The 204414-nt window shown below is 62.6% G+C and overlaps 12 protein-coding genes across 29 annotated transcripts; 7 read left to right on the forward strand and 5 right to left on the reverse strand.

Moving 5' to 3' along the window:
• Positions 1-12606: 12606 nt before the first annotated feature.
• On the forward strand, positions 12607-18993 carry SLCO4A1 (solute carrier organic anion transporter family member 4A1). The gene is made up of 11 exons (XM_055140110.1): positions 12607-13452; positions 13663-13753; positions 13961-14082; positions 14313-14421; positions 15686-15840; positions 16112-16307; positions 16676-16841; positions 17414-17565; positions 17744-17808; positions 17880-18028; positions 18427-18993. The coding sequence occupies exons 1-11, from the start codon at positions 12813-12815 to the stop codon at positions 18601-18603; spliced, it is 2022 nt and encodes a 673-aa protein (XP_054996085.1). The 5' UTR covers positions 12607-12812; the 3' UTR covers positions 18604-18993.
• A 4133-nt stretch (positions 18994-23126) lies between these two features.
• Positions 23127-34574, forward strand: NTSR1 (neurotensin receptor 1). The gene is made up of 4 exons (XM_004620236.2): positions 23127-24350; positions 29567-29768; positions 31825-31915; positions 32463-34574. The coding sequence occupies exons 1-4, from the start codon at positions 23646-23648 to the stop codon at positions 32704-32706; spliced, it is 1242 nt and encodes a 413-aa protein (XP_004620293.1). The 5' UTR covers positions 23127-23645; the 3' UTR covers positions 32707-34574.
• A 4854-nt stretch (positions 34575-39428) lies between these two features.
• MRGBP (MRG domain binding protein) lies at positions 39429-42487 on the forward strand. 3 transcript variants are annotated; one of them, XM_055139212.1, is made up of 5 exons: positions 39429-39646; positions 39834-39955; positions 40680-40875; positions 41061-41135; positions 41993-42487. In XM_055139212.1, exons 1-5 carry the CDS (start codon positions 39499-39501, stop codon positions 42178-42180), a joined length of 729 nt encoding a protein of 242 aa, XP_054995187.1. In that variant the 5' UTR covers positions 39429-39498; the 3' UTR covers positions 42181-42487. The 3 variants fall into 3 exon arrangements, with proteins under 3 accessions (XP_054995187.1, XP_054995188.1, XP_054995189.1); XM_055139213.1 differs by having other exon boundaries at positions 39430-39646; positions 40707-40875; XM_055139214.1 differs by having other exon boundaries at positions 39432-39646; positions 40794-40875.
• A 1336-nt stretch (positions 42488-43823) lies between these two features.
• OGFR (opioid growth factor receptor) lies at positions 43824-47362 on the forward strand. Of its 4 annotated transcripts, none has more exons than XM_055138629.1 (7): positions 43824-44029; positions 44162-44224; positions 44301-44379; positions 44495-44573; positions 45192-45261; positions 45343-45491; positions 45572-47362. In XM_055138629.1, exons 1-7 carry the CDS (start codon positions 43871-43873, stop codon positions 46677-46679), a joined length of 1707 nt encoding a protein of 568 aa, XP_054994604.1. In that variant the 5' UTR covers positions 43824-43870; the 3' UTR covers positions 46680-47362. The 4 variants fall into 4 exon arrangements, with proteins under 4 accessions (XP_054994604.1, XP_004620295.1, XP_054994605.1 ...); XM_004620238.2 differs by having other exon boundaries at positions 45195-45261; XM_055138630.1 differs by having other exon boundaries at positions 44345-44379.
• A 1710-nt stretch (positions 47363-49072) lies between these two features.
• On the forward strand, positions 49073-57197 carry COL9A3 (collagen type IX alpha 3 chain). Its single transcript, XM_055139203.1, has 32 exons — positions 49073-49316; positions 49621-49689; positions 50089-50124; positions 50280-50351; positions 50572-50625; positions 51053-51088; positions 51194-51217; positions 51337-51390; positions 51566-51619; positions 51708-51749; positions 51922-51978; positions 52086-52139; positions 52245-52298; positions 52381-52434; positions 52572-52625; positions 52765-52818; positions 52922-52975; positions 53250-53303; positions 53436-53489; positions 53625-53669; positions 53741-53794; positions 53859-53912; positions 54023-54076; positions 54160-54231; positions 54816-54851; positions 55119-55163; positions 55652-55684; positions 55764-55910; positions 56001-56055; positions 56165-56347; positions 56606-56683; positions 57007-57197. The coding sequence occupies exons 1-32, from the start codon at positions 49245-49247 to the stop codon at positions 57195-57197; spliced, it is 2049 nt and encodes a 682-aa protein (XP_054995178.1). The 5' UTR covers positions 49073-49244.
• A 410-nt stretch (positions 57198-57607) lies between these two features.
• Positions 57608-65722, reverse strand: TCFL5 (transcription factor like 5). Its single transcript, XM_055139205.1, has 6 exons — positions 65043-65722; positions 64780-64966; positions 64535-64697; positions 63072-63315; positions 61675-61816; positions 57608-58365 (listed from the first exon to the last, which is right to left on the reverse strand). Exons 1-6 carry the CDS (start codon positions 65720-65722, stop codon positions 58243-58245), a joined length of 1539 nt encoding a protein of 512 aa, XP_054995180.1. The 3' UTR covers positions 57608-58242.
• A 6947-nt stretch (positions 65723-72669) lies between these two features.
• Positions 72670-116595, reverse strand: DIDO1 (death inducer-obliterator 1). Of its 5 annotated transcripts, none has more exons than XM_055140645.1 (17): positions 116441-116595; positions 100784-100880; positions 99181-99288; positions 97732-98572; positions 96809-97130; positions 93801-94007; positions 92822-93035; positions 85236-85704; positions 84941-85100; positions 84171-84287; positions 83982-84089; positions 83711-83843; positions 83137-83614; positions 82639-82792; positions 81856-81945; positions 81354-81549; positions 72670-77028 (listed from the first exon to the last, which is right to left on the reverse strand). In XM_055140645.1, exons 4-17 carry the CDS (start codon positions 98568-98570, stop codon positions 73880-73882), a joined length of 6636 nt encoding a protein of 2211 aa, XP_054996620.1. In that variant the 5' UTR covers positions 98571-98572; positions 99181-99288; positions 100784-100880; positions 116441-116595; the 3' UTR covers positions 72670-73879. The 5 variants fall into 5 exon arrangements, with proteins under 5 accessions (XP_054996620.1, XP_054996618.1, XP_054996619.1 ...); XM_055140643.1 differs by having other exon boundaries at positions 100732-100880; XM_055140644.1 differs by lacking the exon at positions 116441-116595 and adding an exon at positions 109942-110117.
• A 161-nt stretch (positions 116596-116756) lies between these two features.
• On the forward strand, positions 116757-121106 carry GID8 (GID complex subunit 8 homolog). 2 transcript variants are annotated; one of them, XM_055138972.1, is made up of 5 exons: positions 116757-116890; positions 117727-117856; positions 119058-119254; positions 119812-120009; positions 120412-121106. In XM_055138972.1, the coding sequence occupies exons 2-5, from the start codon at positions 117739-117741 to the stop codon at positions 120583-120585; spliced, it is 687 nt and encodes a 228-aa protein (XP_054994947.1). In that variant the 5' UTR covers positions 116757-116890; positions 117727-117738; the 3' UTR covers positions 120586-121106. The 2 variants fall into 2 exon arrangements, with proteins under 2 accessions (XP_054994947.1, XP_054994948.1); XM_055138973.1 differs by having other exon boundaries at positions 119061-119254.
• A 33552-nt stretch (positions 121107-154658) lies between these two features.
• On the reverse strand, positions 154659-157918 carry LOC129405005 (histone H1.11R-like). The gene is made up of 4 exons (XM_055139964.1): positions 157845-157918; positions 155723-155733; positions 155348-155576; positions 154659-155169 (listed from the first exon to the last, which is right to left on the reverse strand). Exons 1-4 carry the CDS (start codon positions 157916-157918, stop codon positions 154659-154661), a joined length of 825 nt encoding a protein of 274 aa, XP_054995939.1.
• A 2631-nt stretch (positions 157919-160549) lies between these two features.
• Positions 160550-169010, reverse strand: YTHDF1 (YTH N6-methyladenosine RNA binding protein F1). Of its 3 annotated transcripts, none has more exons than XM_055137888.1 (4): positions 168862-169010; positions 168395-168474; positions 162263-163741; positions 160550-161147 (listed from the first exon to the last, which is right to left on the reverse strand). In XM_055137888.1, the coding sequence occupies exons 1-4, from the start codon at positions 168893-168895 to the stop codon at positions 161121-161123; spliced, it is 1620 nt and encodes a 539-aa protein (XP_054993863.1). In that variant the 5' UTR covers positions 168896-169010; the 3' UTR covers positions 160550-161120. The 3 variants fall into 3 exon arrangements, with proteins under 3 accessions (XP_054993863.1, XP_054993864.1, XP_054993865.1); XM_055137889.1 differs by having other exon boundaries at positions 168395-168469; positions 168862-168994; XM_055137890.1 differs by lacking the exon at positions 168862-169010 and having other exon boundaries at positions 162263-164119; positions 168395-168470.
• Positions 169011-173231: 4221 nt separating this feature from the next.
• ARFGAP1 (ADP ribosylation factor GTPase activating protein 1) lies at positions 173232-181037 on the forward strand. 4 transcript variants are annotated; one of them, XM_055137891.1, is made up of 13 exons: positions 173240-173902; positions 175746-175809; positions 175884-175993; positions 176069-176240; positions 176445-176545; positions 176808-176894; positions 176986-177082; positions 178334-178390; positions 178605-178637; positions 179003-179032; positions 179495-179551; positions 180055-180131; positions 180473-181037. In XM_055137891.1, exons 2-13 carry the CDS (start codon positions 175750-175752, stop codon positions 180777-180779), a joined length of 1188 nt encoding a protein of 395 aa, XP_054993866.1. In that variant the 5' UTR covers positions 173240-173902; positions 175746-175749; the 3' UTR covers positions 180780-181037. The 4 variants fall into 4 exon arrangements, with proteins under 4 accessions (XP_054993868.1, XP_054993866.1, XP_054993869.1 ...); XM_055137892.1 differs by having other exon boundaries at positions 173262-173902; positions 180061-180131; XM_055137893.1 differs by lacking the exon at positions 179003-179032 and having other exon boundaries at positions 173232-173902.
• A 2155-nt stretch (positions 181038-183192) lies between these two features.
• On the reverse strand, positions 183193-189835 carry CHRNA4 (cholinergic receptor nicotinic alpha 4 subunit). Of its 3 annotated transcripts, XM_055140565.1 has the most exons (7): positions 189259-189834; positions 188773-188924; positions 188174-188348; positions 187693-187737; positions 187490-187599; positions 184918-186208; positions 183193-183485 (listed from the first exon to the last, which is right to left on the reverse strand). In XM_055140565.1, the coding sequence occupies exons 4-7, from the start codon at positions 187720-187722 to the stop codon at positions 183360-183362; spliced, it is 1557 nt and encodes a 518-aa protein (XP_054996540.1). In that variant the 5' UTR covers positions 187723-187737; positions 188174-188348; positions 188773-188924; positions 189259-189834; the 3' UTR covers positions 183193-183359. The 3 variants fall into 3 exon arrangements, with proteins under 3 accessions (XP_054996540.1, XP_054996539.1, XP_054996541.1); XM_055140564.1 differs by lacking the exon at positions 188174-188348 and having other exon boundaries at positions 189259-189835; XM_055140566.1 differs by lacking the exons at positions 187693-187737; positions 188174-188348; positions 188773-188924; positions 189259-189834 and having other exon boundaries at positions 184918-186072; positions 187490-187598.
• Positions 189836-204414: the final 14579 nt, after the last annotated feature.

A 204414-nucleotide genomic window follows, 5' to 3' on the forward strand; every position in this document is an offset into this window, starting at 1 on the left:
CATACACTCGCCACTCCCCCATCACACACTCACCACTCACACACACTCACACACGTTCCCCACTCACACACACTCACCCATCAGGCTCAGTGTGACACTCTCACACCTCCACGGATGCCCACACCCAACTCACGAGTGTTACCCACGTGTAGTCACACACTCACATCCCCTCTTACACGCCCGTGTATATACAGACACTGCCACTCGCACACTCGCTCACACTCACACCGTTCTCAGTCATCTGCGCCACACCTCGCCCCCATGTCAGTGTGCTTGTCAGCACCTGCCCCGCGGGACGCCCACGTTTGTGAGGCCGGCGGGGCCCTCCCACTCCCCCCGGGCGGTGTCTGTGGGGCAGCCCACCTGGTAGACAAGGGGACGCGGAGGCACAGGACGCGCCCACGGCATCTCCCATGCACAGCCACCCGCTCATGGGTTTGACTCAGCACTCAGCTGGGTCCGGGCTCTGTACCCCAGACACCTGAGCCAGGCGGGATGAGCATTTGTCGCCGTCCCGGGCCCTGCTGACCGGTGGCCCCACAAGTGACTGAGCCCAAGGGCTGGGCGTGTGCGCTGTGCGGGGCTATAGCCCCTCTGAAGGGACTCGGGCTCCCCCGGGGCCACGGGGCCTGACTCAAAGGGAGCCGCCCCTGAAGGCTGGACTCTCTAACCACTGGGCTGGAAGGTCGTCTGAGGTGGGTCAGGCCACGTGCCGGACAGCGTTGGGGCCCCTGAGGCACAGGTGGGTGCGGGGAGACACAGGCCGGGCCTCGGGACCACCAGGGGCCGAACACAAGGGAAGCCAGCGTGTCCCGGCACTAAGGGACTACCTGGCCGCCAGTGTGGGGCAGACAGGGGCACGGGAGGGTGGGCAGGCCCGACCCCACGCAGGCGAACACGTCACGGGGTGTCCCACGTGCTCCTGGACTTTCATGAGTCAAAGCTCCCGTTGATGGAAAAGCGCCTCTTTCAAACGGGGGAAGGAAGGGGCAAAAGGAGGACAGAGGTCAGAGGTCAAGGGTCCTGGCAGCACGTAACAGGGTCCCGGCAGAGGGGAGGCCAAGAGCACGGGGGGTGCCCGTGTCCGGCTGTACTGGAGGCCAGGGCTGCCCTGGCTCCTGGCAGGAGGCAGGAGGGGCCAGCAGCGTCTCTGAGGAGGGTCCCTGGGTACCCCAGGGAGCTGCGGGTTGGGGGAGCTGTCCCAGAGTCCCCGGCGCGACTGGGGGCTTGGCCCAAGACCGAGCTGCAGGACACCCCTTCCTGGGACCCCAGCCTGCGGGGCCCCAGCCCCACTCCTGTGGCACAGACTCTGGGAAGATGGCGGGCTCAGCAGAAATGCCCCCCCGACAGTCGGGCCCAGTGACCCCACCACCTTGGGGGAGGCCTGAGCTGCCTGACCCCTCAGCCCAGGGGTCACAGGACCTGTCCTCAGAGGGCTGAGCACCTCGGTGTCTCCCTGACCCACAGTACCACCCCCTCCCCATCTGCTCACCGAATCACCGTGGGGACTCATGGACCAAGGGGCCACCCTCCAGCCTACGGGAGAGACTGACATCACTCCCAGGGTCCCCTGCATGTGGCTTAGGAAGAGCCTCTGGGAAGAGGTCGGGGTTATCTGGAGGGCTTCCTGGGGGAGGCGCCATTTTACTGCAGATGGAAGGTATTAGAGGCTTTCGTGGTGTTGGTCGGGGCGGAGAGCAGGCCAGGCCCTGAGACAATTGTTTTTCTGAGTCTAGGCTTGAGTTGGAAGGGTGGGGTCGCTGGCACAGGCCTGCAGAGACCAGATGGGGCCACTCTGGGGGACGGAGGTGTCAGCTCCAGTGAGGGGACTATGGGGACAGTCCCCAGGACCAGACACTCAGCCCAGCCACTGCCTACTAATGGCCACAGCCTGAGAGGCTCAGGGGCCCCGCTGGGGCTTCCAGGGCCCAGACGCCATTTCTGGCCTACAGTGGGCCCTGCCCATGTGGGCACAGGAACCCGGAACAGGCGCCAGCTGGACACACAGCCACACATGCAAGCTACATGCATGCAGACACACAGGCTGACATGCAGACACACATGCAGACACACACACAGACATGCATTCAGCTGACATGACAAGCCCTTCTGACAGGCAGACCCCTGCAGTTGACACAAACAGACCTGCTCACCCCCAGACAGTGCTTCTCAGGTGACTAGAACCCCAGGAGGGGCTGGGCTGCAAGGCCGCGCCTCCCCCCCTGCCTGCCAGACCACACGGATCCACCCACCATCCCTGTGGGGACCGGAAATGCAGCCGCCAGCGCCCGGGGACTGGGGGCTGTGCCGGGAGGCACCTGCCGGACTCAGGGCTGGCCCCACTGCGGCCTTACCGTCAGCGCGTCGCGGTTATTGCTTTCCCGGAAAAGTGCTGACTCGCGGGGACGCAGGCCGGGAGCGTGGCGGAGACGCCGGATGGCTCACACTTTAATCAATTTGCAAGCCTGCAAACGAAAATCGTCTTGATTTATGGAATTCTGCATGTCAGTTCTCTCTGCGCCCCGCGGCTGGCTGGGCGTCGCCTGTCCTCCCACTCCAGCCTTTGTCCTGGCCTCATATTTCACAGGGGTCAGCAGCAGCTCAGACCCGACCTTTGACCTTCGCCCAATAGATGAAAGGAGATGGATTGCGAGGGGAATCCGCAGGCTCGCTGGGGAGAGACACCCGTGCTCAGCGGATCTCCAGAAAGCAACCGGAAGCGGCCTGTGAGCCTGTGACCAGGCCAGGAGCGTCAGAGTCGCTGCTCTGGATACCAGGGGCTCTGCGGAGGAAAGGCGGGCACGCTCGGCTGAGGCCAGCCAGGCTGCGTGGGGCCTTCCCAGGACACATGTCCTTTCAGGCCACCCACTGCCCACGAGTGCGCACGAGTGGGCACTGCCCAGACCACACTCCAACTGGCTCTGAGCTCCAGCTGTTTCCCAAGAAAGAACTTTCCGGGTTTCACCCACAGCTGGCAATTCCAGGTCCATGGGGGCTGGCCCCAGAGCAGGCAGAGAATCTTCTAGACACTAGGCTGTCAGGCAAGGACCTGCCAGTGGAGCGTAAGTGGCCATCTTCCTGCAGGAGGGGCAACAGGGTGGTGGGGTGCACCCGCGAGCCCCGTCACCCAGGCAGACGAGAGGGCCCTGGGGACGCAGCCGAGAGTGCTGTGCACCCTGTGCACCAAGGCAGCTGCAGCTGCTCTCTGCACCTGCTCCTGCAAAGAGATGACAGAGGATCAGCTGCAGCAGAGTGATCTAGAAGATCTTACCAAGAAACACGTGAACTGGGTGCACCCAGTAGCATCTGCCATCTGTCACCGGGCACAGGAAGGGAAGTGTCAGCACCACTGGGTGACAGCAGAAATGCTGCACCGCATAGCTGTGCCACCTGGAGGGCCCACTCTCACACCTGGGCATCTTGCTGTGGCTGTCCCACCTGGACCCTCACATGGACCCTCACCTGGACCCTCACCTGGACACTCACCTAGACACTTACCTGAACGCTCACCTGGACCCTCTCACCTGGACCCTCACCTGGACCCTCACCTGGACACTCACCTGGACACTCACCTGGACCCTCACCTGGACCCTCTCACCTGGATCCTCTCACCTGGACCCTCACCTGGACACTCTCACCTGAACCCTCTCACCTGGACACTCACCTGGACCTTCACCTGGACTCTCTCACCTGGACCCTCACCTGGACACTCACCTGGACCCTCACCTGGACTCTCTCACCTGGACACTCTCACCTGGACCCTCATCTGGACACTCACCTGAACCCTCTCACCTGGACCCTCTCACCTGGACCCTCACCTGGACACTCACCTGGACACTCACCTGGACCCTCTCACCTGGACCCTCTCACCTGGACCCTCTCACCTGGCCCTTCATCTGGCCCCTCACCTGGATCCTCACCTGGACCCTCACCTGGACACTCACCTGGACTCTTACCTGGACACTCACCTGCACACTCATCTGGACCCTCTCACCTGGATCTTCACCTGGACACTCACCTGGACTCTTACCTGGACACTCACCTGGACCCTCACCTGGACACTCACTTAGATCGTCCTGGACCCTCTCACCTGTAGTCACTCGACTTTCTCACCTGGTCTGTCCCACCTGGATGCCTCCTCTGTGTCTGCCGATGAGCAGGTAGTGCCACATGCCCGAGGCCACAGGCAGCAGAGGGAGGTCCCTATGGGGACAGCGGGGGCGTTAGGTGCCGGCAGAACCGGCTCAGGCGGCTCTAGGAGCAGATGGGGGTTCAGGGTTCAGGCCCAGCGCATAGGACAAAGGGGCACACACCCGTGTCGGGGCCGGTGGTCTCTGGGCCCCTCTTCCCACTGGGCTGGTGATTCAGACCGAGCCGGGCACCCAGCCCTGGGTCTCCCCAGGCGTGGAATAGGCTACCAGTATGCCCGCCATGTGCAGGGTGAGCCGTGGACGCCAGGACCTCCCTCCTGCACTGAGGCCAGCGGCCCGTGAGGGACCCCGCAGCAGAGGGCCAGACACCCCGAGGCCAGGCGCCCTCCTCACCGTGCAGCCAGCGAGGGCCCCGCATGCAAAGCAGGGGCTCTGGGGATGGGGGTCTGGGGGTCCTGGACACTCTGACCCTCCCCAGCCCTGCACCCAGCTGCCCACAGCCCGATCCGAACCCACCTTAGAGGGCACCCCTGCCTGGGCAGGGGGGCTGCAGTGGGGTAAAGGACCCCAGGGCATGGGCAACAAAGCTTGGATCTGCCCCAGGGACCCTGGGGGATGGACACCAAGGTCCCAGCAGACAATGATCAGGGCCTGGTGTCTGCCCCGCTGGACCAGTTTTTTCTCTGGGGGCCTGGTCAGTACTGTCCCCTCCCTCTGGAGACCCAACCACGTGGCCCCCTCTGCTGGCCAAGCGCAGCACTGCAGGACTTGATCAGGGGCCACCCTGCTATTTTCTTTTTTTTTTTTTAATAAAGTCTTTATTGGTTTCTTTGTTTTTTTTTATTATTTTTTTTTTGCTTTTTGGGTCACACCCAGCGATGCTCAGGGGTTACTCCTGGCTTTGCACTCAGGAATTACTCCTGGCAGTGCTTGGGGGACCATATGGGATGCCGGGGATCGAACCCGGGTCGGCCGCGTGCAAGGCAAACGCCCTACCCACTGTGCTATTGCTCTGGCCCCCACCCTGCTATTTTCAAGGGAAACAGACCGTGGGCTGCGGGGCTGAGTCTGGACAGGGCCTGCAAAAGCCTCTGGGCCACCAGACACCCCTGGACTCACCTGAAGTGGAGCCCCGGCCCACCAAGTGTGGATGGGCAGAAGGCCGGTTCCAGGCGACCTGTGTGCCGACCCTCTGCCTCGGCAGGGTCCCTGGCCCCTCTGAAGAGCTGACCTGGATCCAGCTGCTGGCTGAGCCACACAGGGAGCCCCTCCCGAGAGGTTACAGTTGCCCCCATGTGTCCGGCGCCTCAGCCCAACCCCCCACGCTGGCTCTCAGCACGAGGCTGTGCTGACTGGACAGTGCCCGGCCTGGGAAGGGAGTGTCCAGCGGGCCACGCCACAAGTGAGCCGGCCAGGAGCTGTGTGACAGCTGTGGGTGCTCTCCACGGGAATGCCCTGAGCAGCCCGTACACGGGCAGGGGCGGGGGGACTGCCAGCGTCACTACTGTCAGACTGGGCCTGATGCTGGCCCGGGTGGGCTCAGCTCAGGGGGCCCGGGCTGTGCCTCCTACTCCAACGGAGTCCACCTTGGGCATAGCACCTCTGCCATGGGTCTGGGTCAGCTCCAGGCAGGGGACGAGCGGTCACCTCTTGCCCGGTCTCGATACCAGGGCCACTCAGCTGCCCAGTGGGCACCGCAGGGCACATGCGGGGGGCCGAGGCCCAGGAAGGCGCCATGTGCAGACACGTGTCCACACCAGAACTCTCTGCTCGCTGCCTCTGCCGTGACTCACCGGCCACTGGGCTGGGCAGAGGGTCTGTGCCCTGGGCCCTCCACTGGCCCCGCTACTCCTGCCCAGCTTTTCCACTTGACAGGTCTGGCGGGGGGCAGAGGCGAGGCACTGCCCAGGGGCACTTCCTGCGGCTCAGGTAGCAGCTGGCCCGGTCCGGCCAGAGGGGCTGCTGCCCGCTTCCCAGAAGCGCACAGCCTCACAGGAGGGTCTCCCAGTGAGGACCTTACCTGCTCCCACCAGCCACGACCGGCCATGAGCACCATGCCCCCAGTCTGGGGCTTCCTGAGTGACTCTGACGGGCGCCGAGAGGAAGCGGCCGGGGTGGTCACAGCCATCAGGGGTCCCCTCCTCGGCCCTCGGCCTTCCCGAGCAGGGTCCGGCTGGAGGTGGGGTGGGAGGAAGCTGTCCTCTCGGGCCCTCGGGGCAGTGGCCCCCACCCAGGGGCCCTGGGCCCTGTAGCATCTGCCGAGCTCCTGTCCTGGAATTCTCTCCCAGGCCCCCAGAACAGCCACCAAGCCAGGAACTGACCGAGACTGGTCTTCAGGTCAGCACCCACACACTCACTCACACATTCACACACGCGCATCCACATACACATACACTCGTGCAGTCACACACGCACCTCAGCATACACATGCACACACACTCAGGCACACTCAGGCACACTTTCACACACGCATACTCACAGACATGCAGCCACACACATACACACACTCTCACACGCAGCACACAGATTCACACATTCATGCATACACAGAACCACCCGGCCCTACACGGGCACACACAGACCTGCACGCAGCGACACACCCTCACACACTGGCTCCCTGGCAGAGGCCCCAGGCAGAGCTGTTCTGGGGCCAGCTCTGGGGAGGGGGCGAAACTTCCCCGCTGCTCTCCTGCTGAGGGGCGAGAGGGACTGGGAGAACGGGAAGCGATGGGAAAAGGATGTGCAGGCAGGCTGAGGTGTGACCCATGACCCCTGCACCTCCATTCCTGAAGTATACGCTCATGCCCTCAGCCAGTCCAGGGCATGCGCCTGGCACGGGGCTGATCCGGACGGTCCCCTGGAGCTGCAGGATGAGACACAAGGAGGCTGGGTATGGACTGGCAGGGAAGTGGACCGCAGGGGTGCGGGGTGAGGGCAGGGTGTCGTAAGGGCCGTGACCTGCCTGAGCTCCCCAGCTCAACCCCAGTCACTCAGAACAACTGGCCACCACCCAGAGTGACCCCCAGGCCACGGGAGCCCCGAGAAGCCAGGCAGTGGGTATGGGGACAGGAGGGGCCCGGGCCCAGGTGAGTGGGTGGGACAGGAGGGCCGGGCCCAGGTGAGCGGGTAGGACAGGAGGGCCGGGCCCAGGTGAGCGGGTAGGACAGGAGGGCCGGGCCCAGGTGAGCGTGTGGGACAGGAGGGCCGGGCTCAGGTGAGAGGGTGGGACAGGAGGGCCCCCCCACAGGTGAGCAGGGTGGGACAGGAGGGCCAGGCCCAGGTGAGCGGGTGGGACAGGAGGCTCCCCCCCCCCGCCGCACAGGTGAGCGGGGTGGGACAGGAGGGCCGGGCCCAGGTGAGCAGGTGGGACAGGAGAGTCAGAGGAGGGCCTGGGCCCAGGTGAGCGGGTGGGACAGGAGGGCCCGGGCCCAGGTGAGCGGGTGGGACAGGAGGGCCCGGCCCAGGTGAGCAGGGTGGGACAGGAGGGGCCCGGCCCAGGTGAGCGGGTCCGGCAGCAGGATATGCACGAAGGCCCCAATGCTTCTGCCTCCCGAGCCCAGTGCCCCTGGCCTGTGCCTTGGACTGAAACCGGCCCCTGGCGGGCCAGCCCCAGCTCCTCCAGGCACTGCCATGGGCTGGGTCACACCAGCCGCCTCCCACCTGCACTGCCCCGGCAGCTCTCCTGGGGGGCAGCCCACGGAGCACGTCACCTGTGCGGGACGGATTTGGGGTGGGGACAACACACAGGGGCTGGCTCTGGGGGCTCGCCGTGACTCTGGACACAGCTGGAGTCTGAAGAATGGGAGAGTGGAGGGACCCAGGAAAGCGCAGGAATTTGGGCGGCAGGAGCCAGGCTGCCCCTGGCCAGACCCACCCAGGACATTCTTTCTCCAGCCCGGGGGCATAAACTTCCTCACTTCCTGCCCAGTGATTTTCCAAGCCTGAAACTTGGTCTGGGGCAGGGGAAGTTGCTGAGGGCCTGACCACTGCCCCCCCCAGGCCCTGGGTGAGTCACCCCCGGAGCAGCGGGACGGCGGGAGTCCTGCACTCTCCACACTCGCCCCGCGCTGCCAGGAGTGACCCCGGCAAAGGGCCAGGAGGGAGGGGGTGGGGAGGCTCGGGGTGTAGCTGGCCCCCAGACTCAGACACTGCTGCGAGAGGACCCTGGTGATATCCAGCACAGGGCGTGCAGGACTCCATTTCCTTTGGACCTGCCCACCCCAAGCCCCCCCCCCCGTGATGAGCTCAGGCCCAAGCGAGAAGGGGAGCTGGGACTGAGGTCTGGGGATCCCGGGGGCTGCCAAGCCACCGGGCGCCCAGTGGGCTGCTCAGAGGCTGGGTCCAGCGTGAGGAGCCAGTGGGCATGGGGAGGGCTGTCCACTGACCTGCAGGGCCCCTGACCCAGAGCTGCGATGTCAAGGCCTGAGCCCAGGACTTTCTGGCACTCACCAGGCTGCCCTGTCCCCCCACACTGCTCCCCGCGGGCAACCCCTCCCGGCTGCAGCCCCTGAGCCCTGCCTGGCACCTGCTGCAGGGCTGTGCTCGGGGCAGGGGCCCGAAGGGTTACCCCAACTTCCTCTCAGATGCAGACGATGGGAGGAGGAGTCAGGAAGTAATGGAGCCAAGACCAGACCACTCGGTGTTGACCTGGGCCCAGGCGGTCAGACAGCGGGAGGGCACTCGCCTGCCTGTGACTGCCCGGTTCCACCCCCAGCCCAGAGGGCCCCAGTCCCCGCCAGGGTGGTCCCTGAGTCCAGCACCAGGTGTGGCCCCCGATAAACAACGGAAGCAGAGAGCTCTGTCACGAGCCCTGAAGTGACCCCAGAGCAGGAGGACGCGGCTGAGAAGGTTCCCGCTGACCCCGAGGCTGGCCAGAGCCCAGAGTACAGGAGCCATCCCCGCAGAAGGGCACGCTGAGGAAGACCACCCGGGCCAGCAGGGCCCGGATTGACGTGTCCACAGAGAAGCCCCGGCAAAGCACTCGAAGACGGTTCCTGGAGGCCTCCGTCCACGCTGGCTCTGTCCTTCCTCTTCGCAGAATAAACCGGTCCCTCCGCCCTCGTCTCCTGAAATTCCTTTTGAGGGAAGGTGGGAGGCAGGACGGCTGGTGGAATCATCCCCACTCTGGCACAATGAGCGGGCCCAGGTCCTACATGCAGACTCAGGCCCTGGGGCCGGTGTGGGTGGGGGGAGGCCTCGGTGTCCGTCGCCAAGCTGCTCTCTGCTGCCCACTTCACCTCAGAGAATCCACCTAGGAGTGTGGGGCTGGGGGCAGGGACTGAGTCCTCGGTTTGCGGGACCTGGGGGACAGTGTTCCCCGGGCCAAGGAGAGGTGGGCACCAGCCCCTGCAGTGCTGGGAACTCCAGGAGGACGTGTGCCCCTGGCCAGTGCCCAGGGCCCGGCGGTACCCACCAGCATCCCTGAGCCAAGTGGCAGAGGGGTCAGGCTGGGCAGTCAGGACAGGCAGTGGTGCGGGTGGGGGCACAAGGGCGTGCCTTTGAGGTCCTCGGCGTGTTTTCTTGTGACTGTCGGTGATGCCCAGTAGCTCCAGTTCTCCAAGGGGCACCTGGGGACAGGCAGACAATGGAGGACAAGGGTCCAGGCAGCCAGGTTCGGCAGCTGAGGACAGGACCCCAAGGGACCCCCGGCAGGAAGAAGCTGAAACCCATCCACACTGGTGGGTGCCTCTTGGTGGTGCCAAGCGCTGCCCCTTCCCCTGGCGGCCTGGGGACACAAACCCTGCCACGTTTCTGCCTGCAAACTCACCCCACAGCCACTCACAGGAAAGGCTGCCCGCCGCTGGGCTGTGCTGCCCACCTGGACAGCCGCACGGCCCAAACCGCGCTTCACTCCGGTGGTTCCACCCCCCTGAGGGGCAGATCAGCGCCCCTCTACAGACTCGGGCCCCTAAGGGGTCCTGAGAGAGATTCTTGGGGCAGGTGCTAAGGCATCAGAGAAGGATCGTTCAGCCGGGGGAAGAGCAGCAGGTGGACCTCCGGGCTCTCAGGAACCACTGAGTGAAGCCCGAGACCCCTCCTGGGACCACAAGGGACTAGGGATTAGGGAGGAGAAAGGGGCGAGTCTGGCTAGGAGCTAAGGAGTAGGGGCGTGGCCTTACAGGGGCTGGGGTAGGGCCGGGATCATAGCAGGGAGTTAGAAGGGGTCCAGGGATGGAGCGTGGGCGCGTGGGCGGGGCTTGGGGCCGGGGTGGGGCGGGGCGCCGGGGTGTGGGCGGGGTCCAGGGCGGGGCGCGGGCTGAGGGCGGGGCTCAGGCTGGGGGCGGGGCCTGGTGGGCAGGCGGCGCTGGCCGAGCTGGAACTCTGCGGGACATTACTTGGGTCGCCATGGACGGACGGACTGTCGGACGGTAAGTGAGCGGCCGCTCGGCCCGGACCTGCTGACGTCAGGAGCCCAGCAGGTGCCCGCTGACCTTGGCAGGACCGGGGCTGCGCGGACGCGGGCGGGAGGCGCCCCCAGCCCCTCCGCGCGGGCCCCCCCGCGTTTGCCCCGCGACGCCGCGGCGGGCAGGACCCTGGCCCCGGAGGGACGAGCGCGGCTGCACTGGACGCGGGGGAGCCCCGGCGGGCGGCAGCGGGTCCAGGGGCCTCCGGTGCGCGCGCCCTTCGCACTTCGGGGCGTCCCGCCGCGGGCGGGAGCGCGATGGGCAGCGCTGTTCGGGCCGCCGCGCCCCTGCCGCGGGCGGGGAGCGCGGTGGGCAGCGCTGTCCGGGCCGCCGCGCCCCTGCCGCGGGCGGGGAGTGCGGTGGGCATCGCTGTCCGGGCCGCCGTGGGCGGGGAGCGCGGGGGGCCGCCCTGGCGGGGGGCCGCTGGGGCTGCCGGCGAGCACGCAGTACTTTTCCAGGAGCCGCCCACCAGCTTTCCGGTCCGCCGACGGGACAGGCTCCGGGCCGGCCACCGTCTGTCCGTCCTCGCGGCCTGCTGAGGTCCCCAGTAGCCGTCGCCGTGCCCCTCCCAGAGTGGCCGGTGACTCCCAGCCCCACAGCGCTTGGGGCGGCGCTGTGCCCACCCCCAGCTCCCCGGGAGGTACCAGGGCGCCCACTGCATCCCCTGGCGGGCCCTGGTGCGGGGTGGGCCCGTGCACGGTGCCGCTGGGTGCCGGCCCCTCTCAGCGCAGCCCGCCAGCCGGCAGCACAAAGCTCTGGCTGCACCCCATGAGCCCCAGCGCCTGTCTTTCCTTGGCAACCCAGCAGGCAGACCCCTCCCCAGGCTCACTGGGCCCTGGTCATGGGGTCCTCCCAGCAGTCACGTGGACACGACAGTCGCATGGACATGGCCCTCAGGCTCAGCCCACCCCATCCCTGAGGACCCGCTGGCCTCTTACTGGGCCTGCATCTCCTGTGTTGGGATCTGGCGGGAGGGTCTGCTCTGGGGGGGTCTCCCTTTGAGGTGTAGTGGCCCCTCCCACCATGCCCTGGGGCAGGAAAATTGAGGCCCAGGCACACCACACTTCCTGTCCTCCATGCAAAGCAGCGGCCACCTGCCTCCCCTCCCAGCCCCCCTGTGGTCACCAACATGCAAATCAGGCGTGCCGGGCCCCACTGTGCCCAGTCGGCACCTGGAGTGTGGGAGAACCCGGGAGAGAAGGTCCTGCGAGGGAAGGGTGTGTCCCTGCCTCCAGGGTGGCTGCGGCTGGCACCGGGACGGAGGGGCGAGTCAGAGTGCCCCGCTGCACAGCCAGCCTGGAGCCAGACAGACGGGCACGGGCCCGGGGCTCTCAGTCTCTGGGGGTGTCGCTGCCCAGGGGCTGCAGGTGAGAGGCGGTTCCAGTGCTCACACAGGTGCAGCAGGGCCGGAGAGGGACCCAGATTCCTTTCTGCCATGGCACAGCTGACGGGGTTAGCCCAGCCCAGGGGAGCCAGAATTCTCATCTTGTCTTAACATATCATGAGTGCACCCATATGGGCGTGACACAGATGCACATACATTCACACGGATATACATGCACACACAGGTGTGACGGGCAGTGTGCACAGACACAGTCACAGAATAAATCTGTGCGCACAAATGTACATGTGTGGGGGCCGGAGCAATAGCACAGCGGGTAGGGCATTTGCCTTGCATGCGGCCGACCCGGGTTCGATCCCCGGCATCCCATATGGTCCCCCAAGCACTGCCAGGAGTAATTCCTGAGTGCAAAGCCAGGAGTAACCCCTGAGCATCGCTGGGTGTGACCCAAAAAGCAAAAAAAAAAAAACAACAAATGTACATGTGTGCACATGCACACAAACATGTTGCAGCCTCAGGCTGTGGCTCCTGGGCTGGCCCCAGGGCCCATGTCACTCTCCTGCCAGTCACCCTTGCCTAAGCACAGGCTCCCGGGGGGGCTCCTGGGCTGAGCTGAGCCGACCCCCCGGGCAGCGTGAGGAAGACTCGGCCTCACATCTGGGCCAGTGACCACCACAGGGAGGAAGCAGGAGCGTGACCGGTGCTCCCGGCACCCCTGCCTCAGCGGGTCCACCCGCGCCTGGCCAGCAGGCCCTGCCCACCCAGCCAGATCAGGGTGGAGACGGAGGGGGTCCAGGGAGCCACAGGACGGGTGAGCAAGGTCTGCGGGGTGGGGTGTCGGGGTGGCCGCGGCACTGGCCCCGACCGGAACTTCCTCTGCAGGCCTGTGCTCTGCAGCACCGTCTGGGCATAGAGATGCCCCCGCACTCGGCGAGGGGCCCCCCATTGGTGTCGGTGGCCCAACCCGCCCCCGCCAGCCCCCAGCCGGACATGGACATCGCGGCAGGACGAGGCAGGAAGACGTCCCCTGGCTGGCCCCCGGGACGGGTGGGCCTGGGGTGCGTGTCCCCGGGGGGCTTCCTGTGTCTCCTGTGTGCCGCCTCCTTCCTGCAGGGCCTGACGGTCAATGGCTTGGTCAACAGTGCAGTCACTTCGCTGGAGCGGCGCTTCCAGCTGCCCGGTGCCCTCAGTGGCCTGATCGCCAGTGCGTACGACGCGGCCGCCTGCCTCTGCCTCGCCTTTGTCGGCTACTTCGGGGGCCGCGGGCACCGGCCCCGCTGGCTGGGCTGCGGGCTGCTAGTCCTGGGCGCCGGCTCGCTGCTCTTCGCGCTGCCCCACTTCACATCCGGCCCCTACGAGGCGGCCGGGGACGGCGTGGCCACGTGCCCGGCCAACCAGACGCAGTGCCCAGGTGGCACCCCCCGCCCGCTGGGCCCCCAGATACTCTTCGTGCTGGGCCAGCTGCTGCACGGGGCGGGGGCCGCGCCCCTCTACACGCTGGGCGTCACCTACTTGGACGAGAACGTCAAGCCCAGCCACGCGCCAGTGTACATGGGTGAGTCGCTGGGAAGCTGCCTCTTGGCGGTCAGGAGCCAGGCCGGGCCAGCCCCGAGCTGCCCGCGCTCAGCTCGCTGCCAGGCAGGGATGGCGCAGGGCCCGGCGCGGCTCTGCAGCGCGTGGGGAGTCCAGAGGCCGAGGGGTCACTAGGCAGCGGGGAGACGGGGGCTGCCCTCAGGGCCGTGCTCACCCTCTACCCACCCCCCAGCCGCCGTCTACAGCGCAGCCATCCTTGGCCCCGCCGCAGGCTACCTGGTCGGGGGCGCCCTGCTGAACGTGTACACGGAGCTGGGCCGCAGGTGAGTGACCAGTGCCGACCGAGAGCAGGCAAAGGACGTGGGCAGGAGACCTGGCCCAGCTCTGCCCCGGGTGACGCTGACTCTGTCCCATGTGTGACCCCGGCTCTGCCCATGTGACGCCTGCTGTGCTTCTGTCCCGAGTGCAGTCCGCCAGCCTGGAGGGGGCGTCCCCAGGCGTGTGTGGCTGTGCTGACCGTCTCTCCGCAGGACGGCGCTGACCCCCGAGAGCCCGCTCTGGGTGGGTGCCTGGTGGGTCGGCTTCCTGGGCGTGGGCGCTGCCGCCTTCCTCGTGGCCATCCCCATCCTCGGATTCCCACGGCATCTGCCAGGTAGGGGCACCCACAGCCTGTCCTCCGTGGCCCTGGGTCCAGCGCAGCCTCTCCGGGTGCCCTCCAGCCTGTGCTGCGCCAAGCCCCAGGGGCGGGGCTGGTCGGTTTCCTCCCAGTGCCCCGCGGCACGGGCTGGACGCTCCACCCGCTCCTGCCCACACAGGGCCTGCGGGGGGGGGGGGGGGAACCGCGCTGGGGCAGCGTCTCTGATGCTCTCGCCACCTGCTCAGGTTCCAGGAGCCACGTGGACACGAGCACGTCAGAGACCCGAGGACTGAGAGACACTCCCGAGACCACCAGCAGCTCTGACATCGGCAAGACCCTCAGAGACCTGCCCCTGTGAGCCCCCCACTACCCCTGTAAAACCCCACCCCCGGGTGCCTTGGAGGTCATGCCCAGGCTGGAGCCTTGGTCCCCCGTCTTGGCCAGTGGCAGTGGACTGTCCTCACGTCCTCTCTTCTCTCGGCCTATCAGCCCTGACCGGTTTCCATAGGTGCAACTGTCCAGAGGGGCACAGGCAGACGCCCCAGCGTCGCCCCTCACCCAGGCCAGAGTGTGCAGGCAAACATGTATACTCACATGCATGGGTGCACATAGACACACATGTACACATACACACAGACATGTACATGCAGAGACACACATACATGCATGGCCATGAGGTTGCCAGATAAGACCCTCAGACCATGGATATGGACTGTTGATGGGGGTGTGGGTGTGACTAGGAGTGCGTGTGGCTGCAAGTGTGGGTGTGACTGGGTGAGTGTGGGAGTGTGGGTGTGATTGGGTGTGAGCGTGGCTGTGACTGTGTGTGAGTGTAAGGGGGTGTAACTGGGTGTGTGGGTGTGACAGGGTATGAGTGTGGGTGTGGGTGTGACCGGTGTGAATGTGAGTGTGGGTGTGAATGTGTGTGTGTGGCTGTGACCGGGTGTGAGTGTGGGTGTGACTGGGTGTGTGTGGGTGGGGGTGTGACCGGATGTGAATGTGTGTGAGTGTGGGTGTGACTGGGTGTGAATGTGGGTGTGAGTGGGGGTGTGACTGGGTTGTGGGGGTTGGGGTGTGACTGGGTGTGGGTATGAGTGTGGGTGTGACCGGGTGTGAGTGTGGGTGTGACCGGGTGTAAGTGTGAGTGGGGGTGTGAGTGGGGGTGTGACCGGGTGTGTGGGGGTGGGGTTTTGACTGGGTGTGAGTGTGGGTGTGAGTGTGGGTGTGACCGGGTGTGAGTGTGGGTGTGACCAGGTGTAAGTGTGAGTGGGGGTGTGAGTGGGGGTGTGACCGGGTGTAAGTGTGAGTGTGACTGGGTGTAAGTGTGAGTGGGGGTGTGAGTGGGGGTGTGACCGGGTGTGTGGGGGTGGAAGTGTGACCGGGTGTGAGTGTGGGTGTGAGTGTGGGTGTGAGTGTGGGTGTGACCAGGTGAGTGTGGGTGTGACCGGGTGTGGGTGTGAGTGGGTGTGTGGGTGTAGGATGGCCACGGGTGGGACTGGATGTCGGGGAGGGTGAGAGTGCCAGGGTATGAGGGTGGTGTGGGTGTTGGCTGAGTGTGGGTGGAGGGTGAGGTCAGAGCTGTGCCTGCTGGCTGCCCGCTGGCCCTCTGTCCCCACAGTTCCGTGTGGCTCCTCCTGAGGAACCGCCCGTTCCTGCTGCTGTGTGTGGCCAGTGCCGCCGAGGCCACGCTCATCGCGGGCGTGTCCACCTTCGGGCCCAAGTTCCTGGAGTCCCAGTTCAGCCTAAGTGCCTCGGAGGCGGCCACCCTGTTTGGTGAGAACCCGGCCGCCTGAGGGTCTGGCCATGGGGTCGGGGCTGGCGTGGGCGGTCAGTCTGAGGGCCAGGGCTGGCCGTGGACACCCCCCATGTGCACCCTCTGCCCCGAGACTGCCCGCAGAGCTGACAAGAACAGCCCCATGGGGAGGGGGGGCTTCCTGGCCACACCAGCCTCCTGGGTCCGTGGCCCTGCACCGCGGTCCCCTCAGGCCCCGACCGTGGCTGAGTCTCAATTTCCCCTCACCGACATCCCTGTCCCCCCCCGCAGGGTACCTGGTGGTGCCGGCTGGTGGCGGTGGCACCTTCCTGGGTGGCTTCCTGGCCAGCAGGTCCAAGCTACGGGGCGCCGGCCTGGCCAGACTCTGCCTGCTCTGCACGCTGACCAGTCTGCTGGCCGTGCTCGCCTTCCTGCTGCACTGCCCCGACCCGCCCATCGCGGGTGTGACGGTCACCTACAGCGGCAGGTGAGAGGGTGCCAGCGCAGGGGCGGGCCAGGGGGGCGGGGACACCCAGGGTGGGGACACCCAGGGGGCGGGGCGGGACACCCAGGCGTTCTGGAACAGCACCTGCGGCTTCTGCAGGGCTGTCCAGCAGGTGTGGGGTGGGGTGGGGATGGGCGGAGGGAAGGCCGGAAGCAGCCGGACCTGACCCTGAGCGGTCCCGGCTGGGGGCTGGCCCCGGGGCGGGCCGAGTGACCGCGAGCAGGTTCCGCCCGGTCGCTCGGAGGCTGGCCGGAGCTGGCCGGAGCCGTGTGCGTGACGCGCGTGGCCGTGGCCCCGCGTCCCCGGGGCAGGAGGCCGCAGGGCAGCCCCTCACTGCGCGCCCGCCCCAGCCCCCTGCCCGACGGCCGCCTGGAGCTCAACGCGTCCTGCAACGCGGCGTGCGACTGCCGGGCCGCGCGCTACAGCCCCGTGTGCGCGCCCCGCGGCCTCACCTTCGTCTCGCCCTGCCACGCGGGCTGCGTGGGGCCCGCCGCGCCCGGCGCCGGGGGCCGGCAGGTGAGCGCAGCCCCCCGCGCCCGCCCCCTCCCGCCCCCATGCCCAGACCCCGCGCCCCCCATACACAGCCCCCCGCCCGGGACCCCCGCGCCCCGACGCCCCGCCCCCTCCCGCCCCCGCGCCCAGACCCCGCGCCCAGGTCCCGCGCCCCCCATACCCAGCCCCCAGCCCGGGACCTCCGCGCCCCGACGCCCCGCCCCCTCCCGCTCCCGCGCCCAGACCCCGCGCCCCAGGCTCCGCGCCCCCCATGCCCAGCCCCCAGCCCGGGAGCCCCCGCACCCCGACGCCCCGCCCCCAGCGCCCGACGCCCCGCCCCCTCCCGCCCCCGCGCCCAGACCCCGCGCCCAGGTCCCGCACCCCCCCATACCCAGCCCCCAGCCCGGGACCCCCGCGCCCCGACGCCCCGCCCCCTCCCACCCCCGCGCCCCAGTCCCCGCGCCCCCCATGCCCAGCCCCTCTCCCGCCCCCCGCGCCCAGGCCCCCGCGCCCCAAGCCCCGCGCCCCCCATGCTCAGCCCCCCCGCCCGGGACCCCGCGCCCCAGGCCCCGCCCCCTGACGCTGGCTCCCCCCAGGAGTACCGAGGCTGCGGCTGTGCTGCCGGCCCGACCACCATGGGGCGATGCGCCGCCCCCTGCCACGCCAAGGCGCCCCTCCTGCTCGCCCTGTTCGCCGTGATCTTCTTCACGTTCGTGGGCAGCGTCCCCGCGCTCACGGCCACCCTGCGGTAAGTGTGCGGCCGGGGTCCGCGCTCACCACGGCCTTGCCTTGCAGCGCTGCCGGCGGACCCTGCAGACCCCAGAGCAGAGGCTGGAGCGCGCACGTCCTCGCGAGGTGCCGCCGCCCGGGGCGGGGGGTGGGGGCGCGGCCAGGGGTGCGCCCGGCCCACCGCGGTCCCCCCGCAGGTGCGTCCCCGAGCAGCAGAGATCCTTCGCGCTGGGCATCCAGTGGGTCGTGGTCAGGACCCTAGGTACGTGCGGGGGCGGGCGCCCCGTGTGCCGGCCTCGCCCGCCCGCGCGCCCTGAGCCTCCCTCTCCGCAGGGGCCGTCCCGGGGCCCATCGCCTTCGGCTGGGCCATGGATAGGGCCTGCCTGCTCTGGCGGCCCGGCTGCGGCGGGCGCAGCTCCTGCCTGCTCTACCGGAACGCCGCTCTGAGCCGCTACCTGCTGGCCGCCGGGCTGGCCTACAAGGTGAGCCCCTCCCTGCCTGGCCGCCTGAACACCCGCAGCGGGGAGGCGCTGTGTGGAGCTGGACGGCAGCCGTGTCCACCGGCCCATGAATCAGAACGTTGCAGGGCAGAGCCCCACCTCACCAGGGGCTAGACCCACCACCCTCAGCTGCCCGTGTCCACTGCGGAGGCTGTTCTGGGCCCCGGTTCCTGTGGCCCTGGGGTCTGATGTTCGTACGCTGTGGACGTCCCTGAGGCCTCGCTGACGGCAGTGGACACGGCCATACTCAGGAGTGTCTGAGGGTCACAGTCGCATGTTGGCACGTGTGTGTTCGGCCACCCGGCAGGGGTCAGCCACCAGGCCCAGGCCAGGCAGGCGGCGTCCTTCCACCTGGGGCCAGCAGGTTCCTGTCCCCCCAGGTCCTTGGCTTCACCCTCTTCGCCACCACCTGTTTCCTGTACAAAGCCCCGCCGGGCCCCTCCTGCAGCCTGGAGCCTGCCCAGCCCAGCCCGTCACCAGCCTCTGACAGCCCCACGGACACCCAGCCCAGAGCCCTGGCTGATGCCACCCGCAGTGCCCGGGACCTCCACTGCTGACCCACACTGACCTGCGGCAGAGGGAGAGAGCAGGCTGCCCCCCCCCCGTGTCCTCCTCTGGGGCCAACTGGTCCCCACTGTCCACTCGGTGACTCCAGGGGTCAGCCTGAACAGGCTCGGGGAGTCAGGCCTCAGACAAGAGACTCTGGGACACAGACACGTGCCCTGAGGGGGACACAGCTCGCCACCAGCTGGCCTCTGAGGGCTGGCGCTGACCGGCAAGGGGTCATCTGTCCCCTGGCTGTCCCCTGGCTGACTGGTAGACAGCAGTGAAAGTGCCCTGTCCTCCCTGTGCCCGCCCCCGTCTGCCCTTCCCCGGCAGGGGGCTCACACAGACCCCCGGGGCGGGGGGCGCTTGGATCCTGCAGGCCCTGTGGGGTCTGACTCAATAAAGTCAAGTCTATCCCCCAAAGCTCCTCTCTGGGTCGCCGTGGTTTGGGACACGTGTGTGCCAGGGTGTCTTCCGGTGGCCTTGTCCATGACCCTCATGTCCATCGCTGCCCGACCGTCCCGCACTCCTGCCCTCGCCCTGTCACCCCGCGTGGCCCTTGTGGCCACGGCAGAGGGAGGCCCAGGATAGCCCCTCCCCAGGCCTGCGTCCAGCCTCCTGCCGTCCCTCAGGTGTGGCCTCCTGGAAGCCAAGACGTGCCAGCAGCGCCCACTGCAGCACTGCCCGGTATGCCCCCCCACCCCCCCTGTCATGCTCTGCACAGGGACATGGACCCCTTGTCCCTGGGGCTCCGTCTGCTACTGCCTGGACAGTTGCCCACGGCCACCCCAGGACTTTCAGTTGTGGAGAAGTCGCAGTGGTGGACAGTGAGCACCAGGGGGCAGTAGAGACCCACCCTGATGCTGGACTCTGGCCCACAAGGCCCTGGGTCTGGTCCGGCCACTGCACAGTGTCCCCACGTACGGTCAGGCATGGCAGTGGCTGCTCTGAATGGCCTGGAGGACCCGGCCCCACCCACTGCCGCAGAAATGCCAGGACCCTGGGGCCTGGGGGTCACTTGGAGGGAACCTAGGAAGGGCCAGGGGGTCTTACCCTGAATCCAGGGACTGGGGGTGGCCTCGAGGAGGGGGAGTGTAGGGCAGCGCCAGCTGGGAGGCCCCGCAGGGCGGGCCCCAGCCCTGAATGCAGCCCCCCGCAGCCCCCCGCAGCCCCTCCCAGGCCTCTCGGCACTGCCCAGTGGGCGGGAACCCCTCTGCCCCGCCCGCCGGCTGATGGACGGCTGAGACAGCAGTGCTAGGGTCCTGGGGAGCTGCCCGCTGACCGCAGCTCTGCGTGTGCAGCTGAGGGTGTGGCTGCTAGCCAGGACCCCGGTGCCGGCTGCTGCTGAGGGACCCTCGGGCAGGGCCTCCTCTGGGGACAGATCTGTGGCTGGGGTGCCCCCGTGCAGCTGGCCCCTTCCCCACGTGTCCAGCCCTGGGGTCTCCGTCTGCAGCCCCGCCCCCAGCAGCGCTCACCCTTCCACACGCCCACCTCTGGGACCCACCTCGCTCGTCTTGGCGGACCTGGGAGCATCAGGGACCCGGACACAGCCCGTCCCCAAGGTCCCTGGGAGCCAGCCGCGGCCCCAGCCCTCTCACCCCTCGGCCCCTCCGCTGCTTGCCCTCCCCCCCAGATTGCTGAGCCCCTCCTCTGCACCCCAGGGGAGCTGGCAGCCTGCTCGCACCAGGCCTGAGGGTCCCACCCAGCGCTGCCTCGAGGCCGCGGCCCACTGGCTCCTCCAAGCGTCCCCACCCACAGGTCAGGCCTGAGCAGGACTCACGTCTCCTCTACCTGCCAGCCTCGACATTTCCGGAGCTGAGAGTCTGTCACGCGCCACCCGGACGTTCATTTCAGGGGTATGGGGAGCTGCTAAGGTACAGGACGCGGGCGTGGGCCCGAGCTGCTGGGGTCCTGCCCAGTCTGTCCCCTGGACGCCACTGGGGGTCGCGCCTGCCCAGCCAGCAGCACAGACCCAGACTCGGCCAGCAGAGGGCAGCACCCCCAGCCATCCAGCCGGCTTGGACACTGCTGGGCTGGGCCGAGGAGGGCAGCGGCGGGTCCACTGTCTGGTCTGTTGTGGCGACCCCCACCCCACAGCAGCAGCCACCACAGACCCCGCTGGTTCTGCATCTGAAATGATCAGGGGCCAGAGCAGACATCCAGCTCAGGTGCAGATGGGCAGCGGGAGGGTCCAGCACCGCCCCGTGCAGGCTTGGGAGGACAGAGGGACAGGCCGGGCCAGCGGCCTGGGGGAGGGTGGGCCTCAGCAGATTGCAGCCCTGGGCAGGCGGGAGGAGGGAGGAGCGCCAGCTGCCGCTGACCCCATTCTCCTACACAGAACCAGCCCAGGGGCAGCCCCCCGACTCCCCAGGAAGCCGGAAGGGGCAAATGTCGGCCCCTCCCCCCCAGACCTCTCGTGGAGCCCCGAGTCTGGGTGCCTCCACTGGGTGCCCAAACCCCCACACGGCACTGAGGGCACCAGGCGGGCACGTCCACCCTGGGGCCAGCCACAGGGGTGGGTATGACAAGTGACCCGGAAGAGCTCGATCCTCTGAGCTCCACTCCCACCTCCTCCTCCTCCTCCTCCTCCTCCTCCCGCTTCTGGAAAGCAATGCTAGGGGCAGAGGGCAGAGGGCAGAGGGCAGGAGAAGGGGTGGGAGGTGGGTGTTGGAGCCGGAGAGACAGGACAGTGGGAGGGTATTTGTCTTGCATGCAGCTGACCCAGGTTCGATCCCTGGCACTCCTTAGGTCCCGAGTGCCACCGGCAGTGAGCCCTGAGCATTGCTGGGTGTTCCCGCCCCAGGGATTGGTGGGTCCTGACCCCTTGCTCTGGCCCCACCAGGCTCCGTATCCTTCACCTCCAGGGCCCCCTCTTCCATTCCCCCACACCCACAGAACTGTTCACCCGCACAATCTCATGACGTCCCTGGCATCTGTGCCAGGGGCCTGGCAGGACAGGGGTGCCATGACGGGATTCTGGGCTCTCGCTCACACACACCCGCTGAGGGCTCTGGCACCAGAAGGTCCAGGCAGTACGCCAGGGGCGGAGGGAGCCCATGGCTCTCGCGAAGGACAGAGGGTCGTGCCCATGCCCACGCAGGCGGACTGGACCAGTGGGCCCTGTGCCGTCCCTGGAGCCCCGGCATTGTTCCCATGTCGGCCTGTCCAGCCCCGGAGCCCAGGGGAAGGGCAGGGCCGGCCGAGAACCAGGGCAACCTGTGCCCAGGCTGATGCGCCAGGTGGCCGCCCCAAGGCTCCTGAGTAGTGGGGACACTTGGCCTCTCCCTCTCCTGGGCCTCCCTGTGAACCAGTCACACTGCAGAGGGCTGAGGGCTCAGGCGGGTGGTCTCAGAACAGCCCTGAGAGGACCCAGGCCTCTCCGGGGGCTTCGGGCTGGCCCAGAGGCAGGACAGGACAGGACCCCAAGACTGCAGGACTCAGCAGCGGCCGCCCCCCCCTCCCCGCCTGGGCCCGTGAATCAGGACACTGCAGGAGACAGAGACCACCTCACTGGGGGTCCAGACCCGAGGCCCTGAGCCGTGGCAGCTCATCCTGGGCCCCATGGGCAAGTGAGGACCAGGACGCCCCCCCCAGCCCCCACATGCCATCGAGCCTTGGAACGCCTAGAGAGCAGGGCAGGAGAGGAAGGACTGTTGGGGGGGGGGTTCTCTGGGGTCGGCAGGGTGCGGGGAGCTGGGCCCGTGTCTGCTGCTCTTTGGACAGGCTGGGTGGCGCTTCCTCCAGGCGCTAAGCAAACGCTTGTCATAATATTTGCCCCGAGATACTTGGAGGTGGTTCCGCTCTGAGATTTCACTCGCTCAGGCGGCACCTTCAAGGAGCCAGTGAGCCGAAAGGTCAGAGTCTCGCTGATCAAACACCAGCTCCGAGGAGCAGGCAGGAGTGTTTGCCGGAACAGGGGCCATGCGGGACTAGCACAGGCCGCCCCAGGTGCCCCCAGACGCGTGAGGTCACTGGGGTCTCTCTGAGACCCTCTCCCAGCCCCGGGGACTTGCTGGGCACCAGGCAGGGCACTCAGCTCTCCACCAGCCCCCAGGAGTCAGCAGTGGGTCTGCTGCCCTTCCAGGGGACAATGAGGTCAGGGACCAGGCGCCAAAGCCACTGGGAACCAGAGAGAAGGGTGGGGTCCAGGGCCATCTGCTCCCCCAAACGTCTCTTGAAGTGGTGGGCTGGGCCCGTCACTTCCGCTGTGCCCAAGATGGATGCCGGGACTACAGCCAGCCAGGGCAGACAGGTGTGGCCCTAGGTCAGAAGGTGGCCAGCGGTCGAGGTGCCCACACAGACCCCCAAACTCAGGAAGCGCGGGCTGGTTCTGCTTTGCTCTCCACCTCGTGCATGCCTTCACGCCACTGAGCTCTGCTGGAGCCCCCCAGAGCCGCAGCTCAGCCCCCCGCGGGCACCCCAGGAGGGAGGGAGGCCCAGCCAGCTGCGCTGCCTCCTCCTGCCCACCCCTCTGCTAGGCGGCCGGGGAGGTGACAGGGACCCGCCGCCCACCCCAGCGGGGCCGGCCTTGGGCACTGGGGGCCGCCTCCTCCCCAGCGACCCGCCCCCAGCACTGGGCGCGGCCGCGGGGAGACGGGTAGACCGAGGGCGTGAGCGCGCGGAGGGGCGCGGGGCGCGCGGGTGTGCGCGGGGCGGAGCGCGGAGCTTCGGTCGCGGAGCGGCGGGAGTGCGCGGAGCAGGGCGCAGGGCGCGCGGGTGCGCACGAAGCGGGTCGCGGGTGTGCGCGGAGCGGGGCGCGGGTGTGCGCGGAGCGGGGAGCGCGTGTGTGCGCGGAGCGGGGGGCGCGGAGCGGGGCGCGCGGGAGTGCCCGGAGCCGGGGTCGCGGAGCGGGGAGCGGGTGTGCCCGAAGCGGTGTGCCCGGAGCGGGTGTGCCCGGAGCGGATCTGCGCGGAGCGGGGCGCGGGGCGGGGCGCTGAGCTTTGGGCGCGGGGCGTGCGCTGCGCACGGCTCGGCTCGGCTCGGCTCGTCCGGCTCCGCGGCCGGAGATCGCGGGTGCCCGCGGCCGTCCGGCCCCCCGCGCCCCGCAGCCACCATGCGCCTCAACCACTCGGCGAACACGCGGGGGCCCGAGCTCGCGCCGCCGCCGTCGGGGCTGGAAGCCGCGCTCCTGGCCGCTGGCGTGGGCAACAGCTCGGGCGCCGCCAATGCCTCGGAGTGGCCGCGCGCGGCGCCCAGCAGCAACCTGGACGTGAACACGGACATCTACTCCAAGGCGCTGGTGACAGCCGTGTACCTGCTGCTCTTCGCGGTAGGTGCAGTGGGCAACTCCGTGACGGCGTTCACGCTGGCACGCCGGCGGCCGCTGCACGGCTTCCAGAGCACCGTGCACTACCACCTGGGCAGCCTGGCCCTGTCCGACCTGCTCATCCTGCTGCTGGCCATGCCCGTGGAGCTGTACAACTTCATCTGGGTGCACCACCCCTGGGCCTTTGGGGACACCGTCTGCCGCGGCTACTACTTCCTGCGTGAAGCCTGCACCTACGCCACCGCCCTCAACGTGGCCAGCCTGAGCGTGGAGCGCTACCTGGCCATCTGCCACCCCTTCAAGGCCAAGACCCTCATGTCCCGCAGCCGCACCAAGAAGTTCATCAGCGCCGTGTGGCTGGCCTCGGGGCTGCTGGCCGTGCCCATGCTCTTTGCCATGGGCCAGCAGAACCTCAGCTCGGACAGCCAGCACCCTGGGGGGCTCGTGTGCACGTCTGTCACCAGCCCCCACACCCTCAAGGTCATCATCCAGGTAAGCCCTGGGGGCAGCCGGGAGGGAGCTGGGCAGAGCGGCTCCCTGTGTGTGCCCTGGACACTCACTGTCCCTCTGGGCCCAGAGCTGGCTGAGTCCAGGCCAGACCCCCTGCTGGCCACCCGGCCTGCTCCACAGGGGCCCCTGGCTGGCTGCCTCCCCACCTTCGCCCCTGCCTGAGCTGGCTGGGAGCAGTGCCCTCTCGGCATGCGGACCTGCAGGAGGGTGGACACAGCACGCTTGGGCCTGCCTGGCTGTGGGCAACGCCACTCCTCGGCCCGTGTCTGGGAAGTGCCAGTCCACCTCGGGGTAGACTTTCGCTCGGGAGTGTGGGGCCCAGGGCCAGACAGGCGCCTGTGAGGTGAGCCAGGCAGAGGCTGGTGTGTCTCAGGCGGGAAGGGGACACTGAGGGAAGCTCCCGGCTCCCACCGCCCCGAGCACGGGTGTCCAGAGGCAGCCCCCTTGGCAAGGCCCCCAGCTGTGACTGGACTCTGGGCGGCAGCTGCCCGTGAGGTCCTTCTCGCGGGTAGTACGAAGGAAGCAGGACCCTTCCCCCTCCCCCGTAGTCTCTGCTGCTGTGGAGACTGACTGGCCCCTCCCTCCCCCAGCTGGCAGTCGGGGTGCAGGGAGGGCCTGGAGTGGAGCCCCCATGACCAGGCCCCTGCCCCCGGGGCTCGCGTCACCTCGCTGACGTCTGTGTCACTCCACTGTGACGCTCTGGCCCGAGGCTGGGCTTTCCAGTCACGGGCTCTGATTACTGCACTGCCCCCTGCGCTCTCCAGAGCCCACTGGGGTCCTGCGTGCCGCCTCCTCACCTCCCAGAGGCCGCCTGGCCGCCCCCACCCACTGGGCCGCGCCAGCCCCCAGGGCCTCCTGGTTCCCCTGCCCTGCACTGCCCAGCACTGTCCGGGCACATCCCAGGTGTACGGCACAAGGACACCAGCACAGACCCACACAGACACGCACGCACATGAGCACACATGACATGGGTATAGACACACACATGAGCACAGCTAGGCACCGTCAGTGTGCGCGCACACACACACACACACACATACTGTGAGCACAGCCACATGTACCCTCAGTACACACACACATACACACACACACACTGTGAGCATAGCCACATGTACCCTCAGCACACACACACACACACACACACACACACACATACACACACACTGTGAGCGCAGCCACACACATCCTTAGCGCGCACACACACTGTGAGCACAGACACGGGCACCCTCAGCACATGCACGCGTGGGCATGAACTCGGCCACCTTCTCCGGAACAGACAGGCCCTACTGGGGCCCCTGGGGCAGGTGTTTGTGGGGTGGGACAAGCCACACGGAAGGGGCAGCGGCACCGGCTAGGAAGCTGCTGCTCCCACCCCGAACCTGGCAGGCGGCAGGCGTGAGGCCACACACAGGCAGGCCAGAGGGCATGGGCTGTGGCCCCACACACACCTCTGCCCCGACTGTGTCTCCAGTAATTCCGTGGACACCATCTGCCCACAATCCCGTCTGGCGTGGTCATCTGCCTCTTGCCCGGCAGGGGCAGGGCCCACATTCTCGTCTGCGGTGGACAGTCCCATGATGCTCTTCGTGGAGCAGGATTGGCTCTTGGGGGAGGCGGCCAGGGGCTCTCCTGCCAGAGAATCGCCGAGAGGCTGGACGCTGTCGACCCTTGCTGACCCTTTGGAAGCGCAGCTCGGCCTCTGGGGACGGTGCTGGCTTCGGACCAAACCCTCCCTGGGGCCCTGGGTGGGGCCCAAGACTCCTGGGGGCAGAGCCTGTCCCCACCAAAGCTGAAAGCCCGTCAGTGCCACACAGGGCAGTGTCCATGGCCCTCAGGTCCCCTGGGCACCAGCTGTGGCAGGGCTGGGTCCCCCGAAACTGTGCAATCCCCGAGTCTGCGTGAGAGCCGCCCGCCCCGCGTCTGCCCTGTCCGGCCAGCACGCGTCTCCTGGAGCGGGCGGAAGAAACCCCCGCACAGGCGCCCGTGTCAGCGGCGCCGAGGCCTGGCTTCCCAGGACGGCGGGTGCTCTGTGGTCATTGCTCCTCGCCCAGGGCGGCCCCAGCAGGCCCTGTGGGAGCGGGCGCTGGCTGTGAGGCGTCGCCAGGACGGGGCAGGAAGCGGCTGTCCAGGCTCCTCTGGCACCAGGCCCAGCCGTGCCGACCCCGGGCAGAAGCGCCCTGAGTCCGGGGAGCCGGCAAGCGGCTGAGGGGAGGCTCCGCACTGCTCCCCCCGTCCCCACAGCCTCTGAGCAGCTCCTCTGGGGCGGCAGCACCCAGGCAGGTCTGGTGTCCGATGACCCTGTGGCGGCAACCCCCCCCAGCAGGACCAGGAAGGAGCGGGCTGATAAGGTGAGCTGCCCCAGCCCTCTACTGCAGCTCACGAGGCTCGCGGAGGCCCCGACGGCTCGCACAGCCTGGAGGCCCCTGCCGGGGAGGAGCGCACGATCACCCCGCCCACTGGCCTGCATCTCCTCAGCCTCGGCTTGCCTCGGGGCCACTGTGAGGACGGAGTTCCTCAGCCTCTCGAGAGACGCGGGAGGTGGACACGGCAGGCCAGGCCGTGGCCCAGCCTCCTGGGGTCTCTGGCGAGAGGAACAGCAGTCGACCTGGAACACGTTGCAGCAGGAAGACGGGGCCTCCAGGGGCGCCAGGCCGGCGCTGGACAGTGCCTCGGCCAGAGGGACAGGGAGAGTGGGACAGCGCGGCTGCCCTTCCCACACCTATCCTGGGGTAAAGGAGCCTCCGGGCTGGACATTCCCGACTTCTGGAAGGTTCCCAGTGGAAGTGTGTGTGGGCGTCAGTCTGAGGCCTGTGCTGAGGCGGTGGCCACGGGTCTCAGCATGAAGCATCAATATTCATGGGCGCTTGGGGCTCCACATTCCCCGTAATTTAAATGTCATCAGAGGCGCTGCTGCCTCCCAGCCCCTTCTGGGAAACGGATCTTCACGAGCCCCCACGGTCGTCTCATGGGAGGGAGATGTCCCCTGGAGGCGAAGCTCGCCCACGGCCCCCTCCTCCTTCAGGACTGCTGAATGTGGACAGTGCACACACGTGTGGAGCTGCTGGGGCGGCTGCCACCCTCTTCCTCCTTCCCCGTTTTCTTGGGTGGGGGTAGAGGGGGGAGCCGTGACTCTCAGCCACCCAGGTGCTGGGGGGCCCGGTCAGCCCCGCCGAGCTGCGGCCAGCGACGGTGATGCTGGGGACCGTTTCAGGGGCTGGAGCCCAGCTGGGCACACACGCGGGACCTGTGCCAGCTGCTGCTTCATGACCCGGCCCGCTGCCCCTCTGGCTGTGAGCAGGAACGGGCCTGTCCAGCGAGTCCCGGGGCCCCTGATGGCTTGGAAGCTCGAACCCCGCGCCCCACAGCCTGTCCGCGCCTGTCTCCACCTCCTGCCCCCCCTCCCCGAGTTGCGGGCCCGGGTGGGAGGCAGCTTCCCTAATTCGATTGCTCATGGCCCAGCAGCCAGACTGGTGCCAGGATGTGCGGGGGTGGGGGTCCTGCTGCCCAGGGCTGCTGGCTGAGGGCACCCGGCACTTCCCAAGGTTGCCCGGCGCTGTCCGTGGTGCTGCCTCCCAGGTAACCCCAGACTCCAGGGGGAAGAAGCCGGGGACAGGTGGGACAGGAGGAGCTGGGGAAGGGGTGTCTCAGGGCTGGTGGGCTGCACGGCTCATCCCCCCACATGGCCCCAGACAGCTCCCGTGCTGCCCCCTCGTGCCCTGGCATTACAGCTCCAGCCCGTAGGCCGAGACTCACTGGTGGAGCCCAGGCCAATGAGCACTGCGTGGGGGCTCCCTGATGTGCCCCCTCTGTCCGGTGTGGGGAGGGGGCCGGCACTACGTGAGAGCCCCTCTCGTGAGACTCCAGCGTCACGCCGTGTCCCCACGTGGGCCGTGGCACCCCGAGCCCGTGGGCATGGGGGAGACTCTCGGGGCCTTGAGTCCAGTGCCTGGAGGGTCTGGGAATGGGGCAGTCAGCCGTGCCCACGTGTCCGCCCACAGGGGTCTGCACTGATGCCAGCCCTTAAGGTCCTCCTGGGCCTTAGGAAATGAGGGCAGTCCTGGGGCCACCAGGGCACAGCTCTGAGGCACAGTGGTGACCAGCCCGTCCCGGGCTCCCCCTGATTTCCAGTGCTGGCCGCAGGGAAGGTGGGCGCTGAGGAAGAGGGAGTAGGTCCCACTGCGGCCGACCAGAACAGTCTCCCCCCACCCCCCACCCCGGGCCAAGCCCTCCCACATGCTCCTTCAGGCCCTCCTACACTCCAGGCTGCCCAGGTGCCCCCCTACGGCCTGTGTGGTCCAGGCTGATGCCGCCCAGTCCAGTGTAACTTGCCGTGCTCGCTTTCCAGAACTTTCCTAGCTATTCTTAGACATTCTTTTCATGTGACTCCAGCCAGGCTGTCTGCTCCCTGCAGTGTTTGCTGGATGGGGACGGGCCAGAGGCGGCCTCCTGGTGCCTCGGGTCTGGCCAGGAGGACGGTGTCCTCTCCGCCCCCTGCCTGCGTCACCTTTGAGGCATTGCTCCGGGGAGGGATGCCCTCCTGCCCGAGACTGGGGCAGGACCCTCCGTGCCCAAGCTGGCCGTCAGGCGGGCCGGTCTGCTGGGAGGCCCCTTGTCTCCCGTCCAAGGGGCTGGGGCTCCGTTCCATCAGGGGCTTGCTTCTCCTGGCACCACGGCCTGGACCTCCTCCAGCAGGGGGCTGGCGTCCAGGACCACGCTGGGCACCCGAAGCATGGCCGGCTCAGCAAGGCATGGAATTCAGATGTTTTGACATTTGGCGTCTGCGCTGGATACACTCGTTCTGTTTAAGTCACCCGAGACAGTGACGCATGGGGTGCTGTCTGCTGGGCAGGAGCCCCGGAAACAGCCGTGCTGGCACCTCGGGGTCCCGCAGAGGGGCTGCCAGGAGGCCAAGCAGGCACCTCGGGGACAGGTGACTCGTTCAAGATGCAGGGACGGAGACACGGGCCAGTGTCAGAAGAAAAACTCAGACGCAGTTTGGGGTTCCCCACTGGTCTGGGGGTGCTGCAGCTCTCGGGGGGCCTGTGCCACTCTCCACCGCAGGGCAGAGGCACGTCCAGTGCTGGCCACTCTGAGCCGGTGACTGGCCAGGACGCAGCTGCTGCGCGGAGGGGGGAGTGTCTGCTGTGTGTACGGGGCGGCCACGCGAGTCTGACACCAGCCCACCCGTGTCCTTGCAGATCAACACCTTCATGTCCTTCGTCGTGCCCATGGTGATCATCTCCATCCTGAACACCATCATAGCCAACAAGCTGGCAGCCACAGTTCGCCACGCGGCCGAGCTGGGCCAGGTGTCCACAGTCGGGGGGCAGCACAGATCCTTCACCATGTCCATCGAGCCAGGCCGGGTGCAGGCGCTGCGGCATGGAGTCCGGGTCCTTCGTATGTACCCTCTGGGCCCCGGGGAGGGCCTGGCGGGGGGACAGCCCTGAGGCTGCAAGTCCCAGAGAATGAAGCATGCCAGGCCAGCACCACAGCCACCCTCAGGACAGTCCTCTGTGCTCCAGGCAAAAGCTCACCCTCCTCCCACCGACTCACCCCTGCATACTCGCCCTCCTCCCACCATCCCCACCCCTGCACGCTCACTCTCCTTTATCCCCACCCCTGCACGCTCACCCTCCTCCATCTCCACCCCTGCACTGCCAGGCCAGCACCACAGCCACCCTCAGGGGCAGTCCTCTGTGCTCCAGGCAAACGCTCACTCTCCTCCCACCGACTTACCACTGCATACTCGCCCTCCTCCCACCATCCCCACCCCTGCATGCTCACTCTCCTTCATCTCCACCCCTGCACACTCACCCTCCTCCCACTTTCTCCCCCTGCACTCTCACCCTCCTCCCACTGACCCACCCCTGCACGCTCACCCTCCTCCCATCTTCTCCCCCTGCACTCTCACCCTCCTCCCACTGACCCACCCCTGCACACTCACCCTACTCCATCTCGACCTCTGCACACTCACCCTCCTTCCACCGACCCATGCACGCTCACCCTCCTCCCACCATCCCCACCCCTGCATGCTCACTCTCCTTCATCTCCACCCCTGCACACTCACTCTCCTCCCACCAACCCACCCCTGCACACTTGCCCTCCTCCCGACCCACCCCTACATGCTCATCCTCCTCCGTATACCCTGCACGCTCACCCTCCTCCCACCATCCCCACCCCTGCACACTCACCCTCCTCCATCTCCACCACTGCACACTCACTCTCCTCCCACCATCCCCACCCCTGCATGCTCACCTTCCTCCATCTCCACCCCTGCATGTTCACCCTCCTCCGTCTCCACCCCTGCACACTCACCCTCCTCACACCATCCCTACCCCTGCACGCTCATCCTCCTCCCACCGTCCCCACTCCTGCATGCTCACCCTCCTCCATCTCTACCCCTGCACACTCACCCTCCTCCCACCATCCCCACCCCTGCACACTCACCCTCCTCCATCTCCACCACTGCACACTCACTCTCCTCCCACCATCCCCACCCCTGCATGCTCACCTTCCTCCATCTCCACCCCTGCATGTTCACCCTCCTCCGTCTCCACCCCTGCACACTCACCCTCCTCACACCATCCCTACCCCTGCACGCTCATCCTCCTCCCACCATCCCCACTCCTGCATGCTCACCCTCCTCCATCTCTACCCCTGCACACTCACCCTCCTCCCACCATCCCCACCCCTGCACACTCACCCTCCTCCATCTCCACCACTGCACACTCACTCTCCTCCCACCATCCCCACCCCTGCATGCTCACCTTCCTCCATCTCCACCCCTGCATGCTCACCCTCCTCCATCTCTACCCCTGCACACTCACCCTCCTCCCACCATCCCTACCCCTGCACGCTCACCCTCCTCCCACCGTCCCCACCCCTGCATGCCCACCCTCCTCCGTCTCCATGCCCCCTTCTCACTCTCCCACTCATACACACTCTGTTGCCACCCCTCACTCGTCACTCATTCTTCCCTGCCCACTCCCTCTGGCTCCAGAAATTCTCCATCTGAGAAGAGAGCTGTCCTTGGAACACAATCCCTCCTACTGGGGGTGTGCATGCCTGGGTCCCGACGTCAGTGACTCACACATCAGGTCCAGTGTGACACCCGCTGGCTTGGCCATCTTCTGCCACGGGCCCCAACATCCCTGTTTGCCCTTCCCGTACTGCTTTGTGGCCACAGTGTGGGCATGCCGGCCTCCTGGTCGCGAGGAATCAGAGCAATAATGCAGCAAGGAGGGTGCTGGCCTCACGTGTGGCCAACCTGGGTTTGATCTCCAGCATCCCAAATGGTTCCGAGTCCTTCCAGGAGTGATCCCTGAGCACAGAGCCAGGAGTCACCCCTGAGCACTGCTGGGTGTGGTCAAAAAAATATTTCCTTGTGTGACAATTGGACCGGCCATTCCTCTCCCTGCCCGCCTGCCCTCTGAGCTCCGCCTCTCATGGCCAGGTGCCGTGGTCGTGGCCTTTGTGGCCTGCCTCCTGCCCTACCACGTGCGACGCCTCATGTTCTGCTACATCCCCGAACATCAGTGGACTCCGTGAGTCTGAGGGAGCTCGGGCGGGGGGAGGGACACGGGACAGGCACCCACAGCAGGCCCCAGCTGGCAGGAGGGGGACTAGGGCCAGGCTCTCGGCCTTGTGCTGAGCTGATGGGGTGGAACAGGGCCCCCAGATGGCTGTGACCCGAGGAGTGAGCCAAGCCCGTCAGGAGAGCCACGGGGCCCCGAGAAGGGGTGGGGCCGGGGCGGCGCTCTCTCTGCGTGGGTCCCACGGCCAGGTTCCAGAGTGACATGCGCGAGGTACCAGAGCAGGTCCGGCGTGGGGGGACTAGCTCAGGGGCCCTGCTCACCCAGCCCTGCGCCTGGCCCGGTCTCTGCCTGCAGAAGGGCAGAGCTGATGGGTGTCAGGGCCTCGGCCTGCGTCTCTGAGGGGAGAGTGCCAGCGGGGTCTGCAGGGGGTGGGGGCAGTGGGCTTTGTGTGTGCCTGACGGGGGTGGCTCTGTGTGGTGTCTGACGGGGGTGGCTCTGTGTGCGTGTCTGACGGGGGTGGCTCTGTGTGCGGGCCTGACTGTCCTGCTGCCCGCAGGTTCCTGTACGACTTCTACCACTACTTCTACATGCTGACCAATGCCCTGTTCTACGTCAGCTCAGCTGTCAACCCTGTCCTCTACAACCTGGTGTCGGCCAACTTCCGCCAGGCCTTTGTGGCCACACTGGGCTGCCTGTGCCCACCCTGGCACCGCCGTGCTGCCGGCCTGGCGCGGACAGCCAACAGCGTGTCCAGCAGCCACACATGCTCCAGCAACGTCACTCGAGAGACGCTGTACTAGCCCCCAGGGCCCCTTCCCAGCCCCCCTCACCCGTCCCCCCCTCGGGGAGAGATTTGGAGAGTGTGGGGGCCGGGGCTGGCCCCTGGCTCCAGGGACAAGTCGGGGCCTCCCCATGGCCGGTGGGCACCTGGCCCGGACCACAGCCTCCCTGGCGCCCCGTCACAGGCACGGGGCCTGCAGAGCCCCGGCCTGTAGGCAGCTGCAGGGCAGAGGGCACCAGCCTCCCCACTGTCCATGGCCGTCCCCCTGCTGTCACTGGGCCCCTTAGCGGGTCCGGCCCCTCGGCCCAGTCCAGAGCCTGCAGTGGGCAGGAACCAGGTCACGGAGCCACAAAGCCCAGCGCCCACAGCTGTCCAGGGCGGTGCAGGCCCCAGGCCCTCCCCACCAAGCCCCCCAGCCAGACCTCAGCAGTGGGGCTCTGGACCTGCTGTGCTCAGGGCGGGGGCTGGCAGGACTCACTTCGCTGCCCATCAGCCCTGGAACAAGACCCCCGCCCCCCTGACCACCCTTCCCCTCCCACGATGCCCCCCCAAGCCCCAAGGTCCCCCACCATCCCCACACCCTCTCCGGGGCCAGCCCGACCTCCTGTGGGCCCCTCCCCTGTGAATGCTGCTCTCCCCCAGACACTGCCCCCGGAGCCACACCCCTCCCTCACCCCAGGCTCCTGACCTCGCACACTCGCCAAGAACTCAGAGGGAAGCACTGCTGGTGAGCAGGGGCCCCTCCCTCCCGACCCCCTCCCTTCTGCCCGGCAGGAGACAGGACTTCCACTCCCCATTGGTTGCTGGGCAACGGGAGGCGGCCCTGGGAGGGGCTGTATAGGAGGAGAGGCTGGGAGGGGGAGTCCAGGACACCCTCACCCCTGCCCGCCCGCCCCACCCCCCAGCCACCATTAGCTTAGTCTCACTGGATGCTTCGCAAACCTGGTCCCTGCCAGCCCTTAAGGCACAGCACTGCAGAGGGATAAGGAGCAAGAGCCCTGGAGGGCCTGCCTATGCACACACATGTACATCCATTCACACACAGGCACACACGACGCACATGAACATGGCATGCATCACATGTAACATCCATCCACATACCACACACATCAGCATTCATGTACACACATGTTGACACCACACACATAACCATACATACACATCATATGTGAATACCTCATGTGCACATATGAGCACATGTGAATATCCCATGGGCACACTGCACATGTGAATACCCATCCATGCATGTGGGCATACATATGGACATACCCTGCACACACATGGGCACAGAGCACACATACATGAACATCTCATACTCACATGCATACATACACATACATGAATGTCCTGTGCATGTGCCAGGCATGTGCAGAGACCACATGCCCTCTACATGCATTCACATGGGCCAACACACATTCAGTCAAAACATGTGAGTGTGCCAGGCACATGCCAGTTCACACGCCACACCCACACACACCTGCCCATGTGCAAATGCGAGCACACCACATGTGTGCCACCCACACACCACATGCACACGTGATGCACCATGCGGCACCTGTGTGCATCTGCATGGGTGCCCCGCTGTGAGCACCACACACATGAACACACGTGCATGGTGAGCCCCGGCTCTGCTCCTCCACACCCAGAGCCCCTGGACCTACTGCGGGGGTCTGCGGGACCCACCCCGGGCCGGCCCTGGCTGCACCCTAGAGGGCGGAGCCGCAGGAGCCAGGGGCCACTGGGCTTTGCCGCCACTCTCCGCCTCGCACCCAGAGCAGGCCCATCCCCCCACCGAGGAGCCATGGGGGTGTCAGACCACCCCAAGCCCAGGAGGCCACTGGTCTGCCCCCCTGCACCCTGCCCTCAGCCCCACCAATAAAGCGCACCCTCGCCTGGCCTCTCGCCCTGCTTCTGGGAGGGACCCTGGGCTGGGGGGCGGGGGCGGGGAGAACGGGCCTGTTCCCGGGACGGGGGCACGTGTGAGGTCTCAGAACGGGGTGGCTCCTGCTGCCCGGAGATGCAGAACACCCTGGTTCGGTTCGGCCTGCTTAGGCTCCACTGCACCAGAATGAGCGCCCCAGGACTGGCCTGGGCTGGGCTGCGTCGTTCTCAGGTAAAGGGTCTTGGAGCCTGAAGAAGGAAAGTGAGCACTGTGAATGATGAGTCCAGGCAACAGCCAGCAGGGGCCAGGGAGATAGAGAGGGGGAGGGAGGGAAGGACAGACAGAGGGAGGAAGGGAGAGACGGGGGAGGGAGGGAAGGACAGACAGAGGGAGGAAGGGAGAGACGGGGGAGGGAGGCGTAGAGGGAGGGAGGGAAGGAGGGAGGGGTGGAGGGAGGGAGGAGGGGAGGGAAGGGAGGGATGGAGGGAAGAAGGAGGCAATGGGGACGGGGCGGGGGAGGCAGGGGAGGGAAGCTGGCCCCAGGGAGAGGAGTTGCGGGGGGCTTGGGTGCTGGTCCCCCACAGGGTCCTCCTGACTCTCCTCCCCCGCGGGCCGCCCACCGCCAGCCCCACAGGGTGACTGGCGAGCTGAGCCCCCACTGCAGCCCCCGGCCACCAGCCACCGGCCATCTCGAGCCTGAGGGGAACCCTGGGGCCGGGCTGGCCTCAGGGGGCAAAGTGCGGGGGGAGGGACGTGTCCAGGGCAAGGGCAGACACGTGGCCGAGGGCAGTGGCAGGGCCGGACATCTGCGCTGGTGGGACCTGCCCAGCCCCGGGCACACGGTCCCGGGCACTCTGCACCCCGCACCTGTCACTCTTCCGTCACAACTACATGGGACATCAGTGACCGGCAGTGGCACGTCCATCCGTGTCTACTAGGAGACCAAAATGGGAGGAGGTGAGCCAAGGCAGTGCTCTGCCCTGACAGACAGTCCTGCACCGGAGCCTCCTGACCACAGGCGGCTGGAGTCACAGCAGGCGGCTGGCGCCTCAGGTCCGGGCCCCCGGGCCCCCATTCTGCTCCCACCCTGGGTCCCCATAACCAGTTCCGCAGCCCCTGGCGTCCGAGTTTCTGTCCTGCTCTCTGCCCCAGCCCGTCTGCAGGAAGGGGGCTGCCTAAGAAAGGGGGCGCTGACCAACAGGAGGGGCCACAGGGCCGAGCCTGTGCTCTCAGCACTCCCCTGCTGTTGCCTGCCCTGGGCCACCTCTGAGTGCTGCTCCGGACAACCCCGCACTCAGCCAGCCCAAGGGTCCAGGCTCAGGACTGACCCTGACCCTGACTGACTCTCTGTCCGACCCTGACCTGACCCTGAATGACCATCATCTAATCCTGATGACCCTGACCCTGACTGCCCTGACTGCCCCTGACTGATCATGATCTGACCCTGACCCTGACTGACCTGACCCTGACCCTGACTCCACCTGAGCTGACCCTGACTGACCATGATCTGGTCCTGACTGATGTTGACTGACCAGACCTAACTTATGCTGACTAAACCAGACCCTAACTGACCCTGACCTGACCCTGACCCTGACTGACCCTGACCTGACCCTGACTGATCATGATCTGTCCTGACTGACTCTTACCCTCTTACCCTGACCCTGACCCTTGACTGATGCTGACTGACCCAGATCCTGACCAGCTCTAGCCTGACCTGTTCCTGACCCTGACTGACCCTGATCTGACCCTGACCCCAACTGACCCTGACCTGACCCTGACCCTGACTGACCCTAACCTGACCCTGACTGATCATGATCTGTCCTGACTGACTCTTACCCTCTTACCCTGACCCTGCCCTGACCCTGACCCCTGACTGATGCTGACTGACGCAGATCCTGACCAGCTCTAACCTGACCTGTTCCTGATCCTGACTGACCCTGACTGACCCTGATCTGACCCTGACTGACCCTGACCTGACCCTGACTCACCCTGACCTGAGCCTGACTGACCATGATCTGATCCCAACTGACCCTAAATGATGCTGACTGACCTTGACCTGACCCCGACCTGACCCTGATGCTGACCACCCTTTTCCCTCTGAGCCCACCTGGTGAGCACTCCCAGTCCCACAAGCAGGGAGGAGGGGAGCAGTATTCTGGGGGCAGGCAGGCGGGTAAGGGAAGCATGAGCAGAGGGGGTGGGGCCCACGAGTTGTCCTGGCACTCAGGGTCAGCTACCAAGGGGGGAGACAGAACCTGATCCAACAGCACACCGCAGGCCGGCGTGCCCACAGGAGAGAGCCCCGGCTCCAGGGAGCGGTGCTTGCCTTGCCCACGCCCAGTCTGGGCTTGATCCCTGGCACCCTCTATGGCCCCTGAGCACTACCATGAGTGATCCCTGAGCACTGAGCCAGGAGTAACCCAAATATCGCCAGATGTCACCCAAAAACTAAGAAAAAATAGAGAGCCCCCACCCACCCAGGGACAGACCCCACCCGCTCCTCCTGCCCGCTCTCCTCCCCCAGGGCACGACGTGCCTTCTCGCCAGCACCACTCACGTGCCCTGGCTACTAGCAGGAGCCAGCGGAGTGTGGAGGGAGGGATGGGAGAGTTGGTGATGGGAGAGCGGGTCTGATGGCGGAGGACTGGGCCAGATGAATGGCCAGTGAGAGGTGAGTGGCGGGTGGGTGCACGGACGGAGGGAGGGGCGAGCGTGGATGGCTGACTGCGTGGGTGCACAGCTGGCCGGATGAACAGACGGGTGCAGGACGGATGGACAAACGGAGGACGGGCGGGGCGGGTATCAGCAGGTGGAGGATGGACGGGCAGGGGATGGAGGGGTGGGTCATGGGAAGGGGAAGATCAGGGTGGAGGTGTGGGGAACGGGTGGACAGGAGGTCGGGCAGGTACGGGGGTGAGTCATGGTGGGGGGGAGTGGAGGCCCTGCGGGAGGCAGGTGGTGAAGAAAGGAGACGAGACCCCAGGAGGAAGCCTGTGTTCCGACCGACCGACCGACCGTTTGATCCCCGGCCACAGGACAGGGACACGAGGAAAGATCTCGCCTGCAGAGTCGCAGAGGCAGCTAATAACCAGGTCGGAGCCTGGCGAACTTTGCCAAGGAAATTTCCATGTAGAATGAGGCTTCCGAGGGGTTTGGCCTTTGCACCCGGCAGTGGGCCGCACAGCTGTGCCGGGGGGGGGGGGCCGGAAGGAGCTGGTGCTGAGTCCCTGTCAATTAGCACATTCCACCAGCTGCTCTGGCCACGGCGACAGCAGGACGGAAGCCAGCCCCCCCCCATGGCAGAGCGCTGATGCTCCGGAACCCAAGCCCCACCGAGGGTTCCTTCACAGCCGAGGGGAAGCAGCCCCCGGCCAGACCCAGGCAAGGACGCAAAGGGGCGACTTCCTGCCCGTGCCTGCCAAGCATGCCCGTGGGCACTGTGATGCGGAGGGAAGCCGCGGGGCTCCTCCCACTTGGCCGCAGAGCAGACAAAGGCCACGGGAACCGGGACCAAGCCCCCTCCCCGTGCAGGCACGAGACTGAGGAGACTGGGGCGGGGAGGGACACAGGACTGGAGCAGAAAGGGGCTTCACCTTAGTGGATTTCTGGGGGAGCCACATTGCAGTGCTCAGGGCTTTGGCTCTGTGTGCAGGGATCACTGCTGGCGGTGCCAGGAACAGGACCCAGGCGGGTGCTGGGGGGCCAGCACCTCCCTTGTGCTAGCTCTCCACCCAAATGCCGAGGGCTGGCCGGGAAACCAGCCAGATCCAATCCCCAGCATCCCACAGGGCCCCCTGAGCAGAGACGGGGTATGCCCCGGGCACCACTTGTGTGGCAGAGAGACAGACAGACAGAGACAGAGACAGAGAGAGAACCAGCCCCAAACAGCACCTGGGTTGTTCCAGAACATTCTCAGCTTCCCCGTGCCGTCCAGCAGGTGCCCTGGCAAGCACCCAGCTGCTCAGACAGGTCTTTCTTGGCTCCAGTTTGCCCCGCTGTTCCCCGGGCAGATTGTGGCCTTCGACAGTTCGGGGTGGTGCAGGCCAGGCCGGGGCCCTGTGACAGCAGAGTCCAGGCCTGACAGGTGAGGGCTGCTCAGGGCCCACGCTGACCAGAGGACAGCGGACTCTCTCGGGCAGTCTCTGCGCTTGGCCCCGCCCAGAGACTCCGCCCCGGCCCCGCCCCTGCGCTTGGCCCTGCTCAAGACTCCGCCCCCGGGACTGGAGCGATAGCACAGCGGGTAGGACGTTTGCCTTGCACACGGCAGACACGGGTTCGATTCCCAGCATCCCATATGGCCCACTGAGCACCGCCAGGAGTAACCCTTGTGCATTGCCAGGAGTGGACCCCCCCCACCAAAAAAAAGACTCCGCCCCGTCCCCACCACAGATTCTGCCTGGCACGTGCCCCGCCCCTTGTTCTTGACCCCCGCCCTCGTCCCGCCCATGGCCCGCCCTTTGTGTTTGGCCCCGCCCATTATAGGCCCACCTTCACGGGCCCAGCCCATCACGACTCCGCCCTTCCGGTCAGGCCCGCCCAGGAATCGCCTCACGCCCACGACACGCCCCCCTCTCCGCCCCGAGAGCTCGCCGAGGCACAGCAGGGCCTGAGGCACTGAGGTCAGAGGTCAGGCAGGGCGCCCGGAGCCTTTCAGCACGCGCGACCGCAGGAGTTATCCCCGGCTGCCAGTGTTCCTTCCGAAACAGCTCTGCTGGGGGCGGCCCCACTGTTCCCGCCACCTTCCCGGCTCCGCGCCCCGCAGGGCCCGGCCGCCAGGGGGCGCCGCGCGCGCGCCGGCGGCGAGCCTCCACTGCGCCTGCGCCGGCGCCGGCGCGCGCCCCGGGCCGTGCGCGCCCCGCGCGAGTGCGCCTGCGCGGAGCCGTGGCCGCGCCCGCTCCCGCCGGGGGCTCGTCGCCGGGCGGCCGGGCCATGGGGGAGGCCGAGGTGGGCGGCGGCGGCGCGGCGGGCGACAAGGGCCCCGGGGAGGCGGCCACCAGCCCGGCCGAGGAGACGGTGGTGTGGAGCCCCGAGGTGGAGGTGTGCCTCTTCCACGCCATGCTGGGCCACAAGCCCGTCGGTGAGCGGGAGCCGCGGCCCGCGTGGGGGCGGGCGGCGCAACCGTCGGGCCGGGGCCCGCGCCCTCCCCCCGACCCTGCCCCGCGGCCCCCGCGCCCCCCGCGCCCCTCGCGCCCCTCGCGCGCCCCAGCGACCCCGGGCACGGCGCGCCCCCGCGCCCCCGCCCACCGCGCTCTGCCCCTCCGCAGGTGTGAACAGACACTTCCACATGATCTGTATCAGGGACAAATTCAGCCAGAATATCGGCCGGCAGGTGCCCTCCAAGGTCATCTGGGACCACCTGAGCACCATGTATGACATGCAGGCCCTGGTAAGCGCACCCGCCCTCCCTGCTCCCCACCACGTGCAGCCCAGTGGTCCTGGGCTCCGTCCCAGCGCCGCAGACAAGTGAAAACTTACCCCAGCAGCCTGATCCGTATCGGTGAGGCTTCGTGTCACCTCTGGGTGACGCAGCCCCAATCCCTGAGAAGGCATGTGGTCGCTGTCCATCTGTGGCTGTTCCCAGCCCTGCTCTGGGCAAGAAAGCAGGTGTCCGGCACGTTGGCACCAGGTGGGAAGGCCCAGCAGCGCTCAGTCAGTGGTCTTGGGGGTGCACCAGCGAGGGGGCAGGCTGGCACAGGGGGCGGCCAGGGCAGGGCACCATGTGACCAGAAGGAGGGCCAGCCTCTGCTTCCTGTCTTGGTCACCTGCCTCAGCATGGCCGGCCAGGGCTGCCCGTGCACCCTCGGGAGCCATGAGCAGCTTGGTCAGGCAGAACCCCCTGCAGCTGGGGACTCCAAGCCCGCTGCTCACCGCCTGTCCAGTGGGGCTGGGCAGCAGGACCAGAGTGATAAGGCAGGCTGGGTCCCCGCTGGGAGGCAGTAGACCACTGGCCCCGAGGGTGCTGCTGGGTTTCAGTTTAGGACTGGACATGCCCAGAGGTGAGGCCATTGGAGCCAGAGAGTGTCCGGCCAAGTGTCCAGTGTGTGTGGGTGGCAGCAGCCTGCCCTTGGGCGCTGCCCAGACTGACAGTCTGCCTCACATGGCACCTCGAGGCCCTGCGTCTGCACCCCCTCCTGCAGCTCCCGGTTCCACTCCTGATGCACCCCTGCCAGCTTCGGGGTGCCTTTCCCTGTCTGTTAAACCCACGTGACTTCTCTGGCCGTCAGCACGAGTCTGAGATTCTCCCGTTCCCGAACCCCGAGAGGAACTTCGTCCTCCCGGAAGAGATCATCCAAGAGGTCCGAGAAGGTGAGGCGCTGTGAAAGCAGCGCGCCAGGGTTGCAGGGGGCCTGAGCCCTGGTCGCTCGCCTGCCTGGGGCGGGGCGGCTCCTGGTGGCGGGGTGGCACTGAGGGACGGCGGCTTGACGTGGTGGCGTCACCCCCTCTCACCCGTGTGGCTGAGGCCGGCTGTAAGGCAGCTGTGTTCCCGGCAGGGAAAGTGGTCATCGAAGACGAGATGAAGGAGGAGATGAAGGAAGACGTGGACCCGCACAGTGGGGCTGATGACGGTAGGTGCGAGGCCAGCCGCCACAGAGGCAGCTGTCTGTTCTGTGTAACCGTGGCCATGTGTGGGTGGGCGTGAGCGCGGGTATGTGCATGTGGTGGACATGAACACAGGTGCGTGTGTATAGTGGGCATGAACATGGGTGTGTGAATGCCTGTAGTAGACATGAACACAGGTGTGAGTGCATTGGCGGGCATGAACACAGCTGAGCGTGTATGGTGGGTGTGAATGTGAGCGGGCACACGAGTGCATGTGGCGAGCATGTGAGTGTGAACATAGGCATGTGTGCATACGGCAGACATGAACACAGGCGTGAGTGCATGGCAGGCATGGACACAGGTGTATGAGTGCCTGTGGTGGGGTGAATATAGCTGTGTGGCAGGTGTAAACAGACGTGTGTGCGTATGGCGGGCATAAACTTAGGTGTGTGAGCACATGTGTGTGTGAACATAGGTGTGTGAGTGCCTGTGGCGGGCATGAACATGGGGGGGTGTGAACATGGGCAGGCATGTGAGTACATGTGATGCATGAGCGCGTGTGGCAGTGTAAACGTGTGTGCATATGGTAGGTGTAAACATAGGTGTGTGGGGGGTGTATGAAAACACAGGTGTGATTGCGTGTGGCGGACATGGATAGAAGCCTGTGTGCATATGGCAGGCGTGGACATGGACATAGATGTGTGAGTGTGTGTGGCAGACACACACACTCACACGTGGGCACGGAGGTGTGGGTGCGTGTGGCAAGCAGGGCCAGAAGGCCACGGAGAGTGGGCAGGGCCCCAGGGCCCCCCCCCAGACACAGCAAATGGAAATATGAGCAAAACCGGGATGTTGTTTCCAGCCCACATTTTTTGTCTCCCAGTGTTTTCATCTTCAGGAAGCTTGGGGAAAGTAACAGAAAAATCCAGCAAAGACAAAGACAAGAACTCTTCAGACTTGGGGTCCAAAGAAGGGGCCGATAAGCGGAAGCGCAGCCGCGTCACCGACAAAGTCCTGACCGCCAACAGCAACCCCTCCAGTCCCAGCGCTGCCAAGCGGCGCCGAACGTAGGAGCCAGAACCTTGACGTTGGCCGGCACGAGCCGGGGCCCAGACCGGAGCGAGTGTGCCCGAGCGGCTCCCAGGACATGGGGCGCAGGCAGGAGCCCAGACAGCAAGCAATAAGAGCGCCCAGCGTGCATTCCTGGAGCCCAGGCCCCTTCTGTCCGTCTGTCTGCACACTGAAGGGACTGCAGCCTCAGGACCTCCACTCCCTCTCCGGGACTGTAACAATGTACATGACCCGTTGCTATTTCACCATTTCCTTTGTAAGAAGCCTATTTTACTAGTTTTCTATGAAACCAGTATTTCTGAAGTGACATCGTGTTGCATTTTCTCTGAGATGTTTTGTTTGAAGGTCCCGACTACTGACGCGCTTTCTGCCCAGTTTTTATACACCAGATGCCATGAATTTTTGGCTGGTTATTTTTGTATCACCTGGTAACCTGCAGGCAGAGTGCCTGGGTGCAGCCAGCTCCCCCTGGCACGCCCCCAGAACTGGGAATCCACATTAGAGCTCAGGGTTGTGTGATTAGATGTCCAAGTGGACTCCTTTCCCGCAGGGGGGACGTTTTTATTGTCCCAGGCTTTGTTCAAGTATCCGCTAAAATGCCTGATAGGTGCTGATGCAAAACAAGAGCAGGAGAGCAGCAGCAGTGCCTTGTGGGGGGGGCTGCGAGGTGCCGACCTTGGGCTTGCCCACCCTGGCCCAGGGCGAGCATGAGTCTTCATCACCCCAGACTTCCAGGAGCTGCATCTGGGCTGCCTGGCCCCAGCCCAGATCCCAGCACCACCTCAGTCTCTGGTCAGGAACCAGGCAAAAACATGGACAGGTCTCGAGGAGGCTGGTGGCAGTCACACCCTCAGATCTGCTGCTCTAGCCACCGTCGTTCTGAGATGAAGTCCTGTGAGCTCTGCACAGCCCCGGGAGAGCAGGAGGGACCAGGAGAGACAGCACGGGGGGGAGGTGGGGGTGAGGGTGTCAGCTCCAAGAGGACTCTGTCCAGAGGGTGGCCTTCAGGCGGTGGGCACCTTCCAGAAGGATCCCTGGGACATGCCCCCAAGGAGGGTGTTGGCAGGGGGTCACATCCTAGTAGGAATTCCCTGGGGCAGCACAACAATTCCTCTAAGCACCAGTGGTCAAGGGACAGTGATCTGGGTGAGGGAGGGGTCTTGGGCAGAGGGTCTCTGGGACTCTGGCACACTGTCCCCAGCACTGAGACACTCTCTGAGCCCACACCTGCAGAGCACACATCGCCCCCACCACCCCTCCATCCTACACCCCACCTCCCTGCAACTGGGACCGCCCCTCGCCGCCCCTCTCCCACTTGGGACCACCGCCCAGCACCTGGGGCCGACCCCGCACAGCGCAGCTGGGAACGCGACCCCTTCCCGCGCACGCCCGGACCGGACCGGCTCCTCGCGCCAGCGCCCAGGCCGGGAACGGCCCTCGCCCAACTGGGACCGCCCCTTGCGGGGCCGGGACCACCCCCGCGCCCGCCCGGCGCCGCCCCCCGCGCCCGGCACCGCCCCCTGCTGGACCGGGACCGCCCCCGCGCCCGCCCGGCGCCGCCCCCCGCGCCCGGAGCCGCCCCCTGCTGGACCGGGACCGCCCCAGCGCCCGCTCGGTACCGCCCCCCGCGCCGCCCCCCGCGCTTCCTGCGCCCGCGGGTTCCGCTTCCGCCCAGTGCTGACCGCCCAGCATGGACGACCCGGCCTGCGACTCGACCTGGGACGACTCCGGGGAGGAGGACGGCGAGGCCACGAGCGCCGGCGATGACGCGGACGACGACGGGGCCGCCCCGGGGGACGCGGACCCGGACGGCGAGGCGGAGCAGGAGGCGCGGCCCGCGGGGCTCCAGGTACGCAGCCCTCCGCGGTCAGCGGGGACGGGTCCGAGGCCCCGCCGGCCCCGCCCTCGCGCTGCCCCGGGTCCGGGCGGGCTCCCGGGGGGGCAGGGCCAGGGGAGGCGCTGACCCCCGCCCCCTCCGCAGCCCCGGACGCCCCGGAACTGGCGCGCGATGCGGGACACGGCCCGGTACCGGCGCCACTACCCGGTAGGTAGGCGCGGCCCGCGGGGGGCGGGCGGGGGGCTGCCCCGCGCGCGTCCCGCCACGCCCCTCTGGCTCGCAGGGCCTGCGGGAGCGGGACGGCAACGGCGACATGCCCAATCTGAGCTTCTACCGGAACGAGATCCGCTTCCAGCCCCACGGTGCGTGCCCGCCCCCCGCCGCGCCCCCCGCCCCGCCCCGTCGGTTCCGGGCCCGCGCGGGTGGGGAAGGGCCGGCACGGGGCGCCCTGCAGCACTGCCCCGCCCGCCCCTGCAGGCCACTTCATCGAGGACATTCTGCAGAGCTGGAAGGACGACTACGAGCGCCTTGAGGACGACCACTCCTACATCCAGTGGTGAGGCTGGGGGCCGGCCGGGAGGGGCCTGCGAGCCTTTGCAGGTGCAGGCCGGAGCTGAGCTCTGCCCTGCCCCGCCCCTCCCTGGGCACCGCCCCACCCCTCCCTGAGCACCGCCCCTGCCCTGACCACGCCCCACTCCTCCCTGAGCACCGCCCCCATCCCGGCCCACCCCTCCCTAAGCACCGCCCCTGCTGTAACCACGCCCTGAGCACCGCCCCTGCCCTGGCCATGCCCCACTCCTCCCTGAGCACTGCCCCGCCCTGAGCACCGCCCTTGCCCTGACCCCGCCCTGAGCACCGCCCCTGCCCTGACCCCACCCTGAGCACCGCCCCTGCCCTGACCCCTCGCCACTCTTCCCCTCAGTACCGCCCCACTCCGCCTCCCGCCTGGGCGCCGCCTCTGGTGCCAGGGCCCCCCTTACCTGGACTGCTTCTTCCTTTAATTCTGCTTTTGCATTACCGTTCCTTTGCCTGGGCCCCACCCAGCAGTGCTCAGCAGTTAGCGCTACTGGCTCTGCGCTCAAGGCTTGTTCCTGCGGACTCCGGGGCCGCCTGGGGCGCGGGGATGGGCCCCCTCCTGCCTTCCGGCCGCGCCTCTCAGGTTGCCCCCCCCCAGCAGGCTGTTTCCCCTGCGGGAACCCGGGGTGAACTGGCACGCCAAGCCCCTCACGCTGCAGGAGATCCAGGTCAGCCGGCGGGGTGCGGGGTGCGGGCGCGCGGTGGGGCCGCGGGGTCGGGCTTGGGCCCATGAGCGCCGCGTCCCGCAGGCCTTCCGGAGCTGCCCCGAGGTCCAGGGGCGGCTGGTGCGGGCCTACGAGCTCATGCTGGGCTTCTACGGGATCCGGCTGGAGGACTCCCGCACCGGCCGGCTGCGCCGCGCGCACAACTACCTGTCCCGCTTCCAGAACCTCAACAGGTGAGCGCGGGCGGCGCCGGGCGGGCGGGCGGGCGGGTGGCGCGGGCTCAGCAGCCGCCCCCATCCCCCCATCCCCGCAGCCACAGCCACAACAACCTGCGGCTCACGCGCATCCTCAAGTCGCTGGGCGAGCTGGGCCTGGAGCACCTGCAGGCGCCGCTGGCGCGCTTCTTCCTGGAGGAGACGCTGGTGCGGGGCCAGCTGCCCTCCGTGCGCCAGAGCGCGCTCGACTACTTCGTGTTCTCCGTGCGCTGCCGCCAGCAGCGCCGCCGCCTGCTGCGCTTCGCCTGGGAGCACTTCCGGCCGCGCGCGCTCTTCGTGTGGGCGCCCCACGCGCGCCTGCAGAGGCTCCCGCCGCCGGAGGAACCCACCGATCCCGAGGAGGAGCCCGCGCGGGAGGACGGGCAGGCGGTGCCGGGGAGCCCCCCGCCCGCCCATGCACCCGCCGAAGCGCCGCCTGATGTGCCCCCGGATGCGCCCGCCGATCCATCCGCCGATGCGCAGGCCGATGAACCCTCCAACTTGACCACCGATGCACCCTCCGACGTGCCCGCCGATGCAACGGCTGTTGCGCCCTCCGACGTGCCCGCCAATGCACCGGCCGATGTGCCCTCCGACGTGCCCGCCGATGTGCCCCCCAACGTGCCCGGCAATGCACCCCCTGATGCACCCGCCGATGCAACCCCCAATGCACCCCCCGACGACGCACCCTCCAGTGTGCCCCCCAACATGCTCTCTGACATGCCCCCCTGCGTGGCCCCCCACACGGGCCCTGACTTGCTCACCCCAGAGCTGGACCCGGACCCGGACCCAGCCCTGGTCCGGGAGGCGGGCGACATAAGCCCCAAGGAGAGCAAGAAGAGGAAGCTGGAGGGGAGCCGCGCGCATGCCCCCGCCAAGCCAGAGGCAGAGGTGGGGGTGGAGAGTGTCACACTGCACCTGGAGGGCTTCGTGCTCAGCCAGGCCAGCCCCGGCGACCAGGACGCCGGGGAGGTGGTGCCGCCCGGCCCAGAGCCCTCCACGGCCCCAGGCTCAGACGAGGTGAGGAAGAGAAGGAAGGTGGGCCCCGCCACGGAGCCCCCCGTGGGGAGCCCCGAGAGTAGAGAGAACGCAGACAAGGTGCAGGAGAAGGCTGAGGGCCAGGCAGGGCCCAGGCCGGGCGGCCCCGCCAGCCCCCCGGAGCCTTAGTGGAGTGGCGGGAGGCTGGCACCGCCGGTTCTGTACCCGGTCTCCGGGCGCGAGGGCCCATCGGTGCTGCAGCCGTTCCCAGTAAACAGGCCCGCTCTGCTGCCTCGGTGTGTGGGCGCATTGGTGCGGGGCATCCTGCGGCCCTGACTCCAGAGAGCGTGACCCCGCCACGGCCACGGCCGCCTTGGAGCTGTCTGGGGCTCGGCTGGCAGCACCACCTTCCTGGTCTGTTGTTTCTGCACGCCCGGCTGTGTCCAGGGACGCCGATCACCCGCTGTTCTGTCTCAGCCCTGTTGGTGCCATTTTCCAAAGCAGGTGCTAATGTCATGTTTGCATCACAACTGGGGGGTTCTCCCGATACTCCAAGTTTTCAGTACTACTAAGTCTGTCGTGGCGATCTTCTGGCCTGTGATCTTTAACGTGACGGCTCGCTGTCTGGGGTCCACACACCGTGCCCACCAGCACTGCACCAGCCCCGCCCCCCACACTTCCTCCCCCCTCCCTCTTGATTCTGAGACAAGCAATACTGAAATGTGCCCGTGAAGAGTCTTCCCACGGCCGCTCAAGTGCTCAGGCCTAAAGAAGAGAATATCAACTTTTAGGTGGAATTCATGTTGGAAATTTCAAGCTGGGAAATTTTCTTAAAAGAGCCAGTGAGCAATAAATTGCAAATTTTGATTGAAGGTGTGTTAATGAAATATGCTAATTAAAATGTATAATTGTAAAGCAGTTTTGGAGTATCTAAATAAAAAGTTACAGAAGACGAGGCTGAATGAGGGAGGCCCAAAGCGGGGCCTCTCACAGAAGAGCCAGGTGGTAGGGCCGATAGGAGTTCCTGAAGGAAATGAAGGCTGCTGCAGAGAGCACCTGTGTCACTGGGGCTGTAGTAGCGGCCTGATGGCGGGGAGGTAGGTGGGGTCTCCACACAGTGCTTTCCTGAGCCCTGCAACTGCAGGTCTCGCTGAGTTCGGGCTCACGTCACCTCACGAAGGGGATGGAGGCAAAGAGGCTGCAGCAGGAAAGTCGGGGGCTGGTTCCTGGGGTTGACGGCAACTGAGCCGCTGGGCTGACTGACTGCAGCCAGTTCTCCGGGAGGTGTAGCCAGAAGCCCGAGGAAAGCAGCCCCCGCCAACGACAGGTCCCCCAGGCCTGCTCTAGGGAGGACGGGCTGAGACGGGCAGCCACCTCGCTTGCAGGAGGCTGAAGCCGGGGCTTGCTTCCCCTCAGGACCCCGAAGGACCCGCCCCAGCCTGCCCTGCACGGGCGTCCGGAGGACACGGCGAAGCCTGGGGGGTTGTGACGAGACTGCCCGGGGCCTGAGCCTGCTGAGGCCACTCAGAACAAGGGCCCCTTTGGAGGCGCCGGCCCCGGGGTAGCCCCTCGTCACCCCAGAGCTCTGAGCGGGGACAGAGACCGCCTCCCTCGGCCTGGGGCCCCCCCGGGCCTGGCGCCGAGAAGCATTGTCACTCGGGGGCGCTGCAGGCGCCCGGAGGAAGCCTGCCCGGATGCGTCTGTGATGGGGGAGACCCTGTCAGTGCCCCCACCCTCGGCTAATGGCTCCCTCGTGGATACTCGGGGACACTTTTTAGCAACAAAGTTGGTTGTTTTTTTTCCTTTTTGCGTCACACCCGACGATGCACAGGGGTCACTCCTGGCTCTGCACTCAGGAATTACCCCTGGCTGAGCTCAGGGGACCATATGGGATGCTGGGAATTGAACCCGGGTCGGCCGTGTGTAAGGCAAACGCCCTGCCCGCTGAGCTATCACTCCAGCCCCTAGCAACAAAGTTTTTTGCTGGGTTTGGGTATTTTGGTTTTGGGGGTTTGGGGGGGGAGTGTCACACCCGGCAGTACTCGGGGCTTACTCCTGGCTCTGTGCTCGGGCATCGCTCCTGGCAGGGCTGGGGAGGGTCTTACAGCCTGGCCATGTGCCTGCCGTGCCGTGGCTCCAGCCCCGTGGTTTGGGTTGTGGGACGTGGCGGGTGCCCGCGGTGGAGCAGGGCCCGCCCTGACCTGTGTGCCATCCCTGCGGCCCCAACACAGCTTTCTGAAGGTTTGGTCACCGTTTTCTGAGTCCCAGCCTTCCCGCTCCTGTTCTGGCTGAGCCCCCCGGCCCTACTGCTCCCTGGACACAGCCGCTGGCCTGAACCAGCTTTCCCAGGGAACCTGCTGGGGCTGGCGCTCGAGTCTCCCGCGGCCCCTCCCAGGCCTGGCTCCACACAGGCTGGTTTCTGGGGATCCAGGAGGCAGTGTCCTGGCCACAGGGCTGAGCTGGGGCCTCGATGGTGACGCCCAGGCAGTGAGGAGGGGCTCCTCTCCGCTGGCCACGGCGTGGGGGTCGGGGAGCGAGACAGACTCTGCATTCAGGCCTCCTTCGGGGTGGGGACAGGGCGCCCGGTAGGAGGGAGAAAAGGGCTCTGTCTTCCTTCTGAAAGGTGTGTGTGTGCGCGCACCGCCGGCCCGGAGGCCAGCCCCCAAGTGCCGGGGGGCGGCCCCAGGTGGGCCGGCTGAGTCAGGGGCTTGTGCCGTGGGCGGAGAGCGTCAGACCGCTCAGAGCACTGCAGCCATGGCCGGGCCCCCCACGCTGGCCCTGCTGCTGCCCACGCTGCTCCTGACCCTGTCCGGCTCCGACGCACAGGTGAAGCCCCATGGCCCCCCACCCCGCCCGAGACCCCTGCCGGCATGGCTGCAGCCCCAGAACTGGGCGCGCAGCCTTGAGTCGCTGGGAGGGCCGGCGGGCAGCCCTGAAGCACCGGTCCCGGCGGGCAGAGCCTGGGCACACAGCCGCCTTTGTTCTGGGCTGACGCTGGGGCCCGGCCCCTCCCGCCTGGGAGCTGAATCCTGCCGGGTCTGGGGGTCCCGGGGCTTTGGTGGAGTCTCAGGCCTCGGTCTGGGCCGAAAGAGGGATGCTCCTCAGTGGCTCGTGGCGTTTCTCCCTGCAGAAAGTGGGGCCCCGAGGGCCCGTGGGCCCCCCAGGACCACCTGGGAAGCCAGGCAAGGACGGCATTGACGTGAGTTTGGGGCCAGCGGGGGGTCCGCTGCCTCTCCAGGCCTGATGGAGAGAAGGTGAAGTCGCCCCTCTCAGGCTGGGGTGGGAGGTGGGCCGCACAAAGGCGGCCTTGTTTCTGCCGCATACCACAGGAACTGGGGCCCACGGGGGCGCAGGGTGGCCTTGGGGCTGCAAGTGAGGAGCTGAGGCCTGCTGTGGGGGTCCCGGGCTGGAGGAAGGGTGGGGAGGGTGGAGGAGGGTATCCCCTGCCTCCCCTCGGGGCCTGGAGGGGGCTGAGGGTCCAAGCAGGGGCGCCCTCCTGCTGCACACAGCCCTCCTGCTGCTGTGAGGGGTGGGCGTCTCTGGGGGTGCTGCGGGCTCTGTCCTGCTCGGGACACATGGTCACACTGTCCCTTTGCAGGGAGAAGCTGGTCCCCCTGGCCTGCCTGGGGCCCCGGTGAGTGTCTGGGATGGGGGGGGAGGGGTCCACCCAGTGCCATCACCTGGCCCAGGAATGGGGGCTGGGGCCCCTGGGGACCGGCCCCCAGGGGCTGGAGAAGCAGGGTGTCCGCTCCTCTCCCCACAGACCTCTCACGCCCATCTCCCCCACAGGGACCCAAAGGTGCCCCTGGGAAACCAGGGCCGCCAGGAGAGGCGGGGCTGCCTGGACTACCCGGAGTGGACGTGAGTGGGCCTGGCTGGCCCCGCCCTCCCCTCCCCTCCCCTCCCCCCTCTGCCCGCGAGGGTGTCCGGGCCTGGGACTCTGCACCCTCCCCTGCTGCCCGGGTGGGGGCCGACAGCTGTGGGCTGGCAGGAGAGGGGCGCAGAGCCAAGGCAGCCTCTGGTCCCCCGAGGGCTATCCTCCCCGGAGACCGCCCTCCAACCCCTCTGTGTCCTTCCCCAGGGTCTGACTGGGAGGGATGGACCCTCCGGGCCCAAGGGCGCCCCTGGAGAACGGGTAAGCTGGTTCAGGCACGCGGCAGGTCCCTGGAGGGGTCTGGGGGCCACGCCCTGGTGGGTGGTGTGGGCAGGGGCACCCGCATCCCGCCCCTTCCCGCCCCTCGGGCCTGAGGCTTTCTCCTTCAGACACAGCAGAGGCAGCTGCAGCCAGCGTCCCGCGCGCCTTCTCCGCCAGGGTCCGCACCCCCGACTGTGCCCTGGCCCTTCAGCGGGGCCAGAAACAAGCCCCCCGGGCTCAGCTGTGGGCTGGGGGGGCGGGCAGGGGGGAGTGGGGCGGGCGGCCCCAGAAGCAGGAAGCTAGCCGGGACACTGACCCCCCTTCCTGCAGTGCTGGGGGGACCGTCCAGGCCTGGTCAGAGGCTCCTGCCTGGGCCCTGGACTGAGGCACAGACCAGCAACTCCCCTGCCCTGTCTTCCTTCCGCAGGGGAACCTGGGACCTCCGGGACCCCCCGGGCTGGGGGTGAGTAGCCCCTTCCTCAGGGGCTGGGCCGGGGCTGGAGGTGGGGATGCCGGGACACCCTCCGGAGGGTGAGTCTGACCTCCATCCCCGTGCTCGGCTCCGCAGGGCAAAGGCCTCCCTGGACCCCCCGTAAGTATCAGAGCCTTCACCCACCCCGGGCTGCCCTGGGCCGCGTGTCCCAAGCCGGGCTGCGGGGGGACATGCACAGGTGAGGACGGGGGACCCACTCCCCCATGTCTCCTTCCCAGGGAGAGGCAGGAGTAAGTGGCCTCCCGGGTGGCATCGGCCTTCGGGGACCCCCGGTGAGTGGCCACACCCCTCCCCAGAACACCCCGATTCCTCTGCACCCCTTGTCCTTGCCCTGCCCCACCCAGACTGACCGCCATGCGTGGAGGACGGGCAGAGCTGGGCCCCCGGAGATGCACCCTGAGTGGGGGCCACCGGGTGCCTGCCCCATCTAAGCCACACCCCCCGCAGGGACCCTCGGGACTCCCAGGCCTGCCTGGCCCCCCAGGACCTCCTGGTGCCCCGGTAAGTACTGAGGGGCCGCGGCCGGCGTGAGGGCCGCCAGCCGCCCTCCTGCAGGCCACAGGGCAGGAACCAGCTCTGTCTCCTCCAGGGCCACCCTGCTGTGCTCCCGGAAGGTGTCCCTGACCTGCAGGTGGGCGTCCCCACGGGGAGGGCGGGGTCCACGAGGGTGACCAGAGGGGAGTGTTCCTGCCGCGTTTACATGCAGCCCGGCCAGGCGCTGATCCCAGGGCGTGGACGGAGCTGCGTGGGCCGCGGAGGGCAGGGAGACCCGTGGCCGGGGTCTGAGCATTCTGCCCCCACAGTGCCCAGCCATCTGCCCGCCAGGACCCCCTGGGCCCCCAGGAATGCCCGGTTTCAAGGTGAGGGACAGCTGCGAGGCCAGGGCCCCTGGGGGTGCCCAGGGGATGGAGAGGGGACCCCTCCCGCCAGCAGGGTCACATGGCGACGCTTCGCCTGCTGCTTTCAGGGGCCCACGGGCTACAAAGGGGAGCGAGGAGAAGTCGGCAAGGACGGCGAGAAGGTGACCGCGGGCCTGGAGGGCCTCCTGCAAGGGGCGGCCGGCTGGGCTCTGCAGTGAAGCGGGAGCCCCGCCGGCTGCTCACCACTTCCTCCCCCTTCTCGGCAGGGCGCGCCTGGCCCCCCCGGCGCTGCTGGCATTCCAGGCACTGTGGGCCTGCAGGTGAGGGGCCGGGTGGGGGCCGTGGGGGCACCCAAGGACAGTTCCAGCCACAGGCCGCTGTCACCACCGGCTTTCCCCACAGGGCCCCCGGGGGCAGCCAGGGTTCCCGGGGCCTTTTGGGCCCCCCGGAGACCGGGTAAGTGCTGGCCCACCTGGCAGTGAGGCTGGGCCTACTGAGGGCACCCAGGCTGGGCAGCTGACGGGGCGTGCGGGGGGCGTCCCGGGAACCCTGAGCACCTTGACATGAGCCCCCATACCCTCTCTCCCGCGAAGGGTCCCATCGGGTTCCGGGGGCCTCCCGGCGTTCCAGGAGCACCCGGGAAAGTGGTACGTGTGGGTCTGGGAGAGGCTGGCCCCACCCCTCGCCCTGACATGGGCCAAGGACAGGTCACAGCTGGGCGCGGTGGGGCAGGTAGTGGTGGGCACAGGAGAGCCACCCGCCACCCCGGCTCCTCTGGCATTGCAGGGACACAGAGGCGAGCGGGGCCCGGAAGGCTTCCGAGGCCCCAAGGGCGACCTGGTGAGTGGGACGCCAGGTCCCTGGGCGGTCGGGGCGGTCGTGGGCGGTCAGGGCGGGCCCCCCGCGGGGCAGTTGGTGCTCTGCCCACTGTGCTGTCTTCCAGGGCAGACCTGGGCCCAAAGGCGTCCCTGGAGTGGCCGGGCGAGGTGGAGAGCCGGTGAGTGGCCTTCCCCTTTGCCCTCCGCGCACCCCCCCCCCACTCCCCAGCACTCCTGCAGCCAAGGCTTGGGGCCTCCCCGAAGGGGCTCTGTCCCCGGCTGTGTCCTCCGCATCCAAGTTCATCCAAGTGTGGGGTCAGAGAGTCGGGACACAGCTGCTGGAAGGGACAGATCTGTCCTGGCCACTGTGGGCAGCTGAGCCCTGAGCCCGTGGCAGGCAGTGATGCCCTTCAGGGTGCCGGGAGCCGGCCTCAACCTGTCCCTTGCTCCCAGGGCGTGCCAGGGAAGGACGGCCGAGACGGAGTGCCAGGAATGGACGGCGAGAAGGTTGGTGGGCGGGGGGGTGCGCCCAGGGGATGGGGGAGGGCGTGCGGGTGCCCAGAGAGGGAGGGGGCTGTGGGTGCCAGGGGAGGGTGTGCAGGCCTGCTCGGGCCTCAGCACAGCTTCTCCCCCCTGCAGGGAGAGACTGGTCGCAGCGGTGCCCCGGGAGAGAAGGGCCCCAACGGGCTGCCCGTGAGTGTGGGGCTTCAGGGGGCTCGAGGAGGTCCGAGTGGCGGGTCTAGGTGCTGTTCAAGCCCCTCGCCTCTTCCTTGGGGGTCTTTGTGCACCCCAGGTTGACGTCCTTTGACCCCTGCTGTTTGCCTGCAGGGCCTCCCGGGAAGAGCAGGGGCCAAGGGTGAGAAGGGAGAACTGGTACGTGACCCCTCCAGGGGACGCGGGGTGGGCGGGCGGGGGTCAGGTGGCTGACACCCCGTCGCATGCAGGGCTGCGCTGGAGAGCTGGGTGAGGCGGGACCCTCTGGAGAGCCCGGCATCCCTGTGAGTACCAGCCCCCTCCCCCCACCCCGGGCTCTGAGCCCCACTGACCCCTCCTCTCCGCTAGGGAGACACCGGTGTTCCTGGGGAGCGAGGCGAGGCCGGCCACCGCGGCTCTGCGGTGAGTGGGCGCGAGCGCAGGGGTGCCCGGAAGTCAGGGCCCAGCCTGGACGGTGCCCTGGCCTGAGCAGCCGCCCAGCAGGGTCCCACTCACCCACCTTTGTCTTCCAGGGGGCTCTGGGCCCACAAGGCCCTCCTGGGGCCCCTGGCGTCCGAGGGTTTCAGGTGGGTCAGGTTTGGGTCCTGGAGCCAGAGGGTCGGGGGTTGGGGCTGGGGTCTTGGTGTGACCACCTGGGTCTCATTTGCAGGGCCGAAAGGGCAATGCTGGCGACCCTGGGATGCCAGGTCCTCAGGGCCTCCGAGGTGGCATGGGCGACCAGGTAAGCACTGCCCCAGATGGCCCCGGCCATGGACACACATACACACACACGCAGACTCAACACACTCAGAGACAGACACAGACACACACACACTCAGATTCACACACACACACTGAGACACAGCTCAGAGACAGGCACGGAGCAGTCACACACACAGCTGACAGGCTGTGGGCACTCACGAATTAGCCTGGGGCTCAGCCTACAGCTCCGTGGGGGTGGGGGCCGGCTGCGGCCCTGTGGCCTCCTCATCTGGGGTCCTTACTTCACTGCCAGCCGCAGACGTCACCAGGCCTCCTGGTAGTCACTGGGCTCTCGGGCTCTGAGGAGTGGGAGCCGGCCAGGCCCTAGTGCCCAGGTCCTGGGGTCCCACCTGCCCGGGAGCTCGAGACCCTCTCCTGGACCTTCCGGAAGGTGGACCAAGGGCAGGGGCCACCTCCCATACCTGCCCCCTGCTCGGGCCCTGGTGTGTTCAGGGCTCACGTGTGACTAGGCTTGCTCCGGGACCTGGGTCCACGGGACGGTTGGGTCAGGTGTGGGGAACAGCGTGGGGATTAGGGACTAACTGCAGCCTCTCTCACACGCAGGGTCCTGGAGGAGCCACCGGGCCCAAGGGGGAGCAGGTGAGGGCAAGGCTGGCAGACCTGTGCTCTCGCACCCCGGGCCTGCCACGTGGCTCCCACGTGCCTGATGCTGCCCTGTGTGGCCACGGCCTTGCCAGGCACTGCACCCATCCCGGACCCCACCGCCCCTGCCCCACGTTGCACCCACCTCCACTTCCCTAGCCCCTGGTCAGGCCCCCCTGACCCCCCTGGCCCTGGCCGGCTCCCTCGGTCTCGGGTCCGCCTGCGTGGCCAGGCCAAGCGGTGCACTCACAGCCTCTCTTTCAGGGCATCGCGGGCTCCGATGGCCTCCCTGGGGACAGAGGGGACCTGGTGAGTGCCCCAAGGGTCTCCCCGGGACCTCGCAGTGGGAATGAGTCACACCAGACAGTTCCGCTCTGGTTTTATTTTGGTTTCTGAGCCCCAGTTAGCAGTGCTGGCACAGCCAGGCTGGGAAGCAGAGAGAGTTGCCGCGTGGGGGACCGGGAGACCCACTTCCCACACAGCCTTGCAAAGGGACTCCGGGACCACCCGTGCTCTTCATCTGCAGCAGACACACGCGGGGTGGTCTGCCCTGTCCCTCTGCCCTGCTGGTGTCCATGGCCTGGGCAGCGCGTGGTGCTGGGGCTGATGGCGCCTCCAGGGGCGGCAGGCGCCGGGGCTGGGGGCTGGGCCGGTCCCCGTCCCTCCAGCCCGGAGCTGCCTGAGGACACAGCCCGGCACAGGGTCCATGGCGGCAGGTCTGTAGGGGGGGGACAGTGGCCATGTCAGCAGGACAAGGGACCCCGGCAGCCTGGCCCTAACGCCGCTCCTCCTTACAGGGTCCCAGTGGCCCCGCTGGAGCCAAAGGAGAGGTAGGTGCTGGAGGCACTCCCCACAGACCCGGGGCTGGGTGGGGGCGCGGGGCCCACCCTCAGGTCCTGCTTTCTCCAGGCCGGCAGCCGAGGGGAGCCTGGCCCCAAAGGCCCCCAGGGCCCCAACGGCACCAGCGGTGTGGACGGCGTCCCCGGGCTGCCCGGGCCCCTGGGCTTGCCCGGTGCCCCTGGCATGCCTGGCATCACCGGGAGAGCAGGCGTTCCGGTACACCTCCCCGCACAGTACTCCTGGGCCGGGCTCTCCTGGGGGGGCGGCAGCGGGCCCCGCGACTGACGGGTCTGTGGGTGATGCCAGGGCAAAGAGGCCAGTGAGCAGCACATCAGGGAGCTGTGTGGAGGCCTGGTCAGCGGTGAGTCCTCCCCCCACGCCGTGGTCTCGGTCCCCACCTTCCCACACCCCCAGGGGGCAGCTCAGCTGCTGAGACCCTGGGGCGAGGCTCCCGTATCCGTCTCCCCCAGAACAAATTGCGCAGCTGGCTGCTCACCTGAGGAAGCCTTTGGAGCCGGGCTCCATCGGCCGGCCCGGGCCAGCAGGGCCCCCCGGCCCCCCAGGACCCCCCGGTTCCATTGGCCACCCTGGAGCTCGAGGCCCCCCCGGGTACCGTGGTCCCACTGGAGAGCTGGGAGACCCCGGCCCCAGAGGTGAGCTGCCGTTGGCGGGGCAGGGGCAGGGCCAGCTCAGGGCTGTGCTGGGGCCTCCTGCGCTGCTCCCGGGAACAGAGGGGGGTCCACAGGGCTCAGGAGGGGGCAGGGTCACCTGGAACCCGGGTTGGAACCGGGACCTCATAGTCTCAACCACAGACGGAACGTCCCTGAACCCCTGGGGAGAGCCGAAGGGCATGGCAGAAAGGACCACGCATCCTCACTCCAGTCCCTAACGCTACCCGGCTACCCCCGCAGGGGCCCCAGGAGACAGAGGAGACAAAGGCGCGGCTGGCGTGGGTCTGGACGGGCCCGATGGAGACCAGGGGCCCCAAGGTACGCAGCACGGAGTCCCCGGGACTTGCGGGGTGTTGCTCCTTCGAGGCAAATCGAGGGTCTGTTTTGTCATCACGTGAGCATGCCATGCCACCACAGCGGGCACAGGAGCTCGCCCGCCCCAACAGAGGCCTGGCGCTGGCCACCATCATGCTCCAAGGAGCCACCGTCCCACCCAGCACAGCTCGCTGGGCCCCCAAGTCCCAGGCCACAGGCACCCCCACACTCAGGGTGCCCCAGGCTTCCTCCCGCGCAGGTACCCCAAGAGCTGGGTCCCCAGTTCCTTCCTGCTGCATTGGACTCACCTTCCTGCTCTCCCCCAGGGCCGCCAGGCGTGCCCGGTGCCAGCAGAGATGGCCACAGCGGAGCCCATGGCGAGCCCGGCCTTCCCGGAGATCCCGGCCTTCCTGGTGCTGTGGGCGCTCAGGGGACCCCCGGCATCTGTGACACCTCGGCCTGCCAAGGAGCCGTGGCAGGGGGGGGCGGGGAGAAGTCAGGTCCGAGAAGCTCCTAAAACATAACTGGAATAAGCCGAGAGGCCAGAGGCAGAGGACAGGGGCCGAGCGCCTCTCCTGGGCGCGGGACTCTTGACGCAGTGCTCCATCCAGTCCTCGGGGGGCGGGGGAGGGAACTCAGAGAAAGGTTATACGATTCCAGGAGATCACTCAGCCACTTGTTTACATGGCGTTTACGTAAAGACCAAGAGGGAGTCCTGGTGGCAGGTCTGGCCTAGCTTCAGATCCGTGATGGCCACAGAAGGGCAAGGCCATGGGGCTGGGCCTCCGCCTCCCCTCTGGGAGGGGACAGGCGAGCCTGGGCAGTGACTTGCACCAGCGGCCAGAGTCCGTGGAAGGTGACTTTTGTATTGCACTAAAGCCTACGGTATTATGTGTTGTAACAAATAAAGCCACTCATTTGAAAACCTCAGTTCCAAACTCTACAGTTTATTGCACAGGAAGTAATGACCCTGGATGTGAAGCGATCAGTCCACGAGACAGTGTTTCCGTTAGGGACAAAAGCGGGAAAGGAAGTCTCTGGAAAATTTCTAGCAAAAAGGTTTAATGTAGGACTGCATTTTGCAACACAGTCCTTCGTGACTAGGAATCATTACAAGGGGGAATGACAAACAAATGAAATAAAATTTCCAAACTACTTCTAGTTAAGTACAATTTAACTTGTCCAGTTGCTAAGAGGGCGTATTTTAAATGTAAATAAAATAAAAAGCAATGTACCTTTTTAAGACTAAAGAAATTACAAAGGTGTTTTTTTTAAAGTTATCATGTTAAGAAAACATGATAGAATCAGACAGATAATCAAAAAATTACTTACTAATTGTCAAGATGTCTTCATCCTCAAATGGTTTAAGAGGACACTTAGTGGCTGAGTATTTGGCTCTAGAGAAATATTTCTACAAAATGTGCTTTCAAAGTCCTCACTGGAGTCCCGTGGGCCTGAGCCATCCTTCGGAGTCAAACTCCTGAGCGGCCGTGGGCCGTGGCGTGCTCGCGGGTCCCAGGAACGGCCGTTCACCTCTCTCAGGAATCGGGGTGCAGGCCCAGTCACTTGATCTCCATCGCAGGGCTACTCTGCAGGTTTTCCTGTGAGGGGCACGTCACCAGCGAATCTGGTCGGGTCAGCTTCAGCCTCCTGCCGGTCTTACCACAAAACACGCTCTCGAATTCCTAAAGCGAAGAAATGACCGTCAGGTCTGGAAAGCGGGAGCAGGAGTCCGACCTTCGCCAAGGGCTGACCTGGAGAGCTGACCCCTTCGGAGCAGCCTCCCGCGAGCCCTGCCTCTCTCTGGCCGCAGTCACAGGAACCCACCTCTGCTGTCCGGCCGTCAGTCCTGGGTTTCCAATGCATGGCCACAGGCCCAGCCATGCTGGGAGTCTCAGTGACCAAAACCCTACTTGTAATCTCGCTTACCGCGGTCAAATACGCAGAGGAGCCTGTGTCCTCCATCTCCAGCACCTTCCATCTGCCTCCACACACGTGTTCTCTGCGCACGATCCCTGCACGGGAACAGTGGCCAGGACTCCCTGGGCCGTAGTGCCTTGACTGTTAAGGCCGCTTGGGCAGCAGACGTTGTGAGCGCAGAGCCAGCTGGGTGGCTGCCTCCAGGAAGTCACACAGGACTCAACACTCCAATGAGTCGAGGGCAAGAGGGGGAAGACGTTGGCGAGGAAGAGAACGAAGCTGCCCACCGAAGGCGGCCTGGGCAGCCCAGCGCTATGATGCCCCTGCTTGGGCACCTCCCGCCTGAGGATGGGAGGGGCAGGTGAGGTCGCGCCCTGGCTCAGTTACAGGGAACTGCGCTCCGCTATTCTACCCCTGTAAGTTTCACAAATCAACGGACATTTCCCAGAAGCTTTTCTAATAGTCAGAGCTTTATTTTTTGGCCACACGCAGAAGTGCTCAGGGCACCGTAGGGGTTCCGGGGCCTGAACCCGGTGGAGTGCAGGGCAAACTGTCCTGCCTTCTGACAGGATCAAATCCTGGCTTTCGGGTGCACGTGCTGGTGTGTACACACAGGGCCAGAGTGTGAGCACCTCCGAACACTCCTCATGACAATTCGGGGACGCCACCCACAGTTCTTCACCAGTCCCTCGTCCGTGGCCAGACTGGCGGCTTCCCTGGACTAAACCCTGAGCTGGTCCCATACCGATCCCGGCCCTCCTATCTTCTACCTTCTGTGTGTCTGTCCCTGGGGCAGCCGGAGTGTATGCACCACGGAGCCGCGGTGTTTGCAGCTGCCCCGCTCGTGTGAAGGCAGACAGGGGTGGGGGGCTCCTCTGTTCATCTGTGCGTGGACTGGGGGCTCGCCACCGTGAGTTTATCTGGTTGTGAGGACAGGGGTTCTGCCATCCTGTTTCCGAGGGCTGTCCCATCCGTACCCCTCAACAGCACACAAGCTTCGCCGTGGCTACAGGCGCCAGTCCCGCTGTCTGTGGTTCTGGGGTGCGGCCGTGGCGGTCACCAGGGGCCGCTTGTCTTCCCTGGCATGCCCAGGCCTTCCGCTTGTCTTCTCCGGAGAACGCACGTGCATCCTCGGCCCACTTGCAAGCACTGCAGTTGTCCTCTCACTGAGATGGGGTGGCTCCAACCATTGGTCTCACGCTGGGTCACTGGGAAGGAGGAGGCCAGGCACTCCGAGACCAGCTGGCCCCGCCCAGGCCCAGCAGCTGCCCCTGTCTGCAGCGGAGCTGACCGAACGCCTGCTGGGGGCAGGGAAGGGGGCTGAGCCTCGACGCCACTGCAGACGGGTCCCACGGATGGCAGCCTCTTTCCTGACACCCCGAGCCCAGCTAGGCAGGACCCACATGGATCTGGCAAGGCAGCATTTACCTTGGAAAATAACTAAATGGAAGTCAGAGGAAGCAACCGGTTTTCAGACTTAACATTCTCCGAGGCTGTCTAAAGACTCTTCACAGGAAGACAGGCACGGTTTGGGTCGGTTCGGTCAGAAGTGGGGGAGGGCGGAGATCCTTCTGCTCTCACTGGGTCCTGCGGCGTCCGGGGAAGAGGGAGACGGGGGGGTGCTAGTCTTCGAGCTGAGTCAAGGCTGAGCTAGCCGTTGTCATCTACTCCCCCAATTAGCCTCTATTTTCAATTAGCTGAATTTGTATGGCCTTGTCACAACTCATCAAACACCTTGAGATGCTGTGTGGCCAGAGCACAGCGGCAGTGGGGCCAGGAGGCGCGGTGGCGAGCGGGGAAGCGCCCCAACGCAGGAGGAGGAGAGGGGGTGCTGTAAGAGACCAGAGACGCCAGGAACAGGTCAGGAGCCAGCATGGGTGGCGCCAAGGGCCTTGCTGGCAGGGCCAGAGCCGGGAGCGGCTGCAAGAAGCCGGGAGACATGTGCGGTGCCAGTGACAAGCCAGTCAGCAGCTGCCCTGCCCAGCTCTTCCCAAGGGGGCCCACGCCAGCAGGGACAGGGTTCAAGCTGCATGCCCACTCCCACTCCTGGGGTCAAAGCCTCCAGCTTCACTGTCCCCCAACAGGAGCCCCACCTGCCCGCAGACTCCCACGGGGCCTGACGGACAGAAGCAGGGGGCGGAGCTGGCGGGGTAGGGGGCGGCATATCTACGGAGGCGTAACAAGGAGCCGATGGGGGCCGTGTCCCAGCGGAGCCCTTCCACGCCTCCAGACTGCTCCTGCCACTTTCTGCTTCTCACGAGTCTAACGCTGATTCGGAAATCGTCGAATTCAGTATGATTGAATTTTAGAAATATCCAGAAAGCAGAGCATGAACAAAATATGATACTCATTAAGCGCTCAGTTTACTTAATCTTTGAGTATTTTAATTTACTCGTCATTTGAATTTTATCAAGAAGAATTACTAATAGGTACATGGGCAAACAGTCATTTTTCTTTTAATTAAAAAGTTTTATTTCATTAAACACAAACCAATAGTCGACCCTTACCAAGCGATGCTCAAGCACAGCAGTGTCATAAACGACCACGATCTGATCGGGACACACTGACCAGGCTGGCTTTCAGGTGCAGCTGAGGGCACAGTGAAACCTGAGCCTCGTGAAGGAAGGCCCCAGGCGGGAAGGTCACGTGGCCACAGGAGGGTCAGCAGCTGCCGCCCCCAGACATGCAGGAAGCCCTGATGCCAAGTGTCGCCCCCCACTCTCAGCCAGGCACACCCCTGTCTTGCCCCCTCGGTCGCCAGAGTCCCTCCTGGGCAGACAGTCGGGGGCACCAAGGTGGGCAGGCTCAGCCCCAGACGCCACGCCCACCCCACGGCCAGTCTGGGCACGCCGAAAGCCCAGGCCGCTGGAGCCGTTTCCAGCCACTTTTCCAAGCAGACATCATGTCCCCATTCCGGGTCCAACCCTTCATTCACCCTGTGGGTCTCTCAGCCTTCGGGCCCTGCTGGCACCGGCCCGCAGCCTGCCAGGACACCTGAGCATGGCGCAAGCGCAGAGCAGACGGCAAAGTCCAGGGCTCGGAACAGCAAAGGCCAGTGGCGCCAGGCTACTCACCTTTTTCAAGGCATCTCCGTGCCGCTCCTGGATGTACTTCAGAAATGCCGTGGTCCACTGCAGAGTGGTGGCCTTGTCGGTCTCAGCATTGCAGAATGGGACCAAGAGGTTCAGCTCATCACAGCAAATGCGGATCCGGCGCCTGTGGCCCAAACAGGAAACCACATGGAGAAGTGGAAGCCACGGCCGCCGTGGGAGAGCCCATCACTTCCCGAAGTGCCTTCTCCGGCAGGCGAACCTTCCAAGCCAGCCACACCTGCCCTCAGGACCTCCCTGCCAGAGGGGTTCTCCGGGGCACCCGAGAAGAAGGGTCCAGGAACGGCTACCAACTACGACCCCCGACAAGCCTGCTCGGAGGCTATTTCCACCACAGCCGGGCCGGAGACAGGCTTCTGGGGACGGACAGCACACAGTGGCACTCACGAGTCGCCGAGTGCTGAGAGCTCAGGGAAGGGGCAGGCCCTAGGGAGCAGGAACTCACGAGGGTCCCCACTCCGCAGCACGGGCTCCTGCAGGTCAAGTGCCAGCCCCACCCTCCCCCAGGACTGAACAAGGGGCCCAAAACTGGGCAGGGGTGAAGCCTGGGACATACTTTTCATGACACTGGGGGACCGGCAGAGGTGGCCAGGAACCTGTGGACTGTGTCAGGTCCCTGACCTGCCCACTGCATGGCCTGACCCCCCAGCCTGCCAGCTGTGTAGCCCGGACTCGGATGCAGCAGCGACAAAGGCATTGAGCTGCCTTCTCGTTCCACAGAAGAGCCCCATGGGAAAACCATTTCCAGGCCAGTGAGCCCCGACATGCACGAGAACCCGACAGTCCGAGTCGGGGGTCATCTGGGCGCTGAGGCCCTGACGGGGGATCCCTGAGCACCTCCTACTGGAAGCTGAGGTCTGGCCACCCACAGAGGGGACCCTGCATCCAGTACTGGAGCAGAGTGCACCTGTGGAGGCGACCCGGCATCTGCATGCGCCTGCCCGGGGCACTTTGCTGGGCTGCTGTGTCCCTCTCCAGAGTCCTCTCGGAGCCTGAGAGGTGGCCAGCCCGCAAGACTGAGCAAGGCTTCGCACTGCCCCCGCCTCCTTCCTGCATGCACACACCGCATGTACCTACGCACTTGGCACGTATACACCCACATGCACCCCCCCCAGGCCCTCACAGGCCTGCACACCTGCCTGCCTACCCATGCACACCCCTACACACTCATGCACACCTGCCCGCCTACCCACACGCTTGCACACCCAGACACACGCATGCATATCCGCCTACGCTCACATGTACACACACCCGCCTATCCACACACGCAGCAGCTGCAGTCCCAGCTACCACTCACCCCTCCCCCCCAACAAGCCGGCGTGCTGAGGTCGGGCCCCACCAAGCCTTTCCCCCGGGGTTACCTTCGGTCTCTCTCCATGCGGTTGTGCCTCTCCCTGCGCTGGGACCTTCCTCCCTGGGGCCCGCTGTGGCTCGCCTCCCCCAGGGTGCCCTGTGCGGACTCCGCTGACTGCCAGGCACCCTGGGTGGCCGAGGGGCCCTCGCCCACGTTCTGAATCTCCCCCAGGGCTCTCCGCTCCACGTTGGCGTCCAGCTGGCGGATGCGGCTGCGATTCCGCTTATTTATCGCCTGTTTACATAGCGCTTCTTCTTTGCAAAAGAAGGAAAAGTGCATTTAATTTGTGTCCTCCTGGCCGGGGCCCCATTCCTGTCCTCAGCGGCCCTGAGACACCAGTGTTAAAGGATGAGGAGCCCTAAGGACACAGCATGGGGACTACAGGCACTGAGTTCATGCCTGTGGTCAGCACGGCACTGGGGCCGCGACCTGCTCAGCCCAGGTCCTGATGGGCCAGAAACTGCCCTGGGGACCGCACTGGCGGCCTTGTCAGCAGTAACACTGTGTGTGTGTGGGGGGCAGCCTCGCGCGCAGCTGACCCTGATCCTATCCCCAGTACCTGAGGCTCACCAGGCGTGATCCCTGAGCACAGAGCCTGGAGTAAGCCCCGAGCACTGCCAGGCGTGGCCCAAAATTGAAAAGCAAACACACCAAAAGCCAAAAAGCCTGGACCCAGGTGGAAATGCTTCCTCTGAGGGATTCCAAGCACGCTGCTCTATCTCCGAGCCCAGAGGCAGGTGCGAAGGGGCTTTCTGTGGCCCAGCTTTGTGCATGGGGGGTATATGTGACTCCAGAGACAGAACCCCGGGCCCTGGCAGGCGGCCAAATGCTCCAGTCCTTTGCACCTCGCCCCAACCCCCTCCCATGGCGCGTCTTCTGGCAAGATTACGAGGGACAACGGACAGCATCTCCTCAGCCCCTACCCGGGGCACCGCAGTCTGCCTTCCTGTGCGGAAGGGCCCCCGCTGCAAGGAAGCGCAGACAGGGCCCCCCAAGACCACGCAGGAAAGGCCCCAGGCCGAGGAGTCCCACGCGGGACACTGGGAAAGGTCCCGCCCTTCCCACTCTCCTCCTGAGCCTGTGGCAAGCTGGGCTTCTCGCACCAGTGGGGGGCACTGTTCTCAGAGTCTTGACGGTATGATGGGGCCAGGTCAGGCTGGCCAGCAGTTTCTGACTTCCAGGAGTTCCCAATGCCACCCTCTCCTGACGCTCTTGGCTCTTGGCCGCCTCCCGCCCACCGCCCCAGCTGGGACAGAGTGGGGAGAGGAAAGGCGACATGCGCCCAGGAGCTGGCCGGCCACGGAAACATGGTTTCCTCTTGGCCTGCAGACAGACTTCCCCACGGGGAAACGGGCCGCAGATCTGGGCCTCCGCCCGCTGCGAGGGCCGAGGACCCCCGCCGTGGCGGGTCCAGGAGGCCCCACGGCGCAGGGCACAGGGCGCAGGCCGGCACACCTGGCTGCCACCTACCTCCCACCTTGATCCAGACCTGCTCCGGCAGGGCCTTGCTCCTGCCGCCCAGCGTCTGCTTCGTGGACTCGATCTCTTGCTGGTAACAGAAGGAAAACGCCCTCGGCAGGCTGAGGTCCTGGTGCTTGGCGGCTTCCAGGACCGCGCAGGAGTTTCCGGAGCTCTGCGGAGAGCGCAGCGCCGGCGGCCCGTCAGCGCGCGGCCCGGGGCGGCCCCCAGCCCCGCGCCCCGGCGCGGCCGCCCACCTGCGCGGGCGCCAGGCCCGAGGAGCCGCCGGCGGCGCAGGCGTTGGCGGTGAACAGGGGGTAGGTGAACTGCAGCGCCGTGGCCGCCGCGGCCGTCTTGTTCTTCACGAGCGTCGTGCATTTGCTCGGCGGCGGGTGCAGGGGCACGTTCATCAGCTCCGAGGGGTGCCGGATGAGGGTCACCAGGCTGCCGGGACAGGGGGCGGCCGTGAGGCCCGCGCTCCCGCCGGCCCGCCCCAACTGCCGCCCCCCGGCCCACGCACTTGTTGAGCGCCACGCCGGGCTCGGGCGGCTCGGGCGCGCGCGGCGCGGGCGCGGGCGCGGGCTCGGCGGGCGCGGGGACCGCGGCGGGCGCGGGCGCGGCGGGGATGCTGTTGAAGCGGTCCTCCAGGCGGACGCGCACGGCCGGCTTGGCCCGCGCCTCGGCCGCCTCGGCCGCGCCCTCCTTGGCGGCGCCGTCGGGCTTGGGCCGCGGCGCGCCGGGCTCGGCGGGCGTCTTCTCGGCGGGCGGCGCGGCCGCCTCGCTCAGCAGCATCATGCGCAGCTCCTGGAAGTCGATGTGGCCCAGGCACGGGTTGGCGCCCGCGAAGCCGCCGTCGGCCAGCGCGGGCGGGCACAGCACCGGGTACACGGGCGCCGCGCCCCCCGCCGCCGCCGCCGCCGCCGCCGCGCCCCCCGCGCCCGCGAAGCCGCCCGCCGCCGCGCCGGGCGCCGCGGCCGCCAGGAAGGCCGAGTTGAGGCGCGCCTCGAGCTCGCCGTCGGCCGCCTCCATGTGCGAGTAGAGGATGTGCTGCAGCTGCGTGTACTCCACCTCCGTCATCTCCACCAGGCTCAGGTCGGTGGTCGTGAAGCTCAGCCCCGCCTCGCCCAGCGCCGCGTCCGCGCCCTCGGGGCCCGCCGGCCCGCCCGCCTGGGGCGCCTCCCGCGGCCCGGGGCCCGACATGCCGGCCCAACGGCGGGGCGCGCGGCGGCGGGCCCGAGGGCGGCGGACGCGCAGCGACGGCGGCGGCGGCGGCCGAGCGGCCCGAGCACGACGGGCGCGGCCGCCACGGGCGACGTTGGGGGGCGGGAAACCGCTGGGCCGCTCAGCGCGCCTGCGCCGCCCCGCCCCTCAACGGTAACCCCACCCCCTGCGGGGCCCTGCCCCCGCCAACCGCCCGCCGGGCCGCGCCGTCGGGGTGCGCGCGCGGGGGACGGGACTCATGTGGGCGGGGCCTCGAGTGGGTGGGGCTGGGTGGGGCGGGGCCTCTTGGAGCGGGGTCCCGGGTGGGTTCCCGGGCGGGGTCCCGGGCGGGGTGGGCCCGGCGGGGTTCTTGGGGAGGGGGTGGAGGCCTGGAGGTCGTGTCCGATCCCTGAGCACGAGACTGTAGACGACCAGGTTCCCCCCCTTCCCCGGGCCCACCACGCCCAGATCAGTGCCCTGGGGAGCACCCACCCAGGCTGCGGGGTCCTCAGTTCCCAGACCCAGGCTGCCCAGCCCCCAGGGCGCAGACTCAGACCCGGGGTTAGGTGTCCCGCCGAGCAGGCCCACAGGGGTGGGGGGCGGGGGGCTGGCGTGAGCTGACTGCTCATGAACCCGGGTGTGTGGCAGGACGGTCGCTGGATGCAGACCACCGGGCTGAGTGTCTGCCCGGCTTTCCAGACTGCCGGGCTGCTATGGGTCAGGAGACGTCCATCGCAGGTCAGCCAAGTGTTTGGCTTGCCGGCGGCAGTTCAATCACCGGCACCCCTTATGGTCCCCTGAGCACCGCCAGGAGTGATTCCCGAGCACAGAGCCAGGAGGAACCCCTGAGCACCTCCAGACATGGCTCCAAAACAAAATAAACCAAACGTCCAGGTTGCACCTACAGACCCAGTGCCCAGGGTGACGCTGGGCCCAGTCACCTGCCAACTGAAGGCCAGAAGTTGTCCTTCAGCGATGCTGTGTGAGTTCCTGAACCGGAGGGTGCTGGGTTCCCTTCCAATTCCTCAAGTCCACCTGTGCTTCGAACAGTCGCCCCACACCTGAGGCATGAACCAGACTGCTGGCAAGGCAGAAGCTGGCCCCCGTCACTGCCCACCAAACACTGGCCAAGGAATTAAGCTAGTTTTCTCTCGGGGGCGGGGAGAAGGCAATAGGGACAGAGAAGGGACCATTCTTGCGAGTTGGAAATGATCACTCTGGACAGGAACTGCGTGCTGAAAGGTTAAAGGATATGCAAGATGACCTTTCAGTGCCTTTACTGCAAACTATAATGCCCAGCAGGAAAGACTGAGAGATGGAAGAAAAGTGCTGCCATAGAGGCAGGCTGGGAGGTGGGGTGGCGGGAGGGAAATGGGGGATATTGGTGATAGGAAATGTATACCGGCTAGTGTTTGAACATTTAGTATATACTGGATGGGTGTTGGAACATGGTATGACTGAAACCCAATCATGAACAACTTTGTAACTGTGTATCTCACGATGATTCGATTAAAAAAAAGTTTTATTACTATGATTTTTGGGGGTCTTGACATTGTAGGGCTTAGGGCTCACGCCTGGCTCTGCGTTCAGAGCTCACTTCTGGCAGTGCTTGAGGAACCTTATGGGGTGCTGGAAATTGAACCTTGATCAGCTGCGTGCAAGGCACCCACTGAATTGAGAGTTTGGGGGACTGGAGAGATAGTACACGGGTAGGGTGTTTGCCTTGTGTGTGGTCAACCCAGGTTGGTCCCCAGTATGCCATATGGTCCCTGAGTACTGCCTGGAGTAAAGCCCTGAGCAGACCCCTGATGCCTTTCTGAGAAGCCCGGTCTGCTGTGGGTACTCCTCTCTGCCGGCCTCGCAACAGAAATGACGATGTGTGAAGGAAAACAGATTCTATCAGCGGCGCAGACCACTGTCCCCACCATATGCGGCTGCTACTAGCATGATGCCCCTTTAAGAGCCCTTGGGCACGGGGTTCACAAGAATGACCTGGCCTGGGGCTGGAGTGATAGCACAGTGGGTAGGGTGTTTGCCTTGCACGCAGCCGACCCGGGTTCAAATCCCAGCGTCCCATATGGTCCCCTGAGCACCGCCAGGGGTGATTCTCAAGTGCATGAGCCAGGAGCGACCCCTGTGCATTGCTAGGTGTGACCCAAAAAGCAAAAAAAAAAAAAAAAAAAAAAAAAAAAGAATGACCTGGCTTCCAGGGCTTCCTTGAGCATGACGAGGGATGGCCACGGAAGCACCGCAGAGACAGACTCGACATAGGGGTGCGTCTCCAGTGCCATGGGCGGGGTTAAGGAGATGCAGGGAGGGGCAGACCGCAGAGGGGCCAGGACAGCTGCTGCCTTAGGAAGACACTCCAGCTTGTGGAGACAGGCCAGGGCTGAGGCCCTGTACCGGGTTGTGGTGGCTGGCCTGTCTGCCAACACATTCTGTCTCCCTGGGCTGCACCTTCCTCGCATCGCCAGCAATATTCCTGCTGGCAGAGGGCTGCTCGGGGCAGACTGGCCTGGACACTGTTGTGGGAAGTGAGGCCCTTCCCCAAGTGGGCTGTTCCCCCAGCAGGAAGCAGAGGTGAGTGCTGAGAACCTGGCCACGCTGTGGGGGGAGACGCGAGCAGAAATGCCAGACTGGGGCTAGTGGGACTCCGTGTCCACCTGCACACCCACACTGTGACGAAGAGCGGGGACACACGTCCTTCCAAGAGACTGAGATGGAGGACATATCACAGCACAGGGAAGCCCTAATCTGAAAAAAAAAGAAAAACAAACAGGACACTAGGAAGGCGGCTTAGCTGGGGGCAGGGAGAAGCAGTTCTCCCTGGACATCAGGCGGGTGTAGACGCGAGCGAGTTCCTACATGTCCAGTACCTGTGATCCGGAAAGCAGCGGAATGACCAGCAGACACAGCCACACTCACATATATCCACACTCACCCTCATGCTCAGGCACAGCCACGCTCGTGCCCGGACACAGCCACACTCACATATATACACAGCCACACTTATGCACGGACAGAGCCACACTCACGTATATACACAGTCACACTTGTGCACAGCCACAGTCACATTCAATTCATGCTCGGGCATTCATACTCGTGCATGGACACAGCCACACTCGTGCATGGACACAGTCACACTCATGCATGGACACAGCCACACTTGTGCATGAATACAGCCACACTCACGCTCAGGCACAGCCACACTTATGCATGGACACAGCCACACTCATATACACAGTCACACTCATATACACAGTCACACTCACATATATACATAGTCATACTCATATACACAGTCACACTCATGCACTGACACAGCCACACTCGTGCATGGACACAGCCACACTCATATACACAGTCACACTCATGCACGGACACAGCCACACTTGTGCACGGACACAGCCACAGTCATATACACAGTCACACTCACATATATACACAGTCACACTCATGCACAGACACAGCCACACTCACGCTCAGGCACAGCCACACTCATGCACGGACACAGCCACAGTGATAGAGACACAGTTGCATACACATGCATACAGCCAGATTTGCTTGTGTACACAGCCACACATATACACAACTACATGCATGCACGGCACAGCTACCCTCATGTATGCTCATAACTACACATGGCTGCACACAGCTGCACTCAGGCATATATACAACTACACTCATGCATGGACACAGCATGCTCCTTGAAGCACACAGCTCTCCGCAGAAACACCCAGATATACCCACAGGCTGCATTCGTCCCCATGCATACATCCAGGGACACTCACATGCACAAGCTACACTCAGACTCAAGGGCAGGAAGATCACATTTGGGTATAGCCACAATTCTACTGGACAGAGCAACACTCACACCATACACTCCTCTCAGGAATGTGGGCAGTACACCATGCATGCGTGCATGCATACAACTATCCCCATGTATTGTACAAGGAGAGCTGTTCATAGCCATGTCACACTCATGCACGTGCACAGCTGTGGTCATACATGTACCCTGGAGCAATGCCCACACTTTGCACTGCTACATCCATCCATGTGCACAATTGCACTTTACAAGTATCAGTTGCACTCATATGCAGTTACAGTCATGCATGCCCATAGCTACAGTCCGCTGGGTGCAAGATGCACTCCTATAGGCATGCAATGCATTCACACATGCATATCACAGCCATGCAGGCATGTGAACCCTACGCCTGCATGTATGTGTGAAGGTCACTTGTCCGCACACAGCTCCGATGCTGCACGCACGGGCACGCTCATGCCTGAGCCTCAACAGCAAGTCTTTGGAAGCAAAGCCTGGCTGGACTGCGTGAGCTGAGAAGCCTCGAGGACGCTAACGTGGAGTTAATGTGAAGCACAGGAGTGGATCTGAGAGGGATCCTGGGATAGGAGAATCCAACCGCAGCTCAAAGCCCTGGGGTGGGGGACCTGGGAAGAAAAAAGTCGAAGAGCCAATGAGTAAAATCATTTCCAAGTGTAGGGGTTGGAGACATAGGACCATGGGGTGGGCGCTTGCCTTGCACATGGCCAGCCCAGGTTTGATTCCTGGCATTCCATATGGCCCCCTGAACAATGCTGGGAGTAATTCCTGAGCACAGAGCCAGGAGTTATCTGAGCATCACTGGGTGTGGCCCCAAACAAAATACTACAATAGTAGGGACTGGATTAGTCGTAGAGGGAGTGGGGTGCTTGCCTGGCATGCAGCCGACCTGAGCCCAGTCCCTGCACCTCATACAGTCCCAAGTCACCCAGAGTAATCCCAGGAGGAAGGCCTGGCCCCCAATTTCTAATTATTGTAAGAATTACAAAACCACAAAGCCTGGAAACTTAATCCACCTCAATCAGAAGCACAAGTGCAAGAGAGTCGGCGGAGGACAGAGGATGACAGCAGGCATCGAGGTGAGGGTCAGGCCGGGCAGGCCCTGCCTCACTCCCAGGTCTCCATGGTGGAGATGCTGGCAGGCCATAGGCCATAGGAGAAGTCGCTGACTGGGCAGTCTGAATGTGGGCTAAGCCGTAGCAGGGGAGGCAGGAGCTTCACGGGGTGGGCTAGGGTGGTCCCAGCAGAGCTGCAGGCAGGAGCCTCGTGGCCTCAGTGGACTCGAGCAAGCATTGCTCAGACGTGACACTGGGGCCCGTCCTCCTTGGAGCACGTGTAGCGAGCAGCTGCCAGGGAGTTTCCGGGCCACGGTGCGCAGCCGGCAGGCTCTCCGTCCTTCAGCCAAAGGGCGTGTCCCATTACAAAGCAGGTGTAGCTGGAAAGGCCCCAGAAAGGCAGCCCCTGCACATCGGGACTCAGAGAGGCCCCGGGAAATGAGACACCATGTTCTGAAGACAGCCGTCCCGGCAGGAGGAGCTAAAGCACTTGGGGGCTCCACAGCCCCCACTGTGAGCCAGATGGATATAGCTGAAGTCAGGGAAGCAGAACAGTGTAGGGACCACCCAAAGGCTCCATGACATGGGCCAGCACAGAGTTACTAGGACAAAGTCACAGCTGGAAAGAGGACAGCAGGGAAGGCGCTCGCCTTGCCCGGGGCCGAGCCCCAGTTGGATCCCTGGGACCACCAGTACGATCGCTGAGCACAGAGCCAGGAGTAGCCCCTGAGCGCTGCAGGATGTGGCCCAAGCCCAGAACCAGTGAAAGTATAAGCTGGTTCTCTGAGATCAAGAGAACGGGCAAAGCAAGCCAGAGGAGCAGAGGCTGAGAGCTGAGGCAATGCACAGCAGTGACGGGTGAGCTCAGGCCGGAGACAAGGGCGCCCGAGGACGCTCTGTGGTGGCATGGACCCAGCAGCAGGCGGGTCTGGATGCACATGCCCGCGGGTTCACTGGGCTGGGAAGGGCCTCTGCCAGCTCCCAGCGCTGGTCCTCAGGGCAGGGCATCAGTGGCCCAGAAGGGGCTGCACCAGCTGTCTGTCAGGGGCCAGGTTCAGGAGTGTCGGGGGCCTCCTGGAGCACCTGTCAGAGTCCCCCGGTTCCTGCAGGGAGGACATGCTTGGTATGGAGGTACGACTGCTGGAGCTCAGACCTGCCGGGAGACAGTTTGGGTCCCTCCACCAAGCCAGAAACATGAAGCAAGGGAGCACAAGGAACACAAGGAGCACGGAGAGCGAGGGAACACAGGGAGCACAGGAAGCATGGGAGAACAAGGGGCACAGGGGACACGGGGGCATAGGGGACACAGGGGACACGGAACACAGGGGACACGGGGGCACGTGGACACGAGGGCCACGGGGCCACGTGGGCAAGGGGGACACGGGGAGGGCACGGGGGACACGGGGGCATGGGGAGCACAAGGCGCATGGGAGCAAGGGGAGCACAGTGCGTCCCAGAACTGTGGCGGGAGTGGGCCCTCGGCCTGTGGCAGGAGGCCGTGCACTCTCCCCCTGGATGTGGGCATTTTGAAATCTGTACTTGACCCCTGGCCCTGACGGGCGTCTTCCATAAGGCGAGGTGCTGACAGGGGTAAGGCTGTGGCTGGGAGATGGGGGCAGGGGGGCGGCCATTCTAGCTCGGGGCCCGCTGGCATGAGCTGGACGCAGTCTGCAGGCCGGCCGGCGCTGGAGGGGATACGAGACTCCAGGGACTCGTGGGCCGTTGGACCTTGGTGACAGGCTCGCTCTGTCCTGGCAGAGGGCCATCCGCCCACCCCCCTCATCCCCATTTCTGGAGCCTGCGAAAGATCCCGCCCAGCTGGGAATGGGACAAGATGACCCTAATCTTTGGGGGGCTTACGCTTGCTGGGTAAGAGGGACCTGGCACTAGAAGCGAGCTGTGTGACACCTGGGGTGGGTTCAAGTGTGGGCGCCCTGCACGGCTGCCTGCCACATGCTGCTCCTCTAAGTCTAGCGCAGGGATGGGGAGGGGCAAGTCCCCCCAGGCTCCTCAGGCACAGCTGGAAGGAAGGAGGAAGGAGGAGGCAGAGGCAAAGCCTTCTCGGTGTTTATTCTACTTCAAGTAACAAAACCTATGAAGTTCCATCTCTTAATGTACAGTGATATAATACTTTGCAATATAAAATACAATTTACAGAAATGTCTATCAAGTCAACCTAAAGAAACACTCTTGATTTTTACATTTGTGTATTTAAATTAGAAACACACGTTTGACAAGTCGGAAGCCTTCGCCTCATGTCAGATGCTGAGCTGGACACCACTGCAGTGCCCCTGGACCACTGCCTGGTGGCTTCTGCCTCCGACTGCCCAAACGCAGTGTTCTCGATGACGCCACAACAGAACGTGTGTGCTCGGAAGGGGAACCTGTAGTGACATACGTGGAGGAGACTCCAAAGAACAAATAAAATTCTCTAATTTTATATTTGCAAAAGTTTATGAAAATATAAAAAAATTATCAAAGTGGATTTGTACAGTCAAATAAATTAGGTTTTCTCTATTTCACACTTCAGAAGTACTTGAAAAACTCATGGCCAGAAGCGCTTCACAGTGAAAAGCTTTTGCCTCCGTGGTGGGTGAGCCACCCTCACCGCTCACCGGTCAGTCTCCACAGCAGAGGCCCCCAGTCACCCGCAGTCCGGGACCCAGACACGTGATTGCTGTCTTCTTCGACTGTCTCTGTGGCTGGTAAGTTTTAACATTTTTTAAAATACATTTTTATTTAAAATGCAGTAGTTTCTACTGGGGCAGATGTTGCTTTAACCATGTTTCAGGGAAGAAAAAAAAAAGATTTAAGGCGCGAGCTATATAAAACTGAGCAAAACTGAGAAACTGCCTTTGTTTGTTTGTTTCTAGGCTGAAATTTGCAATTCAAATTTCTGACAAAGGCAAGTGGCTTTTCAGGCCCCTCATTTCCTGCAGAGAAGAGGAACTTCCTACCTGAAAAGCAGCTTTGGGGACAAAGAAACCTGGAGGGAGGGGCCAGGTGGGGAAGAGCGAGGGTCCCTAGCGGGTGGAGCCAGGTCACTGCAGACGCTGTACAGTGAGCAATGTGCTTCTGTAGGCGCTTCCCATTTCGGTCATTTTAAATGGAAAGAGTAAGTTTCTATTTTTTCTTAAAAAAGCATCAGAATTGTAAAGACGTGAAATTTCGTAAGAAACCATCATACACAAAATTACAGTAATTTCTGCGGTCCAGAATATTCTATTCTGCATTGAAGTTCGTAGCCATGGCCGGGGGCCCCTAGCTCTGGGCGGCCACGTCGGCGCGCGGGGCGTCGGCCTTGAGCTCCCGCGCTCGGTCCCTGCTCCTGCTCCGGTCCTTGCGCTCTCGGCCCCTCTCTCGGCCCTTGTCCCGGTCGCGGTCTCTGCTGCGGGACCGGCCGCGGTCCCGCCGGCGCTCCCGCTCCCTCTCGCGGTTGCGGCTGCGCTCCCGGCTGCGCTCCCACTCCCGGTCCTTGTCCCGGCCGGCACTGCGCTCCCGGCCCTTGTCCCACTCCCGGTCCTTGTCCCGGCCGGCGCTGCGCTCCCGGCCCTTGTCCCACTCGCGGCCCCGGTCCCAGTCCCTCTCTCGGCTCCAGTTCCTGCCGCGTTCCCGCTCCCGCCTGCGTTCCTCGAAGGCGCGGCCCTGCCGACTGTCGGGCTGTGAGGCCTCGGCCTCGTCCGCCGCCTTCTCCTTGGGCCCGGTCTCAAAGCGCTCCCTGGGCCGGGCCTCGAAGCTGCCGCTGCGGTACTCGTGGCCTTTGCCCTCTCGGAAGTCGGGAGAGGCCCACTGTGCATCGGCCTCGGGCCCGGGCCCCAGTGGGCCGGGCGGCAGGCCCGGGGCCGGGCCCCCCTCGTCCCAGCGGTCCTTGCGGTGTGGCGGGTGGCTGGGGAGCTCCAGCAGGGGCCGGGGTGGGAGCTTCCCCGCCGGTGCAGCCTGGCCCTGGAAGTGAAAACGGGGAGGTGCGGGCTCACCCTTGTCGGAGAAGGGAGTGGCGCCCCTGGGCCCCCCGAAGGGAAGGGGTGCAGGCGCCCGCTGACTGGAGGTGAACCGAGGTGGCGAATTGACCCTTTGCTCTTCAAACTGCTGTGGCTGCAGGCCCCTGGGTCCCGGCATGAAGTTTGGTGCCTGGCCTCTGGGTCCTTCAAACTGACCGGGATGGGGGCCGCGGGTGGCTTCAAAGGGAGCTGGATGCGGCCCCCGGGGGCCCACGAAATGACCAGGGGGTGGCCCTCTCTGACCTCCGAACTGAGAGGGAGGGGGGCCTCCTCGGGGCCCCTTGAACTGAGACAGCAGGGGCCGCCGTTGGCCCCCGAACTGGAAAGGCGTGGGGCCCCGAGCCCCCAGGAACTGGGCATGCTCCGGTCCTTCAAACTGGGCAGGTGGCCCGGCAATCTCCCCGTAGGGGTCATCTTGGAATTCCAGCTTCTCCCCATGGGGGTCCTGGTGTTCTTCGAACTGAGCCGGAGCGGCGCCTCGGGGACCCCCCAGGTACGAGGGTGAGGGGCCTCTGTTGTCCCCGTAGGGAGGGGGTGGTCCATGCTGCCCTGAGAACAAGGAAGGGATGGGCCCCTTCTGTGCCCCAAACCTGGTAGGTGGTGGCCCGCGGGGACCCTCAGTGCCAGAAGCCATGTTTTCCTCAGCAAATGGGGGGACAGGGCCCCTGGGCCCAGGGAAATTGGGGCCGTGAAGTCCTGACATTCCAAACGCACGCGGGGCGGCTTCACGCTGGCCCTGAAATGGGGGCGGAGGGACCCCCACTTTCTGTCCGGGCGGGGGGAACGCGGGAGACCCATCCGCGTTGTTGGCAGCACGCAGCCCCTCGCCGTCGGCCCACTCAGCACCTGCAGGCCCCTCGTAGGGGGACGAGCCGCTCATGGGCTCCTGTGCTGGGAACCCGGGGCCAGGGAGAGGCTCCCTGCCTGGGGGCGCGTGCATGCTCTGCCCATCGCTCTGCACGGAAAAGTGGGGGGCAAAGGCCGTGCTGGGGGGCGTGGGCAGCAGCACCTTCCGGGCAGGCCTGACTGTACCGTCCCCGGGCGCTGGGCCGAGGCCCTCGGGGTGGCTGCAGGCAGGCACGTCCTGCGGGGCGGGCAGCAGCGTGTCCTCCGCGGGAGCCCAGGCCGTGGACCCCGGTGGCTCTGCGGCCCCCGTGGGGGCTGCGGACGACACGGGTGCTTCTCTGGCCGGAGGCTTCGGAACAGTCTCTCCGTCGCTGCTCTCAGCAGCCAGTCGCCGTGCCTGCCGGGGGTCCCGGCTGGGCCGGGGCTCGGAGCCCGGGCCTGCTGCCGGTGTGGCTGCGGGGAGCACGGAGGGCCGGCCGGCCGGGGACGGCTCCTGTGCAAACACCTCGGCCTTGGGGAGCCCTGACTTGGGCGGCGGTGACATGAGCGCGTCAGACACGGAGAAGTGGGCCATGGAGACCCCGACGGCCGCGCGCTGCTGCCGCAGGGCCTCCTCCTGCTCCTCCACCTGTCTCTTCTGCTCCTCGATCTGCTTCGTGAGCTCCTCGATCATCTTCTGCTGCTCCACCAGGGACGGCGCGGCCGCCACGGAGGCCGCGGGACCCTTGGCGTCGCCACACATCCTGTTGGGTAGGTCGTCGATGGTGACTTTGGCCTCTTCTAAAATTGTCTCGTCCTCAGGGTCATATGCCACCTCCTCCCGCTCCTCCACCTCCTCCTCCGGTCCCGGGTCCGGGTTCCTCCTCTCGCTCAGCTGTGCAGCGAAGGCACGCTCGGGCCCGTACTCCTCCTCGGGGTCGTAGGGCCTGTCGTCCTCCTCCTCCTCCAGGGCCTTCTCCTTAGAGTACTGGCCGAACTGCTGGACAATGGGGTCGAGCAGGGGCGCCGCAGACAGCCCGCTGTCAGGCAGACCTTTGGGGTCATGCAGGGGCGCGGGGGCGGCCTCTGCGGGCTCCTGGGCGGGAGGGTCGAAGGTCTTCTTCTTCCCAAAGAGGGTCTGCAGGATGTGCTCGAGGGGCGAGGCTGTCTTGGCTGTGGAGGAGGAGGAGGAGGTGACAGTGGCCGTGGCTGCCGTGGCCACTGGCGAGGAGGCTGCAGGGCTGACGGTGCTGGAGGGACTGGATTTGAGTGATGACAGTATTTTTAACACAGACGCTGAGGTGGGCGGCGCTGGGGGTTCCGGGAGCGGGGGTGGAGGAGGAGGTGAGCCTGGAGGCGTGGTGCTGGCCACTGGGTCCCCAGAACAGAGCTGATACTTCGGGGGCTTCTTCTCGGGCTGAGGTGCCAGGGGCGGCCGGGGGTAGGCGGGGGCGTCCAGCTCCTCCGCGGCGGGCGGACGGGCCCGCTTCTCCTCTGGCTTCTCCAGCTCTGCGGCGCCGGCAGGACGCTTGAGCTTCTGACATATCACGAGCCCGAGGATGAGGTTTGGCCGTGGTGACTCCAGACCTGAAAGACAGAAGACGTGTGCCCCTTAGACTCTGAGCTCAGTGCTCCGTGTGGCCACGCAGGCGAGTTCTCACAGCTACAATCAGAGCGACAAGGAGTCAGTTCTTGGGCTGCCTCAGGTTCACTGTGAGCTCACTGGGTGCCCATCCCAGTGGACAAGCCTTCCACCCAGCCTTCGTCCCAAGGCACCGGCACTTCCTGCACGGACTAGCTGGAGGGACGGTGCAGAGGCGACGGCAGCGGCTCCCACCCTCCTGCCCACCCACAAAGCTGCCCCTCAGCCTCCGACTACCTGGCAGGGAGCCAGAGCCCCAGCCCGCCGGGGACAATGACAGCACTAAACACGCGGATATGAAGGATTTGGCTGGGGGCTAACCCTAGAGCTCAGTCTTGACAGCTGCTAGAATTTTGAGAGCGACACACACCACCCCAGCCTTGGACACGAAAAGGGGCAAGAGATGATAATGGCCAAATCGCTCAGGTTTCCCACCATGAAAACTCATCAAGAGCTCTTGAACATCCCAGGCCCATATGCATGAGCCTCCAGGCGCCAATCCACCATACGTATCACACAAGGGCTTGGAGCACGGCACGTCTGTACAGACAGGCTCTACTCTGCAGAAACCCCAGCTAGGCTGCGGCTAGGCTGAGTCAAGGGTGCTGGTGCTCCCACCCAAACGAGTCCCAGCCCAGGGCAGGGGGAAGGGGGCTGAGCAGTGAGCCCAGCTGCACAGGGGCCTCTGAACCGAGGCTCCATGGAGCATGTTTCCCACAGCACCCCTGGCCCTGCGTTTCAGAAACACTTGGGCAGCGTAAGGGCCTCAGGGAAAGAAGACAAGGCTGGAGGGGCAGCAGACTTCTCGGACGTCGCGCTGAAGGGAGCTGGGCAGAGGGGGAGTGTGTGTGGGGCTCTGGATTCCTTCTAGTGTGCAAAGGCAGGCACCTGAATGAGGGTCTCTGCAGCACAGTGCTCTACGTGCAGTCTGCGGGCGGTCAGTAGACACAAGGCCAGTGGCAGACCCTGTCCTACAGGCAGGTGTGCAGTGCCCCTCCCCCAGAGGCTGGCCAAGCGGCTGTTGGGGGGAGCTGCATTCAGCCTGGACAACTGGGTGTGGTCCTGGCAGTGGCAGTGTGCCATCCACCGCCACCCACATGGCCAGGCACAAGGACGGGCCAGTCCTGGGCCAGTGCCGGCCAGGCCCTGGGTCGGCGGCACATTCCCCTCCAGGGGCACCCTGCATGCCTGCCCTGGCTCCATGGCTACGAGAGGCCCTTAGGAAGCCAAGTTCAGGGCAGTTCTTGACTTGAGCATGGCCTTGGCAGAGGGGCGGGAGAGGCTGGGTTTCACATTACCCAGAGGGGGTGGCTTGTAAGGACTGAAGAGGCCAAAGGAGGCGGGGCTCAGCCCCTCTACCAGAGGCAAGGCGCCACCCCTCTGAGGGACATCACTCAAAGAGCAGGGGTGAGGTGCGGCCCAGCCAAGCCAGCACACACACCCAGGGAAGTGCGCGGCACCAGCCTGCCAGCCCCAGACAAAAGGGGAGAGCAGAGGCAGGCGAAGCAGCGCAGGGACGGCAGTCAGCCTTTGGGGCGGCGGGGGCAGTGCCATGCGAGACAGGCCATTCTGACTGGGCAGTGTCCGCCTGGCCTAAGGACTCAAGGGAGAAAACCCTCTCAGGGTCTGAATCTAGCGGGACAGACAGGGGAGGTGGAAGAGGGCTGGGAGCATGGGGCCGCACCACCGCCCACCCTCCCAGGGCTCTCCTGCGTCTCGCTCTCCACCCCAGACCTGTACAGAGCCCAGGCTCGGCTGGTCTGGCCCTGAGGCACAGGGTGGCCCTGTCTTCATCAAGGGCCCGGAGCAGTGGCGGCTCGTGCACCAGCAGAGGCAGCGAGCCCAGGGGTGTCGGTGCTTCCTCACAGCTGGACCCGCCACAGGTGCCCCAGCTAGCAGAGGTGCAAGTCAAACAAGCACTGAGCAGGTTCTCTGAAAGAGCTTTATTGATCTGAGGGGCGGCGGTGGTACATTCCATCCGGGAGTCTGGCTCAGGCTCGGCCAGTGTGCGTGGAGCTACGGGCATGTGCGTCCGGATACGGCCCACTTGCTTACCTGGTGGCACTCCCTCCTCTCAGGAGGCTTTCGGGGGAAGACTTCAGGCGTCAGCCCGTGGAGGCAGAGCCCCTTGGGTGAACCCCAGGCTCTGGCTGGCTCAACGCCCCCCAAGCCCATGGGAGGATGGGGCGTCTGCAGAGTACTGGGGCCCTGGGCTAGGGGTGTCCTGCTGGAAAGCGCATGGGCGAGTGTCCAGCCCGAGTGGGCCTCCTGGGGTAAGAGCCCCAGGCCTGCAGTGCTGACCTGGCCGAGGCCACCCTGCTCTGTAGTCCGCGACAACCAGGTGGCAAGCAACCTGGGGTTCCCCGTCTGACTCGGGCTGGCCATGCGTGCGGGCTGACAAGCAGCCACATGGGAATAGCATGTCTACACGGGATCAAGACAGTGGGGACGTGCCAAGGCCGTGCGGTGGGCTGGTCTGCGCCACCCAATGCTTTGGGCAAACTGAGACCTGTGTCCACTGTGACGCCGTCTCCAGCAGCCCACCTCCTGGCCCCGCCCTCCCTCTGAGCACTGTGCTATGCCCATCCATGGCTTCCCACTGGAGAGGCAGGAGATGAGGCCCTGGGGGCCACGCCCACTTACTGGGTACATGAGCTCAGATGTGTGCTGGCTGGCCGGCCGGCCAGGGTAGGGTCCTCTTCTGGCTGCAGGGCAGGTGTGCAGAGCCTCCAGGCACTCTGCCAAGGGGCCAGGCAGCCACAGCCCATGCAGCTTTGCAGGGGCCACGCGGAGTGGATCCACGGGACAGAGCCACTGGCGTGGGGGGACAGTCCATGCCCAGCCACCCACAGGCCCAGCAGCCTCCCCACCTCCATTGGACCAGGACATGCAGACAGGCAGCTGGTGGAAATGCTGAGTGCCACCAGAAGGACGGGCCTGACAGTCTGGTGTGGGGCCCGAGTGCAGGACCACTGGATAACCCGCTGAGGTTCAGGCTCCAGAAAGTGGTGTGCCCCACCCACCGCCCCCACACCCTCACTCTGCATGGGGCGCCGCGTAAGGGAAGGTCACCTGTGCAGCCTCTGACCTTCACCGTGGAGGCCCTGGTGGCCCTCTTTTCCCTGCACCTCCGCACTGAAACCTGCCTCTCATGCAGCCCAGCTCCTCCCAGTACAGGCCAGGCCTGCCAGGAAGTAGACACCCCCGGCTCCCTCGGCCAGCAGTCCAGTCGTCTCAGGAGTGGGGGAGCAGGGGGAGGAGGAAAGGGCCCCTCTGGCTGCCGGAGGCCAGGCATGGCAGTCTCGGTTTCCGCACTGAAGGGAGGGGCTCTGCCGCATCTGGGCGCTCAGGGAACAGTCCCAGGGCTGCCCTCCAGCAGCCTCCATCCTGCGTGTGCGTGTGCAGAGATGACCTTGTGAGTGTGCCTTGCAGGCCCTTCTGACATGGTGCCAGTGGACGTTCATCCCCACCGAGGGAGCCACAGTGCCCTGGACCTTCCCGGGCATCGCTGGAAGGCAGGGCCCAGGGAGCCCTGCTCGGCACGAGGGGCAGCTCTGGGCTATGGGCGCCACGGCAAGGGACTGGCGACGGGCTCAAGGACAGAAGGCAGAAGCGAAGACTCGTCCCACAGCAGATGTGGAAGGAGGGAACTCCCCCACCATCTGGCATCGGCACCCAGGAAAATCCCATCACCTTCTCCCAGCACTGCCACAGGCCACCCACCCACCGGCCAGACCCACTGTCCGAGTGTGAAGTCACAAGTGGTCCTTAGGAGTGAGTACAAACTGTTTTGCAAGGAGAATTAAAGCTGGGAGTCAATGAAAGGCTACGGCTTCTAGACACTACCGACTTCCCTGCTCCTTCTGGGCTCCCTGAAACACAGGTGGGGTTCTGCGCTGCACAAGCCCCCTCTGCTGCTGAGGACTCTCCAGCTCTCCTCTGCCTTGTGGAGGGGACAGCGGCGGTGGCGGGGTGTGTGTTCCTTCCCAGCTGGACTCAGAATAAGACTTCCTTCGGGGGAGGGTCCAGGCGAGGGCAGATACAGGCCGGCCTGGCCACTGAGCCCTGGATGGGCTGAGGGTACTGTGAATCTCTCCGCGGGACCACGATGTGCTGTCGCGCTACACCCCAGCACTCACAAGCCTAGCTCTCCAGGGCCACAGGAGCCCCCAAACCCCTTCCGAGAAGTCACTGGTGCTGAGTGAACTCGGTGTGGTGGGCGGGACTCTGGCTCCGAGCAGCCACATTCCACCCAGAAGGCAGGGCTTACCTGGGCCCTCGAAGGGTAACAGTTTGGAGGGAATGGGGTCCTTGGCACTCAGTGGGATCAGGTAGAGGTCCTTGACGTGCCTGCTGTTATTAGCCACGACGCCAAAGCGGCCGCGGCTGCTAAAATAGGAGTAGAGAGAGATATAGGCCACCTCCTCCTCCTCGGTCGCGGGGTGAAAGCGGATCAGACACAGCTCCTACAACACAAACAGGCAGGCGCCGGTCAGGTGCGATCACACATGGGTTGTGAATGACAGAGCTCCCGAGCGCTCAGGAGGGCCTTGACTTCTAAGCTGGGCCCTGTTCCCACAGCTCAGAGCCAACAGACCAGCCCCACCCTGGGTGGCTACCCCCTATCACAGCCACGCCAGACAGCGATGAACTGACCAGGACGCCTGCCTGGGAGGCTTGTGCCCCCAAGGAGGGGCATTTCAGGGCCCTCCCACCCCAGTGGTGCTGCAGATGCTGATTCTGCAGGTGGACGTCAGGCTGCCGGCAGATACCTTGGACACGGAAGATCTGAGTTTGCCGACATAATCCCAGACTGTCCGCGGTGCGATCCTCCCACCAATGTGAATCGTGTCAGGCAGGTCCTAGACAGAAGGCACCCGAGATCACCTTGCAGTCAGGGCTCCAGTGAGAGGGATAGAGCCTGGCGGGTCCCACCCATCAATTCTAGAGAAGAGGTAATGGGGGCTCACCTAACACCCAGGGCTCCCCAGACACACGGGACAGCTCAGCTGCGACAGAGGAGCCCCAGGGCTCCTTGCCATTCACTGACCCACCAAGCCGTGTCCTGGCAGCACAGCCAGTGAGCAGACGTGCTGCGAAACAGCAGCGACGGAGACCTAGGTGCCTACTACCTCATCTGAGCTTCTGCCATTGTGCAGGTGGCACCCACGGGAATTTCTACTGCCTGAGGGGGGCTTATCCGTGTAGATACCCAGAGCACAGGGTCAGGAGAACCCCTGTGGCTAGGGGCCTCACTCACACGCGCGCACACACACACACACAGCACTCAGGTCTGACCTCGCTGAGATAATCAAAACACACACACAGGGGCTGGAGCAATAGCACAGCGGGTAGGGCGTTTGCCTTGCACGCGGCCGACCCGGGTTCGAATCCCAGCATCCCATATGGTCCCCTGAGCACGACCAGGGGTAATTCCTGAGTGCAGAGCCAGGAGTAACCCCTGTGCATTGCCAGGTGTGACCCAAAAAGAAAAGAAAAGAAAAAAAACCCACACAGACAGACACAGACACACACACATAGCACTCAGGTCTGACCTCGCTGAGATAATCAAAGCATCCAGAGACAGGATACGCCTTAGTGACGAATTTCGCTACACTTTGCATGTTAATAAATCCTTTCCAAATGGTGCTGAGTCGAGAGAGAAAGAGAGCTGTGTCTCCTTCCGGCGGGGATGGTGTCTCAGAGACACTGGGAAAAAAGACCAAACAGAAATAAGAGTAAATTTCTCTACTCGATGCATTTCTCAGGTGTAGAAGTGAATCCCTGCAGGTTTTGGCAGGCTACTGTTTAAGTACTTGATTATTACTGTCTGTTTTTTTTGGCCTCTGAATCACACCTGAGCAGTGCTCAAGGGATCACGCGACTCTGAGGATCAATCTGGGGCCCAACCCACAAAGCATGCACTCAGCCCGGTCCCCCAAACCAATCACGGCAACTACACTGTTGCAGACAGAAGACCTCTCAGGTGAAGGGAAACCACTGCGCAGAGGCAGCTGATTCTTGGGTCCAGGTGGGGCTGTAGCAACACGCACCCGATACTCGCTGACGGTGGCACTGGGAGGAGGTATCTGGGCTCGGGAGAGGGGGACGGCTTGGCCAGGATGGACTTGGGCACCGTCACGGAGGGTACAGGCGGCCTCAGTACGTCCTGTCGGGGTTCCACCGGGCGGGCTGTGGCAGGGGCTGTGACTGTGCATGACACACTTGGTGCAGTCCTGGGGTCCCGGCCTGAAAGTGTGACCGTCGTGAGCACCCCACCCGCCCCTGGCGCCGGGCAGGCAGGTCCCTCGGGGGCGCAGGGCTCAGGAGGCCCGTCCTCCGCAGGCTCCTCAGGGGCAGGGAAGGGCTTCCTCTCCAGGTCGGGCTCTGGGCCATCTCTGGGCGGCCTTTCGCTCAGGGCTGGCTCAGAGGGTGGTCCGTCACTCTTGGGCCTGGTGTCCTCCCTCTTGGTGGCAGCTGGCACTTTCGGCTTCTTCTGGGCTGGCTCATCTTCTGAGGACAGAACCTGACCTGAGGATGTGAAGCAGGGACGTCAGGAGTCCGAAGTGTCCCAGGGGCTGCTGGTGCTAGAGAGGACGGGGGCTGACCGGGAGGCCTGCCACTCACCTGTGCAGACTCTGCAGTTGAGGTCGAAGAGGTGCGCGCGGTGCTGGCTCGTGGTGTCCCTGAGCATGCTGCTGACCGTGTCGAGGAGGGGGGCTGCAGTGCTCTCCGGGAGCGCGCGCGCTGCCTCCTGCTCCTACAACAAGAGGCTCCTGAGCCTTTGCCCTCCCTCCCGCCAACTCTGGCTTCCGGGGTCCGAGCCGGGGGAGAGGCCAGACGGGGGCATGGGGAGGGCTGCCGCCCACCCAGGCGCCCACACACCCTCCCCACTTACGTCCGAGTCGGACACGGGCGGGGAGTCCTCCATGTCAGGCAGGGGCTCCTGCTTAGCAGCCGTCTTCTTGCTTTCATTGTGCAGCTTGGCCCGGGCCTCCGTCACCTGCTGGGGAAAGGAAGCCCCTGTGACCTCGGTGGCTGTGGCGCTGCCAGTGCGGCACCGCTTCCAGGCCCTGACGGCACTCACGGTTTTAGTGGGTTTCTCTTTCCACGTGGAAAGCTCCTTAGATACAAGTTCTTCTGGTTTCATTCTCACGAGTTTTGCCAAAGAGATTTCTTCACGCAGAACACGATGGAAGAGGCCCTAAAAGACAAATATCCTCAGTTCACTCGCTCAAGGTCTTCTCTCTCGGTGGCGGTGACACAGAGCAGAGGGAGCAAGGTCCTGCCTGGGGCCCCGGGAGGTCAGAGCCAGCCTTCCAGGCCCCGTCGTACCATCTCTGCCAAAATCCACCTGCCAAACCAGGACTTACTGCCAAATGTGGAGTTGGGGACAGAGGTGGAGAGACTTTAGCCTAGAGGGCAGGGGTGGGGTGTGTGTGTGTGTGTGTATGTGTGTGTACACACACATGGAAATCACAGCAGGGTGCCGAATAGCTGACACTCCCTCTGGGGATGAGCAATGGCTCCTCCCCTACCCCAGCAGCCAAGGCCGGAGAGGGAGTGGCCCCGGTCATCCAAGACAGCCCACACTGGCAGCTCAAGGGGCGCTCTGCAGACACCTCACTTTGGGAAGGGCAGTCAGTCGCAGCCACTTCGAGAAGGAACTTCAGAGGCAATGGGTGGCACAAGCCTTGCTACTGGGGAGGGAGCACTGGCAAAGGCACAGCCAGTCCTGTGAGGGTGACACGCTTGTCACCCACAGGCACAAATGACTGCTGCTGCTGCTGCTGCACAGGAAGCAAGTAGGCACCTCCTGGCCCGGAGCCCTCGGCCTTCGCGGGACGGGACACACACCTGGTTCTTAGGGTCCTTGAGGTTGAACATGATGCTGCGGTATTTACTCTTATAGCGATTATCTGTAACGTGGAACAGATTAAACATCTCCTTCTCGATGTGGAGAGCAATTTTCCCGACTTCATTTTCTGTCATGATTAAGTCGTCACTGTCACTGACTCTAGAGGAAAATCAGAAAGAAGCGGATGAGCCACAGCTCTCCCACATGATGGCTTTCAACAGCAGGGCAATCCTGAAACGGCTTCTGGAGAAGGGAAAGCTTTCCACCAACAAATGAGATGAACAGATAGCCCACCTTTTCCACAAAATCTCTTTCAAGGAACGTCTTATATTTTGCCGAATCTGTGAATTTGGTTGTGATGGGGCTGGGCCTGAGGCCCCGGGGCGTCCCGGGGCAGGAGAGGTCGCGGGCACGGAGGCACCCACCACCTTCCTTCCGGCCCCCAGCGATGCAGCAGAACCCAACAGTTTTTTGGAAGTGGATGTGGAGGTGCCGGGTGCCAGCCCTGCCCTCTTGACAGCAGGAGCACTGCCCGTGGGAGCAGCTGCGGTCCATGGTCTTTTAGGAATGGTACCCTGGAAGCCCGACGAGCCTTTGATGCTTGGCTTGGTGGATGCCATGTTCACAAACGGAGATTTCTTCGGAAGGAGGTTTCTGGGCACAGGTGCTTTGCTCCCCGCAGAGGAGCCGGAAGGGACAGCTCTCTTGGGCGCAGCCGCCGCCACAGTTGGCTTCTCCTCCACACGCCGCTCCTCTTTAGTGGCTGCAAGGAGAGGCAACAGGCTTAGTAGGGCTGTGGGCTTGCATGGCTTCCCCAGAGGCATCCTGGGCCAGACCCAGACCACAGATTTGGTTCCTGATTCATCCCTGTGTCTAGGAATCACTGCCGATGGAGCTCAGGGGACGATGGGGAGTGCTGGGGATCAAACCCCTGAACTCTCACCAGCCCTGAGCACAGAACCTTGGCGGCAGTGATTTCGGAACAGGAGCGTGAAGGCTCTCAGCGGAATTCATGGTAGCAACCACACTTCACTTCTGAAAGACTATTGAACTCTGGCCACGGGGAGTTAGACAAACAGGGAGCAGTGTCTCAATTTCAATGAGCTGAGCTCCAACATTGAGAGGCAAATTCCAGAAGACCCAAAATGATGAGAGTGCTTATTAAAATTCCGGGGAAGGGGGTGGGGAGCTGGAGCAATAGCACAGCAGGTAGGGCATTTGCCTTGCATGCAACCGACCCAGGTTTGATTCCCAGCATCCCATATGGTCCCAAGCACTGCCAGGAGTAATTTCTGAGTGCAGAGCCAGGAGTAATCCCTGTGCATTGCTGGGGGTGGCCCAAAAAGCAAATAAATAAAATTCAGATCAATTTTTTTCAGGGGGTGGCCCACAAGAAGCAGTGCTCAGGGGTTATTCCCAGCTCAATGCTAAGGATGGAGCCTGGAGCTCTTAGGTACAAGCATGCGGTTCCACTGCTCTGAACTACCTCCCTGACCCGAAGCTTGACTTTCCTGTAAACACGAACTACAGCTCTTTTCCGGATGGCTAAGACAAACTACAAACTCGGAACCACTATGAAAAGCCTTTCAGGCTTGGGAATAATCAGCAACAGCACAGAGGGAAGGGGGATGTTTACTCAGGGTTCATTCTGGAGTGGGGGACGTCACCAGAAACATGCAACACGGGGAGTGAACCAGAACACTGAGGTGACAGGCACACAAAAATGTTGTTACATAAGTGTTCCTATCCACACAGCCCTTGCTGTGTTCAGTTACTGGGGAAGACAAAACCAAACACTGCACTTCTAATCAAGTACTGGACCCAGAAATTTGGATACATGAACAAAACCCTGCAACTTGTGCAAAAAGTGTGTCATGGCACCACTGTAGGACTCTGAGTGCTGGACTCAGCCTTACTAGGCGCCTCCACCTGTCATGTCAGATGGGATCAGACAGCTCTAAGCCCACCCCCCCCACACTCCTGTGCCAGCAGCAGGCCTGTACAAGACTGGCACGTAGAGTGGCAGGAATACTGGGACAAGGTTGAGACAAGCAGGTTGCCACATGGGAACCCCTTTGGACAGGTGGTCCAGCCAGAGCACAGAGAACCACTCCTGCCCCCATGGAATAAAAATGCTCCAGCGCGCTTGTGCTCCCCAGGGACGGGGGAGGCCTGCCCCAGGACCCCTCATGAACACTAGTCACTTGGTATGCAGGGCCAGTGCCATAGCTCGGGGGCAATCCTTGCCTTGGTCCCAAACAGTCCCCAGGTACAGCCCCCTCTGCAATAACCAGTTCACCCACTGGAGTCAACTCAAAGGGGTCACCACATGGCAGTAAGGCACATGGCACCCAACCCAAGTAAACTGAGACCCTTTCGTGGGGAAAGGGAGGGCAGGAAACGTGGCAGGAGCTGTCATCTGGTACCCACAAATTCCCAGCTGAGACTGCTGGCCCAGCACTGCTGTCAACTCAGAAACCCAGCAATGCTCTCAGACCCTGAGGCTGCCCCGAGTGGCCAGGAACACAGAAGAGCAGGTAGGGTGCTTGCTTTGCATGCAGTTGACCTGGGTTCAAGCCCTGGTATCCCATACGGCTCCTCAAGCTTGCCAGGAGTGACCCCCGAGTACTGCCTGGGGCATGTGTTGGGAAAGGTGGCACGAAGAGGTGCGAGTTTCTCACACCTGTGCATGAGACAGTCAGACCTTGCTCCCTCCAATCCTCAAAGGGCCTTTGCCAAGGACAATCCCGTACAGATTCCAGACTGAGGACCCAGAGTGCTGACCAGCCTCAATATGGAGCTGGGAGGGCTGGAATGTCTCACGCAGCAGAAGCGGACATCCAGACATTCCTTGGGCCTAGGTCAGACTCAAGGCTCCTGTTGGTAAACTGATCAGAGCACAAGTTGGTTATGCCCTTCTACCTTGAAAAGGAACGTCTAGGATATGGAGAGCCCTAACCAGTGACAGCGGCAGCCACTGGCGTGCAGACTTCAAGGCCCCCACCATGGTTGTGGCACGATGCTGGGAGGATAGAACATTCCTTTTGAGAGCTAGCATCAGACTTGCCAATTCTCCAAACTCTTAAGTTGTGTATGCACTTATGCAGGGCAAAGGAAGTGGGCCCAAGTGCAGGCCGGCTCCAGTGGATGGCGGACCTCATGCTGCCTGGGCCCTGCATGCCTCGTGCAGTGTGGCACAGGCGCAGGCTTTGAGCTGGCTGAACCCTCAGCAAACTGTTGGGGAACAAAGGCGTCGTAACAGCCAGGATGCGTTAGGGGTGCGCTAGACTCAGCAGCACACACACTGGGATGATTTCCAGGAGCATGAGGTCGGGTGGACAGGAGACTGGCTGCAGTGCCGCAGTGTGACCACTGGATGGCACTAGCAGGACAGAGATCCAGCAGGATGGCGCAACGCCCCAGTCCCCGTTATGGGACCTTAAGGGGGGCACGCGGAGCACAGAGGACACATGTGGCCCTGCCCCCTCAGATACAGCTCCTGGATCAGGACCCTGCAAGAAACCTGGGTGTTTTGGGTTTTTTTTTTTTTGGGTCTCGCCCAGACCACGTGGGCCTCCCCCCTCCCCCCTCCCCCCCAGCGCAGACCAGGAAGGGTTCTTCCTCTTCACAGGCGGCTGGCGGGCACGTGGTGAGAGCAGAGGTCCTGGCACCCCTCCCAGCACTGCTGTGATGGGGAGGCCAGGGCAGAGCTGAAGCATGCGGGCACCTGCTCCCTGGCACGGCCGGCCGCACAATGGAATCCCCAGTTCCACTGTGTCTTCACTGGCAGGCGCTTTCGCGGCGTGAAGAGGGGGTGACAGCAGCAAGAGGAAGCCACTGTGGCGGCATGCTTGCTGAAGTATCTGAGGGAAATCATTCTTCTACAAGTACAACCAAGTCCTGATTTACTTCTACCACAGGAAAACTGGTTAAGCCCCCAGAGCTACACCCTGGTGACACTCAAGGGGGCTCTTCCGGTGACTGGGAGTCAGGGTCACAGCCCAGGTCACGAGCAGATGGGTGGAAAGGGTCGTGCAGGTCTTCTGGGCTGACGATTCTGACACTAATCACTCATGCTGTCTTGAGATGGCACGCCTCAACCCCCAGAGGTGGCGGCCAACTCTTCTGAGAAAGGGCTCAGGCCCCGCAGGCTGACAGCCACGGGGTTAATCCCCAGTGCCCTGACAGGAAGAGGACAGGATATGTCTAGTGAGCCACCCGTTGCCTCGCGCTCCATGAATGCTAACCCCATCCCTGCAGGGCCCCCATCTGACAGGCCTCCTGGAGGATGGCGCTTGTCTCCCCACTGGCTGCTGCCATCTAGGGGGCCTCTCCGGTGCTGCCCAGGCTCCCCTGCCCATCCCCAATGAGGTCCCTAGCAGCAGCCCATGGGCGGGCAGGTAAGCTGTTACCTCATGGTCCTCTTGCTCCATCCTCCAGGCTCCCGGTAATAAGAACTGCCCCAACCTTCTTCCATGGAAAGTGGCCATGACTTTCGCTAGTTTTACTGCACTTCCTGTGTGTGCTCATGTGTCACATGTGGATCGAGAAAGTGGTCAGGCTCATATAGGAACTGCAGTGTGCCCTACTGAAGGACCTTGGCTCACGGAACCGGAAAGCCACAAAAAAGGCTTTCCTGGCATGATCCCATCTGAGCAGCTATAAACAGGGACGTGAGGTTCACCAAGGAGCAGTGAACCCGGCAGAAAAAAGCCAGCTGGAAACGGCACTGGCTCTCCTCCCTGAGGAGCACAAGCAGGGGGAGCATGGGGCCTGGCCAATCTAGGGTCGTGGGACACCGTTTCTTGGCCTTTTCTTCTCATCAGCTGGCTCTTCTTGAAAAGCCTGGAAGACAGACCCCTCAGATACCACTGGGAACCAAGTGGCAGAGGCGCAAAGAGCAGCAATCTGGCTGTTTCCTCCAGCAGGGAGGAGTGCAAAGGATGATCGACATGTCCCCAACCCTGTCTGACGGCCACTGACAGTTCTGGAGAGTAAGGGGGAAAGGGGAGGCAGGTGGACAGGTAGTACAGGGGTTAAGGTGCTTGTCTTGCACACAGCTGGCCCTGGTTCAATTCCTGGCACTGCAATTTGGTGCCAATCACGGCCATGTCCGAGGATGGCCAATGTGTCCCCATTCTACAAACACAAAAAGGGATCATGCAACTGATTTTAGAGAGAGAGACATGTGCTCAACACTCTTACTCTACCTGAAGCTCTCAGGCTCCGGCCCTGGCGGCCCTGGCTTTGTTGCTGAGGACACCTGCTACCTCCAGCAGCCTATGAACTCTGCATCAGGGGCTGTGCAGTGCCTGTCCAGACCACGAGACTGTAAGGTCCCACAATGCAGCCTGATGTCAGGACTCAGGCTCTGAGTTTTTCCATGTTTCTACTCAAAGCTAGATGAAACGTAGAAATCTCAGTTCCCATTCAAAACCTGTTCAGGTCATGTGTTTCAAAGTCATGAGCCATTTAGAGTTCAAAAAACCTAGGATTTGTGCATATGAATATGCAGCGTAGAATCCCAAACTGTCCACAAGGAACCTCAGGTGTTTTAGAAAAAGGATTCAGCTTGCTCCATGCCTGACAATAAAGGGATATTGGCAGAATAGTACTAATAGGAAGCAAAGCAGCCGAAATAGGTCTTGATAGGAGCAGGGAATTGTACCCAAGGGTGGGTGGAGGAGCAGTACTACTGTACCACAAGCACCCCAAGTTAATGGAGAAGCTGCAGCTGTTGTCTCTGGGGTTGCGGGTAGGGGAAGGGTGTTAGGCATCTTGGGGCAGCAGTGTGGGGGCTGAAACATGCAGCTAAGGCTACACCAGCAGCCCCCAGCTGGCCAAGGCAGGAGAAGGGGTCCTCGTGGTCAAAGGTGGGCTCTGCTGACTACGTGGCAACCTTCCTGGCCTGCCACTCACCAAGGCCGATGACGCCAGATGCTTTAATCAAATACCTCACTTTCCTCCCACCCAATCATCTTTTGAGATGACATTTCTGGGATAACAAATGATCAGAAGCAACTGTTCACTTTAAGTATCAAGCCGGGAAAAGTAATCACTGATTCATCCTAACTCGCTCAGAGCACAGCAGCTTCAGGGAGTGGTGCAGGAAGAGGGTGTAGCAGCCTGTAGCTGGAGAGGTGGCTGGGGGTCCCTCTTGGGCATGTTGGGTTCTGGACGAGCAGTAGGCGACCTTCCTGGCCTAGAAACAATCCTACAATTGGCATCAGTGATCTGGGAAGCAGGACTAAATCCTTCACATCTACTGTGCGCAAGGTGAAAATCACTCACCTAGGAGCAAGAGACCGTAGGCTCCCCCAGAGGCAGGACCCCAACCCTACCCACCTTATCCCCTCCAACCCGGAGCGAGGTGGGAGTGAGGTTCCGGAGGCGAGCCCGTCCGCCCCATCTTCCCACTGACTTCTCTTGTGCCCGCTGGCACGCACAGGCTCCATGGAACTGATGTTGAGAGGGCAGGTGGAGGCCAGGCCTGTCTGCTTTTGTTCTGAAGTGCCCGGTAGCTGTGTAGACACCCCAGCAGCTACTCCCACCCTCCTGCCCATATCCTAACGCTCTATAAATGGGCCACGTTAGAGAGGTGCTATATATAACTGGAAGCACATCTGAGACATGTTAGGATAAATTCTTAGCTCAAACAACCTGGATTTTATCAATTCATCTCAATGCCACAATAGGGTCTGTATTTGAACAAAGCCCCCACCTACTGAGAAGCCAAAAGCTAGTCTTCTTGGAAATTTCCTTGAGACTATTCTGGTCTCTAAGTGGGAATGTGGCCTCCCATTTCCTAAAGCACCAGGCCCAGCGCCTCCAGGAGAGCGCCTTCCTGGTGTGATGGGCTCAGGTGGCCCAGAGCGCTTCAGTCATCTTACCAGTTAGGTTTTTAAGACACTTTGATGCTTTTGAAAGGGACAGGAGGACAGAGAGCAAACCTACACATACTGGGATTGCTGGGAATCGAGCCAAGGGCTCCACACACTGCAGGGCGATGTGTCCTACCTTGGAGCTAGATGCCTGCCTTCTAAAAAGAACCTTAAGAGGAAAAGATATGCCCCACAGGTCAACGTGAACGTCTAAAATTTAATTCTGGGAGTTAGACTGTGAAAAAATTTCACGAATCCAAATTTCATGATAAGACGTGTGATTTCAAAAAATCTTTTTGAAATACCTTGATTACACTCATCTGCACCTTGGTGTGGATTCACTCAGGAGAAGTCTGGAAGTGGCTCTCCTGACAGCTGCCCTCAGCTGGGCGCTGCTCAATGTTCACAGGACACTTACCTTCAACATCAGAAGCCGTGGGAAATGGCAAATGTGTTTGTGTGGGTGTGTAGCATATGTGAGCTGGGTGTGAAAAATATTCATCTGAATCCTGAAACTTGGACTTCAGTACAGCATCAAGCAAAACACTATTGTACAGAACTAGATATCCCCAACAAAGGCAGTGATCACATGTGACGAGAAGAGTGGAAAAACCCACCTCAAACTAGTGGGGCCATGTGCTGACACCTGGAAGTGGACAAAATGGACTTAAAGAGTGCTGGGCAGTGGGTCAGTGCAACCAGACTCGGCTGAGGAGAATACTAATACTTACCGCAGCCCAATAATGAAAACATTAAAGCAACCAACTGTTGAGTAACAAGCATTCAACAATGAGGTTTGTCCAGCCTTTGGGAAATCAAGACAGAAGGAAGGACTACGGACAGGCACAGGGCTCAAGAGTGTCTCAGACGCGGGCACTTGCTTCAATCTGCAGGTGCAGATGAAAATGGGCCAAGGCTGCTAGCTGCGGCCAGGCCCGCGTGGATGGCTGCGCAGGAGGCACGGGAGGGTCCAGGAGGTTACCCCGAGGTGATACATACATGCACACAACAAGGATGGCCATGGGGCGGCAGTCTTTTCTGGCTTGACCGCATTGTAATTGTGGTCGCTTGCCCAGGATGGCGTGCTGGCATCACAGGCTGCTTCCTGCGGGACAGCCTCGCTCCGTGGCAGGGCCACCAGCACCTTCTTCAGCAGGACTTCTTTCTTGTCGGGAGTTGGTCTTTTGTGCACAGAAGAGATTTTAATGCCTGCCTGGAGAATCACGAAATCCCAACCATTATGGTCAGTAAGGACACACTCCCTGTGCAGTCCAGTCTCCCCAAGTCCCTATCCCTGCCCCGGCTGGGTACACATCCTTAGGCGGCAGCAGCAGGTGATGGTTCCTGCCCAGGTCACTGACATACTCAGGACTTAAGACATGGGACAAACAGAGGCCCTGCATCACACAAGAACGAAACCCTCGAGGGAGGGAGGCAGCAAGCAGGAGTGAGGAACGAAGGGCCCTGCCTGGGTGCACCGGGATCTGCGGGTGCACTCTCACTTCCCTGCCAACTCGGCACTCACTGCTCCTGACTGGCAAATGAAGCCCTGGGAAGAATGACAGGCGCCGCCAGGATGGTCTATCAAATAGTGCCAGTGAGGGTTGCAACAGGCACCACGGGGGCACAACACTCGACACAGGAGCGGAGACAGTCTCCTCAAGTGTTCGAAGTGGTCCAGTCCTCCCCTGCCCTGGCTTCTCACGCCAGTACAAGCAGAGCAGGGAGAGGCCAGAGAGTGGGGAAGAGAGGCCTGCCCCTGGGTGCCTTTGTGGGCTCTACTGCCCCTCAGTTGGGGGAGAGAGGACAAAAAGTTCTCCAACAAAGCCTACTGCAGGACTCTGAGAAGTGTGAAGCAACGACTAGAACAGACATGAGGGCAGAGGTCAAGGGGATGGTCTGCACTCTCAATGTCTGCTGTGCCCTCACCCAGAATCGACCTCCCTTTGCCCAGCCGCTCATAACTTACTCCGCTTACCTGGACACTGCATTTGGGAAGACCGAGTTTCTCCACTTTCGTCTTGGCCTTTTCTTTAGGCTTGGGCTCTTTACCAGAGCTCAGGAATTTCATCGTGGCTGCAGCGTGCTTTAGGATACAGTCACTGCTACAGTACACAGAGTCAGGCTGCGCCACACGTGAACACCCAGGGCCAATGCATCTGGAGGCACCGGGAGCCTCTACAACCTGCACCAGAAAATGTGGGGCTTCAAATAGTGTGCTCACTACACCAGTGGTCAGGGGACTTTGCAAAACCACTTTCCTGCACTGAGGTCACTGCCCTTACCAAGAGCTATTAAAAAGTTGTTCTTTTAGAGGTTTTTTCCAGGCATACCTAGAGCTGCTCAGGGCCTACTCCAGGCTTTGTGCTCAGGGCTCACTTTTGGCGGGGCTCCGGGGACCCGAAAGTGCCAGGGGTTGAACTTAGGTTAGCCATGTGCAAGCAAGCGCCCTACCCACTGTACTGTCTGTCCAGGCCCTTCCGGAGTATGTTTTGTTTTGGTTTTTGCTTTGTTATGTTTTGGGGGCATACTCTTGGCTCTGCCATCAGGGGAGGGACCATATACAATGCCGGGGATCAAACTGGGGTCAATGGCATGAAAGGAAAGCACTCTGCTGATGTGTTCTACTGATCCAGCCCCACCCTCTTGAAGTGTTTGTTTTGCTTTTTGGGTCACACCCTGCAATGCAGAGGGTTTACTCCTGGCTCTGCACTCAGGAATTACCCCGGCGGTGCTCAGAGGAACCTATGGGATGCTGGGAAGCGAACCTGGGTTGGCTGCATGCAAGGCAAACACCCCCACCTGCTGTGCTATTGCTCCAGCCCCTTGAAGTGTTTTTTTTTTCTTGCTTTTTGGGACACACCTGGCAATGCACAGGGGTTACTCCTGGCTCTGCACTCAGGAATCACTCCTGGTGGTGCTCAGGGAACCATATGGGATGCTGGGAATCAAACCCAGATCGACCGAGTGCAAGGCAAACGCCCTACCCGCTGTGCTATCGCTCCAGCCCCCCTTGAAGTGTTTTTTTTTTTTTTTTTTTGCTTTTTGGGTCACAACTGGCGATGCACAGGGGTTACTCCTGGCTCTGCACTCAGGAATTACCCCTGGCCGTGCTCAGGGGACCATATGGGATGCTGGGATTTGAACCCGGGTCGGCCGCGTGCAAGGCAAACGCCCTACCCGCTGTGCTATCTCTCCAGCCCCTCTTGAAGTGTTTTTTAATACAACTAAAAACTTACCTTTGCTCCTTCTGAGCAGATACCTAGTCCCCATCTGAGGTCCTCATTCAAGACTGTGACCTGCCCCTTCCACCATCCACTGTACAGAGGACTGGGTGTCCACTCAAGCCCTAATACGATGCTAACAGGCAAAAGTTCAGCTGAGGTCACTCAAGGCCCTAGCTAGGAAGCTGGAGTCCATCAGAAGAGTCTGGCCATTGTAGAAAAGCGCCAGGATTTCCAGCAAAGAGAAGCATCCATTGCTGTTCTTAAAGCAGGTTGTCAAATAAAATCTAGGACACCCAATTCAATGTGAACTTCCAGGAAGCAACAAGTCACCTTCCAACCTAAGAATGCTGCCAATGCTGCATAGGAGTTCTACAATTAACCCACGTGCCCCCTCCCCCACAGCCTGGCCTCTGAGGCACTTGTAGTCACCGAGTGATAGGTAGGGAGAAATGCATGCCACTCTGTTGCCACACAGCCTGGGGTCAGAAGCAGCAATGCTTCGACTCTCAGCTCTAAACTTTATCATCGATGCTTAAGAAAAAGTGCACAGACCACACTTATGTTCCTTTCCACCCGAAGAATCTAAGCCTTACTTAGAATACCAGCACAGAGGGATTCTGAAAGAGAGGACAATGACTTTCCTATCAGTTTACATTTTCTTATTTTTCTTAACGGAACAAATGAATGCCAATTCCTCTATGGGAAATGCATTTAAGTGGTACAATCCTCACAACTAACATGCAACAACCAATAAGGCAGAGCAGCTGTGTGAGAAGCTTGCAAGACACGGAGCCTCAGAGCTATCTGTGCACCTGTCCCTGCCAGAGGTAGGCCCTACGGACTGGTGGCCTGGAAAGACATGCATAGACGAGCCGGGGAAACCCAGGACAAAGCTTCTAACCCTCCTTCTAATCCCACACTGACCACCACACCTCCAGCCTGGGATCTCCTGGAGAATAGAGGAGCGGGAGTTGGGACAATGATGCATACTTAGCCAGTGTCCCAAACTGGCCGACCTGAGGGCCACTGATGGGCACAGTGTACGTGGAGCCTCTCATTAGACGGAGAGCAAGAAGACTGGTACTGTGAACCCCCCAACAAACAGTCTAGGGGTGCCCTTTCCTTCCTCAGCACTTCCCCCACCCCAACCTGATGACAAAAGCACAACAGATGTAGCTCAGACACTGCTGTTGGCATCACTGTGGTTATGGGTCAACGGCACAAGAATTTAGTCCCCGTGGCTGGAAAGATAGTACAGCACAGAGGGCTCTTGCCTTGCCCATGGCTGACCGAGGTTCGATTTCTACTCCACATGATCCCATAAACCCACCAAAAGTGGTCCCTGAGGAGTACAGAGCCAGGAGTAAGCCCCAAGGCACATCCCCAGGGTCACAGAGGTTTTGCTGTGTATGTTGTGGGGGGTGGGGGTGGGACTGGTTGTCCTGGGCAACCTACAACTGTGTTTCAGTGAACTAGAACCGATTTTGTTAATATACATACAAGTTCAAAATTTCACAGTAAGGAAAAGACCGAACTGCAAAGGTGAACCCGTGAAAGGAACACAGGAGGTCAACCAAGCAGCAGAGCACATCAGCTGGTCCCCAGGGGCCCGAGTGGAGAAGCGTGGGAACTCCCTGGGAGGGCAGCCTGGAGCACTCTGCTGGGCTCAGAGCCTACTGTCACACCTAGCTCCTTCCCAGGAGAGCTCTTCGTCATGCTGCTCCCGCCCCACGCCTGCACTCAGACAACAAGTACTCACAGGCTGGAAGATCTTGAGCTTTTTCTTGCCACTTGGGTTGGCAGCTTTCTCGATCCTGCCCTTTATCCCTTGGTCATCACTCGATGTCTGCTCAATCGTCCCTATGCTAGTGCACTCTGCGCCGTCAGCATCGGTGGGCCGGAATTTCGCCTCCTGTTGCTCTGCAGAGTCCGAGGTGGTTTCATCCTGCACTTGCAGAATGGTGCAATTTGGGCAGATGTAATCCTCCCCATTCCTTTCCAAGAGTCTCCCTCGAGCCTCCGAAATGCCCACACAGTCGCCATGAAACCATTCTTCACAACGGTCACAGCAAATCATAAATCTGAAATTAAAAAATAATGGTACTAGGGCTGGAAAACAAGACAAATACTAACTTTTAAACACTATCAAGTCAAATTAGTTTCAACACTCTAGAATGGAAAAAAATAATTACAGACAAGTGTGAAAGCAATAAGCACCACGAACTTCTCGTACTTGCTTGAAATGGTCAGCAATGTGCCTCAGCTACTCTGCAGAGGCCCAGGTGGGGCCGCCCCAACGAGGCCAGTGCCTTCACTATACACGGTAGGCCAAGGGCGGCTCACAAGTTCCACCCAGGATCCAGCCCAGCCACAGGCCCTCTGAGCTGCGACAGCACCAACCACACATGGCACTAGGCAACGGTGACCACCCGAGCACGTTTCTCTTCCCATGAGGACTTGCTCATCTTTCTCTTTTTGGTTTTTGGGGCCACAATCAGTGACACTCAACAACCCTCCTGCCATGAGGAGGGCTGTGTCCTGGCGGGACACGGAACCAAACCAACCTGGGCGAGCTGCCACGCAGGCGCCTTACCCACCGCACTCCTATGCCTCCAGCCCTTGTTCTCTCAACCGAACATGGCGCTCACCGGGCAGCTCGCACCCTCCTCTCCCAGGACCTACCTGTTGTTGTGAGGCTGGCGACATATGCAATAGAGGGCGTTGGGGTCGTACACCTCACATTCGGGCTTGTGCTTGCCTAGGTCTCTGGGCTCTTCCTCTGCCATACCCCGTGTCGCTTTTCCTTCCAACAGACCCTCTTTATCGTCCTTGGCTGCCTGGGCTGCCGGCCCCCGCTCAGCCTCGGGCTCCTGCTTGCAGGGCAGTGAGCTCTCGATGGTGTTACCCGCCTCTACATCCACAGTTTCTGTCGGGTCTTCTTCGCGTCGCTTCTTCCTCAGGCGACTCTGCATCCCCTTCAGGGGCCTCTCAGAGGGCTCCTGCTCCCGCTTCCTTCGCAAACGATTCTGAAGCTCTTTCAAAGTCAACCCGTCACTGTCACTATCGGAGGTGTCGTCGTCGTCTTCACCTCCTCTGGCATTTTCAGCAGAGGCGGGGGGATCCTTCTCTCCTGTGGAGCCAGCCTTGGGGCCCCCTTTCAGATCAGAGGTGCTCTCCACGCTCCCTTCTGAGGCAGTCTCCACATCTGTGACTGGACAAGATGTGGGCTCGCCACACTCCTCCAGAGAGACCGAGACATTCTTCCTTCCTCGCCGGCGGACCGTGGTCAGGAACTCCTCCACACGCTCAGTCCGCTTTGGCTGCCTCCCGCTGCGTCGCAGGGAGAGGCTCTGTTGCTGCTGCTGGGGCTGCCGCTCCGGAGAGTCTAACTCAGCGTCGCCAGCACCCTCTCGCTTCGCAATGGTGGTTCTTCGAAAGCCCCACGTTTTCCTGAACTCCTTACTTGTGGGTTTGATGGCCCTGGGTGTTTCCTCACTGCTCGGCTCACCTTTATCATCCATACCTAGTGGCACAACGCAACCACAGCACGACCAACGTGAATGAGGCCCACTGGGCTATAGGAGTACACAACCCCAGGGGGTGGGGGGGTGCGGGAGGGCAAAGAGCACGGGGCTGGATCCCTGGCATATGACCCCCTAGCACTACCCGGTCTATCCAGTCTACCCCCGGAATCGGGCACCACCAACACACCAGGTCATTGGGCCCTAACACTGAACTGTCTGGCCTGGTTGTCCAAGTATCATTGGGAGCACTAAAAAGAGTTCCCCCAACCCGCAACACTAAGGCACAGAACACCCCCTACGAGGGTGGGCTACAGGCCAGCCAGTTCATACCCACCCAGGACTGGCTCCTTCGACCCCAAGCTGCCATCAACTGACTCCATGTACATGCTGGGAGGCTAAGAGCAGGGGGCCTAATGCAGGCTCAGCGCCTGAGGCCACACGGAGAGGAACACTGCCCTCCACCCAGGGTCTACAGAGAGGAGCCTGCTGGGTGCTGGGGGCAGCTGCTTTGCAGCCAGGAGCTCAGTGTTCCCCTAGAGATTTTGCCAAAAGGCCATATGCAAGAACGAGTCCCTCAGAAAACGGTGCCATCTGGAAGGGTCTATACCTTGAGACTTTTTGTCCAGGCTGTCAGGCTTGTGGTCACTTCTGTGTTCCCGATAGCTCTGATTTTATACCATGTTCCATCCTTGAGGAGGCCGGCAGAGAACGAAACCTGAGAAACGAAGTGTGCACATGTTTCCACACCCCACACAGCCCGATTCCTTGCCATCTACCACATGTCAGCGCTCCCGAGCCCCTCCTTGTTTGTCCTGCAGCCCCCCAGAAACAACTGTCCCCATGCCACCAGGACGGCACCTCTGTGCTGAGGTCACTTGATCAGGTGAAAAATGACCTCCCCAACCAAATGACCCAGCAGTGTGGAATCAGATGTGACATTGAGTCTGACTCAAAGAGCAAGCCTCCCCGTCTGCTCCCATACAACAGGACAGCAGTGATGGCAGAAGGCTGTGCCTTGAAATGAGAGAGGAGGAAGCCCTCAAGAAGGACCACACTCGGGGTTGGAGCGATAGCACAGCGGGTATGGCGTTTGCCTTGCACGCGGCCAACCCGGGTTCGATCCCCAGCATCCCATATGGTCCCCTGAGCACCACCAGGAGTAACTCTTGAGTGCAAAACCAGGAGTAACCCCTGAGCATCACCAGGTGAGACCCAAAAAAGAAAAAAAAAAAAAAAGAAGGACCACACTCCTTCCTCACAGCAGTAGGAAAGTGCTGAGGGCTAACAATTCTCATGACACCATCGGCAGTTCCCTTGCCCTGGCAGTTACAGTTTCTTCTGCAAACCACCCTGCAGCACAGACCTTTTCCCTTTTCTCTTTCTTTTTTGGTTTTGGGGCCGCATGGGCAGTGCTCTTTAGGGCTTATTAACAGCTCTGTGCTCAAGGATCACTCCTGGAGATGCTCGTCTGACATGCTGTCTTCTCCCTCTGGCTCAGTAAGTCTGCATTTTCAAACAGCATTTTTAATCTGATGATGCAGTTTGAGGCCCTGAGCCCTTAGTTCCCATGAAGTTCATGCTGGGCAGGGAAAGGCGGGGCATGTGCTTGTGCATATGTCCGTGGGCACATGCTTCACAACTGAGCAGAGGCCCCAAGAACAGCACACACACCGTGCGCCTGTGAAACAGACTAGACAGGACATTCCCCTAGGCACCCAAGGCTGCAGTTTAGAATACTGTGATCAGGGGCTGGAGCAATAGCACAGTGGGTAGGGCATTTGCCTTGCACGCAGCCGACCCAGGTTCGAATCCCAGCATCCCATATGGTCCCCTGAGCACCGCCAACAGGGTGTGACCCAAAAAGAAAAAAAAAAAAAGAATACTGTGATCAAATGAAAATGGTAGAATGTATCAACTTTTTTAAAGCAGAAAATACAATTTCAAACAGAATCAGGCTACATTTTGAGGCCAGAGATAGTACAGGGATTAAGGCACTTGCCATGCTGCAGCAAACCTCAGTCTGATCCCAGACATCACGTATGCTTCCAAGCACTGCCACAAAATAGCCCGAGTCTGAGCACAGCAGGGCGCGCTGCCTTTGCCTCCACTCCATAAATAAAAGTTTTATCATTGTGGTCTAACATTACAGGTACTTTACCTGCCTGACTCTGAAAGGCTGGACACACTGAGATCCTAAATATAACAAATACCCAGGTCTCCGGGCTGCTGTCCTCCTGAGCTCCAATAACGGGATCTGTCACTCCAACAGCTCAGATCGTTTAGAGACTGCTCCCATGCAGCAAACTCCTAAAAGACAAGAAAAATACTTATAGATCTTAGGGAACTATAGGGATGAAGGGAAGGGAATGGTGAATTTCAAAAACAATCACAGGAGTATGAGATAAAGGCATCTTACTGAAACCCAGTGTAGACACAAACATAAAAAAACCAAAATAATAAAATTACATGTAAACACAATTATTAAAAACTCTCAGGCCAGGGACATGGCTTAATGGTCAAGAACATATACTGAATGCATGAGACCTGATCCAATCCCTGGAACACCAAAAAAAACCTTCAAAACCCAGAACCTTGTTTTGTAGATCATTATCATTATCATCATCATCATCATCCCATTGATAGTCCAATTTCTCGAGCGGTCTCAGTAACGTCTCCATTTGTCCTAGCCCTGAGATTTTAGAAGCCTCTTTACTTGTCCTTTCCAAAGGTGCCGCAATGGAGGTTCTTTCAGGGTCAGGGGAATGAGACCCATCATTGTTACTGGTTTTGGCACATGAATATGCCATAGGGAGTTTGCCAGGCTTTCCCATGCGGGCAGGAAACTCTCGGAAGCTTCCCAGGTTCTCCCAGGGAGAACGAGGCTGTAAGATGTAGATACACCAATTTTAATATTCAATATTAGGCTTTTAAGTAAAAAAACAGTAACAAGTCTTACAATGGAGACATTAGTGGTACCCGCCTGAGCAAATTGATGACCAACAGGATGACAGTGATACAGTAAACTTTTTAAAAAAAGAACTGCTAGGGGCTGGAATGATAGCACAGCAGGTAGGGCGTTTTTGCCTTGCACGTGGCCGACCCAGGTTCAATTCCCAGCATCCCATATGGTCCCCTGAGCACCACCAGGGGTAATTCCGGAGTGCAGAGCCAGGTGTGACCTAAAAAGAAAAAGAGAGAGAGAGAGAGAGAGAGAGAGAGAGAGACAGAGACAGAGACTGCTAGCAAGAGCTTTATTTAAACACCTCTCCAAAAAGAATTAAAGTAAGTTCATCATCTGGAAAAAAAAAGAGACTGTTGTTCCTGATCAATTACTGACCATCTTAAGAACACACTGTCTTTGTGTCTAAAGCCCCCCACCTTTTGGGGGGAGGGGGAAAGAGCTACACCAGGTGATGTTCAGGGGTTACTCCTGGCTCTGTGCTTGGCAATTTCTTCTGGTGATGCTGGGGCACCATATGGGATGTGGGGATCCCACGCACACCAATCACATGCAAGACAAGCACCCTATCCATGGTACCGTCTCCCTGGCTTATTACCCCTCTTCTTTCAAACTGTCACATGCAGCTCACACACACAGCCCTGTGCCGGGAAGGCCTGAAGTACCCGTTCTTGAACATCTCAAATCAAGCAATAAGCCACCAACTGTCCACTGCCCCCAGCCGAGCCTGAATCTGGCACACACCTCACCGCCTCTACTGCAGTTCACGCCAACCGCCTCCCAGTAACTGTGAGAGCCTCAGTGACCTCAGAACAAAGACCAACATTCTGAGGCGCCTCCTGTTAAAGAGACAGAACCACGGGCTGCTCTTCAACCACTAGGAACCCTCCTCCGGCTACCACCGCTCTCAGAGGTGGCGAGTCCAACCTCAACATAAGGGTCTGGGGCTGGAGAGGCAGCACAGCAGACTGGGCGCTTGCCTAGCATCCAGCCCACCCGGGTGCAACCCCAAAGCATCCCACCGGGTCCCTAACCTGCCAGGAGGGATTCCCGAACAAGGAGCCACACACAAGCCAAGAGCACTGCCAGATGTGACCCCAAAACTTCAAAAACAGATTTTAAAAAGAATCCAATGGGACTTTACCTCGCAGTTTACTTTATATTTTGGTTTTTGGGCCACACTTAAAAGTGCTCAGGGGACCACATGGGATGCCAGGGTCAGTCGGGTGCAAGGCAAGAGCCCTACCTGCTATACTATCTCTCCAGCTCCTGTTTAAACATTACTTTTAAATTTCAGCAAACTGACCATTTATAAAACAAGATGTTCCAAGATTTAAAAAAACTCAAAATGTTAAGTGTTAATCTGAACATCACTGATTTGAATTGCAACATGCTGGATTTTGTTTTGGGGGGCCAAGACAAGAAGGTGCTCAGAGGGGCTGGAGTGATAGCACAGCGGGTAGGGCGTTTGCCTTGTACACGGCCGACCCGGGTTCGAATCCCAGCATCCCATATGGTCCCCTGAGCACCGCCAGGGGTAATTCCTGAGTGCATGAGCCAGGAGTGACCCCTGTGCATTGCCGGGTGTGACCCAAAAAGCAAAAAAAAAAAAAAAAAAGGTGCTTAGGGATCCCTCCTGGTGGTGCTCCAGGATAGCACAGAGGGGAGGGTACTTACTTTGCACTCAGTTCACCCAGGTTCCACCCCTGGCATCCTGAGCGCCATCAGAAGTAATCCCTGAGTGCAGGGCCAGGAGAAACCCGCAGCCCTTGAGCATCAGGGTGGGCTCTCCCTCCCTCCCCCACCAGAAAAACTAATTTGCTTCACAGATGGGAAAAAACCTCCGTGACGTGGAATGAGATCAAAGTACATACTCAGAATATTCAGATTATTTTAAAGAATGTTTCACTCATCTTGACTTCATATTTGGAAAATTCATTATGTCCATTATTTTTTCAAACAAATTCTAAAATAAGTCAGTTCACAGGCCAAGTAAAGGGCTCCAAGGGCTGGAGCACAGGGCCAGCAGGGAGGGCCGCAGGTTCTGTCTCCTGAACTGCACGGGACTCAAGGGCATCTGCAGCACTCTCTCCACACACGGAGAATCCAAGTAAGAACTTCAGATCCAAAGCATGTCATAAAGACCAAAACCATCTGCAACCAAGGCCAAAGTCAAAGAACTGTCCTGAGTTCCTGCAGGAGGGTTTTGTGCGCAGCTGTGCAGGCTAGCGCGCCTGGTGAGCGGGGGGGGGGGGGGTCCTCTGGCAGCGACCACCTCCCCAGGAGAGGCTTTTCTCTTGAGCTGGGACACCCGCACATCATCTTAGCTGATCGCTCAACACTTCTGCATGGAAAAGTTCTCTCAACAGAAAACTCTACCTCCTACCCACTAGAAGGAACCAAAGTGTTAAGAGCATTTATCCAAGCCAGAATTTTTCAACTGTGGAGCCTACACCACAGAGCCACACAGCCAAAGTCACTCAAGAACAGGACGACACGGCCTCCCTGCCACCCCCTGCCAACTAGTGGCAGCATGCAAACCTTTTGGTCTCAAGGGCCTTTATGCTCCAAAAATGGAGTAACCCACGATGAGCTTGTTTATTTGGACTATTTTGTTGTATCCCCAAAATGTAAATGAGACAGCCAAAATACTTACCCGAAAACCCTACTACATATAGATGATTTTTAAATTGTTTTTCAGTTGAATCATGAGTTACAAAGTTATTCATGATTGAGTTTCAGGCTTATAATGGTCTGACACCAATTACCAATCCCTTCACCAAAGTCCCAAATTTCCCTCCTTTCCCTCCGGCCTCCCCTCCCACAACTGCCTCAAAGGTTGGAACATTCTCCTTTTTCTTCCCCCTTGCTCCAGGCACTGTGGGCTCCAATCCGGGTAAGAGAGGGTCTCCTGCACATCACCTGACCTCCTTTCAGCGCCCAGTCCTCATCCAGAGTGACCACATCCCTCCAATACTGTCTTGGCGGCCCTTCCCTGACCTAGCCCCCACTTAACACTACTTTGATTTCTTTTTGGGCCACACTTGGAGATGCTCTGGGGTTACTCCTGGCTCTGCACTCAGCAGTCATTCTTGGCAACACTCAGTGGACCATATGGGATGCCAGGATTCAGATCCTGGTTGATTGATTGTGTGCAAGACAAAACGCCCTCCCTGCTGTACTATCACGAAGGTCCCCACTTCACACTTTAGTGAAAGGATTTCCTGAAGGAAAACAAGCAGTAGTCGATGGCTGGAAAAATAGTTCAGCAGGCAAAGTCGTGGGCTGGATTCCCCGGGGCAACACATGGCTCCCCCATGCTAGGCAGGAAGGGTCCCTGAGCAGAGTCAGGACTAAGGCGAACATTTCTGGGTGTGGTCCCCAACCCTCTGCTCTTAATCTATCACGATCAACGACCTCACAAATACTCCAGAGTTCAATGTGGCTGTTCGCTGACACTCAGACCTCCAAAGGGAGTGCAGCATGTATCTGCCAACCCACTGAGACCACTTTCTGACACACCTGCAGGCCAGTCTGTCTCGCACATTGAACACACACGCGTGTCTGAGCAACTGGGAAATGTTATTAGACAAAGCAGATGTTTGAGATGTTCCTCAAACATCTCTAATTGTCAAAACCTATTAAGTTTCGAATGGCAGAAATTTTGTAGTATGGTTTTTTATTTATTTATTTTTATTTTATATATTTTTTTTAAGGTAGGGCCCTCAGAGTTTACTCCTAGCAGGGCTACGGGGAACATACACGTGCTGGGGAGCTGAATCCAGGTCAACCATGTGCAAGGCATCCTCTATACTATGATTCCAGTCCCAAAAGTTTCAATTTTTATCATGAGCCTGCATCTGAAGCCTGCAGTCCCCTCTCACACAGGGCCAGCGGCCGGGGTGGGCACCAGTGCGCTCAGCAAACCATGATGTCAGAAGCCACTGCTCTGCAGCCCAGTGTGTCCACTACTGCACAAGGCTGCTTACTCCCGGAAGACCAGTTTGCTGCACGCCAGACAATCACATGACCCACTGTAGCTCTGGCCCCACACAAGGCACTTTGAAAATGTGCCATTTCTATCATTTAAGAATCTACTGGGGGGGCTGGAGTGATAGCACAGTGGGTAGGGCGTCTGCCTTGCATGCAACCGATCGAGGTTCAATTCCCAGATTCCCTTAGGGTCCCCTGAGCACTGCCAGGGATGATTCCTGAGTGCAGAGCTAGGAGTGACCCTTGTACATTGCCGGGTGTGACCCCCCCAAAAAAAGAGAATCTACTGGGGAGTGGGTCCTAGAGGCAGTACAGTGGGTAAGGTGCTTGCCTCACATGTGCCTAGCCTGTGTTCAATCCCCGGCATCCCATGTGCTCCCTCGAGCCCACTAGGAGTGACCCCTGAATGCAGACCCAGGAGCAAGCACTAAGGATGTGGTCCAAAAACAAAACTGTAATAATTTCTACAGTTTCTTAGATTCTCTAGCTCAGCAAAATGTTCCTTTAGAAGTGGCTCACCACAAAACCAAAAATAACCTCCCAAAAATGTACAGCAGGAATGTCACTTATTTCCCTTGCACACGGCCGACCCATGTTCGATCCCCAGCATCCCATTCAGTCCCCTGAGCACCGCCAGGAGTAATTCCTGAGTGCAGAGCCAGGAGTAAGCCCTGAGCATGAGCGTGGCTGGTGTGACCCCAAAACCAAACAAAACAAAATCATCAGACCCTTTGGGGCCAGAGTCATAGTACAGTGAGAGTCAAGTATTTGCCTTGCACTTGCACACGGCCTACCGGGGTTCAATCCCTGGCATTCCATTACGATCCCCAAAGCACCACCAGGAGTCATTCCTGAGTGCAGAGCCAGGAATAACCCAAGGATCGCCAGCTGAAGCCCAAAAATAAACAAAGAACCCTGTAGTCCAAGCACCAAGCAGCAGTGTGTGTGGCCCAACACGACAAAACCCTAATGAGTCACTGTAGTCAGTGCAGTCCCCTTTAACTGTCCTCTGAAACCACTTGAGACTCATTGTTGTGGGAGTCCCCAGGAGAAATCAGGGAATACATGAGTGCCACGCATCTACATGGAGTCCCCCACCTCAGAACCCTCACAGGACCACAACTGTGATCTGGGAACAATATTCAGCAGGAGTCAGAAATCAGAGCCACTGCGAGAGATGAGCTGGCTCTGCTGAGCACGCCTGACTCAGAGCCTTCCTGACAGGCCAGGCCAAGGTTAGTTGTACTTTTATGTTTATATTTAGTGTAACAGGTCATCCACCCCACCACCCTACTTGACTGTGGGTGAGGAGGGAGCAAGATGTTAGCCCAGAGTTCTTTTGAGACAGAAAGGAAAGTTTTCTAGGTAAAGACAATTTTTATGAACATGCCCCAAAATCTTGGTCCACTAGTTGTGTCCAGAAAACTGGGCCTTTGTAGCAGTTTCCAGGCAGTACTCAAGGCTAAGGTTGACCCTCTTCTCTCCCCACCAATGCCCAAACAGAAAAAGGCCAGGCCCAGGGAGATGGCTGGAGAGGAACTTTGCAAGTGTGAGGCTCAGGTTGGATCCCCTGTGCCACCTGGTCTAGAGTGATCCCTGGCCACGAAGCACTGCTGGGGGTGTCTGGACACACACACACACACACACACCAAAAAAAAAAAAAAAAACAAAGTCAACTAAGCAAGAATCCCTGATTTCACTTATTTGAATATCTACAAACAGCAAGAGCCACTCACAAGGTCTGGAGAGAGTCCAGGAGGTAGGGAGCCTGCCTTGGCCTGCAGCCAACCCTGGTTCGATACAAAGCACCACATATGGTCCCCCAAACCCGGTCAAGAGTAAGCCCGGAGCACCACCCAAAGGGTCCCAAAGCCAAAGCAAGAAAGGAAAAAGAGAAAGCTACTGTGCAAACTAAGTCTGGCTCCTGAGACGCCCAGGGGTGACACTGGGACAAGGTTCCTGGACAGGCTTCTTTTCTGACCAAGGCGGCTGGGGTGTGCATAGGGCAGGGGACTGGGAGTGTTATTAACTCCAGCCCTGCCTCAATAATGCTGATCCTGGCCTGGCTCAGGGCACAGGGGCCAAGCACATGCTTACTCTGTGCGGTGCCTGGCTCTCACACCTATGCCCACCAAGCGGAAAAGAGGCCAACCCTCCAGAGAATACCCCACTGGCCAACCTACTGTTTCAGGTCCTCCAAAGTGTATTCCGGCCCCAGCACCAAATGGGGGCCCCACATCACTCTGCAGCACCCAACACCTGCCACCACACCCCATCTGCAAAGCACTGCAGCAAGAGGCCGTGGGGAACCAAGACACTACCAGAAATAAAAGCCAAGCCCTGCTCCAGCCGCCCCTGCAGAGCGGGAGACAGTGGACAGTGTGCGGTGAGCACCTGTCCTGGCTGCCCGCCACAGAGCAGGCACACGCACATGACCACTGTCAAGTTCTCACTCGACCTGGAGTCGGAGTAAGCACACTTCTAATCCTTACCCAGAGGAAGCCTAAACTTTTCCCAAAGACAACCCCTCCCCCCAGGAAACGCAACACAGGTGAGCGCTGCCAGAAAGCCCTTAGATTCACTTCCTGTTTCATTTTCAGTAACTGGCAGTCGGGCATTCAGAAACCTTTGACTGCAGTTGGCAGGTCAAGAAGCTAGGTCGAGGGTCAGAGGTTTGAGACGCGATGGATGCCCTTTCAGTAGCCGGAAGTTCACTGTTGCAGGACAATAGTATGCCTGTTACTGAGTACAGTTTTCAGCAATCTTAACCCAGAAGTAAATGCCAACTTTAGCTGTTGTCGGTGAAGCCAGACATCAAAAAAGATAATGTCCCCATGCCCACTCATGTTTTTGTTTTGAAAACTAATCACATGTTATGCACGTTAACGCATAAGTGCCTATTAACTATTTAGTTCATTTCAATGCCTCATTTACAGTTTTTGGGTGGTACCCGGCCATTCGTAGGGATTACTGGCTCGGAGGATGAGGAAGACCACACAACTGTGGGGTGTTAAGAACTGATGAACCGGGGCTGGAGTGATAGCACAGTGGGTAGAGAGGGCGTTTGCCTTGCATTAGGCCGACCGGGGTTCGAATCCCAGCATCCCATGTGGTCCCCCGAGCACCGCCAGGAGTAATTCCTGAGTGCATGAGCCAGGAGTGACCCCTGTGCACCAGGAGTGACCCCTGTGCATTGCCGGGTATGACCCAAAACAAACAAAAAAACGATGAACCCCAGGCCTCCAGCAAGTATGCACTCCAGCCTGTGGAGCCAAGCGCCCACCATGACGAACTCAAGTAGGGCCGTGTGTGGCACAGCGGGAGAGTAGACGCCCTGCGTGTGTTCCATCCAGGCAGAGGGCTGCCACTGTGCCAGCAGGAGGCAGTTCTCCCTTCCTTGACCTTACCGGTCAGTCCTATCCTCGCTCTGACCGAGAAACCTGCCTAGCACGCCCACCACGCCCTCCTCCAGGCTGGCGGCGGGTCTGAGGCCCAGGGCCCATTTCTGCTGCCTTTGCCCTATTCTTTCTCCCGTTTCAATTTCTCGTATTTCCAGTGGAAACACAGTAGCGGCTCTTGCACTGGGAACACCTGCGCCTCCGCAACGCAGAACCTCCGCATCTAAGTTTCGTGCCCCGTGACGTCTCTGCCCGACCAGCTACCTGAACCTGGCGCGGCAGGTGCCGGACTCCGGCGACCGGGGCTGCCCCGCCGGGCCGCGCGGCTCACGGCTCTCGGCCGCTGCGGGTTCGGCTGGACTCGGCCCCGGCCCCGGCGGGACAAGGCGGGACACGCTCCAACCGGGACGCGAAGAGGGGGCGACAGGAACAGGGAAACGGCGTCCGCCACAGCTTCACACCCGGGTCGGACACGCACACGAGACCCCCGCGTCCTGGCGAGACCCCCGTCCCCACGGCCACGCAGAGGGTCGGGCGCGACCGCCGGCGGCACGACCCCGGCCCGCGCCGCTGAGGGCGGGCCCAGCGCCACCGAGTCCCGCGCCGGGGTTCCCCGCGAACAAAGGACCGGCGATGAATCAGCACCTCCGCTCGGCGCGGCCACGGCGCGGCCCGGCCCCGGGCGCCCGCGCGACGGCGACGCGGGGCTCCCGCCACGGCCCGGCCCGCAGCTCGGCAGGCGCCCCGGCGGCGGGGCTCAGAGCAGCGGGGCGAGCCGGACCGGACCGGGCAGCGAGGGCGCCGCCTCCCGGCCTCCCCGCACACCGCCGGCCCGGCCCGCCCCGCCGCCCGCGACCACCCGGCCCGCCCGCCGCCGCCATCTTCTCTCCTCGGCGCGCGAGGCCGGCGCGGACGCCGCGGCCCGCCGGCCCGACTCAGGCCCCGGCCCCGCCCCCGCGCGGCCCGCCGGCCGTGGGAGCCCGCGGCGGCCGGCGCCTCCGCCCCGCAGGCCACTCACCCGGCCGCAGGCCTCGAGGGTCTCGCAGCCATTTCATCCGAGCGCTACAGCCGAGTGGGCGGACGGGCGGGGTCGACGCAGCCACAGAGACGCCGCGGGCTAGAGCTGCCGCGGCGTGCGCGCGCCCCGGGCCTAGGGAAAACACAAGCTACAGAGACGCAGCGGGCTAGAGCGGCCGTGGCGAGCGCGCGCTCCGGGCCCAAGGAAAACACCGGTCACCGAGACGCAGCCGGCTAGAGCGGTCGCGGCGTGCGCGCGTCCCGGGCCCAAGGCCCAGACCGGCTACCGAGACGCAGCGGGGCTAGAGCGGCCGCGCACAGGCCGAACCCCGGGCGGAAGCCAGGCCAGGCCCGACTCCACGGGAGTGTCCGCAGGGGTGGGGCCGGGACACGGTCACACGGCCTCGCACGTTCTGCACCCCCACCGCGGAAAGCGGCCCGGGGCGGAGTGGCCACTGGCGCTGAGCTCGGCTTTCCACCCGACCGCCTGGGAAGCGGTGACAAGGGCCCCTAGGTGCCGGTAGTGTCCCTTCGAAACCCCAGGGGGTACTTCCTGTTGCCCTCACGGACTCCCGCCCCGGGGCAGAGGTATTTCTGAACTGGGACGCGATACTGCACATGCTAATAGTTAAGTCTGGGGGTAGAGTGACAGTGCTTTTACGCCGTACTTGGCTGACCTGGTGCTGGAATACGGAATGCCTGAACACAAGTGTGTATATAAAGTGTAAGGAGAAATTTCAAAAGGGGGGACGAACCTCCGTTTGTCTCAAATTCTTTCCTAAAAAACTCCAGGGCGGGGGCTGGAGAGATAGCACAGCGGGTAGGGCGTTTGCCTTGCACGCGGCCGACCCGGGTTCAAATCCCAGCATCCCATATGGTCCCCTGAGAATGGCCAGGGGTAATTCCTGAGTGCAGAGCCAGGAGTAACCCCTGTGCATCGCCAGGTGTGACCCAAAAAGCAAAAAAAAAAAAAAAAAAACAACTCCAGGGCGTTTACCCCGCACTTGGCTGACCTGGGTTCAATCCTTGACACCCCATATCGTCCCTCAAGCACCATAAGGAGTGATCCCTGAGTGCAGAGCCAGGAGTAGTCTCCCGCCCCCCCCCCCCCCCATATGCAATCCAGAGGAACAAGCCCACTTTAAGGCAGGCTTAAAGGTGGTTGGGAGAACTGGAGACAAAGGGGGAGGGAAGGTGTAATGGTAGTGGGATTGGTGTTGGGATACGGAATGCCTGAACACAGCGTGTAAATATAAAGTGTAAGGAGAAATTTCAAAAGGGGGGATGCACCTCTATTTGTCTCAAATTCTTCCCTAAAAAACCCCGGCACAAAGGCCAGAGTCCGTGGAAATGACAAGGGGGACTGGGAGGGCGGGAGAGTGAGGCTTCAAGGCTGGCTCAGGGGAGTTGCGAAGCGCCTGGTGGAGTTGGGGAGACTCACAGGCCAGGAGCAACCCCATGGCCGGAGAGCCCCGGAGCAGAGGCGTCTCCATGCTCAGGTCTTCTCTGTGTCCAGAGGAGGCAGGGCCCTCACCCCAGGTCCCAGCCCACTGGAGAAACCCGATGGACCCGGGAAAGGATCAGGCATCAAGCATTCGGGATCTCTTCACTCCCTGCACCTGCCTGCTAGCACAGACAGACGGGAGGGAGGGAGCTAGCCAGATCCTTCGGCACTTTGGAGGAGGCTGCAAGACTTCTCCAAACCTGACCCTCAACAGGCCGAGGCTGTCAGCAGCCCACGGTGAAGTGGGCACCATTTGGCACAACTCAGGTGGAGGGCGAGGGGGGCTGCCTGCCCCTGACACAGGCTGCCAAGCTGAAAGCACTGTGGAAAGAGGTAGAGGACCAAGTGGACCGCCTGGGAATGCAAATATCCTGAGACTGCTAACAAAGTTCAATCACTTTCCTGAAAAATTTATGAATCGAATCACTTTTGCACCTTGTAAGGTCACTGGCTGGCTGAGCAGGGACAAGACAAACTACCCATAGTGGCTGAGCTAAGAGCACTGGTCTGTGGCCACTGCTGCCACCAGGCAGAGCACAGGTCTCACACAACAGACCACTCAGCACCAGCAGACCTGCACCCAAGCAGCAGTAAGATGGACACAGCCAGTGAAGTGAGCTGGCCCGAGCCCCAGAGGGCACATTCGGGGAACTGCAGGGGGAGTGGACTAGAGTTCTCCCCGTCTGACCTCTGAGGCCTGGAGCTGGCCCGCCGTGGACTGTGCCTGCGAAGTAAAGGAGAACCATACCCATGCAGGGTCTTCAGGCTAAGTGGCCAACACTGCGAAACGAAGGGAATAGGGGAGAGAGTAGTCAGCCTTGCACCTAGGTGTCACCTGACACCAGACAGGGCCCTCTCGGGGAAGGAATGTGAGGTGCTGCTTTAGCCGAGAGCAGAGCCTGTCATTTCTGTAAACCAGAATGAATGCCTCCATCCAAAATGTCCAAGATAGCCCTTTAGAACAGGGACACGGACTGTTCAGGCCCCCCTGAAGTATATATATATAGAAGGCCCACAAAACCCTGCGGTCTGACCCTCGGCACATGGTGGGCCTGACACAAATGCTCGTTGCCTGCCCACAGGTCCTCCACATTGCAGGGCCCAGAATGGCACCATAAATATCCACAGGGCCTGAGCAGAACAAAGACTTCCCCACCTCGTGACAAATGTTCTGTTATGCTAAGTCCAAGTTACCCTGAATTCAGCAAAAAGGCACTACCAAGAGGCCAGAATGGAGTGGTGAGGGTGCTTGCCTTGCATGTAGCCAACTCAGACTCAATCGCCGGCATCCCATATGGTCCCCATAGCACCATAAGGAGTCATTCCTGAGAGCAGAGCCAGGAGTAAGCCCTGAGCATCACTGACTGTGGCCCAAAATCTTAACCAAAAAAAAAAAAAAAAAAAAAAAAACCTGAAAAAAAAAATCCTACAGTTCAATCTCTAGCACCGCAGATGGTTCCCTGAGCACTGCCAGGAGGAAGAAGTCCTGAGAACAGCTGTGTGTGGTACACTGTAGCACTGTCCTCCCATTGTTCATGGATTTGCTGGGCACCAGTAACATCTCCATTGTGAGACTTATTCCTGTTTTTGGCATATCAAATACACCACGGGTAGCTTGCCAGGCTCTGCCATTCAGGCGGGATACTCTCGGTAGCTTGCTAAGCTGTCCCAGACGGACGAGGAATCGAACCCGGGTCAGCCACATGCAAGGCAAACGCCCTACCCGCTGTGCTATTGCTCCAATCCGTGTGTGGTACAAAAACAAAAACAAAAATTATGACCATAGCAGTATTTTAATAAGTATGAGCCATCCCAGAGCACCATGTCCACTGGTGGTTCCCTCTAGGAACAGGACAGCAAACTTACCCAGTGAAAAGGTGAGAGGCAGGCTTGTAGAAAGAAGCTATGTGCAACAGACCATGCATCCCGACGGGCCACTCAGTCGACCAAGGTCCAGCAAGGGAAAAGGGAGGACAGACCTCAAGACCATCCTCAAGAGATGCTAGGCCTGCCGGTGAGCCGGAAGAGCCCAAGTTCCAGCCCCTCCGAAGGGGTCTGAGCAGCGAGCAGCCTTACAGGTCTGTCTAGAAAGGACCACTAGGTGAAGCCAGCTCTGCAGGGTCACAAAAACCTAACAAGAACGTGAGGAATTGAGGGGCTGGAGCGATAGCACAGCGGGGAAGGCGTTTGCCTTGCACGCGGCTGACCTGGGTTCGAATCCCAGCATCCCATATGGTCCCTGAGCACCGCCAGGGTTGATTCCTGAGTGAAGAGCCAGGAGTACAGATGTAACCCCCACGAATTGTCAGGTGTGACCCAAAAGAAAAAAAAAAAAAAAAACGTGAGGAGTTGAAAAGCTCCACGCCCAATGAGAAGAAGGCGCTTCAGGACAAGAGAATGAGGGGGAAAAACCCTAGTTAAAGATCCAATCAGCAAAGTGTTTTATTCAAAGATCCCCATTCCTTCTGCCTGGTTTGGCTTACAGTCACAGTTTAAAAAAACCCAGCATGAATATTAAAAGAGAACATACTTGACGGACACATCAATCAGAATCTAAAGGCTGAATGATTAGGGATCTCTCAGAGAAACCCAAAAAGCTTTATTCTGAATTTCCACAAGTTAACACCCATAAATTACAGATTTAATTCCAGAAAACTTTTGAGTTACAAAACCAAGTGCTTTTAAAATTCAGAAATTGGGAGGGCCAGAGCAACAGTACAGCAGGTAGGGTGTTTGCCTTGCATGCAGTTGACTAGGGTTCAATCCTCAGCATCCCATATGGTCCCCCAAACACCGCCAATTGATTCCTGAGCAAAGAGCCAGGAGTAACCATTGAGTATCCCCTGAGCATTTCCAGGTGTGCCCCTATCCCCCCAAAATTTAGAAGCTGGGCCTGAAGACCAGTAATAGTACAGAAGGTAGGACTTTTGCATGCAGCTGACCCAGGTTCACTCCCTGAGGACAGAGTTCCCTGACCCCCACCAGGAGTGATCTCTGAGCACAAAGCCAGGAATAGGCCTGAGCACAGCCAGCTGCAGTCCAGAAACAAAAAGAAGTATTGTGAGAAATAATATAGCAAGGAAACACTTGCCTTGCATGCAGCCAAACTGGGTGCAATCCCTGATGCCTCACAGGGTCCCCTGAGCCTGCCAGGAAGTATTCCTGAGCAAAGAACCCCGAATAAGCCCTAAGCACAGCTGAGTGTGGCCAAAAACCAACATTAAGAAATGTTATTCAGGGGCTGGAGCAATAGCACAGCGGGTAGAGCGTTTGCCTTGCACGCGGCCGACCCGGGTTCGATTCCCAATATCCCACACGGTCCCCTGGGCACCGCCAGGGGTAATTCCTGAGTGCAGAGCCAGGAGTGACCCTTGTGTATTGCCAGGTGTGACCCAAAAAGTAAAAAAAAAAAAAAAAAAAAAGTTATTTCAAAAGCTCAGAAAATAAAATCTCGCAAATCTCTACAGTTGTAGGTCGGAGGCCAGGGGATGGAGCGAAGGTACAGCGGGTAAGGTGCTTGCCTTGCACATGGCCAACCCGGGCTCTATCCTTGGCATACCACATAATCCATATGTTCCCCAAGCCCACCAGGAGTGATTCCTGAGTGCATAGCCAGGAACAGGACTGGAGCACAGCGGTTAGGGCATTTGCCTTGCACGCGGCAGATCCAGGTTCGATTCCTCCGTCCCTCTCGGAGAGCCTGGCAAGCTCCCCATGGCTATTCAATATGCCAAAAACAGTAACAACAAGTCTCACAATGGAGACGTCACTGGTGCCCGCTCTAGCAAACCGATGAACAACAGGATGACAGTGATACAGCAATAGCCAGGAATAACCTGAGTGCCTCCAGAGTGACCCCCAAATCAAAACAAAACCCTACTATATAGTGCAAGCTTTGCATGCATGATTCTGGGTTCACCCAGCAAAAGGGGGAAAGTTATAAATGTGTGTGTGTGTGTGGGGAAACAATCGGAAAAAGCTTTCCTTTCCAGGACAGACTGCACAGGGGTTCAAGAGCTCGCCCTGCACAGAGCTGTCCCCAGTTCGATCCCTGGCTCTGCACAGGGTTCCCCATCACTGCCAGGGCTGCAAGAAGAAACTCTGAGCAACAACTAGGTTGTTGCTGGATGAGGCCCCAAACCCAAAAGTAGTAGAAAATCTTTGCTTTGCAAGGAGCCAGTGTCTGTACCCCAACACGGGGTCTCATCACAGAGGCTGGAGAGTAGCGCGGGAAAGGCGGTCGCCTTGCACACAGCCGACTAGGCTCCGATCCCTGGCACTACAAAGGGTCTTCTGAACCTGGCCAGGAGTGCAGCGCCGGGAGTAGCCCAAAGCACTGCCGGTGTGGCCCCCAAACAAACGAAAGGGGTGATCTCGGTGGCCAGAGAAACAGTCCCAAGGTCGACTGCACAAATCCCCTGCACATCGGACCCTGAGAGCCGGACCCCCGAGGAAAAGGCGCATGCTGCAAGGCGCGAGGTCCCCTTCGAGCCCACCGGCCAGCCCACCAGGCTCTGCCCCAGCACCAGCGGGGCGGGCAGCGGCCACCGTGAGAGGAGGGGGCCCGGCACCCTTCGAGGCGTCCCCGGAGCCTGGTGCTCCGCGGCCGGCCCTGCCGCCCCGCCCGTGCGGGTCCCGCCAGACCGTCCGCCTGCACAGACCTCCGGCCGGAAGGACAAAGCCCGGGCGAGGGGAAGGGGCGACCGTCTCCAACAGCCCCCAGACACGACGGCGGGGGCCTGGCCCGGACCGCCAGCGGACGAGGCAGGAAGGTCCTTCCCCGCGGCGGGGGGCGCTAGCGCGGGGCCGCAGGGACGACACAGGCCGGGGCGCCCGCTCGCTGCCCGCCGGGCGCGGCGCGACGCCGGACCGGTCACGACGACGCCAGGACGCTGCCCCGCGGCACTCGCAGCCCCCCGCGCGCCCCAGGCCGAGCACGTGCACGGCCGCCCCCCGCCCGCCCGCCCGGCCCCGCCCCGCGCCGCCGGGGCCTTACGCAGACGACGGGAAGGACGCCGTGCCCTTCGCCTCCGAGTCCCGCCGCGGCCGCCGCGCGGAGCTGCCCGGCGCCGCCTCGACGGCGGCCGTCTGGCCCGGGGCCGAGCGGCGCCGTTTGACTCTCGCGCCAACCCGTAGCGCGAGGCGCCGCCGGCTGCCGTGCGCCGGAGCGGAAGCGGAGCGCGGCGGCGCTTCCGGGGGGCGGGCCCCGGCACGCGCGGCTCCGGATTGGCCGGGGCTCGCGGGCTCGCCGTCTCGCGAGAGCCGGCTGAGGGGCGGCCGCCGCTCCGCCCGCCGCCCGCGCCCGCCCCGCCCCCGCCTCCGCCGCGGCCCCCGCTCGGCCGCGTCTCCCCGCGCCGCCGCCGCCGCCGCCCCTGCCCACCCGCCCGCCCGGCCGGCCCCGGAGCGGCCGCGGACTCCGCGCAGCGCGGGACGCGGGGCCCGCACGGTAAGATGGCCGCGGGCCGGGCGGGCGGGGGGCGGGCCGGCCGCGGCGGCGCGGGGGCGGGGGGCGCCGGCCGCGGCGGCGGTTGGCGGGGCCGAGGGCGGGGTCGCACCCGCGTCCGCGCCACGTGCTGCCGGGGGCGCCGCCGCCAGAGCGCCGGGGCCGGCGGGACCGCGCGCGCCGGCCGGCCCTTGCCGGCGCGGGGACGCCGCCGCGGGCTGAGGGTGGGCGCGCGCCTCGGGGCTGCCCCGAGCCCCCGGACGCCCGCCCGCGGCCGTCGCCGCGCCGCCCCTCGCGGCCTGCCCCGCGCCGGCCCGGGATGCGGGCGCGGGGCCGCGGCCTTGCGTCATCGCGGCGCCCGGCTTCCCGGACTCGCCCTCACGTGGACGCTGGGCGTGTGGCGTGGGGACCGGCTTGGCCGGCGCGGGGTCCGGGGCGCGGGCAGCCCCGAGTCTGTGCCGGTGCTCGCTTCTTGCTTTTCCCTTTCCCCGCTGCCTGGCGCGCCGATGCCGGCCCAGCGCCCCTTGCCGGGGTCCGACGGCGCTCTCCTTCTGTCCGCCTCGGGGGCGTGAGCTCGCCCTCCGCCCGCCGGGCGCTTCAGCCTTGCCGGGGGTTCGGGGCGACTCCAGACCGCACCGCCTCCTCCTGGGCCTCTTGGCTCCAGGGCCCTTAGCTCTGGCGCCCTTAGTCTGCCGGCCCCCCGAGCCCCTCCTGTGTGTTTGAACCCTCGTCTGGATCTCCAGCCCGTCGCTGCCCGCAGAGATACCTTAGTTGGTTTGTAAGGTAACGCAAGTACCCTGTAGGTCTCTGCAAACTCTCAGATCAGCTCTCTTCTGTAGAAACAGACCAGAATGAGTTATACAGAAAAACCCGATGAAATCACAAAAGATGAGTGGATGGAAAAACTCAATAACTTACACGTCCAGCGAGCAGACATGAACCGTCTCATCATGAACTACCTGGTGACAGGTAACGGCTGTCCGTCCGGAGTAGGAGTCTCCCTGTGGTCAGCTCAGCGCTTTCCCTTTGAGACCCCATGGGAAAGTGTGTCCAGGCATTGGCCAGTGCCGGTTACAGACAGTCTCCTCTAGGGGCCAGAGAGGTGGTCCAGGGGTTAAGGTACTACCTGGGTGCTCCCAACTTGAGCACTGCCAGGTGTGGTCCATAGGCAAAACCAGAAAGGGGGCTAGCATGAGGACTTGCTTTGCATGTTGCTGACCTGGTTCAGTTCTTGGCTCCATGTGTGGGTCCCTGAGCCCACAAGATCCCTGCACGCAGAGATAGGGAGGGAGTAAACCCTGAGCAGCACCAGCTGTGGCCCAAAACACATTACTAGGTTGTTTTTTGGCTTTTTTTTTTTTTTTTTTTTTTTTTTTTTGGTGGGAGGGTATTGGTTAAAGGAGGGCAGGGGCCCTTCTGGGGTCTGGAGCAGGAGAGAGCTCATGGGCTGAGCACTTGCGTTGCATGTGGGAAGCCCAGATTCCGTCTCTGGTGATCTCCATGCACAGGGCTGGGAGGAGCTTCTGGGTACCACTGGATGTGACCTAGAGGGAGGGAAGAAGCCCGTTGGGAAGACGAGGCCTGAGGTGCGTGTCGCCTTACCCACGGGGTGAACCATCAACCATGCTTGACCCGGGGCCAACACGGCCGTACCCACCTCCCTGGCCCTGGATCGAGGCAGTTAAAGTTCTAAAGTGTGTTACAGCCCAAGCCATTGCTCTTTGGGCTAGTCTGGTGAGTTTGATAGAGCTCCCAGAAGCCTTGCCCAGTTGAGAAGCGGGGAGGAAGGAGGACAGAAACAGGAGATGAGAGCAGTCTGCTGAGGCATGGGTCGCCCTCTCCGCCTGTGGAAGTTCCTGCCCAAAGGAGCCTCCCCGAAGCTTCTGCCCCAGGGGAGAAGTACCTTGGCTTTGATGTCAACAGTCGGTGGGTGCCTAGCTGCTCTCCTGATCTGCTGTCCGTCCTCTAGCACGCCCTGGCCACTCAGATGGGGGAGCCGAGCCTTTCCTGTACTTGAGGGCTGTCCCTAGTGAGTCACTGGTACCAGCACCCAAACCTAGGAAAGCGTCATTCGTGTGGAAGTTACTCAGCCAGGGTGAAGAGTTGCTAGAAAAGACTCGATGTCTGGCCGACTTTTCACGCAACAAAGCTGGGCCTCGTTTGTTTTCAGAAGGCTTCAAAGAAGCAGCAGAGAAGTTCCGCATGGAATCTGGAATCGAGCCCAGTGTGGATCTGGAGACGCTGGATGAGCGCATCAAGATTCGGGAGATGATCCTCAAAGGCCACATTCAGGAGGCCATCGCCTTGGTCAACAGTCTCCACCCCGAGCTCCTGGACACAAACCGCTACCTGTATTTCCACCTGCAGGTAAGCTGGGAGGCCCAGCTTAGACGGCGCCTTTGTGACAGCCGCAGTGACAAGGCTGAATTGTGCGGGAAAAATGATGCTGGAGTCAGCTGTTATGTGTCTCAGAAATGGTTCATTTATTTGGGGAAGTGGTTCGGGGTGGGGGTGGGCCACACCCGGTGATGCTCAGGGTTTATTCCTGACTCTGTGCTCAGGGATCACACTTGGTGGGGCTCAGGGGGGCCCCAGGGAGTGCTGGGAGTCGGGTAAACCCAAGTTAGCTGCATGCATGGAAAGCCCCTTCTCCTCCAGCCCCTCCAAAACAGTTGTTTTTGGGGGAATGGGGTGGGTGCCACACGTGGCTCTGTGCTTAGGGGTCACTCCTGACGGTGCTTTGGGGATTGCAAATACAGGATCTCCAAGATGCTCGAAGTCAGCAGGTCCCCAGGACTGGGTGGGGAGGGGGAAGCGGTGTGGGGCCTGCTGGGAGGAGGGTTCTGAGCTCGGCTCTCGAATGACGAGCATCGCCGGGGCTGTGGGGTCTCGGAGTCCGAGCCCGGCTGCCTTCGCACATCCAGCAGCAGCACCTGATCGAGCTGATCCGCCAGCGGGAGACAGAGGCGGCGCTGGAGTTTGCCCAGACCCAGCTGGCGGAGCAGGGCGAGGAGAGCAGGGAGTGCCTGACGGAGATGGAGCGCACGCTGGCACTGCTGGCCTTCGACAACCCCGAGGAGTCGCCCTTTGGGGACCTCCTGAACATGATGCAGCGGCAGAAGGTGAGCGCCTCCAGGGCACTCCCACCTGCCCGGACTGGCCCGGACTTCCCCCTGCCCGGGGCCAGGGCTCTCCCACTGGCCTTGACCTTCTGCTGCAGGCTCTTCCCGTCCTTCCTGTTTTAGCCCCGTGGCCGCTCCCCACAGGGTCTCCGCACCCAGTGGCCTCTCCCAGCCGGCTGTCCCCTCTCCCTGAGGCTCCCCTGCCAGTGAGGACGGGACCAGCGCCCTGCTGGCCCCTGCGAGCCTGGCTCCTGGCTTTTCCCAAGGCCACCAGGCCGGAGGCCGTGTGACTGAGCCCCTGTGCCGGGCAGGAAGGGGTGTGGGCCCGGGCTTCCAAAGGGAGGGAGCGTCGGGTGAGGTGGCCAGCCCACCCGTGGGCCGCTCACTGTGCCTGTGCTCCAGGTGTGGAGCGAGGTGAACCAGGCCGTGCTGGATTACGAGAACCGGGAGTCGACGCCCAAGCTGGCCAAGCTGCTGAAACTGCTCCTCTGGGCTCAGAATGAGCTGGACCAGAAGAAGGTGAAGTACCCCAGAATGACAGACCTCAGCAGGGGGGTGATCGAGGAGCCCAAGTAGCCGTGCGCAGGAGCCGGGCGCAGAGCTGCTCCCTCCCTTCCTTCTCTCTCGGCCCGGATCCTGTTTGAAGGGAGCCACCACCCCGATGAGCGCTGGGAAGCCAGAGCCGGAAGTTTGCCGGAGACTGCCTGGCCGCTCCATGCCTGGGTTGAGAGCCATGGCGCCCAGGGTGCCCACTCGGACCCGAGCACTGATCCTGACCTTGCTTTCTGCGCATGGGCAGACAGCACCTCCTCCTTGCATCTCCTCGGCTGGGTTTGCTCTTTGTTTCCTGAGAAAGACTGTACGTGTTGGATCTGCTGTGAGGACTCCGTGTGTGGCGCTGCGTTTGACCGTCCCCCTGGGTCTGGGCTGAGTGGCTTGGGAAATGAGTGTGAGACAAGTGGGCTGTGTGGGATTTTTCATTTTTAAATAGATATTTTGGTGCTGTATGTGGTGAGAGACTTTCCTATTGGATCACGGAACCATCTCAGCAGTTTTGTTGAAAATAAAGGTTTCTCTTAAAAAATTAAATAAATAAAGGTTTCTCTTCGATTTAAAGAATGACCAAAATGGTCTCAAGAAGTTGTGACCCCCTTGAACACATTGTTTTGGGGATCCCCTGTCATTTGGCAGTGACATCTCCAGCCCCCAAGCTGGACGCAGGTGGGTATGGGGGAATGACACCCCTGCCCACCTGTGCCCCTGGCAGGGCAGCTCGGGAGCTGCAAGTGTGTTTGGACCCCCTCGGTGCAGTCCTGTGGGTGCCTGGAGTGTGCACTGGGAGGCCCTACGGGTCCACTGACCGTGGGGCCTGGTCAGGATGGCTGGCCCGTTCTGTCCTCAGCCTCCCAGTTGCTCAGGTCTGCAGATGGTCACGGAAGGGTTGGGCAGGACACGTGGCACCGTGATGCTTTTGTGGAAGTCAGTTTTGACAGGCTTGGCCTGGTGCCTCGCCCCAGGAGCTGTGGTCAGGCGGGTCGCCCAGCCCTGCTGTTGCCATCAGATACTCCGTGTGGTTGCCACTCCCTGCACGGTGGCACTGGTGTGGCTCTGAAGCCCGGAAGAATGAAGGTGCCAAGGGAAAGGGGATGGGAGCGGTTTGCTCCCCAGCTGGCAGGTCAGAGCAGGGTCTGAACCAAGATCACGAGCAGAGGTCCCGTGAGTGAGCCTCTCCCTGGCCATCCGCTCTATGCTAGAACTGACCCCACACTCCCCAGCCAAAGGGGACTGGGCAGGGCACCTGGCGCCGTCCCTTCAGTACTGAGGACCAGGTGCCCCTGTGCAGGCACAGGGCCAGGGGCACATCACTACTTGCGGAGCAGCGGGGTGCTTGGGGTCTCCTCAGCCTGCCTGGATGTGGCTCGAGGGTCTGCCCTGTCAGCCCTTGGAGACCAGCAGAGTCCAGGCTTGGCCACTGAGTGACACACACAGCTGCTCAGTTCTTAATCTCTGGAAAGTGCCCTCGATCACCAAATTTGAGAATCTCCTGGTGTCTGATCTGGTGTGAGAAGGGCCAGGCAGACCTGTGGGTGGATCAGAAGCTTCCTGAGTACAGGTGCTGGGACCGTGAGCACAGAGCTGTCAGTTTCCAGGAGACGTGTGTCTGTGAGGAGGTGAGGTAGCCCCCGGCACAGCACTGAACCCCACACAGATTTCCTGAGTATGTGTGTCCCCCCACACTGACTGCCATGGTCCCCTTGCCCCATCCTGCTTCACGCACTGTGGCGGAGGGGTGGGGGCTGGGGAGTGGGGCTGCCAGCCTGCCTGTGCGTGCCCAGACTGGTGGATGTCAGCCCGCCTGCGGGGCTTCGAGGGGCTGTCAGGTGCCCACCTGCCTGGGTCCGGCTGCTTGGTGCCCAGAGGGAAGACGCACTTCAGGTCCCGGCCATTCCCCGTGGCCACCCCACACGGTAGCGGCACTGGCTGCGGTGAGGGTGGCACTCACGTCTCTGCTTGCCCATAGACTGGTGGAACTGGCCTGCCCTGTCCCCTAGGTGCCCACGTTTATTTAGGGCCTGAGCAGAAACGAGGTGCAGCATGGGATGTGCTCTGCCACTGAGCTAGAGTCTGTTTAGTTGGGGCTTGGGGGCCCCAGCCGGCGGTGTCAGGGGTCACACTGGCAGTGCTTAGAGGACCCTAGGGGATGCTGAGGATTGAGCCAGGTCCACCATGTGCAAGGAAAGCGCCCTCCCCACTGCGCTGTCATGCCAGCCCCTGAGCTCAAATCTGAAAGTACCAAGTACTGCGCTTCTGGAACCCCTGTGCTGTCCGTACCCAGTTACCCTCCTGTCGTCTCCCTGCCCCACTACCCTGCTTCCCCGTGGTCCAGGACTGATTTCCCTGGAAGGTGAGTGTGTGTCCGCCAGGTGATGAGCACAGAGGACACACATGTGCGTATTCTCACAGGCAGGGGCAGGGCGCATGGGGGCACAGGCACGAAGGGTGGCGGCACTGACACCCAAAGGTGTGGCCCCTCCTGGCAGCCCCCTTCTCAGAGAAATGCTGAGTGAACTCTGCACCCCCCCATCATCTCCCCTGACCTCTGAGCGTTTGCTAGGAGCAGCTAACTGAAGCCCTCGGGCGGGGCTCCCTGGCTGCGGCCAGTGCCACATTCCCGCCCTCCCGTAAGGATTATCGCTGCCCCCAGAACCCAGGGGCCAGAAGATAACGAGCAGGGCACTGGGCTCGCACAAGACACAGCCCAGTTCCATCCAGCACTCACAGGATCCCCCAAGGACCACCAGGAGTCGGCCCTGAGCTCTGGCAGGTGTGGCCTCCAGACCAAAAAAGAAAACAGTCTGGGGAATGACCAGGCCCTCTCCCAGCTGCCCTCCACTGTCCGCACAGTCCTCCTGGGCCTTCAGCCGCTGAATGTGGTCACTCACAGCCTGCACTGTGCAGTCCCTACAGCCACCAAGGCTGTGCTTTGGTCCTGCGCCTACTCACTGGGGATCCCCACATCTCCCTGACCCCTCTTCCCAGTGTCCCTGCGGGGGGCAGGACCCACCCTAGCCTGGGCCAAGAAATGACCAGAAAGTGGACACTAGGCCAGAGAGGTGTCCCTGTCCTCCCCAGGCAGGAGCCCTTTGCATAGTGGCAGAGCCTCTTGGTCCAGGAGAGGGTCCCCCAAACTGCTGTCCTCGGACAGCTCTGCTGGGGGCGCAGATGGCACCTCCACCTCTGCTGAGCCATCCTGCTGCTGCTGCCAACGTGCCTGCCCCGCTGTGTCCGTGCCAGTATGCCCCTCTGTGCCGCCTCCCTGAGCTGGACCAGGAGCTCAGGCACGGGCTTGGCTGCTGCTTCTAAGGGCTCTACCTCATGCGGGTGGTTGCATGTGTGTGCACAGGTGTGTTTGCGTGTGTGCACAGGTGTCTGTGTGTGTGCACAGACTGCCTGCATGTGTGTGCACAGGTGTGTTTGCATGTGTGCACAGGTATGACTGTGTACACAGAAGTGTTTGCATGTATGCACAGGTATGTGCGTGTATGTGCACAGGTATGTGTGCACAGGTGTGTGTACAGATATGTCTGCGTGTGTGCGCAGCTGTGCGTGTGTGCACGGCTGTGTGCGTGTGTGCACAGGTGTGTCTGCGTATGTGCACAGGTGCCTACAGGTGTGCACAGGTATGTCTGAGTGTGCACAGTGGCCTGCTGCCCACCCACCTGGACCGTGCCCTGCTGCTCTGTATCTTCTCACGTGTCCATAGGGCAGGTGGCTGCAGTGTCTGGCTCCGGGGCACAGCTTCCTTCTGCACTGAAGGGCCTGTCTGCCTCATACCAGCCCGTCGCTGAATGTCTTGGGCGTTTCTCAGGCAGTCGTGTCTCAGTGTCCACCACATGTTCGCATGTCTGAGGCCTCTGCCGTGGGTCAGCCACGTGTCTGCAGGATGCAAGTCATGCGGGATGGTCTTCCCCTCTCTTCCAGTGACTGTGCTGCTGCTGACACACTCCATGTCCTGCCCATGTTGCCGTGTCTGCATGTCTGCATGTCCATGTGCCCGGGTATCTATTTTCCCGTGTGCTCAGTACGCGTGTCCATTTGCCTGTGCATCTCCTGTGTCTGTGGGTCCAGAGTGAGCAAAGCCACTCCTGTGGCCAGCAGAGGGCGCCATCTCACGGGGCTCTACTCCCCGCAGCTTTGAGGGGCCTCCAGGGCAGGCGCAGAGCCGGACGTGGCTGGAGCTGGCACCCCTTCCTCCTGACCAGCAGACAGCCTTCCTGCGTGCCTCTTGCCGGGAGGCCTGGGCACAGCGGGGCTGTCTCCCGGCTGCTCTGCTGGAGACTCGGGCTGACTGGGCAGGGCCCCCACCTCTGTGGGGCGCATCCTGTGTTTCTGCCGCTCTGCTGGGCAGCGCGGGTGCAGGAACGCTGACTCTGTCCTGCCGGAAATTTCCCTGGCTGCAGCCGCTGAGGAGCTGAACAGGCATCCCAGACGGAGCGGCTGGGTGGGAGCTGCTGAGTGAAATGGCTTCATTCATCGGCTAGCTGGGGAAAGGCTTGGCCACGCGCCTGTTCGCAATACCGGCAGGCCAGGCACTCCTGACGCCAGGGAAGGACATATATGTTAGGCTAAAGCCGGCATCGAACACAGGATGGGAAGCCCAGCACCCAGGTTCCGTGTTCCCCACCCCCTCGCCCCAGGGGGCTCCTGTGCCCCTCAGCCCTACCCTCTACTGAGTCTCCAGGATGTCTCCACCCAACACTCCAGCTGCCTTGGGTCCCCCCCCATATACATGCACACATACTCACACATGCAGTACTCAACCTACATGCATCTACAGCCATGCATACACGTAGTACATCCACAGGTGCACATGTGCACACTGATAGAAACAGACGTGCTTGCACCTATCAGCAAGATTTCACACACAAGCAATCATGCACATGCATACACGTGTCTATGTGCGTGCACCCTACACATACAGACATGCACACATGAGCACATAAACAATGCCTCAAAGTAACACTCTCAGTGGACATGAACAGGCACATGCACAAACTCATGTAATAAACACTCTTCATCTACAAACACATGAGCACACATATGCATGTAAGTGCACACACGTGCACCATGTGTGTCTACATGTGACAAACACATGCCTGTGTGTACATGCATGATATAGAATCATGCATGCAAACACGCATGCCTTACATGCATGTGCACACTCCCAATCCCAGTCAGCCATGTGCAAAGCAAGTGCCCTCCCACTGTGCTCCTCCAGCCCCCTGTGCTGGGGAGGCCAGGCCCTCACCAGCGTTGAGGGAAACAGGCCAAGCTCAGGGCTGCTGTCGATGTCACGGGCAGCCCCCAGGAAGGGGACCCTGAGGGCACAGGGCCATAAAGACACCCCAAGCCTGAGAGCTCTGCACGCCAGATCCCAGCTGGGCCCCCAGGGCCAGGGGGAGCCCGAGGAACAGAAAGGAGGAAGGTCGGGGGCTGCTCACTGCCCCCTCAGGCTGCCTGGGCTGCGCTCTCCCCCACCCACACTTGGGTGACCTCTGGGGGTTCCCCACATCTGCTGCCCCCTTGGTCCCGGTCTGTCCCTGTGATGCTCGCTGTCCAGAAAGCTGTGCCCCATATTCTGGGCCTACCACCCCCGCGTCCTTCCACGCCCGGCCCATGGGCTGTCTGGGCCCCACCCGGCCTCGCTGGGGCTCTGGGCACTGAGGGTCTGGCTGACGGTGTGGAGTGCCGGGAAGCCGGGAAGCCTGGGTGCCCCTGTAGGACGCAGCCCCTCCCCAGCCTGGGCTGTCCCCTGCACCTGGACTCGGGCTCAGCCTCCGGGCCCTGGCGGTGCTAAGAAGGGCCCGTACTGGCCTCACGCAGCTGCAGAAGCGCTGGGGAGACAGGCTGCAGATGAGCTTGACGGAGACCAGCAACACTGGCGGGAGCTGCCCAGGCCAGAAGCACCCAGAGGCGCCACGGCGCGGGGATGGCTGGGGTGGCACTGCAGCTGGGCTGGGTCGGGGTGGGGGGACAGCCTCCTGGGAGGGGCAGATGGCCACAGGAAACCTCCTGGCCCTGTCCTCAGGGCTGCTGCTCAGATCTGAGGATAGGATAGGGCTGCTGCAAGGGTACCAACGGCAAGGAAACTTCCAGAACATAAGCGCCCAGGGCCGAGGCTCTCAGAGCACCCAAGTGCCCCAAATAAGACTCCAACAGCACATCTGGGGGCTTGCATCCCCCACAAGTCCTGAGGGTCCGGCAGAGGGGGCAGTCTCCCCCCGCCCCCAGGGACCTGAGGTGCTCAGGACGGACAGGACAGGCAGACAGATGTTTGTCCTCCCGAAGCCGTCCCCGAGGGCCTGGCTCAGGGCACCCGAGTCCCACTTGGAGCCTGGTCAGTGATGCCTTCAGCCCGCACCTCCCTGGGCAGACTGAGGGGGTGTGGGGGCAGTTGAGACCTTGACTGGAGTCCTCTTCACTCAGTGACCTCTGACCTCTGGTAGTCAGGAGCCCCCACCCCTACCCGCGCCCCTCCTGGCTGCAGCCTCCACACCCCGCTCCCAGCTCCTGCCCACACCTCTGTGGGGTCTCGGTCCCCCAGCACCCCGGTCTCCGGGTCTGCCGTTCACTCACTCCCTGACTCTGGGCAGCCGCTTCCAGCCCCCTTCGTGTCCAGAGGGACCAGCCCTTCCTAGCTGGGGTCTCCAGGCCCCCTCGGGCCCGAGCACCTGCCACGGTCGCCAGGGACGAGGGGGACACGGGGCTCTGGACACCTCGTTTGCGGCACGGGGACCCCCGCCAGTCATCAGGGGTGGGCTGGAGGCGGCATCCCGGGCCGCACTAGGGTAGCCCTGCTAGGGTAGCCCCGTGCAGTGCGTCCAGCACACCCAGGTGGAGTGTGGCAGCAGCCAGGCTGGGCCCACCGGCCTTGCCACTCTGTAGTGAGCCCTGCTCCTGCCTCGGCCTCCCCCAGCCCCTGTCCCTGACCTCCCCCAGCCTCTCTCCTCCCCCTTCCTCTCTCCTCAGCCTCCCCTCAACCTCCCTCCCCTCCCCTTCCTCTCTCCTCAGCCTCCCCTCAGCCTCCCCTCCCCTCCCCCTTCCTCTCTCCTCAGCCTCCCCTCCCCCAGTCCCTCCCCTCCCCCTTCCTCTCTCCTCAGCCTCCCCTCCCCCAGTCCCTCCCCTCCCCCTTCCTCTCTCCTCAGCCTCCCCTCCCCCCCTCCCTTCTCTTCAACCTCCCTCCCCCAGCCCTTGACCTCCCCGCCCTGCCCTCCCCTCCCTTCCTTCAGAGGTGAGGTGCCCTCTGGACTCCAGCCCCCTCCAGTCTCCGCTGCAGTGTCCAGACCCACAGGGCACGTGCAATCCTCTGGGCAGGGCAAGACTGGGCACTGGACCCCTGTGGACCTGGAGAGTGGCTTCCATGGGGGTCCCCCCACCGGGATCTCTGGGGGTGGGTGGGAGGGGGCTCCTACCACTGTCGGTCCAGCCCGGCGGGGTGTGGCAGGTGCACAGGGGCACCTGTGGGCCTGTTGCACCTGCCCACCTCTGCCTGCTGGGCAGCCCCAAGTGTCACCGCTGGGCCCTGGGCCAGGCCCCACTTTGCTGTTTCGCTGCAGTTACTCAGCCTCCCTGAGCCTCAGTTTCCTCTCTGTAAGGTGCGGTGGTCCTAAGGGTTGATGGCAGTGCCCCAGTGGGTGAGAGGAAGCGAGGGAGTCTGAGACGGTGAGCCGGCAGTGGGAGGAGGCACTCCAGGACACGCTCCTCTCTCCCAAGTCCCGCCCACCCCCCACGCCTTGGCCTGTGTTCTGACCCCATGTGGGTCCTGACTGGGGTAAGGGCCCTCCAGACCACATTAGTCCCACCAACAGCGCGCTCACCCCACTTTAGACCCTGTGTGGGTGGGACTGCCTCTCCCACCTCCGGCTCCTGTCAGAGGGCAGGGGCGTGGCCAGTCGTCCAGACCCAACAGCCTGGAGTTGCCGTCTTTCCTGAGATTGCCCCTGGGTCCCTCCTGGCCCCCTTGGTTAGACGGGTACCCCAGTAAGTGCTTGTGGAGATACATGCGTGGTCTATATTTGTGTGCGAGTGTGTATGTGAACATGCATGCATGTAAACAAGCATCTGTGTGTACATGTGTGAGTATACATATGTATCTCTGTGTATGTGCATGTGGGTGCGCTTGTTCATACGCATGCGTATGCCTGTATGCCTGCGTGCCCGCTCACCCCCCAGGTGGAGCTCCAGCCTGTTACAGGTTTCCAGGCCCCACCTTACCTGGACCCCGGGACAGTGTGACGGATAGTCCAGGTGGCGCCACCTTGTGGCCAGGAGGTGCAGTGGCAACCACGGGGACAAGGTGCCTTGAAATTTGATACAAATGACTCGTGAAAACTGGGTGGTGGGGGGGGGACGTTTCCATGTTTTCCTGTGAAACTGCGAGGAAAGCTGCTGCTTGCCACGAAGACGAGAATCCACAGGGAAGACGTCAGGCTCCCAGCACACGTGACGCCTTTCCCAGAGCTCCGGATGTGCTGCGGGACAGAGGGTGGGGGGCTGGCCGGCCCCTGCGACTGGCCACCACAGGGCCACAGCAGTGCCCTCGGGAGACCTTTGGAACTGAGGCTCTGACTCGGGGGACCCCGGCGGAGGGGGCCACGCCGCCCTGGCGGCTGCCGCTTCCTCTGACCTTCTCTGTGCCCAGCCTGTGCCGGCCCTGCCCTTGGCCCCTCTCTGCGGGGGTCACTCATGAGAAGCAGCCCCAGGGGCAGCTGCGGTTCTCCCAGGGCCAGGGAGCAGCAGAGCTGCAGTGGCCCTTCCTCGGGACCCCGGGGACACCACGGTGATAGGAACTGATGGCGCCCTCGGGACACCTGAGCTGGGTTCGGCACTGAGGACCCCCAGAAGTAATTCCAGAGTAACACCTGAGCACCACTGGGACCCCCAGTGTGTCCCTCTGTGGCCGCCAGGCCTGACTGTCCTCTCCTGGGGAGTGCTCAGACACTGCGCAGGCGCTGCCCCCTCTTGGCAGCTGCCCCCAGGCCCTTTACTGGGTGTGGGACAGCGTGGCCGAGGCCGGCAGGATCCCCAAGAACACGCTCTGCGCCCTGAAACAGCCTTGTCACTTCTCTGCATGGCGGCCACCACGAGTCCTGGAGTATGCTGGGGACAACGTTGAGTGGGTGCTCCACACCCTCCCCTGCACAGGCCCCCCACACCCTCCCCTGCACAGGCCCCCACACACCCCCTGCACAGGCCCCCCACACCCTCCTACACAGGCCCCCCACACCCTCCCCTGCACAGGCCCCCCACATACCCCCTGCACAGGCCCCCCCACTCCCCCCTGCACAGGCCCCCCACACTCTCCTGCACAGGCCCCCCACACCCTCCCCTGCACAGGCCCCCCACACCCTCCTACACAGGCCCCCCACACACCCCCTGCACAGGCCCCCCACACCCTCCTACAAAGGCCCCCCACACCTTCACACTCACCCCTGCACAGGCCCCCCACACCCTCTTGCACAGGCCCCCCACACCCCCCTGCACAGGCCCCCCACACCCTCCTACACAGGCCCCCCACACCTTCACACTCACCCCTGCACAGGCCCCCCACACCCCCCTGCACAGGCCCCCTACACCCTCCTGCACAGGCCCCCCACACCCTCCCCTGCACAGGCCCCCCACACCCTCCCCTGCACAGGCCCCCCACACTCCCCCCTGCACAGGCCCCCCACACCCTCCTGCACAGGCCCCCACACCCTCCTGCACAGGCCCTCCACACCCTCCCCTGCACAGGCCCTTCACACTCACCCCTGCACAGGCCCCCCACACCCTCCTGCACAGGCCCTCCACACTCCCCCCTGCACAGACCCCCCACGCCCTCCTGCACAGGCCCTCCACACCCTCCCTGCTGGCACTGGGGGTCATGCCATGGATCGCTGCCTCTCCACACAGAGCACTGACAGAGCCAGCATAGGGAGGGAAGGCTGTTTGCTTGCATCCATCTTACAACTAATTATTTAATTACCCTAATCTAAAGTTTTATCGAATTCAGCAACAAAACATAAAAATCTGTGATTGCTGCATCAGAAAGTAATAAGATAATTAAGTTATTTAGGAATAACATATTAACTCAGGTGACTGCAAGCCATGAATCCAGAGGAATCCAGGCTGAGACGTGCAAGGGCATGTTCTGAGCCTCAGGGGGCTGGAGATGACAACCCTTATCCCTGCTCAGAGACCTCGGTTCTTCCTGCTCTTGGATTCCTGAGCACCCACACACACCACTCACCAGCAGGAGACTGGGAAAGCCCCCAAATTGTGACTTTCCCAGAACCCCCCCAAAAAATTCCAATCTCATCTTCAAAGTTAACCCACAAAGCCTGTTTTGGTCCCGGTGAGGGACTGTGTAGGGGTGTGTGAGTACCCCTCTGAGGTCTCAGTGAGGGTCTCTGTCAGGGTATGTGAGACCCATGTGAGAGCCTTTGAGATTCCCTGTTAGGGTGTGTGGAGGTCCCTGAGGGCCCCTTTGTAGATCTGTGAGGGTCCTTGTGAGAGTCTGTGAGAGTCCTGGAGAGGGTCTATGATGGTCTGATTGTTGGTCTGTCAGGGTCTGTGAAGGTCCCTATGAGAGTCTGTGAGTGTCCCTCTGGGTTCTGTGAGGGCCCCAGTGAGGATCTGTGAGGATCTGTTAGGATCTCTGTGAGAGCCCTCGAGGGTCCCAGTCAGGTTCTGTGATATTCCCTGTAAGAGAATGAATGTGAGGGTTTGTGTGGGTTCCTGTGAGGGTTCATGAGAGTCCCAGTAAGGGTCTGTGTGGGTTTGTGAGGTCCTGTGAAAGTCTGAGAGTCCCTGTGAGGTTCTATAAGGATCCCTATGAGGGTCTTTGAAGGTCTGTAAGGGTCCCTGTGAGGGTCTTTGTGAATATGTGGAGTCCCTGAGATGGTCTGGTCCCAGTGAAGGGCAGTGAGCGTCTGTGAAAGTCTTTGAGAGTCCTTATCATGGTCTATGAGGATCTCTGTGAGGGTCTCTGTGAAGGTCTGTAAAAGTCTCTGTGAGGGTCTGTGAAAGTCCAGGTGAGGGTATCTGTAAGAGTTCCTGTGAAGATCCCTGTGGGGGTCCTTGTGAGGGTCTGTGAAAGTCCCTGTGAGAATCTGAGGGCCCATGGGAACAACCCTGTGAGGATCCCTATGAGGGTCTCTGAGTGTCCCTGTGAGAGTTCCTGTGAAGGAATATGAGGGTCTGTGAGGATCTCTGTGAAGGTCCCTGGGAGGGTCCTATGAGGATCTATGAGGGTCGCTGTGAAAGACTTGTGAGGGGCTGTGTGAGTCCCTATGAGAGTCCTTATGAGGGTCTTAGAGTTCCTGTGACATTCTGTGAGGGTCTGTGAGGATCCCTATGAAGTTCTCTGTTGAGTCTCTGGGGGAATTCTGTGAAAGTCTATGAAGGTCCTTGTGAAGGTTCCTGTAAGGATCTGTGACAGTCTCTGCGAAGGGCCCTGTGAGGATGTGAGTCCCTGTAAGGGTCTGTGAGAATTTCTGTGAGGGTCTGTGATGGTACATGTGAAAGATGCTTTGTGGGTCCCTGAGGGTTTGTGAGGGTCCCTATGTTTATCTGTGAGGGTTCCTATGAGAGCCTATAAAGGCCTTTGAGAGTCCCTGTAAAGATGTATGAGAGTCTCTGTGAAGGTATCTGATGGTCCCAAAGGGTCTGTGAGGGTCTCTAAGAGTCCCTGTAGGAATCTGTGACGGTTCCTTGTGAGGGTTTCTTTGAGTGTCAGTGAGGTCTTATGAGATCCCCATGATGCCCTATGAGGGCCCTTGTGAGGGTCTGTAAGGGTCCCTGTCAAGGTCTGTGAAAGTTCCTATGAGGGTCTAGCAAGGCTCTGTGAGGATCTCTGTGAAGGTCTCTGTGAGGATCTGTGAGAGTCTCTCTGAGGATCTGTGAGGATCTGTAAGGGTCCCTGTGAAGGTCTCAGAGAGTCTTTGAGAATTCCTGTGAGGATCTATGAGGGTCCCTCTAAAGATCTCTGTTGTGAGTCTATGAGAGCCTCTATGAGGGTCCCTGTGATATTCTGTGGGGGTCTACAAAACATCCCTGTAAAGGTCTCTGTTGAGAGTCTCTGAGAGTCCCTGTGAGTGTGTGAGGGTCTATGAGGGTCCCTGTGGGGTCTGTGAAAGTCGTTATGAAGGTCCCTGGAAAGGACTTTGAGTGCCTTTGTAGGGATCTGTGATGGTCCCTATGTGGTTTTCTGGGGATGTCTGTGAGGGTCTACAAGTGACTCTGTGAGGGACTATGAGAGTACTTGTCATTATCTATGAGGATCTCTGAAGATTCATGTGAAGGCCTCTGTTGAGGACCTGTGAGAGTTCCTGTGAGGGTCTCTGAGGGGCCCCTGTGAGAATCCCTGTGAGGGTCTCTAAGAGTCTCTGAGGGCCTCTGTGAAGGTCCTTGTGAGAGTGTCTGAGGGTCCCTGTGAGGGTCCCTGTGAGGGTCCCTGTGAGGTCTCTGAGGGTTTCTGAGAGTCTCTGAGAGTTCATGTTATCGTCTCTGTGAGGTTTGTGAAGGTCTGTGAGGGTCCGTGAGGGTCCCTGTGAAGGTCTCTGGGAGGGTCTTAGAGTCCCTGGGAGGGTCTGGGAAGGTCCCTGTGAAGGTCCCCTGGGAGGGTCTGTGAGCATCTCTGTGAGGTTCTGTGGGGTCTGTGAGGGTCCTTGTGAGGGTCCTTGTGAGGGTCTATGAGTCTCTGAGAGTACATGTGAGGGTTCCTGTGAGGTCTGTGAGTGTCTGAGAGGTCCCTGTGAGTCTATGAGGGTCACTATAAAGGTTCCTGTGAACATCTCTGTGAACATCTATTAGAGTCTGTGTCATGGTCTATTAGGATCTCTCTAAGGTTTCTATGAAGGTCTCTGTTGAGGATCTGTGAGAGTCCCTGTGATGGTCTGTGAGGTACCATATGAAGTACCCTTTGAGGGTCTCTGTGAAGACCTCTGAGAGTCCCTGTGAGGGTCTGTGAGGGTCTGTGAAAGTCCCTGTGAAGGTCCCTAGGAGGGTCTGGGAGTCCCTGTGAGGGTCTGAGAAGGTCCCTGTGAGGGTCCCTATGCAGGTCCCTGGGAGGGTCCCTGGAGGGCCTCTTAGGGTCCATATGAAGGACCCTTTGAGGGTCCCTGAGATTCTGTGAGTCTCCAAGTATCTGTAAGGGTTCCTATGAAGGTCTGTCAAGGTCTTTGAGAGTTCCTATACAGATCTTTGAGGGATGAGGGTCTGTGATTGTGTCTGTGAGGGTCCCAGAAGGTCTGTGAGGGTTCCGATGAGACAGTCTTTGAGAGTCTCTATAGTGACCTATGAGGGTTCCTGTGAAGGTTTCTGTGAATGTCTGTGAGGGCCTGTGAGGGGCTTTGAGGGTCCCTATGATGGTCTGTGTGGGCCCCTGTGAGTGTCTGGGAATATCTGTGAGGGTCCCTTTTGGGTATTATGAGGTCCTTGTGAGGGTATGTGACAGTCCCTATGAATGCCTTTGTGTGACATCTGGGGCACTGTGAAGGGCTCTGTGATCCAGGCATTGTGTTGGGTCCATGTCGGGTCTCTTTTATGTGCACAAAGCCTGCTCTAGAGCAGCCCTGGCTGTTCTGGCTCTAGGGCTGTGGCCGAACACTCCCATCTCAGGCAGCAAATAGTGTCCTTATCATCCTTTTGTGTCCCCCAGAGTGGGCAGTCAACTCCCCCCACCGAAGGCAGGTCTCTGGATCTCTGCAGTCACGTAGTGGGGTGGTCTTCCCCTGCAATGCCTGGCCAGGTGAGCTGGGTCTTCCCTCTCACCCTACCTCCACCCAGGAGCCCATGGCCTAACTACATCTTCCTGGGACCGCCTCCTACCGCCAATCTGCACTCTGACGTGCAGGTCCTATAAAACAGCAGCATTCGAGGTGCCCAGGACATTTGTCAACATGTGTTCTCTGGGGGTCTCTGTGTAGGAACCAGGACTGTGCTCAGTTGTCCGTGGGAACCAGAACAGTTAAACGCCTGAGCCAGTACCACAGAGCTGCTCAAGTCATAGGTGACAGGAACTTGGACCACCCCCTGGGTCATCCTAATACACCCCTGTTTCAGGAGGGCCCCAGTCAACCCTGAGACTGTGGGCCATGACTCTGTACAGGCACAGGCTCGGGGCCTGGACTGTGCTCACTGAACCAGCACCTCTGAGGCAGGTGGCCCTGAGCCCAGGGTTTTGGCTGCACTGGCCCAGCCTTCCTCGCACAGTGCCACTGGGTCCCTGTGGACACTGGGTGGTCCTAGCCCCACGTCCTGTCCAGACACCCACAAAGAGCCTGGTTTGCAGCGGCCGGAGAAATAGTGCAGCAGAGAGGGCACCTCTCTTGATGTGGCCCACTGAGGTTCAAGCCCCAGGACCCCACATGGTCCACCGAACCCTGCCAGGAGTGATCCCTGAACACAGAGCCTGGAGTAAGCCCTGGGCACCACCAGACCATGACTCACATATGTGTGCAACCACTCTTGGAAGGACATGGAGGGGTCACTCTTCAGTGACACCTTGGGGTCAGGACCAGTGATAGGGACTTGGGGGACACCAGGTCCAGCTCTTCCAGATGGGATGGGTGCCAATTTACCAACCTCAAAGGGGTGTCCTGAGCGCTAGAACTGGGGACCCTCCCCGGACCCTCTTAGTCCCTTTGCTTGTACTGCTACTCCACCAACACCACGTCCACGTGTCTCCGGTTTCCAGCCGGGCTCCCACCTGTCCCCGTGAGACTGGGGGTGTTTGTTTGAAAAAAGCTGATTATCATAGATAAGTGTATCTAATTAGTCTCATTTGCTGACACAGAGCCCTTAATTGGGAGTTGAGTAATTAGGCAGATCTGCATATGCAAATACAGTTACCCATCAGTCCTCTAGGGACAAACACTTTTGGAGCAGAAAATAGGATTTATTAATTTACGCTGAGAGTCCAGCACCTGCTTGTTTACGTGGAGGGATCAACATGTGTAGGAACTACTGGGGTCCACTCCCGGGACCCCCCCATGGGCCAGCGCCCACTGAACCGCCTAGGTGACCCATGGAGGTGCTGAACTGATAGCACAGCGGGGAGGGAGCATGCCTTGCTCGCAGCCAACCCAGGTTTGATCCTTAACACCCCATAGGGCCCCCAAGCCCCACCAGGAGTGATCCCTGCGTGCAGAGCCGGGAGTAGCCCCTGACTCCTGCCAGGTATGGACCCCCGAAAAAAAATAATCCCTCTGACCCATGGGGACTCCACGTCCACTAAGCTCTAGCCTAGGTCTGGCTTGGAGTGAGATTCATGATCCATGCCCCATGGGGGGGGGAGGGTGCGATCTCTGCTCTGGGCTGAGCCTATGAGACCCAGCTGAGCCTGGCAAGGTAGTTGGGCATGTTTGCAGTTTGGGTGCCAAGGACGGTGCCAGTCCCTGGGCATCACCGGCCCTAGCCCCTGCTCCCTTCCCTCAGACGCCTGCAGTAGGCTACAACCACAGCCACCCTCCTAGAAGGCCCCACTGTCGCTGTGCAGCCCCCTCACCACACCGCCTGTCGCCATGGCAACCAGGCTGACACCTCCCAAATCCCTCAGTTCCCTTTCCAACTGCATGGGGGCTATATGGCCAGCAGAGGGCAGCAGAGGATCAGGAGCTGGCAGGGTGAGGCAGGCTCTGAAATGGCCTGAAATGGGGTCTCACACCACCCTCCGCACCTTCACCAGTCAGAGACAGGTGTGCGCGTGCTCTCCCCAACTCAGTGTCCACCTGTGTCTGTTCCGCCCTTTGCCCCTCAACCAAGCCATCCTCCCAGGCACTCCTCAGAGGCTCTTCTGCACCTGTGGGTGCAGTCAAGGGCTGGGGCTGGGGCCAGTGATGCCAAGTGAGCCCCGCCTACCCAGCTAGACTCCACCCTGGGAGCCCCGCCCACCCAACTAGACTGCACCCTCGGAACCCCGCCCACCCAACTAGACTGCACCCTCGGAGCCCCGCCCACCTAGCTAGACTCCACCCCGGAGCCCCGCCCACTCAGCTAGGCTCCACCCCGGAGCCACGCCCACCAGCTAGACTCCACCTTGGGAGTCCCGCCCACCCAGCTAGACTCCACCCTGGCGGCCCCGCCCACAGAAAGGCCCCGCCCGCCCGCCCAGGCTCCTCCCTTCAGACCTGGCACGCCACTGTGCCCCTGTGCTGCCGGCCCCACCCCAGTTCTGCACCTGGTGGGCCTGGTGGGCCTGTTTTCTTCCATGTGCCTCTCGCAGGTCTTAGCCTGCAGCTGGGGTCAGCCTGGATCAGCACTTACTGTGCTGAGTCCAAAGGCCTCTGGACTGTCCATAACTCCCTAAGATTAGGGCCCTGGACAACCAGCATCTCCGGCGGGGCGGCAGGGTTCAGGCGAGCCCCCCTCATGCCCTCCTACCCAGACACTCAGCCCCTGGGTGTGCGTCTGGGCCCTGCTGCCTTGCCTGAGGGCCCAGAGGACTGGAGCGTTTGTGACCCCTGTGCAGCCCCGGCTCCGCTGGACTCAGAGGTGTCCAGGAGGACCATTCACTCTCCACACAGAGCTAAGAGCATTCAGGTGCAGCCATTTCTCTGATAAAATTCAAAATATGGAAATGTCGAACCCTTTTCCTTCAGCCACTAAAACAAATAGAAAACACGTTTATTAGCATAGAAATGAGTTTAATCAAATCAGCCTGAGTACAAATTAGCCACAGGAAATGTAATGAGCTGGGAATTAATTAGCAGCGTAATGGTGATACCAGTGCCGGTCACCTGGGGCCACGGTGGCTCCCCACAGCTCATCTGTGCTTCTGCCAAAGGCCCGTGCCAGGACCCCAGGAGGGCTACTCTCCCCTCAAGCACGAGAGCCCAGTGCCAGTGTGGGGGGGTCTGCCCTGGGCACTGCCCTGTCGCCTGAGGATCCGTAGAGACGGCCCGTGGCTGTTCTGTGTCAGGATGACCATATGGCCAATTGCACACCACAGACCCAAACGTTACCATGAGGTTGAGCTTTCAGAGCGACCCTGTGACCCACACGCATCTCTGGGGCAGTCTGCTGAGCGGAGTCACTGTGCAAACACAGCCACCTCTGGGCCTCTCCTCACCTGCTCGCCCCCTCAGGCCCTGCTCCTAGGAGTGCCTGGAGCTAGGACATGGTGCCACAGGAGGGGGGGCGTCCTCCAGGCACCTGGCCCTCCCCCGAGGTGGCTTGGTGATGACCAGTGTCACCAGCAGGAGCCCTGAGTAGGGACCAGAGCAGGACACAAGCTCTCCCACAGCCTCCCACCACTGTTGGTCCAGGCTGGGCAGGCAATGAGGGTGTCCAGGACACACAGGGTGAGTCCACCCAGGACCGTGCCCAGCTGCAGGGAGAGCAGGTCTGTGTCCGTCCACGCTCCCAGGTGCACAGGGCCAAGATGTCAGACCCAGAAAGCAGAAAAGTCTCTCAGGAAGAAGAGGAGAAAGGAGCCTGCCACGCGGGGAGAACTCAGTGTGGAGCTAAGTGGCGGGGGGGGGGGTCTGCGGGGTGTGCAGGGTCCTTGCATAACAGAGGATGTAGACAGTTGCAGGTTGGGTTTTTCTGTGAGCTCCATTATTTATTCACTTATTTTTTGTTTGGTTTTTTGTTTTTGGGGTCACACCTGGTGATGCTCAAGGGTTAGTCCTGCCTCTGCACTCAGGAATTCCTCCTGGCAGTGCTCGGGGAACCGTACGGGATGCCGGGGATCGAACCTGGGCCAGCTGCGTGCGAGGCAAACGCCCTCCCCACTGTCCTATGGCTCTGGCCCCCTGTGTGGGCCCCTTAAAATGAATTTCTCATGGACTAACAAGAATGTTCCAGGGGACACAGGGACCCTAGAGCAGTCTGACCACTGGCCTGAGGTCATCGCCTTTGCCTCCCGGGGAGTCTAAGATCTGGGGCAGAATTGATGAAGTTGGACCTTTGGGATCTTTCTGTTTCTCCCACAGAGCCTGGGAACTTGTGGGAATGTGAAAAGTGTCAGCTGGTGGCAGTGAGAACGGGGCTGCTCATAGCATCTGGCGAGGGGAAACTGAGGGGGGAAGATGGGCAGGACCCACAGCCTTAGCCTCTCGGTGTGGGCCCCCACGGAGCACGGAGCTGAAGCAGGGGTCTCAGGACACTGTGGGTCTCCAGCATGGAACAGGCAGCGCTACCAGGGCCTCTCCCACGCTCGACTCTGGGCTCCTGCCAGGGACAGGTGCTTCAGGGGGCAGACACTGGCCTGAACTGAACCTTGCAGGAGGGAACAAGTCCCCTACCCCTCTGGCACCCCAGCAGGAAGCACGAGCCCCCACGCCCCCCTCAGGTGCACAGGCCCCCACGCCCCCCTCAGGCGCAAGAGCCCCCACTTCCCCTCAGGTGCACGGCCCCCACTTCCCCTCAGGTGCACGGGCCCCTACTTCCCCTCAGGTGCACGGGCCCCCACGTCCCCCTCAGACGCACGAGCCCAGCCCTGCAGACCCAGCTTGGCTGCCCTCCAAGCTTCAGGGTTCCTGTGATGATGGTGTTTGGCCATCGGCGACTGCTGGTGGCGGGCACAAGTTTCTGTCCCGCCCGAGGCCCCACGTGGCCTGTCGCTGGCGGTCCGCAGCATCCTTTCCCCACACCCCGGGTCCTTCTGCGTCCGGCCCAGGGACTGGCACTGCTGGAGCTGGGCGCCCGCATACCCTGTGCCTGCCTGCTGGGGGTCCAGCTCCCCCGGGCTCGGGCTCCCTGCCTCTGTGCAGACAGACCCCAGGCGCCTGCACCCCTGCAGCCGCACGCGCATAAAAATAGACGCTCCCACCAATGGCGCGGAAGGGCCGAGAACAGCTCCGCTGGAATATTAATAGCCTGGAAGATGTTATTAGAATAATGTCTCATCATGAATAATAAATTAATAGAATCATTTGGCAGTGCCTTGCCTGCCCCGGGGGCGGGGGCGGCTCTGAAGAGAGGGCTGGGTGGGACTGCAGACAGGGAGGCCAGGGAGGGTGGGGAAGGGGCTGGGGAGGGGAGGGACGGGAGCTGGGCAGCTGGGCGTGGGGAGGCACAAGGTCCTGCCAAGTTGCCGGGAGCCTCTGAGCTGAGGAGCAGAGTCAGTGCTGGCCTGTCTGGGGCGGCCCTGAGCACACTTTCACTCCCTGCCCAGTGCTTGGAGCCTGCACCACCTGGGGCTGGAGAAAAAGGCTCTTGGGCCCCCTGCAAGAGCAGTGCCACCTCCCCTGCTCTCCTCCATCCCTGCTCTCCCCCTCCCCTGCTCTCTTCTCCCCTACTCTCCCCCTCCCCTACTCTCTCCCTTCCCCCCCTGCTCTCTCCCCTCCCCTGCTCTCCCCCTCCCCTGCTCTCTCTCTTTTCCTGACCTCCCCTCCCCTGCTCTCTCCCCTCCCCTGCTCTCCCCTCCTCTGCTCTCCCCCATCCCCTGCACTCCCCTCCCCTGCTCTCCTCCTCCCCTGCTCTCTCCTCCCCTGCTCTCCCCTCCCCTGCTCTCTCCCCTCCCCTGCTCTCCCCTCCTCTGCTTTCCCCCCTCCCCTGCTCTCCCCTTCCCTGCTCTCCCTCTCCCCTGCTCTCTCCTCCCCTGCTCTCCCCCTCCCCTGCTCTCTCCCTCCCCCGCTCTCTCCCCCTCCCCTACTCTCCCCTCCCCCGCTCTCTCCCCTCCCCTTGCTCTCCCCCTCCCCTGCTCTCCCCTCCCCTTCTCTCTCCCTCCCTTGCTCTCTCCCTCCCCTGCTCTCTCCCTCCCCCCTCTTTCCCTGCTCTCCCCCTCCCCTGCTTTCCCTCCCCTTTCACTCCTCTCCAGCCCTCCCCCTCCTTTCCCCTCCCCCCTCTCCTGATTCCCCCTCCTCTTCTGCTCTCCCCTCCCTTTCCCCCTCCCTTCCCCTCCAGGTGCTGGGTGACCTTGAGTGGTGCAGGCACAGGTGACCTTTAAGGGTGCAGGTGCCAGGCTTAGGTGTCTCCTTTGCCTTTGAACTGACACTAGGTGTGAGGCTGATGGACGTCCAGGAGGCTTAGCTTGGGGTGAGGGCCACATCGCGCCCAGGGTCCACTGGGCATCAGGAGTGACCTGGGGGGCAGGTCAGTCAGACCTTCTTCTGCCAGGAGAGCCAGGGAAGCCCCCAGATGAGCAGGACAGGGGTGGTGGAGACGGACTGTGTTCAGACTGTCCAGCCCAGACTGGCCCAGGGCTGTCGGTTTCCACTTCACACACATGCACTCACACACATATTCACATGCACACCCCCCACTCTCACAGGCGTGCACCCTCCCAGCACCTTCACATATACACATACCCTCACATGCACCCTCGCATGTACACACACACGCACACTCATATGCTCACACATATACCCTCACATGCATGCATCCTCATACGCACCTTCACATACACACACATGCACTCTCATGTACACCCTAACATTCACTCTCACATATATGCACAGTCACACATATAAGCTCTCACATGCACAAACTCAACACTCTGATATGCATGTATACATGCATTCACATGCACACACACTCATACTCACATGCACCCTCACAACTCACTCTCGCACACACCCTCACATGCACATACCTGCACCCTCACAACCCTCACTTGCACGCACACTCATACCCTCACATGCAACCTCATACTCATCCCCTCACATGCACACACACATGCACCCTCACACGTGCACTCTCATGCACCTCTGTGGCCTTGACACACATACGTAAGCACGTGCATGTACACGTGCCACTGGAGCACACTGAGCACAGGCGTGGCGGGGTGGCAGCCGCGTGGCCCAGCCTCAGCAGCGGCTTCCTCGTGTCTCTCCGTGGGATGTGGGCTGGGAGTGGGACTTGGACAAAGCGCCTTTGTGCAGTGCAGACCTTGCACATCTGGGTGTCTGGGATCACTCCCGGAGACCAGCCCTGTGCTTCTCAGCTCTTTCCAGCATCTTTCCCTGCAACTGACAATTAATGTTCCAGAGAACATGAAATGGAGGAGAAATTACAGCAATTTATCAGCTGAAATTATAGGTGTAGACACATGTCAGCGTGGAAACAGTTTCTATCAAAATTAAAGTATTTAGAGATTTTCCTCAAATTTCAAATTATGCAAATCCTGTTCTCAGCGACGTGGCAGCGCTGTGGTTTAATTGCGGGGTTGTGTAGTTCAGTCTCTCCCACTGTCCCTCCCCGTCAGGAGGCAGAGGGCTGCAGACATGGGCCAGCAGGGGCCACCAGGTGGCCACTGTGCATCACAGTGTCCATTGACAGGTGTGGAGGGGCAGCCAGGCAGGCACCCACACCCCAGCACCTCCAGAGCTGGGCAAGGTGGACCAGGTAGAGATCAGGCTGAGGGGCCACCTGATCTGCCCCTTGGCCCTGCTGACGGGCACTCTGAGACGAGCTCTGAACAGCCTTGCTCAAGGCCAACCTTGCACATAGACCACGGGATCCACAGGACAGCTGCCCCCACCCCGGAGCCTGCCCCAGACTGAGCCAACCTGGAGGTCAGGGCCTGACCTTGGCCAGGGGAAAAGGCAGGAGAGCCCTTTGCCTGGCCCACTCTCTCCTAACAGCGGTCAGCTGGGTTCGCAGGCCCTGTGAAACGCTAATGAGGCCACTCTAGCCTGGCCAAGGGACTCAGCTCTCCCCAGGTCCCCAGCCCGGTCCTCTTTGGGGTCCTCATGGCAGATGCAGGTGCCCCTCGGCCCAACTCCCCTGCTCCTTGGCTGGTCTCCCCCGCTTCCACCCACCGTGATCTACTTGTCGGGTCGGGGATTGCCAAACGGGTGGTGCTCAAGGCTTGCTCCTGGCTCTGTGTTCAGGAATCACTCCTGGCAGAGCCCAGGGGACCATATAGAATGCGGGGGATAGAATCCGGCTGCACACAAGGCAAGCGCCCTACCCGCTGCGCTGAGGCCTCGGCCCACTCTCCGTGACCATCACTGGGAATGAGCTGCCACCGAAGGCCCCCCGCAGGCGCGCCCCCCCCACCCGTTCTTCGCGTGGCCCCGCCCACCGCCCCGGCTCCGCCCATAGGCCATCTAGAGGGCCCCGCCCACCGACCAACCCAGAGAGCCCCGCCCAGAGAGCCCCCTCCCCGTCCAGAGAGGCCCCGCCCATCAGTCCCGCCCCATAGAGGCCCCGCCCACCTCCTTCACCCAGCCAGCCAGGTGAGGCGCCCCCGGACCCCAGTGGCTCACAGCATTCCAGCCTTCAGCTCAGCAGCCTTCCCCTCTGCCCATTGACCACCGTGGGCCTCCTGGAGGGCACTGCAGCACTGCAGGAGCCCGCCTGCAGACTGGGGTCCCATGAGGTCCCCAAAGCCCGTCCGGGATGAAAGGTGTAGTGGCTGCGCTCGGCTCTGGGCCCCGTCTGCCCAGGAAACGGGGTTCAGGGTCTGGCGTGACATCAGCTGCCCTGAGCGTCAGGGAGAGGGGCTTCCTACCCCCATTCTCCACCAGAGCCTCCAGGCGGCCCCACAGCTGTGGGCTCCCCCAGGGTCCACTGCTGCATGCACACTCATAGGGGAAACCAGAGGGATCAGGGTCTGCATGGACCCGTGGGGACACGCTCCCCCGTCACCCCTCCCCGAAGGGCCTTCATACCACCTTAAGCACAGGTCCAGAACTTGCAAATGCCTGGCCTCAGACCTCTTGTCCCTAACCTCTGGCTTCTGCCCTGTGCCACCATCTGGGGAGGGCCTGGGTGCTGGCGACATGCAGGGGTGGGGGACCCTGGTTCTAGCCCCTCATCAGGAGTGTGGGGACCTGTGCAGAGGCTGGGTGGGGCAGCCACCCCTGTTCCAGGACAGGGTCCCTGTCCCACAGCCTTTGTGTTGGCCACACCGCCCAGGCCCCTGCCCTGTCACTCAGGCACAAAGTATAGAGGACAGCTTGTAGCCCCCCCTCCCAGGGCTGGGGACAGTTGGACACACTTGGCCACAGTAGGCAGGAAGGCCAGGTGTAGGCGCTGTCTGGAATCTGATGTTGGGGGGGTCACTGATTGGGCATGGCCTGGCCGGAGGGGACTAAGTGGTAGGTCCAGTTCGGGCCTGTGGCCACACTGCCCCAGAGGTGAGCCCCGACCCCTGTCTGAGGGCAGACACAGGCGGGGGGATCCTGGGCCATTCCACATGATGGGGGCTGCCCCAGGGAGAGTTCGGAAGACATGTCCTTAGCCACCCCACGACAGGCTCGGGGAGCTGGAGAAGGCAGGGGCTCCCGATGGACGGGAAAAGGTCCCACCCGTGGCAGAGCTGAGGGGCTCAAGATGGGGAGCTGCTGGGGGTGGTGACACTGAGGGAAAGTGCTCCTGCGGCAGTGGGCCTGGGGGACAGTGGCTCTCTGGGGGTCAATGGATCTAGGGCCACTGGCCCTAAGGACGCTGGACCAGTGGGAGGCAGTGGACCTGGGCACAGTGCCTCAGTGGGCACAGAGGCCTCCAGACTCGTCTTTCTATTTTGTGCCTTTAAGTTAAACGTGGGACTTGAAGAGATCAGTCATTAGTGGCCTCTGAAAGCATCAGGGATGGGCAGGGAGAGGCTCCTGGTGTTGTGCGTGTGCAAGACTCGGGGTGTCCCGTGAGTAAACCCAACGGGGAAGGACACACTCTGGGTGGGGAGTGTCCAGGGGCTGCGCCGGGGCCTGGGCCATGTCACGAGGACACTGGCACTGATGGAGGCAGCCTGGGAGACCCAGCACCTGGGGCTGGGCCCTGGTCTGTGGAGTCCCTTTGTGGGGTTGGTTTGCCCCCTGGGAGCCTTTTGGCCAAGCGCTCCCTCCCAGCTGCCTCTGGGCTCTGCCCACACTGAGAACCGTTCCCTTCAGTGCGGACAGCACATCACCACAGGAAGAGGCGGGCCCTGTCCGCTGGATGGTGTCCTGGACACACGCACATTCCCGCCAGACCCCCCCCACACCAGTCCTACCCGGGGCCAGACACCGGAGCTCAGGGCTGCTTGGAGTGGGGTCCCGGTGACAGCACAGACACCCTCAGCCACAGTCCCGCACACACCCACTTGGACACACACTGCATGGGCAGGCACACTTTTCACACACATGCAATACACACGCAGCTCCATGCAAATGTGTGCGTGCATACAGTGTTCCATGTGCACCGGGTGCACCTGTAGGTCAGTTCTTCCATGCATGGACACACACACACACACACACACACACACACACACACTCTGTCTCTCATGCAAGGGCACAGAGGGACACAAACATCATCCCTCACACAGGGACATACACACCGTCCCTCATACAGGGACACACACATACTGTCCTTCACACAGTGACACACACACTCTGTTCCTCATGTAGGGACACACACTGTCCTCATACAGTGACATACACACACTGTCCCTTACACAGAGACACACACACTGTCCCTCACGCAGGGACACACACTCTGTCCCTCACACAGGGACACATACACTCGCAAACTCTGTGCCAGGCTACCCCGGGCCCCTTGCCTTGGAGAGGGGCCGTGTAGTGGCTGCTGCAGGCAGTGACAGAACCTGGCCCCAGAGACTGGTTTCAGGCGTCACTGTCCTGGGTGGGCAGAAGTGGGTTCCCTCAGACCTCCTGGGGGTGCAGAGGCCTCCCCTTCTCCCCTTCCCACCACGGTCCTTTCCCCTCCCCTTCCCTCTCTCCTCACTCCCCCTCCCTTCCCCTCCCCTCCCTCCCTGTGCCAGGCCTGCAGGGATGGGTGGGGCGAGTCCCTCCCCCAGTACCCAGGCAGCCTTTCTGCCATAAACCTCTCAGAAACCATCAATAAGCCGCAGACCCCAAAGCAGACTCTTGGAGCCACTCCATTAGCAAGTCTGTAATTGCTGGGAATTAATTTGCTAATTGCACACAACTAATCGGTGCCTTTTGTTTTGTATCAATTAACAGAGTAATTAAAAAGCAATCTCCTGGCTGGCTCCGCCCTGGCCATGGGGGCCGCCTCAGACCAGCTGGGAAGCTTTGGGGGAGCCCCCTGCACAGGGCTCTCGATTGGGGGGCGCCGTGGTGGTGGTGAGGGGGGTGGAGGCTGGTGCAGAGCCCCCCAAAGGGCAGCCCGCCTGGTGTGTGCCCTGCCCCCACCCGGCCACAGCAGGAGCTGAGCCAAGCCTGGGACACGCTCTGACATGGCAGCTGGCCCTCGGCCCCAGGGGGACGCCCCAGCCAGGCTGCTGGGCAGCTGAGGGACCACTTGCTGCCACACAGCCGGGGGCTCCCTGGAGGAGAGGGCCCTGGAGGTGTCCCGGCACACATTCTTCTCCAGCCCTGCTCAGGCCCCCAGGCGGGCCCAAGGCCAGCTGCGGGCCGTGCAGGATTCGGGGCCCAGGGGCTTCTCTCCTCCGTGCCCAAGCCCAGGGCGGAGGGACTGGGGTGATGGGCAGGTGGCGGGACCGTGCCTGGGGGCCGCGGGACCACGTGACTAGGTTGGGGGTCCCAGCCCACTTGCGCCCAACCTGATGGGCGGGGCTCAGAAAAGTGACTGCTTCAGAGCTAAACCCATCTGGGGGAGGAGAGGGGTCACCCAGCAATCCCTGGGGTCCCTACGACCCCAGCATGACCTCTGGGCCCCGGACACCAGCCCACAGACCCCTGGATGCTGTCCCCCAGCTTTCACAGGCTCAGTCCTCAGGATAAGTGGAGGCTCACGGGCACCCTCCGTTCTCTCCCTGTTTCTGTCACCCGCAAGGCCTCGTCCCAGTGCCCCTGCCCTACGGCCCCCCTTGCAGGGCTGCCCTGGGGAGACGGAGTGGTGCCCGGCGGGTGAGGGGGCACCTCTTTCCCGGGCTCCCCAGCCTGGCACGTGCTTCCTCATTGTCTGCCTTGGGCTGTGGTGGGGCGCAGTGATTACTGTCCCCTGTGTGACACCATAATGAGCTGCTGTCCCGGGAACAAAGGGCTTCGGCACTGGTGGGAGACACGTCCTACTTAACCAGGAGACAGCCGTGGAGACAGGGCACACATCTGCACGGTGAGCAGAGCGGCCGTGAAACGCAAGCAGGACCTGCAGCCCCTCAGCCTCCCACCAGGTCACCTCCAGGGGCAGCTCCCTGACTTCCCAGAACGCTCCGCCTCCCCACGAGATCACACGGGGCGCTTTGCCCCACGCACACACATGTCCGTATACATATGCCCACACATGCAGTACACACCCACACACATACTCACGTCCCCAGGGCCTGACTGGTCAGGAGGGTGCAGACCAGGGCCAGGCTTCCTCCTCACTGGGACCGAGCCTGCACCCTTGGGCCCCCAGTTCAGAGCCAGGATCCAAGCTGCCATGTGCAGGTGTGGGCAGTGCATGAGAGTGTGTGCACGTGTGTGAGGTGTGTGAGTTCTGTGAGAGTGAGAGTGTGAGATTGTGCGTGTGTGCATGTGTGTGAGTTGTGAGAATGAGTGTGTGTACAAGCATGTGGATGTATATTTGTGTACATGAGTTATGTATAAGTGTGCATATGTGTGTAAGTGTATGAGTGTGCACATGAGTGTATGTGTGTGTGACACGCGTGTCCTGTCTCTCCGTGGTGCTGCTGGGTGTGTGCAGGGGCAAACAGACAGCTGTGCTGCGATGCACGCCCTGTCAGCTCTCGAGCCCAGGCCCAGGGTAGGAGGCAGGGGCAAGATCCAGTGTGGTCCTGTGACCCGGACGACTGCCTCAGACCGTCCACGGATCCCCTGGTGCCAGAGGAGACAGCAGGGCTTGGTGTCCCCTCAAGCCCTAGGAAGGAACCCCACAATCCTGTAAGGTGTTGGTTGCGGCTTCTTGCCTCCTCCCTCAGAGAAAACTGGGACCTGGTGCAGGGGTGGAGGGGCCCGGAGAAGGCTGGGGCTCCCCTCGGGATGGAGAGAGGCTGCCTTAGTGTCCCGCGGTGCCTCTCTGGAGGGTACGAAAGAGCTTGCAGGGTAGGCCTGGGCTACAGGGCTGCTCCTACAGGCCCCCACCTGCCCAGTGGCCCAGGCCGTGGCCTGATCCCCGTGGTCTGGCTGGACAGGACCCGTGGCAGCGGGGACCCCTGTCCTACAGCCACCCCAGGACGGGGCTGGGGTCACGGCAGGTCAGGAGCCAGAGTCCCACCCGTGTGGCACCAGGACACGTGTGCGTGCGGAGCGCACAAAGCCTCTCGCTCCGGGGTCCCGCCTGGGCTGCTGGATGCAGGATTGCTAAGCAACCAGTCGGGGTTGCCATGGCATTTTGGAGAGCCCCATCGGGCCAGTCCAGGCTGAGTGCGGGCAGCCTTGCTGCTGGGCAGGCGCTGGGTGGGTCCAGGCAAGGCCCCGGGCTGGGGGGCCAAGCCAAGCAGAGACGTGGCAGGCGCAGGTCTTGGCATCCTCTGCTTCAGCCACGGGTCTCTGAGGTCGCTGAGGGGGTCCTGGGCTGTGGGCTAAGGTCTGTGCACCTGCCCCTGGGGTGCTCAGCGGGGTCCAGGTCAGAGGACCTGAGTGACAGCACAGCGGGAAGGGTCTTTGCCTTGCACACGCAGTCAACCTGGGTTCGATTCCCAGTATCCCATGTGGTCCGCGAGCACCGCCAGGAGTGATTCCGGAGTGCAGAGCCAGGAGGAGCCTGAGCATCATCAGGTGTGACCCCCCCCCCGCAAAAAAAAGACTAATGAACTGAGCCCGCACTGTATGCCTGCTCCCTGATGGGTGGGTGGCCACAGAGAACTGACTCCCCTGCCAGTGTGACAATGGAGCCCAGCCCCGATAGCACCCCCAGACAGTCCTGGCAGCCTGGAGCAGCCAGGGAGGGTCAGGAGAGAACTACTGGGGCAGAGGATGGCACTCCGTCCCGGTGCCCATCCTTCCCAAAGCCCTTCAGTGCTCTCTCCCAGCCCATCATCCCTGTGCAGTCCTCCCCTGAAGTGCTCCCCTGCCCGGGGAACTGCCCACTTGGCCTGCCCGCTGCCCGACTGTCCAGCCACTGGGGTGTCCTGGCCAGCCCAGAGCAGCTGCACTGAGTCTGTTCTGTAGCTGCAAACCCAAAGGCTGGGTCACTCTCAGTCCCCTGCCCGGCTACCCCCATGTGGGGGCAGCCAGCCTGCCCTCCGGCCGGGCTTGAGTCAGATGCAAACCCAGATCCCCATCCTGGCCTCCTCCGAGTGGGTGCTCCTCCGGGGGACCCCTTCTCGGTGCAGGGCTCCAGAGAGCAAAGACTGAGCAAGGAAGCCCCAGCACTGCCGCTGCACCACTGTCCCCTGGCTTCCGACTCCAGCCCTCACGCGCTGCTTCCTGGGGCTCTGGGTTAAGACTCGGGGCTCCCAGGGGGGTCTGGTAGGAGCAGAGGCAGGCAGGGCCCTGCCACTCAGGTCAAAGGGCAGCTCAGGGCCAGCGCCCCCTGCTGCAGCGCCCTGCAGGTGCCTCGCCGGCCTGTCCACCAGCTCCCATGGGCAAGAGGTGGTGGGCGGGCGGCGAGGGCAGCAAGGGGGGTGGTTCTTGCTCAGGGCCAGTGCTGAAGCAGAGTGGACACTGGAAGCTCCCACAGGCCTGTCCTGCGGGGACAGTGGAAGGAAGCTAGGTGGCCTGGTCACTGGCCCAGGCCTGGTTCCAGCCCCACTCCACCAGGTCCCCTGAGGGCCCTATGGGCCTGAGCGTCCCAGGGCGCATCCTTAATTAATTAATTGATTTTAGCTTTTTGGGTCACACCCAGCAGTGCCCAGCTTAGAGAAGCTGCGGAGGGCATTCCCAGTGTGGGCAGGGCCAGTCCTTAGCCCAGGGCATCTTTTTTTTTCTTTTGCTTTTTGGGTCACACCTGGCGATGCACTCAGGAATTACTCCTGGTGGTGCTCCGGGGATCATATGGGATGCTGGGAATCGAACCCAGGTCGACCGAGTGCAAAGCCCTACCCACTATGCTATCACTTCAGCCCCCAGGGTGCATCCTTTAGGGTGGCTGCCTGGGTGCTCCTGTTCTCCCAAGAGGCTGGTGGGCTTGAGAGCCTGGTCTCAGCCCCTGACCCATACAGCAGGGGGGAGGCGGCGTATACCGGGTAGAGAGAGATGGGGAAGATGGGGGGATGGGGGTGTTGGGGGGTGTACTGGGCAGGGTAAGTACCGAGGGAGGACAAGGGCACCTTCTGTGGGTGCAGCTCTGTACCCCGCAAGTCCATCATGTCTACAGAGAGCCGCCCACCACCCGCCCAGATGCCCTGGGCTGGGGCTGGGGTAGGGTGTTTGCCTTGCACATGGTCGACCTGGGTTCGATTCCCAGCATCTCATTTGGTTCCCCGAGCACTGCCAGGAGTGATTCCTGAGTGCAGAGCCAGGAGTAAACCCTGTGTATCGCCGGGTGTGACCCAAAAAGCAAAAAAGAAAAAAAACAAAAAAGGAAAAAGGAAAAAAATATGCCCTGGGCTAAGGACTGCCCTGCCCACACTGGGAATGCCCTCTGCAGCTTCTCTAAGACAGAGACCCAGCACCATGGCGGGCTGACCCTCCTACCCCAAACATGTGTCTGGGCAGTGCCTTTTGCAAAGTATTTTCACAACACTGAGACTGAGATGCAGGGTGTCCCCGGTCAAGAGCCTACAGACTGGGAGCTGGAAGTAGCCCTAGAGCACCATGCAGCTCAGGGATCAGCAGTTCTAAGGGACACCTCCAGCTGGGAGGGCCAGAGGACATGCCCCTCCCAGCAGCACCCTGGGGGCCCATACACAAGCCTGTGGAACTCGGTTCCCAGCCTCTGCGGCCCCCTCTGGCCATCAGGTCCTTGCTGCAGAAAACTGGCCACTGACCTTCCATTATTGAACCCAAGGGGCCTCGAAACAGGGAAATAGACCCCTGGAGTCCAGGGTCACTGACCCCAGGACTACAAAGGTCCCTACTCCAGCCCAGAGTCATCTTGCCCTCAGCCCCCGCCCCTGATCTTACTTGCAGCGGGTGCCAGGGAGGTCTGGGACCCTGGGACTCTCCCTGTGACAGAAAACGCTCCCCCCAACACAGTTATTTCTCACCAGACCTCCACATACAGCCCATGAGTCCTACAGCAGGAGAGGCCGTGGTCCTCTCCTCTCCTGACCCCCGGGACCTCTGCAGGCTGACGTCCAGCGCCAGGAGCCCCTTAGCATTTCTGCAGGAGCCCCATGTCCCTGCTGGCTGCGCACCTCTCCTTGGCCAGCACCAGCTGGCAGCCACCACTTAGGGGCAGGTTTGTCCTCTGGGCCCACGACCAGCCCACAGGCAGTCACAGCCAGGAAGCTGGGGCTCCCCCGACAGCCAGTCCTGGTTCTGTTTCTCCCCAGTGAGAAAGACGAGAAAGACGGTGCTGGTCCCAGGAGGTGGCTGAGGGCTGAGCAGAGTGGGACACAGCCCGCTTCTCCGCCCTTCCCTCTCACCTGGGCATGGGCCACACCCTACCTCACCCTGGCTGCCCACCTGACCTCCCGGAGCCCCCTTTTTTTTTTGAGATTTTTTTTTTCTTTTTGGGTCACACCCAGCGATGCTCAGGGGTTACTCCTGGCTTTGCATTCAGGAATTACTCCTGGTAGTGCTTGGGGGACCATATGGGATGCCGGGGATCAAACCCGGGTCGGCTGCGTGCAAGGCAAACGCCCTACCCGCTGTGCTATCACTCCGGCCCCTTTTTTTGAGTTTTTATTTATTTATTTTTTTGCTTTTTGGGTCACACCCGGCGATGCACAGGGGTTATTCCTGGTTCTACACTCAGGAATTACTCCTGGCGGTGCTCAGGGGACCATATGGGATGCTGGGATTTGAACCCGGGTTGGCCGCGTGCAAGGCAAAAACGCCCTACCCGCTGTGCTATCACTCCAGCCCCTTTTTGAGTTTTTAATTCTAATGAATTATTGTGAGATGCAGTTACAGACTTACAGACTTTCGTGATTGCGTTTCAGTTCAATGTTCAAGTACCCATCCCTCCACCAGGGCCCATTCCCCAGCTCAATGTTCCCAGCATCCCTCCTCCCATCCCCCCTTCCCACCTTCTGCCACTGTGGCAGGCACAATCCCTCTTACTCTCTGTCCTTTTGGGTGTTACGGTTTGCAATGCAGGTAACAAGCAGCCATCGTGTTTGGTCCATAGTCTACTTTCAACAAGCATCTACTACCAGAGCTCCCCCTTGACCCGACTCCGGCCCTGGGAGGGAGGGAGCTGGACCTCAGTGCTGACTCAGCGGAGGGGCGGGCCCAGCAAAGGGGTGTGGCTCGGCCGTGGAGAAGAGATCATTGGAAGGGGCGGAGCTCGGTGGAGGGGTGGGGCTCGCCAAAAGGGGCGAGTTTTGGGGGATCGCGGGGCGGGGCCCAGAGGCCCCGGGCCCCTGTACGGCCCTTTGTGTTTCTGGTGCCTCCCACCCAGCTCCGGAGAGTTTAAAGGACGAAGTGAGCAGCTCCCTGTCCTACGAAGGTTGTGTCCAGGTGGAGACCAGCCTCTGAGCTGGTCCACACATAGCTGGGGAGCTGGCCCAGAGCTCTGAGTCCCGGAGGGAGTTGGGGGTGCCAGAGGCCCGGGGGGGGGGCGGTTCCCACTCCCGGCACAAGCTGCAGCTTGGAAGCCTAGGGTCCCCTGAAGGCGCGCTGGGAAGCTCCGGCTCCCGGGTTCCAGGGGAAATGTCGGCCTCCAGCGAGGGGCGGGACTCTGAGCGCGGGGACCACCCAAGCTGGAGGTGGACTTCGGGGACCCAATGGGACTCCCCAGGCTTCAGAGCGCAGGCACTGGCCCGCCCCACGTCGGGCCACACCTGCCCTCCAGGCTGCAGTCCCGGCTCAGGACAGGCCCAGGGTAGGCGGCCCCGCAGCTGCCCCAGAGGTGGGCTCGGCCCCCCTTCCGTCAGGAACGGGCTGCGCCGGCGGCAGGGGCGCGCGGGCGGCAGGGCGGGCGGGGTCCCACCGCCAGCGGCTCCGGCCCGGGCCGGGGAGGGGGTCTCGGCCGCGCCCGCCCCGCCCCCGACGGGGCCACCTGACCTGCCGGGAAGCGGCGGCGCGGGCCTTTGTGCGCACCCGGCGCCGCGGCCCCGGGAGCAGCCGGAGCCGCTCGGAGCGCGCGGGGCTGGGGCGCGGGAGGCGGAGCTCTGGACCGCCGAGCGGCAGTAAGTGGACCCCGACACCCCGCAGCTCCGGGCCCGGGTGACCCGCGGGCAGGGCAGGGGCTGGGGGGCTCCGCTCCGGCCGGCGCCTCCGCTTCGCCCACAGGCTGGGCGGGGTGGAGAGGACCGGGTAGCGCCTCGGTGGTCCGCGAGGGCCTGCGGGGAGCGGAAGGAAGGAGGCGCTGTGGCCTCGGGACCTCCCCTGGAAAGGGCATCCCAAGCGTCCCCTCCCCCACTTCCCAGGAGGCCGGCTGGGCCTGGACCCCGCTAGGAAGCCCAGAGTGGGGGATGTTCGATCTCCTGACCTTCACCTTCCAGGCAAGAAACTGGAGCAAGGCTCCGGCGGGGAGGCGGGTTCCTGAGGCTCGGGGTCACTTCCAACACCATGGACAGCGGAGCCGCCACTCATTAGGGGGCGGGAGACAGCGCCCTAGTCCCAGCAGAGGCCACAACCTGCTGATGGTAACTGGCCAGCCCCCCCATACACCAGTGCCCGCGTCAGCGGCCCCCACAGCAACTCCCCCAAGCGACCCTTCATGCCAGCCCAGCTGAAGCCAGGTGGGGGTTCTGCCCGGGAGATGGAGCTGTGGGGTGCACCGCAAGGAGTCAGAGCCCCTGGCATCTGGGCGAGTGTCCCTCCGCCGGAAGGACCAGGGGGATGCGGATTTCTGTTGGGGGGGGAGGCTGCCGGTCTTCTGTCCGGATGGCCTTCGAGCCGCAGAGGTCAGGGAAGGGGCAGCGAGTGGGGACCAGGTATGGGAGGGAGGGTCGCTGAACTGGGTTGTCCCAGAAAGGAGAGGGCACAGGCCTGTTGGTCAGGGGATGGAGAACAGCCTCCTCACCCCACCCCGCGGGGAACAAAGGCTACTTGGAGGGGGGCGCTCACGGGGTGCCGGAGTCCCTAAACCCGGAAGATGAGCTCGGCCTCCAGTCCCGAAGCGTGCGGCCTGCTCAGCCTCGGACGCGCCCCGGCCCTCGGAGACCAGGAGAAAGGGGAGCGGCTTCCGCCCCCTCCGGCGACCACCCAGCAGGCGGTCAGAGCAGTCCCCTAGCCCGGCGCCGCTGGGTCCCGGGCGCGAGGCTGCGGGCGCTGCGGAGGGCGGCGGGCGCGGGCGCGGGCGCCCGGTCCCGGGCTGCGCGGCGGAGCCGGGGCCTGCGGGCGCCGCAGTGCCGCGTGCCGGCCGGGCCGCCGAGGGCGCGGGCGCGGCGGGGAGGCCTCGGCGCCCGGGCAGGCGGCGGAGAGCGGCGGCCGCAGAGCGCGTCGGCGGGCGCGGAGGAGCGCGGGGCGGCCGCGGGAGTGTGCGTGTGCGCGTGTGCGCGGCGCGCGTGCCCCGCAGTTCTCAAGGACACCTCGGGGAGGCGGCTGCGGCGCCCGTGTCCGGGTGACGTCACCGCGCGCCCCAGTGATAATCGCCGGTGCCCGAGCCGAGCGCGGAGACGCGCCGGGGACGCTGCGGCGGCGGCGGGCGTGGGGACAGTCGCGCCCCGACCGGCCGGCGGACAGGAGCCCGAAGCGCCGAGCCCGCGGACACTCGGCTCCTCGCCGTCCGCGGCCCCCCGCGACGCGCCCGCGCCCTCCCGCCGCGTCCCCGCGCCGTCTCTGCCGTGCGGCAGCGGCCTGCGAGGCCCGCGGGCGCCCGGGAGCAGCAGCGCGGGCGGCGGCCGGGCGGCGGCGGCGGCGGCGGCGGCGGCGGCGGCGGCGGAGGCGGCGCCCGGGATGGGTAACTGCGCGCGGGCCCGCGCCGCGTCCCGCCGGCGGCTCGCGGGGCGCCCGGCGTCTCCTTCCCTCCCGGATCTGAGCCCGACTCGCGCCCGGGGGCCCGGCGGCGTGCGGGGACGGCTCTGCCCGCTCGCGGCCCGCCGAGCCCGGCGCGCGCCCGCTCGCGCCCTCCCGGCCCCGGCGCGGCTCGGCGGGGCGCCCAGGGGCGGCCGCGGGGGGAGGAAGGGGCTGGGGCCGAGTGGCGCAGCGCCCCCGCCGGAGCGTTCGCGCCCTTGGGGCCGCCGCGCCGCCCGAGGGCCCCTCTGCGTGTTCACAGCGGACCTTGATTTAATGTCCATACAATTAAGGCACGCGGTGAATGCCAAGAGAGGCGCCTCCGCCGCTCCTTTCTCATGGAAATGCCCCGGCCGGGAGGAAGGCGGCCGCCCCGGCGGCCCCTCGCGCCGCGGACAAATCCGGCGAACAATGCGCCGCGCAGAGGGCGGCCCAGCTGCCGGCCGCGACGGCGCGGGACACAAAGGGGCCGCATGCTGCGGGCGGCGCGGCGCGGGCGGGGGCCCGACGGGGAGCCGGGCCGGCCGCTGCGGCCACCCCGCCTGGACCCGCGGCCACGTGTGTCCGCAGCGCCCGCGCCTGGGAGCCCGCGGACGGTGGCGGCTCGGGGGCCTGCGGGGAAGTTGCGGCGGGAGAGACAAAGGGAGGGTGCGGGGCCGTGGGACTGCGGGCCGGGAGGGGCGCGGGCCGGGGACACTGCGCCGGCGGCTTTGGGGAGGACCGGCCACCCGGGCCGGCGCTGTCCGTGGTGCTGGCGGTGGCCCCACGGGCCTGGCGCGCCAGGGACCGGGGCCCCACTGGGTCCTGCAGACCCTTGAAGACCCTCGGCGGGCACGCCGGGCAGTTGCTATGACAACAGGGAGAGCAGGGTCCCAGGTCGCTGCGAAGACCCCGTCCAACCTCCGCACCCTCCGCCGCAGCGCGCTGGGGGTGCCCCTGGCGCAGCTCCGGAGCCAGCCCCCTTTGTGTCTCCCCCGAGCCGTTTGCAGGCGCCCAGGGTCGGGCGAGGACGTGCGGCGCTGGACCGCACCCGCGGCCCCTCGCTGTGGACTCTGCGGTCCCGGCACGTGAGGCTCCTCCGCAGTCCCAGCCGCAGCCGCAGCCGCAGCCCAGCCCTGCCCGGGAAGGTGGCAGGTCCCTCCCCCACCATCTGCAGCGCGTGACGCCCACTGGGCCGCTTCGAGCGCCACCTGCCGGCCGCTCGCCGCTCCGCCCGCGCGCCCGCGCCCCTGCAGCGCTGCGGGGCCGCTGTGGCTAGGGGGAGAAGGGCCCAGAGCCGCCCCAACTCGCACAAAATGCGGGACCCGGCTCGCAACTGCGGCGAGTCTTCTCTTAACCTGGGGCGAGGGCATCCAGCTGACTGGGACCCCTGCCTAACGGGCACAGGCTTTGTCCCCTACATCCCGCAGACCTGCAAAGCAGGACAAAAGGGGCCACTTGGGCTTCCGCCAGCAGCTGCGGCACCCGCCCCGCCCCTCCCTGCAGGAAGAACACCAGGAGGGGCCTCGCCTTGCCTCCGACCACGGTCCCCACCTCCCGCCCGACCTGGTGCCGCAGAGCTGGCCAGCCTGTGCTGTCCCCCAGTGCGGCCAGATCCACAAGGACTCCAGAACGCCACCTCCGCCCCCAGACCAGCACTGCAGGGCCAGAGTGGCCAGACACACATTCCCCACTGTGAGGGCTCAGGGCCCTTGACCCGTCTGGACTTGCTCTGGGGGCCACAGGACTCCCTTAGGCAGGAGACTCAGGGCTTGGGTCTTCTGTGCACCAGCTCAGGGTCTTTCGTGGCCCCATTATTACCAGCTGGGGTTCAGGGAGTTATTGGGAGCTCTTTGTCCAAAACCCCCCTCCCTCTCCGGAGGCTGACCATGACAAAGGTCTGGGTCCCAAGTCTTCACCCTGACCAGTGATGGAGTGATGACCCACATCAGGGTGCCAATCCCGAGGCGAGAGGACCCCAACCAGCACATACAGACCACCTCACAGATACAGAACACATCTCAGAAACACAGATGTCAGGGGGCTGGAGCGATAGCACAGTGGGTGGGGCGTTTGCCTTGCACGCAGGCCGACCCGGGTTCGATTCCCAGCATCCCATCTGGTCCCCTGAGTACTGCCAGGGGTAGTTCTTGAGTGCAGAGCCAGGAGTAACCCCGATGCATTGCCGGGTGTGACCCAGAAAGCAAAAAAAGAAACACAGATGTCACACACAGACCACATCCTAGACAACCACATCACGGACATGAACATACAGACCATGTCCCACACAGAGCATGTCACAGGTACACACTGACCATGTTACATGCAGGCCTCATCACAACATGCATGTCACACGGTCACATCAAGCAGGGTCTATGACCCCAGTTCTGTCCTGGTGCTGTGTTCTGACCACAGCAAGCCGGACCACTGGGAACAGACCGAGCCCAGCTGACACCAACCTCGCATCTGACCCAGGGCTGTGGCTCTTTGTCCAGCCTGTGGAGACGTCCCTGCATGCCCACCCGCACAATTCCAGGGGCCCCTGAACCCTGCACAGCCTCAGGTCGGCAAAATGAGGCGACTGGTCCAGACTCCCACGGAGCGCTGGGCTGGCCAGGGCTTCCACCTTCCACCTCAGAGCAGAGCCGCTCGGAGGGGAGAGGCAAGTGAGCCTGAGCGTGGGAAAGGGGCTCCTTGGGGCAGTGAAGAGACAGGGTACCTCGTGTACTTGCGCCCTCTCTGGTGCCTGGTAAATGTGGCACAGGCTCAGGGAGACGGGGCTTCCTGGGCTCAGGCCTGTTTGGGGCCCTGCCCCAGACTCTGGCCTGAGGTGCAGGCACCCCTCTGCATCTGCACGGCCCTGCCAGAGGCAGGTGTGGGGATTAGGCCAGGTGAGCACAGTCCACAGCTGAGGCGTGCTTTGAGGCAAGGACAGTGTCTCCTTCCCCCACAGCCACGGCCAGAGGTGGACACACCTGAACATTCGCTAGCCACCAACGCTCAACCCCGGCTGCTTTGTGTATCGGAAGCTAGCAGCAGGAATGAGCCCCGAGCTGGTATGTGGAAGACGCCAAGGCCACCTTCCTGGAGGGCACATGCAGCAGCTCTGTCTGCCCAGTGGATGGCAGGCACGGTCACGGCTTGCCTCCCTGGTTGGTGACCCACACATTCTACAGGGCCTAGTCCTCCAGATTTCATCTGGCTGAGAGCAGGCTAGGCTGGCACGAATCCAGAGTCATGCTCTCCCACCTACCTACAGCTGGTGGGGGGAGGGTCTGGGCAGGTGCTATATATGGCACCTCACTTGTGGCAGTGCCCGTGTGTGGGACCGGAGCAGGAGGGCCAAGTGCCTGGCGCACACAACACGCTTTGATCAGCAAAGACGCGAGCAGGTCCCACATGCAGACAGGGACACTGTCCCTGCATGCCTGCGGCAACAGAGCAGGGGTTCATAGGCAGGTGGCAGGCCTCAGCATACGCAGGCTCCGGCCTCCCCAGCCTCTCCTCTCCGTCTGTTTCACATCGGATTGGAGGGGAGCTGACAGAAGCTTGTGAGTCAGCGTGAGAGTCATCATCTTCCTCTTCATCCTCCCCGCCATCACCACGAGCACCACCATCTCCGTCACCACCGTCACTTCATGTGGCCTCACGGTCAGCAGTGCCACTGGCAGTGACCTCCCAGGTGAAGCCACTTGCTCTCCTGTTGCCTCACATCTCTGTACAGGCCGGTCACAGAGCACAGGAGAGGCTCAGTGGCAGGAACACTGCCCCCGGGACGGCCCAGTGACGACCACCAGGGAAGACCTCTGTGTCGGGAAGACCTGGGGGATAGGCCCCAGTGTGGAGCCTGGCGAGACCCCCCCATCTATCCACACAGTGGGACAGCTGAGCCCCGGGTGGTCTGCTGCCCTCTGCATAATCCTTCAGTCTGCAGGAAGCCCTCAGTGCTGACCCCTGTGCTCACCCCCTCCATCCCCTTCCTGGCCACAGGCGCCCTCATTTCTCCCTGGGGGCCGAGTAGATGAGTGGAGGAGGGTTCCCCTAAATCAGCTCAGTGGAGACCATTACCTGCAGGCCAGAGCCACAGCCTCACAGGCCCACGTGTCTGTGCACATGTGCCAGATGCCTACACATACCTGTTTGTCTGCTAATACTTGTGAGTGCAGGTACACATATGTGCTGGTGCTTGCACATCAGTGTGTATGGGCACTACACATGCAGTTGTATATGCCATGTGAGCATGTCAGCATGTGCCACATGTATGTCTGTGTTCACGTTATGTGGAGTGCGCATGTATCACGTGACTGCTACCAGCATGTCATGTGCAGTACTGCGTGTGGAGAGCAGTTGCCTATGTCTGTCAGTGTGTGCTGTGGTATGCACGTGCCTCGTGTGTATATCAGCATGTGCCACGTGTGAAGAGCATTGCCAGATGTGCTGTTAGCATATGCAGTGTGGAGAGCACATGCCTTGTGCACATGTCAGCATGTGCCATGTGGAAAGTACGTACCTTGTGTGCATATGTGTGTGCTGTGCGTGGGGTACAGGTGCCCACGTGCACGAGAAGCATGTTGCCCCACCCACTCTGGGACTGTGACCCTCAGACACTGCACATCCTTTCTCTTCAGGCCGTTCACATCCCAGACCACCTGGGCCCTCAGGCCCAAGGCACAGCTGCTCACTATTCCACTACCCTCCCGAGGACTCTCCCAGCCCATCCCACAGCATACAGGGAACCCCTCCGGCTCAGCTGGACCATCAGCATCACTCCTCAGGGCTCAGGGACACCCCCTCTGCTCTCATGCCGCAGCAGCCACCTGCATTCCTGCCCCATGAGCCTTGCTCTGTTCCCTGATGGCCCACCGCCCCTAATGGTGAGACACTAACTCTAAAGGTAGTGACACACCCACATACACATCATACACCCGCATGGCTAGGAATTCATGCACATATAAATACACCCCTTCATGCACTCCAACCCCCCACGCTGTATGCACGACATACCAACATGCATGTACATGTTGGTATACACACTTCTACAGACCTGTATAGGTTGGTGCACATGTGCATGCTTGCACCTACCTCCACACAACCTGTGCGTGCCTCCAGCAGTCTGCCAGCCGATGGCCAATGACAGTCCAGGGTCGGCCACCACATGGTTGGTCCTGCCTGCAGTCCTACAGGCATTGTCAACTGGACCTGTCTGTCTGAGCCTGGCTGTGGCCCCACGTGCCCACTGGCTGCACCACGGCTCCTGTGCGTCTCCCTGAAACTTGAGGGTGGGGTCCTCACCCACAGAGCCCAGGGTGGCAAGAGCGGTTTCTTGCTCCCTGCAACCACTGGGCAAGGCAGGCTGGGGGCTCCTGGCTTGGCCTCCTCCCTGACCTCAACACCCTCATTTCCCAGCCAGGTAAGCAGGGCCAAGATGGCTAGCCCTGCTCCCGAGAGGCTGACCCCAGCCCAACAGCCCCCAGCAGGACAGTGGGGAGGCCCGGAGCCCCACGTGTCAGCATGCCACCCATCCATGTCTGCAGCCCAGAGCTGGTGCTTTCCTGCTGGCTCCCAGTCCCTTTGGTGGCACCAGGCATTCGGTTGCCCAAGCAGCTCTGCTTCAGCCCCAGGGAGATGAGTGGAGGGAAGTATCGGGACAGCCTGGGAGTCATCTGGGCACACCAAGGGCCAGGGCCACTGCCCAAGGGCAACGCAGGGATTCCAACATGCCCACATGCCTCTTAGCCCCAAGCCCCTTCTGCTGCCCCCCACCCACACCCTGCCTGCTCTGCTCCTGAGCCAGCACTCTCCCCAGTGGACTCCCCGTGAGCTGCACTCAGGGATCACTCCTGGGGTGCCAGTGATCAGAACTGGATGAGCAGAGCAGACAAGTGCCCACTTGTTGGCCTATTGCTGGCAGAGGCCTCCTCTGGGCCCTTCCCCGACCACAGTGGACGCAAGCACAGCTTCCACATAGCTGGGGAGATGGGTGGGCCGCATGCCAGGGTAGGTGTGCACGTATAGGTGCCAAGGGGGTCAGTCTGAGGGCTTGTCCTTCCTGGACAAGGGCCCTAGCAACCTGACGGCACTCAGTGGACACTGAGTGATGCATCTGGGCTCAAGAGGGAGAAGGCAGCCAGCACCTCAGAGGTCTCGGGGGGAAAGGGGAGGACTCTGCACTCTGGGTTCTGAGGGGCTCCTGCTCGACAACTGGAGCCCACTCAGCAGGCCCGTGTTCCACAAACACAACAGCACAGTTCATTTTGAAAAGATTTTTGTTTTTCTTCTTTCCTTTAAATCACTCACCAAAACAGAACTCAAGCCCACCTGGTGAGGCGTGGCCCTACCATCCACCTTACCGCCAGCCCCAATACTTAAGGCTCAGCACTAGTGATAGAAAATGAGACTTTCAGGAATGTTCTCAGCCATGGAGGGGCAGTGAAGGCCGCCTGGGCTGGCACTGGCACCTCACCCGTCGAGGGCATGTAGGAGGCCCCGCAGGGGCAGGCTGACCACAGCGGCTAAGCACGAACACCCCCGTGAACGGGAGCAAAGTCCAAGGAGTGGACAGAACCAGGTCACAGGAATGGCGTGCGGGATGCTGGGTCTCTTCTGGCCTTCAGCGTCGGGACTCCGGCATCTCATGGCCTCCGGGCAGAAAGGGTGAGAAAAAGAACTTTGAGGAGTTTGATGGCTGTACTGGGACAAGTAAGGACACAATTCTGCCAAAATAAAACCCATCTTTGAGCTGGACTGGGCAGTCTGCCTTCTTCCCGCACGCCGGGCGCGGAGCAGCACCTCCTCCGCACGCAGCACAGACGCAGGTCCTTACTGTTTGCTTCGGTTCTGCCGTTCCTGTGGCCAGAAAGGACACCAGACTGACACGCGGGCAGGCACTGACCACACCCCGACCTCCCTCCACATGCCCAGTCTGGCTCTGCACCCCAAGACCTGGAGCTGCCCAGCTGTCTCCCAAGACGGGGCCCCTGGGGGCCCCAAGCAGGACACTCTCTGGGCAGGGCGAGGTGATGCCCCATCTACTTGCCTTCCCTGCACACCTCCAGATGCTGGCCCTCCCAAACAGCAACTAGGCGGGGCAGCCGGTGGCACCCCCCACCCATAACCCCAGGTAATTACTCTGTCCCCCAGCCCAAGCCCCTCAGCCCCTGCCGTGCCCTGCGCTCTGGCCTCCTGCGGGCCTGCCCCGAGCACCCCAGGCTCTGTATCATGCAGGTGGGCAGAGGCAGGGTCTGGGCATCAGAGCCTCTTGGCGGGACTGCGCTGCTACCCAGGCTTCAGTGGGAAAAGCCGAGTCCAGCCACCACGCACACCTGCCCTTCCTGCATGCAGGCATCGGTCAGACTGCAGCATGACAGTGGAGGGAGGGGAGAAGGCTCGGGGCTCTCCACGCGCCCCGGGGGGGGCCACAGGAGACGCTCCACCCGAAACCAGGGAGCAGAGCTGCCCCGGGGCCTCCCTGAGTGCTCACTCATACTGAGGCTGGAGGTGGTGCGCTGAACCCCAGGATGGCCGGGGGCAGGACCAGCTAAAGCTGCTGGCTGTGCTGGGCCCACAAGGACCATGGCCACTTTCTATTTGACCTCAGAGGCTGTGTCTGAGGGGGCCAGAGGACTGGTGTCTCCACCCCCATCAGGGATAGGTCAAGGGTACCAGAGCAGGGTGCTCAGGGGGCCCCTCCTAGGTGGGGGCTGGGTGACCCTATGGGTGCTGACCAGGGCTCTGGGCCAGCTGAAGAGTCCACACCTCTTCCAGCTGCGGGACCCCGGCAGAGGGTGCGTGGCTCACCTGCCAGGTGCCGGGGACCCTGGGAGTGAAGGGGGCAGGGGGAATTAGAGGCACAGGGCACAAGGGGTAGAGGGGGTGCCCCTGGGGTGTAGGAGGCACAGGGCCTGGGGGCAGACAGCCGGACAGACAGCACGGCACTCCAGCTGCACGGCCTGCGGGCTCACCTTCCGCACCACCTCCTCCTCCTCCTGCCGCTTCTCGTAGTGTGAGAAGTCGTCAAAGATGGAGGTGGTGTGCTTGTAGGCAGCGATGATGCGCAGCACCTGCCGGGCCTGCTCCAGCGGCACTTCCTGCGTGTCGCGCGAGTTGGTGACAGGCTTGTTGTCGTTGTTCTCCAAGCGGATGTGCCGCAGCTGGGTGTTGGGCACGTCCTTGACGAAGATCCACTTCACGTCGAACTTGCCCTTCCACTTGTCCTGAGCCCAGACCCCCGCACTGGCACCGTAGTCCACGGCCGACTTCATCTCGGCCACCCCGCAGAAGTGACCGCTGCCGTTGACGCTGAAGAGCAGGTAGACGGGCCCGGCGCTGCGGGAGGCGCGGAAGGCGCTGTCCAGGCGCTTGTTGCCGTGCTCTGTGCTGCACCAGATGGAGTACTTGATGGAGCGGTGCACATCGTCCTCCGAGTAGCTCTTGATGATGAAGGCGCGGCCCCCACGCAGGTCCCAGTTGAAGCCTTCAGGGTTGTAGCTGTGCGCGGCCTTCAGGCGCTCGAGGACAGGGTGGGCCTCGGTGCTCGGGCCAGAGACAGGCTGGCCGCTCCCCGCTGAGCTTCCGTCCCCCCCGGCCCCACCCCCCTGTCCCAACGCTGCACTTCTGTTGCGCGGGGAGACCCAGCGCGCCAGAGGTGGTGGCTGGGTCGCCGTGGGAGGCTGGGTGGGCAGAGACTGGCCGGCTGGCAGGGCCGGGGGCACCGGCTGGGCCACTGCAGCCTTGGGCATAGGCCCCTGGCCATCCCATGTGCCGATGACCATGTGCTGCTTCATGGGCGGAGGCAGCAGCACAGCCCCGGCCCCGGGTCCACACTTGGCTTTCATTCTCGGCTGTGTTTTGGCTGGCCTGCTAGCGACGGCCGCCCATGAGGTGGGCTTGGGGACGGGCCCACTCACACCTGCCCCCCCGCCCCCTGGAAGGACAGCTGTCACCGCTGTGCTGCTGCCACCAGGGCCTGGCTTGCTGGCCGTGGCAGAAACTTGGCTGATCTTCAGGCCCACCACACCCTGCTCCAGGCTGCTCATGCCCGGGGCCTTGCCCAGCGTGTCGCCGGGGAAGCTCGTCTGCCCGTCCATGACGGTGCCCCCCAGGGAGCTAGGCGGGTAGGTGTAGCTGCCCCCATAGGCTGAGCCCTGTGCTTGCTGTCCCGGACCCCCGCTCGCTCCCCAGGCGGAGAAGGCAGGGTTGTCAGGGAAGAAGTTAAGCCGGTGTGGGTAGATGCCGCCTCCCAGGCCACCAGGCTGCCCAAACACTGCATCGTGCAGGAAGTGATGGTCTCCATTGCTGAGCTGTCCATAGGGGGTGAGGTAGGGGATCGGGGGGTCCCCTCCACTAGACCAGGGTGCCTCACTGAGAGAGTACGGAAAGCCGATGGACGGGGGGTAGTAGCTGGATAGGTAGGGATCAGCCATGGATGGGTAAGTGCTCCCCTGCAGAGGCAAAACAGGGCCAATCAGACAGCTTCCAGAGTAGGGCCGGCAGGATGGGACGGGGCGAGAGGCAGCACCAGGTATCACCTGGAGACGCGCGGCAAGGACACTGGAACAGCTGTGCCATGAGCAGGGACAGCCCAGTGCAGAAGGCTCCCAGGGGCAGGGCAGGCACCCTCAGGCTGACTCCGGTCCCCTTCAGGATTGAGTGGGGCAGTGGGCCTGACCAGTGGCGGCAGGACTGGACAGGGCTCCTGGATCTGTCCGGGCGTGGAGTCCATCGGGGTAAGTGGGTCCCCTGCCCCTAAGCCACTGTTGGAGGGAACGCGACTTTCCTGGGCACTGCCGGGGGCATGAGGCCAAGAGGCGCCTTGTAGCCTGAAAGGACAGAAGGACGTGGTGTCCACTCGCCTTCTGCAGTTGGCCAACTCCTGCCTCACATTTTCCAGAAATTGTACGCCAAGGGCATCAGATAAGGACGAGCTCTGCCCAGGTCCCCGTGGCCTAAGCGGAAGCAGGGTGGAAGCATGGGGCTGGAGGGGAGGGGAGGGGAGGGGAGGGGAGGGGAGGGCGGCTGGAAACCCTGCAGAGAAAGCCGAGCTGCTCTGCTTCCCTGGGATAGTGGGGACCAGTCCCCTGTGCCCTCAGGGACCCTATGGGGCACAGGGGGACTTCTAGGCTTATCCCAGTCCAACTCCTGCCAAGGGAGGCCCGGCCACGTCTTCCAGTCCATCCCTCCGTGCACCATCTACCTACCAGCCCATCATCCATCCACCCCCCACACCTGCCTGTTTGGGCCAGAGCTTTTTAGGGGGGCACAGGGGGATTGGGTCACACCCGGCGGTGCTCAGGGATTACTCCTGGCTCCTGGGGAGCTCTAGAGAAACAATGGGGTGCCAGGGATCGAACCCAGGTTAGATGCGTGCAAACACCCTTCCTGCTGTCCTATTGCTCCAGCCCCACCACTGCACTTTCTTAGACACAGAAGGCACTAGCACAGGGAGTAGATCCCACACTTCAATCTGCCACGTGTCCCGCTGGGGGTCCCAGCACGCCCAGCTCACCCTCCCCTGTGGCCTCCACTCACAGCAGCCCTGTCCAATGCCTCCTGTCCTCACTGGGCAGCAAGGGCCATCCAAGACTTCCTGGCAGACCATCATGAGCGGCCTCGCGTGATGCCCTGCTAGGGCAGACACCCGGCCTGGGGACTCAGGAGGCCAGTTTCTGGTCTCAATTCACAGTGAGAACAAAACTCATCTTGTCACTCCAGCGCAGCTCTCTGGCCCAAGGCAAGCAGGCTGCCAACCAACACTGCAGCAGAGTTCCCGGGCCGAGTCCTCAGGGGAGGGCCCCTAGGGCCACAGAGCCCTCAAACCCGGAGTGCAGCGTGTTCACAAAACATGATTGTCCTGACACTATCAAGATGATCCACAAGGTGGTGACACACATTCATGTATACTTACACACATACTCACATACACATACAAATATGCACACACAAATACACGCACACTCACATATATGCATTCATATCAACTCATAGCCACGCGTACACACACGTTCATATACACATAAATTCACATGTATTCACACACGTACCTCATACTTGCTCACACTTAAATACAATCATATATACACATGCTCAAAAACATTTGTGCACACATACACACAAAAGCAATCAGTCACACAGACTCATATATGTATACGCACACACACCCAGACACATTTGTTCACGCAATCAAATACACCTGCTACCCCCCCCAAATTCACTCACACACACTCTCTGGCTAAAGTGGGCAGTGTCAGGCCCCCCCGCCAATGGAACATCTTGGGGACACATGCGCAGTGTGGGAAAGTCCTGACACAACCCTAGAATCGCGCACACCTCGACCACCAGCAGCCCTTGGTGGAAAGCTAGGACGACGGCTTCCGAATCTGCGTTGAAGGAAGGAAGGAATTCTAAACAGTCACAAACAGCAAGGTGGTGTGGACACAGAACCCCCTGAAAGGGGTGACAGAAACCAACCTGGGTTGTCTCACAGTGAAGACATCGGGAGGAAGAGCACTGGGGCAATGAATGAGGCAAGGTGACACAGGGGGCTGGACTGGACACCAGGTGGCATGGTCCTCGGGAGAAGCCCTGAGACACGGCCAGGCTGGGATCCATGGGGCTGACTCCAGGTGGGTGCCCGGAGCTAACCCTCAGGGACTCAGTCAGTGCTTCATCCCACTCACTCAGGGCTGGCACCAGGGAGAGCCCAGCCTATGAGGGCCCACACAATCCATCTCTGCCTGTGGGCACAGTGCTGTTCGCACAAGGCTGTTGCTCCGTGCTGCAAGGGGAGACCATGCGGTCTGGCCATGCCACTGCAGGGCCATTGCAGGCAAAGACATGGAATGGACCCCTAGCAAGGCAGGGCTGGCAGGCCAGAGACTACAGTGGGCAGGGCACTTGCCTTGCATGTGGCTGACTTGGGTTCCATCCCTGGCATCCCATATGGACCCTGGGCCTGCGAGGAGTGATTCCTATGTGCAGAGCCAGGAGTAACCCCTGAGCACCAATGGACGTGGCCCAGAAACAAATTAAACAAACAAAAACCAAGACAAGGTTTGGGGCCTATGGAGCTCCAGAGGAAAGAGGCACCCCCATGGGCTGGAGCAACAGCACAGAGGGAAGGGCGTCTGCCTTGCACGTGGCCAACACGGGTTTGATTCCCAGCATCCCATATGGTTCCCTGAGCACTGCCAGGGGTAATTCCAGAGTGCAGAGCCAGTAGTAAGCCCTGTGCATTGCCAGGTGTGACCCAAAAAGAAAAAAGAAAAAGAGGCACCCCCAGAGCACGAGACACACAGCATGGAGCTGCAGAGGGCTGGCAGCCACATAGGAGCACAGAAGGCCACTGTCTTCAGAACAACTTCACAACACCAGTGGGCAGGAGCACAATGTGAGGGGTCTTCTAGAACTTTCCTGTGGGACGGAGCAGTAGGCCTTGGGGAGGGCATTTGCCTTGTACACGCCTTACCTGGGTTCAATCCCCAGCATCCCATATGGTCCCCAGAGAATCGCCAGGAGTAACCACTGAGCATCACCGGGTGTGGCCCAAAAAGCCAAAAGACACAACAAAACAAAAAAAACCCTGAAAGACAAAATTTTAAAAAGCCCCCCCAAAAAACAAACGTTCTTGCAAGATGAACATTTCCTGTCTACCACACTGAGGCACTAGAAAGGAAAAGGGAAGAGAGAACTTCCAAACTGGAGCTCGCGCCCGGCATGCAGAGCCCCCAAGTTCAGGCCTGGGCACCCACAGTTCCCACACATTGCTGGGATGGCCTTCCCCCCAGTTCCAGGTCCCGGCAGAACTGCACTGCTGGGACAGGCATTACTGGGAGGGGCCGCTGGCCCTAAGATTCCCCCAGGCGACGCCACACCACACCCTCAGCCTTCCCTGGACTTGCAGAGAATCACCCAGGCTGGGGCAGGAGGAGGTTCTGAGCAGGCAAGGTCAGGGCAGCCTGGTGCCCAGCCCTACCTGGGTCTCCAACAAGCCCTCTGCTCTGTCGCCGTCTTTCCTGCATCCACTCCACAAGGCTGACTGACAGGGCTCTCTGGCCAGGTCCCAGGCAGGGCCAACCTCCCTGAGGGACGCCCCCACCTTGAGCTAACTGATAGGGTAGGTCTGAATAAATAGCCCGGTCCACCCCAAGTATCACAAAGGCTTCAAGAGAGAAAAATATTCTGCTATGCTGGGGTAGGGCACCCCGGCACGCGTCCCACTGGGATGGGGGTCAGGGGGTCTCGTCAGCAGAGACCATGTGCAGAGATCTGTGATTTCCAGGAGCCCTTGCTGCAGGCCTGGGGCGGCCACTGGGCCAAGCACAGGAATGTAGGGGGCGTCTCTGGGGACCAGGGCTCTCAACACTGTCATGAGTGCCACCCAAGCCAGGGGGTCTGCAAGGCCTCAGCCTCCCGAGGTTTCTGCATGTGATCTTCCCTGAGGGCAGCACTGCAGGCACCCCACATTCCAGTCCCCCACCCTGAGCAGCATAAGCTCCTCCCTGTGAAATATACTTGGGGGCTTCCCTGTGGCCGCCTGGTCAAAGCCACACCTGGCCCTGCTCCAGGGTGTGTCTGGAAGGCACAGCCGTCAGACCCAGGCTTCAGGGCTGCATGACGGGCAGGAAGAGCAACTTGTGAGGCTTTGCGGAAGGGCGGGTCGGCCAGAGAGGGGCCAGCACCGGCCCTGTGTGGCCACACCGTGCCCACCTACCTCCCATCCAGAAAGCCCAGCGCCACAGGGAAACCCAGAACACCTCGCTGGGCTCCACAGGTGCCCTCCCAGCGTCCATGCCGGCACGTGGATCAAAACGCCCGCAGAGAAACGATAAGCAGCAGACCAAGAAGCCAGCCAAGGGCAGGCCAGCGGCTCTGGGGGTCTGGAGCCAAGGGCAGAGCGGGGCTGCACATGCTTCCCCAAGGCCCGTCCACCCCCGCCCCCCAGCCCGGCCCTCCCGGCAAGCTTCCTGCCACATCACTCCCGCTGCACGGCGCTGGCCGGGCCAGTCCCTGTCGTACCCCATACTGTCAGCTGGCCCCGCTGGGTCACCGGACGAGAAACAGCCAAGGGCCGTCCCGGGTTGGAGGAAACTGCGTACCTGGTTGGAAGGTCCAGAAAGGTAGGGCTCAAAATCATTGTCAGGGCCCGCGTCCTTCTGGTGCAGAGACCCGTTCTGTACTGGAGAAGCGCAGAGCCTCAGCGCCGGCGGAGGACTGAGCCCACCGGCCCAGGGCCAGGCCCCCGCCCAGGGGCAGGGCCAGCACAGGGGCAGCCCAGCATGCAGGGGCCCCGCCCGGGCGGCGGCCGGGATCCCCCTCCTGGCTGTGTCCGAGGACCCCCCTCGGGCCGCGGCCGGGGCCCCCACCCGGGCGGAGACCGGATCCCTCCTGGCCATGGGCCGGGCCGCGCGGAGGGGCGCGGGGACGGCGGCGGGAGGCCTCCCCGCCGCTGACCTCGGCCCCCTGCCTCGGTCTCTGAGCCGCGGGCGGGAAGCGGACCCCGCGCGCCGAGCCCGCGCCCCGCCCGCCCCCCGCCCCGCCCCGCCCGGCCCGGCCGCGCCGCTACCTGCGGGTCCACGCTGGTGGCCGACATGCTTCATCCACGCGCGGGCGGGGCGCTCAGCGCCGCCTCCTCCGGGCGGCGGCGGGCCGGTGGGCGGCGGCCGGGCGGCGCGGGGGGCGCAGGGGGCGCGGGCCGGCGGGACGCGGGGACGCGGGGACGCGGACGCTCTGAAAAGGGGCCGACCCCAATGGCGGCGGCGGCGGCGACGGCGGCGGAGGGGGCGGGACAGGCTGGGTGACGTCACGCGCGCGGGGCAGGCCGGGAGCGCCGCGGGCCGCCACGCGCCGCGCCTGCGCGCCGCCTCCCGGTGGGACGGATCTCACGCCCCGGTCCGAGTCTCGCGCGGCGAGCCGAACGGAAGTGCCGGGAGAGCGAGCGCCAGACCGGAAGTGAGGCGCCGGGGGCGCCGCGCTGCACCTGCCTCTCGGGCACCTGCCGACTCACCTGAGGACACCGGAGTCCGCTGGGCCGGGAGGGCCCCGCTTCCCTCCCGGCTGTCCGAGCCGCCCCGCTGCCGGCCGCGGGAGCGAGGCTCCGTTTCTCTAAAAGCCTCCCGCCTGTGCGGGGACCGAGCCGCAGCACCACCTCCGCGCGGGCTCGGGGCCGCCTTCCCCTCCCGCACGGCCCCCTCGAGGCTGTCCACCCGGCCCGATCGCTGCGCTGCAGGGCTGACGTCAGCGCCTTTGACCGGCAGGTCAGTTCAGGCGCCCACCCTGCGGGACAGGTGACGCAGCCACAGCCAGCCTTGGGGTCCGCCCTGTGCGGGTGATAGTGCCCGGCCGCGTCACGCAGGCCTCTGGCGCTCCTGTAGGACCCTGCACCCGGGCGTGGCCGGGCCTCCTCTGAGGCTGTTCTCGCTGCGGCTGTTTCCTGCTGTTTTTCTCTGCGGGGGCGTTTCTGCAGGTGTTTATTCTGCAGGTATTTCTTCTGCAGGTGTTTTTCTCTGCAGGTGTTCTTGCAAGTGTTTTCTGCAGGTGTTTCTCTCTGCAGGTGTTCTTGCAGGTGTTCTTCTCTACAGGGGATCTCTGCGGGTGTTCTCTTTGGGTGTTTTCCTCTGCAGGTGTTTTCTCTGTGGTATGTTCTGCAGGGTTCTCTGCGGGTGTTTTCTGCCGGTATTTTTCTCTGCAGGTGCTTTCCCTGCAGGTGTGTTCTGCGGGTCTTTTTCTCTGCGGGTGTTTTTCTCTGGGTGTTCTCTGCAGGTGTTTTTCTCTGCAGGTGTCCTCTGCAGGTATTTTTCTCTGCGGGTGCTTTCTCTGCAGGTGTGTTCTGCAGGTGTTTTCTCGGCAGGTGTTTTTTCTGCAGGTATTTTCTCTGCAGCTATTCTTTCTTTTTTTTCTTTTTGGGTCACACCTGGCAATGCACAAGGGTTACTCCTGGCTCTGCACTCAGGAATTACTCCTGGCGGTGCTCCGGGGACCATATAGGATGCTGGGGATCGAACCCGGGTCGGCTGCGTGCAAGGCAAATGCCCTACCCGCTGTGCTATCGCTCCAGCCCCTCTGCAGCTATTCTTGAGGTTCCTCTGGCCCTGCCCACTCAGGAGTGGCCTAGGGGGACTGATTTGTGTCTCAGGTTCACACAACCCACACTTTGGAAAGCTCCTTGCTGAGCACCTGGGATGGTTCCTTTTGGAGCTCACTGAGCAGCTGAGGGAGAAGCGCCATGCTGACTTGGGGCCCTTTGGGCTTGGGGCCTCTGTTTCCATGAGCCGGGGCCCAGAGCTGGCTGCTCTCTTCCTGCCCAGCCTTTCACGTGTGCCTCCCAAGCCTCCTCATGTCACTCTCCCCAGGATCCCCTTTCCTGCTCTCCTGCCCCTCCAGCCCTGCTTCTGCTTGTCTCTGGCAGGCTGACTCCTCCCCACAGCTCCCCTGGGGACAGGGATAGGCCTGTCCCCGAGTGTGTGGGACAGACGGAGCCAGGCTGTGCCAGGTGTCTGACTGCAGTCTGGAGACAGTGCTGGAACTCAGGACTGATCACAGGGCTGAGTATCTCCCAGCCCTCAGGTGCTCCAGCATGAGACTATCGTCTCTGTGAGCATCAGGCCATGCCCTGGGCCCCTCAGCCCTGAAGGTGACCCTCAAAGGGAGGAGGAGTGCCAGGTGGATGCCACCCTCACCTGTGCGGCCTATGCTATTATTTTTCTCCCACTAGGGGCAAGTCCCTGACCTAGCTAGTCTAGACCAAACTCGGGCATGCCCTGTGTTCTCATGGGCCGAGACCGTTGATGGCACACAGGCAGCAGAACACATCCTGACTCTGGGACTGTGGTCACAGGGCCCCCTCCATCCTCTCCCCTCACACTTCTGTCAGCCTGGCCTAAGGGACACAGTGTGGATAGCCACCAGAAGACACAGCAGTCTGAAGTGGTGAATGTGCTCAGATGAGGTGGAAGTCATCAAGGCTCCCCGATAGGCTGCAGACAGTCTGCAGGCCCATCAGTGGAGGGAGGTCTAGCTGCCCAGGCCGCAGGGACCAGGCTGACCAGCACTGTTCTTTCCCGTCCCTGGCTGGCCTTGCCCCCACCCAAGACTCTCCAACCCCACAGCCATGTCCCACACTGGGGTCTCTGGGTTCCAAAGCCCCTAGGGGTGCCCACTCAGGACTTAGTGGCATCTCACTTCCTGCACATCACAGGGGCCAACATGTTTCAGTGTCTGCTCTGGAGAGTGGCCCATGCAGGGATCAGTGGGCTCTATGTCCAGCTCTACTCATCGGTCAAAATTCTCCCTTTTTGGGCTAGAGCGATAGCACAGCGGGTAGAGCGTTTGCCTTGCATGCAGTCAACCCAGGTTCAATCCCAGACATCCCGTATGGTCCCCTGAGGACCGCCAGGAGTAATTCCTGAGTGCAGAGCCAGGAGTAACCCCTGTGCATCACTGAATGTGACCCATAAATAAGTAAATAAACAACAAAAAAGGGACTGGAGCAATAGCCCAGTGGGTAGGGCATTTGCCTTGCACGCGGCCTACCCAGGTTCAATTCCCAGCATCCCATATGGTCTCCTGAACACTGCCAGGAGTAATTCCTGAGTGCAGAGCCAGGAGTAACCCCTGAACATTGCCGGGTGTGACCCAAAAAGCCAAAAAAGAGAAAAATTTCTACTCGTGCCCAGCTCCAGAGGCCTGGTACGACCCCACCCCGCTCCCTACACCATATCCTGTCCCAGCTATGCTCTGGCAGAAGGGGGAGAGGAGGGAGGGTGGACGGGGCCTTGGTGCTCAGGGGGCTCTCCCATCCAGCTGGCCTATGTGGATTGAGGAGGCAGGGAGATGAGGCTCCTCACCCCATGTGGAGGCATGGTCTCAAGCCTGGCAGTAGACAAGAGTTGAAAGGGTAGGTTCTCTTGTTGCTGGGGATCCAGGGCAGTGAAACCTAGGCCCCAGGTGAGCCCCCCAGGTGATTGCCCTTCCCCCAAGTGAACACCCAGGGACCGGCCATTCTGCAGAGACCTCCCCTGTCTTCGTCCCCCTGTGGAGTGCTCCCATCTTGGTCCTCCTGGGTTCTGCAGGGTACCTTGTCTTTGTCCTCCTGTGTGGTCCCCTGTCTTGGTTCTCCGGGGTTCTTTTCTATGAGGTTCCCCTGTCTTTATCCTCCTGGGTTCTCCCGGGTTCTGCAGGGGCCCCCTGTCTTGGTTCTCCTGGTGTCACAGAGGTGTGACATGCTGTATTGCCTCGGACCTGGGTGGTGGAGATAAAGGTGGTGCAGGAGCAATGTGTAGTCTTGCCCCAGAAGCCTCATTCACTCAGTGAAGGTGGCAGAAGGGATCTCCCAGGGCCTCGGACGACGTCCTCCTCAGGGTCTCTGATGGAGACCCCCTTAGCCAGCTATTGTGGGTGCCTGGGGGTGCTCCCTGCCCATCCCTCACCCCAGCTACACAGTGGGTCAGCCAAGACCACAGAACCGGCCTCCAGCACTGACCAGTTCCAACCACTGGACAAAAGCCTGAGCTAGAGTGAGGTGAGGGTTCCTAGATTGTGTTGGCAAATTTCTTTGAAGAGTCCAACAACAGGGGTTCCCTTGGTTGGGTCTCTGCAGTTGTTCCAGAACCTCCCATTCCAGGCCATACCCTCTCCTTGGGTCTCACAGTGCAAAGCTCTCTCCGGGGCTCCCACATACTGGAGGCCTGTTTTCACACGCTGTGCAGTTAGCTTAGATGTGCTTGTGTGATGCTCATGTGTAACACCCTACGTGATACACTACATGACTCCTGCGTGAGACACCTGCACACACCTGTACATGATGACTGCGCATACCTGTACATGACGACTGTGCACACCTGTAGGTGACACCTGCACACACCTGTGCGTGACACCTGTTCACATCTGCACGTGACGCCTGCTCTTGACATGTGTGACAGTGCAGAATATCTATGTGATTTTTAAAAATTTTGGAGGCCCCACTTGAAATTGCTCAGGAGTCACTCCTGGAAGGACTTGGAGGACCATGTGGGGTGCTGGGCTGGAACCCGAGTTGGCTGTATGCAAGGCCAGAGCGGTTCCCCAGTTCAGTTTCTCCCGCCCAGAGGTAACACCTGTACAGATACAGTGCGTGTCATCTGTGCAAGACGCCTTGCACTCTGTGCACGGAGCCTGAGCGTGTGCGTGACCGTGCACGGCCCTGTGCCCGAAGCCTGTCCTCCCTCCAGCTGCCCGCGCCACTCCGCCTGCTCCGTGGTTCCGGGACCCGGGCCTCCTGAGCTCTGCCGTTTGGTGCCGGGAGCGAGGTCGGAGGCCGGGTCCCCCCCGCAGTCCGCCCTGAGTTGAGCTGCCCTCAGCCGCCGCCTCACAGTCTCCCACCGCGCGCGGGGACCTGCTGGCACTCGGGCCCGCCGCCCCGCCCCCACGCGTCTCCTTGGAGACCGGGGCGGGCCCTCAAATCGCCCCGCCCCGGAAGCGCCGCCCCGGCCCCCCTCACGCTCCGGCATGCCTTGCGGCCACAGCACAACGTAGCCGGAAGCTGGTGGCGGCCGGTGGGCGGCCGGCGACCTCCGTGCGCAGCGGCCCGTCCACCCGCCCGGACACCCGGCGCCGGACTCCCCCGCCACGTAAGCGCCCCTCCCTGCGGAGACTCCTGGGCTCGCCGCGCGGCGCCGCGTCTCCGCGAGCCCCCACCCTGCCCCCCGCCCCGGCGCCCTTCCCCCACCCCCGCGCGGGCCCTGAGCTCCCCCGGCGGCGCCCACTCTCCCCGGAGCCGCCCCTCGGGCCCACACCCGCCCCTGTCCCCCCCCCGCCCCGCCTTTGTCCTCCTGCCCTCTGCTGCTCCCCACTCCCGCCCCGCCATCCCCTCTCCAGCCGGCACCGGGTGTGCAGGGTCAGGCAGCAGGTGGCCAGGGCTGCCTTTGGGGTGAGAGAGGAAACGCGGGTCTCGAGGGGCTGCGCCTGAGGGTAGAGGCAGCCAAGCTGTTCCACGGTCAGCTCAGACTGGGCAGAGCTCGTCTACTCGGTCTCTTAGGCGGGGCAGAGTGTGTCTACCCAGTCAGCTCAGAGGGGGCGCATCTACAGTCACTCAGGTGGGCACCCTCCTCTCCGCGTTCACCGCAGACAAGGCAGAGCCTGTCTACACAGTCAGCAGAGGTGGGGCAGAGTTCATCTACGCAGTCACCTCAGACAGGGAAGAGCTACATATTCACCTCAGCTGGGCCAGAGGGTGTCTACACAGTCACCTCAGACAGGGAAGAGCTCATCTGCATATTCACCTCAGGTCGGGCAGAGCGCGTCTACACAGTCACCTCAGATGGAACAGAGTTCACCTACATAGTCACCTCAGATGGGGCAGAGTCCGTCTACACAGTCACCTCAGACAGGGAAGAGCTCATCTGCATATTCACCTCAGGTCGGGCAGAGCGCGTCTACACAGTCACCTCAGATGGAACAGAGTTCACCTACATAGTCATCTCAAATGGGCAGAGTCCGTCTACACAGTCACCTCAGACAGGGAAGAGTTCATCTACACATTCACCTCAGGTGGGGCAGGGTATGCCTACATAGTCACTACTACATAGCCTACATAGTCACCTCAGATGGGGCAGAGTGTATCTACACAGTCACCTCAGATGGAGCAGAGTCTGTCTACACAGTCATTTCTTCATTTCTTTTTTTCTTTTTTTTTTTTTTTTTGCTTTTTGGGTCACACCTGGCGATGCACAGGGATTACTCCTAGTTCTACACTCAGGAATTACTCCTGGCGGTGCTCAGGGGACCATATGGGATGCTGGGATTCGAACCCAGGTTGGCTGCTTGCAAGGCAAACACCCTACTCACTGTGCTATCGCTCCAGCCCCCTACACAGTCATTTCTGATGGGACAGAACTCATCTACACAGTTACCTCAGATGGAACAGAGCTCGTGTTCACAGACATCTCAGGTGGGGCAGAGCTCACCTACACAGTCACGTCAGATGGGGCAGAGCTTGTCTAGAGTCACCTCAGACAGGGCAGAGCTTGTCTACACAGTCACCTCAAGTGGGGCAGAGCTCGTCTACACAGTCATCTCTGCACACAGTCTCGGTGGGGCAGAGCTGATCTACAGAGTTTTGGCTCCTCTATGCAACTGACTCAGGTGGGGCGAAGCTTTACTACAAAGACGACTTGTGTAGTCGTCTCATTTGGGGCAGAGCTTGTTTGCAGTCTCCCACGGGGTTGGGTGCCTCAGTGTCCCTTCCTGGGCCTCAAGGCTGTGAGGGAGCATGTGGTGGTTTGTTGGGGCTTCTCTGGGGAGTTGGTGCCTGCAAGGCAGGGCTGAAGGGTCCTGTGTCCTGGGAGGTGGGGGTGAGGCGGCCCCTGCTGCTGTTGTCTGCCAGGGCACCAGGAGCCTGTGTGAGCCCGGGAGTAGCTGGGGGGGCTCATTTTGGAGCAGCACCGTGAGACCGCCACTATTTCCCCTTTGCAGCATCATGGCCAGTCCCAGAACCAGGAAAGTTCTCAAGGACGTACGAGTACAAGATGACAACAACGTAGGTGCCGGCAGGGGTGGCGGGGGCCTGGAGGGCCGTAGGGTGGGTTCCTGCTGAGCACTGGTGCCCTTCAGGTGTGTTTCGAGTGCGGTGCCTTCAGCCCTCAGTGGGTGAGCGTCACCTATGGCATTTGGATCTGCCTGGAGTGCTCGGGGAAGCACCGTGGACTTGGGGTGCACCTCAGGTCAGTGCCCCCCATGGTCCCAGAGAGCAGGCGTGCACCCTGGCCTGATGGGCTCACGGGGCGTCCTTGTTCCAGTTTTGTGCGCTCAGTCACCATGGACAAGTGGAAGGACATCGAGCTGGAGAAGATGAAGGTGGGTGGGAACGCCAAGTTCCGAGCCTTCCTGGAGGCGCAGGAGGACTATGACCCCTGCTGGTCCCTGCAGGACAAGTACAGCAGCAAGGCCGCCGCGCTCTTCCGGGACCAGGTCTGTAGCGTTCCTCGGACGGGGGAGGGAGACCTGCGGTGGGCTGGAGCCGGGAGCGCACCACACCCTGGCCCAAGGCCTGCAGCCCACGCCCACACCTGGCAGATGCCAGCTGGTGGCCCCTGTGGGCGTCCCGTCTGGCTCCCAGGTTGTACCCAGGTCCCAGCTGGATCCCGCGCTGACCCTTGCCCCGTGCCCCCTCAGGTGGCCACGTTGGCCGAAGGGAGAGAGTGGTGCCTGGAGACATCACCTGCCCAGAACTGGACCCCGCCCCAGCCGAAGACGCGGCCAGCCTCTGTGCCCCGGTAGCCCCCTCTCCCTCTGCCGCCTGCGTCAGCGGTCACCGGGCCTGTGGCGCTCACTTGTGGCCGGGAGCCCAGGGGCTGCTCTCCTGTGCCTGCGCCATCCCTTTAAGGGGGGGTGCAGATAGGGCACGTGTGTCGCAGAGACCACAGACCAGGACCCACCGTGCTGGTGCCCCGCAGGGCAGAACTGCCGGGTGTCCTGGCCCTGGGGCCCTGGGTTCGGGGGTGGCAAGGCCCCCTCATCCTCTGTCCTGCCTTTCAGCGTCTCTGGGCAGCCCCCAAGCAGCACTGCCTCCTCTGACAAGGCCTTTGAGGATTGGCTGAGCGAGGACCTGGGCTCCTACCAGGGGTAAGGCTGGGGACCTGGGGGTGGCCCACGGGGGGCGCACTGCCCTGCCCTGCCCTGCCGCCCCTGGCCCCACACTGCCTGTGTGCTGCAGGGCCCCAGAGAAGCGCTACGTGGGCTTCGGGAACACGGTGCCGCCAGCCCAGAAAGAGGGCGATTTCCTCAACCACGCCATGTCATCGCTGTGTTCGGTGAGCACATCTCTGTGCTCACGGGTGGTGAGCGAGCATGCTCTGCTGGGGGTCCAGGCTGCGGTCATTCCTGCTCCAGCCCCCGACTCAGGTCTGCACTGCTCCTGGAGCTGGGGTGGTGCCACGGGCCCCTGGGACGGCACTGGGCTGCCCTGTCCTTGCAGCTGTAGAAGCCAGTGTCCCGCTGGCTCGTGACCCACTGCAGAGTCTTCGTCCTGAACACCCAGCTTGACCCGAGGCTCTGAGCCTGACCCCGCTGAAGGCCGTGTCTGGGAGGAAAGCGCTTTCCACCTTGGGCCAATGGCGTAGGACCTGGGCAGGCTTGCTCCGTGGCCCCTTCCGTGGTGTGCCGCCACTAAGGGGTCGCTGGGGCAGTGGTGACAGTCAGCCTGCGCCTTCTGGAGTGAGGCCGAGCGGGGCAAACAGGGGAGGCAGCTGTTTACACATCTGTGTGCTTGGAGGGAAGCCTCCTCCTGGCCCTGAGAGGCAGGACGGGTGGGGGGGTGGTGCACTGCAGGCTGGTGTCCCTGCAGATGAGCAAGTAGTGTAGTGCAGTTGGCAGCGAGTACAGGTGTGTAGCGCTGTGCACATGCAGGGTGCTGAGTGCAGGGGTGAGGTGCAGAGTGCAGGTGTGGGCAGGTGGCAGGGCTCTGTGCAGGTGTGAGGAACTGAGTACAGAGACAGGTACTGAGTGGGGATACTGAGTGCAGGCAGTGGTGGGTGCTCAGGGCAGGCACACAGTCCTGAGTGCAGGTGTGGGCAGGGGCAGGTACTGTGTGGGAACATAGTGCAGGAGTGGGGTGCTGAGTGCAGGTGTTCAGGGCTGAGGTGCTGAGTATAGGGGTGAGGTACCGAGTGTGGGGATGCTAAGTGTAGGGGGGAGGCACTGAGTGCAGGGGCGGGGTGCTGAATGTCGGTACAGAGCACCAAGTTGCAAGGGTGGGGCGGGTGGATGGGCTCCTGGGTACAGATGCAGGGCTCTTGAGTGCAGGCGCAGGGTGCTGAGTGCAGAGGTGGGGTGCTGAGTGTAGGTGCAGGGCTGAATACAGGGGTGAGTACAGGGCTGAGTGGGGGAGCTGACTGCAGGGGTGGGGCACTGAGTGCAAGGGTGGGGTGCTAAATATAGGTACAGGGCACTGAGTGCAGGGGTGGGGGAGGCGCGTGAGTGCATGCTGAGTGCAGGGGCTGTGCGGCCTGGGTCACTGGTGTACCTGCAGTAGCACAGCTGACCCTGTGCCTCTGCTTCCTCAGGGCTGGAGCAGTTTCACCTCGGGAGCCAGCAGGTTTGCTTCGGCCGCCAAGGAGGGTGTAAGCTCAGGGTTCCCGTGTGGGAGAGGGCGGGAAAGGGGGAATTGGGATCCCTGCGTGCTCTGTCCTGCGGTGCTCCTGCTTGAGAGGGGTTTGGGGACCGCGGCATGTGGCCTCTTCTCCAGAGCATGGAGGGGCCGTTGGTGCCCCAGTGGCCCCTCCTTGGGCACCAGGGCCCTGGACTGCATCTGCATTTAGACCCCTTTGCTTTCAGGCCACCAAGTTTGGAACCCAGGCCACGCAGAAGGTACCAGGGTGTCTGGGGTGTGCAGGGGTCCGTGTGCTAAGAGCGGGGACACCACAGCAGCTGCCGCCTGCAGGGCCCCTCCTTGGTGGCAAGCTTAGGGTCCCTGGACGAGGGCACGCCCTGCGGTGCTGCTGCCTGGTCAGGACGTGCTCTGCCTGCGGGGGGTGCTCTGCAGAGGAGGGTGACCTGCCTCTGGGTCCGAGTCAGGCCCCTGAGTGGTTCTGCAAGTTCTCTGTTGGGAGTGGGGGTGGTCGGGTGGTACCAGGGCGACGCCTGCCTCAGGCTGCTGGTCTTTGCCCAATGCCGCTGTTCCGCCTCGCTCTCCTCCTGCTCTCTGGCCTTCCTCCTCACGCTGTCTGGACCAGTTCTGGGGCTCCAAGCAGCAGCCAGAGCTGGTAAGGCTCCCCTGACCGCGCGTGCCCACCTGCCCGCACACAGGTGCACGTGCTGGGGACCAGGGGCAGGTGGTGAGGATCAGCTGCCAGTGCAGCGACCAGCCACAGGTGTGGGCGGCCTGCTCCCTGGAGGTCACCCCACGCTCAGAGGTGCTGCTTGTCTTTGTGTCATTTGTGTCTTGTGTCTGTTAGTCACCTGAGGGGTCTCGACTTAGCAGCCAAGTCCTTCCGGGATCACACTCTTGTTCCTCGAGACCGTCCTCTGTGCTTGTTTCCCCTGGTATCCGTCCCTAGCACCCAGGCACCCACCTGGGTCACCTCTCCTGGGCCCGCCCACTGGCCTCCTGCTGTTAGGTGACAGGAGGCCCCTGACTCATGAGCTGTGCACAATGTCCCTGGGCTCCCCATTTCCGTGACTCCTGTGTCCCCGAGTCCCAGTGACGCTTACCCTCACCCTACCAGGCATCCGAGCTGGGCCAGAGTCTGAGTGAGAACGTTCTCAAGCCGGCCCAGGAGAGGGTGAGTGCACCGCCTTGGGAACAGGTCCCTGCTGTCCCCAGGAACCAGGAAGTGGAGTCCGGCGGGGGTCGGGCAGGCCTGCAGAGGCCCACCTCTGACCCCCCAGCACAGGGTGGGGCTGGCAGCTGGGTGGGGCCGTCACTGATCTCCCTGTCACTGATCTTTTGCTTTTGTCCTCTGTCCTCTTTGCTGCCATTGTCCTGTCCCTGGTGAGTGTCAGGCCTCTGTCCGGCTGAGGCCGACCTGACCTCCACCTCCCAGCAGGGCCTCTGGGGGTGGGGCCGGAGTCCAGGAAGCATTTCCTCCCAACCTGCTGTTCCCGCTTCCCCTCACTCCTGCTTGCTCCATCTTCCTCTCACCCCTTGCCCAGGCCTGTGTTCTGCCCTCGCCACAGCCAGGCTCTCGGCTCCCTGCCCCCGTCCCACCCTACCCCCACCGTGGCCTCAGCTCACTTCCCCACCCCCACGTGGCCTCAGCTCCCCTCACGTACCCCCTGCCCACAGGTGCAGGACGTTGGCAGCCGAGGCTGGCGAGATGTCACCTCCTTCTTCTCTGGCAGGACAGAGGATGACCTGGACAGGTGTGCGCGCCACAGCTGCCTGGGCCTGTCTCGCTGCATGTCACGTCCCCGAGGCCCCAGGGCCCCCTGTATACAGGCCAAGCCTGAGAGCAGGGCCTTGGAGCCCCCGACGGGCTGGGAGCTCAGAGCTGAGGGACTGCAGGGCTCTGGTGCACCCCTGGGCGCCGTGACCCACCCAGCATCCCCCTGCATGACTGGCTCCCTGCCTGGTGGCAGCACTGGGGCTCCTGCCAGTGACTGAGAAGGGCCACAGGGCCTCTCGCGGGTGGCTTGTCTGAGGGTCCCAGCCCATCTTCATGGTGCCGCAGCGTGTGGGCTCAGCCCCGCTCTCTCCGCCACAGGCCCCCGGAGGGCCAGAGCTACCAGCACAGCGGGGGGGACAGCTACCAGAACAGCGCCATCGACCAGAGCTTCTGGGACAGCTTCGGTGGCGCCGACCCCGGCAGGGCGCGCCAGTCCCCGAGCAGCGACAGCTGGACCTGCGCGGACGTTTCCGCCGAGAAGAGGAGCTCGGACAGCTGGGACGTGTGGGGGTCTGCGTCCAACAACAGCGACGGCGGCGGCGGCGGCGGCGAGGGCAGGACCCCCGCCCCCAGGAAGGTGGCCCCCGCGGCCGCCGAAGACGGCTGGGATGTCCAGGACTGGTAGCCTTGCAGTCGGCCCGCCCGCCCGGCCCCGCCCCAGCCCCGCCCCGCCCCTGCTGGAGGCCCCGCCCAGCCCCCCCCATACCGGAGCGTGCCCCTGCAGAGGCTTCGCCCCACCCCGCCCACCCACAGGATCCTCTGCGCGCCCTGGGGAGGCCCCGGGTGGGGTGCGGGGAGCGGGGCCTCTGGGGTCTTGCTGCTGCTGGGGTGGCAAAGGCCCTGCAGCTCAACCCTCCTAATAAACCCTCTACCCCGCCCTGCACACGCCCCCGGCGCCCCTGAGCCTGTGTGGGGAGGGGTCCCCAGTGAGGGGGGGCCAGACTGCAGCGGGGCTGGAGGTCAGGCTGGCGTGCCGGGCTACTGGGGGGGCCAGAGCACTTCTGGCATGTGGGGGTCCTTGGCCTTGTGAAGGGTCCAGGGGAAAGGTCGGCGGGCTGCCCGGGCCGCCCCCTCCCCTTTCTGGCCTTCACAGCCCCTATGGGAGGGGGAGGCCACCACCTGGGCTGCTTGGGCGCAGGGTCCTGGCGGGGACCTGGCCCCGGAGTCCCGCACCACTGCCTCGCACGGCTCTGCTGGGCCCCGCCACCCTGCCACCCTGCCTCCGCTCTGCCAGGGCTCTCGGCACCCAGGACTACATGGCTGCGTGTGCCTGTGGGTCCCGTCCTGCAGCTGCCTGTGCTGGCCTTGCGGGGCCTGCGTGTGGCTGGCGCCCTCTGCTGGCTGCTGTTGGGACTGCAGGGATGCCCGGCTTGGGGGTGGCAGGGAATGGGGACCTCCCCCCATCCGGGAGCCCACACTTCAGGGTGAGGGTCACAGGTCCCGGGCCTGACCACAGCCTCGCGCCTGCTCCCCAGTGCTGAGTCCCGAAGGAAACCAAGAGGTCCCCAGCTGTGTGTGGGGGGCCAGAGCCTCTTCCCTTTTCTGGGGGTCCTGAGGCCAGGGAATGCCCACCAGCTCCCTGGGAGGGCTGTGAGCTGTGGACTGTTGCCCTGGGGCTGGGGCTGAGGCTGGTGGACGTGACTGCAGGGGAGGTGACGGTGGCCCATGTGGCCGTGGGCATGGGAGACCAGGGCTTGCTTTGGCTTGGGCCCCACACCACCCCTGGGACACCATTCCTGAGTCATCCTGCTCTTCCAGACCCGGCAGAGCCGCCCCAGGGCCCCCGGTGTGATAGGCAGACCCTCTGTGGCCCTGTGTCCACTCGGGGAGATGCCCAGAGGCAGGAGGGGGTGTCAGGAAGGGTCTCCCTGGGGGTGGCCCAGGGCCAGCGCAGTGCAGGACGGACCCCCCCCATGCTGTTGACATGTGGCTTACCACGCTGCCTGAGGTGACATACGCAGATAGGGACAGTAGGCGCTGGAAGGATGTGGAACTTTCCAGAAAGGACAGTGCGCATGGGACCCTGAGACCGGACTCCAGTGGGCAGGAGGCTGCGCTGGCTAGGACGGGAGTGGCATCAGAGCCCCGGGTTCAAGGCCAAGCTGCAGGGATGGGTCTGGCTTCCCCCTAACCACCCTGGAGGCCATGGGCCCGGGCAGTAAGTGTCCACTGGCTCCCTGTGCCGGGACACAGTGCTGGGGTCCCCTGTGTGGTGCTCACATGGGGGCACTATGGCAGCCATTGTGCTCTACCCACACAAGGCTCCAGGGACTTGTGGCCGTACACCTGCAAGTATGCTCAGGCCTGCCCTGTGCTGTGTCCCCTTGTGCCGTTGGGGACAAGCCAGCGGGGTGGGGGGCAGCCAGGCTGGCCAGGGTCATGGCTCGGGGTGGGGCTCGGGTCAGGGCAGTGACAGCGCCCACCGTCCCCTGCACCCTGCGTCCACCCCATGCTCCATGTGGCCTTGAGGGGGGATGCTGTGGTGCTCACAGCCCAGCTCAGAGTGTCCTTGTGCTGAGTGACATGTCCCTGGGTGTGGGCAGAGCTGGACACGGTCCTTCATGCCCTTGGTAACATGATTTGTGTGGCCACAGCCCAGTCACTGTCAACTGGGGCATGATCTCACGGGCCCTAGGCCAAGGGGCCAGGGAAGGGGGCAGCTGGCCCAAAGATGTGCCCAGGCCCTCCTCCCAGAAGCACTCCTAGGGTCACGTGATCTGTGCTCCTCAATCTTGGGCCCAGGATGCAGCGCCTGTGCTCCTGTTGAGCCCCCTGGGTTCCTGCAGACCCCCCAGCGTGCAGGCCACATAGCAGAGCTTGCTCCAGACTTCCCCAAAGTGCCCGCCTCTGGGCAGCTGCCCAGGAGCCCTGGGAGATGTGTCCCCCGCCCCACCCTGGGACGGTCGGGTAGCGGCGTCGTGCTGGCCCCGCAGGCCCCTGATGCCCCAGGCTTGGGTTTTCACCAGCCAAGACTCACTCCACCAGTGCTGAGGAAACCTGCCGTGCCCAGGTGGGGAAGGAGACAGCCCTGGCTGGACTCTGTGCCCCAAGGAACTTTAATCAGACGCGGGACAGACAGCTCCCAGCCCCTCCCATTCTCGACAGGGACACAGAAGGGGGTGCTGCTGGGCCATGCAGGTACCCCAGTGGCAGGGCTTTGACCCGCCCGCCCCGTGGCTGCTGTGTCCCACAGGCTCAGCCACGACTAGATCATGCCCGCCAGCCAGGGCGGCAGGAAGAGGCCCACGGTGCCCAGCAGGCAGACGAGCACGAACAGCCAGAGGAAGATGCGGTCGATGACCATGGCCACGTACTTCCAGTCCTCCTTCACCTGCAGGGACAGCGGTCAGTGGCCGCACAGACATGTCGGTCAGTGCGGGGGCCCCACCCAGGCTCCCAGCAGGGAGAACCTTGTGGAACTAGAGCTTTGTGTGCAGGCGCTCTGCTGCCCAGTGAGCCCTGTGCAGGCCACCCTGGACCCTGGGGGTGCTCTGGGGAGGCCGCCCACGTCAGGAGACTTGGGGCCATGCTCAGCCAGGCTGCATCACAGTGACCGAGGAAGTTGAGTCCGCCCCATTTTGCGGACGGCAGCAGGCGAAGCCCGGAGGGGGCCCCCAAGCCCCAGTGTGGCCCCGTAGGGCAAGTGTCCAGCGGCCCCTGGCCCCAGCATGAAAGTCAGCTCATCCCCAGCTGGGGGCACCTGCCCCACAGGGCTCAGAGAGGGCCCAGAGCAGGAGGCCGGCACAGAGGAGCAGAAGAGAAGGGGCTGAGATGTGCTGCACCTTTATGGCACGAGTGCCGAGGTCCAAGCAGACCTGTCCCAGCCTCTGCCCCACCCAGGACAGCGGCTAGCACTGTCCACCAAGCTGGGCCAGAGCCACTGGGCCTCCATGGGGATGGCCGGGGAGATCTCGCGGCGGGCCGGATGACTGACCCCCGTGAGCGGGACTGGGCAGCCCCTACTGGGTGGCCCCTCCTGGGCATCTCCTCCTGAGGCTGCAGCTGAGCAGACCGGCATGCCCAGCTGGCAGGTGCAGCCTCAGGCAGCCCTGGGCCGGCTCGGGCCTCAGCTACTCCACTCGGGCCTCTCCCCATGCCCTGCAGGCTGCCCCTTGCGGGTCTTGGCAAGGGCATTCCTAGACTCCCTTCTCCCAGAGGAAATTTTCCAGAAAGCCCTCGAACAGCTTCCCTGTCTCTGGGGACGGGGTGTGCTGAAAGCAGATGGACAGGCCCCTGCACTGGCCCTGCCTGTCCCTGGCTCTGCCTGTGACCCCAGGACTGGCAGGCACAGAGGAGAGGGGCAGGCCCAGGGGGCAGGCATGGCAGGTAGGATAGAGCTCGTTGTGGCAGCTGGGCGTCAGCCCCCAGACCAGCTGGACACTGAGTCCAGGCAGCTGCCACGCAGACCTGCAGGGTCCCTAACCCAAGACGGAGGATGGGGAGCGGGCGGGGTTGGAGCCTCTGCTTACCAGGCATGCTGTCTGGGCCCCCTGGCCTGGTTTCCTGGGAGCCATGGTCCTGCAACCCCCTGCCCACTAGGCTGTCCAGCTTAAAGTGGCTGGGCAGGACAGGGCTTTTCCCCAGACACTAGCCCCTCCATCTCCTTCCAGCCGACACCCCCACTGCTCCCCGGAGTCTGGGGCCAGCAGGCAGCGGGCACAGAGGGTGGGGATGCGGCTGCCCTAAGGTCCCAATGACCTGCCGCGCCAGTCCCAGGGGCCCACGGAGCGCGGGATGGGGGAGACGGGGCTGCTGGGGCTTACCGAGAAGTCGGCGTCTTCAGCCTTCAGGTGGTCGGCAACATACCGCACGCCCTCCACTGCGCGCATCAGGGCCGGCGAAAGCGGCGGGGTCTGGCCCCAGAACGTCGTATCTGGGGGTGCAGGCAGCTCCTTCCGGCAGGTGCACACACGGGGCAGGGCCGGGGGCAGGAGGTGGGCTGGGGAGCTGGTGGCAGGGCCCGCGGCCTGGGACTGTCCATCTTGGGGCGCACAGCAGTGGACACTACGGGAGCGGCAGCGGACACTACCCCCCATGCCTTCACCGGGACGGGACACGTGCTGGGTGCTGAGGGACCAGGTTCTGGTCAGGCCCCTGCCAGCAGGGGGACCACTGGGCCCTGGGCTGCCACTCAGGACCTCCTTGGGTGGCGGAGCAGAGGCCTGCTCTGAGGCCACCGGGCTGGAGGGCGGGGGCTTGACCGGTGTGTCCGGGAGGTCGTCAGAGGACTGGGAGGGAGTTGGAACCCGGCTCCCAAAGTGGGGCTCCCCCTCGGGCTCGGGCCAGAAGCGGGGGCCACTGGGCAGCTTGTGCATGGACTCGATGAGCCGCTGGCAGCTGTCCTTGACCACAGACGGCCGCTGCATGAAGAGCAGGCGTGGGAGCACGTCAAGGAAGGCGCGGCGGGCCCAGGCGGGCATGGCGTGCGTGTGCGGGGAGCGGTGGTGCACGTTGAGCACGAAGACGGTGATGACGATGGAGAGTGTGACGAAGACCATGGTGAAGAGCAGGTACTCGCCGATGAGCGGGATGACAAGCGACGTGGACGGGATGATCTCGGTGATGAGCAGCAAGAAGACGGTGAGCGAGAGCAGCACGGAGATGCAGAGCGTGACCTTCTCGCCGCACTGCGACGGCAGGTAGAAGACCAGCACGGTGAGGCAGGAGATGAGCAGGCAGGGCAGGATGAGGTTGATGGTGTAGAAGAGTGGCAGGCGGCGGATGATGAAGGCGTAGGTGATGTCGGGGTACACCTCGGCGCAGCACTCGTACTTGCGCGTGTTGTAGGTGCCCCGGGCGTCCACGATTACCCACTCGCCGCTCTCCCAGAAGTCCAGCTGGTCCACGCGGCTGTGCATGCTCACCAGGTCGATCTTGGCCTTGTCGTAGGTCCAGGAGCCGAACTTCATGGTGCAGTTCTGCTGGTCGAAGGGGAAGAAGGTGACGTCGATGCTGCAGGAGCTCTTGTAGATGGCCGGCGGCGTCCACTGCACACGCCCGTCGTGGAACAGGTGCGCCTTGGTGAGGTGGGTGACCGTGAAGTCCCCGTCCGCGCTAGGCAGGACAGAGAACAGCGGGCTGAGGCCCAACCCCCTGATGACGGCCGGACCCCCCACCTGCCCCTATGTGCCTTTGCCCACACACCTCACACCTGCTCCCCGCCCAGGCGACACAGGCTGAGGGACGTGCAGGCATCCCCAACCCCTGATACTGCTGGGGCTGGAGCTGTGCTCACTCTCTGCTGTCCACCCGAGCGGGGCACGGCTAGGGCCCTAGGACCACGGTGGGGTCCAGGTACCCCGCTCCTGGGGTTTGTGTGAGGGCCAAACTGGTCAAGGGTCACTGCACCCTCATCTACAACCTCCCACCCTGGCCCCTGTCTGCACTGACGCCCTTGCTGTCTCCCCACCACGCTGTCCCCCCCTCCCACACGACGCCCCGCTGCCCTGCACACCACTGCCAGCACACTGACAGGCTCTGCAAGGCGTCCGGGAAGCCCCCATTTGTGGGGTCACCTGTGTCAGATGCAGGCTAGTGTGGGGGCTGACTCCTGCCCAGGCCAGCGAGGCCGTGGGCACTGCGGGTGCTGCGGTCCCAGGCAGAGGGCACAGGAGTGGCCGCGAGGGCTCCTGCCCTGGCCCTGCTCTGGCCCGAAGGAGAGACAACGGAGAGGGAAGGTGCGGCCACGGTGTGCCCTGAGCCCTGCTAGGTTCATCTCTGAACACAGAGCCAGGGGTCAGCCCCAAACACCAAACCGAGAGGAAGAAGACTGTTCCCCAGAGGGCCGCCATGGCAAAGACCCACCCTCCGCACCATGCACTGGCCCCCGGGACATACAGCTGCTGACACAGCTGGAGGCAGGCTGGCATTACCCCCAGAGCCCCGGGGTGTCATCAGCTGGCCCAGGCCAGTCCTGGGGCACGGCTGACCTTTCCCTGTGCGCCCCCGATGTCTGCAGGGGACGCAGGCGTCGGTCACTCTGATCCAACTGGCAAGACTGTAGCCCAGGTTGTGCAGCCTGGGCCCTGGGGTGGTGCCCGACAGATGCCATTAGCCAGGCGTGGCCCTGGAGCAAGGTGTGGCCCCAGGGCACCTTTGTCTGAATATGGCAGCAGGTGTGGGTTTGGGGACGGGTGGCATCACGGGGGTAGGGGCAGGGCAGGAGCTGAGACTGGAGCCCCTGGTTCCTCCTCCCTGGTCCCTGGCGGGGGAAGTGTGCAAGGGCTCCCACCCAGGGACCCCACCCACGACAAGCCCAGGTGGCCCTCGGTGGTCCTGAGCCCCCGCCCCTGCCCCTCCCCTCCTGGGTCCCCATTTGCCCACCCAGACCCTCACTTGTTGTACAGGACGATGTCTGGACGCCAGATGAGCTCCGAGGGGACACGGATGGAGGTGACGTTCTCGTAGTCAGTGGGGTCCCAGCGCAGCTTGTAGTCACGCCACTCCTGGGGGAAGGGGCAGGCTTGGGGGGCTAGAGGAGGCAGGGGCTGGGGAGGGTGGGAGGGGTGGGGCAGGGAGGGCCGGCCCTGACTTCTCACCTGCTTCACCCACACATTGGTGGTCATCATCTGGTTCTTCTCGTCCTAGGACACAAAGGAGCATGGCCCATGCTGGACACACTTCCTTGTCCACGTGGCCCAGCCTCCTGAGAGCTTCTGAGACACTGGCCTGGCAGCGCCCCTGCAGACAGCGTCCCCAGCCTCCACAGCTACACCTGCAACCCGTGCCCACCACCCACACCCCTCCCTCGCCCCATCCCACCGCCCACACCCCTCCCTCGCCCCATCCCACCGCCCACACCCCTCCCTCGCCCCATCCCACCGCCCACACCCCTCCCTCGCCCATCCCACCGCCCACACCCCTCCCTCGCTCCATCCCACCGCCCACACCCCTCCCTCGCCCCATCCCACTGCCCACACCCCTCCCTCACCCCATCCCACTGCCCATACCCCTCCCTCAACAACATGCCCAACTCGCACGGCCCCTCCCCCACCCGTGCCCGCCGCCCTGCTCCTGTACCTGCTGCCCTTGCCAGCCTGTGCCCGCCTCTCCACACCCCTGTGCCCGGCTTCCCCCGGGGCAAGTGCAGTACCCGGCTTCTCCAGTGAGGACTCAGTCGCCCTGTGCCCTGGCCGGCAGCTCACAGGCAGCTGAGGCGGCAGCTGTGGGCAGGTGGCGGCCCAGGCTGGTCCCTCTGGACGTGTGGAGAGTGGGCAGCAAGCTCAGGGGGCCAGGCGTTCGATGCGGGGGGGGGGGCACCTGTCTTTCCCCAACGCCCTGGGATGCGGCCTGGCTGTACCCCAGAACTCAGCAGGAGGGCCCAGGGCCCGGTTCCAGAAGCCCTCCCACCCCCGGGCCATCCCTACCCCCATGTGGACCCCCTTGCCTTCACCCTGCTTATGGGAAGGGGCTGCCCAGACCCCCATGGCCCAGGGCCCCGGAGAAAGGAAGGAAGGCTGCGTCCGGGGCTTCTCCCACACCTGCCCGGAGCTTGGGCCGCACGTGGCGGCCTCCTCCCGAGCCCACCCCGGCGGCTGGCCCAAAGGGTCTCAGACACCTGCTGGAACCCCAAGCTGGGGCCCCCAGGTCGGCCACAGGCAGCGCGGGGCCCTCCGTACCACGTCAATGAGCTGTGCGATGGACAGGCCGAAGTGCACCAGGACCACGTCCGAGATGTTGGCCACGGGCCGTGACCATTTGTTGTAGCCAGAGAAGAGCTTCTTCAGCAGCCGCTCCTCGGCGTGCGCCCGGGGCTCCGCGTGGCCGCCGGCTGCGGGGACACCAGGCTGCTGCCCCCTGCCCGCGCGCGGGAGGGGCGGGCGGACGGACCCAGGGCGCCCTGCTCGGGACAGGCCCGCTCCACCGCGCCCCCCCACTCCAGAGCCCCCGAGACCCCCAGGCTGGGGCGGGGCAGAGACTCAGGTGTCCCTGGGGAGGCCCAGCCCGGCAGCGCGAAGGTGCGGCAGGGCGGGGAGGGGAGGGGCGGGGAGGGGCGCCTCCATTCACGTAGCCAGCAGCAGCCCCTCCCCTCCAGGCAGCTCGCGTTAACCCCTGCCCGGCCGCCGGCTCACACCCGGGGCCCCTCCCGGCGCCCCGCAGCTCACCGGGCAGGAGAGCCCCCAGCAGCAGCAGCAGCGGCGCCAGCGCCCTCCGGGCCCCGAGCTCCATGGTGCGCTCCCGCTCGGCTCCGGCGCCCGCGGCCCGACTTCGCGCCTGGCCGAGGCGCAGGTCCCGGGTGCGGGCCGGGTGCGGGCTGCGGGCTGCGGGCTGCGGCGACCCGCCGTCCCGCCACTGCACGCCGCGGGAGAGAGGAGAAAGGAGGGGAGGGGCGGGGAGAGCTGGGAGGGCAGGGAGGGGAGGGGAGGGGAGCGGCGGGGCGGGGCGAGGCGGGAGGGGCTCCGCCTCAGACCAGCGCCGGTCCCGCCCGGAACTTTCCGGGCCCTGGGCGGGGGCCGCAGTGGGATCCTCCGCCCCCCGGAGAGGCCCCCCCAGCCCGCGCTCCTGCCCGCGCCAGGGAGGGGAGGGGCCGCTGAGGTGAAGCCTGCTGACTTGGGACCGAGTGCCCCCGCGAGGCCTGGGCTCGCACAGGTCCTGCCTCGCCCCTGCCCCTCCCTCTCCCCGCCCCCGCCCCTCCCCCAGCCTCCCGTCCCCCTCTCCCATCCCTCCCCCTCCCCTCCCTCTCCATTCCCTGCCCCTCCCCTGTTCTCTCCACCCCTCTGCCTGTCCCTCCCCCTTCCCCACCCCCACCCTCTCCTCCCCTCCCTTCCCACCTCTTCCCTGCGCCTCTGGCCCCATCCCGCCCCCGCACCCACCTGACTCCAGCCTGGCCCAGCATCTCGAGCTTCTGGGCAGGTCCCAGGGTGCTCAGCATCCCAGGCGCCTAGGGTGGAGCACCCGCTGCAGCAGGCTCTGGGCTGGTGGCCTCGCACCTGCCTTGTTCTCTCCTTTCTGGGAGTCTCCCCGGCTGAGACCAGAAGCACCCCCCACCCCCCACCCCTCCAGGGCCAGGCAGGTTCAAGTTGTCCTGCAGGGCTTAGGCACAAGTCCTGAGGGAGGCCCCATCAATCAGTGAAGGCTTCCTGGAGGAGGTGGCCCAGTCACAGCCACTGGGAAGCTGGTGTGGATTTCGGCGTTGAGGCCCCACCCTCCCAGACCCTCACGGTTGAAACTCCCCGTCTGGGTTCTGCCGGCGTCGTCAGACAGCCCTGTGGGAATCCCCTTCTGGGGCAGAGCTGAGCTGCCCGCACCCCAGAGCAGCGGGCCCAGCCCCCGCCCAGCTTGCCCATGTGCCCGCGTGTGTCGGGCAGGCAGCAGCTTCTGCAGGAGAGGGGGCCTCGGGCCAGCGCATCCTGAGTGCCCGCTGCAGGGGCCCCCGGGCCTGCCAGTGCAGGAGAGCAAGGGTGCGGTGCGACATGTTTGGGAGCACTGGTGCAGGAGCCCAGCTGCGCGCAGGCCTCTAGGCCCCCCTCGCTCCTGCCGCAGCTCACAAAGGGGCCCTGGCCTGCTGCGAGCAAGCACACCTTCAAAGGCTCCGGGCCCGCAGCGCCCGCCCGCCGGCCAAGGACGTCTCCATGGTAACCACCCGCCCAACACCGGGGCTGGAACTGAAATGGGAGCATTGCAGGGGGCAGGCCTTGGGGACCCCGGGAGTGGGGTCCCTCTCGGGGACGCAGCCTGCTGGTCCTCTGAGCCAACCCCCCTCTGCCGAGATGTTTGCGCTGGTGGACGTGGGGGGGGGGGGCTCGAGGCCCAGCACGTGGTGCTCATCCCCGGGATAAATGTCAGGTGCAGGGCGGGCACGCGCGGAGGGGGAGGGCAGGCGCGATGCTCTTGGGCAGGGACCAGGTGAGTGCGTGGACGATGGGTGGACGGACAGCAGGATGGGGTGGCTGGGTGTGCGGGGATGGGGTGGGCACGGGGGGGGGACCCCATCAAGAGGAACAAGGACACTGGCCCAGGGTCCGGGGGATGGCGCAGCAGGCAGGGCACTGGATGTCCAGGCAGCAGAGCCGGCTTTGATCCCCGCGGTCCCTGCGGCCGCCGGGGGTGACCCTCCAGCACAACCCGGAGTCAGTCCTGAGCACGGCCAGGCTGGCCCCAAGAGCAAAGGAAACAAGGGAAAAAAGGTTTGGTCCAGAGTGGGCCTGTCATGCCTCACATCCCGGCGGGAGATGGGCAGTCTGATGGGGGAAGAGGGGGGATGGCGGGGGGGGGGGGGGATGGAGGGGCGGGTCTTGGAAGAGGAGGCAGGGATGGGGGAGGAGGGGGGATGGCGGGGCGGGGGGATGAAGGGGTGGGTCTTGGAAGAGGAGGCAGGGATGGGGAGGAGGGGGGGATGGCGGGGGCAGGGCGTGGAGGAGGAGATGGCAGGGGGCGGGATGGGGACGGGGGACGGAGGAGTGGGGGATGGCAGGAGTGAGGGGGGATGGCGGGGGCGGGCACGGAGGAGGGCGCAGGTAGGGGAGGGGCGGCCCGACCCTGCTCCGCCTGGAGGGTGTGGAGGGGTTGGACTTCCTGTACCCTGGCAGGGGCAGCCGGAGCCGCTCTCCACTGTCCGGGCCCTCGTGGGGCCGAGCAGATGCCGGCGGGACCCACCGGCCAGGCCCTGAGGCCTGAGCGTCGTCCAGGGACCCGTGTCCAGCGGCCCCCCCCCCCCCCCCCGCTGTGGCCCCTCGCCCCGCCCAGGCGCAGGTGGCCCGCGGGGGCAGCACCATGGACAGCGGCGCGCTCTGCAGGATGGAGAAACGGCCTGGGGCCCGGTGGGGGTGAGGGGAGGCAGGACCCTGCACCCCTCCAGCTCGGCCTCTCTCCCAGACCCTTGCTCCCCACCCACAGCTCCAGCCGCCCGCCCTCCCGGCTCTCAGTGCTGGTGCCCTCTGAGGCCCCGGCCCTGGCCCTCAGAGCCACAGCCCTGCCAGGGCCCCCCACACTCCGGGCTTCCTTTGGGAGGCAGAGGACAGGGAGCCTGGGGCAGAGGGAGGGGCAGGGGGCAGAGGGAGGGGCAGGGAGGGAGGGACAGGGGAAGGAGGAGCAGGAGAGGGATGGACAGGAGGGGGCAGAGGGAGGGGCAGGGAGAGGGAGGGGCAGGAGGGGAGCAGGGGAGGGAGGGGCAGCGAGGAGGGGGCAGGGGAGGGAGGGACAGGGGAGGGAGGGACGGGAAGGAGGGGCAGGAGGGGGAGGGCAGGGGAGGGAGGGGGAGGGAGGGGCAGGGGAGGGAGGGACGGGAAGGAGGGGCAGGGGAGGGAGGGGCAGGCGGGGGAGGGACGGGAGGTGAAGGGGCAGCTGGGCCCTGCTTGGCCCTCCTGCCCCCCGGCTGCGTGCACCCTCTCTGCCCCGCCTGTCTAGTGTTCGGCCCTCTCACCCCCTGCCCGGGCTTCCTCGCACTCCTCCCCGGTGCTGTAGGGTCCGGGGCCCTGGGACGGGTCCTCTCCGGGCGCCTTCCGCTGTGCGTTGTCCATATCCGGCTCCTCAGGAGTGAGTCAAAGGTGGGCAGCGTTGCGGGTCGGAGCCAAGGACAGACGGGTCGGGCGGTGCTGGCCAGCCCGGACCCTCCACCCTGCACCCGGGAGCCCTGCGCGAGGCCCGACAGCCGGCCCCTCCCCCTTGGCCTGGGGCAGGTGTCCCGGGGGACTGTTGGCGTCTGCTGGGGTTGCGGGGGGGGGGGGGGTTGGGGTGTCCGTCCTGAGGCTTCCCGGGCACCCTGGGGTCTCTCAGCCCCGGGACTTCCCGGAGAGCATCAGGGCAGGCGGGGCTGGAGCGCCTGCTGGCCAGAGCCTCGGAGGGTCACGCCAGGTCAGGGGAAAGTCACACCAGGCCAGGTCAGGGGAAGGTCAGGGGGAGGTCAGGCCAGGTCAGGGGGAGGTCAGTGGAAGGGCACACCAGGTCAGGGGAAGGTCAGGCCAGGTCAGGGGAAGGTCACGCCCGGTCAGGGGAAGGTCGTACCAGGTCAGGCGGAGGCCACGCCAGGACAGGTGCTGTGTAGACCCGGGGCAGGGGAAGCCTGACTGGTCCTTCCCGTGGATAGGAGAGCTGAGGGTCGGCCTCCGTGTCACCCCCCCACCACGGCTGCCTCTGTTTGTCATTTGCCGGGGAGCAAACCCTCTGCCCTGAGGGCAGTCCCGGGAGGCCCCTCCCGGCCCGTGGCCCCCCTGAGCAGTGGGGCAGCCCGGTCCTGGCTCTGCTCTCCGCCCTGGAGTCCCCGACCCGAGGGGCCGTCCTGTGACCTGCAGGCCGCTGCCCCTGCCCCTCCTCAGCTGCTGCTCGGCCGCCCGGCCGGCCCTGAGCGGCCGGCCCTGCCTGCCCAGCCCTGCCCGCCCAGCCCTGCCCACCTGGCCCTGGCCCCGCCCCCACCTGGCTGGGGAGCCTCTGTCCCTGTCCTCGGGCGAGGTCCCGCCCAGACGTCCCAGGCAAGAGCGGCCCCTGTGTGCTCACATACACCCCCCACCCCGTGCCTCTCCTCTGGCCGGCGGTCAGCGGCCAGCGGCTGGGTGGAGGGCGGCTCCTGCTCGCTGGTGCTCTCCCCTGCAGGCCCGCCGCCTGCCCTGGGACTGCTCCCTGGGCTTCCTCGGGTGCAGGCCCCGCTGGACAGTCCCTTCCCGTGGCCGAGCAGACCGATGCCAACACCCCCCCACACACACACCACTTGAGCTGCTCCTGGCTTCAACGTCACTTAGAGTTTCTCGTTCCCGGCAGGGCCGGCCCGTGTGCTGCTCAGTCCGGCGGTCCGGTTCCGAGTGTTTGGAGTTACCAGCCTCTCTGCTGTCCGTTCATTGATTCCATTACAGGCAGAAACTGCTTTAGATGATCACGGTTTGGGGCCCAGAGGGCGTGGGGGCCACTCCTGGAGGAAGTAACTGCCCAGGACTGCCTGGCGCGGGGCCTCTGCTGGCTGCCTGGACACGCAGTGCAGCCTTGAGCACCCTCAGCCCTGAGTTCAGTATCTAAGGTTGACGAGGTCGCCTCGCTTGAAGTGAAAGTTGGTTTCATGCGCACTTTAAAGGAATGGGGGAAGAATGTTCTAGAAATAGGCCAGGCTGCTGCGTAATGACGCCTCTTGACAGCACCGCATCTGTCCTCCCTCCCTCCCGCTGGACGTGGTGCCTGAGCCTTGGCGGGCGCCCACCCTGCCGGCCAGGCCCCAGGGAGCAGGTTCCCAGGGATCAGCTGTGCCGGCCTCACCTTCAAGTGCTCTCAGCTGTGCGGTGTGCGGTGACGCTCGTGGTGTGTTTGGGCGGATCACACACGGCACAGCACTTGGGACCTGGGTTAAGTCCAAGTCACTGTTATTTGTACTTGTTGCTTATTGCGGATAATTACTTGCTGCCGCTCTGCTGATGGTTGCTCGTTGCTTCATTTCCCTGCCTTCCTCTGGCTGCTCCGACTTCTAGTATTTCGCTCCCGCCCAGTGCTGTGGATGCGGGGGCCTGCTCCTGTGTCCGTTTGCTTCACCAAGCCCGTTTAGCCAGCTGCGGTCCCCGTGCCTCCGACCCCCCACAGGCCCCTCCTGTAGGCGAGAGGAGGAACCTGGCCTGTGTGAGCTCCTGTTCCAGAAGGGTCTCCGGGCCTGGGCCTGGGCTCCAGGGTTTCCTGGCCTTTGGACGAGGTTCTCTGAGTCTATCCCATGAGGCCTGCTGACTCCTTGAATCTGTCGCTTTGGGGGTCTGCCAGCTATCAGCAGACATGCATGTATATGTTTGGGGGCCATGCCTGGCGGTGTTCAGGGCCAATTCCTGGTTTTGTGCTCAGGGATCACTCCCAGTGGGGCTGGGGAGGCCACAGGGTTACCAGGGATGAAACCCAGCCTGGCCGCGTGCAAGGCAAACACCTTGCCACTGACTCGCTCTGGCCCATATTTCCCTTACTCCCCTCTGTCTGGAGCTCTGACCCGCCACGGAGCCTTAGAGAATTCCCAGAGGCTTCTCCCCGGAGCTCGAAATCTTCCATCAGTGACGTCCACTGCCTTTGCATCCTGTCCTGCAGCCGTCCTGTGACTTGGGTGTCAGCGCTTGTAATTTCAGGTCTGCAAATTCCACGGGGCTCTGCTGCGACTCCTTGCTCTGCTGAGGCCGTCTGCCCACCTGTCCACCTGCCCCCGTCTGTCCTTCTGCCCGCCTGTCTGTCCACCCGTCCATCTGCCTGCCCACCCACTGGTTTGTTCTCCCATTCAGTCGAGTCCCGAGGCACCCGTACAGCTGTGTCCCCCTCAGGGAAGGGCCCGCCCGGTTCTCTGCCTCTGCCCGCCCAGCTGGACAGGCTCCTGCTCTCCTGAGTGTAGCGATGCCTGTCAGCAGCGGGATGCGACATGCCTGGGCCACGCGACGCGTCTGCCCCCAGTTCCAGCCAGAGCCCGTGCAGCGGTGGTGGGGGAGGGGCTTGTGCCCGGCAGTCTGGGCTCTGTCCTCAGCATCCCACTTGTTCTGTTCTGAGACCCTGAGCTTTTCCACACTCTCCTTTTCTGACGCACCAGATTGCTCAGCGCTCAGGGTCACTCCATGCTCAGTGCTCAGGGTTACCCAGCTCTGTGCTCAGGGTTACTCCATGCTCAGTGCTCAGGGTCACCCCCGGCTCAGTGCTCAGGGTCGCTCCTGGTGCACTCAGGGCCCATGAAGTGTGGGGTCAGCCCCTCCCTCCCACACGCCATGCCATGTTCCAGCCTGAGTGTCCCTCAGTCAGCTTTTCTTTTCTTTTTTGGGGGGCTCCCAGGCAGTGCTCAGGTGATTCTCAGCCAACCAGGCATTGGGTCAGCCTAAGAGTCTGACATTGGGGTGCTGCTCAGGCCCTGCAGTGCTCAGGGGACCTTTGGGTGCCAGGCATCAAACCCAGGTAGGCTGGCGCAGGTCTGTAGCCCCGGACGGCTCCCCACACAGTCTCAGGCTGTTTTAAAGCTCTGGACCTGTGCGGTGGGAACGTGCGGCAATGTGGCACCTCACACGCTCCACAGAGCTGGGCAGGGGGCTGGGGGCAGCCTCACGGAACCCAGTTTTCCAAGCCCCTCTCTGAAATCCCACTCACAGCCTTGGCAGACGCGCTTCTTGGCTCTCACTTTTCCCCATATCTCCTCTCTGCTCTAGTCCTCCCTCTCTGCTCTAGTCCTTCCCTCTCTGCTCTAGTCCTCCCCTCTCTGCTCTAAATCCTCCCCTCTCTGCTCTAGTCCTCCCTCTCTGCTCTAATCCTCCCTCTCTGCTCTGAGTCCTCTCTGCTCTAAACCCTCCCCTCTCTGCTATGAGTCCTCCCTCTCTGCTCTAAATCCTCCCCTCTCTGCTCTGAATCCTCCGCTTTCTGCTCTAGTCCTCCCCTCTCTGCTCTGAGTCCTCCCCTCTCTGCTCTGAGTCCCCCCTCTATGCTCTAGTCCTCCCTCTCTGCTCTGAGTCCTCTCCTCTCTGCTCTAAATCCTCCCCTCTCTGCTCTAGTCCTCCCTCTCTGCTCTGAGTCCTCCCCTCTCTGCTCTGAGTCCTCCCCTCTCTGCTCTAAATCCTTCCCTCTCTGCTCTGGATCCTCCCCTCTCTGCTCTAGTCCTCCCTCTCTGCTCTGAGTCTTCCCCTCTCTGCTCTAGTCCTCCGTCTCTGCTCTGAGTCCTCCCCTCTTTGCTCTAAATCCTCCCCTCTCTGCTCTAGTCCTCCCTCTCTGCTCTGAGTCCTCCCCTCTCTGCTCTAGTCCTCCCTCTCTGCTCTCACTGACACTGTCACCTCTGCCCAGGACCGTTGGGCCCGTAGCTCCCCCATGTCTTCCACTTCCCAGCCTGGGGGAAGCACAGAAGTGAGGAGTGAGGACTGGGGAGTGTGTCTGTTCCTCCTCACCTGTCCTGTGTGACCGTCATCTGTCCTGCTTTGACCTGCACCTGACCAGTGTGGCCTTTGCCTGTCCTGGTGGACCTTCACCAGTGACCTTCACCTGGTCCTTCCCTTTGCTGCCCTTGGAATCTGTCAGCACCTGCTGGCCTCACACCCTGCGCCAGGGACTCCTCCTTGGTCAGCTCCGAGCTTCTGGCCATTCCCTAGAAAGGGCTTTTGTCTGAACTGGGAGCAAAGCCTGGACCAGGCCTGTCCCCGCTGCTCCTCCTCCCGCAGATCCACGTGTGGCCGAGGCTGGGAAGACGGGGCACTCAGAGAAGGGAGGACGGAGGAGCTGGGCTCTGCCCGAGCCCTCAGTGGGGAACTGCCCGTGGTGCTGTGCTACCTGGCCCAGGTGAGGTGCCCCCAGGTATGTCTTCCTGCTGCCTGCTGTGACTTGCACCGGAGGTAGAAGGAAGCAGCGCTGAGGGTATGTCATTCTCGGGGGGTGCTGGTCTGCCACCCTCTGTCTGAGGGATTGCATCTGGGAAGCCAGGAGGGAAGAACCCTACTTCTGTGAGACTGCGGTGGAGAGAGAGCTACCCTGGGCCATGGCTGGGGGGCCCAGGACCCCGGTACCATCACCCATCTCTGGCAACCAGGACAGGAAGCTGCTGGGCTACAGAGGAGGGTCGAAGATCCCATAGAACCAAGAACATGTCTGCAGCAACACCTGGTGGACGCTCAGGTGCTGGCAGAGGGGAACAGAGGGCATGCCTGCAGCGCCGCCTGGTGGACGCGCAGGTGCTGGCAGTGGGGAACAGAGGGCGTGCCTGCAGCGCCGCCTGGTGGACGCGCAAGTGTTGGCAGTGGGGAACAGAGGGTGTGCCCTCAGTGCCGCCTGGTGGACATCAGGTGCTGGAAGTGGGAAACAGAGGGCGTGCCTGTGGGCGCCACCTGGTAGACATGCAAGTGCTTGCAACAAGGAACCTAGGGCATGCCTGGTGGTCGCGCAGATGCTGGCAATGGGGAACAGAGGGTGTGCCTGCAGTGACACCTGGTGGATACGCAAGTGCTAGCAGTGGGGAACAGAGGGTGTGCCTGCAGCGCCACCTGGTGGACACGCAGGTGCTGGCAGTGGAGAGCAGAGGGCATGTCTGCTGCACCGCCTGGTGGACAATGCAGGTGCTGGCAGCAAGGAACCTAGGGTGTGCCTGTGGCGCCATCATCTAGTGTACATGCAGGTGCTGGCAGTGGGGAACAGAGGGTGTGCCTGCAGCGCCACCTGGTGGACACGCAGGTGCTGGCAGTGGAGAGCAGAGGGCATGTCTGCTGCACCGCCTGGTGGACAACGCAGGTGCTGGCAGCAAGGAACCTAGGGTGTGCCTGTGGCGCCATCATCTAGTGTACATGCAGGTGCTGGCAGTGGGGAACGAGGGGCATGCCTGCAGCACCACCTGGTGAACACGCAGGTGCTGCTAGTGGGGAACAGAGGATGTGCCTGCGGCTCTGCATCGTGGATATGCAGGTACTGGCAGTGAGGGAACGAGAGGCATTCCTGTAGCGCCACCTGATGGACACGCAAGTGCTAGCAATGGGGAACAGAGACACCCAGGTGTGCCTGCAGCGCCGCCTGGTGGACACGTAGGTGCTGCTAGTGGGGAACAGGTTGTGCCTGCAGTGCTGCCTGGTGCACACATGGGTGCTGGCAATGGGGAACAGAGGCCGTGCCTGCAGTGCCGCCTAATGGACAGGCAGGTGTGGCAGTGGGGAACAGAGGACATGCGTGTAGCGCCACCTGGTGGACATGCAAGTGCTGGCATCAAATAACCCAGGGTGTGCCTGCAGCGCCACCTGGTGGCCACACAGTTGTTTGCAGTGGGGAACAGAGGACATGCCTGTAGCGCCACCTGGTGGGCATGCAAGTGCTGGCATCAAAGAACCTAGAGTGTGCCTGCAGCACCACCTGGTGGCCACAACAGGTGCTTGCAGTGTGGAACAGAGGGCGTGCTTGCCGCGCCACCTGGTGGACACGCAGGTGCTGGCATTCAGGGAAACTGAAGGGGGCAGCTAATGGCTCTGGGTCTTACAGGTGCCCTGTACTGTGACTGCATGTGACACGTGTACAGTGGGATCTCCTGCACCCCATGTCAGGTCCATGGCTGTCAGGTCCAGAGCCTTGTCCTGGAGTTCATGCTGGAGGAATGGACAAACCGCTGCAATTTCTCCTGTTATTGTCAGGATGGGACCGAGAGGGTAGTACTTCCGCTCAACATTGGAGCTGTGCATGAGGGAAATTCCTAGATGGGCTATGCCTGCAGTGAGAGGCATCAGTCCTCTGAGGGCCTTGCCCCCCTCCAAGCTCTGGGGTGGCATGGGGCAGGAGCCCCCACCTTCGCATCCCAAGCCTTTGGAAGATCCTCGGTGATTCAACACCCCAGCCCCATTTCTTTTTCTTTTTTTTTTCTTTTTGGGTCACACCTGGCGATGCACAGGGGTTCCTCCTGGCTCTGCACTCAGGAATCACTCCTGGCGGTGCTCGGGGGACCATATGGGATGCTGGGCTTTGAACCCGGGTCAGTTGCGTGCAAGGCAAACGCCCTACCCGCTGTGCTATGGCTCCAGCCCCCCCAGCCCCATTTCTTCATTCACATGACAGTCCCAAACCTCCCAGGGATTGTGTTCCTGACTGGGGGTACTGGCATACTAGTGCTTGCTGTGTGGTAGGTTAGCCCTGGCTGGAGGGTGGACACAGAATTGCCCCTGGATCTGGACTCTGCCTAGTGGTCTGTGACAGAGGGGAGTTCTCAGACCTGCTTTTGTTTAATTTGGAAAGACATTTCCCACTTTCTCTTAAAATCATGTATGTTTCCATAATATGTGAATTTATACACATTAAAATTAATTCTACATATTCTTCATTGTCACAGCACAGGACATAGAGCAGTATCCCCATCCTATTCTCAGTCCCTTCTTTAAAGGGAGGGTTCATAGGACAGAGCCCCTTGCTCACCACTTACAGGAGCTGCAGGGGTACACCTGAGGGCTGGCACTGCTGGATCACTACCCTGCATTCACTTCTGGGGCCCCTGTACCTGCCATGATCTGCAAGAAGACTCAGAGAGAGATAGAGCTGGCCTCTTACCAATAGGCCTCAGGTCAGGGTCTCTAAGTCACCAAAGACCCCTCAGGCTCCCTTCAAACCTTACCACTTCCCTCAGCATCCCCTTCAGCCTCCCCTCATCCATCCTCAGCCTCCCCTCAGCTCTCCCTCAGCTTCTCCCACAGTCTCTTCCCAGTCTCCCTCTCATTCTCAGCTTCCCCCTCAGCTTCCTCCTTAGTCTCCCTTCAGCCTCCCCCTCAGCCTCTTCCAGTGTCCACCTCATCTCCCCCCTCAGCCTCTCTTCAGCCTCTGAAGCTCCAGAAGACCCCAGCCTCACCCATTCTTGGATGCATGGTCCAGAACTCTTCCACAGTTTAGTTCCCAGAAGAATTTGTGCCCCCAGATGCCAAGGCATCAGCTTTCCTGACAGTGTCAGGTGGGTGGTATAATCCTCATTTTTTGGGATGAGGCACCTCATGAAGCAAATGGGGTGCAGAACTACGTGGATGGGACCCCAGCAACAAAGTGCCAGGAGACCCAAAATGCACCACGGCACAGCCGCCACAAGGTCAGGGAATCCCAAATGTTTCCAACTCTGTCCCTTCAACTGCGTCCCCCCAAGGAACTGTCCCCCAGGAACTGTCCCAGGAGGTCCTTGGCCCAGAGGAAGCAGCCGGAATCAGTTCCACTCTGGCACTGAAGGGTCAGGCTGGACTTGGGGAGCAGGAGCGGAGCCCCTAATGGACAGAGAGGAAGCAGGGGTGTGAGCCAGCACCCTGAGCCCCAGCCCTGGCAACTGGAGGGTTTGTCCTGGCTGCTGCGAGAACCAGGAACTACAGATGTTGCAAGCCAACGTGGGGAGCTAACTCAGCTGTCTGGTGGAGGGACCCCGGCCCAGTGGCATGTAGGTGCGTGAGGGGACATGGGTGGCAGACACGGGCAGGGCCTGGGAGAGTCCCCTGGAGGCAGAGTGGCCTGACACTGGCAAGCGGACATGGAGCAGATCAGGGCCTCAGAGAGGAAAGAGGTGTGGGGGGCTGAGAGCGACACCAGGCAGAGGTCAGGGTCAGACACCTGTCCTTGCCCTCAAAGCTACAATGAGGACACTGTGTGCTCAGTCTCCCCTCAGCAAACTCGTGCTCTCTGGCTTGAGTCTGCAGGTGCTGCGAGCCTCCAGGACCAGCAGGCGGGGGCACGGCCCCTTCAGCTCTTCTCCGTTCCTTCCTGATCAATGAAAGAAAGATGGAGCGGGGAGGACATGGGTTCACCACCTCCCGGGCTGCCCACGTGTCTCTCCTCTCTGTCCAGGAGTGTCTGAGAGGTGGTGGAACCCAACCTTCATCATGACAGTTGGGCAGAGTCAGCTGGGATTGGGGTCTGCCCTGGCAGAGGATGAGCTCAGAGCGGGGTGTTTTAGGGTGACCCCTTGTCCACTGTGGTTCTCCTTGCCTCAGGGCTGTCCGTGCCTCCCAGGCCAATCCTGAAGGGTCAGGAAAACAGCTGAGGGGCGTGGGGAGGTGGGCAGAGCAAGAGCACATCAGGGAGGCACCTGCCTTGCACACGGCAGACCTGGGTCTGATCCCCCCATCCCTTATGGTCCCCAAGCCCCAAAAGGACTGACCCCTGAGCACAGGTCCAGGAGTAAGCCCCAAAACAAAAAGCAGCTCCCCAAGACCCAGCTGGAGTACCTCAGTTGGCCAAAAGTGGGTCACCTCTGTGTCTGAATGGGGAAGCCACCTTGGGGTGCAGCCCCCAACCTCCCTTCTCTACCTCTGGGCTCGATGCTGAGGGCTTTGGAGCAAATCTGGGAGCTGTAGATGTAGCCTGGCATTCAGGTTTGTGAACCTTTCGGCCACGTACATATTAGTTCCCAGGAAAAAAGGGCTCTGAGAATGGGAACTGGGATTTATTTTTTTTGTTGTTTTTTGGGTTTTTTTTTTGTTTTGTTTTTTGTTTTTTTTGCTTTTTGGGTCACACCTGGCGATGCACAGGGGTTACTCCTGGCTCTGCACTCAGGAATTACCCCTGGCCGTGCTCAGGGGACCATATGGGATGCTGGGATTTGAACCTGGGTCGGACACGTGCAAGGCAAACGCCCTACAGGCAAACGCCCTACCCACTGTGCTATCACTCCAGCCCCGGGAACTGGGATTTAAAGAGACTTGAGGACCTTGCTTGAAGTCTGGAGGTCGAAGCCAGTCTAGAAACCATCAAGACAGGTCTGGCCGAGCCACTGGGGGGTCCCAGAGCAATGTGTGCAGCAGCCCCTGGGGAACATCAGTGTCACCCAGCTGCCTGCATATTGGCTGCGTGTTTCAGGCCTGTCTGGATCCCAGACTGCAGAGAGCTTCATTCTTCCTGTTTGCTCCTGAGCTTTCCATGCTGCAGAATATCAGTTCTGTCCCTCCAGATACTCAGAAGAAAAGCCCAAAGCAGCAAGTACAGGTGGTTCTGATAAAGGCACCAAGAAATCCAACACTAACCTAAAATTATCCATATGTTGATTCTTTTCTTTTGTCCTGTCTGTGTGTGAACTTTGGATCTTTTGAATAAATAAAAAATTTTAATAACTTGTTGGGTAAAGCGATTATTTTGAAAAGATTTGAGTTTTCCGTCTAAATGTCTTTTTTTTTTTTTTTTTGCTGTTTTTGGCCATAGATGTCAATGCTCAGAGCTTACTCCTGGCTCTGAGCTCAGGAATCACTCCCGGTGGGCTCAGTGCACTAGATGGATGCTGGGAATCGAATCTAGGTTGGCTGTGTGCAAGGCAAGTGCCTACCCCCCTGTGCTATTGCTCTGGCCCTCAGTCTGAATTTCTTATTGGGAAACGATGAAGTGGATTTATTAAAAGATCATATTTTTTGGCTTTTGGGCCACACCTGGCAATGCTCAGGGGCTACTCCTGGCTCTGCACTCAGGAACTCTTGGTGGTGCTTGGGGGAGCATATAGGATGCTGGGGATCGATCATGGGTCGACCACATAAGGCAAACGCCCTACTTGCTGTATTACTGTTCCAATCCCAAGAGTAAGTGAACGTAAAGGGTAAAATAATTTAAGAATAGCATGTTTTGGGGCGTGGCCTCTGAACAACAACAAAAGGAGTAGCATGGCTAGCAAAGGATTGGTGTGGGGTTTGGCTCACACCCAGCAGTGCTCAGGGATCACTCCTGGTGGTGCTGGGGACCAAGCTGTTGTCAGCTGCATGCCAGGCAAGCCTCTTAACCCCTGTACTTTCTCTCTAGTCCCTGGATACAAAAAAAATATTTTTTGGCTTTTGGGGTCACACCCAGCGATGCTCAGGGCTTACTCCTGGCTCATGCACTCTGGAATTAACTCCTGGCAGTACTCAGGGGACCATATGGGATGCTGGAAATCGAACCCAGGTCGGCAGCGTGCAAGGCAAACGCCCTACCTGCTGTGCTATCGTTCCAGCCCCTGGATACAAAATTTTTATTGTGTCAGTGTTTAATTAAAATTGGCTTGTGTTATGTAAGTTGGGAAAGTGGCTGCACACCCTGGCGCTGAGACAGGCCTTGGGCGAACTGTTTCTCTCGGGGGAGGTCTGGAGGCAGAGCACAGTCGACCTTGTGGGGATACTCCCCAGCGCCATTGTCTGTTCTGCTCCACCACTGACATCCCTATTCAGCAGGAAGGGCCCAGTCTGAGTCAGACCTCGTTTCTCTGGACAGCGGACAGTGTGGGCTAAAATAACTAGCACCAAAGGAAAATACAGAAAGCAGCTTCCTGTGGGTGAGGGATCTCCCGGGGAAGGGCCGAGAGATCGCAGCAGCAGGAAGAGCGGCTCTGATTTGGTGTCCCGGAGGCCCCGGGCAGAAGAGGAAGAACAAAGGTGGCCTTGAAGCTGGCAGGAGACGAGGGCCTGCAGTCGAGAGAGGGGCCGCTCTGCCCCCAGCCCCTTCTCTCCGCCAACAGCTGACTCTGAGTCTGTGAGGAGAGCGTGCCACGGGAACCAGTGAGGGGGCTTGATTGCTCCCTCACGTGCCTTCCGCCCCCTTCTTGAAGCTGTGTGGACAAGACAGCTGTTTTGAGGACTGAGCCCGGCCAGCGAGGGGCTGCCTGAGGACACCCGGTGAGAGTGGTTGTGTGTGCGGGGCTGTCTCCTCTCCAAGTCTAGGACAAGCAGAAGCCCAGTCCAGATCCCAGAAGGCCTCTGTCCCCAGCTGTGGGCCCTTGGCCCTGAGATTTGACCCCCATGTGAACAGTCAGTAGTCCAGGCCTGCTCTGGACTCCTGCGGGGCTCAGGTTCAAGGTGCCCTTAGTTGCAGCAGAGCTGTGAGCCGGGCAGGGTGAGGCCACCACTGCCCACACCTCATCCTCCTGGGTCTCTGCAGGTCTCTAGGGCTTCACACTTGTGGGCAGTGCGAAT

Source organism: Sorex araneus, chromosome 5 (genome assembly GCF_027595985.1).
Source record: "Sorex araneus isolate mSorAra2 chromosome 5, mSorAra2.pri, whole genome shotgun sequence".
In the NCBI taxonomy this organism is placed as follows: Eukaryota; Metazoa; Chordata; class Mammalia; order Eulipotyphla; family Soricidae; genus Sorex; species Sorex araneus.

Bases quoted from the DNA above. Each gene is read 5' to 3' on its own strand.
- MRGBP (XM_055139212.1), top strand. From the start codon at position 39,499: ATGGGGGAGGCCGAGGTGGGCGGCGGCGGCGCGGCGGGCGACAAGGGC. The intron at 39,956-40,679 runs GTAAGCGCACCC...TGGCACCTCGAG, and splicing joins TGTATGACATGCAGGCCCTG to GCCCTGCGTCTGCACCCCCT. The intron at 41,136-41,992 runs GTAGGTGCGAGG...TTTGTCTCCCAG, and splicing joins GCACAGTGGGGCTGATGACG to TGTTTTCATCTTCAGGAAGC.
- NTSR1 (XM_004620236.2), top strand. From the start codon at position 23,646: ATGCGCCTCAACCACTCGGCGAACACGCGGGGGCCCGAGCTCGCGCCG. The intron at 29,769-31,824 runs GTATGTACCCTC...TCTCATGGCCAG, and splicing joins GCATGGAGTCCGGGTCCTTC to GTGCCGTGGTCGTGGCCTTT. The intron at 31,916-32,462 runs GTGAGTCTGAGG...TGCTGCCCGCAG, and splicing joins CCCGAACATCAGTGGACTCC to GTTCCTGTACGACTTCTACC.
- CHRNA4 (XM_055140564.1), bottom strand. From the start codon at position 189,814: ATGGGAGAGGGGGACGGGAGGCTGGGGGAGGGGCGGGGGCGGGGAGAG. The intron at 186,209-187,489 runs GTGAGGGTCTGG...TGTCCTGCCTAG, and splicing joins GACATCGTCCTGTACAACAA to CGCGGACGGGGACTTCACGG. The intron at 183,486-184,917 runs GTAAGCCCCAGC...CTGTCCCTGCAG, and splicing joins CTGAAGACGCCGACTTCTCG to GTGAAGGAGGACTGGAAGTA.
- SLCO4A1 (XM_055140110.1), top strand. From the start codon at position 12,813: ATGCCCCCGCACTCGGCGAGGGGCCCCCCATTGGTGTCGGTGGCCCAA. The intron at 13,453-13,662 runs GTGAGTCGCTGG...CCCACCCCCCAG, and splicing joins CCACGCGCCAGTGTACATGG to CCGCCGTCTACAGCGCAGCC. The intron at 16,308-16,675 runs GTGAGAGGGTGC...CGCCCGCCCCAG, and splicing joins ACGGTCACCTACAGCGGCAG to CCCCCTGCCCGACGGCCGCC.
- YTHDF1 (XM_055137888.1), bottom strand. From the start codon at position 168,895: ATGAAGCATGTCGGCCACCAGCGTGGACCCGCAG. The intron at 163,742-168,394 runs GTACGCAGTTTC...TTGCCTCTGCAG, and splicing joins TTTCTGGACCTTCCAACCAG to GGGAGCACTTACCCATCCAT. The intron at 161,148-162,262 runs GTGAGCCCGCAG...TTCTGGCCACAG, and splicing joins AGGAGGAGGTGGTGCGGAAG to GAACGGCAGAACCGAAGCAA.
- ARFGAP1 (XM_055137891.1), top strand. From the start codon at position 175,750: ATGGCCAGTCCCAGAACCAGGAAAGTTCTCAAGGACGTACGAGTACAA. The intron at 178,391-178,604 runs GTAAGCTCAGGG...CTTTGCTTTCAG, and splicing joins CTTCGGCCGCCAAGGAGGGT to GCCACCAAGTTTGGAACCCA. The intron at 179,552-180,054 runs GTGAGTGCACCG...CCCTGCCCACAG, and splicing joins TCAAGCCGGCCCAGGAGAGG to GTGCAGGACGTTGGCAGCCG.
- DIDO1 (XM_055140645.1), bottom strand. From the start codon at position 98,570: ATGGATGATAAAGGTGAGCCGAGCAGTGAGGAAACACCCAGGGCCATC. The intron at 94,008-96,808 runs GTGAGTACTTGT...TTTCTGGTGCAG, and splicing joins AGCTCAAGATCTTCCAGCCT to GTTGTAGAGGCTCCCGGTGC. The intron at 81,550-81,855 runs GTATCTGCCGGC...TTTGTGTTGTAG, and splicing joins TCAGATCTTCCGTGTCCAAG to GAGCTGTGTCTGATCCGCTT.
- GID8 (XM_055138972.1), top strand. From the start codon at position 117,739: ATGAGTTATACAGAAAAACCCGATGAAATCACAAAAGATGAGTGGATG. The intron at 117,857-119,057 runs GTAACGGCTGTC...GTTTGTTTTCAG, and splicing joins CATGAACTACCTGGTGACAG to AAGGCTTCAAAGAAGCAGCA. The intron at 120,010-120,411 runs GTGAGCGCCTCC...CCTGTGCTCCAG, and splicing joins ACATGATGCAGCGGCAGAAG to GTGTGGAGCGAGGTGAACCA.
- OGFR (XM_055138629.1), top strand. From the start codon at position 43,871: ATGGACGACCCGGCCTGCGACTCGACCTGGGACGACTCCGGGGAGGAG. The intron at 44,030-44,161 runs GTACGCAGCCCT...CCCCCTCCGCAG, and splicing joins CGCGGCCCGCGGGGCTCCAG to CCCCGGACGCCCCGGAACTG. The intron at 44,225-44,300 runs GTAGGTAGGCGC...TCTGGCTCGCAG, and splicing joins GGTACCGGCGCCACTACCCG to GGCCTGCGGGAGCGGGACGG.
- TCFL5 (XM_055139205.1), bottom strand. From the start codon at position 65,722: ATGTCGGGCCCCGGGCCGCGGGAGGCGCCCCAGGCGGGCGGGCCGGCG. The intron at 64,698-64,779 runs GTGGGCGGCCGC...CGCTCTCCGCAG, and splicing joins CGGGCCTGGCGCCCGCGCAG to AGCTCCGGAAACTCCTGCGC. The intron at 63,316-64,534 runs GTAGGTGGCAGC...TTTGCAAAGAAG, and splicing joins GGTCTGGATCAAGGTGGGAG to AAGCGCTATGTAAACAGGCG.
- COL9A3 (XM_055139203.1), top strand. From the start codon at position 49,245: ATGGCCGGGCCCCCCACGCTGGCCCTGCTGCTGCCCACGCTGCTCCTG. The intron at 50,125-50,279 runs GTGAGTGTCTGG...TCTCCCCCACAG, and splicing joins CTGGCCTGCCTGGGGCCCCG to GGACCCAAAGGTGCCCCTGG. The intron at 52,435-52,571 runs GTAAGTGCTGGC...TCTCCCGCGAAG, and splicing joins TTGGGCCCCCCGGAGACCGG to GGTCCCATCGGGTTCCGGGG.
- LOC129405005 (XM_055139964.1), bottom strand. From the start codon at position 157,918: ATGGTGGTGCTCGTGGTGATGGCGGGGAGGATGAAGAGGAAGATGATG. The intron at 155,170-155,347 runs GTCCAGCGCCGC...CTGTTGTCATAG, and splicing joins AGCGAGGGGCCGCGGGTGCG to CAACTGCCCGGCGTGCCCGC.